This window comes from Acomys minous, assembly GCF_964271855.1.
Source record: "Acomys minous genome assembly, chromosome: 7".
NCBI lineage: Eukaryota > Metazoa > Chordata > Mammalia > Rodentia > Muridae > Acomys > Acomys minous.
Genome location: NC_140488.1, coordinates 18,843,187 through 19,131,544, shown reverse-complemented (window position 1 = coordinate 19,131,544; position 288,358 = coordinate 18,843,187). Strand labels below are relative to the sequence as shown.

General features: G+C 40.2%; 3 protein-coding genes and 2 long non-coding RNA genes across 5 annotated transcripts; 2 read left to right on the top strand and 3 right to left on the bottom strand.

Moving 5' to 3' along the window:
• Nucleotides 1-6,899: 6,899 nt before the first annotated feature.
• LOC311602132 lies at nt 6,900-19,060 on the bottom strand. The gene is made up of 3 exons (XR_014780690.1): nt 17,828-19,060; nt 9,794-9,950; nt 6,900-9,217 (listed from the first exon to the last, which is right to left on the bottom strand). It is a non-coding gene; the product is annotated as an uncharacterized lncRNA (long non-coding RNA).
• A 14,789-nt stretch (nt 19,061-33,849) lies between these two features.
• Nucleotides 33,850-49,617, bottom strand: RBMX (RNA binding motif protein X-linked). The gene is made up of 12 exons (XM_084789817.1): nt 49,427-49,617; nt 43,007-43,083; nt 41,718-41,851; nt 41,417-41,523; nt 40,650-40,821; nt 40,029-40,181; nt 39,164-39,278; nt 38,954-39,079; nt 38,588-38,670; nt 36,706-37,946; nt 35,733-35,817; nt 33,850-35,141 (listed from the first exon to the last, which is right to left on the bottom strand). The coding sequence occupies exons 3-10, from the start codon at nt 41,824-41,826 to the stop codon at nt 37,636-37,638; spliced, it is 1,176 nt and encodes a 391-aa protein (XP_084645943.1). The 5' UTR covers nt 41,827-41,851; nt 43,007-43,083; nt 49,427-49,617; the 3' UTR covers nt 33,850-35,141; nt 35,733-35,817; nt 36,706-37,635.
• A 15,627-nt stretch (nt 49,618-65,244) lies between these two features.
• On the top strand, nt 65,245-115,280 carry LOC311602086 (transmembrane 9 superfamily member 2-like; the record flags this gene model as incomplete). The annotated part of the gene is given in 16 exon segments (XM_084789763.1): nt 65,245-65,412; nt 66,893-66,960; nt 68,289-68,427; nt 75,256-75,383; nt 76,845-76,848; nt 76,852-76,956; nt 82,905-82,984; nt 86,812-86,891; nt 89,219-89,338; nt 92,083-92,140; nt 102,006-102,141; nt 103,808-103,956; nt 107,009-107,120; nt 110,859-110,889; nt 112,703-112,873; nt 115,276-115,280. Coding segments are annotated over 16 exon segments (1,554 nt in total).
• A 12,278-nt stretch (nt 115,281-127,558) lies between these two features.
• GPR101 (G protein-coupled receptor 101) lies at nt 127,559-137,152 on the bottom strand. The gene is made up of 2 exons (XM_084790894.1): nt 136,921-137,152; nt 127,559-134,787 (listed from the first exon to the last, which is right to left on the bottom strand). The coding sequence occupies exon 2, from the start codon at nt 134,711-134,713 to the stop codon at nt 133,187-133,189; it is 1,527 nt and encodes a 508-aa protein (XP_084647020.1). The 5' UTR covers nt 134,714-134,787; nt 136,921-137,152; the 3' UTR covers nt 127,559-133,186.
• Nucleotides 137,153-137,253: 101 nt separating this feature from the next.
• LOC311602603 lies at nt 137,254-224,582 on the top strand. Its single transcript, XR_014780800.1, has 5 exons — nt 137,254-137,345; nt 137,825-137,935; nt 218,280-218,339; nt 218,902-219,014; nt 224,478-224,582. It is a non-coding gene; the product is annotated as an uncharacterized lncRNA (long non-coding RNA).
• Nucleotides 224,583-288,358: the final 63,776 nt, after the last annotated feature.

The following is a 288,358-nucleotide window of genomic DNA, read 5'->3' as shown; positions in this document are numbered from 1 at the left end:
CACACACACACACACACACACACACACACACACACACACACATCAAAAATACCACTGCCGTCTTCAAGGTTCAAGAAACAGCACAGAAGAGGGAGCAGGAAGAATGAAAGAGCTAGAGGAGGGGGTAGAACATTGTATCCTAGGACTAACATAGATGCTACACTCTTGAAGTCACAGAAGCTAGGCTTATCTGGACCAGATTGGGCCCATCGCAGAGGCAGCACCCCTCTCTCAAGATCTATAGGCACTTTATAGTTGCTAGGGAAGAGGGAGACATGGTCACTGGTAAGGTGCTCATGGTCCAGGAATGGCCCTGTAAGCAATAATAATAAAAGTCACTGGGTGATGCATACAAAATGACATAGAAGTAGAGGGGTGTCTTTCTTGAGTGTCTTTCATCCAGGAAATAACCCCATTTAGGAGGCATTCACTGTGCTGGTGCTGCTGCTGAAGGCCATGATGGTGTCTGTGGTCCAGGCTGTGGCCAAAGGCCATGTTTATTTCTATGGTCTTTACTGCCACCAAAGACCATGCAGAGATCTGTGGTCCCTTCTGACACTGGAGGCCATGTAGATGTCTGTGCTGTGGCCAGGAACCATATGGAAGTTCATGATAGATGCTGCTGACTGTAAAGGACAAGGAAGCTTCTTTTACAGTGGTATCGATGACTGCAGACCCATAGCCAAGAATGAGACACATAGACACAAAAAAGAAACAGTCTAGACTGGAAGCCGTTGAAGATGGCCAACACAAATTGGACTTGGTATTCTGGTTGTTTTATTCTATTCCTCCTCCTCTTCCTGTTCCTCCTCCTCCTCCTCCTCTTCTTCCTCCTCCCCTTCTCCTTCTTCTTCTTGGGAAAAGACTCAAGGGTGGTAGGGTGGACCTGGGAGGACTGGGAAGTGAATGTGATTGGGGTGCATTATGTGAAATTCCCAAATGATCAATAAAAATGTTATGTTGCAAAAAAAATATTTAAAAAAATACTTTAGGAGAGATCTTCCTTCTTTATTTTTACGTTGCTTGTTTTCAGACTGTGTATTCCTATGTAACCATGGCTAGAGCTTGCTTTGTAGACAAGACTGATTTCACATTCTTAGCAGTCCTTCTGCCTCTGCCTCCCAAGTCCTGGGGTTGCAGGTATGTGTTCCCACACCCACCAGGCTCAGAGGTGATCTTAACTTAAGGTATTTAAAAGAAAACAGCACTCACCTATCAGAAGACTATTTAAAGCATTTCTCTCTTGTGGACTCTGAAACAACGCCCTGCCTGCCTTCCCCACTGGGTTGAAGTCTTGCTTTGTATTTAGCTTAAGAAGTAGCAATCCATCTATTGCAAATTAAGCCGCCTCCCGCATCTGCAGTATGTGCTCTGTCTTCCCTCCCAGTACAGCATGCTAAGTGCTAGTGTCACTCTTTAACCTGGGGTTTAGACACTTGGATGCTTGAGTCCAGCAGCTATGTCCATGCCATTTCCTACATCTCTATGCTTCCTTGCTGAGGATGTCTTGACAAGATGTCATGGACGAGGTGGCCTAAGAAAGCAAAGCGTATTTTCTCACAGATGAACATTAGATAGATGTCAACTATCAAGATGTCAGGGAGTGGAGGAGGGCACTCTTCCGCCCCGAGAAGAGGTAGTGGTAGTTAATAGTTGCTGGGAGGAAGGGAAGATGTTCTCTTTAGTGGTAAACTGCCCTGCTCCAGGAAATAACACCCTACTCATGCTCCTGTAAGCAATCATAATTAAACTCATTGAGTCATCATAAAAGAAAAATACATGTCAGTAGAGACCTGGGGATTTTGCTCAGTTGGTAGAATGCTTCACCTGGCAGGCACAAAGCCCTAGGTTCACTCCCCAGTTCTGCATAAGCAGGCCTGGAAGTACACACTTATAATCGCAGCACCTGGGAGGTAGAGGAATAAGGATCCCCACAAGTTCAAGGCTGGCTATGGCTACACAGTGAGACCCTTTCTCAAAACAGCAAAATGTACCGCAATACAAAATAAAGCAAAACAAACCCTATCCCCGAAAACCATTACCTTATGAGGATCTGGGGAATCGCTCTTCAACAGAAATTCTCTTCCCTTCTTCCTTCTCTTCCCTCTCCCTCTTCTTCTCCCTGCCCCCACAAGGTTTCACTCAGTAGCCCAGGCTAGCCAGAAACTCACTCTGGAGCTCAAGCTGGAACGGTTGGTAATCCTCCTCCTTTAGTTGCTTAGGTGCTGGGAATACAAGCATAAATCACTATACACAGCCAAACTGAGCCCAAGCAACCTCCATGTTACCTGGTGATGAATTATGGAACCTCTCACCAGACTTCTCGGCAGTATTTATAACCAGCACCCCCTGTATACTCAGGTAATTAAGTTTTATTCCTTCTCAAGTCTCTGATGGGGTTGAAGACCAGATAGTTTAGTCTTACAATGAAGCTTAGTTGTTTAGGAGTTAAGATGTTTTTAGGTCTAGATGATGTTTTAAATTGATAATGATAAGATATGACAGACAGTGATTTACATTCAGAATTGTAGATTCTCCAAGACAGGAAAGATGTTTTTTTTCCCCAAGGTTGCCAAATACAAATAGCCAAAACACTAAGAATGTAACATTTATATAATTCCTTATTATTTTGTGATTCTCCTTTTGTCTTAGTTTATTGTATATATGTGTCATAATATAAATGTATATGTAAAAAAGAAATATAATAAAAAATTGCAAACAAATGCTCAATTACTACCTTCTGGAAACTCATGTTGCTACATAAGGAGGTCCAGTGCTCAAAACCTAACAGTTAGAGATGAGCTGTGGGCATGTATTATTGTCGTGAGTATGCCTGTAGGTGGGTGTGTGCACAAGAGTGTTGGTGCCCATGAAGGCCTGAGGCATTGGAACCCCTGGAGCTGAAATCACAGGTAGCTCTGAGCTCACCAGCAAACTGTGACTCTTCAAACTCTGGGACTCTTCAAGAGCACTGTGTTCCTAACTACTGAGTTATTCAGAGAAATCTTAAATAATCAATTAAAAGTATTTTTATTGTTCAAGACTCTTGGTTTCAAAGCTGGGGGTCGTATTGTTTTAAATCTATCCTTTAAATGTAATCAGAATTGTATTGCTACAAATCCTGAAGCTAGGGACTTAAAAATTAAGATATATGTTATAGTAGTCTCTCCCACACCACATGAAAAAATAAAAGCAGTTGGAAAACAACAATGGGAGATACCTTATTTCATGTTTATTGGTGTATTTTTATTGACATCAAACTCCCCTGAAGACTGGATCATAGGTGCTTTTAAAGTCTTTCTTAAGGAGAAGAAACATTTACAGAGCATCAACCCCCAGTCTACTGAAAACACTCCTAGGCCACCCAAGCGTGTGTGAAATTAAGCAGCAAAAGATGAAAAAACGATGTTTAAGAAAAATTCATCAATGGTGCTAATTGAATTTACTTCTCAAAATTGACATCTACTGGCTAGGGCTACAGTTCAGTGGATTACTTGCCTAACTTTCATGAAAGCCCAGGTTCAATTCCAGGTACTAATGTAAAGCAATTCATTATTTTTTACTTGCAAAAGAGACGGGAATTTGTTGTTGTTGTTGTTGTTGTTGCTCTCATAAATGAATTATCTAGCCCCATAAAGGCTCTTCCGGAGACACATCTTCCATTGTGCTTCTGTGACTTTGGTGTCTTCTAACCTCATTAGTGTACGTGTGTCTCTTTGACCAGTTGTTCCGTTTCTTCCAGATGGAGATCGGAGTGCCCCAGGGATCAGGCCTTGGTCATCTTCCTTCTAGCCATATTCATTTCCTGGGTGAATTCGTCACTATAAATGGCCAGGCCTGACCTGTGTCTTGAACTTGGGACTCATATTTCAACTGCCTACTCATTGTCCCCAGTGATCTAACCTCGGTGTCAGTGTGACTCAGATTCCGTGCTGCAGTGCACCAGGCCTGTTCTTCCTAAGGGACTAAGTACAGGAGGAAGTTAGATGGACAATCTCAGTGAGTCCTGAAATCAAGGTGAAAAGCCTTCAAGTCAGACTTCACTTCCTTTCCTTCCTTTAGACCCCAAGTTCAGGCAACTGGCTCTGCTGTCCACCCTGTACAAGTTCAGAAGCCATCTTCCTACAATTCTTTCTACTGCTATTGTACTGGTCTAAGCTACTTTCTGTCTCACCTGAATCTCAGCTAATAGCGCTGCCCCAAAGGCCTGCTATGTCTCTTCTTGCCCTGTTGTACTGTAGGAAATTTCTACACATGAACATAGGGAGACAGGATAACTTTTTTCATTTTTATCATTTTTTTTAACATGGGGTTGGTGGGCGCATGAGTATAGGTGTTGTGGGGAAGACTGAGCTGTCAGATCCTTTGGAGCTAGAGTGATAAGCTGACTGACATGGGTGCTGAGGACAAAACTCAGGTCCTCTGCAAGAGCAGAGAGTGGTCTTAACCTTAGCCATCTCTCCAGTCCCAGAATATTTTTTAGGTAAGGTCTCACGCAGTTCTTTGAACTCTTGTTGTGTCTGTCAAGTGGGTACAGGTAAGGACTGCTGCGCCCAGTCTTACTCAATGCTGGGCATGCCATATAACATTGGATGCATGCTAAGCAGGTGCTTTACCAACAGAGCTGCATTCCCAGGCCTCAGAAGCACATATGAGCTGGGTGTGGTAGCTTATGCCTGTCACCCCAGTGGAGGATCAAGAGTTCAAGGTCAGTTACATATTGAATTTGAGACCAGCCTAGAATACACGAGATCTTGTCTCAATAACCAACAGGAGGGAAGAATCTTTCTCTTGTGTTCTCACTTTTCCAATTGAATTTTCACCATATTTGGGATAAAATCCAAAGGGCATACCATGGACACCTAGGCCTCCATGATTTGGCCTCTGTCTGCATTATGTTCTGTCCCCTACCAAGCTTCTTACCTGACCTGCTCCCATGGATTTTTTGCATACCAAGTAAGTCGAAACCCAGGGGCTTTTGTATTTGCCTTTGTATGAGCTACTAAAATGTCATTCCTTTAGCCAGCAGTAGTAGTGAAAACCTATAATCCCCGAAACTGGACATTTGAAGCTACATTGGGCTACATCATAAATCCCCTTATGTAAAAAGGGGAAAAAAAAACCCAAAGACTCCATGCCCACCTCCCCCTTCCATACTGGAACTTTGTCTGGCTTGAGTTTACACAGGTCTTGTGGATGACACCACAACTGTTGTGAGTTCATTTGTGCAACAGTCCTTTTCCTTTCTACACTGGGAGAGGGATAGCTAGTTTTTTCCAGGGTGTGTGATCCCTGGTAGGTTGACCACATTCCAGGGAGTGGCCCCATACCCAAGAGTATTCGAGTTGCACACATTGTTACAAAACAAAAAGACCAGAAGCGGGTAGGGAGGTCTGGGTGGACCTGGGAGGTGTTGGGAGAAAGGGTAAATATGGTCAAAATTCATTATACGAAATTCTCAAAGAATTAGGAGAATTCTTTTTAAAAATAACAAAGGTTGGAGCTGGAGCTCAGTTGGTAAAGTACTTGCTTGGCAGGTGCAGAGTCCTGGATTCAAGCTCCAGCAGGGCAGGAACTGGGCATGGTGTGACCCCAGTTCTTGGGAGGCTGAACATAAGGATCAGAAGCTTAAGGTCATTATTGATTGTATTTTATGTTCTAGGCCAGCCTCGGATATGTGAGCCTCTATCCCCAAAACAACCAACCAAAAAAGCAAAGCAAAAACATTCCTGTAAAAGATTAAAAGAAAGAAAGAAAGAAAGAAACCACCCAATAGATTATTGAAAATTCTTATCACTTTCATTTTATTTTTAAAATATATTTTATTAATTTATTCATATTACATCTCAATGGTTATCCCATCCCAATTGTTATCCCATCCCATGTATCCTCCCATTCCTCCCTCCCTCCCGCTTTCCCCTTACTCCCCTCCCCTATGACTGTGACTGAGGGGGCCCTCCTCCTCCTGTATATGCTCACAGAGTATCAAGTCTCTTCTTGGTATCTTGCTATCCTTCCTCTGAGTGCCACCAGGCCTCCCCATCCAGGGGAGGTTTTCTTTTCTTTTTTGCATTTCTTCTATATTTGATCAAAGCACCTATTGCTCACTCAGCATGTTGCCTATTTGTTTGTTAGCAACTCCTACCACAAACTAAGTTCCATGATGTCAGCAACATTTTGTTTACTGCTACATATATGCCCCCATGTCCAAAAAAAAGTGTCCAGTACATAGAAGACACGCAACAAATGAAAAATATATATATAGTAGTTAAAGTTCCACAGAAGTCAGACATGGTGGCACAAATCTCCAATCCCAGCACTTCAGAGATTGAGACAAGGTAATCATATAAAGCCAAGGCCAGCCTGAACTACAGAGTTCCAAATTCTGCCTGAAAACAGAAACAAAAATATCGTAGCCGACTGAGGATGTGACTCAGTGGTAAAAACCTGTCCAGCAAAGCCCTGTGTTCTATCTCCAATACCATGAAAACAGAAAAAAGGGCCATGACTTTCTCAACATGAGGGCTTTCTTGAGTGGATGGGAAAATCAGGTGACACTCTCTTTGTGAACGATAGATACAACAGGAATATAATTTATACAATAGGTATACATTACTTTTGTAACCAGAGCAATATAATTTGAAGATGGTAGAGGTCTGTACTGTCATGACAATAAGAAAAAGGATTATAAATTAGTACGATGCTACAGTTGTAGTTGATGTTGAGTATATATCAATAAACTGGAGAGAACAGATATAAGAATGTTAGTAATATTACAAATATACACAGCATATATTAATTTCACAGGAAGAATTTTTAACATTTTAATTTTATTTAATAATGTGTATGTATGTGTCTTATGTTGATATCTACATATAAGTGTTTTCGGATGCCAGGATGTGTCAGATGCCCCTGTATGGGTGCCGGGAAATAATCTCAGGCCTCTCTTTTCCCTCATTTTTTAATGTTATATGTATGGGTGTTTCGCCTACATGCATGTATGTGCACCATGCACTTGCCTGGTTCCCATAGATGCCAACAGAGGGTGCAGAATCCCCTGGGACTGAAGATACAGATGGTTGTAATCTGCCATATGGGTGCTGGGAATCAAGCTCAGGTCCTCTGAAGGAGCAACCAATGCTCTTAACTCTCCAACTCCCACAGACAGAAATTTTGTTTTGAGAAGTGTCTCACTGTGTTGCCTTGGCCAACCTGGAACTCACTATGTAGACAAGGCTGGCCACAAACTCATAGAAATCCACCTGCCTCTTCCTCCTGAGTGTTGGGATTAAAAATGTGCACCACACCACTGCTTTGTGGTGGTGGTTGTGCTAGGCTACGAACCTAGGACTTCCTAAGTGCTGGTATGCACTCTGCCACTGTATTACTTCCCAACCTCAGAATTATGAAAATCCAGCGGATGAATGAATCTCTATGTGGTGGCCCATGCCTGTAATCCCATCACTGGTAGATCAGGGTGGCCTAGAACTCATAGAGACCAGCCTGCCTTTACCTCAGAGTGCTGGGATCCCGGGTGTGCACCACCATGCCCGGCTTATCAAACACTTCTTACATGAGGCTGGTGAGGTGGTTTACAAGGTAAAGTACCTGCCACCAAGCCAACAACCTGAGTGTAATCTCCACAGCCCACAGAGCAACCTGCACGGGTGCTTGCGCGCACACACACACACACACACACACACACACACACACACACACATAATTGTAAAAAAAATATGAAAGATAAGAATACTAGAGCCTAGTATGGCGGTTCTTACTTGTAATTCCAGGACTTGTGAGGCTGAGTCAGCAAGATTGCCATCAAATCAAGGTTAGATTGAATAACAAGACCCTGTCTCAAAAAAAAAAAATCTAGAACATGTTCATGTGGTGTGCACTGCTCTCCTTCCTTGCAGCCCTTCCTTTCTTCTTCCATCTCCTTTCTCCTCTGTTCCTCTTGTAACCAAGATCTACTTTCTACCACAATAGGTCCCTTTACACTTCTACAACTTCTACTAAGTGTGAATTTCCATTATGTGTTTTTTTTAAAATCTGGGCTTCTTTCACTCAGGATGTTTTGAAGAGTCCCCCATGCTGCATGGGCTATCCCCTACCCTCACACTGCTACACCAACCCTTTGGGTTAAGGGAATAAGGTCTTGCTATACAGCCCTGGCTGGCTTGGAACTCACTGTGTAGACCAGGCTACCCTTGAAGTTGTTCTGCTTCTCCTTCCTAACTTCCAAGATCACAGGCAAGTACCCCCAGCAAATCCTGCATTAGTAGCGATTGTTGAGTAATCTTTAGTTGATGAATAAAGTGTAGTTTATTCTACTAAAGTTGGACCGCGGCCTGCTTTTTGTTTGAGACTATATAAATAGAGTTGTCATGATCCTATATAAGACTTTGAATGTCTAAGCTTCACTTCATTTGGATAAGTTCCCATTAACAGCATTGCTAGGCCATTTTCATGTTTTGCTTGTTAAGAAATAGATGCAGAGTCCCACAGCCAAACATTAGGCAGAGCTGTGGAAGAATGGGAGGAAAGATTGAGAGATTCAGAGAGGTCAAGGACACCACAGGAAGACCTACAGAGTCAACTAACCTGGGTCTATGGAGGCTCACAGAGACTGAACCACCAAGCAAAGAGCATGCATGGACTGGCCCTTGGCCCTCTGCACATATGTAACAGATGTCCATTATAGTCAAAATGGGAGTCCCCTAACAATGGGAGTAGAGGCTGTCTCTGACTCTCATGTCTGCCTTTAGATCTCTTGCCCCTAGCTGGGCTGCCTTGGCAGGTTGGCCTCGGTGGGAGAGGATATGCTTAGTTATGCTATGATCTGAGGTGCCAGGGTGGGTTGGTACCCCCTTAGACTCACTTCTCCAAGAAGAAGTAGAGGGGAGAATGGAGGGAAGGCGCGTGAGGGAAGGCCTGGGTGGAGAGGGGGAAGGGGCTGGCATCAGGCTCGAAGCTGAATTTAACAAAAAAAGAAGTTTCACTAAATGCTCTTGTCAAACTGCCTCCTAGGTGCTGTGTTCATTCACATAGATTAATGTTGTACCCAGCTAGCATCAGAGAGTCTTCTTACTGCAGTGACTGGCAGTTGGTGCAGAAACCCATTGATGTCCAAAGTGCTGAGAATATGTGATCATCGTGGAGTGGTTGGCCTTAAATGGAACAACTGTGTCATCTCCGCCAAGGCTCAGGTAACACACTGAAAGAGGGAGCAGGAAAAGGGAAGAGCCAGAAGATGAGGAAATATGCAACAAAAACACGTCTTCTAGACTAGACGCAGCAATCGTACTCACAAACTCACTGCAGTTATGGCTATCTAGACCAGACCTGCACAAGACTGGGCCCCTTGACGTTGCATCATAGGCGGGGAGGGGCCCAGAAGACCCAACTTGGCCCTGATGGTCCATTAGCAGTCATTGGGGTAAGGGGTGTCATTTTCTTCCTGATATGGCTGATATTAAATTCTCCTTGCTCCAGGAAATAATCCTCCAGCCACACTCAGAGAAGTCTAATTAAACTTAGAGCGCCCCCCCCCAAAAGCAGACTCAAAATTAGGAGGGTAACTTGTCAGGAAGTAGAGAGAAGGGGATGAGAGGCAAATAGAAGTTGAAAATGGCTTAATTGTACCTTACAAATGTAAGATACAAGTTGTACCTTACAAACTGTCAGAGAATTCAAAATGTAAAAGTAATCAAAGTAACAATACATGGTTTCCGAAGTTGTTCCAGTAGTTTACACACATAGTAGCATCTGCTCCTGCCCAGCTGCTGCACACCTTTCTCACCATTTGCTGCTACTGTTTCAGTTAGGCACTTCTGTTGTTGTATTTTTTTTTTCTGATACAGGGTTTCTCTGTGTAGCCTTGGCTGTCCCGGATTTGCTTTGTAGACCAGGCTGGCCTCGAACTCCCCTTGCCTCATCCTCCTGTAGAGCTGGGATAAAAAGTGTGTGCCACCAGTTAGTTACTTTCTTAAAGATTTATTTTATGGTCTTGTAAGAAGGTTGAGCCAGTAAAGAATCTTGCTGCTAGGCCCGAGGACCTACATTTGGTTCCTGGGTCCCACCTGGTAGAAAGAAAGAACCAACTCCTTAACTTGTCCTCTGATTTTCACAAGCATGCTGTGGCATGGATGCATATGCTCCCTCCGCACTCTGTCTCTGTCTCTGTCTCTGTCTCTCTCTATATATATATCTCTGTCTCTATCTGTCTCTGTCTCTCTGTCTCTCTCTGTCTCTGTCTATCTCTGTCTCTCTGTCTCTCTGTCTCTCTGTCTTCTGTCTCTGTCTCTGTCTCTCTGTCTCTCTCTCTGTCTCTCTGTCTCTCTCTCTCTCTCTCTCTCTCTCTCTCTCTCTCTCTCTCTCTCTCTCTCTCTCTCTCTCTTCCGCGTGCGCACACACACACACACACAAACCTAAATGCATTAAAATAATTTTATTTTGTATATATACATGTGTCTGTTTGGCTGCACATGTGTATGCTCATGGCTGCATCCCTGGAAGCCACAAACGGGTAGTGGATCTCTCAGAGGTAGAGGCATTGCTACATGGGTTCTGGGATCCAAACTCCAGTCCTCAAGGTTCTGAACACGAATTTCTTAACCACTGAGTCATCTCTCCATCCCAATTTAGCTATTATGACAAATATGTAGTTATACCTCATAGTAATTTTACTCTGATGATCAACAATGTTGAACATTTTTTTCATGTATTTTGGCTATTTATATATTTTTCTTCCAGAATGTGTTCATGATTTTTGCTTATTTTCAGGTTTTGCTAATGAGTTATACAAGTTATTATTGTATATATTTTACTATAAATCTTTTGTTTGATATACTTGAGAGTGTTAGTTATATTTTTCATTGCTGAGACAAATCATTTTAACAGAGAATTTTTATTATAATTGATTTACATTACATCTTGAGTGTAATCCCCTCCTCTTATCTTCCTGTTCCTACCCACCCTTCCTCTTCTGCCCTATTCCCTTCCCCTAGACATCTGACAGGTGGGGTCCTCCTCTCCCACCATCTGACCACAGCCTATCAGGTCTCATCTGGATGGCCTACATCCCCTTCCTCTGTGTTCTCACAGGGCCTTGGCTGGTGCATCAGTTTGTGCAGTACTCCCTGGGCCCAGATCTGTTAGCTTTGATAGTCTCCTTGTCGAGCCCTGACGCTCTGCCTCCATCCTTCCGTACAATGCTCAGCTCTTAACTAAGAGTTCAGTTTTGAGTCTCAGTATCTGTCCTGATCCCTGCTGGGTGGAGTCTCTCAGAGGACAGCTATGTTCGGCTAATATCCACTTGTAAGTGAGTATATACCATGCATGTCCTTCTGGGTCTGGGATACCTCACTCAGGATGATGGTTTCTAGTTCCATCCATTTGCCTGCAGTTTCAAGATTTCCTTGTTTTTTGATAGCTGAATAGTACTCTGTCCTGTAAATGTACCAGTTTCTTTATACATTCTTTGGTTGAAGGACATCTAGGTTGTTTCTAGATTTTAGCTATGGCTGCTATGAGCATAGTTGAGCAAATGTTCTTGTTGTACAGTGGAGCATCTTTGCAATATATGCATGGGGGTGGTATAGCTGGGTCTTGAGGTAGCACCATTTCCAGATTGATTTCCAAAGTAGTTGTACCAGTTTGTACTCCTACCAGCCATGGAGGAGTGTTCCCATAAAAGGAGAAATTTTAAGTGTGTTTTTCTTCCTTTTTAGGGTCTATTTGTTTGTTTTAAAACAGAATAACAAGCACCTCTGGCTGGTCTCAAATTCTAGTCACAGGGCTGGACTTGAACTCCTGGCCTTCCTGTCTTTGCCTCCTAATTACTAGGATTACAATCCACTGCTTATATTACAAAGTAGTATTCTGTGGTATGTAATATACACACACACACACACACACACACACACACATATACACATATATATGTATGTTGTTTTCATCTATTTTAATACTACTAGTAAAATTATTATAATAACCTTATACTTTATCATTAATTATTTAATTTAAGTTTTATTTTTATGTGTATAGGTGTCTTGTCTGCACGTATGTCTGTGTAACAAGTCCATGCTAGATGCCCACAAGGCCAGAAGGCATTGCATTCCATGGAACTGGAGTTACAGACATTTGTGAGTTGCCATGTGGGTGCTGGGAATCAAATCCTGGTCTTCTGGAAGAACAGCTAGTATGCTTACCCACTAAACCATCAATTTAGCCCCTAATTGTTAAAAATTATACTGACTAAATATATTTTCCTAGTTTGTAGGTTGCCTTTTTCTTTTCTTCATACAGGATTTTGCTGAATAAAAGCTTGATTTTTAAGAATCTTAATGTAGGCAAGGGTAGCCTCAAACTTGCTATGTAGCCAAGGATGACTTTGAACTTCTGATCTTCCTGTTTCCACTTCCCATGTTGTAAGATTCGAGGGTATGCCACCATGCCTAATGTTAACACTAAGTCATCTGTTCCAACATGTAGAGTTACTTTTTTTCTGGCTCTAAAATACAACATAAAGAGAGTGCTTTTGTTTTTCTTTTGAGACAGGCTCTCACTATGTAGCCTTGGCTGGCCTTGAACGCAAAGAGATCTGCCTGCCTCCTTGACAGTCACAATTTGTAAAACATGATCATTTCAAATTCCCACTACTTCAAACATTTTGATTTCATTAGTCAGTATGGAAAGTAGACTAGGGGTTTCTCTCTTTTTGTTTTTGTTGTTGTTTGGGTTTTTTGTTTTGTTTTGGTTTGTTTTGGTTTTGGTTTTGAGACAGGATCTCTCTGGGTAGCCTTGGCTGTCCTGGCCTCACTCTGTAGATCAGGCTGGCTATGAACTCACAGTGATCTGCCTGCTTCTGCCTCCCGGGTGCTGGGATTAAAGGTGTGCACCTAGGGATTTCTCTTACTGTTACTTCTGTCTGTTCAGAGTCAGGAAAAGCAAGGTGTGAATATATCTGAAATGCTAGATATCAACAAGTGAGAATTCCAGCAAAATAGCAGAGAGAAATCACCACTGTTAGATCTAATATTTCACTTCTATAGTCAAGTCTCTTTATTTGAAAGTATGACTTAACTAGATCATTGGCAGTTTCTCAAAAGATTAAACATTGCGTTAATATCTGAATCAGCAATTCTACCCCTAAAATTACCCATGGGAAGTGAAAGACATATGTTAGTATTAAACCTGCATGGAAATGTCTATGTTATTATTCTAACAGCTAAGGGTCAATAGGCACAGTGGTGCACGCCTTTAATCCCAACATTCAGGAGGCAGAGGTAGGAGACTGTCATGAGTTAGAGGCCTGTTTGGTCTACATGGCCAGTTCCCGAACAGCCAGGGTTATATAGTTCTAGGTCAACAACCAGGGTTTTATAGTGAAACCCTGTCCCAAAGTTTAAAAAGGTAAATTATTAGAGTAGAACTTTTGTCATTAAAAAAGTATGACATATTGACAGTCCTGATGGCTCATGATTAGATCCTATAACTTGGGAAGCAGAGCCAGGAGAATTGCTGCAAGTTCAAGGTCAGCCAGGGCCATATATATTGAGAATATGTTTGAAAAAACCCAAGTAGATAAATAAATTTTTGAAAGTTTGAAATTCTATGTCATGATTGAACCTTGAAAATACTACATGAGGTTGAAGGTCACACAACATATGCCTATCTTTATGCCTAGAACATGTAAATACATGCAACAGAAAGATTGCAGAATTAATATATTGCAATATTAGATAGCAGATGTCTAGAACTTATTCATACTACTTACATGAACTTTTGCAGAGGGAATGATGTCAACCCACCCAGATCATAGATATACCATAACCTAAAAACAAATCTTATTTCCAAGCATTCTTTTTTGGGGGGAGGGCAGGAGAATTTAGAAAAGGTCTTAATGTACCTTAGCCTTGACTCAACTCACTTTATCGCCAGGGATGTCCTAGGACAACATCCTCACCTCCTTGATGGTGCTAAGGAATTGAATTTAGGCCTTTGCTCCTGTTAGGCAAATGCTCTACTTATGAGCAACATTCCCAGACCAACCTTGAACTTCTAATCATCCTGACTGTACCTCCCAGGCATGTGTTAATACATCTGGCTTATGTAGTGTTGAGGATGGAACTCAGGGCATCACACATGCTAGGTAAACATTCTACCAACTGAGCTAGAGCCCTTGTTACCTTGAGCACTATCTCTATAAATGGTAATGCCACCAGGTTCCATGTAAAGCAGGTAAAGAAAACACACTGTGCCTACTTTGATGCCTTAGAAAGAACTTCCCTTCAGAAACTCTAGCTGTCTTCCTTTCCAATGTAGCTTGACTGAATAGATCCAGCAAAGGAAGGTAGAAAGCATCCTTCTACCATCAGTGATTGAGACTATGCCAGCAACATTCACAAGCTCTTTCATGCTGCAAAAAGTATGCTCCCCTAGCACTCAAAGAGATAGGGGCATTTGCTAGGAATGAGACGTATGGGCCAAAGGAATGAGGAATGTCCCACACACCCCGTGTGTCTCTGTGTGGTTATCTAGAAAGTGTAATGCGGATCAAGATTCCCCAGAAAAGCTCTATACTTTTGTCAACATCTTCAAAAACCTACAGTCAATGTAGATGAAAGTAGAGCACTCGCCGGGTGTGGTGGCACATGCCTTTAATCCCAGCACTTGGGAGGCAGAGGCAGGTGGATCACCGTGAGTTCAAGGCCAACCTGGTCTACAAAGTGAGTCCAGGACGGCCAAGGTTACACAGGGAGACCCTGTCTCCTCAAAAAAAAAAAGAAAGAAAGAAAGAAAGAAAAAAGAAAGAAAGAAAGAAAGAAAGAAAGAAAGAAAGAAAAAAAGAAAAAGAAAGTAGAGCACTCACTGTCAGATAATGTTGTAAGACTTTTAAAGAAAATAATTCTGGGGCTGGGGAGATGGCTCACTCAGTAATGTGCAGGCTTCACCATCATAAAAACATAGACTACAGGTATTTGTCACCTGGCTCCTGGTTTTGTTTCATTCAGTTGGTTTGTTATGCCGTTTGCTTGTTTGCTTGAGACAGGGTCTCACTGTGTATCCCTGGCTGATTTGAAACTCACAGTGACACTCATAGGCAGCCCTCTGATTTCCACCTCCTGAGGACATGGATTGGAGGACCCCCCCCCCAGATTCTTCCTTGGTTTGTTTCCTTTCTGCAGTGCTCAGGATCAAACCATGCCCTCAGGCAAGTTCCCTACCACTGAGTGACACCGCCACCCCACACCCTGGACTTTTAATAACATATTGAGGATTGAGATTCAACATATACACCAACCTACAGGCCATGGCACCATGTTGTTTTATAGTATGCCATTTGATCTGCAAAACAGCTGACTCCTAAACTGTAACTTCCTGTGGCGTATAGTTGACAACAGAGTGTGTGAATATTTTGCCTCAGAAAAAAAAGTATTATTCGTTTAAGGAGACCTTCGTACATTATGAAGCAAAGACGGGATAAAGTCAAAGCATCAGTTTCCATTCCTTTTTTGTTTCTGAGGCTCTGAGCATGTGGGAAAACTATAGATACTTGTAGTGGAATGAAGGAACTCTCTAAGCATTCATGCAGGGGGAGTTTCAAAGCTCATGAGAAGCTCTTGGCTAAATACTGCATAAGCAGAAACAAGCAAGAATAAGCCTTGGTCACTAGGAGAAAACAAAAAGAAATGTGGTGGAGAAGGGTAAGGAAGGAAGAGGAGGAGTTAGAGCAGAGCTAGGGCATGCAGGCCAGGGGCGTAGAGAAAGGAAGAGGAAGGAGCTTTCCATGAAAGGAAATGTGTCTTTAACTCTCTTAATTCCTCTTTACCTCTTTCAGCTTCACTCTAAATCAGTTTAAACTTCCAGTTAGAACAATATTCATCCCATAAGTCCTAGCAAGTCCTTCACTTGGAGTGACACCTTTCCAAGAAGCTCCAATGTAGTAATTTATCCAAAGCAAAATAGCTGTCTTTCCAGGGCATAGCGGTGCACACCTGTAATCCCTACAGTCACACTCACACTGATGCAAAAACATCGTGAGTTTGAGGCCAAACTAGGATACATAGTGAGTTCAAAGTTATCAAGGGCTACATAATGAATACCAAGAGATTCCCCCAATAGGTCCCTGAATGTCAGACATCGTTTTTGTGCCCATATTATGCAACAATCATGGCATGATGATCAAACCACAACAGATATGACCATGTCTTTCTAAAATCCACATACTGGGTGTCAGGACACCTAACTAGTCCAAGGCTCCAGACTCAAGATCTGCTTCTCAAAACTCCTGTGTTGAAACATTTGTCCCCCATGCAATGTTCAGAGCTGGACTTTGGATCATGAAGCATCTGACCCAAATCAGATTAGTCCACAGATGGAGTCATAATGTGACGCTGTCAGGAAGTGAGAGGAGCCTGCCTGGCTAGAAGAAGTAGGTCCCGGGGCTCCTGCCTTGAAGGGGAATACCTTGTCCTAGTTCTTGTGTATCTGCCACATGCTTCTGCTATGATGTCTTATGACATATGGGTCAGGAAGCAATAGGGCCAAGAGACTGGGGACTGAAGCCACTAATTAAACTAAAGCTTCCTCCTTGGTTAGCCCATGGACAAAGGATAGGCTTTACAGAAAAGTGGGCACAAGAGAATTCTCACAAACTGTTAGAGGCAGCTGGGCAGGGTGGCTCATACTAGTGATCTCAGCAGCGTTCAGGAGCCTGAGAGAGGGGGAACACAAACTTGAGAGCAGCCTGGGTGAAGGATAGAATGACTACAGAATGAAACAGTTAAGACTCAAAAGATATGGACAGAACAACACTAACAACATCTTGAAATCCACTACTAGTTTCTTACAGCTCAATGCCTATTTTGTTTGTCATATAATTTACCCATTTCAAGTACACCGTTGATTGATTTGTGTGTTGAGGTAGGATCTCATACAGCTCAGGTCAGCCTCAGACTCACTATGAGGCTGAGGATGGTGTTAAACTTGTAGTCACCCTGCCAAGTGCTGAATCAGAAGCATGTGTCACTCACCGTACTTGACCCAATGTATGTGGGTTAAAATGTTTTATTAGCATATAATGGGTTTTATTCTGACATTTTCATATATACCCATACTGTGTCCCCATCCCGTTCCTGCTAATCCCCCTTTGGGAGTAGCTCTGCTTTTACCTTCTATGTTTTCGGGGTTTTTTTTTTTTAATTTTTATTTTGTTTTGTTTTTCATTTTTTGAGACAGGATTCTCTGTGTTATCTTGGCTGTCCTGAACTCGTTTTGTAGACCAGGCAGGCCTCGAACTCACAGTGATCCACATGCCTCTGCCCTGCCTCCCAAGTACTGGGATTAAAGGCATGCACCACCATGCCTGGCTTACTTTCTTTTTCTTTCTTTTTTCTTTCTTCTTTCTTTCTTTCTTTCTTTCTTTCTTTCTTTCTTTCTTTCTTTCTTTCTTTCTTGTTTTCAGTTTTTGAGAGAGGGTTTCTCTGTGTATCTTTGGCTGTCCTGGAACTCTCTTTAGACCTTGAATTCACAGTGGTGGTGGGAGCACACACCTGTAAGATCTCTGTGAGTTTGAGGCCAGCCTGTCTTGAAAAATAAAAACAAACAAAAAAGCTTGTGCCACCACTGCCCAGCTACTTTTAAGTGGTTTGTTGTTTTGGTTTGTTTGGCTTGGTTGGTTGGTTTTTTGTTTGCTTATTTGTTTGCTTTAGTGTGGCCCAATAAGTTTCATTAGGGTTGTTTTTAGAAGCGTTGGAATCTGACCAGTAGCTAAATCACTGAAGGGAAATGTTTCTAATTTAATTTCTCCATCAACCTTTACCTGCATGTATGTTCTTAGCCGTTCCATGTCATAGGGTTTTCTTGGTTGCTGTTATTTTTTGAGAAGGGTCTCTCTCTATAGGCCTGACTGGCCTAGAAATCAGAGATCCAACTGCATTTGCCTGGTGAGTAGTGGGATTGAAGGTGAACGCCTAAGCATGATGGAGTTTTGACAGGCTCAATCTTGTAATCACAGCTGCTGTGGGGTCCAGAGTGCAATAGCCAAGCCATTCCTGCAAGTCAGCATTCCGTACTGCCGCACCCTTCCTCCAGCTCCTTTTTTTTTCTTTCTGCCTCTTGGTCTGTGAGATTTTTTTTAAAAATAATAACAAATTGTGTAACTATCAGGATTAATTCCATTTAGTTAATTTATTTAGATCCCATTTATTTTAAATTCCTTTTCTTGTCATAAGGCTTCCGCAGTGATTACCTTTATGAGCTTGACTATTATAAACTTTTCATAGGAATACATGACATGTGACCTTTTGTATCTGACTTTTTTCATTTATTATGTGTCCAAGTTTCATTCAGACTGTGGTATGTATCAGTACTACATTTCTTTTGTGGCTTAATGAGATTCTACCCTCTATTCTTATTTATGCAGTAATCTGCAGACGGACATTTGGACTGTTACCATTTTGGCTCTCATAAGTAATCCAGCTAGGAAAACCCTTGTCCTAGTCTTTGTGCACTCAACGTGTGCGTTCCTCCTTGGGCCTGCTTCGATTGGGTATATGATAAACCTACACTTTGCTTACTAAGAAACTGCCGATCTGTTTTCCATAGTGAGCAAGCCATGACTTTCAGATCAGCAAGTATTTCTCCATATATTACAAGGATTATTACTCTCTAACCTTTTTATCCTTTCCAGTGGGCATATAGTTCTACCATTGTGAGCTTGTTTTGTTTTAATTATTCTTCTTTCAAAACTTCTGGACACTGATAGGGATTCAACCCAAAGTCTCGAATATACGAGGCAAGCACTCTCCAGCGGAGATACTTCCCAGGCCTATTTTACATTCCTTTTTTGCAGTGTTGGGGTCTGAACCTAGGACCTCACATGTAGTAGCTGAGTGCTGTGTCACTGAGCTACATACATTCAGTCTTCTTTTTTTTACTTTCTTACTATTATCGTTTTCATTATTTAAAACAATTTTCCAATTCAAATATATTTTGATTATATTTTCCCTTCCCCAAGTCCCTCCAGATCTTCTATCCTTCCCTACTCATCCAACTTTAAGTTCTTTCTCAAAAAAAAAAAACCAAACAACAACAAAAAAAAGCCTGACCACACTACAACAACCACCACCCCCCCCCAAAAAAAAGCAGGAAGACAAAATAAAACCACATCCCCAAACAAAAAACAAAGAAAGGCCTGTAAGTCTTTTTACTTTACTCTAGAACAGGGTCTCACTAATTTGTCCAAGCTGACCTTGAACTTGTACTCCTTCCACCCTAGCCTTTCTAGTAGCAGGGATGGCAGACCCACACCATGAGGCCGGCTCCTGACTTGGTTTGTAATTCACAGATACCTATAAATACTTAGGCGTACAACATGAAAACTTGAGAGATTATATAAGGATAATTAGCATACCCATAACCTTAGATATTCCTATCTTTCCAGTAAGAGTATTCACAATAGTTTATTTTGCAATGAATGATACATTACAGTTAACTAGGCACCCTGCTGCGCAATAGCATATCAGAACTTATTCCTCCTGTTTAACCACAACAGCATACCGATTGCTCAACATCTCCCACTTGCCTTCCCCAATGTCTTGTGACTGATAGACTCTCCATATGCACAAAGTCAATTTTTAAACATCTGTAGACAGGGCATTCCTTCATTCCTTCATTAATGCAATGCCCTCTGCACTCTTATAGTATACTAAATAAAAATCTGCTTTACAAATTCCCATCCATCAATGAGATCATTTGGTATTATTTATCTATCTGACATGTCATTTAACATAAATGTCCACCAGGCTCATCCATGTTGTTGAAAAGAACAGAATTTTACCCAGTTTGTAGATGAATAGCCTCTCTCTCTCTCTCTCTCTCTCTCTCTCTCTCTCTCTCTCTCTCTCTCTCTCTCTCATACACACACACACACACACACACACACAGTCATCTGTTGATGGACACTGAGGTTGAGTCCTTAAATTGGCTATTGTGAACTGTTCCATAATGGACTGGGAATATAGATATGTCTTTCACATACTGATTTAAAAACAAAGAATGGTTATAACCAATAAATTCAGCTAAGTTGCAGGACATAAAAATCAGTATATAAAAATGAATAGCATTGCCATATATTAATAACAAACTTCCAGAGGAGTTGCAGACGACAATATTTTTTATAGTTCTTATCACTCTTACTTTATAAAAATGAAATTATGTGAGAATAGTAATTTTTAATTATATTTGCTCATGCTTACTTGTATGTGTTTACATCTTCCTTTTCTGTGTCCCCCTTTTTTTGTCTTTGCATGTTTTTATTTCATTCCTTATTTTTTTTAACATATACATTTATATTATTACACAAGTTGACGGCCAAACTCTGCCAAGCCACGGTAAGCAGGTCCTCAATAGTTCCTGCCTCACAAATATGTCTGTCAGGTATACTGAGCAAGAAGGCTGAAGATGATGTTCCAATGATATAGAGAGTTCTGGGTGACTGTTCAGGCAGCAAACTGTCTCTGTCCTTTTTTTTTTTTCATTTTTGAAGCTGCTAACCTGCACTTTCTTTATATTAAGGTAATTAATTTTATTCCTTCTCAAGTCTTTGATGGGGTTGAAGACCAGATAATTTAGTTTTACAATTAAGCTTAGTTGTTTAGTAGGTCAAGATGTTTTTGGGTCTAGATAGATGTTTTTAAGTTGATAGAGATGAGATATGGTAGATATTGATTTACGTTCAGAATTTTAGACTCACCAAGATAGAAAAGATGTTTTCTTCAAGGCCGTCAAATACAAATATATATTTTGAGGAAGAGCTTTGCAGGCCTCAGCTACATCATGATCCTCCTGCCTCATCCTACCAAGTGCTAGTATTACAAGCATGTGTCGACATGCTCAACTAATAATCCCATTTTGCAATTGACAAACATGCCTGAGAACGAGAGGCAGGACTGCTCAGTGGGTAGAAGCACTTGCCACCAAGCCAGATGACTTGAGTTTGATCCCTGGAACCCAAGTAGTTCAAGGAGAGAACCGGCTCCCTCTCAATGTCCTCTGATTTCCACATGTGCATTGTGGCATGTGCGCTCACTGCTAAATACAGAAATAAATAATATATAAAGGCCTAAGCAGGAAAAGAGCTGGATCACATGGGCAGACAAGAGATGGAGGTGAGTGCAGGTGCTGGTGGAGACCAGATTCCCTGGAGCTGTAGTTACTGGCAGTTATGTGCCCTATGACAAGGGCTCTAGAAACTGAACCCATATCCTCTTCAAGAGCAGCAAATGCTTAAACACTGAGCCATCTCTACAGCTTTGTGTTTTTTTGTTGCTTTTAGATTTTGTTTCTATTTTATTTCTGTGTATGTATTTAGTGTGTCCATGTGGATATATGCTCAGAGGTGGGTAGAACTGTTCACAAAGTCTTGGTGTGAGATCCCTTGGAGCTGTAGGTACAGAATGCTGTGAGCCATTTGATGGGGGTGCTGGGACCAAACTCAGGTCCTCTGCAAAAGGAGGAAGTGTTAACTGCTGAGCCAACTGTCCAGCCCATTTGTTTGTTTTCTGAGAAAGGGCCCACTCTATTGTCTTGGCTAGTCTGGTATTAACGATGTAGGCCAGACTGGCCTTTTGAACATGTGGCAATCTTCCTGCCTCTGCTTTCTAAGTACTGAGATTTATAAAGAGCTACCATACACTTCAGCTTAGGTTAATGCTTTTTGACAATATGTTGTCCTGGCAAGACTTAACTCTGCCCAATTAGCTCACTGCCTATGAGGAGTGGAGAAAGACCCGAGTGAGTGAAATCCCGAGTCAACTGTTGCTGAAATGGGCAGTGGATGGTTCCAAACCCATGCATAGATAGGCAGCTCTAACTGGACTTTGTGGGTTATTTTTAAAAAGAAAAAGTTAGCACAGCTGGGTATGGTAGTGCACGCCTTTAATCCCAGTGCTTGGGAGGCAGATGCAGGTGGATCGTCGTGAGTTCGAAGCCAGCCTGGTCTTCAAAGCGAGACCAGGAGAGCCAGGTATTACACAGAGACACCCTGTCTCGAAAAACAACAACAAAATAAAAAGACAAAGTTGGAAGTGGGGAACATACTGGGAGTTAAAGGAGAAGTTAGAGGAAGGAAATATGGAGTGGATTTTTTTTCATTGTATATATGCTTGAAATTCTCAAAAATAAAGAAGAACACGAAAAACAAAGAACTCACAGTCCCAGAACAACTACCTACTTATGACCTCACTAAACTCTAACTTGTTGTGGAAAATTGTCTATTAATAACTTACTATTAACCATATGATTACTATGGTGGTTATTATTTATCCCACATCAATCAATAAAGGACACATATAAATGTTGGATTTTTAATATGCCTTAAACCCAGGGCTGGGCAGATTCAAAGCGGAAGCTACTTAGTTGTTACCTCCCAGTCCCACATCCCATGCCATTTGTTTTAATCAGTCCTATCTGGGCTACTTCCCATCCATAATTCCATAAATACTTGCTTATACTTTCCATCTGGGCTGCTTCTCTCCAACACTGCTCCTCAGAGTTAACAGCCCCCTGTCCATATGGTTCTCCTTTAAGCTAACCCATGGTGATTTTTCTTCTCCTGGCCTGTCCTCTCCTTATCTCTGTTCCATTCTTCTTGCCTTGATTCTTCTGTCCTCCATCCCCAGAACCTTAGCTCTGCCTAGCTCACTTTGCCCTGCCCAGGTGTAGGCCTTTTACTGAGCCAATCAGGGATAATTTGCGAGACAAGGTTATACAGCATTACTTGGTATGCATGGTAGTCTCCTAGTAAAATACAGCAAGCATATCGTGGGAGGCCAAATGATTTAACAATCAAATACAAGCACCAGAGCATGCCATCACACTAACCCTTAAGGTGCCATAACATAGTCCTCTGCAGGGACTAAGCTCTGACTAACTCATAGGGTACAAATGACATACAAAGCACAGCAGAGGTAAAATCTCTGAAAAGTATAAAACATTTATTTATGAAAGAAATTGAAAGCGATTCACAGCAATGAGCTCATGTCATGGATTGACAAAATTGATTATTGTCAAAATAGTCTTTATACTGAAAGTGATGAACAAATGTAAAATAACTGCTATCAAAATTCCAATTACATTCTTTACAGAAACAAAAATGTATCCTAAAATTGGTAGGGGACAACGAAAGACCCTAAATAGTCAAATGAACACTCAGTTAAAAGCACAAAACTGGAAGCATCACACTCCCTGAGTTCAAAATATACCACAGGGCTAGAGAGGTAGCTTGGTGGTTGAGAGCACTTTTGCAAGTTCAATTTCCAGCATCCACAACCACCTGTAACTCCAGCTCCAAGAGATCCAATGACTTCTGGCTTTCAAGGGCACCCACATGAACCTGTATACACAGACCACAGACACACGAATAAATAGTAAAAGTGAGTTTTCTTTTTAAAGGATCAATTATCAAGCCATAGTAGCCAACACACCATACTACTGACATAAAAATGCACACAGACACCAAGGAACAGAGTAGAAAACACAGAAATAAACCCAAACATATATAGCTTTGATTTTTAACAAAGCAGTCAATCCATGATGGGCAAATGAAAGTCTCTTCAATAAGTGGTGCTAGGAAAACTACATATTCACAGCAGAAAAATGAAACCGATTCCTACTTTTCACCAGATATAAACTCTGTGAGTTCGAGGCCAGCTTGGTCTACAGAGTGAGTTCCAGGACACCAGGGCTGTTACACAGAGAAACCTGTCTCAAAACCAACAACAACATAGAACCAAAAATAAAAATCAATTCAAAACAGATTAAACACAGATAGGACCACAAGCTAAGAAATCACTTGAAGAAAACACAGGGAGACTTCATCATGGCAGCGTAATGAACAAGCTCTTTTGATAAGGCAGCAAAAGCACTAGAAACAAACGTAAACAATAGACAAGTAGGATTATATCAAAACAACAGGCTTTTATACAACTACAGCAAAGGAAACAACCAAAAGAACAAAACACCTGCATATACAGCAAGAGGGTATTATGCAGAACTTTAAATTTGTGTGTGTGTGTTGAGAGAGACAGACAGAGAGACAGAGTCAGAGACACAGAGACAGAGACAGAGATCAGAGGACAACTTTCAGAAGTGGTTCTCTCCTTCCATCACGTGATCAGGGTATCAAACTCAGGTCATCAGGCTTTTGAAGCCCTCTTGCCATGCCCCCTTTTCTTTTTTACATTTTAATATCTAAGATTGATTTTAAAAAGAAAAAAGAAACTCAAACAAGTCAAAAGCTAAAAAACGGGGGGAAAAAATCCCAAACTAACCAACAAAAACCAGCTCAGACACTGGTTGCTCACCAGAAAGATTCCATGAGTTTAAGGCTGTTCTGGAGGACAAGGAGTGGCAAGGACACCTGAAAGTAATCTACTTTTTAAAGCAAACTAAATATCTTAATAAAATTATGTTATCCTCTCCCTCTATACCCTCTTTGTTTCTGTTATGGTTTTGAGACAAGGTCTTACTATGTAGGCCAGGATGATCTTTAACTTAATCCTCCTGATTCTGCTTTGTAAGTAACTAGGATTCAGAGATATATGAGGCTACACTTAGCTCTAAACAGACATTTCTCAAAAGACATATGAGCCCAGTGAATTCCTAGCACTCAGGAGGCCAAGGCAAGAGGATTGCCATGAGTTCCAGGCCAGCCTCAACTACAATTTGAGAGCCCCATTTCAAAACAGAACATAAAACCAGGAAGAAAAAAAGAAAAAGAAAAGAAAAAAGAAAAGATGACCCATAGATCTAGGTGAAAATGATTTGCGTCACTACCAGAGAGATAGAAATCAACCCATGTTCAAATGTCACCTTGACTCATAGGAAGAGCTGATATGAAAAACACAAAAAATAAGAAGTGCGAATGAAACTATGAAGATATGGGGACCCTTACACGTAGTTGATGGGAGTTAATAAAGCCTTTGTGCCAAACAATATGGTGGTTCCTCAAAACCTAAAACAAAGAACACATATAAAATTGGAAAATCCAGCAATCCAGTTTCTGTATATATGTATATATACACACACACACACATATACATATATATATATATAACAAAATTATTATGGTCTTAATTTGTATTTCTACAATTATTAGTGACATATTCAACAGATTTTTAAAAAAATATTTATTTAAGTATACAGTGCATCACCTTCATATATGCTTGCAGGCCAGAAGAGGGCACCAGATCTCATTATAGATGGTTGTGAGCCACCATGTGGTTGCTGGGAATTGAACTCAGGACCTTTGGAAGAGCAGACAATGCTCTTAACCTCTGAGCCATCTCTTCGGCCCCCAGAGGTGTCATTTAGGATACAAGGCACCTAGAACGGGAGTCACACACCCTTGTGAGATGCCATGTGGGTGCTAGTGGTCTCTGACCCATCTCCCCAGCCCCCCTTTATAGTTTCTGAAGTTCCTGTGTTACAATATATGTTCCTTTTATTGCTAAATAGTATGCCACTGAATGATTCTATGCCTTTTGTTTATTCAGTCACCCGTCTGTAGATAATTGAAAAATTTCTGATTATTGGCTAGTTTTTACAGTGGTGTTTCCTTTAGACAGGGCTTCATTATCTAGTCTAGGCTAGCCTTCAACTCATGGTGATATTCCTGCCGCAGCCTTACAAGTGCTAGGATTATAGGTGTGTGCCACCATGTCTGGCCTTAGTTGTTGGTAATTATAAATACAAGTGGCAGGACTATCTGTGTTTTAGCTTTCTATTAATATCTGCAAATATCTGAGAATATTGCCATATTGCTTATGAGCCTGCAATGAGGCTGCATATCATGGCTGTAGCACATGGGAAACTATTCACCTAATAGCTGACATACAAAAGACATACAGAGATGAGGAGGTTGGCGTTCTAATATCCACTTCAACAACTTGCATTCCATGGCCAGAAGACCTTCAATCAGGTTCCACTTTTTAAATTTTCTATCACCTACCAAAAATGCCATAGGCTGGGAACAAAAACTTTAAGCACTTAAATCTCTAGATTCTATAGCAAGAGCTGTACGACCATTGTTAAAATCCACTATGAAATTTCCATATAAGATTCCTCAGGCTTAAGGTACGATGGATCCATTTTGTGTCTCTACAAAGCCATATATGTATATACACACATATCCCAGGGTGGCCTTAAGTTAAATGTCCATGTACACACTTACTTTGATTTCTTTGAATGGTTGTGCTGGTTATGTGTTAACTGAAACTTTCAGTAAGAGCCACACCATTTTACATTTTCATCAGTAATGTATGATGGTTTCAACTTCTCTCTGTTTGTTTGGAACTTGCTATGTGTCCTTTTTTGAAGATAGGGTGTCATATATCCCAGACTCACTTTAAATTGACTGTGAAGCTAAAACTGACCTTGAACTCCCAATCCTTCTGCTGTATGCCCAAATTTGTCACACTTAAAAAAAAGATTTTATGTTATGTTCACCACATACATGCCTAAAGAACTGAGCGTGGTGGCACAGGACTTTGATCCTTGCACTCAAGTTTGAGGGCAGCCTAGTCTACACAATGAGTTCAGGCCAGCCAGAGCTATAAAGTGAGAGACCCTTCTTCAAAAAACAAAGACAAAAGCAACAACCACCAAAATAAAAATAAATAAATAAATAAATAAATAAATGCTGGCCTGAGCTACATAAGACCTTGTCTCAAAAAAGAAAACATGTTTCAAAAAGGAGAACATTGTTTGGAGATGCTGTGAATTTCCTTGTTCCTTGATCCTGGTGAAGCACAATTTCGGCTTTGTCAAGGCAAACAGAGTAGCCCTTCCTCGGGGAGAGGTTCTCAAGTGTGGCTTTTCAACAGAATGACTGTGTGTTAAAAAGCTGACTCCACTCTGGCTAGCCAGCTCAGAGTCCCAAGAGCTTCAGCACTGTGTGACGCCTAGTATTCCTATTCTTTCTACTCCAGAGCTGCTAGAATTCATTCGAGGCCTGGCAAAATGTCATGCTGTGAATGTGCAGGCTAGCTGTTAACTAGTGACCCACAAGGGAAGCTCAAAGTGACATCTGGGGGACTGTGTGCTTTTCTTCCTCTCTGAAACTCCAGTTCTGACCTCTGCCCCCTGTCCGGAGACACTAATGCACGCACTGTGCTCGGACTCTACTTCCCTGTGTGATGTTATCAGCAAATTCTTCCGCAGGCAGGAGTGAACATAGGGCTCCTTTCACGTGGCTCCTTTCCTCACAGAGAATACTGGGAATACATGTGTATACAACTATGCCCAGCTTCAAATCAAAATTTCAAAAACCATGTAAATGTTGTAATTGTATGTTTTAAGTATGCATTATATGTTAAGTACAGTCTCACCTATACCCCAAAACCTTCCCTTGCCTCTTCTCCTTTGTCTTAGTACCTTCAAACAGCTTCACTTTGACAGTCACGTAACATACACATACATGACTCTGTCTACCTAAAGGACAAGTGAGATAAAATAATTAATTTGTCTGAGAATGGCTTAATTCCCTTCATGATTATTTCCAACTGTATTGATTTTCCTACAAATGACATTATTGAAAAACTCGCTCCCGCGCGTGTGTTTGTGTGTGTGTGTGTGTGTGTGTGCGCATCATACTCTATCTATGCCTCTTTTGTTGGACAACCAGTCTGGTTCCTTAACTTACAGTGAACAGTACACATTGGTGTGCAAGCATCTGTGATAGTAGACTTAAAGTTCTTAGAGTAAATAAATGTCCAGGTGTAGTATAGCTGGGTTATATTCAAGATGTATTTATAGTTTTTGCAAGAATTCTCCATACTGGCTTCTATAATAGCTGTCCAAGTTTACATTCACACAATGTAAATAAAAGGGCTCCCTTTTCTCCACTCTTACCAGTTTTTATTGTTATTCTTTTTCCTAATGAGTGCCATTCTGAATAGGGTCAATGGGATCCCAATGTACTAATGATTTGCATTTGCTAATGAGACTGAACATCTTTTCCTGTTTATTGGCCAAAGGGAGGAGAGGGATGACCCAGCAGTTAAGAGTACTGGTTGCTCTTCCAGAAGACCCAGCATCCATATGGCAGCTCACAAACATCTATAAGATGATCAGACACCCTCTTCTGGATTCCTCAGGCACCAGGCAAGCAAGAGGTATACAGACACACATGCAGGCAATACAAGTACATAAAATACAAGTACTTTTTAAAGGCCAAACCAGGGCTGGGATGTATTTCAGCAGGCAGTTGAGTGCTTGCATGAAGCCCTGGGTTCAATCCCCATTACCACATAAAACTGGGCATGTTGCTACATGTCTAAAATTCTTATACTGCAGAGATAGAGAAAGAAGGATAGCAAGTCCAAGGCTAGCCTTATGAGATCTTACCTCAAAAGAAGCTAAGCAAGGTATGGTGACTCATGCCAACAATCTCAGCATGTGGGAGACAAAAGCAAGAGAACTACCAAAAGCTTGAGGACAGCCTGGTCTACAATAGTACATTCCAGGCCAGCCTGGACTACTTAGTGAGACTGTCTCAAAAGACCTCATCAGCCAGGCAGTGGTGGTGCATGCCTTTAATCCCAGCACTCGGGAAGCAGAGGCAGGTGGATCCCTGTGAGTTCGAGGACAGCCTGGTCTACAAAGTGAGTCCAGGACACAGAAAAACCCTGTCTCGAAAAACCAAAACAAGAAATACCTCATCAAACCAAACCAAGGAATAGACTGAAGATATAACTCAGTTGTAGAATGTAGAAGGCCATAGGTAAATGCCACAATAAAATAACACACAGGTAGAATGGGAAAAGCTCAGCTCACATAGTGTTTAAGTCTCAGATTATATCGCTGAATAAAATGCTACCATTCACTAAAAACCAAGAGACTATGAACTAGAAGAAGCCTGGTTCTCTAGCCTCTACATTACAAAAAGTCCTTGGTTCCATCACATAAGCTAGTCCTAGTGGTGGTGGTGGTACATGCTTGTGATGCCAGCGCTTGGGATGTGTGGGTAGGAGTTCAAGGTCAATCTACGCTCTCTGATATTTTTAAGACATGGTCTCACTTATGAAGCCCTGGCCAGCCTGGAACATATTAGTGTAGACCAGACTGGCCTGAAGCTTAAAGAAATCTACCTTGATTAAGTGTTAGGATTTAAAAACTGATAGTCATAGCATCTTCAAGGAAAAAAAATAGTTGCAAAGGAGGAAACATTTCCTAATTCAGTTTAGGCAACCAGCAGCACCATTTACGCTCATTTTGTTTTACTGCCTCTGACTCCAGGTTCACTTTGTTCTGGCTCCATGAAAATGAATCCTGGACCTTTGCCTTCCGGTGCACTTGGAGGTCTTGTCAGTGAAGTATTAGTAAGCCACCGCAGGACTTGGTGCTGCTTCCTGGTTCCACAGCACGGACATCTCTCGCCTGGGGCCTGTCTGGGATGTGATCCTGTGGGGCGCATGTGGTCTGGACTGGAACAGCGTCTCCAGAAAAACCCTGAGGCAGCTTTTCCAGTTAAGGGTGTCTGGCCAGATACCTCCCTGTGTGGTTCCTTTAGCAGTTAGAAGGTGGGCTTCTAGTAGGGGCTGCTGGTGTGGTGCCAGTGTCCCTTAAACATTAAGTCCTAGCCACTCTTCTGGGTTTGATTAAGTAGGTGGTGAGGTCCTCCCTTGATCTTCTAGAACAGCCCTACAGTAGTTTTTGAAGACTATAAAGGTAGGAGGTCTCCCTTGGGTACTTTCATCTCAACCTAGCAGGAGTGATTAGAGAAGAATTTTTGTTTGCTATTTTATCTGGCCCTCCTATACTTTGTTTTCATTATTTCAATTACTCCTACCCATTAAGAAATTCTTCATACTAAATTTTTCTTATATAAAATACTGTATTCTCTGTCTTCCTGGAACCTAGCCTGATAACACATTAGTATAGAAAAGATCCTACAGATGCTACTCCAGAGATGAACCCATAATAGCATATGGGGCCTGGTAAGAAATACCCTCAAATTTAGTACAGTGCTCTTTATAGACAGTGCTCTTTAGAAATGGCACAGGAAGGCCGGGCGTGGTGGTGCACACCTTTCATCTCAGCACTTGGGAGGCAGAGGCAGGCGGATTGCTGTGAGTTCAAGGCCAACCTGGTCTACAAAGGGAGTCCAGGACAGCCAAGGCTACACAGAGAAACCCTGTCTCAACCCCCCCCCCCAAAAAAAAGGGAAAGAAATGGCGCAGGAGCTGCTAGCAATGTCTGGCAGGCAGGAGCAGCACAATCAAGCTACCTTGTGTGATTCTTGGAAGTATCAACTGGAATCCCCAGGGACAGCGGCAGCACCGTGGTAGCAGTTTGGATGACCTTCAAAACAGAGACTAGGGGAATTCTTGACTTTTACTTGTGCTAGCAAAGAAAACTGCAAGCTTTTGTGCATTAAGTTTCAGCACAAGTGGCCCTGAGAATCCGAGGGCTTCTCAGTAGCTCTACCAATGCGTACTTCTTCTAATCTTCTGATGGACACTGCTGCATATCAGCTGTGGAGAACTCTGAATACGACAACTGAATCTTACCAAGTCTCTTGTGGGACAGTACATTGTGCTACTTGGACTCCTCCCGGCCTGAGCTGAAGCAGCTTGCTCTACAGTCTGTAGAAATGAGACTTCCTCTGCTTAAAAAAAAAAGTCCCAGATGACTTGCCTGGGACAATTCAAAGATACTGTCTTCCTCTACGTTTACCAGAACCTTATCCAACTAGCAGTAGAATCGCAGCCCAGGGTCAAATGTTAGCATGATTTAAGCAAGCACAGCACAGACACACAACCTAGGGGTGTATGAATCAAACTGAGAAGAATGCATAGGCAAAAATATGGGTGGAGTATCAGTGTGGAATAAAGGTTATGCTGCATTCAGAAGCAATGGAATAACACCAATTTTGGGCCAAGGATATAACATGGTGGAGGGCTTGCCTAGCATGAGGGTAAGCCCTGGGTTCTATTCCTGCCACCTTATAAACTGGGTGGCTGAAGCCAGCAGTTCAAGGTCAGCCTGTTATGTGAGATGTTGTCTCAAAAAATACCAATGAGGCCTGGGTGTGGTGGCTCGCACCTTTAATCCCAGCACTCAGCAGGCAGAGGCAGGAGGATCTCTGTGACTCTATAAGGTGAGTTCCAGGATAGCCAGGCTATCTAGAAACCCTTTATCAAAACAAATAAACAACAAAAAAACCCAATAATATTTAGTAAGATCTTACAAAAAGGACATACATGGCTTTAAAATAATCGTTAATGGAGGAGTGTGAATGGAGGAAAGCGAAAGCAAAATGACTAATGATATCATGGACCATATACATGGACTAATGATATCACACTCAAAAAATAAATATGACGGAACAAGGAGAAAAGCAAAACTCACCTTGTAAGAACTTTCAGTCCCGGAAGGGGGAAATTGGTGCAAAGTAACGACATTTAATAATTATGTGGTATTGACTATTTGAGCCAGGCTCACAAGCTCAATGTTTCCCATCTGGCATACATATTATATCAATCCTCTTTACAGGTGAGAGAGCACCTATACCTATAATTTCTCTAACGTTCCACTCATGGTCATGCTGAACCACGAATTTAAACTCACTATGAAATGTCTAGAGACAGGTAATGGCAATTCTGGGATAGAGAGGGGTAGCCTACGATGAATGCCATTGTGGATATAGAGGCTGGGGAGGCAGTTTTTGCATGTGTCCTGTTCAACTTAGTGTTGGGAAGACCATTCCCTACTTCAATCTAGACAGAGACTACAAGTGGCAAGTGACAGTAGTGCTGGAGGCCAGCAGGGCTGTGGAGCATGCTCCATGGGCAGTCGCAGAGGCTACATGGAACAACCCCATCTTAACACTCTGGGCCGCTGGGCACGTGCCTCAAGGCAAGGATCTGCTGGAGCCTTCCTGAGGGGGTCTGATTAACTCAAGGGGAGGGGGGGAGAGATTCCCTGGGGCAGAGATTCTAGATTTTTAAAGAATTAGAACATAACTTCAAGGAATCATTTCCATGGTTCAAAAATATTTTTGATTTGGGGCCTGGGGTATGCAAGTGCCACAATGCATATGTAGAAGCCAGAGAACATGCAAGGATCAAACTCAGGTTATCAGGCTTGGCGGCAAACACCCTTTGCCTGCTGAGCCATAGCTATAGGCTTTTCTTTCTTTCAGATCAAGTCTCATGTAGCTCAGGTTGGTCTTAAGTTCCCTGCATATGCCGGCATACCTGGTTTACGTGGTGCTGGGAACTGAACTCAGGACTTAGTACATGGTAGGTAGGCAGATTGAGTCTATTAGATATAGACGTATATACATACACATGTGTGGTTAATGGGGATATGCTTCAAAGAATGAGAAAAGAGGCTCTGAGGGGAAAGAGATTTTAAGAGAGGGTTAATAGGGGAACAGTAAGAGGACAGCCAGGGGTGGAGCAGGATAGGAGGCACAAACACACAGGATGCACAAAAATGCCACAATGAAACCCATCACTTCCTATTCCAACTTAAAAAAAATCAATCCTAAGAAACTGACAGAAGGGGTTCTATCTACACTAAATTCTCAATGTCAAAAAGCATTCAGAGCATACATGCTAATTATCTAGTTTTCTTTTCTTTGAAATAGAGTCTCACTGCATAGCCCTGGCTGGCCTTAAACTCAGAGATCTACCTGCCTTTGCCTCCAGAGTTCTGGGATTAAAGTCCTAGGCCACCGTGCCTGGCCAGATTCCATATTCTTACCAATGTAAGCACAAATCCTGAAATCCCCTCATTTCAGAAGAGCTCAGAAAGGGCAGGCAGGCTGGCAGGCTGGCACCGGGTTTAAGAGTTTGCACTGTTCTTGCACAGTTTGTGTCCCAGCACCACCACTGCGCGTACCTGCAGCTGCAGGAGGAGGAGGGGGTGTGTCTGGTGCCTGTGGCCTCCATGGGCACTGATATACAAAGATACAATTTTTCAAAGTAGGGAAAAGAACTTTGAAGGAAACGTAAAAGTTTTAGAAAGGCAGTCATTTTCAACAAGATCCTGGAATAAATGGTGGTCTATATTTTAAAAATACTTTAAATTCCTATCTCTATGAAAATTAATTCAGAAGGTTTTATTGCCCTAATATAAAGCCTTACACTACAGGGCAGAGGCCCACAGAGCAGGCTAGACTTACTGGCCAGTAAGGCCCAGGGACCCTTCTGTCTGTATCCTCTGAGTACTGGAATTAGGACTCCATCCAAGGCTTTTTCCTTTGGGTTCTGGGGATGGAGCTCAGGTCTCCATCTTCTGACAAAGATTATTCACTGCCTTTGTCAATTAAATTTTGTGACATCAACATTCTTCCACCCTTAAATGAACATGTCACAGTAAGTTAAGAAACTTAGAAACAACCACACAGAAACATGATCATTATGGGTTGCACTATTAACATCACTGAAGGGTTCTGGTCCAAAGTACCACAAAGAAATTATTTACTGGCCCATCCCCAGGATGGGGATGCAGGAAATCAAGGTAGATGCTACAGGGGAAAGTCTTAGTCAATGAGCCTTTACTTCTTAGGCTTGATAGCACTCTCATTTCATTTTTAGGTTAAGGATTAAACAAAAGCCTTTGAATTCCTATATTTACCTAAGATCAACTTGTCACAATAAAGGAAGGCCAGTGGTCAGACCATCTCACGGACTCTGGATGTTTCTCACCTAAGTACAGCAGAGCCTCAGAACTGAAGTTTGCGAAAATAAAGGGCGGGGGGCACTGAAAACCCTAATACGAATTTCTACTTCTGAAAGGGTTTTGTAAAAAAGAACCCGAACACCACAAAGGTACATGTTCAAGTTTTATTGGGTTTCAATACAAAACATTCCGAAAATGATCCATGACGCCTAAGCTCTAGGTCCATCTACCAAATAAACCACAACACTTTCTGTATTAGCCCTTTACAGCCAGGGCTCAACCAGGAGAACCAAGGATAATTTTCCTGTAAGTGTAGATTGTAGGCCTGCTGGGTCTATAATCTTTACCATGTCAAAAAAGGTCTCTATCTTGATCATTTCTACCTACTCCCTATGTTGATTTACACGTTCATATTTTCTGTAGTATTGCCTGTGCCAAACTATCTTTAAGAAATCAAAATAAAGTCTCAAGAGCCAAAAGGTCTTGACAGAAGTGCCTACTCAAGGAATTATAGGTTTGAGTAACATATGCTATTTAAGTACAACTACTAAAATTTCATCTGATGAGAAATGTGACCAATGGGGTTCAAAGTTTTGGTCATTTCCTCTAATCATAAACGTTAAACATAATACTGCAATGTGGGTTTGTAAGAAAAATCTCAGAAGTTGAGTTCAATCCATTAACCCTATAATTCAACCTGTTTGCCTTGAGAAGATCCACATTTACATTACTGGCTCTTAGTTTCCAAAGCAATAAGCTAAACTGTATTGTGATTTGTTTCCAAGGAGACCTGAGGGTAAAGTTATCTTTACAAAACTACAGTCACCTAGTGACCCATTTTTGTTTCTGGTGTGCTTTCCACTACCCTAACAATGTTTCTAGTTTTTACTTGCATTTTCTAGCATTGTTCTTCCCCTTCTTAGCTTTTAGAGAACAAGTAAAATGTGTTTTTTCTTCCTGATAAGGCAGTTCCCCCAAACTGGTTTTCTTGCCAAAAATCAGACATCAGTGCATGAAGTAACCACTAAAGTATTATTTTTCTGACTGAATTTTTTTTTTCTACGTGTGGTACCAGGATCAAACTCTAGGCTGCACTGGTATTTAGAGAAGCCCTCCACCACGGAGTTAGTCTAAGCTGATTCAGTTTTCTCATGACTGGTGATCATCATGGCGGCGTTGCCCTATTACTTTGCCTAAACTACTGAATGTACACAAAGCCATAAAAACTTCCTGGGTAGGTACCTCCACTTAGCAGTTTGTCTCCTTTCCATTTGGTCAATATTAAGTGATTCATCCTTCCCTTATTGAGCTTTAATCAACACTGATGCCTCCATCCCTTGAAGACAAAAAGAAAATCTACTGCCTGAACCAAACCAATTCTGATGAGCACTGGGCATGCAACTGCTGCAGCTTAGTCTCAGCATTCCTCTGCTTCAACAACTCTGTAAAAAAGCATGGCATCAAGTTACAGAGAATTTTACAATGCAAAGTACTCCAATCCTCTCCTTAGTGAGTGCACACAACTTGGGTTTTCAGTTTAAGTTATTGCCTCTAAAGTGCCAGATTCCAAGGGTGGCCATAGTCAGTACAAGTACTATACACATCAGCTTTGTAATATAAAATCAGATACCCTGCCACATTGTGCCCATGAAATTTGAAAGGGGCAGTAGCAGCTGTATCACTAACTTGAAGATAAGCAAGCACCTCGAGTAAGCAATTCATATAACATTGCTCACACAGCAAACCACTAACTAGATAGCTCTTCTCACAAGAGCTCCTGCAGTAACTATTTCTGCAACAGCTAGCAGTACCATACTACTGGTAAGCTAAGGCATATACATCCATATACCTTCACTTCAAATGGATGTGCTAGGGGTTTCATGACAAAACAGTTTCATTCATATGTCCACAATTGGCATTATCCCCATTTCATAGACGAATTAGGGTCAGAAAATGCTTGCCATAGACCACAGACATAGCATGACAAAGCTACAGTATTGAAACCATCAAAGGACGCTGCTTTCAACACTTACCTGAGCATTTGATTTTTCCTTACTGCCAGCTTTATGTACTGTGAATCAATCAGCACTCCATGACCGTATGACCATTAGGTTCAACCTGCAAAAATTACATAAGTGACAACTAGTTATTTCTCTAAAGGAAGTTCTTCAACATTTGCCTATAACTGCCTTTTTTTTTTCTCAGAAAGAACAGGCAAGTTCAGACTTGCAGCTTAGTGCATATTTCGTGTTCTACTACTTCTCTTAATTGGTGGAAGGTTCACTGGCTTGGGATGGACCGGAATGGCTTATGGATTCTCATTCTTTTCCAATGGTGCACTGCCACGTTAAATCCATAAGTTGAACGGACAAAACATTTGAAGGAATAAGTGCAGTCTAAGGAGTTTTAGTTGGAGGTCTTCAAGTTTACTATATTCAAGAGCATCTTTTTCAACTTCATGGCTGGACCTGGGTCATGCTGCCTCAGGTTTTTGCTTTTTTAAAAGACCACTTGCAATAGATTTTTTTTTCTCCATACAGTGTAGTTTCATAGAACTAAAACAAGTCAGGCATCCAACTAAAGGTCAAGTTTGCAATGGCTTATAGGGGTCAGACAGGGAGACCCCAATCCTAAGCCATTTCTTATATTGACTAAAAGACTAATTTGAAAAAAAGTCAAAACATGAAGCATGTTTAAAGGTCTTCATCAAAAATGTGTAAAAAAGAAAAAAATCACCCCCTCCCAATTCCCAGACTGCTATTGATAAACAACAGCTGCATTTAATGCCTTTAAGTGTCATACATGCTTTTTTAAAAAAAAATCCAAGTGTTGAATTTGGAGGACTTCTAATACGCTATTGAACATTTGTGGGTTTTTTCCAAAAGTTTTTTTTTTTAATCTAGAAGGCATTTCCATTGCCATGAAGTACAGTACGTTTCACTGTACTATGAGGAAGGTAAGTGCTCAATTTCGACTTAGACGGAAAAACTAGTTTGCTTTGCTTACCATCTTTGCTGTTTCACAGGCATTTGGTGCTTTAAATCTGATGTGGAATGCTGATAGATTCACTTTTTAGAAGTCATAAGCCTTTAGGAAGTTGGAGATAACTTCATTGCTTATCTATTTTCTCCTTTGCAATCAAGCTGTTCCTTTAAAAGTGAGACACTACAGAGTTGCAAAAATTTGAAACAGTAAGAGCAAGCATCGTTTTGCAGCTTCATGGTTGGTTTTGGCCAAACTTTTTTATTTAGTATTCTGTAGTTGTTTAACACACACTTAAATGGTCTTACTCGGGGAAGGGGGAGGAAGGCTCTTGTAGATTCCCAAGGAAATGCCAGAAAAGCAAAATATGGCCAGCATCCATTTGGTTTTTGGGGGGGTTTCTGGGTAAATAGCACATTCCTAGGCATCTGATCTCAGGTTGGTTTGTTTGCTTTTTTTTTTTTTTTTACATTGAGATTTCAGTTGGAAGACACCACGAAATCATGAATCCTAAGGGTAGCATACCCAACCAACCCTCTCTAAAAACTAGCTTGTCTGCATAGGCAGGGTGATCCATCGATTAACGGAGACCAAAGGACATCTAGATGGCTGAATGTGGAAGATCTTGGGATTGCCTGCCTCATTTACTGGGAAAAAAATCAGGAAGTGGCCTTCAGGGACACTTTTACTTGGAAAATTACAACACTAGTAACAAGTCAAGGCTTACACATCTAACATTTACTTGGTGAAAGCAACTCATAATAGCAAATATAAGTAAACATGTCTTACTTTTTCCCTCACTAGAACATAAAAATTATTAAGGGGAACAGGAAATTTAAAAATGGTAACACAATTTTTTTTCCTTTTAGTAGTCCTTGGGTAGTTTATGACAGAAAGTTTCCATTTGTTTGTTTCTTTGAATGGGGATTTTTGGTCCAAAAGTTTTGTTTTTTCCTAGTATCTGCTTCTGCCTCCCCCTCTATCAGATCGGCTTCCTCCACGGCCACCACCTCTTGGTGCTCCGCGGCTTGAACTGGTGTAGGAATCACGTGGAGGAGGGTACCCCCTTTCCATAGAAGGGGGAAGCCCTCGTTCTTGTCTACCAACGCGATCACGACCACTTGAGTAGAGATCACTTCGGCTGCTTGAGTAACTGTCTCGACTTCCACCATATCCGTCACGTGAGCTGCTGTAATCATCATAGCGACTGCTTCCACCATAAGATGGCGGGGGCCCTCGTGTAGGTGGAGCACTACGTGAGTTACCTGCAGGGTCAATGGTCAGGTAATATGGCAACACTATAAATTGTATATATACAACATTTAAATTTGAATTTACAGAATTCTTGTATTAAAAGTTTACTTTCTCAACTGGGAAGTTTTAAACTCTACCATTGCTGGCCATAAGAGGGAATTGCTCATCTGCTGAGATACGGAAATGGATCGACTGTAATGTTTGTTTGAAAAGACTGAAGACGTTGTGTATTTCAAGAGGACATTCCACACAGCTTGTTATTTTATAGTAGACACTCAGCCACTTTCCAGTGATAAGTTGCAATTTTGAACTGTTGAGTTTCCTTCATATTGCAATGGTAAATATTTGATCTTGTTAATAAAAATTTAAATTGTATTTTCACTGTTGGGGGGGAAAACACATAAGGCTGCCAATTTAAAGCAAGCAAAATCCCCTCCAAAGCAAGCGGAACAGCCTCAAAAGAAAAGAAACAAAAACAAAAGGAGAACCAAACAGCCCTTCACAAAACTAGGAAAAGCCCAGCTGATAAAGTTACCCCTTGAAAGCAAGCAAAAGTCCCTTTAAAAGCAAGCACCACACAGCCTATTACTCCAGCTCATGACCCTAAAACCTCAAGCTGGTGATGGCTAAGATCCTTAACCGGTAATCTTACCATAACTCTCATAGGAATCTCTGTAGGAACCTCCACCTGGATGGTCTGAGCAGTCACGATCCCGACCATAGCCATCTCTATCACTAAACAAAAAGGAATTTGGAATGAAAAAATATATTATTTTCCCTGTCTCATTGTTTATTCCATAATATAAATATAATACAGTCTAAAAATCCCAAATCCTTAAAAAAAGACCACTTCTCTCCCTTCTACCTTTCCCTGGCTTTCAAGGGTGGAACTTGGGCTGCCAAGGCTTTTTATTTTGAAAAGTGCTTTCAATAAATAGCTCAGTCATTTTCCTAAGCCCTCGAGGCATGAAATTTTAGAGCAAATACCTATAAGCAAACCACGGGAGTAGCCACTTACCCATAGCCTCTTGATGGGTAGTCATCCCGCGAACTGGAATGCCCATAATCACGGTAGGTATAATCTCTTGGCGGTGGTGCATAATCTCTTGTGTCACGAGAACTTGGATAGTCTCTGCTTGAATAGCTATAAAAAGAAAAGTTTGGTATATGCTTCTGATGTGCTCTTTTTCAACATGAGCTTAATAAAAGAAACTGTACTTTTCTTTACCTGTCTTTAGCGGAATAGCCATCATCTCTTGGAGACAAATAAACATCTCTGCGAGAAGGCAGGGGCTCCCTTCGTGGCGGGCCTCCATAACTATCTCTTCCGCGTGACACAGGAGCTTAAGGGAAAAAAATAATCATTAAAATCTAGCCATGGAAAGCTTTCATGTGACCTTATTATACTCAGGCTATGAAAAACAGTGATTTAATCAAATATACTATGCACCTAAGACAGGAAGCTTCCCAGTCTCATAATTTCAGTGCTCATTAATTATGAATATGAGATTAATTGGAATCCCTAAATCAATCTTAAGCATAAGCATTTTAAAAATATATTAATGTGTGTTTATGGTGGGGGCACATGATGGTTCAAATGTAGGTCAGAGGACAACTCTATAGAATCAGTTCTTTTTCCAGTTTTGTGTGAATGGGGGTGGGGGTTGGATTCAAGTTCTTATGTTTGTTTTTGTTGTTGTTTTGATTGTTTTTTGAGACAAAGTTTCTCTAGGTAGCTGTGGCTGTCCTGGACTCACTTTGCAGACCAGGCTGGCCTCAAACTCAGAGACTGTCCTGCCTCTGGATTTCAGACATGTGCCACCACGTCCAGTTCTTGTGTTTCAATAGCAAATGTTTTACTCACGGAGATATCTCACTGGCCAAGCAGTTAATAATAATAATAATAATAATAATAATAATAATAATAATAATAATAATAATAACAACAACAACAACAACAGGCTTTCCCCATGTAGATCTTGAACTAATTTCAGTACCCTTTTCCCCAGTGCTAGGATTGGACTTGCACCACCATGCCTGGCTTCAACATAGTATTACAGTACAGCATAGATTGTAAGGCATGGAACAATTACCTCTTCCTCCCATTCCACTGCTGCTGCGGACTGGTCCTGAAGGGGCTGATCTTTTAGGAGGAGGCCCTCCACTTCGTGGTGGTGGTCCTCTTTTTACTGGAAGAGGTCCCCTTGAAGAACTCATGGTAAAATTCATGGAATAGCCACCATCATCTACATTAGGATAGAAAGAAAATACGGTAACACAATAGTTAAGAAAAAATTAACACTCAAGAAAAAGACTAAGAACTATTTGCCTCAAGGGAAAAAAAAAAAACCCAAAGAACTATGTGCATCACAACCATCATCTTTTCTGATTAGCTGGGGGGACTAAGCTTGTTTTCCACTGAACAGGAGCAAGCAGGACATTATCAAGGGAGAATTCGTTTCAGATCTCCTGTAGACTAGGAAAATAGAAGAGCGGCCTGAGTAAATCCCAATCGTGCCCTTTGTGGTTTTGATTTTGTTTTGTACTTAGGTAAGACTCTGTGGCCCAATAGTTTTAATATTTTGAAGTCCCGCGGGACTACATGCCTAGAGCAGTCTCCATTTCAAAGGCTTTGAAAAAGTATGCATGGCATCAGTGTGGGCCTATGGGTTTTTAACTTAAAAGCCAAGCCCGCGTTCCAATCAAATCATTACCCATGTGTCCTCCACGCGAGGGGGGTCCTCTACTTCCTCCATTCCCTCCTCTCGTTCCTCGAAGCCCTCTGGGAGGGCCTCTGCTTCTTGGAGGTGGAAGTGGTCCTCGTCTGCCACTTTCAAATGATGGTTTGGTGGCTTGCTCCACCTTGATGGCTTTTCCATCTAAGGACTTTAAAAAGAAAAACAGAATTAAATCTTATTAAGGCTCAAAAAGGAACTTGGAGATTCACTATGCCTCCTGACCCTACTAGGTCCTTTAAAATCCAGTTTTACCTGCCAAATAGCATACAAAACACTTTCCCATTTATTTAAAATTTCTAGTAGATGTAAGAAACTACTACACTACTGCTTAGGAAAATTCAAAAGTTTAAGGAGGTGTTCAGTTTGTTACCAAAACAAAAAGAACTAGGATATCAAATTATGGCTATGGACATCATACTGCTCTGGAATAAATCTTGTTAGGCATAACCCTTAGCCGTTGGTCCTGGAATCAATGACACTCAGAATAGAGACTGGACATGCCCCTGAGTTTGAGGTGAGTCTGATTGACATAGTCAAGACTACAAGACTTTGAGTCAAGACTGACTCAAAAATACCAATAAAATAAAATTCAGGATAGTGAACAAATGAACAATGAACTAATGAACAAAAGTCCCTGGAGATATAAACAAACAAATTCCAGAGCTATTCTGGACAGGCTTGGGTAACACTTTTGTGACTTTTGTCACCAGGAAATAGCTTGTTTATTAAGTAGACAATCATACCTTTCCATTCATGTCTCTGGCAGCATCCTTTGCATCTGCTGGGCTTTCAAAAGTGACAAAAGCAAATCCTCTTGACTTATTGGTCTCTCGGTCCTTCATCAAAAGCACTAAAAACAGTTGGGGGGGGGTTGTTTACTTTTTGTTCAAGGAAAAATAATAACTAGAGCACATTTACAAAAGGCAAGCTCAGAACTTCTTAGAGGACAAAATATATTATCATGTTACGTGATCAGTGGATTCAAATTCATCACAGCTTGTCTTTTAATTATAATAATACAGCATATAATTTTAGTTAACTCACCTTCCACTATTCGTCCATATTTGCCAAATACTGCTTCAAGGGCTTTCTCATTTGTTTCTGTATTAAGCCCACCAATGAAGAGCTTTCCTGGGCGATCTGCCTCAACCATTTTTCTTTCAACCGATGGGAGTCTCCTGAAAAATAATAGTATCTCTCTGGAGGAAGTTCTCAAAGTTTATTGAACAGCTAAATTGTGGCTCATGTTTTATTAAAATCTTTATTCTTTAGTAACTAAAGACACCAATAAACCTCAAGTACAGTAGAAAACCAATTGAAATAGTTTGGTTAACAGTGCAGTGTAATTTTCATTAACCAGGTTTAAAAGGGCCTGCCTAATTTACCATGTCTGCTCTGACTGTTTTTCAGTCAATGACCAGCTAGCTACTCGACATTTGAAGAGACAACTTTTACTTTTAAATGTATTTTACTTTTAATACTAGGTTGCAGCCTTCGAGTTGCAGGAGTTAGCAGACAAGGGCCACCACACCCGGCTATTGTATTTATCTGTTCCCTTTAAAACATTCTGTTACTTATCACCCTGCTTGCTCCCACCACCACCCCTGCCCCCCGCAGGGAACCGTATAAAAGACTTCCTATTCATTCAAGGTCACCAGCCAGATGCACCAACTAAAGACCAAAGCTTTTTCTCCTTTATCTTTCCTAAGTTTAGGCACAAATCTCAGGGCTAGAACAAAGTCACCGCATCTAACCCGACGAAAGATTATCTGATTGAAAAGATAGACGTGCCAGAGTCGGAAAATAACGGAACTCAGAATCACACACTGTTAACACTCCTTCCCAGCGCTGGCACCTAATTAAGACTCAATTAAAAACCGCGTGTTAAAGACAAAATGGCGACACTTGGATCCAACCCAGAACCTTCAACAACTGCCGCGCTAGCGAACTTTTGCCGTTGACACTGACAGGATAAACTCAAAAAGCTTCCTCGGGGTTCGGCCAAGGACCAGAAGGACCGGCAGAGAAGTCCACTAGCCCAGCATTAACACCGGCGCTGTCCTGGTGCTAGTCCGGCGGTCACTGCGTGTCCCGCCCCACCTACAAAGCTGCTCCCTGCGCCCTCCGCCCTCCTGAGACAGAGGACAGCCAAACCTCCCAGAGAAGCTCTCAAGGTAACAGACTCCCTAGTGTGCTGCGTCCACCCCCTTCAGCTTTAAATAGATTGGCACCTTTGGGTGTCTTAAAATGGCGCCTGCCACCACTATCTCCAGGGAAACAAAACGATATCTAGCCCTAACATGACAAGTCTGTATAGGAAAGGAAGCTCCTACCCGAGGGGACTGCGACGGTCTCAAGCTCCTAGGAGCTCGCCAGAGAGGTCTTCCAAGCAGTACCGCGCCAGTGACAGCTGCCAATTTTCAGAAAGGAACAGAAATGACGCTAGGACTACTGCGCAACGAGGGCGAACAAAGGAGACAGCAATCTTTATACTACCCGGGAACGAGGCTGAAGAACCCGGATGGAAATTGAGCTTAGAATTTGAAGCACGAAGGGAGGGAGGGGAGCGGTTCCCATATTCTTCATTGGCCATCTCCTTTGTCATTCACTATTTGCTCCGCCTTTTTCCCTAGTCTCTTAAAGTTCTGGCCGGTACCCGATTTTAAACCTTTGCCCTGCCCCCCATGCATTCTCCTCCAAGGCGCCTTTTAGCTTTTTGCTAAAGCAGTGGACCGGATTTTTTTAAATAAAGAAGTAAATTTATTGAGCGACCTAGGAGGCCAAGGCACGGTGCAGAACTTTTACTTTTGCATAAAAATCTTAATTCCAAAAGCAACGTGAAAATGCTAGATAGTAGTACGATGTCAATGTTGTAGAAATAGCAAACAAAGAAGTTTAGTTGCTACTCTATATCTGCCCATATTTTCTTGAACAACAACTAATAAATGAGAAGAATCTGGTAAATAAATGTTAAAGGAAAACAGAAGTTGAATGTGATCACAGAAAAATCATTCATATAAAGTAATTGCTGAATACCTACAAGATTCATATATACAACCAAGAACAAGTGAGGCGAGGGTCAGGTGCCTCGGGGTTAAGACTGCCAAATAAAAATAAAGGCACCCAACAATACCTGAGGTGCTCGCCCACACCTTTAATCCCAGTATTTTGGCATGCTGAAGTAGGACAGCTATGTGTTGCAGAACATCCTGGGTCTGTTAAGACCCCGTCTCAAAATCAAACAAACAAACAAAACAGAAAAAAACAAAACAAAGAAAAAAAACAGAAAAAAAATGCTACGTTATGTTTGAACTTCAAGTGGGCATTCATAATTTGCTTTGTGTTTTGAGACAAGAGTCTCAGACTGAGGGTGCTCGTAGAACTCACAGCTGTCCTCCTGCCTCAAATGCCCAAGTACTGGGATTACAGATATGAGCTACCACACCAGCTTCTGTTTAATCTGCTTTGTGGAGGGAAAATTACTTTAAAAAAAAACATTTTGAGGTGAAATCTCTCCCCCGCCCCCCACCTGCCCGCCTTATTCTTTTCCTGAAAAAGGGTTTCTTTGCCTATCCTGGAACTTGCTCTGTAAACTAGGCTGGCTTCAGTCTCAGAGAGTCCCCCTGTGTATTGCAATTGAAGATATGTACCACCTTCGCCCTACCAGGTGAGGACTCTATTTTTTTGAAACAGGGTTTCTCTGTGTATCCCTGGCTGTCCTGGACTCACTTTGTAGACCAGGCTGGCCTCAAACTCACAGCAGATCTGCCTGTCTCTGCCTCCCAAGTGCTGGGATTAAGGCGTGTGCCACTATGCCTGGCACTGGCCAGACTTTTTAATTTCCTTACAAATTAAGAAGGCATGGCCTCTGGAAATGCTCTTAACTACCGGCCAGGTGGTGGTGGTGGCAGGGGCACACACCTTTAATCCCAGCACTTGGGAGGCAGAGGCAAAGCTACACAGAGAAACCTTGTCTCAAAAAAAAAAAAAAAAAGATTCAAACAGGCTCTGAGGCTCACACCTTTAATCCCATCTTGGGAGGGAGAGGGAGGTGGAGGTGTGACTTTGAAAGCCACCCGGTCTACATACCAAGTTCAGTGACACCTAGAGCTCTTTAGTGAGACCCTGTCTCAGAACAAACCAAAGAAAACAAAAATTTAATTAACAAAACAGAAGGAATGACTACATAGTGTGACTAGTAAAAGGTGGAAATAAACTAGATGGCTTTAGTGAACAATATTAGGGGAGGAGAAATTTGATCAACACATTAAGAAAAAAAAAAAGCAGGTTATGGAGGTTCAGATTTCGTCATCCCAGAGCTCAGGAAGCTGAGGTGCAAGCATGAACCAGTAAGGCTACATAGTGATCCCTGTCTGTCTTTTTTTTTTTTAAATCAGGAATATATACAGGGAAAGATAAGATCAGAGATGTAGAAAAAGAAGCCAGGAAGAGCTGGGGCTTGGGGGGAACTTGGTTTGTTTATTATAGACAAGATCTTTCTTTATTATAGACAGCTCTGGCTGTCCTGGAACTCGCTCTGTAGACCAGGCTGGCTTTAAGTTCAAAAGGATCTACTTGTCTCTGCCTGCAGAGTGCTGTGATTAAAGTCATGTGTGCCACCGCCTGGCTAACAGTTCAATTATTAAACAAGGATCATTGTGGGATGATACTCTTAACTATCTACTAGATTAAAAACCCTATAATGAGAATAAATTTATGTATAAATACAAACAAATGAAAATTTCTTATCTAGGCTAACAATGCTTCCTCCAGGAGCCATGGACTATCTAACAGAAACCCTAAAAGCATGCATGAGAAATCCTCTTGAGTTGTTAGTCAGGGTTGACTAAGAGACTCCCAAAACATTATAGGTTTTTGCTGTTGCCCTTGATTGCCACTCCCTCTCAGCAGAGAAAAGTAGGCCTCTATGCTTAAGATACTTTGGGCACAGAGCCCAGAGGTCCAAGCCAGCTCTGACTTGAAATGCCTCCTCCCTACCTAGTATATATTATACATTATAGAAGGGACTAATGTATCGATAAGTGAATAATAAAAAAAAAACTTGACTTTTCCTCTTTTGAAGCCTATTCTTTAGTGGGAAAGGAATGGTTATTGGATAACAAATAAAATATAGTGAAGATTTATGTAGAGAAAATGAATTGTACTACCAGAGAATAAAAGGATGTTTATGTACTAGCTGGGTAGTGGTGTGTGCCTTTAATCCCAGCACTGAGGTAGAGGCAGGTGAAATCTCCATGAATTTGAGGTCAGACCAGTCTAATGGGGAGTATTGGCAAGCCCAGATGACTTAGTGGGACTCTGTCTTAAAGAAAAAGAAAAAGAAAAGAAAAAGAAATATTCACTAGGAGGAAACCTACTTAGAATAGTCAAAGCAGAGCTTGCTGAGTGGCATGGGAAATCAGAGCTGAAGAATAAGAAGCAATTGTAAGAAGAACATTCTATACATCAGCCTTTTATACTGTGGATTATTGAGTCATATAAGTGAACGTGTGACTAGTATTAAATGTAGTAATAGTAAAAGGTTTCTGATATATAACAACAAAAAAGTTAACTTAAAATATGGCAGGTAGTGGCAGCTGGATCTCTGGGAGTTCTAGTCCAGCCTGGTCTACAAAACCAAAGACAGCCAAGGCAACACGTAGAAAAAAAAATATGGTGAATCTGAGGAATTTCTGCAATGTTGAATCTTGGTGAGGCTGGGTGTGGCAGTACACTCCTTTAATCCCTGCACTCATAGGTAGAGGCAGGCAGATCTCTGTGAGTTCAAGTCCAGCTTGGCCTACTAAACAAGTCAGCCAAATACACAGAGAACCTGTCTTGAAAAACTAAACGGAAAAATCTTGGTTGTATACTTCGTTTTGTGTATGCCCTCATGTTATATGGTACCAACAGTGTGCTACAGATTGCAGTGCTTTTATTGTACAGTTTTCTGTTCTTACAAAAACACAGTAGTTTAATTACAGAGAACAAAGACTTACAATATTTTTAAAGCATTGTTACTCAGCATGTAAGTATCAAACTAGTGTATCTTTGAGTTGTATTCATTTTAAATGCTTGATTATAAAATCTGCAGTTTGAAATGGTGCTAGTCTAACTGGATGTCTGCATGTATAAGTATGCAAATAGATTCATATTTATCACCTTGCATAAAACTCAAGTCTAAGGGGATACACTAAATCTGATAGTAGAGAGACTGGGGAACAGCCTTGAACTCGTTGGAACAGGAGACAACTTCCTGAACAGAACAGCTCAGGCTCTAAGATCAACATTATTGAATGGGACCTCATGAAACTAAAAAGCTTCTGTAAAGCAAAGTACACTGTCAACAGAATAAAACCACTGCCTACAAACTGGGAGATGATCTTCAACCCTACATCTGGCAGAGGACTAATATCAAATATATATAATGAGCTCAAGAAATTAAACAGCAACACATCAAATAATCCAATTAAGAATGGGGTACAGAGCTAAACAGAATTCTCAACAGAGGACTCACGAATGGCCAAGAAGCATTTAAAAGAAGTGCTCAACGTCATCAGAGAAATGAAAATCAAAAACTCTGAGATTCCCTGGATAAGATAAAAATGCAAGTGACAGCACATGCTGGCAAGAATGTGGAAAAAGAGGAACACTCCTCTATTGCTGGTGGGGGTGCAAACTTGTACAACCACTTTGGAATCTGGCACTTTCTCAGAAAATTGGGAATAGTTTTACCTCAATACTCAGTTATACCAATCTTGGGCATATACCCCAAAGATGCTCCACCATAGGACAAGGATACCTGTTCAACTTTGTTGATAGCAGCTTTACTTGTAATAGTCAGAATCTGGAAACAACCTAGATGTCCCTCAACTGAAGAATAGATAAAGCAACTGTGGTACATTTACACAATGGAAGAGTAGTCCCTTATTAAAAACAAGGAAATCATGAAATTTGCAGGCAAATGGATAGAACTAGAAGAAAATCATCCTGAGTGAGCTAACCAAGACCCAGAAAGACTTACATGTACTCACTTATAGGTGGATATTAGCCATATAGTACAGGATAACCACACTACAATACACAGGCCAAAGAAGGTAAATAACAAGAAGGGACCAAAGGAGGATGCTTGGATCTCACTCTGAAAGAAAACTAAAACAGACATTAGATATGGGTGAAGAGAGAGACCTGGCTGGGAGAGGGGTTAGGAAGAGAAACAAGAGTGGAGATCAGGTGAGGGAAGAGCCAGGGTGGAAGGTGAGAGGGCTGGGGGAGAGAAGGAAAATCAATGGGGGCAGCATCTCTGGGGCAAGTTGGAGCCCTGAGATGGGATAGGCTCCTGGGAGGATGTGGGAGTGACTCTAGCGGAGACTCCTGTTAGCTGGGGAGTTGGAGACTGAAGAAGCCACCTCTTACACCCAGGCAGGACTTCCAGTGGAGGGAGGGGACACCAAACCACCCACAAAACTTTCTACCCAAAATTTATCCTGCCTCCAAGGTATGCTGGGATAAAAATGGAGCAGAGATTGAGGGAAGGGACAAACAATGACTAGAACAACTTGAGACTCACCCCATGGGAGAGAGCCAACCTGACACTATTAACAATATTCTGCTATACTTGCAGAGAGGAGACTGGCATAACATTTCTGAGACGGTCCATCCAGCAGCTGTTCGAAACATATAGAGAAACCCACAGCAGAACATTAGGAGGAACTCAGAGAGTCTTGTGGAAGAGTTGAGGGAAGAATAGAGGCATATGGTGGGGACAAGAACGCGACAAGAAGAACAGACTCAAATAATAGAGGACCATGGGGGCTCAGGGATTGAACTACCAACCAAAGAGCTTGCATTGATTGGACCAAGGTCTCCTACACATATGTAGCTGATGGGTAGCTTGGTCTTCATGGGGGTCCCCTAGCAAGTGGAGCCAGAGCTGTCTCTGACATGGACTCTCTTGCCTATTTTTGAATCAGCCATAGCTCGGCTGGCTTGTTGGGCATCAGTGGAAGAGGATGCACTTAGTCCTGATGTGACTGGTGAGTTGGTGGGAGGAGGGTCTTCCCTTTTCTGAGAAGGGGAATGGAGAAGGGGGAAGAGGGTAGGAGGATGGGTCTAGGAGGAGAGGAGGGAGGGGCTGTCAGAGGGATGGAAAGTGAATAAATAATAAAAATCTGAGGTGGCATGGTGGCCCATGCCTTTAATTCCAGCACTCTGGGAAGCAGGGGCAAGAGGATTTCTCTGAGTTCAAGGTCAGCTTGGTATGCAAAGTGAGTCCAGGAGAGTAAAGGCTACACAGAGAAACCCTGTCTTGAGAAAAAAAGAAAGGAAAAAAAAATAGAAAGGTCCCTCCCCGCCGTCTCTCCCCCTCCCCCGTCTCCCCCCGCCTCTCCCTCCCCGCCATCTTCCCCCCCCCCGCCGTCCCCCCCCGTCTCCTCCCCCCCCCCCGTCTCTCCCCCCCCCGCGCCGTCTCCCTCCCCGCCATCTCCCCCTCCGGCCGCCCCCCCCCCCGCCGTCTCCTCCCCCCGTCTCCCCCCCCCCGCCGTCTCCCTCCCCCCCGCCGTCTCCCTCCCCCCCCCGTCTCCCCCCCCCCGTCTCCCCCCCCGCAGTCTCCCTCCCCCGCAGTCTCCCTCCCCCGCAGTCTCCCTCCCCCCCCGCAGTCTCCCTCCCCCCCCGCCCCCCGCCGTCTCCCTCTCCCCCCCCCCCCCCCCCCCGCCGTCTCCCTCGCATACACATGGAAAGTTAGAATGACTTACACACTGTGTTCCAGGCAGTCCACTAGATGCTGGCTGTGAATATAAGCAGCAAGTCCAAGATCCCAGAAGTTTCTTAGTCCACAAGGCTGGATGTCCGGGCTGACCTTCAATAGATGCTGGAATCCCTAAGTAGGACCTGCTAGCAAGGTGAAAGAGAGCAGGCAATACGCAAATGCTTCCTTCTTCCAAGTCATTATATAGGCTTTCAGCAGAAGGTGTGGCCCAGATTAAAAGTGTGCCTTTCAGATCTGGATTAAAGGTGTGAGTGTGAGTCTTCCTGCCTCAAGATCCACATTAAGAGAAATGAATTAGAGTTGGGCATGGTGGTGCACACCTTTAATCCCAGCACTTGGGAGGCAGAGGCAGGTAGATCTCTGTGAGTTCAAGGCCAGACTGGTCTTCAGAGTGAGTCTAGGAGAGCCATGACTACTACACAGAGAGACCCTTGTAGAGGCCAAACCAATGCCATTTTGTGTTCAGGGCCTTAGAACTTGAACCCCCGCCCCGCCCCCCAGAGTTTCCAGGGAGAGCCACAAACACACAGCTAACAACCATTCCTAGGAGTTTGCACCCGGGGCCAAACAGTCAGAGCTACAATGACCAGAACAAATGAAAAATTCCCTGGTCCCCTCACTTACCCCTGGTCCCTCAGCCAATCAGCTTAAAGGGCAACTATTCTGTACCCCTCTAACCTATTGTGTAACAGCAAGACTTGGAAAGGCTTGGAAAGGCATGGATCCCCGCCCACCCCACTTCCTGCCCTCCCCACCTCTGCGACCTGCAGTTTTTTCCTTTAAAACCTTGTTCCCCTAGCACTAGGGCTTGTCATCTTCCCTGCTCATGAGGGGCCTGACAGCCCACACTCTGAGCTCGACTAATAAAGGAGACCCTGTATAATTTGCATCTGGCTGATACCTGGTGGTCTTTGGGGGTTTCACAACTTGGGCATTACACCTTGTCTTGAACCCCCCCCCCCAAAAAAAAAAAACAAAGATCTGAATTAACAAAGATCTTCTTACCTCAAGGATCAGGATTCAGAGTGGCATTCCAGAGGTAGAGGCAGGCTGATCTCTGACTGAAGCCTACATAGGGAGTTTTGGGACAGCTAGGGCTACACAGAGAAACTGACACAAATAAACTACAAACACAAGAAATGGATCTTCCTACTTGAAATTAAGCAAATATTGCTCATAGGTGTGCCCACCATTTTGGGGATTTTAGTTCATTCCAAGTGTAGGTAAGTTGACAACCAAGAACAGCCACTATACAAAGAAAGGGTAATTAGGAGTTCAAGGGCAATTTTAAGTACATAATGGCTGCAATGTTAGCCAGGGCTACAGGCAGTTTTGTCCTGTCCCCAAATATTTGCTCTTTTAGTTGGTGATTTGAATTTCACAACATACATGCAAATGATAAATGTGCTGAGCATGGTGGCACATACCTTTAATTCCAGGGAGGTCTAGGCAGGAGCATCTCTGTAAGCACCAGGGTAGCCAAGTCTACATAGAGACCCTGTCTACAGAAAAAAAAAGTGTTAAATTAATTTTGGCTTGGGATTAGGCCAAAATTTCCAAAATAATCCTAACCATATTTCTGCCATTTTTTATTACCTATTTACGTGAAGCAGCGTTCTCAGCATTGACTTTCAGAAAGTAAAAATATTGATAAACTCGGAAAATAAGTTCTATTGTCTCCAGTATCAAATATTCAACTGGGATTATATGAAATGGAATCTGAATAATTTATTATCACTAAATGTTTGATTCATATACCTACTTTATATACACATACATTCTCATGGTTTAAAAGAAAGAAGCTATAATATGGGAACTTCTTTATCTTCTGCTTGCAAAGCATGCATATATACACAGCTCTATACCCATCCTATTTCTTTTCTTCCTACTATGTAGAATAGTGGTTCTCAGACTGCAAGGAATGCTCCAGAACAACACAAACCCTCCATTCATTCATCTTCTAGATCCATAGAATTACAAACTTGGGTTAGGGTGATTTTAAAAAAATGTCTTTAAAGATTTATTTTTTATGGAGGGTCTATATTTGTAGTTTGCCTGTACTAAGGCCAGAAGAGGGATTAGATCCCACCACCCCTCCATGAACTGGTATACTGACACTTGTGAGCATCTGTGTGTCTGCTTGGGATCAAATCTATGTCTTTTGTAAGAGCCACCTTTTCAAACCCCGAGGAAGCATTTTGTATTTCAGCACCCATCCAAGGGCTCGAATTTATTTTAACTGGGTCTCACTGTGCAGTTCTGGCTGGCCCTGCACTTGCCATTGTGACAGGCTTCCAGACTTTAGCAAATTTGACACCATGTTAGAGACACTAAGGCACCATTCTGGCTTAAGAGGCCGGCATGTAGACCTTAACACTTGCCAAAATAGGAGCAAAAACCTAATCCACCAAAGCCCATAGACAGTTCTGGGAAAGACTCAAAATGTGCTAACCTTGCTTTTTAGCTTCTATGGTTCTGATTATGGGTAACTGCTCTTGCTAACTGAGCTGTGTCAAACCATGATGTGGATTTTGTGCTTTAAAAGCTCACCATGAGAAAGTCTCAGGACTGCACTTGGGTCACAAACACTCAGTGTAGTTTCCAGTGAGTTAATAAAGACTTTCTATTGGCTTGAGCCAGTGTCCCACTGGCCTTCCCTCGTGGGTACCTCATAACACTATGCAGATCAAGCTGGCCTTGAACTCACTTAGATCTGCCTGTCTACTCCTCTTGAGTGCTGGGAATCAAGATGTGTGCCCTTATGCCAGGTCTGAGGGGGGAAATGTTTATTTTTAGCTTTTGAGATTAAGTCCTCACATAGCTCTGACTTGGCTGAAAATCAAAACGACTCCACTCACGACCTTGAACTTCTGATCCCTCCAGTTTGTTTGTTTTATTTTTTTGAGACAGGGTTTGAGTAGAAAGTTCAGGTTGGTGACAGTATTGCAGTCTTCCTGGGTCGGCCTCCCAGGGGCTGGGATTCTCAACAAGTGCCACCACACTCTGTTCCTTGAAGGGGCAGGCAAGCTAGAGAGTCACTTCGATAGAAACACAAAACCTCTTCTCAGGTAAGGCCATTCTTCCTCCTATGCTTTGGTTAAAGTCTTCTCTCATCTTAGATATTTGTTTCATTAAGTATTCTTTTCTTTACTCTGGAATACTCAACTGGAAATGCCTTATGTGCATTAAAACATGCCCAGAGCATCATCATACATGGTTCTGTCTCTCTCAGTCATCTGTCTTCTAGGTATGATGTGATAATTTACTTCTCCTCTGCAGCCAAACATTTGAAAGGACCATGCAGTAATATCACCTGATCCAGCAATCCAACTTTGGAAATGTATCCTCAAGTATAAAAATTGTGCTGACAGGAGGTGAGGGGATGGCTCAGTTGAAACCCTAACACCCACATTTAAAAAATGCAAACTGAGTCAGGCGTGGTGGCTCACTCCTTTAATCCAAGCACTCTGGAGGCAGAGGCAGGCGGATCGCTGTGAGTTCAAGGCCAACCTGCTCTACAAAGTGAGTCTAGGACAGCCAAGGCTACACAGAGAAACCTTATCTCAAAAGACAAACAAACAAACAAACAAACAAACACACACAGGAATGATGCCCTAGTATGGTAGTGCATACCTTTTATCCTGATAGAAACAGGTAGATCTCTGTGATCTGGGGAATAGAATGGTCTACATAGTGAGTTTCAGGGCCTCTGGGGCTATGCAGAGAGACCTTGTCCTGAAACACAAAACCAACCAACCAACCAACCAACCAACCAACCAACCAAAACTAAAAATGGCAGTGTGTAATAATTCTTGGAGATGGGCAGATAGAGACTGGAGGACATTCAGAGTTCAAATGGAGAAATACTGTAGGGTTCCATTCAGATTAATTATCTAAAATCGTCTATTTTTTTTTTTTTTTGGTTTGTTTTTGGGTTTTGAGGCAGTGTTTCTCTGTGTAGCCTTGGTTGTCCTGAGCTCCCTTTGTAGACCAGCCTGGCCTTGAACTCACATAGATCCCCCTGCCTCTGCTGGGATTATAAGCGTGTGCCACCACACCCAGCTTCTAAATAGTCTAATTTAGTGTGTTATTCAGAGTTCCATTCTTGTAACAAATGCCTGAGATAATCTACTGAGGAAGAGAAAAGATTTATTTGGGCAGGTAGTTTGAGAGGTGTCATCCCATTGTGAATTGGCACTATGGCTTTAGTCCTGTGTAGAGGCAGTGTATCACGGACAATGCATGACAAAGAAAGAGAGTAAAAACCATTTACTTTATGAGCAGAATGCAAAAGAGGAAGACGAAAAGTCTAGAGCTCCAATATTACCTACAAGGGCATGTGGTCAAAAGCAGACCTCCCTCCTAGGGCCTTTGGGGGACACTTATCCAAACCATAACATTATATTACTCATGATGTGTAAGTTCTAGTTATCTGCCATACAACCCTATGCCTCCTTAAGAACTAGAGATTTCCACAGAAACAAAGGAATAAACACCTGGCCAACAAAGAAAAGACCATATACCAGACCTACAATAACAATCGTCCCAAGCCCTAGACATCTACCTAGGTGCCATTGTAAAACCATGATTAATACCAGCCAGGCTATGTGTCTACCAGAGCCCAGCAAGCATACCACTGTAGGCCATGAATATTGCAACATAGCTGAAGCACAAGACAAAGACCTTAAAATAACGTTTTTGAATATGATAGAGGTCCTTAAAGAAGAAACAAAATAAACCCCTTAAAGAAATCTATGAAACTGTGAACAGTAAAAAGAAATGAATAAAACAGTTCAAGACCTGAAAGTGGAAACAGAATCAATAAAGAAAACCCAAACCAAGGGGAAACTGGAATATCTTGTTTTCTCCATCTATGGTGATTGGGAGTTTTTATGGGTATAGTAGTCTAGGTTGGCAAATAGATGTACCTCAAGACCCAGCTATACCACTCTTAGGCAATATACCCAAGAAATGTTCTACCATACCACAAGGACACTTGCTCAACTATGTTCATAGCAGCTTTATTTGTAACAATCTTAATCTGGAAACAATCTAGATGTCCATCAGCTGAAAACTGGATAAATAAACTGTGTTATACAATAGAATACTACTTAGTTATCAAAAACAAGGAAATCACGAAAGTTGTAGGCAAATGGATGGAACTAGAAAAGATCACCCTGAGTGAGGTAACCCAGACCCAGAAAGAAATGCATGCTATGTATTCACTTGTAAATGGATATTAGCCATAAAGTACAGGATAACCATGCTACTACAATTCACAGACCCAAAGGAGCCAAGAAGGGACCAAGAGAAGTTGCTTGAATTTCACTCAGAAGAGGAAATAAAATAGACATCTGAAGTAGATGGAAGGAGCGAACTGGGTGGGAGAGGGGGTGGGGAGAGCAATGGGGGTGAGGGACCAGGTGTGTATAAAGCTTGGGTGGGTGGAAAGAATGGGAGAGAGAGCAGAAATGGGTGGGGGGCATCTCTGGGACAGAGGAGGCTGGGGAGCCTATGGGAGTGATGCTACCTGAGACATCTAGCAGCAGGAGTTAAGGAACCTGAAGACCTAAACTCCTGTAGCCAGGTGGGAGTCCCAGTGTAGGAAGGGGGACACCAACCCACCCATAAATCTTTTGACCCAAAATTTGTCTTGCTTACAAGAAGTGTAGGGATAAAGATGGTGCTGAGTTTGAGGGAATGGTAAACCAATGACTAGCACAATTGGGACCTATCCCATGGGAGAGAGCCAATCCCTAGCACTATTAATGATATTCTGCTATGCTTGCAGACGGGAGCCTAGCATAACTGTCTTCTGAGAGGTTTCATCAGACAGCTGATGGAAACACTTGCAAAGACCCACAGCCAAACAATAGGCTGAGCTCAGGGAATCTTGTGGGAGACTTGGAGGAAGTATAAGATGGATCTGGAGGGGTAAAGGACACAACAAGATCTACAGAGTAAATTAACCTGGGCCCATGGGAAACTGAACCATCAACCGAAGAACATGCATGGGCTGGACCTAGGCCCTCTACACATATGTAGCTACACATGTGCAGCTTGTTCATCATGTGGGTCCCCTAATAATGGGAGTAGAGGCTGTCTCTGACTCTGTTGCCTGCCTTTGGGTCCCTTTCTCCTACCTGGGCTGCCTTGTCAGGCACCATGGGGAGAAGGTATACTTAGTCCTGCTGTGACTTGAGGTGCAAGGGTGGATTGGTACCCATGAGGGGCCTCCATTTCTATGAGAAGGAAAGGTGGGAATGAGGGGGGGGCATGAGAATGGTACTGTGAGGAGAGGAGAGGGAGCTGAGATCAATCTGTAAAATGATGAAATAAAAAACAAAAAACAAACAAAAAAATAAAAAACAAAAAACAAAGAAAGACCACTTTGTATTTTCTTTACACCAGTGGATTACCTCAGTATTCTCACACACACAAAAAATTGACTAAAAATATAAGAATGTATTTTAGGCAGCTGGAGAGTGATTAAAAGTGCATATTGCTCTCAGAGAGGACCCAAGTTTGGGTTCTAGCACTCCTTAACTCTCTGTACCTCCAGCTCCAAGGATTTCATCTCTCTCTCTCTCTCTCTATCTATCTATCATCTCTCTCTCTCTCAATCTATTATCAATCAATCTATCTATCCATTCATCCATTTATCTGTTTTGTTTCTCTGAAGAACACTAACACAATGCTCTCTATCACTATAAGTAAATTTCCATTTCATGTGTGTTTATTCCTCTTTATTCAGAATAGAGGCATTTAAAACAAATTATCACAGCATTTAAAAAGCTTTGTAGCTTTTGTTTTACTATTATTCCATGCTAATCATCATTTTATGACTTTGACTAAATTCACAAGGTAAGTAAAGTGTAAAGAAGACTTCATTGTGAAGTTTCAGTCCATGGTTGATTTTTTTGGGGGAGGGGCAGTGTTAAGGCCATCATAAGAGGGAGCACAAAACTGCTCACTTCACTGAAAGCAAGAAGTAAAGTGAAAAGAGGAATGTATCAGGGTTCCAGAAGCCTTTCCAAGGGTCACCCAAACCTTCTTCTACTAGCCCCAATGCATAATGATTATAGAACATCCTGATAGCTTATAGAATATCCTGATGCTTTCCCAGTCTGGCAACCAATTTTAATTTATGAGAGTTTGAGGAACACTCCAGATCTGAGCTATGAACATTTCCACTGAGGCAATAGGCCTGCAGGTTCTGAGGAATTTACAAGTCTTAAGCTTCAGAATTCCCTTGCATATTATAAAACTCAGCCAAATGGGAAGATAGGCAGGAGAACTGCCAGAAGTTTGAGGCCAACCTGGTCTATAGGTTCTAGGCCACCAGTAGTAAAATCTTTCTTTCTTCCTTCCTTTCTTTCTCTCTTTTTTCTTTCTTTCTTTCTTTCTTTCTTTCTTTCTTTCTGTCTGTATGCCTTTCTGTCTCTCTGTCTTTCTTTCTTTCTTTCTTCTTTCTGTCTCTCTGTCTGTTTTTCTTTCTTTTTTTTTTTTCCAAGACAGGGTTTCTCTGGGTGAAACCTTGTTTAAAAAAGAAAGAAAGAAAGAAAGAAAGAAAAGAAAAGAAAAGAAAACAAAAAGAAGCAGGTGTGATAGTGTATACCTTTAATCCCAACACTGAGGAAGCAGAAACAGGCAGATTTCTGAGTCTGAGTCGAGCCTGTTTTACATAGTGAGTTTCAGGCTAGCCAGGGCTACACAGTGAGAGTCTGTCGCAAAACAAAACAAGGAAGCTTGGTTATAAATGAAAAATACTTAGAGTGGTCTTGTACTCTTTATCCAAAGTCAATTAATATGACCATCTTACATGACCATGGTTTTCTGACCAAACTACAAAATCAATATTTGTATAATACTATTAATCAAACTATGGAATTTTTTGAGGTTTCACCAGTTTCTTTTAATTTCCTTTTAAGTTGCAAAATCCTATAGTACCTTTACTTCCTATTCAGTAAAGGATTCATGTACATACGTATGTATGTATGTATGCATGTATGCATGTATGCATGCTATATACACTTATTTATTTATATGGTACTAAGGACTGACCCTAGGGTCTCACACATATGATGCAAGTGTTTGACCAACAAGCCATATCTCTATCTCTTTTCAGTTTTTGTCTTCTCTGTGTGTGCTTGGATAGGTACACGTGTGTGTGTGTGTGTGTGTGTGTGTGTGTGTGTGTGTGTGTGTGTGTGCGCGTGCACGCATGCACACACATGTGGACAAAGGCCGGAAGTCAACAACAGAAGCTATCTTTGAGGTCCATGTTCCAGTGTAGGAGAAGAGAAGGGTCATAGGAGACTGGGAGGTTGAAAAGATGCTAGGTCTCACAGGCAGATAAGAAACAGTTTATTCTTTTTAGACAGAGGCTGATAGTTAGACAGCTGTTAGCAGGCACCCAGGCACACCCTGGCATACAGGACCACACACAGGTGGGTGGCACAAAGGCTTAAAGACAGACACATAGAGGTAGGCTGATGAAGATGGAGGAAGAAGCCTGGGCCTCTTGGTTTCAAGGTTATATTTCTATAGAATCACATGAAAGTGACATCCTGCCAAAACCAGTTAATTAAGATCCCAGGGCACCTGGTGGCAGCCATATATTACCTGACTCATATTGGATATCCTTATTGGTGCCATGTTGTCTAAACATAAGCTGGCCCTTCAGGCCTTCTGTTCCCTACACTTCACTTATTCAAGCCTTCTGTTCCCTACATTCCACCTATTTTGGTGCTTTATCATTCCAAGCTCAATCATTTTCCAGGTTTCATCTGGTTTCTACACTGACCACACGGGGGCAGTGTAGGGCTATGTGTTGTCCACATTATACTGACAAATGCTAGCAACAGGCCCTGATGGACTCTTGACTCTTGGTGACTGTTGGTGTTAGCAGCCCTTGGGGAGGGTGGCCCCTCACCATTAGTTTCACATTCTTCACTTGCAGTTAGAGCTCCCAGGTGGTTGCTTAGAGGCTTGCTGCCCTCCGGAGATGTTCAGCCCCAAGAGAGGCTTACATTGTGTATGGCTCGGGTCTTATGACCAATACGACCAATACCCAAAATCAGTCACTGGCTTTGGATTAACCGTATGGCCACCGTACATGCCTATGTATATGGCTGGCCAGGGAAAGCTGGTTAGATTTTCACGGATTAAAGTACAGTCGGCTCTAGTGTCAATGACAGTTAACACTCTGCACATTAGTGGAAGACTAATGAATACTGAGCAAAGACAATGCCTCTGGTTTTCCAGGATCTGCCCTAGCCAGATACCTTAACCACACCTCTAAAATATACTTAGCTCTGAAGAGACACACCACACACTATTCTTCCTGATTCTATGGGTTCGTGACCTACACACACTGCCTTAAAGAGAAGTAGGTGGTAATAGAGGCTAATTTCTCCATCTCCTCCTCTTTGAGCAGGGCACTATCTGACCCCTGGTTTCACAAATGCAGGGGCCAATTTACCCAGCCTATGACCATACTAACTTCCTTTTGATTAATACATATAATGTAAAAATATATACTATATAGTATGTACTATATTATACATACATATAAATATATTATATATTATAAAATTCATTATATTGTGTTTTATTTACGTAAAATGTATTTATTATTTGATTTTTATTTTATTATAACATACTTTATTATGATTTATTATATTACGGTTATTATAATATGTATATATTCTTGTATAAAGTATGTTTGTTGTTTATATATTAAATAAATATATAAAATATATCATATAATAAATATTACTATATATGTAATAATAAATATCTTAATGAACTCATATTCCAAATCACAAATGGAAGCTCAGCTTTCAGTTTCTCTCCTGGCTACCAATTTATGTACTTTGATTTCTCACCACAAAACATCTTCATGACCTGCTTTCAGCAGTCAAAACGGCCAGTTCTCCATCAGTTTTTACATTCTCCATCTTCACCAATGTCTCTCTTGGCAGTGTCAGCCAGGGCATGAGAAGGTTTCCCCCGGCAATGCAGGCCTTCAGTCCATCTCCTTTCTGGTCTTTTTCTTCTTTTGCCCTGCAGCAATTATATCCAGCTGACTATGCAGGTGTGAGGTCCATGCTCCAGTGCACGAGAAGAGGGTCATGGGAGCCTGGGAGGTTGAAGAGATGAGTAGGGTCCACAGGCAGATAAAGCCTACTTTACTCTTTCTAGATGAGGGCTGTTAGGTAGGCAGCTGTCAGCAGGCACCCAAGCACACACACCGGCATACTTGGCCACATACAGGCAGATGGCACACAGACCGCATGGTGACAGGCACACAAGTCTACAGACAGACACACAGAGGCAGACTGATGAAAGTGGAGGCAAAATCTCAGGCCTTTGGCTCCAAGACTGTATTTATACAGAATCACACAAAAGTGACATTCTGCCAAAAATGTTATGCAGTAGATTACTTCACTGTTGTCTATTTTGGGGTTCCAGGGCATCCAGGTAAACAGCCATATATTAGCTGAATAAGTGGATATCCTTATTGGTGTCATGTTGTGTAAACATGAACTGGCTTTCCCTATACCATGCTTGTTGTTGTTATTATTATTATTATTATTATTATTATTATTATTATTATTATTATTATTGAAACAGGAGCTCAGTGTGTAACTTTGGCTGGCCTTGAATTCCCAGAGATCTTCCTGCCTCTGCCTCCAATGTGCTTTGATTAAAGGCATGTGCCACCATGCTTCATTGTGGCCTCATAGTTTTTTTTTTTGAAGAGTGTCTCCCACTGGTCTGGAGCTCACTGAGTAGGCTAGAGCTGGCTAGCCAATGAGCCAGGAATCGGCCTGATGTCTCAGCCTCATCAGCACTGTGATTACAGACCACCATGACCAGCTTTTCCCTGTGGGTTCTAGATATCCTTCACAAAGAAGGAAACCTAGGGCTTTACACATGCTAGCTAAGCATTCTATCTGTCCTCTCTTTCCATCTCCCTTTTATATTTCCTCCTTTTGATAGAAGGTCTGAGTTGGCTAGGCTTCCTTGAACCCTCTCTGTAGCTCAGGAAAATCTTGATTTTTTTTTTATCCTTCTCAATCAGCTTCCTGAGTAGCTGTCCTTATAGGCTTGCACCATAAGGCCTGGACATCAGAGTGTTTTAAAGAAGAGTAAAGCATGATCAGATCTGTGCTATCAGTTTAGAAGAAACATACTTATATCTGGAGAAACAGGGAAGGAAAAGCCAAGGCAGAAAGCCCTAGAGATCTTTTTTTTTAATTAATGAATTTATTTATTTATTTAGTTTGCTTTTTCAAGACAGGGTTTCTCTGTGTTAGCCTTGGCTGTCCTGGACTTGCTTTGTAGAAAAGGCTGGCCTTGAACTCACAGTAATCCACCTGCCTCTGCCTCCTGAGTGCTGGGATTAAAGGTGTGCGCCACCATGCCCGGCAAGCCCTAGAGATATTCTAATTTGGTTCTATCATCACTCTATGAAAGATATAGTATGTCCTCTGGAGCTGGGGCTGACTATACTTTGGCACATTTATTCCTTTTTGGACACTGTAAGTAATGAATTGAGAATATGGCTTAAATACAGTATGATTCTATGGCATCAGAGTATTTTCTTATCCTGATATTTAAAATTGGTGTGCACACAATGAACTGTTGGCTACATATAACCTTATGTGATTAGAACCTTAGAAAATTAACTGCTTAGGAGCTAGTTTTTACATTAATATATTTATACATTTTCTTTAATAGGATCAGGACACCCTTGTTTGTGATAATTACACCTCAGAAATAATCATGTTTTAGTTTCTATTTTTTAGGAGTTCAGATGCTTTGTCTGTATGCATGTGGGAGTACCACATGTGTGAGTGGTGTTTATGGAGGCTAGAAGAGGCATTCGATCTCCTGGAAGCAGTGTTGGATAAGGTTGTGGGCTGCTGGTGCTGGGTTCTCAGCCCACGTCCTTTGGAAGAGTAGCCAAGCACCCATAACCACTGAGCTGTCTCTCAAGCTCCACGTGTTCATTTCTTAAAGTATTGTCTCAGTTACTCTTGTTATGACAGAACACCATGACCAAGGCAGTGTATAAAAGAAGCCATGTAATTGGAGCTCATTGTTCTAGAAGGTTAGAGCCCATGGCCATCATGGCAAAGAAGACAGCAGCAGGGAGGCATGAGGCATGGTGCTGGAGCAGTGGCTGAGAGCTCACATCCTGAGACACCAACCACAAGTCAGAGAGAGCAGACAGAGAGGTGGGTAAGGAGAGAGAACATTAACTGGGAAAGGTGTGGGCTTTTGAAAGCTCAGTGTCTAGCTCTAGTGACACACCTTCTCCAACAAGGCCACACCTCCTAATCTTTCCAAACAGCTCCACCAACTGGGGCTAAGTAATCAAATACATGAGCCAATGGGGACCATTCTCATTCAAACCACCACAAACAACATCACCATCTCCTCCTTTGAGATTCATGTGTTTCATGTAACTTTTTGTTTGGTTTGGTTTTTCGAGACAGGGTTTCTCTGTGTAGCCTTGGCTGTCCTGGACTCACTTTGTAGACTAGGTTGTCTTTGAACTCACAGAAATCCTCCTGCCTCTGCCTCCGTAGTACTAGGATTAAAGGCATGTGCCTCTGTGCTCAGCTTCATGCAACATTTTGTTGTTTACTTTTGAAACATTCTCAATTAGTAGAGATTGAAATTTAACAGATACATCAGGTTATTTTTGTACTGCTACACACTTAACATTTCCTTTTTCTACCATTTAATTTGGTAACTCCATTAGGTATTAGACCTTGTTTTTAGTCTTTTCTTTTTATTCATTATTATTAGTATTAGTTTTTGCCCTCATTTAATTGTTTTTGATACAGTCTCATGTAGCCAAGGCTAGCCCTGAATTTCTGATTCTCCTGCCCCCTGCTGGGATGACTGGCTAGCCTCACCTTTTCATATACTAGCAAGGTAGCCTAGCATAAAAGAAGTTTTCCTCTTCCAGCATCAGTTACCTCATGGAAAATGGAGCCATCAATTACTACCTTGCCACACACAAAAAAAAATGGACACCAGAAAATTCACATGAGCCAATGAATGATTAATTACTGTAGCCTGTACATGAAGTACCCCCTTCCCAAGTGCCCATATTTCTAGAACTCAGGAGCCAGAGTCAGGAAGATCAGGACTTCAAGGATGAAAGAGGTATGTAGGTAACTGGGGCACATCTTTGAGGAGTTTATCTTGTTCCTGCCTCCTTCCCATCCCTTCCTACTTCCTGGTTCATGTGAAGATAACTTCATCATTATAATTTTATTATGTTTATTTTTTAAACATATACATTTGTATTATTACACATGAATAAAATACACTGCACACAGCAGGAAGAACCACTAGACAATCATGAGTTATATAAATGTTACATTCATAGTGATTTGGCTATTTGTATTTGTCAAACTTGAAGTAAACATCTTTCCTGTCTTGTTGGGTCTAAATTTCTGAATGAAAATCAATATCTATCATATCTCATCTTTATTAACTTAAAACATCTATCTTGATCTAAAAAAAAATCTTATCCCCTAATCAACTAAACTTGATTGTAAGACTAAACCCTCTGTTCCCCAGGGAGTCCGTGCTCTTTCCTATATTTGGAGGAGCGCAGGGTGTTCGAAGTTTGTACCTTCTGAACTGCCCATTGTCCAGTTGCAATGAGGGGGGAGCTTGGTGCTTCTGGCTAGATCCCGTTAGTCCGTTTCCCAGCCTCAGCAACTCTGCCTACTAGACATAATCCATTCCGTGCACCACCATCTTGTCCTATCCCCTCCTCCAGAAGATAACTTTTTCAGCCACATCCTTCTGCCATGATGACCACTTGCCTTGCCATATGACCAGGCCTTAAACTTCTGAAAGCATAAGCCCCAGTAAACTTTGGTCCTTTAAGTTGTTTATTTCAGGTGTTTTCTCATGGCAAAGGAACAGTGATTCTCAGTAAACTAGAAGGAAGCCAACTTCTTAACCTTTTAAGCTCAGTACAGTGGTACATGAATTTAATCCTAGCACTTTAACCCCAAGTGGTCTAAATAGTGACAGCATGGAAAAAACAAAAGAAAAGAAAGAAAGAAAGAAGAAAGGAAAATAATATAAGAGTGTCTCTATTTACACACAGCATCCACTAAAAGCCAGGCCAGGTTGCACAGACATGTAATCCAAATAAGGAGGCTGAGGCAAGAGGACTGCAATTTCAATGCGTCCATAAGATATAGGGTAAGTTCAAGGCCAGCCTAAGCAACAGAGTGAGTTCTTGTCTCAAAACTAAGAAACAATACTTAGAACTTCTGTTGGAGCAGAGCAAACCCCCTTGGAGGGTGTCTGGCAGAGGTAGCTAGATTTCTTTGAATTTGACACTAGTTTGGTCTACATAGTAAGTTCCAGGGCAACCAGGGAAACATAGGAAGACTGTGTCTTAAAACAGGAGTGGGGGGGGAAGGGAAGAGGGAGGGAGAACTTTTGAGGCAGGGCACAGTGGCCTTCAACACTAGCTCTTAGGAGGAAGGCAGATTTCCGTGAGTTCAAGGCTAGCTTGGTCTTTATAGCAAGCTGCAGGCCAGCAAAGACTACAGAGTGTGACCCTATCTCAAACAAAACAAAACAAAACAAAACAAAACAAAACAAAATAAAATCACCCCCTCCTCAATTCTGGTAGGCATATTTAAATGGCATATGCCTTTAATCCCAGCACTCAGGAGGCAGAAGCCGGTGGATCACTATGAGTTCCAGCCAAGGTTACACAGAGAAACCCTGTCTCGAAAAACCAAACAAAACCAAACAAAACCAAACCAAACAAAACAAAAACCAACAAAATAAAACAAAACAAAAAACCAAAAAATAGTTAAAAATAAATAGGTAAAGTAATTTTTAACAAAAACAAACATTTTTAAATTTACGTTTTAAAAATGTATTGCCTCATTAGAAGCAGCAGTTTAAAACCACAGAATTTTATTTATAGCCCCCTCCCCTTTTTTGATACATGGTTTCATTGTGTAGGGTCCTGGCTGTTTTGGAATTAGCTACTTAGTTCAGGCTGCCTTCAAAGCCCCAGAGATCTACCTGCCTCGGTCATCAGAGGGCTGGGATTAAAAACATGCTTAGACCACATGGCCCTGATGTCCTCAGACCCATCCCCACACCTGCTCTCAGACCTCTTCAAGGTCTGCCATCAGAAAAGACGGGGGTAGGGTGGCAATATGGTTAAGAATATTTTCTTTTTTACATTTTAATTACATTTATTTATTTCTGTGGGAGACATAAAAGACCAATTTGTGGAAAGAGTTAAAGTTTTCTTCCTGGCATCAAACTCCTGTCCTCAAGCTTAACAGCAAAAACCTTTACTCATTGAGCCATTTCCCTGGCCATATAGTATTAGTCTTAGGGGAAAAAAACCGGCAGAAGTGATACTTCATGAGGTTGCAAACACTAAGACCGCCTCCCCTCCCCCACCTCCTTGCCACGCCCCTCTGCGTAGTTGCCTGAGAATTCGACATGTGACTAAAATGACGGGAAAGTTGGGCCAGTCTGGGGCAAGGTTCAAGGGATACACAATATGCAGGCAGGCGCACTTTGCCTGCTCATCAACTGCCACAGCCGGGTATCCTAGCAAGAGGGTCCTGAGCCACAGGCTAGCAGGACCCTGTAACAGTTCTGGAAGGTTCTTATCCTGCCTACTCACTACCTCACTTCCTGGTACACTGTTTGTGCTTCAGTTGACCAGTAGTTCCCATCTCCTCTCCCTCGAGGTTGCTTGTCCCTGAGGCAGAAGTTAAGATGGGGCTTGCAGGTCGCCATTTGGGAACCAAGGTCGGCTTTGCTCTTCCTGGGCTAAGATGCTGGCTGCGGCTGTGGCTCTTAGCCGCTAGTTTTGAGGCTTTCTACTTTCCTGGACTGGTTCCCATCACATACTGTGAGGAGGGCTCTCCCAACTCTTACTGCAAGGTGAGGAGCCAGGGGAAGAAAAGGGCTCTTGCAGAAGGCCTTGTGCAGATAACAGGAAGTCCCAGGCCCACCCTCTTGGTATGGCGCCATCTTCCTGGGTTCTGTCCTCCCTCCCGGCGTTTCTACCTGCCTCCCATCCTCTCAGGGTATCCTTCTCCCTCCCCTCGTGCCTTCCTGGCCTTAGGTCCTCCCTCAGGTCCCTTGGTCTATTCCAGAGACATGTTCTCTCCCCTACCACCTCCCCTTGCTCTTCAGCCTCCCTGCCAGAAGCCCACCCTCTTCTTTCCCACTCGCTCCCCTCTCCGCCATGACCTTTTAGGCTCCTGTCATATTTCTGCCACCCTCCTGCCCTGTTCCTTGGTTACTCACTCTGGCTGCCCTGGTCCTGCAAAATGCATAACACTCGTTTTGTTGTCTGTTTATACAGGCTGGTGGTACTGAAAGGGGAGCATTTGTGGTGCAGGGCATTTAGTAAGCTTTTAGGAAATGGCTCTGTGTTCACAGTGCCCCAGGCATCCTTTTCTTCCCCTCCCTTCCTGAATACTTTTTAAGTCAGGATCTATGCCTAGGCTAGCCTTAAGCTCAGCATCTTTCCAAGTTCAGACTCACAGATGTGTGCCACTGTGCTCAACATTATTATTGTTACAATAATAATAATAATAATAATAATAATAATAATAATAATAATAATAATAATAATATAGTTATTATTAAAATTTGGAGACTTGGTCTCCTGTAACCTAGGCTGCCCAGTGATCACCGCGCTTCGCTATATTGTTTTTGGTAAGAAGGTCTCAGAGTAGCAAGCTGGCCTTGAGGCCTTGAATTGGCTTCAAAGTCTTGCTTAGTGGGATGCTAGGCAGAAAGATATGTGCTTTCTTGAAAAAAAAAATTGTTATTTAGATTTGAATTTGCTGAGTAGCCCAGGCTGATTTCCAACAATAATATACCATCCTGGAGTTTTAAGCCTGTAGAATGTTGGGGTTACAGGGTATGTGTAACCACCCTTCCCCTCCCCCCTTCTTCATTTGTTTTTCAAGACAGGGTTTCTCTGTGTAGCTCTGATTGTCACTGTCCTAGAACTCACTCTGTAGTCCGGGCTGGCCTCAAAGTCACTCAGAGATCAGAGATCCGTCTGCTTTTGCAAACTCCCCTCCTTCCACGCACCCACACTGTGCTGGGATGAAATGCATGTGCATCGGTGCCCTGTTTTTTTTTCCAGTTAATTAATTAATTAACTTCCTAGTAGGAAGTTCCTCTCCCTGCTCTCCTCCCTGTCCCTCCCTCTCACCTCCTTTTCCTTCCCCCTGTGTCCCACTCCTTTTCTCCTCAGAGAAGGAGAAACTTACCATGGATAGCAACCAAATTGTAAACTGATGGTAGCAACAATAGACAAGGTTACCTTTTAATTATTTTATTCTTTGTTTTGGAAACGACTAGCTCATTGTATTATTAATGAATGTTCTTTTCTTCCTTTTAGTCATCAATACAAGTTTATACTGATAAACTGTACTCAGTGGAAACTGTGATGACCTGTAACTATGATGGGTAAGTGAGGCAGAGTTGTAGTTTTATTTAAAACACGAGAAAGGATCACATGGATTTTAGGGAGTGATCATGCTTTGTTTAGTAATGTTCTGTTATTACATGATCAGTTTCCATGTGACTTAACGACTGGAAAAAGAGGAATTATCTGTCTTATAAAAAACTAAGGTGTTCTTCGGTGTTACTTTATTTCTTCTACTAAAGTCAAGTCTGACTTTCATTATAATACAAGGCAGAAATGTAGGGTAACACAAGTATTTAAAATATATAAAGTATCCTGGCTTCTGTTTACATTGTACAAATCTTTTGCCATTTAAAATATATACAAGATTTTTATGTATTTTATTTTCTACTTAAGTCATCTTATATTCATAATAATTGAAAGAAAATTCTAGTTCTTTTCATCTATTAATTTTTGATACTATACGGGAATATGTTTGGGGAGGACATTGTTCTTTAAATTTGTTTTGACCAGAACTAGTAATTTCAGTTTCTGAACATATTACATTAGAATTAATATAGACTTGAAACTGTTGTTTACTTATTTTGAGGAATTTAAAGTTTAAGCTCCAAAATATTGTGAGTTTTTTTGTTGTTTTTCCTTTCTTTTCTTTTCTTTTCTTTTTTTTTTTTGAGACAGGGTTTCTTTATATAACCATGGCTGTCCTAATAACTCACTTTGTAGACCCAACTGGTCTCAAACTCACAGAGATTTGCCTGCCTCTGTCTTGGGAGTGCTGTAATTAAAGATGTGCTCCACCACTGCCAGGCCTGTGAGTTTGTCTTTGTTTGTTTGTTTGTTGAGACAGGGTTTCTCTTTGTAGCCTTGCCTATCCTGTACTCGATTTGTAGACAGGCTGGTCTCAAACTTACATCGATCCACCTGCCACTGCCTCCTTGAGTCCTGGGATTAAAGGCATGCAACACCCATGAGACTTTAAAAAAAAATGTCTGTGTTAAGAAAAGTCAAAAGCCGGGCAGTGGTGGTGCAGGCCTTTAATTCCAGCACTCAGGAAGCAGAGGCAGGTGGATCGCTGTGAGTTCGAGGCTAGCCTGGTCTACAAAGTGAGTCCAGGACAGCCAAAGCTACACAGAGAAAGCCTGTCTTGAAAAACTAAAAAAAAGAAAAGTCAAAAGCAGTAACAAGAGCCTTTATGTAATGCATTTAACTATTACACACGCTAAAGAAAAATGTATAGAGAGGCAAATAGTTCATAATTAGACATATTCTAAGTCATAGTTTTACTCACAGTCTTGTTGACAATAGATGAATTATAAAGATTGGTTTCTTGTAGAATTTCAAAACATATTTGAACTTCTTTTTTCTTTAGGCTTGACTTCTGTCAAGATTCTTTGAAGAAAACACCCTCTGAGACTCTTGGACAAATTTTATTTGGAGAACAAGTAACATCATGTCCCTACAAGGTTATTCAGCTGATCTTTTTTTTTTTAAGATTTATTTATTTATTATGTAATGTATATAGTGTTCTTCCTGCATGTAACACCTGCAGGCCAGAAGAGGGCACCAGATTTCATTGTAGATGGTTGTGAGCCACCATGTGTTTGCTGGGAATTGGACTCAGGACCTTTAGAAGTACAGGCAATGCTCTTAACCTCTGAGCCATCTCTCCAGCCCTATTCAGTTAATCTTATTAGTTTATCTTATTTTTAAAAGAATTTTTATTTATTTATTCATTTATTTTTGGTTTTTCGAGACAGGGTTTCTCTGGCTGTCCTAAACTCACTTTGTAGACCAGGCTGGCCTAAAACTCACAGTGATCCGCCTCCCTCTGCCTCCCAAGTGCTGGGATTAAAGGTGTGCGCCACCATGCCCCGCATTAAATTTATATTCTTAAGCCAAAGAAATAAGCTTGAAAAGAAATCAGTGCAACAATATGTTATATATAGGGATTTGGAGCCAGTGGACATAGACAAGTGGAATGGTAAGCACTTGTAATCAAGAAATTAATGTGATCAAAAATTTGGAACTATGAAAACATACTGTAATTGGGAGGCTATGAGTTGGTGGCATAAGCTTAAGATTTACAGATAGAGAAACAAATGAAAAGGAGTTACTCAAAATGCTGTCAAGTGCTAAGGAAAATACAACCTACTGTCAGTTGTTGTGCCATCAGTGCTGATGGTCACAGGCAGTGATTAATTTACCTCTCAGAACAGTTATGCTGCTAGAGGCAAGAACTGCAGGTTTACAGCTGAGGAAGCTGCATCTCAGACAGGAGATGTAACGTATCTAGGACCATAAAAGCTGGAGAGTGGCAGAGGCTCTATCTTACCGCAGACTTTTTTTAAAAGTTATTTTTAAAAACATGATGAAATCCATTACAGTAACATAAAACAAAAACCACCACGTTGAGACTGGACAAGGCAACTCAACAGAAGGAAAAGAGCCCCAAGAGCAGGCATAAGAATCAGAAAACTACTTGTTCACATATTCAGGGGTCTCATAAAAGTTTTAAGCTGAAAGCTGTAATATATATGCAGGGGGCTGGTGCCAACCTGGTGCCAGCCTTGTTCCTGCTGCTTTAGTCTCTGTGAGCTCATATGAATCTTACTTAGTTGATTCAGAAAGCCTTGTTTTCCTTGTGTACTCAATCCTTTCTTGCTCTTGCACTATTTCCTGGGGTCCCCTAGCTCTGAAGAAAGGGATTTAATGGAGATATCCTTTTTAGAGCTGTGTGTTCCAAAGGCTCTCCCTCTGAGTAATGTCTGGCTGTGAGTCTCTGTATTTGTTCCCATCTGCTGCAGGAGGGAGCTTCTGTGATGATGTCCGAGCAAGGCACTGATCTACGAGTATAGCAGAATATCATTAGGAGTCTCATCTCACTGATACTTTTTTTGACACTAGTAGTGTTTGGTTTTACTATTGGTCTCTAGGCTATCTAGTCTCTGGTTCTTGGTCATCTAAGCAATGTTGGGCATAGATTCTGTCTCATGGATCATGGAATGAACATTAAGTCAAATCAGACATTGGTTGGCTTCTCCCATGAGTTCTGTGCCACATTTGCCTTCACATATCTTGCAGGCAGGATAGATTGTAGCTAACAGGTTTTGTGGCTGGGTATTTGTTTTTCTTTTGGTAGCCTGCAGAGTACAGAGTACAATTATGCTTTTTAAAAAAATGTCTTGTGTCTCTCAAACTATTTTTCTTCTTTTTCTTCTTCTTTTTGAGAGAGGATCTCATGTTAATACTCTTCTACTTCCAAAGTGCTGGGATAATAGGTGCACACCACTGCATGTGGCAACTTTTCTTATATTTTATGTGTCAAAACTTTGAACAATGATTAGGGATAAAGAGGAAAGGCAAGGAAGAGTATAGACCAACAGCTAGGTTTCTGTCTTGGAGGTCTAGCTGCTAGTACTCTTGTTTCTTTTTGATATGGAGGGTAATTAATAGAAAAATCCAATCATTTCTGCATGACTCTAAAAACTTTTGCCATGTCTGACAACACTTACATTATTACCTTAGTTTTTACTTTTTTGTTTGTTTTGTGAGAAAGGTTGAACGGGAACTCTATCCCAGGCTAGCCTTGAGCTCATGGGGAGTCTCTTGTCTCATCTCCCCTCCTTTTTTTAAAAAGATTTATTTATTTATTACATATACAGTGCCCTACCTGCACCTATGACTGCACGCCAGAAGAGGGCACCAGATCTCATTATAGATGGTTGTGAGCCACCAAGTGGTTGTTGGGAATTGAACTCAGGACCTTGGAAGAACAAGCAGTGCTCTTAACCTCTGAGCCATCTCTTCAGCCCTTGTCTCAGCCTCTTGAGTTCTAGGATCGTGGGTGTGTGCCAATGTCTGACTTTTTTTTGTTTTTAAAAATATGAACTTTTCTTTTTTCTTTTTTTAAAGATATATTGACTATTATGTATACTGCATGTACACCTAAAGGCCAGAAGAGGGCATCAGATTACATTATAGAATGTTGTGAGTCACCAATGTGGTTGTTGGGAATTGAACTCTGGAGGAGCAGTCAGCGCCTTTAACCTCTGAGCTATCTCTCCAACCCCTTCTTTTTAATTTTTAAGAAGTACATTAATAACAGCAGAGTAAGCAAGCTACAAAGGAACCTAGGTACTAATAAGAATTCAGACTTATTATAACAGCAATATATCAGAACAGCAAAGAAAGGTTGATAAATGATATTTGTACAAAAATCTTTGAAAAATTCTGTAGGGGGGGGTCTCCATCAAAATCACTGTACTCAAATGAAGTTCATGAGAATGAAACCTGAATTTTTGTTTGTTTGTTTGTTTGAGACAGGGTCTCATGCATCCCAGGCCTTCAACTCACTGTGTACCCAACCATGACCTCAAACTTATCTTCCTGCCTTCTCCCCCAAAAGATGGGGTTACAGATGTGTGCTAACATATTAGGTTTATATAGTTCTTGGCCCAAACTGGACACTTCATGCATACTAAGCAACTACTCTACATCTGAGCTACATTTATAACCCAAGGATTATAATTTTTAAACCACTGGTCATGACCTGGTATTTTGACGGAAGCTCTTATGGAATGTGCTTGCTCTCTACCCAGTCTCCCATACACAAAATAGATAAAAATGTAATCAAAATTATAGAAAAGAAAGACTTTTAAATATTGTCCTGCTATCATTCTTCAGCATGTAAGTATCAAAGTAGTATATCTTTGGATTATAATGTGTTAGAATGTTTGATAAAAAATTGTACTGTTCGAGCGTCTGGAGATGTGACTTAGTAGAGTAGTTGCCTAGCATGCACGAAGCCCTGGTTTGGATCTCACACTGCATAAAGTGGTGTTGTGGCGCATCCTTGTAATTCCAGCACTCGAGAGGTAGAGGTAGAAGGAAAAGAAGTTCCTTTGCTACATAGCATATAGAAATCCGGCCTGGGTTACATGAAACCCTGTATTGAAAAAAAAAAAAACAACCTTGTGGTTTGAGTTGCTGACAAAACAAACAAACAAAAAGCAAAACAACAAAAACAAAAACAAAAAACAAAAACCCAAAAACTATTAAATGGATTTGGCTTGAAATTAATATGGGATTACCCATAAATTCTGAAGCATATGTATGACATTTCATACTACACATTTATGTGATGTGACATTCTTAGTATTGATTATAAAACAAAATATTGTTGAATGCTAAAAAGCACTGAAGATAATTCCTTCTAAAGTGTCAGTACTCTTATTAGAAAAGATCAGACTTCTAAGAGACAACAACAAAGCATAACAAAAGATAATATAATAAGATAAATAAAAAACCATCACATGGAACTTGGACCAGGCAAACCAACAAAAGGAAATGAGCCCAAGAGAAGGCACAAGAGTCAGAGACCCACTCATTTACATACTCAAAATCCCATAAATCACTAAACTGGAGGCTACACTATATACACACAGGACCTGGTGCAAAGCTACATAGGTCCTGTGATTGTTGCTTCAGTCTTTGTGAGTTCATATGAGCTTTCTCCTCCTAGAGCTCTGAGGAGAGGGATTTGATGGAGAGCCCATTTAGAGCTGAGTGTTCCCACATCTTTCTGCATAATGTCTGGCTGTGGGGTCTCTGCTATTTTTTCCCATCTGATACCAAAGAAAGCTCTAATGATTGAAGGCCAAACTTATGATGTGCTTAAACTTTATACACTCATGATGCATTTTTTTTTTTTTTTTTAAGAAACGCCAGTTTGGAACTGGAGTCAATTCTCTTGCTTTTAGCAGATCATGTGTTGGGCTTAACAGTCCTGAATAACAATGCCTGGATCTATTGATATTTTGTTAATGCCCAGCTGCAGCTCCGAAGAGGTCCAGGGTAGGGCCTCTGGGCCTGGATGCGGATGCCCTTCCCGTTCGCTTCATCTCCTGGGTGGCCAGAGCTGATGGCTCAGGCAACTGACTAGGATTGAAAGAGAAAGGAGGGAAGGGGAAAAAGAGCCCAAGATCTCTTCTCTAGGGGCTGGCTATACAGCGGCCAGGGGGAGAATTTAAACTGACCACAATTTTCTTATGTCTGACACTGTAAAAGTGGCCTCTGGCTAGAAACTGCACTGGACACGCGGGGGTGGGGGTGGGAGTGTCGTAAAAGGAGGCTCTTTGATCCAGTAAGCCAATGTAAATTTAGGCTTATTAGCTGTATAAGGCTGATGGCCCTGGGTCTGCTAACTTATTTGCAAATCTACAGGGAAATAAGAAGTAAGAGAGATAGAAAATAAACCACTCACACAATGCATTCAAGAGAAAAGGTGGATGAAATTAGGCATCTCAACTTCATCTGAAGTCAGGTTTCCCAATCTGCACACATACATTCAAGAGAGAAGGTTCAAGAGAAAAGGTGGATGAAGTCAGGCATCTTAACTTCAACTGAAGTTAAGCTTCCCAATTTCAATGCTGTTTATTGTTGATAATCGTACTTACACTTCTGAGAAAAGGGAATTACCTCATAGTCAAAAGAGTACAATTAATCACAAAAACAGATGAATTCTAAAACATAACAGGTTACATGTTTGAAGCTAAGCATTTCTTTGTTTGTTTGTTTGTTTGTTAAGAATATTTTGTTTACTGAAGAATAAAATAATCAACATTAGTAATTTTAAATTTGAACAAAAACCTTTATAGTGGCAATGAAAAAGCCTGACATGCTGTTGTTATTCAGTGCCTCCCCATCCCAGTATTCAATCAAGATTTCTGCTTTATTGATTGACTGGGTGTGATAAGAACAGGTAGTCTAATCTGTGTATCCATTATATAAGTTCATAGTGAGTTTAGAATGACAAAGGTTGACAGGGCCTAAGGTTAATGGGGTCTGAAACTTATAAGAGTATAGACTCATCAATTAGGACTATACATTAGCCAGCTATCTCTTAGTTCATTATGAGCTCAGGACAATAATTTTATCTGTCTTTCATTCTAAGAAACAGAGTAAATTCAGACATATCTAGGTAGCTTCATTCCAATTTAGGTTGATGGGACGTTTAAGCCAATTTGCATATATTTATAGTGAAATACCAGGATTTGTGGTACCATCTGGAGTAGGGCCTTATCTGAAGCCACAAATCAGCTACAAGGGTATTCTTAGTGAGGCATCTGGAGGTCCACAAAGGTATTTATTGCAGCCATAAACTAACCTTAACTTTTAAAACTATTTGAATCAAGTCAGGAGTTCCATAATCAGGGATTAATTCATCTGAATAACAAACAGTACACCTTCAACAAGATCCTGTAGGAAGTTTGCTCAATCAGAGCTGGTCAGTACCCAGAAAATAATAGTTCGCACCAATGCCAGATGTATTTACTTTTGGTTTTTCGAGACAGAGTTTCTCTGTGCAATCTTGGCTATCCTGGACTCACTTTTGTAGACTAGGCTGGCCATGAATGTAGTCCTGGCTGTCCTGGTCTCACTTTATAGACCAAGCTGGCCTTAGACTCACAGTGATCCACCTGCCTCTGCCTCCCTGGGTGCTGGGATTAAAGGCATGTGCCACCATGCCTGGCTCTAATGCCAGATTTTAGAGAGATGCAGCAGTGCACAGTTGACAGGGTAGTCAGAGGTTGGAAGCAATTCTGGGGTGCACTACGATACAGACCTTGCACATACCTGATCATCTCCAGAGATCTCTCATGCCTACTGGACTTCCCCAAATCAATGGCTCCTGACAGCGTGTCAGAGTCTGGAAGCAGTTTGGATGTGCATCATGGTACAGACCTTGTGAATACCAGATCACTTCCTAGACAGCCCACATGCCTAGTAAGCTCACTTAACAGGGTGACTCTTGGCAATATTTTACTAGTTAATTTTTATGACTCCATATCTTTGTGTGGTTAAAACTTAAAAAATGGCATACATCTCTGAATATTACAGTTTTATATTATTGTTTCTTTAACAACTGTTTAATACATACAGAGTTGATTAATACTTTAATTATTAGGCCAAATATATACAGGTTATAGTTTTAAATGTACAGAGACATATTTATCCTTTATATCTTTAAGAAATTTAGGTGAATTTGCCTACATGTACATATTTGTACCATGTGTGTGTCTGTTTCTTGCAAAGATCAGAAAAAGACATCAGGTCCCTTGGAAGTGGAGTTATAGCAAGTTGTAAAACACCATGCGGATGCTGGGTAGTAAACTCAGGTCCTCTGCAAGACCTACCTGAGCTGAGCTACCTCTCCATCCCCATGGGACATTAAAAAAAAGTATTAGTTTATCCAATTTTTATTCCATCATCAGTTTTATACTTTGTAGTTTCTAGGAAAAGTAAAAATTTTAAAAATTTCTTTTATCTTTTTACAGTCTGAATTCAGCAAAAACAATAGTTTGTACCTCTTCAATCATGTTTATATTACTATTACATATTACATAGAAAGGGACACAACCAGAGATGTTGTAAAATTGATTAGTTCCAGAGTTGATCCCAAAAGGTAACTATGGAGTTTTTTTTTAATTAGTTCTAATGATTTCAAAATGGACTTAAAATGCACAGATTTTCTAACTTGTTGTTTTTTACTTTTAGGATACCTATGTGATATTACATAATATATTTTGAAAACTCAATCATTATTTTACTCTGTCTTCTACATGCTAAGTATCTGAGTATTATGAAATGTGAAGAAGAATTAAAATAAAGAATAGATTTATTGGGAGTGTTCTAACTTCATTTAGTTGCTGTCTTATTATAAAGGGGATAGTATAAATATAGCTTCATTTGTGTTTCTCAGAAAGGCAACTTTAGTACCAGTAGATTCTATTAGGAAAGTATCAGGTAGGTAGAAGAATCTGCTAATAATCAGAGCTCTTAACAGCTAAATAAGCAGCCTCATGAATTATTGAATACTTTATCCTTGGACATATGTAGGAAGAGCCTGGAGACCTCCTTTTAAAGAGAGTGATCATTGTACCTTGAACCCTAGCAAATGCCTAAAGAATTGTTCATTCATTTCTGTTTTTTATACCTAGAAGTCGGGTGGGTGAATCACATAGGAATGCTATTCACTTTTCCATAAATGCTATACTAATTTACATTGCCATTAATAGTGTATATTAGCAACATCCTTCATTGCTAAGCTTGGTGGTTTATACATAGTAGGCTCTTACATATCTGGGTGCTTACAAATATGATTTGTCTTTATGTACTTAATATTTTAGAGTTCAAGTTATTAGATACCATTTTCAGGAGGTCTGAGGCAAAAGGAATGTTCTTAAATAGAAAGTTTTAGGTAGTATATAGAGTCCAATTGGAGTGTTGGGAACATTTAGAAACAAAAAGTATTGTAAATAATGAATTGTAGGTGACTATAGTCATGTAATCCAAAGAGGTAGAGGCAGGGGGATAGTGACTTTAAAAAGAGTTTAAAATATATATATATTATTAATTTATTCATATTACATCCCATCCCTTGTATCCTCCCATTCCTCCCTCCCTTCCATTTTCCCCTTACTCCCCTCCCCTATGACTGTTCCTGAGGGGGGCCTCCTCCCCCTCTATATGATCATAGGGTATCAAGTCTCTTCTTGGTAGCCTGCTGTCCTTCCTCTGAGTGCCACCAGGTCTCTCCCTCCATGGGACATGGTCAAAGGTGAGGCACCAGAGTATGTGAGAAAGTCATATCCCGCTCTCCACTCAACTGTGAAGAATGTCCTGTCCATTAGCTAGATCTGGGTAGGGGTTCAAAGTTTACTGTCCATATTGTCCTTGGCTGGTGCCATACTTTGAGCAGGACCCCTGGGCCCAGATCCGCCCATCATAATTAAAAAGAGTTTTTAAATAAAGAACATACTGTAAAGCTCAATTTTCCTAGTCTGCTAGTATGTGTCTTAATAACTATGTATTGAAAATTGTACATCAGTTTCATGTACAAAATCACTCCCCATTCTTTTATTAGCTATTAGAATTCAGAGGAAGACCACCTAACTTGCAACAAGCCCTCTTTGGAAATTCCTGAAGAAAATACAGATAATTTAAATGTGGTCTACACATATTCTGTAAAATTTGAGGCAAGTATTTGATGCTCTCACCTTACTTTTTTAGTCAGACACATAAACCTCATATATTTAATATTAAAGCTGAAACTTCCATGACTTTAAAGCTATAGAGACAAGATTAGGGCACACATAAGGCCCTGGTTCCTTCTTTAATCTCTGTGTCTCTGTGTCTCTCTGTGTCTGTCTCTGTGTTTCTGTGTCTCTGTTTCTGTCTCTCTCTCTGCCTCTCTGTCTCTGTCTGTCTCTCTGTCTGTCTCTTTCTGCCTGTCTCTGTCTCTCTCTGTCTCTGTCTCTCTGTCTCTGTCTCTGTCTCTCTCTGTCTCTGTCTCTGTCTGTCTGTCTGTCTCTCTCTCCTGCTCTTCCCCTTCCACCCCTTATCTCCCTCTCCTCTTCTCCCTCTCTCCTGCTCCCTTCAGTGTCTGCTGTATCCCATCTGCCCTTGAATTTCGAATCCTCTTGCCTTCACCTCTTAAGTGCTGAGATTACAATTGTGCACCACTGTGTCATTTACACCTTGTCATTTAATCCTTCTTTTCAGAATATATAAAAGAGCAGATAATTGTATAGGGTTAATGTGATATATACATCTATCTATCTATCTATCTATCTATCTATCTATCTATCTATCTATCAAATCTTCCTAGTGAATAATCTGTCTGATGCTCCTGTTTTCCCAATATGTTTTTTATAAATTGCTTTGTAAATTTTTGCTGATTTTTTAGGGGTACAGAAATATATTGTTTTTCCCCTACATGAAGTGTTTCAAACCTAGTGTGCATTAAAACCTCAGGCCCATCTCTCTTAGTATGAACCAAGCTTCAGATACCACAAGTGACTAGTGCCTGTCCCCTTGGTGAAGGTATGGACCTCCACATTTACAGTCCCAGGCTCTTTGAGTTCAACCTAGTTTTTCCTGCTTCTCCTAGTATAGGGAATTTCATCACACCCCATGGCATGGTTTGATTTTTAGACCGTGTAACTGGGTGAACTAGACTGTATCATCCTGCTTTGGACCCTGGGAAGTCTCACATGTGCCTCTGGCATACAGATAATCAAAAAATGGCTTGGGGGCACAGGTGTAATCTTGACATGTGGATGGCACAGAGACATAAACGGAACCATTTAATGGTGGACAGTATCATATAGCAGCTACGTTCCCCTAACTACCTGACTTACCATCTCTATGCACCAGGACTACTTCTGCTGTGTTCAGGCAGCCAGCCACCTGCAAACTGCTGTCTAGAGCCAAGAGTTTGTGAAGTTTGGGTGAGATTGTGAACTTGAGCCCCTGTAGGGAAGTTCAGATGTAGCACTCTAAGCTCTAGTTTCCCAGGTTTTCTTTTGTCTTTGTTTTGGAGATAGATGTGTAAATGCTGAGGCAGCATTTCATTCAGTAGGATGGCCTGGATTGTACTCTGTAGCACAGTGTGGCCTCAGACTCATGGTGATCTCTGCTTCAGCCTCCTAAGTGTTGAGATTATCAGTATGAGCCATCGTGCCCAGATCTCCTTTTGTCTTCAGAGAATGATACATGTCCTCAAATAATACAAAAGTTAGTGTGTAATACATTTATTCAAAAGGAAAAATTAATCAATATTAGCATTTGAGTGAACACTTCTTTATTTTTATGACAAATATTTGAATTGTGATTATGAAGTCATTGCATTCATTACATACTACTATGAATTATGGATAATGAGTGTCTGTTATGAATCATTGAATGCCTCTCTAAAATGCATGTATTCATAATACTTTTAAAAAATATTTATTTATTAAGTATACAGTGTTTTGCTTGCATGTGCACCTGCATACTAGAAGAGGATACCCGATCTCATTATATATGGTTGTGAGCCACCGTGTAGTTGCTGGGAATTGAACTCAGGACCTCTGGAAGAGCAGCCAGTGCTCTTAACCTCTGGGGCGTCTCTCCAGCCCCTTCATAACACTTTCATTTTATTCACTATTTTATAGCGTTGAAAAGGCTGAGTTGGAGGCTCCCCTGATCTACATAGGGAGACCTTATTTTAAAACAAATACCACACTTCATGTACTCTCATTTTAAGACACTGTGTCCATTTAGTGAGAGAAAGTAAATGAAGTTTAGAGGAAAAGGTGGTAGAGAATATGGCAAGTGTTAGCGGGAAGGGTGTGGGGGATGAATTTGTTCAAACTCTATTGTATACATGGATTAACTTCCCAAACTGCTAAACACTCAACCAAATAAAAATAACCATTACTTTAAAAATTTTTATTGGAAATAAGTTCTTCTCTTATACAATATGTTCCGCTCACAGTTTCCCCCTCCCTCCACTCCTCCCAGGCCTGCCACCTACTTCTCCTCTTCCCCCAGAGTCACTCCCCCTCCATTTCCTCTTCAGAAGCAGAGCAGCCCTCCAAGAGAAGATAACCAAACAGGACAAAACAAGATACAGGACAAGGCAAAAGCTGTCCCATAGGGGCTGGACAAGGCAACCCCATAGGAAGAAAAGAGTCCCAAGATCAGGGAAAAGAGTTAGTTATACTCCAGCTCCCACTGTTAGAAGTCCCACAAAACCACGAAGCTAACAGACACAACATATGTGCAGAGGACCTGGTGCAGGCCCAGTGCTTGCTGTGTCAGTCTGTGAGCACATGTGAGGCCTACTGTTTTCATACAATCAAACAGGGCTGTTTTTACTTCATTCAAAGGATACAGATTTTGTTGTTGTTGTTGTAAATTCTAGTTAAATAAGCTTTGCTTATGAGCTAGCCTGAGACTGTATCTACATTCACAGCAGTGCATGATTTGTTTGTTTTATAGTGTGGAATTTAGAACTCAGGGCCTTACATGGGCTAGGTGTACTTTGTAACACTGAGCTACCTTTAGCCTTATAACATTGTTTTGTTGTAAAGTGCACTCTGACTTGAACAGCATAGACCAATATTGGATTAAGAGTCAGAAGACTTGGGGTCTGGCCTTCCTTAAACTAATATTGTGTCTCTGAGCATGTTCATCCTCCCCTTTTCCTGGAACCTCGGTTTCATTAAAAAAAAAAAATGAGTGAGCTGAACTGAATCAGAGGCTTTCGACTCTAATAGCAAATGTTAACCCTAATGCTCCTTTTACTATTCTATCACAGTAGTAATAGTTAATAGAAAACAAAACCTATCTATGCATTTTATTTAAACTAATGCCAGTGTAACATCCTAATAACATTAAGGGGAGATAGTAGTAACTTTTAATACAATAGTATTCCTTTTATATATTTTGTCTATTTTACATGTTTGCATCTATGTGTATAGTCACAGTAAGTATGATAATGAGCAGATAAGAATGTTATACATTTTTTGGGCTCAAATAGTGCTATTTTTGAAATGATGCTATGACTTCCTCAAATGTCAGTTAATTTTGGGAACATTCCAAGACAAGTATAGTACCATTTTCCTCCCAGTTTACATAAGACAGTTGCCTTCTTTGGTGGGAATATTTAATATGTACTAAAATCATATAAATACTAAAAGTCAGAGTTACAATCAAAGGGTAGGCAGTTTCTCACCCACAAGAATTTTGCATGGGATATTAGAAAGGTGTGGGACACAGCACAGTTCCTCTCAGTTCTCTGTTCTGTAGCTCTCTCTGTGCTCTGCAGGACACTGCCTTTCCAGATGCTAGTAGCAGCCTCATGTTTGCGGTTTCACTATGCCCTATAGGGGTGCTGTTCTTCCTGTTGAAAACCACTGGAGTAAAGATCAAATTCCCTACAAAACTGAAACTCTGTTTAATTTTGTTATTGTTTTTTGTTGTTGTTATTTTGTTTTGTTTTGTTTTTGGTTTTTTGAGTCAGGGTTTCTCTTGTAGTCCTGGCTGTCCTGGACTTTGTAGACCAGGCTGGCCTTGAACTCTGGGATCCACCTGCCTCTGCCTCCCGAGTGCTGGGATTAAAGTCATTTGCCACCATGCCTGAAGACTGTGTAATTTCTGTTGACTATGACACATCATGGAGTACTATACTATGCCTAAGGAAGTCGTTGTTTCCGCCTTGTTGCTGTGCCAGTGCTACCAACATTAAAGACCTAATGGCCATATATTATTATTTTATGAGAATTGTTAGCTTAGAAAATGTTTTGATACTTTAGGGTGTAATGACCAGGAATAATTCATTAATTTTAAGCAGATTAAAAAAAATAAATTCTCTGTTACTTACTTATATTTTTGTATTTGTTATTTTGTTCTTATGTGCTTTAGGTTTTTGTTTTGTTTTTTATCTTTTAAATTATTTATTTATTTATTCATTCATTCACTTTACATCCTGGTTGTAGTCCCCATTTCTCCTCTTATGCCGGTTCCACCCTCCTTCCCTTCTTCTCCCTCCTTCCCCTCCCCTACTCTCCAGAAAAGGGGAGCCCCATCCACACACTCACTTCAGCTCATCAAGTCACATCAGGACTGAGCACATCCTCTTCCCCTGTGGCCTGTCAAGGCAGCCCTGCCAGGGGGGAGTGATCAAAAAGCAGGCAACAGAGTCCATGTTAGAGACAGCTCCTGCTCCCCTTACTAGAGGACCCACATGAAGACCAAGCTGCCTATTGGCTACATGTGTGTAGGGGGTCTAGGTTCAGCCCATGCAAGGTCCTTGGTTGGTGCTTCAGTCTCAGCAAGCCTCTCTGTGGCCTGGTTAGTTGGTTCTCTAGGTCTTCCCGTGGAGCTCCTGTAACTTCCAGTGCCTTTGTTTTTTAAAATAGCTTTTTTGGGATGACTAATACATGCTATGATATATTATTTCCAGCAGATGGCAGTATTTGGTGCAAAAATGATGCTAAACACTGCTGATGTCTTGGCTAAAAAAAAAAAAAATTTTTTTAAAAAATGTAGTCTAGTACAGGCTGCTTTGAGCTCAACTATGTTGCTGAGAATGGCCATGAATTTTTAAGGAATAAAGAAGTTAAGTTGTAGAAAAACAAGTTGTCTTTTATTTTAACTTAAATAATATTGATGGCTGTATATTTGTAGGTAGTACATATAGGGTAAGTGTAAGAAAATTCTCTACTTTTATTCTCCTATCCCTAACTTATCTTTCTGAAAGTATGATCTTATTTTTTTCTAATTTATCCTCCTAGAAAAATGTTTACATTTTCAATATAAGTATGTGATTTTTCGGGGAGGTTTGAGGTTTTTAAAAATTAAAAAAATATTGTGTGTGCACGGTGTGTGTGTGTGTGTGTGTGTGTGTGTGTGTGTGTGTGTGTGTGTGTGTACATGGGTTCTGAAAGTCAAGTCTACTGTGCTTATGCAGCAGGCACCTGGTGGGCCATATCGCCAGCTCAAGAAATATAATTTTGTTCTATGTATTTCTTACCTTTCTCAAGTCAATTCTGTCTCATAGACATATCACTTGTCAATGGGTTTTATTCTTTTTAATGCTAATGAAGATTACCCTTATCTATTCTAATCCTGAAGAGCATTTCTAATTGTGGGTATTTAATTTTACAAATATTACAGTGACTTACGTAAAATTTTATGCACCTTTGCAAGTATCGTAAGAAGTTATAGTGTAAATGGAGACACGTCAGGATAAAAGGGAAAAAAGAAGTGTCTGATGGGGTTGGGACCATATAAAAATAATAGAAAGATGCTTGTTTTGTTGGGTAGCAACAATTTCCTTCCTAGTATTTTCTTTTACCTTTTCCTTTTTGGTTTTAAGACAGAGTGTTTCTACATAGCCCTGGCTGCCTTGGTACTTGCTATGTAGACCAGGCTGGCACTGAACTCCCAGTGATTGATCTGCCTTTGCCTTCTCCTAGTTCTTTCATGTAAGCAAGTAAAAGCAAACTTCAGATATAAAGGTGGACATCATGAGCCCATGAAGTTGGAAGTTAAGTGGCAAAAGTCTATGCAGAATGGGCTTCTAAATGCTTCTGAGTACTAAATAGCAAAAGGTCAGGTACAAGTGTAGTAAATAGATTTCATATTTTTATTTTAGGAAAGCAAAACTACCGAGTGGTCTTCTGAATCAGATTATGATTTGGAGGGTACAATGGAGACTAACTGTTGGTGCATTCGGTAAGCAGCTCAAAGTAGCTCAAGGATTACAAACATAAATGATATTTTTTTTCTCTTATTTTGCAGAGAGGGGCACTGGGGATTGAACCTAGGCTCTTGTCCATGCAAGGCAAGTGCTCTACCACTTAGCTATATCCTCCTCCTATGAACACTCTTTTGTTATTACTGTTTTGAGATAGTCTCATGTATCTCAGGTTTGCCTTCAAGTTGCTGTATAGCCAAGGATAGTTTTAAACTTTGGATCTTCTACTTGCTTCTCCCAAGGGTTAAGATACTTGTTTTTAAGTTAAGTTACTTTGTCACTACTGATATTGAGTGACATTCCTTTTGGGCTAGTTTCCTCTCTCAGTCTTCTGCTTCCAAACATATGTGGTATAAAGAATATATGTTTTTACATATAATGCTTATATTTATTATATATGTATATGTTATATAATATTGTATACATATGTATCATATGTGTACATAATGTTTATGCAGAAGGGAAAGGAACATGTGCTGTCATAGATACTGTGTCTTCATGTACACGGCATGGACGTTGGTGGGCAAGATACTATTGTGGAAGTAGGCTTTACGCAATGGATGAAAACCACATTTGGGTGTAGTGACACACACCAGTAATCCCAGAACTGGAGGACAGAAGCAGGAGGATAGGCTAGCCTGAGACCTTGTAGGAAGTGGGCAGGAGGAAGAGACAGATAGAAAACAAAATGGAAGAGTCTGTCTGTCTGTGGACTCAACTCCGATGGTTTGAGCAAATCCAAGAGTAAGAAGAAGTTGCAATTAGCCAGGTAGAGGAAAGGAAGAATGCCATGAAAACCTGAAAAGAGGTTTCTGAAGGGATTAGTATAATGAGTTAGCAGCTATTTAGAAGCAGAATGTCTTTTATTTAGTCTTTGACAATGTCATACATGTAAGATCATTCACATTCCCAACTCCCCCTTTCTCTCTCCTTAGGAACCATAACATGTCCCCATCATTCTTCATGTCCTCTCACTTTGTGCATCTGTGCTAATAACCTACTGAGTACAATCAGTTCTGATTGCTAGAGTGGTGGGTGGCTTGACCTTGTGCAGATAATCATAGCTGTAGTGAGTGTTTTTGGTACATGGCTATATTATGTCCCAAAGGCATTTCACAGCTCTCCTCTCTAGTCACAAGTCTCTGGATTAACTGCTGGCCACTCTACAGAAGCTTCTCTGTCACGTTTGAGGTCAGCACTCATCTGTGAACATAAGCATACATATTTAGAAGGCAGTGTAACACGATACCATTTAAATTCTCTTCCCTTTCTGGCCTGTGATCTGTCCATCCATAATGGATTTTCTACCAGCTGTATAGCACCGAGCCTAAATTCCTTCCTATAGAGAAGGCCTCAAATCTAATCCAAAAGCAGTTGGTTGTTCCAATAACCTTCATGCTGCTATCTTGCTAGTGGCCACATCTTGCCTGGCAGGACAATATTGGAGCATGCAGGGTTGGCTGCAGGTGTATCTTAGACACTTTGCTCCCCTAGAAGATTGCCTAGAACCTTCTGGCACAATGAAAGCTAGTCAGTAGGGAAGAAATTTTCAGGTCAGTTTAAAATCGACAAACTAAAAGCTTTCAAATTGGCCAGCTCCTCAAGGCAAGTTATACGGATAGGAGGATCGTATGGAAAGAATATCTGGCAGGGAGAGTCCATTTATTCAACAGGATTTTCTGTTCTCTCCTATTATCTTGAGTACCACTTTAGCCTCTGAGTGGTTAAGGAAGTAGAAAGGCCTCTGCTTAAAGGAAGCTTCCTCTGTAGCATCTTCCAAGTAAAAGATCTTGATTCTTCAGGAACCTACAAAAGGATCAAAGCACATAGCTGGAAATCTGATCATAGAAGGAGCAATTTCAGAGTAGGATTGACAGATGGATGAACTGAGTCTTCAATGATTGGGGGTGTTAGCAAGAGCTGACAATGAGAGGAAAGAGCACACGAAGCTGAGAAAGCTCTTGGATTAAAGGTGTTTTTAGGGTGGAGCCACACCAAACACTAAACGGGTTTTTACAGTTCACAGTCTCAGGGGGTTCACAATGGGATCAAATATCTTGCAACAGTGGTGGTGTACACCTGTAATCCCATCAATTAGGAGGCAGAAGCAGGCATATCTCTGTGGCTTTCAAGGCCAGCCTGCTCTACACAGCTAGTTCCAGGACAGTCAAGGGCACACAGAAAAACCCTTTTTTGGAAGCAAATAACAAAAATAAAACGTAAAAAGCCAGTGACACACATCCTCTAACAAGGTGGTAACTTCTAATCCTTCCACAAACTAAGGACTAAGCAAATATATGGGCCTTTTGGGACCATTCTCAGTCAAGCCACCACAGCCATTTACTTTCATTTGTGTAGTGTGTATATTCATGTGCAGTGTACGTGTGTATGGGTGTGTGCCTGTGTGTGTGTGTGTGTGTGTGTGTGTGTGTGTGTGTGTAGACAGAAAGACATAGAGACAGGAAGAGGAGAGAGGGAAGGAGGGAGAGAGGGAGGGAGGGAGAGGGAAGGAGGGAAGAAGGAAGAGAGGAAGGGAGGAAGATGGAAGGAAGGAAAGAGGGAGAAAAGGAGGGAGAGAGAAGGAAGGAGGGAAGGAGGAAGGGAGGGAGAAGGACGGAAGGAAGGAGGGAAAGAGGGAGGGAGGGAGAAGGAAGGAGGGAGAGAAGTTCAAAAGATGACTTGAAGGAGTCAACTACATGGGTCCCAGGGATCAAACCCAAGCTATCAGTATTGGTGTCAGGCACATTTATCTGCTGAGCCTCCATGCCAACCCTAACTTCTTTTTTCTTTCTGAAAATTTCTAGACTCGTAAACTCCTTTTTTGTGGTACTTTTCTTGTGTGGATTGGCAATTATCCTCATCATAAGGACTATCTGTAGAGACATCATCAAACAGAATCATGTAAAAATTTCTCTAAGTAAAATCTACACATTTGGATTCAACTTGATATGTATTCTTCTTAGATATCAGTTATTGAATTTCTACTTACAATCTAACACCTTGACTATAACACATTTCTGCTGTCTAACAAGTTTATGTATTATACTAGTGGTTCTCAACCTTTATAATGCTGCAACTCTAATACAGTTGCATGTTGTAACCCCCAGCCATAAAATTATTACTATTGCCACTTCATAACTAATTTTCCTGTTGTTATAAAATCACAATGAAAATATTTGTGTTTTCAAATGGTCACAGATGACCCCTGTGAAAGGGTCGTTCACCTCATCCCCCACCCCAGGGGTGTGACCCGCAGGTTGAGAACCACTGAATTACACAGTCAGAAATTATAGAGTTGTATAGATTTGTTTAAAATTGTTTTTCGTTAACTCTGGCTATATTTTGTATGTGTTTCTGATGACTAAGAATATCATTTTAAGAAACTGTTAATTGACTTGAAACATGAGATAGATATACCAAACTTTGCAATTTATGTTATACTGTATTTACTGTTTTGGTTCTTGTAAATGTTTTCATATTGATGAATTTTAAATTTCTGTGAATCTATTGAGTTCCTTGGGTTAAATACTTCATGAAAATACTGCAAACTGTGTGCTTTATATAATTTACATACCCCTCTAATGCAAAAAATAAATTAAAAGAGTGATTTATTCATGTAGCAGGCTCATATAGTATCTAGAAATATGCCAAATCCATAACCATTACTTTCCAGTTAGTCTTGAGTGGAAATTTCTATCTCATGTGACTTGCCATTTTAACTTACTTGTTTATTAAAGAGTTTCTCAAAGCAGGTGTATGACTAGAAGCAGTTTGGATAGAAATTGATTCAGGAGAGTGTGTTCAGACTTCCAGAGGAGGGAATGCTGCTGTCTGTATTTCTTGGGCAAGGAACACAAGTTTTCATAATGACATTTTGTTCTTTATGTGAGTACATTTAGGTATAGCTTAAACATTTGTAGTGAATTGCTTACATATGTTAGACTTTGATTCATAAGTAAATAATTATTTTAAGGCATATACCCTCAATTTTAAGAAATTTCATGGTTGTTTTTGTCCTTATATATTTCCATCTTTTCAAATTCTAGATTAAGACTTTGAAAACCATCCATAGCTTCTTCAGTTCTAAATAATTTAATTTAAAACTCTGGTACAGCCAGGCTTGGTGGAGCACACCTTTAATCCCAGTACTCTGGAGGCAGAGACAGGCAGATCTCTGTGAAATTTAGGCTAGCCTGGTCTACATAGTGAGTGATTTCCCAGACAGACAAAACTTCATAGTCAGACCCTGTCTTGAAATAACAAACCAAAAAACAAAATAAACAAACAAACAAAAAGCCGAAAACTCCAGCACATACTTCTTGCCTTGTAAGGTACACGCCTTCTTGAAAATTGGTACATGTGTAGAATTATACTTTCTTTTTTTTTGTTAGTATATATTTTATTACAATTTCTTCACATTACATCCAAATTGTAATCCCCTCACTCTTATCTTCCTGTTCCCACTCTCCCTCCCTTTTTTGCCCTCTTCCTCTCCCCTAGACCTCTGACAGGTGGGGTTCTTCTCCTCCACCATCTGACCACAGCCTATCAGGTCTCATCAGGGTAGCCTGCGTCCCTTTCCTCTGTGTGCCCACCCGGCCTCTCCACTAAGAGGCAGTGATCAAATCGTGGGCACCAGAGTTCACGTCAGAGGCAGTTTCCCGGTCTCCCCACATGGAGAATGAACTGTCTATAAGCTACATCTGAACAGAGGGTCTAGGTTCTCTGCTTGCAATGTCCTTGGTTGGTGCATCAGTCTACATGTGGAATTATATTTTCAGTTGACTGGGGGAGCACCTGAAGCAAAGGCCAACATTTTCAAAACTCGTGGCAAGCTTAAGTGCAGGGTTTTGATTTTTCATTTCATTTTTTCTTTTCTTTTCTTTGCCCTCCCTTCCTCTCCTCCCTCTCTCCCTCATACCTCTCCCTCCCCATTCCTTCCTTTTTTTTTTTTAACAAGCATTCTCACTGGCCTGGAACTTGTCAAGTAAACTAGGCTGGCCAACCAATAACCCCAGAGAGCCATCTGTCTGCCTCCCTAGAGTTGGGACTAGAAGTGCACCATCATGCCCAGATTTTTAAGCATGGATTTTTGGTATTAAACTTGGGTCTTTCTTTGTATTTGCAAGATAAGCCCTTTGCAAACTGAACTACGGCCCCAGCTCACAAGTACAGGTCTTTACATGTATAAATGGAATGGTATTCTTAGCTTTATTTTTTCATCCTGCTTTCAATGTTTACTTATGTAGAGTTTCATGTCATTGAGGATGAAAGTGAACCCCTAATTCTCTTTCCTCTTTCTCCTAAGTGATGATAGTATAAATAGGTATGTGTCACCACAACCAGCTGATGACTCTCTCGGGATCAGGACTTTGTGCCTTTTAGTCAAGGGCTCTACTAACAGGGCTATATCCCCAGGCTCATCTCTCTCTCTCTCTCTCTCTCTCTCTCTCTCTCTCTCTCTCCAGAATGTCATGTAACACTTACTAGTCCAGAACTCTCTATGTAGCCAAGGTTGGCCTTGTTCTCCTGATACCTGATACCCCTGCCTTTACTTCCCAAATTCTATGATTACATGTGTTTGCTATCATGACCAACTTTGGAACTACATCTTTAGTAGTCAGTCTCACAATGACCGATGATTATGAGCTAACCATGGAGCTTGTCACTGTTGGATACCCAGAGTAATGATTTTATAAGCAAAGTTGCTGGAGAAAACGGCTTCTTAGATGTTTCAGAGGTCAATGATAATTTCAAGAGTCCAATTTGAAGGCATATTTTTTTCTAAAACTGTTTCTCACTTTGACAAAATACAGAGAAAATAATTTTTGTGGAAAATAGTTTGCTATTCTTGGGATGATTATTGGAATAGGAAAGGAGGAGACAGTATGTTACTTAGATATAGTGAAATTAAAGACTAATTTAACCATGAAAGTTCCATATACCTTTAACTAAAAATCAAACCTTTTCAGTTAAGAAATCATCAGGAGGGTTGGACAGATGGCTCAAGCTATGAAAGGCTAGGCTCACAACCAAAGATATAAGAAATTGTCAGCAGGTCACTGAATATTATTTGATTGAAAGATGATTTAAGTACTCCCCTTAGGACATTCCTTGTGTATTGTTTCATATAAAGCATTAATGGAGTAATGCTTAAATCTCAGATAACCTGCTGTTCTCATGCAGCTCCCATTTTGTTTTTCAGCCTTTAGTTCTGGCTGGCCTTGGTTCTCTTACTCCTGCGGATCCAACTGCTTTAGTGCACTATGCTGTTGCACTGTGGCTCTTACTGGAAATCCCTGCTGGATATGTGTCTGCCAAAATGTACAAGAGTAAGTGTTACTACTGTTAATTATTCCAGAGACTAGGTGTATTAAATGTAGGAATTAAAAGGCCATAAAGAAAAAAAATCTGATACATGGTTTGTGTATTTATACTATTATACATAAAACGCTCATTGATAGTATACGTTTTTTATTTATTTTTTAAATGGAGTTGATAGACATGTACAGGATTACCCAATCAAAATGAATTCAATTTCTCTTCCTGCACAAAATGATTTCTGAGTTAGAATGGATATTTTATTTAGTTTAGTTTAGCAGAAGACTGTGTGTAGCAATATGCTATGTTGGATTGATTGAAGTCATAACCATAGATTTTAAAAATCTAAATGTGACAAATAAGAAATGTATTTTAGTTCCAAGCCCCATTTCCCAATTGGGTTATTTGGTTTGGTGGTGTTTAATTTCTTGAGTTCTTTATATATTTTGGATATTAGACCTTTGTCAGATGTAGGGTTGGTGAAGATCTTTTCCAAGTCTGTAGGCTGTCGCTTTGTTCTGTTGACAGTGTCTCCTACCTTACAGAAGCTTCTCAGCCTCATGAGGTCCCATTTATTAATTGTTGACCTTAAGGCCTGGGCTGTTGGTGTTCTGTTCAGGAAGTTGTCTCCTGTGCCAATATGTTCCAGGCTCTTCCCCACTTTTTCTTCTAAGTGACTTAGTGTCTCTGATTTTATGTTGAGGTCTTTAATCCACTTGGATTTGAGTTTTGTACAAGGTGACAAATATGGGTCCAGTTGCATTTTTTTACACATAGACATCCAATTAGACCAGCACCATTTGTTGAAGATGCTATCTTTTTTCCATTGAATGGATTTGGCTTCTTTGTCGAAAATCAAGTGACCATATGTGTGTGGATTCATATCTGGGTCTTCGATTCGATTCCACTGATCAACCAGCCTGTTGCTGTGCCAGTACCATGCTGTTTTAATTACTATTGCTTTATAGTACAGTTTGAGATCAGGTATGGAGACTCCTCCGGAGCACCTTTTATTGTACAAGATTGTTTTAGCTATTCTGGGTTTTTTGTTTTTCCATATGAAGTTCAGAATTGAATTTTCAATGTCTTTAAAAATTTGTGTAGGTATTTTGATAGGGATTGCATTGAATCTGTAGATTGCTTTTGGTAGGATGGCCATTTTTACTATGTTAATTCTCCCGATCCATGAGCAAGGAAGATCATTCCATCTTCTCATGTCATCTTCAATCTCTTTCTTCAGAGTTTTGAAATTTTTTTCAAACAAGTCCTTCACTTGCTTAGTTAGAGTAACTCCTAAATATTTTATATTGCTTGTGGCTAATGTGAAGGGTGAGAATTCTCAACAGAGGAATATCAAATGGCTGAGAAACACTTAAAGAAATGCTCAACCTCTTTAATCATCAGGGAAATGCAAATCAAAACAACTCTGAGATTCCGTCTTACACCCATCAGAATGGCTAAGATCAAAAACTCAAGCGACACCACATGCTGGCGAGGATGTGGGGAGAGAGGAACACTCCTTCATTGCTGGTGGGAATGCAAACTAGTACAGCCACTTTGGAAATCTATCTGGTGCTATCTCAGAAAACTGGAATAGTGCTTCCTCAAGACCCAGCTATTCCACTCCTTGAAATATACCCAGAAGATGCTCCAGCACACAGCAAGAAAATTTGCTCAAGCATGTTCATAGCAGCCTTATTCATAATAGCCAGAACATGGAAACAGCCTAAGTGTCCCTCACTAGAAGAATGGATAAAGAAACTGTGGTACATATACACTATGGAATACTACTCAGCTATTAAAAACAAGGAATTCCCGAAATTTGTGGATAAATGGATTGAGCTAGAAATGATGATAATGAGTGAGTTAACCCAGAAGCAGAAAGACTCAAATGGTATATATTCACTTATATCTGCATATTAGCCCAAGGGGCATGTCCCACGAAAGCTTTCACTTACCAGGAAACTGAGACAGAGGGGAGGACATTCTATTGGGACTCTAAATGAGAGAAGCATGGGAGAATGGCAAAGTAGAAGGATCCAGAGGGTCCTAGAAGCCTACAAGTAGAACATTATGATAGGCAGATTTGGGCCCAGGGGTCCTGCCCAAACTAAGGCACCAGCCAAGGACAATACAGGCCGTAAACTTTAAACCCCTACCCAGATCTAGCCAATGGTCAGAACAGTCTCCACAGTAGAGTGGAGAGTGGGATATGACTTTCTCACATACTCTGGTGCCTCACATTTGACCATGTCCCCTGGAGGGGGAGACCTGGTGGCACTCAAAGGAAGGACAGCAGGTTACCAAGAAGAGACTTGATACCCTATGAACATATACAGGGGGAGGTAATCCCCCTCAGTCACAGTCATAGGGGAGGGGAGTAAGGGGAAAATGGGAGGGAGGGAAGAATGGGAGGATACAAGGGATGGGATAACCATTGAGATGTAACAAGAATAAATTAATAAAAAAAAAAGGAAAGAAAAAGGAAAAAAGAAATGTATTTTAATGAGCATATGTATAAGTGTCCTTTGTCAGAAGTATATTTTGTATTTTTAAATATAGTCAACAGAAGGTAATATCTGGGGAAGAAATAAAAATATGTAATGTGAAAAAAAAGAAAAAATATGAAAAAATTCACGAGGAATTTTGGCCAACATGCTCAGTTGTAATTTTATTTTTATTACACTACAGTGTTTGTAAAATGATTTCAACCAAGACATTCCAGCAACTATTCTGTTTTTTTTAACTTCCTTAGCATTTAAAGGTGTAAACTGGAAGATGCATTTTTTGCTGACAGTATTGTTATTTCTCAGGTTAGTATCTCATGTTCTTTTCTCTCTATATAACTATGTTCCTCCCTACATTTTATCTTGGAAAAAACATATTGTACACTATAATGAAGAGTAAGAAGGAGTTGAATAGCCACTGTGTTCTCTGTAGCTACAGTATTCCCTTACTTCTATGTCTGTCTATCTTTATATTTTAACTCTAGCACAGAGATGGCAATTGTGCTGTTACGTGGTCCATTTTGATCTATGTTTTTAGAGCAGATGCTGTCAATACCTATAGTTAAGCATCTTTTGTTTCACATCAAACTAGAGTGACAATTTATACATGGAATTTTGTTATTCTCCTTGTTGCTGTTTTCAGTGAGTATTTTTTCCTTGTATCCTTGTCAGTGTAGCATCATTAGTGAGAGTTGTAGGTTTATTCATGGTCAGTATGGAGGTGGAGCTGCTGCCAGGCACTTGCTGTGAGCATAGTCCATTCAGCCCCTCAACAACTCCCCCTTTCTCCTTCCTCCCTCCCCCCTCTCTCTGTATGTCTGTCTGTTTGTGTCTGTGTCCCTGTGTGTAATTGAAAGTCCCTTTATGTCATATCCAGTTCTGTTCTCACAGAGAGATTAGGAAGGAAGATGGGGGGAGGGAGAAGGAGGGCCGTTCTCAGCTCTGTTCCTTAATCTCATGGTACTAATCTCATGGGGTCCCACATTTACAACTATATCTAAACCCCTAATTATGTCTCTAAGAGCTCATATACAAATAGAACACTAGTGGTTAGGGCTTTCTTTTTTACTGAATTGAAATTAATATTTATTTACAAATTTATATTTTTCCATTTTTCTTTTATTGAAAATAGACTTTTCATCATACAATATGACTGTATTGGTTATCAACTTATCATTTCATTAATAAATTTGTATAACTATTAATGAATTATTACCTTACTTCCCGAGTGCTGGGATTAAAGTCGTGCATCACCATCGCCCAGCTCCTATTATACAAAATATTAATTAACTTTATAGGTCACAGATTTTTCTCTATTGTTTGCTTTAGCATATCAATTTGGGAGAATACAATTCAGTCCACATCATGGTATTTTGTTTTTTTTTTCCTTTTTTTTTTTTTAAAGACAGATTTTAACTATGCAGCCCTGGCTGTCCTGTAACTAACTCTGTAGACTAGGCTGGCTTAAAACTCAGAGGTCTGCCTGTCTCTGCCTCCCTAAGTGCTGGGATTACAGGCATGCACCACCACAGCCAGATTATATCATGTTTTTTAATGCCAAGGAAAACATTCCTTGATGTGTTTTTAAAGGCAATCTTTTATTTGTAAAGAAATATCATTGGATCATATCTTCATTGTATTATGGTGCTATAATTTTTATTTACTTAGAAAAACTCATGTATTTAACTCTGCAGTTGTACTGCGACATAATACTGGAAGTATTATAGAGCAGATATCAGTGAAGTGTACAGTGTGTTCTGACTAGTGGTAGAACGAGAGCAAATACTTTAATAGTGCTGTGACTCAGTATAGTAGCGTAAATGATGCACATCAGCGATGCATTCAGTAGATGGATCATACATTTTTATCTATACATAGCTTGTTTGAACTCCAGAGGAAAAGATAAATTCATTGCAAGTTTGAACATTAAAAAATTGCACACCAGATCTACATGCCTCCGAAGTGTGATCTGGTTTAAGTTAGCATAATGAATTGCTCCCCCTCTTCTTGAATAGAACCATCTAGTTTTCTGTAGCACACACCTAAATAAATCAGAATATGTAGTCTTTCCTGAGGTGACTGGTTTAACGCATTTGTGTAAGAAAGACATGCCCTTTGCAATTTTCCAGATATATTTTGCTTCAAGTTCAAGACTCAGATGAATCTGGAAAAAAATATGGTGTAACAAAGTTTCACTGCAAATGGCATTATGTGTAATTATAATACTAGGGATAGCACATGCACAAAGCAGTTTCTGGGGTCCAGTGAGGTGGCTCGGCAGCTAGGAGTGCTTGCTGTCAACCCAGCCTGACAACTTGAGTTTGAGCCCAGAAACCCACATGATGGAGGGAGAAAACCAACTCCTACATGTGTTCTCTGAACTAACTCTTCTACGTGCATCCATGCATCCATCCATCCATGCACACACATGTATAGAAATAAATGTTTTAGAAAAAGAATTAGTCATTGCACATGGTAGTTACTTATTGATTTTTCTTGCTGCAGGATTTTTGTTGTTATTACTATGTTTAGTAAACACCCTATATGAATTAATTAGAAAATGTCCTTGAAATTGTGCTTTTAAATCATTTAGGAACTAATACACTGTTGAGTTCAGAGGAGGAAGTGAAAAGATGTGTAAAATAGTAACTAGTTACTATTCTACTTGGTTGAAAGACTAGCGTTACAAAGGTTGGTATTAAATATAGTGGAGGTACAGAGGAGGAAAAATCAGCCTCAGTTTGGCATACCTGGGAAAGCTTTGCAAAGGCAATAACACTTAATCTATGGTTTGAAGGCTAGTTTACCACTACTGTGACCCTTTCTGTTCCCTTCTCATTTCTTTTCCAGCCTGGCTCAGTCCCTCTCTTAGACATCTTTTCACTGAAGCCTCTCTTTTTCATGCTTACAAATTACTCAGCACTTCCTTTCTATTCCTAAATGACAAGCTCCCTCCCTCCCTTGCTCCCTTCCTCCCTCCCTCCCTTTTTCCTTCCCTTTCTCCCTTCTTCCAGCCAGTGGTATGAATTAAACCCAGAATGTTGCACTTGCTAAGCAGGTAAACTGTCTATTCAAATCTTTACTTACTTTTAAAAACTTCATTACAAGTATGTGTGTATGTGTTTGTTTGTTGAGTGTGTTAATAAGCAAGAGTGTACTGTTGTGTGTGTATAGAGGTCAGAGAACAGCAGGTAGGAATTAGTACTATCCTTCCACTGTGTGAGGTCTGGAGATCAATCTCAGGTTACCAGACTTCGAAGCAAGTGCCATTATCCACTGAGCCATCTCATAGGCCCAAATCTTTACTTATGTGTGGTGTTTTTGAAAAAAATTATATATCTTTTACTTTTTGAAAAAATACATTTTACTTTTACATATATATTTATACTATTACACATATACACAATAGATTACCTATAGGAAGAAGAACCATAAACTATTCAGGAATTATATAAATGTTATGTTCACAGTGTTTTGGCTATTTGTATTTGGAAGCCTTGAAGAAAATGTCTTTTCTATCTTGGTGCATCTAAACTTCTGAATGAAAATCAATACCTGTCATATCTCATCTCTATTAACTTAAAACATCTCTCTTGATCTAAAAACATCTTAACCACTAACCAACTAAGCCTAATTGTAAAACTAAACTATCTGGTCTTCAACCCCATCAGATACTTGAGAAGGAATAAAATTAATTATCTTAGTATAAAGGAAGTGCAGGTTAGCAGTTTCCAAAATGGTAAAAAAAAAAATGACAGAAATAGTATGCTGCGTAAACAGTCACCCAAAACTCTCTAACATTGGAGCATCATCTTCAGCTTTCTGGCCCATTGTATCTGACAGACATATTTGTGAAGCAGGAACTATTGAGGACTCTGCTTACCCTGTCTTGGCAGAGTTTGGCCGTGGACTCTGCCTGCATCCAAGCTTGCCCACTTTTAGGCAGAATTCAGTCTGTGGCAGAATTGATGATATTTTGCCCAGTGGCTGGTTTGCCACATTTGAAGCCATCTCCATAAGGAGGTTCTTTGATGCTCATCATCTTCTTTGAGGCAGGCTGGGTGTTGCCAGGAGTTAACCTGTCTTGTCAATGAATCTTTAGAATAATAAAATCATCTCTAAATGCCATATTCTGTAGGTCTCTGAGGTTTTGGAAGACCTTATCTAACTATTTTACCTTATCTTTCTATAGAGTCATATTTATCTGTTAAACCTAGAATGTATATTCTCCTCATAAAAATAGACTAGTAATTGACATGACCATGATTTGATCAACTAACAATTAGCTTGTATTACTTAATTATCCTAAACAGCCTACAGTAGCACCTTCAAAGTATTGGAAGTAATCCTTGTATTATAACTGAGTTGTATGGGTCCACTACCTCATATTAGAGTAGAAATATATTTAATGTGTGCGAAGAATAATCTTGAATTTGAATTCTATGCCAATGTATCAAAATCAAGCTTATTTTGCATCAATATACAAAATTCTATATCAATGAATTAAAAAATAACCTTATTTGTTAGTAACAAATAACTCCTTAGCTTGGGGAGTAGATTCAACAATCTACTTTTTATCTTATCACCTCGATATATTTCTATATCCCCCCTTCTATATAAAAGAAGTAACAGAGATGAAAATGTTACAAGATATTTAAAAAGAAAATAACAAAGTGATATGTAAATTGTACCTTATTAATATTATGATAAATATAAACTAATGTCACAATTTAAAGAGAGAATATATCAGGAGTAGAGGAGGAGCAATAAGAGAAGGACATTTTGAAGAAAAAGAAGGAAAGGAACCAAGAAGAAGGGAGTTAAGAGTTTGTCATACAAGATGGGGCTGTATCTCAGGGATACTGCATTTGCCTAGCATATGCAAGCACTTGGGGTACAGTCTCAGCACAAACAAACAAACAAACAAACAAACAAAATCTCTTTTTCTGAAGAGAGACAAAAATTGCAAATACTAAAAGGAATTGATCTCTAGTTCCATCCATTTTCCTGTAAATATAATTTGATTTTTCTTTACGGCTGGATAAAATATCACAATTTTTGCTCATTCATCTACTTATGGTATAGTTTGGTTACTGTGCAGAGTGTTACATAGCAAAACTTTAACCCTAAAAATAGTTAAAAAAAAAAAGACAAAAGAAAAGTGCATAAACATCCTGATTGTCATTTGTTAGTATGGGTATCTAGTATTTTGCTTTAATTTGTATATTATAGATATTAATCACTGTCAGTCGAATATTTGGTAAAGATTTTGTTCCATTCTGGAGGCTGTTGCTTTATTGTGTTGTTTCTTTTGCTGTGCAGAAGCATTTTAATTTCATGCAACCCCATTTATCAAGTGTTGTTACTGTTTCCTAAGCTATTGGAGCCCTATTCATCATAGATCTTGAATGTTTTTCTCCTATATTTTAGTTTAGAAATTTCAGAGTTTTAGGTGTTTTATGAGTTCTGAGTCAATTTTTGTTTGAGTTTAAAAATAAAGATAAGAATGTCTGTTTTCTACATAGTACTGGAAAATATAATGTAGTTTTAAAATTCAGGAAGCAGATGTGGCTTATGGGCTACCTCATGCAGATGATAAACACCACAAAGTACTAGAATTCTCATCTCGTAAAATATTGGGGCTGGAGGGATGGCTTGGTGGTTAAGAGTACTGGTTGCACTTACAGAAGACTCGGGTTCAATTCCCAGCACCAACATGGCATCTCGCCATTGCCTGTAACTCCAGCTCCAGGATATCTGACACCTTTTCACAGACATACATATACCAATACACATAAAATAAAGATAAATATTCTAAGTTGAAAGAGAATTTTAGTTTTCTCAGTTAATAAGTGGGTTTGGATTTAGATTTATATGCAATAAGACTAATACATGTTTATATATATATATATATATATACATATATTTATACATATATGTACACGTCCCCTTCCAAAGACTTTAAATATTATAAAATTATTAAGTATGAGCCTTTCATATATGTAACCCTAAAAGTGATAAATATTAGAATAAAAGTATAAAACAATGGTTATAGAATGATTGATTAGCATATTCAAAGTCCTAGGTTAAACCCTAGCCCTGCAAAGGAAAACATACATTGCTAGATAAGGGAGAGGCAACATGAGTTGATGGGTCTATATTGAAACACTCAACTGGAAGAAAGTTGGAACTGTAACATTTGGTACTGGACAACTGACTATGGTAAGTCCCAGAAGCTTCTCTGAATGTTCAATTCCTGCCCGTAGTACCTAATTTACAGAGTTGTTTACAGAAATAAATGAATTGATGGAGTGTGAAATTGTTTTGAGAGCTATAAACTGGTCTGTCCCTTTCTTCTAGTTTCTTGGTGCCCCCTGTTCACTAGTCTGTTCTAGTATTTCCAATGTTTCTTTGTAATTTATTTGTCTTTGTCTAACTATCACTAGCATCTTTTTTTAGGAGCAAAGATTTTTGGCTTATTTCTCTTTGAACATCCGAGTTTAATATGTAAATACTCAGTAGATGCTTGATGAATACGTATATAAATGTTTCACGTGGACCCAGTGACCCAAGTTCAACTCTAGTTTTCTGCTCCTTGTGCTGTCAAAAAGTCTAGAAATAATAAAGTTGACATAGGAAGAAATTTTCAGAATACAAAAACATTCCATGGCAAAGCAGTTGTAAATTTGTTAAACTTCACATTAACATTCTAGAGCATACTTCCAAAAGGAAAATTGTTGAGATGGGTTAATTGAGTTTATGTCTAAGAAGGGAGGTTATGATTTGTCAAGTGAGAAGTAATTTTCTGGCTAAGGAATGACAACAGCTGAAATGAATCTCAAAAGTGGGAAATTTGGCAAAGGAATATTAGAGCAGAAAGGTATTAAAAATGTTTTGAGGAGTGTGGTTAAGTCATGTGAAACCAGTCTTCCTCATAAGGTACAAAACATTTTAAAGAAATGAGGCAGAGGTTTTGTTATTGTTTGAAAGACTCTGAAGCTGTATTTACAGAGGAGTATTTAAACAGTAGACTAGATATACCTACTGAAAGGGGTGTTACTAGAAAAGATCATAAATACAGGGGTGAACAGAGAAGTACAAATAGTAAAATGAAAGAACAAATAGCAGAAATGAGTTTAGAAATGACCAAATGGCTTAAAATTGAAGAAGAGAAAGTATCCAATGCAGTGTTCCTGAATAAGGCGTTGAAGAGAGATAGCAAATATGAAGGCAATATTAGAATCCTCATTTTGGAATGAGCCTTGCAGGAACTGACAATGAAAGTTATATCCTGAAAAGTAGAATCAGTGTTAACTAGGTGTGTCTCATGGGGTGGCTACTTTCCTTTTTTCTGGTGATAGATACGATTTCTGGGAGAGTTCAGGGACATTTTCCTTATTATAGAGATGTTTTCAAAGGATTTTCAAAGGTAGACATTTATTGCAAACAAGGTCTATAGACAGAGTATGTTCTTAGCTTGGTGTGGTGGCACATGTTTTTAAGCCCAGCACTCAGGATGCAGAAGGTAGGTGGACATCTGTGAGTTTGAGGCCAGCCTGATCTACAAAGTGTGTTCTAGGACGGCTAGGGCTACAAAGAGAAATCCTGTCTCAAACAAACAAACAAACAAAATCTGTTATGAATTTGGTCAAGATGATCACTAGAAGCAGAAATGGTTGTCTTTCTTCAAAGAAACACTATTCAGATTTGTAGCTAGATGCACTGCTGACTTGACTGAGACCGTCACACTATTCTGACACAACAACGCTATCTTTGATATCACAATCTGCCCTTGTACCTTGTATGGAGGCATTTCTATGGAGTAGTTGAGTGGGGCAAGTTTGTTCTTAAAAAGAAAATCAGACATTAGAATCCCAACTTTGCCTCTTAAAAAAAAAACAGTAATTATTGTGTGTGTGATGTGTGTATGGTGTGATGGTGGTGAGGTGCCACAGTGCATGTGTGGAAGTCACAAGACAACTTTGAGGATTGGTTCTCTCCTTCTAGGTGGACTTGGGAGATCATGATACTTTCATGGCAAGTGTCTTTGCTCACTGACCCATCACGCTGCCCCCAAGCTCTCCTTCTTATTACCTGTCCAGTTGTTATAAAAGTTCTCAATATTTTTAAAAAGATACTAATAAAGGACTTGGTCTCTTCCCATAATTCTTACATTTTCTGATACCTGGGTTAGTCCTCTATTTTTTGTATGTAACATTGCCCTCTTGCTACCTTTTTTGTGTTCTGTTGTGCTGTTTTTAAGGACATTTTATCAGATCTATCTCTCAACCATTTTATTGAGGTTTTAATTCCTCTTGTCATAGTTTTAATTCCCAAGAGCTCTTTTATTACCTCAAAAGTCCTTAAAATTTCTGCTTCTTGTTTTATGGTTGTAATATCTCTGCTAATTGCTCCAATGATGCCTGTGATAGAGTTTTAAAATAATTTTGCTAAATTTGAAGGCTCCTTCCTAACAGAGTAGACCCTTCAGTCTTTCCCTGAAGTGGGGGAAGGGAAGTCACTGGGCTGTGACTAGTGGGGAAGGGAATTTGTTTCTTAGCTTCCTAAACTAACTTTCATGAGTCTCTCTCTCTTTTTTTTAATGCCTACTTAGAGAAGTTCTTGGCCTTTGAATATCATCCAGCCTTTTTGGAGCTCTCAAAATAAAATCAGTTACTTCTAAGCTTCCCCTTCTATGAGGTTGGAAGGCAGATTTAGCAGATATATTTATTTAGTTACTACTTTCTAGAACTAAAATGTGTTCCAACATTTTTCCCCTATATCTTCTAAACTTTTGCAATCGTGACCTTTTATAATTTATTTTCTATAATGTTGTTATCAGGGTTTTGAAAAGAAGCAGATCCAAATGCATGACTTCAATATGCTATCTATAAGATCATTATATCTTTTATGACAATCCCTTTATGTTATTTTGGTATTTTTTATTTATTTGTTGATGGTCTTTTTGAGACAGCGTTTTTCTCTGTAGCCTTGGCTGTCCTGGAACTCACTCTGTAGACCAGGCTGGCTTGAAGTCATAGAGATCCACCTGCTCCTGCCTCCTCGAGTGCTGGAATTACAGGTGTGCACCAGTGCTTCTGACTTCCCTTTATGCTTTAACTACCATATTAAGACAGACTGTTTTTGGTTCTCTCTCTCTCTCTCTCTCTCTCTCTCTCTCTCTCTCTCTCTCTCTCTCTCTCTCTCTCTCTCACACACACACACACACGCACAAACACTATGCTATACATTTATCTTCCTGAGAAATTGCACTTAATTATAACAAATTGGAGTTTTATACCTCTTCAGTTAATTTTTGTTTTGTTTTGTTTTTCAAGACAGAGTTTCTCTGTGTAACCTTTGTTGTCCTGGACTTTGTAGACCAGGCTGGCCTCGAACTTACAGAGATCTGCCTGCCTCTGCTTCCCTGAGTGCTGGGATTACAGGCATGTGCCACCATGCCTGGCTTTTATTTTTATTTTTGAGCAAGGTAAACAGAAGAAATAAAAATGAGAAAGAGAATAAAAGTGAGAAATAATTGTTGAAAGTAGGAAAGGCTCCAAGTGGTATGAATACCTCTTATTTCATACTTGATTTTGATGAGATAAAGAAACTTCTATAAATTAGCCTCTGTCAATGTTTTCTCAGCCTTTTATTTTAGATATTCTAAAACAGTCATAGCCATCCCCACAGTGATACTTAACTTTTATCAGTACACAAATTTATCTGAGATAAATAAAGACACAGTATTGCCTGATGATGTAGCTAGTCCATTTAGCAGTTGATCTATCTATTTTGAGTCCATTTTAGAGCCTATTTCAGTCTAGGTCCCAAGAATCTGTTTTCCATATATGTTGCTTCTTCATTGGTTTCATTATATTGTATATTGGTATATTAATCTATACCTTATTTAATTTCTGCTAGATTTTCAAGGTGCAAAGATGAGAGAATTTGGAAATCATATCCTATAACAAATTGATGTTACATGACAGCATGTTTAAGCCTCAGGACCGACTTGTATATTGTGATGTAATTTTTTTTTAGGGATTAACCTTATAATTAACTATTCCCACCAAAAGCCATTCTGACATTTGCGTTAAATGACAATTGCGTTTATGACATTTTCCTGGAAGTATATTGTGTAATGATATTCTCTACCCCCTTTTCTCAGAATTATCTTTGCTGATATCTTTACTATGAATCTAATTCTTTGGATGGAAGGTTCCTCAGCTGCTGTCTCCTTTGGTACATTGGCAAGTTTCATTGCATTGTGCTTTGGAGTTTCAGCACCAATGTACTTTGGGAATGTACTTTGGGAAAAAGGAAGAGGTAAATTTTCAGAATACTGCTTTTGACTCTTGAGTAATGCTTGAAATATCTTATTGTATATATTCTATATAAAAATACAGAAATACCACTAAAACAATATTATAAGCATATTTTGAATTGAAGATATAAAACTAAGTAAGTAAAAAAACAGCATGATAGAAGATGCTGTTGGTCCAGCATCTGCTTCTGGCCTCGTGGTATCTAGACCCTGTTGCACACAGGAGCTGGAAGAAGTGAAGCTTAACTGGGTTGGTGGGTGGATTCAGAGGTGGCAGCATGGGGGGTGGGATGGGGGGTGCTTCTCCAAGACAGTTTTCAGTGAAACCGCTCTTCTTTATTTGAGGGAATAAGGGGTATATAAACATTGGGGAATTGGGTAGGGGTTTTCAGGGTCAGTATACACCATTGGTTGGAGCTGAGGTGCTGGAAATGCTTCATTTGCATGGAGAGGAATTCCAGGTGCTAGCTGGACATGTCCTTATAAGGAATTAGGAAGTTTTAACCTAAACCTGGCCATCAGACTACAGAGGTGGCAGAGGTGGGGGGTCGAAAGGCTGTGTGCACCAAGTCATTCAGAAACAGGACAGAGAGTGAGCAATCATTACTTTTAACAATCTCAAGATGAGAGTTTTTGGTGTTTGGACATATCTTGACCTCACTCTTGTTCCAGGCTGGTTCCCATGGCTCACTTGTCCCACAATATTGTTTGAAATACTGCTCACATTATAAGTACTTTACATTCCTTTTTATCTCTGATGAACAAAATTAAAAGGGCATATTATAAGAAAATTGATATGGAAAGTAAATGTTTGTATAATGGGAGAAGAGAACAAAGAAACAATCAAAAAATGGGATCTTCAGTTACAGATTTTAAGTTAGCTTAATTTTATATATAGAAAGAAAGGGACAGAATGCCTAAAAACAAACAAGCAAACAAACAAAAAACAAAAACAAAAACTACATGAGCACTCTTTGCAAGAGGACTGTACGAAACTAGATTGACATTGAAGGGGGAAAGTTAAAAAAATGATGAAATGGGAAATGAAATCTATAGAAAATAAGAAAAAATGGATACTGTTGAGAAATTCACTGATAAATTTGTCTAAAAGATAAATTCTTAAGTAAATTTGGACAGACTTTTTAAACATGTCTAATTCATATTAGAATAGTCAGAGGAAAACTTTGTCAAATATCTCTTTTGAAATGTATTTGGAAAGGTAAATATCTGGGACTGCAGATGTAGAACACTTGATAGCATGCTTGGTTACCATGAAGAAAGTCCTGCGTTCAATTCCTAGCAAAAATGGGGTTTAGTGGCACATGCCTGTGTGTAAATCACCAAACCTCACTTCAAATGATAATTATTTGTTATATTAAGTAAAATATGCCCTTCAAATTATTTTACCTGTTACCTATTATACTTTTATGTAACTACTAAAAGCCTTAAAAATTTGTATTGTATATGAACAATGGGTTGCATTCCTGTTTACATTATATGTTTATTGCACAGTGGTGATCTAGTTTTAGCCCACATGACACTCAGGTTTTGTTTAAATTCAGGGTTCTATATTGTGTTGTGATTATAACTGTGTGAATTTATTTGTTTCATTCACTTTTATTGTTGTTACATGTATTTTTAAACAGTTTGAATTACCAGTTCACAAACAAGAGAGTCCTCCTGTGAGTCCCAAAAGGATATTCTTTACAAAACGAACTACTACCATTATATTTGATGGTCTTTTGCCTTTTGGCTGTGTTTTTCTGCAAGTTTCTTACATTCTAAATCATGTCTGGTGAGTGTCAGATCTCAATAATCTCTTTTATAGGGTAATAGTATAGTAGTTCAGTGCTCGTGTGTAATGTTCAAAGGAAAATCAAGGAAAATGGATAATGGGTACCAAAATAAATTAAATTAAGAATAAGCTCTAATGTTCTACAGCACAGTAGAATGGCTTTACATTATAGCAATATACATATTTTACGAAGACTAGAAATTTTGTGTCGGTGGGATTGAGCATAGGGCTTCCTTCATGCCAAGTTAAGAACCTTGCCACTGAGTTACATCCCTAGATCTCAAAGTTTCAGTTGTGTTGATTAACTCCATCTGTATTTCAGAAAGGTTAACTTCTGGCCTAATACTCCATCTGCCTCTACTTATTCAGGAAACAGCAGTTTTACCTAGGGTAATTTGCTAGGGAACAGATTTATTTTGCAACTTTTCAACGTGACTCTAATGGGAATCTCTATAAACATGTACTTAAACAATTAATAACCGGTTGGGGGGGCACTGTAATGATGGCTCAGCAGTTATGAGTGCTTGCTATTCTCTCAGAGGACTCAAATTCAGTTTCCAGTACCCATGACAGGTGACTCAGCTTCCTGTAACTGCAGCTCCAGTAGCTATGACACACGTCCTCTGTGGGCATGCACACACACACACACACTCTCTCTCTCTCTCTCACACACAGGGTACACTTATACGGACATCTAATCTAATTAAATAATCAGAGACCAGTGAGATGGCTCAGTGCATGAGGGTATTACAACCAAGCCTGAGCACCTGGGTTTGACCCGTGAAACTCACACCGTGGAAGGAGTGAAGTGACTCCCACAAATTATCCTGTGACCTCCATATATGTACAGTGCTTGCATGTCTGAACACACATAGACACCCAAAAAAATCAATTAAAAGATTAAAAAGTAACCTCTTGGCAAGCCAGTTTACATGACTTAAAGAAGCGTCTCTTTAACTGCACCTTGCGGTGGGTACGGAGCATGGAGACCCTTAGGTGGGAAGGACCAAAATAAGCAAAGGGGGAGCTCTGATTTTTATGTTTGCACATTGGCCTTCCAAGGGAGTTTTTATTTAGAGTTCCTCTGCTAAAATGGATGTGAAAACTATTGGTTCTATTGACATTGAATTTTCATGTGTCCTGAGCTGTTTTCTTTCTGTCAGCCATTAGTTCTGGAGTCAGAATGCCCGTTTCATATACCTTTTTATTTGCTCCTTTTCATCTGTTGTGCTTTAAGGACTATAATAAAGGGCTGGGGAGATGCTTGGTGGTTAAGAGCACTGGCCGCTTTTCCAAAGGACTCAGTTTCAATCCCCAGAACCCACATGGAAGCTCACAGCTGTCTGTAAACTCTAATTCTAAGGGCTCCGACACCCTCACAGAGACGTACATGCAGGCAAAACAGCAATGCACTAAAAGCAAGTACATTTTTTAAAAAACAAAGAATTATAATAATGTAATGGTTATATGTATTTATAAAATAAGTCATTGTACTTTCGGCTTAAAAGCATGATAGCCGGAGCCGAGGCCATAGTGTAGTTGTGGAGTGCTTGCATAGGGTGCACAAGGCCCTGGGTTCTATGCCCAGCACTGGAAAGAAGAAAAGCCACAACACCCATCATTCCACCAGCTCTTAAGGCTAAGGCGGGAAGAGCCTCAAACATTAGAGTCAGTCATCATGTTCACTAAGGACTCATTTTTTAAACTAATATTTTGACAACTTAGCTTGAAAGGCAAACAATAAAATCTGAGACTGTCAGATTGATTATATAGCTCCGTGGGAGAGTGCCTATTCAATATTCCCAAGGTCCTGGGTTCAATTTCAGGAAAAAAAAAGGACTCTGTGAAAAAAAAAGGTGTCAAAATGAGAATCAGCATTTTCTACACTGAAAATGGAGTGTGTACAACTTGTATATGTGTATAGAACATTTCTCCCTAAAACTGCTACTTAGCCTCACATACAAATATATATTTAATATTATACTTAAATTGGAGTATTTACTAATTTACAGTTTTCTCTGAATTCTCAGACAGCTTTAATAATTAATCATAGTCAATTAATTGATTTAATTGTACTGGAGACTGGAACTAGGGCCCTTATGTGTTCAAGGCAGGTTCTCCATCGCTGAGTTTTATCCCCAGCCCTCTTTTTACTTTTTACTTTTTACGTTCGAAACAGTCTTACTAAGTTACATAAACTGGTCTTGAATTTGTGATCCTTCTGGCTTAGCTTTTTGAGTAGCTAAGATTTCGGGCTTGGACCATGATGCTTGGCTTCAGGAAGCTTTATAAACTGTGTGCTATTCTTCCTAGTGTAATCAGCTCAGCTTTATAGTAATAAAGGTAGTCACTTAATTTTTTTAGTTTGACCTAAATACAACCCACACACATAGTTTAAAAGGTGCATGTTTGAAGGATTAATTAACAGAACTATGTGTGTCATACTATTAAGACATAGTTGGAGAAGATGAATGATTTTAGAGCTTCAAAGGCAAAACCATATTTGATTTTGTCATATTCTGGTATATAATGTACTTAGTGGTGTTTGTGGCATTTACAACCTTTTATTTCTAAAAAGAGGATATATTTTTAAGTGCTTGTAGAGATATTGATGAGTCCCAAGAGAGAACTTAGTTTTATGTAAACAGAGTAACATAAGTCGACATAAGTCGATGGCTACACTTGTTACATCTAGAGAAGATAGGGCTCACATTTGAAAGTATGTAAGTAACTAGTAACTGAGGAAGACAGCACTTTCAGTACTACATGGTTGGATGGAGGCCGGCCAGGCGTGGTGGTGCACACATTTAATCCCAGCACTAGGGAGTCAGAGGCAGGTTGGTCTCTGTGAGTTCGAGGCCAGTCTGGTCTACAGAGTGAGTTTCAGTTTGAGGACAGCCAGAGTTATGTAGAAACCCTATCTCAGAGAGAGTGGGCGTTGGGGAGGTGGAGATCAGGAAGAAAAGCAGAGAATTTTGTGATAGTCTTTATGGATTTGAGCTAATCTTTCGCTATATAATGTTAAGAGCTTTAAATCTTGTGCCTTTTTTAGGTCTCCTCATATGTACTACCTGTTTGCCATCCTTCTCTTAGTCTTTCTAATTTTTATTATTTCCTGTTCAGAAGTTACAGTTCTGCTGTGCTATTTTCGGCTACATGCTGAGGTAAACACATAGATATTAATTTTACTTAAGTATTCTAAACATACATTATTAGAATTAGAGTGTGTACTCCAAATGGTATTGAAATAAATATTAACTTCATGACTTACTACTTGGAAGAAGTTTTGTATTGTGTTTTCCTAATGATATATTTTGACTTTGATCTAGCTACTGAGTGCCACTTTGATGCAAGATTTTAAAAGAAAGCAATTTCTCTTTGAGGGGTTAAGATAATTTTTGCTTGTTATTCAGTTAACATTGAAAAAAATGACAGTGGGGGTGCTGACTTGAGTGTAAAAATATGGCAGTGGGTGACTGATTTGGGTTTAGACATATAAAATACCTACTATAGTTTTTTTTTTTAAACAAAGTAATTAAAGCTTTCTTTGTGGCTTCAACCAGGATTGTGTTTTGTGGAGTTGAGGTTGCTCTTCCAGGTCTCTTACTCTTCTTCCCTATATTACCATAAATTGTTCTTTTAATTTCATTTTCATTTTTTCCCCTGATGTCACTTGAATGACTGATGGTGTAGTAACCTGTTGTATTTATTCAGTCTCCCTTTAAAATGATTTATTTTATTTTAATTTATGTATGTGTTTCCTTTTAACTGGGCCATCTCTCTAGCCCCACATTGTTTTAGAGCTAGCATTAGGGTTAGGATTGAGATTAGGTTAAACCTTACAAATTGTCTTCATATTTGAGTTAAAAGTGATTGTCTAAATGTGGCAATGAAGGGTTAAGAGAATTTTTTTTATTTACTTGCTTTGCAGTATTTTGCTCTTGAGCTGTAGGTATAAAGTATATAATTACATATATTTTAAATTATCTAGTGAAAAATCCTGTGGTGCATTTTTTTCATAAAGAGAATGTGTAATAATTAATGAGCCTAAATAAACCAGCATATTGTGGGTATATTTTTATTCTTAGACTTGATACCCTATGAGCATATACAGGGGAGGAGGTCCCCCTCAGCCACAGTCATAGGGGAATGGAGTAAGGGGAAAATGGGAGGGAGGGAGGAATGGGAGGATACAAGGGATGTGATAACAATTGAGATGTAATATGAATAAATTAATAAAATGTATTTTAAAAAAGAAAATGTTTAGGGCATCTTAAACATCAATAATTAACCAGAAGAACTTATGATACCAGATATCAGTATACATGTGGATAGAGTTTATTACAGAGAAAAGACACATATCACAGTGAGCAAGGGAAAAGGACGTAGTCCTTGGGACATGGCAAGTCCATGCTGCATATTGACCTCAGTCATTTCCCTCATGGTTCCTGAATTTAGCTAGTGTGAAAAAAATCCCATTAGCTAAAACGTCCATCTTAAGTTTTTTTCAGCCTGGAACTTGGGATCTGCTTTTTTTCTAATCTATTTTTATTAATTTATTCATATTACATCTAAATTGTCAGCCTATCCCTTGTATCCTCCCATTTCTCCCTCCCTCCCATTTTCCCCTTACTCCCCTCCCCTGTGATTGTGACTGAGGGGGATCTCCTCCCACTTTATATGCTCATAACGTATCTGGAACACATTGGCACAGGAGACAACTTCCTGAACAGAACACCAACAGCCCAGACATTAAGGTCAACAATTAATAAATGGGACCTCATGAGGCTGAGAAGCTTCTGTAAGGCAGGAGACACTGTCAAGAGAACAAAGCGACAGCCTACAGACTGGGAAAAGATCTTCACCAACCCTACATCTGACAAAGGTCTAATATCCAAAATATATAAAGAACTCAAGAAATTAAACACCACCAAACCAAATAACCGAATTGAGAAATGGGGATTGGAACTAAACAGAGAATTCTCAACAGAGGAATATCAAATAGCTGAGAAACACTTAAAGAAATGCTCAACCTCCTTAGTCATCAGGGAAATGCAAATCAAAACAACTCTGAGATTCCATCTTACACCCATCAGAATGGCTAAGATCAAAAATTCAAGTGACACCACATGCTGGTGAGGATGTGGACAGAGATGAACACTCCTTCATTGCTGGTGGGAATGCAAACTAGTACAGCCACTTTGGAAATCTATCTGGTGCTTTCTCAGAAAACTGGGAATAGGGCTTCCTCAAGACCCAGCTATTCCACTCCTTGGAATATACCCAGAAGATGCTCCAGCACACAACAAGAACATTTGGGGTCTGCTTTTTCCCATCGGGATGTCTAGGCCCCAATGTATGCATGTGCTGGACCGGAAGGAATGAAACTTAGATGCGCAGGTGGATTTGCAGGATCCCAGTCCAGAGCTGAATGCCCAAAGGAAGAAAGTCTTCTCCAATACAGCTCTTTCATTGTTATAGGCCTTTCAGCAACACAGCTCCTCCAGCAATACAGCTTTCTTTATTGGGGGGAATAAGAGCTATATAAACCATAGGGACATGGGTAGGGATTTTCAGGTGAGTGTGCATCATTGGCTGGGTCTGAGGTGATGGCAATGCTTCATTTGGCTGGAGAGGAACTCCAGCTACTGGGCTATGAGGGTGCGGGTCACAAGACTACTTGTGCCGGGGTGGGCGGGGCACGATGCAGACACAACAGGGATGGAGTGATCCTTACTCCTACAAGTCTCAAGTTTGAGATTTTTGGGTTTGGACACATTTTGGCCTCACTCTAACTCTATATCGTTTTCCCTAGTTGCATAGTCCGTGAGCTCCAGAGATTTCTATAGTACTTTTTCTTGTATCTGACCTAAGGCATCATTAGACACAGCACATTTTTAAACTATGGGTTTCATCATGATTTTTTTTCCTACATCTCTAATTTTCTTAGATTATAATATAATTAGAACATTTCTCTCTTCTCTTTCTTCCATGAATACCTTCCCATATACCTCTTCTTTTTTTCTTTCAAATGTGTGGCTTCTTTTTTTTTAATTGTTTTTGCAAGTATGTATGTATATGCATATCCATATATATTCCCAAATATAACCTGCTCAGTATGTATAATGTTACTTGTATGCATGTTTTCAGGCCAAACCATTTGGTACTAAATAACCAACCAGTGCATGTTTCCCTAGGGAAGACTGTTTTTCTCATTCTTAGTGTATCTTAGTTGCCTTTGTGTAGGGCTGAGGCCTCATGAGCTTCTTTCTCCCATCCATTTTGACATGTTTATGAAACTTCTCTTTGCAACAGATGGAGACCACTACTGCAAACCTCACCAATCAAAATGCAGAATTGAGGATTGCAGTCCTAACAGTTTACATCTACAAAACACTCCTGTACTTGTCTTAGGGAGCATTGTGGAGGAGGGGATGGAACAATTGTAAGAACAAGAGGATCAGGGAGTTTTCTATGAGGCTGTGTATCCTAGTATTGTCAGAAGCTACACCAATAAAGTCTCACCATCATACCTGTTGAATCATGAGCTTTTTCTACATCTATAGGTGGCACACTCCTGCAATCTCAGCACTCTGGAGGCAGAGGCAGGTATATTTCTGTGAGTTAGAGGCCAGCCTGGTACAGAGTGAGCCCAGGACATCCATGGTTACACAGAGAAACCCTTTCTTGAAACACCAAAAACCAAATAATAATAATAATAATAATAATAATAATAATAATAATAATAATAATAATAATAATAATAATATGATGATGATGATGATGATGATGATACTTTGGTCATATTTGTGCCATAATTCTTTCTTTTGTGTACCCCACCTCTCCTGCTGATATCCTTACTCTTCCCAACTAGTTCCCTTTTCTTTTTTGGTAACCCATAGAGTTTAGTTAGGATTTCTTACAGGGGCATGGGTGAGAGATTATTTATAGGAACATGGGTAAATAACCAGTGACTATACTACTGAAGAAATTACTTCTTCCTTTCTTAGCATACACTTGGTGAAGGTGGAGCCTTGTCATTCCTTCCTTCTGAGATAGAATGTTGTTAATAGTCCCAGTCTTGTACATACCTGGTGCTGATAATTATAATTTAATCAGAGTTAATCAGAGACGGTCATAATTTATAAGAGTTCAAGAGTGCAATGACTATGTCATGCGCAGTAGAAAGCATCCATCAATACCCCACTCCTTCTTCTGGCTATTACTTTTTTCTACACCCTATTTCCCATGCCCCCTGAGATTCAGAAGTGGTTATATAGATGTCCCACTATGGCTAAACAATATAGAATCTCACTACTATGTTGGTTGCCCACTAATACAAGATAATAGGATCCTCTTACTGAAAACACCATATGATTTGATTATTGGACATAGATAAATCAAGCTGAAGCTGACCTGGAACCTCCCTCCTTGCTGTCTGGTTCTCATAGTCCAGAAAGAGGATATAGAGACTGCTGAAGGAAAATTGTCATCAACACTTTTACTCAGCTATAGGCCCTTCATATTACAATACCAAATAGCCAAGTGGGGCATATGCCCATTTGTGAAGTAGTGGCAAGTCAGTTACTGGGGTAACCAATTACTTTTTATTGGATTTGATTCAGCCTGGATAGGAGAAAATTCATATTTGCTATCATAAACTTAGCCAACATCCTATTTGGCTAGATTACAGGCCCTAGAGCGGAAGCCATTCTATTGTTTTCTTTAATGGGCATGATTATATTATATTTCCTCCTGAAGATTTTTGTTTATTACTGCATGTCAGGGCTACTGTCAGCTTTCATCACAGAGATTTAGTTTTTGTAGTAGATGATGGTTATTGCAGAGACTCCCAAATGGGTACAACATATCTTATGTCAATAAAGAAAGCTGAGTTGTTCTTGTAGGACCCTCTGCAACCCCTACCCAGATCTAGCCAATGGACAGGACATTCTCCACAGTTGAGTGGAGAGTGGGGTCTGACTTTCACATGAACTCTGGTGCCCCATATTTGACCACGTCCCCTGGATGGGGAGGCCCGGTGGCACTCAGAGGAAGGACAGCAGGCTACTAAGAAGAGACTTGATACCCTATGAGCATATACAGGGGGAAGAGCCCCCCTCTGTCACAGTCATAGGGGAAAGGAGTAAGGGGAAAATGGGAGGGAGGGAGGAATTGGAGGATACATGGGATGGGTTAACCATTGAGATGTAATATGAATAAATTAATAAAATATATATATTGAAAAAAGAAAGCTGAGTTGAATGCCTTTTAGTGCTGAGGCAGCCTTGAAACAGCATTCGTGAGCTGCCTAAGAGGTCACATGTAATATCCCTGGAACAGTTCACTGTAGTTAGAACATTTCAAACAGGACCGAATTATGTTTTTTGTTTAGGAAACTTCAACTTTTATTTACATTTTTAGAATTTTTAATTTTATTATTTATGTGTATGCATGTTGTGCCTGCATGTATTTTTATGCACCATGTGTATACAGTGTCTGCAGAGGTCAGAAAAGGACATCAGATTCTCTGGAACTGGAGTTAGATGGAGTTGGGAGCCTCCACATGGGTACTGGGAATCAAACCTGGGTCCTTTGGAAGTGCAGCTAGTGCTCTTCACCACTGAACCATGTCTTTAGCCACCACATTTTCTTACTGTTAATAATCTTTTGTGATACCACAATAATTGCTAGTCCATTTATGGTTAAGATTTCACCTAAACAGTGTATATTTCTATTTTTACAGATTGTGGCTGGTGGTGGAGAGCCTTTTTGACCAGCAGTTTTATATCTGTTTATATTTTTATATATGCACTTCATTACTTCTTTACCAAACTTCAAGTCACCAGCATTGGCAGTACAATTATGTACTTCGGGTGTACATTGGTCCTAGCGCTAGTTTTATTCCTTTTCACAGGTAAGTGCCAGCAGAGTTCTGTAGTGTATTTTAGATTCTTTAAAGAGCCCCAGAGACATATGCAATCTAATATATGTCAACTAACTATTAGAGGAAGGAATAAGGAAAATAGTCACCACGCGCATTCATATGCTTTGGCATCAAAGATTGTGAAGGCTGGGGAACTGCATGTACCTTATGTACTTAGCTGTGGGATTTTTCCCTGTGGATCCTTATAATTAGCAGAGATGTGTTCCAAACCACAGAATGGGTTAAATGTAATCTACTTTGGATAGGCTTCAGGTATAAAAAGGAATATGTTTAAGTAACTTTTGAATTATTAAAATTAATTATTTTGTCATATAAACAATTATATGTCAAAGACAAGATGTATATGCTTGTAAGGATTAGTAAATTGATGCTTAACATTTCAGTGAAATGTAGTGGAAACGTTTTCATGCTTAGTGCTTGAGTCAGGTGAAAAAGTGAAATGTTTTATTAAAAGGTCTATTTGAAGATAGTTGCAGTTGCAGAGGCATTAGACCTTCTGAACTCAAAGGAGTGAAGGCTTTAGCTTGTCTCACTATTGTTTGGGTTGTAGTAGCTCAGATCACATCATTTTTATAAGGCAGATTAGAAAACTTTATTTTCTCAGAATTAGCATTCAGGTTTACCAAATATATAATTAAAAATGGGAGCTGGGAACGTAGGTCAGTGTGCAAAGTGTTGAGAACCTGAGTACAGATCTTAGTCCATTATCACCATGGGTAAGGGAGCATGGTGGCATCGTGTATGGTGCTGGAGAGGTATCTGAGACCTTTACTTCCTGATCTACAGGCAGCAGGCAGAAAGTGGCACGCACGCACGCACACACACACACACACACACACACACACACACACACACACACATACACACACACACACACACACTGGGCTTGGCATGAGCTTTTAAAATCTCAAAGCCTACCCCCTTGTGACATACTTCTTCCAACAAGGCCACCCTTCCTCCAGCAAATCCTTCTAATTCTGTCAAAGAGTTCCACTCCCTGCTGACTAAGCAATTTATATAAGTGCCTATCAGGCCATTCTTATTTATTCCATCACAACACACATGGTTGTGTACACTGCACACATAGGTACACACACACACACACACACACACACACACACACACACACACACACATGAACAATCCCTCAGAAAAAGGTAAACATTATCTAAGAAACTAGATATCTTTATAGATCTTTTAAAAATATACCTAAAATTGGATTATTTTTGATATACTGCTAGCATCATCTCCATAATAAAGGCTCTATAGGGCATCTATCATCACTCAGCTATTAGCAGTTCTAGTTACAATGGAAGACCAGTGTACTTTTCATCATTATATTCTAACCCATTTATGTTTTTTTTTTTACTCCCCCACCCCTGAACTATGAAAATAGAGCTAAGGCACGTAGCTCAGTGGCAGAGCACTTGACTAGCATGTTCAAGACCAACTCTGGTTTTAGTTTCCAGCAGGACAAGAAAAAGACATTATGCATACGAATCATTAAGTTTACAGTTTGGTATGTTATCACAAAGGGAAACAAAACACCTTTGCAATTAGCACCCACACAGATCAACAATAACTGATCAATAGCCCTGAAGCCGCAGCTGGGACTATTTCCATGCACTTTCCACAAGTGTAACCTGTAGAAGTCTACCATGGCTTTCAAGACTTTCAAGAGCAGAGATCAATTTGTCTTAATTTTGATTATAGAAGTATGTACATGCATACAGTATAAATCCATTTATGTCTCATTTTCTTAGCGGATGCATTTTTCTCTCATTACTGCTTGTGAGATTGATCCCTACCAATGTCTCAGAGATGGAGTCTGAATTCCTCTTATACTTGGTTGTGGGGCACCGGATCCCAACCCATGAGTAACTAGGTTATCTCTTTATGTAGCACACAGTAGTTTCCCCATATTCAGGTGATACTAGTCTAAAACCTTAAGGAAATGCCTGAAACCATATATAATATTGAACAATATATACATATGTATACACTGTGTTTTCTTATACCTACAGATCTGTAATAATTTACAAATTATCACATAAGGGAGTAACAGTACTTGATGATAACAGAAAAGTTAAAGCAGTTCACAGTAATGTTATATGACTATGATGTCTTACTTTCTCCCTAAATATCTTTTGTACTATACTCTTTATTTTTTGTAAAGATGTAAAATGATCAGGGCCTACTTGACGAAGTGAAGGAAAATATGTAGACATTTTGATATGGCCTTATATGCAAGGGTTAGATGAATATTAACACTATGTTTTGAGATATCAAAAATTAAGCTTATTTTGATGTAAATGGATGTAAGGTCACAATAACTGATTAAGAACCAATATTTGAGCTTCTTTGTCTTATAGCCTAAGTTGTACTGCATAGGTTACATTAGTGCTCACTACATAGGCAAGGAAACTGGGGGCCAGTTACTGTGAAAAACACAAGAAAAGCCCTTTAGGGAACACTCAGTTGATGCCTATGCTTCTTAATACTTTACATAGATAGAAGTTAGGGCTGTCTAACTGGGAGGGATGTGTCCAAGGCCACTCATTAGTACATGAGGAAACCACAATTTATTCAAATGCCGATTGGCTTGATTTCAGAGTGTATTAACTCATAATACAACTTTTTATGTCCTCTTCAAGAAAGTGGTACACTCTTTAAGGTGGAAACCAACAGAAATAAAAAAAATGCCAATAGAATTACTTTATGGTCCTCTGTTTGACCATGGGGAATCCTCTTGATTGCAGGGAATAAAGCCTGGTACACAGGAAGCAATATGGCTGTATTATAACAATGGACTAGCTCATGGTTTTTCCATGCTGCTCAACACATCTTATAAAAATGGAGGTAGGCACTATGCCTCTATAGTTAAGAGCACTGATTGTTCTTCTAGAGGACCCAGACATGATCCTCAGTACCCATATGGAGAGTTACAACTGTGTTTAACTCCAGTCTTAAGGGACTCGATGGCCTCTTTTTGCCTCCATATGTATATATGCATTTGGTACATACATACATGCAGGCAAACCCTTATACATAAAAGTAAAAATGAAGGCGAATTTTTTCCATTTTCTACATTGATCTAGGATAGGGGCCATCAACACTAGTATAAATCATGAATAATTGCATAACCTCTTCAATTCCAGACTAGTTTGATTTCCACTTGTATTTATGAACCAATGAACATGTTAGGTTTTATAAACCAAGGCAGGACTGTCTGTATTCTCAAGAGTGCAGAAAATATTTAGATCATGTTATTTCTGTCAATGCAAATTGTTACGGCCCTACTCCAATTCTGGCCCCTATACTAGCCAATATTCTGGATTTGAATATGATACTGAAAAGACTGGATGTAAGGAAATATTCTGCTATTCTCAATGTGAGTATATGTGCTGGCGTTCTTAGATTGCTGTATATTTCACACTCTTTGAAGCTCACACCAGTGATAATTTCTGCCTGCTACCATCTCTAGCTTTTCCTCTCTACCTGCTGTTACTTATTTTGTGTTTTTCTGTACGAAGTTGTTTCTGGTCATTTTAGTCCATTTTGATACCTCCATCTCAGAACAACCTAGGAAAGAACTAGCCTTGTATTCCATTTGTACTGATTATTGGCTATGTCTTCTAAATCCAGTTGCTTTACCTATCAGAGCATTTCCAGGACTAGAGAAAGTACTTTCTTTATAAGCACTAAATCAAATGTGGTAAAAGGAAATTAAAACTCCCAAAATCCCCTTCTCTAAATAAGTTTCCCCTTTACATCTTTGTGCAATGACTGAAGTTTCTATTTTCTCCCTGCATGTCTTAAACCAATGTTTCAAGTTCTGTTAATTAATACATCTTGGACATTAATTTCCTCAGTGACTGCAGAAAAACTCCTTAAAGGTTTGTTCATATCGAATATTGAATGGTAGACTTTCCAACTGTGTTATTTAGCTAGCTTCTCAGAACTCCTTTGAAAAGTGTACATTTGTGACAACACGGGGAAATTTCCACTATATTTCATAGTCCTTTTTTATGTTTGAGTTTTGTTTTCAAAGGCAGTGTCTCACTATGTACCCAGCTTGGCACAGAACTTGTTATTTAGCCCAAGGTTACCTTGAATCCTCAGTCTTTCTCCCTCTGTCTTGGTAGTGCTTAGTATTATATGCATGTGCTACTATACCTACCTTTTACCTACATTATTTTTTACAAGGAAGAAAAGAAAATGAATAGAAACAGGAAAAAATAAATAGAAAAGATGGATCATTGAGAGACTTTTTTTGTTTTGTTTTGTTTTTTGTTTTGTGGATGGAGAGACAGCCATGCGTGCTAGGAACCAAACTCATATATTTGGTTGTGAGCCTAACCTTTAATGGCTGAGCCATCTCTCCAACTCTCATTGAGAGATTTTAAACCTTGGATTCATGTTAGAACCACCCAGGGAGCTTTCTAGTACATTTTAGAAATATTTGTTCTCTCTCTCTCTCTCTCTCTCTCTCTCTCTCTCTCTCTCTCTCTCTCTCTCTCTCTGTGTGTGTGTGTGTGTGTGTGTGTGTGTGTGTGTGTGTGTGTGTGTGTTAATGTATTTATATGCACCACAAGTGTATAGAAATCTGCAGAGTTCAGAAGAGGTCATCGCATCTCCTGGACCCAGAATTAATAGACAGTTATGAACCACTAGGGTGAGTACTGAGAACCAAACCCAGGTCCTCTGCAGGGGCAGCAAGTGCTCTTAATTGCTGAGCCATCTCTTTAGCCCTTTCAAATCTTCATGTTCAGACTGTGTGTACAATTTTAACAATGTCATAATTTCTGCACTTGAAATGCACAGGTTAAATTTCACCAGACATTTCCAATATGAAATTAAGATTGAGGACTACTCTATGTTTAGATAAACCCCATGTAACAATATCTTTCAAGGTTTCTTTAGTACCAACTTTTGTAGGCATCCTAATATATCTTATAATTTTTTTCTCTCAAGAAAACCTTTAGTCGAATGATGTATTAGCTAATTTTCTATTGCAGTGATAAAATACATGACCAAAAGTACCTTATGGAAGAAAGAGTTTATTTTGGCTTCTAGTTCCAGAGAGGTAGGAATTTATCATGGGGTTGTGTGGGATGGCAGCAAGCAGCAGGTATTATAGCTGAGAGATCATATCCCCAAGCACAAAGCAGAGCATGAACTGGAAGTAGGGCTAGGCTATGAACTCTGAAAGCCTGCCCCCAGGGATATACTTCCTCCAACAAGGTTACACCAGCTCCCCCACACAGTTCTACTGACGTCCAGATATACAAATACCCAAGTACCTTATTCTACATCATATGCTTAAATGTTGTCTTGACTTCATAGTCCAGATTCTTTAGCTCAGTTACTAGAAAGATGTTAAGATTGATGTTTGGTTTTTGTTTCAGATAGATGGCAAACGTGTATTGTTAGTAGAGCATCAAAAGGTGAGATTATGTTCAGAGGCATTTTATTTTATTTTACTTTATTTTAAGTGATACAAATACACATCCTTTATTTTTTATTTTTTAATATAGTTTATTAATTTATTCATATTACATCTCAATTGTTATCCCATCCCTTGTATCCTCCCATTCCTCCCTCCCTCCCATTTTCCCCTTACTCCCCTCCCCTGTATATGCTCATAGTGTATCAAGTCTATTCTTGGTAGCCTGCTATCCTTCCTCTGAGTGCCACCAGGTCTCCCCTTTCAGGGGACATGGTCAAATATGAGGCACCAGGGGACGTGGTCAAATATGAGGCACCAGAGTACGTTCAAACTATGGCACCAGCTAAGGATAATACAGGCCATAAACTTCAAACCCCTACCCAGATCTAGCCAATGGACAGGACATTCTCCACAGTTGAGTGGAGAGTGGGGACTGACTTTCACACATACTTCAGAGGCATTTTAATGATTTATAAGGAACAAGAAGCAAATTGAAAGGAGCAATATTTTAGATTCAGGGATATGTGTTAGCTAGACAAGTCCTCCCCCTTTGTTTTGTTTGTTTGTTTTTCCAGACAGAGTCTCTCTGTGTAGCCTTGGCTGTCCTGGACTCTCTTTTTAGACCAGGCTAGCCTTGAACTCACAGAGACCTGCCCCTGCCTCCCTGAGTGCTGGGACTATAGGTGTGTGCCACTGCACCCTGCTCAAACCTCTTGAATCCTTCAAGTTGCTAGATTCTTAGGAACAAGTACCATAATCTTGATTTTTCAGCTGGGAAATGGAGGCTTGGTGAGATGGTTACTTGTCTGATGTCAAGCATCTTGCAACACACAAAAGTAGATGTGTGCTACTCCTGTCTTGTTGTACCATGCTGACCCTTGATAGGGAGCTTTGAAGGAAATATCAAAATAGTACAATGACAAGACGGAGAGTTACTCTGTGCTTGGACACTGTCAATTAAAAACATGGTGAAACCTACCTAAAACTTTTGTAGTTCTTTTATTTAGAAAGATATTCTCCTAGGTCAGTGTGTTGGGTGTCTTAGACTGTGAAATGTGGAAATTCTGTAGGATCTTCTTCAGTTACATTACTACACTGTAATAGCATTTGGTTTTTTGTTTTTGTTTTGTTTTTTGGTTTTTCAAGGCGAGGTTATTCTGTGTAGTCCTATCTGTCCTGGAACTTGTTCTGTAGACCAAGCTGGCCTCAAACTCAGAGATCTGCCTGCCTCGGCCTCCTGAGTGCTGGCACTGAAGGCGTGCACCACCACACCCCAGCTGCATTTGAGAGTTCTTATTATATGAAATTGTATATGAAAGAAAAACGTGCTTATAATTCAATAATCCTTAAGTATAAAGATTTTTTTTTTTACTGTTCACATTCTACCTTATCTAATCTAGCTTACACTAATATTGTGTGATGTTTGGAAGTAAGATCTACATTTCTTTACAACTAATATCATTTATAAAGATTGTAGCCAAGAAGAACATCATGACAGGCGGATCTGGACCCAGGGCGTCTGCTCAAACTACTGTACCAACCAAGGACAATACGTGCAGTAAACATTGAACCCCTACTCAGATCTAGCCAATGAACAGACATTATCCACAGTTATGTAGAGAGTGGGGACTGACTTTGACATGAACTCTGGTGCCCCATATTTGACCACTTCCCTTTGGTGGGGAGGCCTGGTGGCACTCAGAGAAAGGATAGGCAGGCTACCAGGAGGAGACTTGATAGGCTGTGACCATATGGTGGGGGAGGAGGTCCCCCTCTGTCACAGACCTAGGTGAGGGGAATATGGTGAAAGAGGGAGGGAGAGAGGGAGGACTGGTAGGATACAAGTAAGGGGCTAACAATCGAGATGTAATCTGAATAAATTAATGATGATGATGATGATGATGATGATGATGATGATGATGATGATGATTGTAGCCAGTCTTAGTGGAGCATACCTGTAATCTCAGCACTTGAAATACTGAGGCAGGAAGATCATCTCCAGTTTGAAGCTAGTAATTTTGAGGCCAGTTCTGAACTTATCTCCAAATAAACACTCCAAAACTAATAAACTATAGCTTTCTCTATACTGTTATATTAGTCTTTATATTTATTTTTTGCTACATTCTTTCATTGTTTACTTATGATGCAGTGTAGCTAATAACGTCTTTAGAGAACATTTGATTTATAATTATTCATTGCTTTTTAGTCCTGCCCCTTATTCAATGCTTTAAACCATAGTATTACATTAACTTTTTGTTAGTATTTTTCTTCTATCAGATTGTGGGTTCTTTTCATATGAATGCTGAGGAATGGGATATTTTTCATGTTCATAATAGACAAGTTAATTTGAAAACTAATAGGTTCTCTGGATATATCTTCTATTTTATTATATATACTGATAATGATAATGATATTTTATATGTCTCTCTGTCTCTCTATTTCTGTCTCTGTCTCTTCTTCTTCTTCTTCTTCTTCTTCTTCTTCTTCTTCTTCTTCTTCTTCTTCTCCTCCTCTCTCTCTCTCTCTCTCTCTCTCTCTCTCTCTCTCTCTCTCTCTCTCTCTCTCTCTGTGTGTGATAGAGGTTTATTTCAGGTGGCTTCTTCAGTCACTCTAAACATTATTTTTTTAAACAACTATTAAGCCTGGAATTGGTCATACCTGTTGGCTGACAAACTTTCAGGGTCCACATGTTTCTACATTCCAAGCACTGGGATTATAGTATGCACCATAACACTCAGAGTTTATGGGGGTGCTGGGGACCTGAACTCAGTTACTCATTTTTGTGAGGCATGTACTTTATTGACTGAGCCATGTTCACAACCTGGTTCCTTATGTTTTCTCAACCTTGAAGCAAATTATAAGAAGTTTATATCAGAAAGTAGCCTAGAGCCTCTTTGAAATGGAGAACATAAGTGGTCATTTTTGTTTTATTTTTGGCTCTGGTTAGAGACTTGCAAAATTCAATCAGAAAGATTCTCTGACTTGTTTATAGGTGACTGCTTCTAGCCTTGCTGTTTATTCTGATTGCCTAGAAAGAGAGCCTGTTAATTTATCTTGTTTTAAGACAGGGTCTCATCATGTAGTCTAAAATGGCCTTGAATTATCTTACTTTTCCTGTTTCAGCGTCCTAGATGCTGTGAATACTGATGTGGACCACTATGACAGCTAAAACTAGTGACTTTTATTTGGTAATGTATAAAGCCTGAGAGTTCAAGGTTTAATAACCTGCTTTGAAACAAGGTGTTGTTTGTATTTTTAAGAAAGTTTCTTTGACTTTCGATGATATCTGGCTAACGACAATCTTTTTCATTTTGTTTTAGGGACAACTGGATTTTTTTCTTGCTTCTACTTTATTACTACAGTCTATGGGTTAATGAAAGTGGATTAATGAATTTTTCCATATGTTTCAAAGCACATAAACCTTGCTTTGAAATATCTATGTATCTATGTAAGTATCTGTTGAGATACATATATATGTTTGCTCCAAGTTATGTTCAGTTAAAGTGTTCATAAATGCAAAATCTCACTGTCTGGCCTCAGTTTATTTGATGAAAAATACTGATTAGTGGAAGAAAATAGATTGGTAAAAAGGTAATTTCTAATTCACAGTTTCTTGAAAAGACAAAGGTTTTGTTTAAAACAATCAGAGCAAAGGAAGCACATTTTAAAACTTTTCATTGATTCCTTGTGAATTTCACATCATGCACTTCAATTCCACTTATCTCCCTGTCCCTCCATACCCTGCCTTTGCCCTTGCAAATCCCTTGTCAAAAGTAAACAAAAATAAAAATTAAAAACAAAGCATCTCATCATGGAAGCTGCGGTGTGCCACCATGTGTCACACAGTATACTGTTTTGCTCAAACAGCTTTACTTACAAATGTTCATTGCAATGAGTCACTGGTCTGGTTTGAGGCCTCTGGCTTCTTCTACACTGTCAATACTGGTCTCACCAGGACTCCTCCTGGACAGCCTCTTGTTGCCCTGTGTCATGGAAATCCTGTGGCTTTGTTTCTGCAGGACTTGTCCCTTCACAAGCTCCAGCAGTTCAGGGATGGGGTAGATGCTGGGGTGGGCCAACCCAAAGCCCTGGATCTGGGCATGAGTGGTAGCTGAATTGGTCAGCTTTCCAGCTAGCTCCCCTGTGCCTGTGCCTCCAGGGCCAGCTCTCCCACTATGCCCAAATGAGGGATGGGACCAGCTCTCCTGCCTACAGCAACCATCAAAGTGTGGGCCCAGCTCTCCTGCAGGGCCAGCTCCACTATGCTACCCAGGTGAGGTGTAGGGTCCACTCTCCAGAGTGCTGCATCTGGTAAGAGGTGGGGCTAGCTCAGGAAGCACATTAACAAATAAACTAAGTATGTTGGTTTCTTTCACGTGGTGTTTCTTCTTCTTCTTCTTCTTCTTCTTCTTCTTCTTCTTCTTCTTCTTCTTCTTCTTCTTCTTCTTCTTCTTCTTCTTCCAATTTGGCTTCTTGATGCTGTTTAGAGTGCCTAGTTTTTCTGTCAGAACTGTAGTTTCATTTTAGGTAAAATGATGGGTTTTTTTCCAACTAAAGTTGGGGGCTGGAGAGATGGCTCAGTGGTTAAGAGCGCCGCCTGCTCTTCCAAAAGTCCTGAGTTCAATTCCCAGCAACCACATGGTGGCTCATAACCATCTGTAATGTGATATGGTGCCCTCTTCTGGCTTGCAGGAGTACATGCAAGCAGAGCACTGTATACATAATAATAAATAAATAAATCTTTAAAAAAAAGTTGATGATACAAGCTATATGGTTGTTTTAAAAATGTATGTGTCTTAGTTTGGGTTACTAGTGCTATGAAGAAACACCATAACCCAAAACAAGTCGAGGAGAAAAGCATTTATTCAGCTTATACTTCCACATCACAGTTCATTGTTCAAGGAAGTCAGGACAAGAACTCAAGCAGGACAGGAACCTGGAGGCAAGAACTGATGCAGAGGCCATGGAAGATGCTGTTTGGCTTGCTCCTCATGGCTTGCTCAGTCTGTTTTCTTTTTTCCTTTTACTTAAAAAAAAGATTTATTTATTTATATAGTATACTGCCTGCATGTGTGCCTGCATGCCAGAAGAGAGCACCAGATCTCATGATAGATGGTTGTAAGCCATCATATATTTGCTGGGAATTGAACTCAGGACCTTTGGAAGAACAGCCAGTACTGTTAACCTCTGAGTCATCTCTCCCCAGCCTGCTTTCTTATAGAACACACAGGACTATTAGCCCAGGGATGACATCACCCACAATGGATTATGTCCTCTCTCATCAATCACTGATTAAGAAAATGACCTATAAGATTTTCCACAGCTCCATCTTATCAAAGCATTCTTTCATTTGAGGATTCCTCCTCTCTGATGATTCTAGCTTATGTCAAGTTGTCATAAAGCTAGGCAGTACAGTAGTTAGTTTAAATTACAGAGTTTATAAAAAAATTTGATACTCTTACTGCTCAGTTAATCATACACTTCTCTAATGTAGGCCATCAGGGCTTTTGACAAGTGCCTTATCCACTAACCCATCTCACCAGCCTCTGCTGTCCAAGTTTATTGTAACAACAACAACAACAACAACAACAACAACAACAACTACTACTACTACTACTACTACTACTACTACTACTACTACTACAATGTCTTATGTTTTGTGAATGTGTGTGGATGTGGATGTGTGTGGATGTGGATGTGACATAGCTCACTAGTGGAAGGTAGAGATCAACTTGTGGTATTTGGTTCTCTCTTTCTACCTTGTGGGTTCTAGGGTTCAAACCCAGGCCATCAGGCTTGGTCGCAAGGCTTATATCCATTAAGGCATCTTTCTGGCCTCTGGGTATTTTTATTGATTATTTTTGACTAAATAATATTTTTATTGGACATTTGTATTACAAAATTTCCTCAGGCTTGGTTTTAGTTTTTTTGGGGAGCAATCATGAAAATCATTCCTCTCATGTGGTAAATTTTATTGATAAGTATTTCTCAGGAAAATATTTGAAAAATATTCACACATACCCTTCAATCTTTATGAACATTCCCAAGCTATCCTAAAGCTGAGAAGTTGTTCTGTGTGCCTGGCTCAAAGGCTCAAATGGTGGTGTCTTAGGGGTTTATCACTATAAAAAGATACCATGACCAAGGCAACTCTTATAAAGAAAAACACTGCACTGGAACTGGCTTACACTTTCAGAGGTTAAGTCCATTATTATAGTGGGAAGCATGGCAGGATGCAGGCAAACGTGCTGCTGGAGAAGGAGCTGAGAGGTCTACATGTTGATCTGCAGGCAGTGGAAGGAGACTGTGGACCATACTGGCATAGATTGAGCATATATAAGACCTCAAAGCCCTCCTCCACAGTGACACACCGCCTCTAGTAAGGCCACACCTACTCCAACAAGGCCACTCCTCTTAATAGTGCCACTTCATATGAGCCAAGCATTCAAACACATGAGTCTATAGGGACCATATTTATTCAAACTACCACAAAGAGCTCATTTTACCTTTCAAGGGTAGGGAGGCTAGCCTGGAATAGGAAAGAAAGACATGATGGAATGAAAGGGAAATTAGGAGCTGACTGGTTGACCCTTGGAAAAAGTAAGTTACTAGTTGTGTAGCATAGCCTGCCTTTATCTACATTAGAAGAGTCTATATTGTGGTTGATGGCAAATTACCCTGGGACCTATTGCAGAATTGTTGGAGTAGGCACAGAAGGCCACAGAAGGTCTCTTGACTAAAGTTATCCGAGTCCTCCTGATCTAGGGCTAGGTCCAGGCTGCTTCTATGAAGCTTATTGGAACTGATTCCATTCTTCAAACTTCTAAACTAAATAGTGCTATATTGAGCTTTAGGGAGCACTTTTATCAACAGGTTAACTTCCTGGTAGTTTTGCATTGGAGATAGCTTTCTTCATGAAGTGAAGAAATGAAAATTGATTCCTTCAGCCAAAAATGTTGTTGCCTGAGTGGTATTTATAGAGTAAAATAAAGGCAGGTCTCATGACAAACATCTTTGAACATCCTGAGAGAGTGTGTAAGTCAGCATTGGCTTGGGTTTTGGAAGTAAGTGTAGAAGAACTCTTTAATTTGATTGAAATAGGGCTGAATAGCATTCTGAGCCTTTTTGTACGAGTTCACAAATATCGCTTCAGCAGTATAAGCTCTGCAGCTCCTTACACCATTCCTATAGGGAATATCAGAAGAGAAGCTAATAACAGGCCAAATACTTTGTCTCATGAGAAAGTAGGGAGGTGGTTCTTAAATATTAGACATATTAACCCACCTTATCTGTGTATTGTTTTCATACGTGAAGGCTGCGTCAGAGTTATTACTGCTTTACGGAGCTGAGAATTGATGAACGATGCTTTTGCCCGCCTGTCCTATAGACCCTGGTGAAATGGGGCTGACGAGTGATATGAGTGTGGGTAATTGAGCCAGGTTAAACTGAGAGGTGCTGAAGCAAGTGCTTTGAGCAGAAATAAGAAAGCAAGGGCCTCCCCCACTGCCATGCGGGCAAGCGAGCCATTGGGCAGGCAGAAAACCCCCAGAGGTCCCTCTGCATGGCCTGCCTGCAGCAGGAGCCATTATGATGTGCATGTGTGTGGTGGAGAGATGGCAAAGAAAAAGAAACAAGACGGTGAGCACCGTGAGGAGAGGTGGGATGGAGGCGTGAGTGTAGTGAGGAATGGCCTGATAGGCTGTCCTGCCACCTGAGGCCATGGTGAGGGCCTGTCCTGTGCTGCTGCTGAGGGCCTGTCTGGGGCCTGTGACCATGCAGCAGCAGGGCTCCGTGTCAATGTTTATGGCCTATGGTACCATCAGAGGCCACGCAGACCTCCCTGGTCTGAGCTGCCACCTGGGACTATGTTGATTTCCAAGGGCTGTGTAGATGTGCCCCACATCTTATCTGAGCAGCACAGTAGAGCTGGCCCTCGTGGCATGGGCATGGGCATGGGCATGGGTGAGCTGGCACCCAGGGCATGAGAGCAGGAGAGCTGACCCTGACCCTTTTTGGCTGCTACGGTGGGTGAACTAGACAGGCCAGTACTAGAGAGCGGCCCCTGCTAGTGTGGGTGTGGGAAAGCTGACGGGCTACAACCCTAGGCCCAGATCCAGGGCTTTGAGTTAGCCCACCCCCTCAACATCTACCCCATCGATGAATTGCTGGAATTTGTAAAGGGGCCAGTTCTGCAGGTCCGAAGCCTCAGGATCTGTATGACGTGGGGCAACAACTGCATATCCGAGAGGACACCTAGCAAGGATCCAGTGTGGCAGACTCATTGCAGTGAACATTTGCAAGTTAAGCTGTTTGGACACTGCAGCTTTTACAGAAAGATTTTTGTTTTGTTATTTTCTAATGTTCTTTTACGGGGGAGATTGCAAGGGCCTCTCAAAGACATTGGATAGGGAGATGAATGGAATTGGGGTGCATGATGTGGAATGAACAAAGAATTAACAAAAAGTTTAAAAAAAACAAACAAGGGCTTGAGCCTAGTGGAGGTGACTGAGGTACTGAGTAGTTTTTGTTTTGTTTTGTTTTGTTCTGTTTTAAAGAAATCCCACTTAGAGAGATGGGTCAGTGGTTAAGAGCACTTGTTCTTTCAGAGGACCTGAGTTCGAGGCCTTGCACCACTGCCAGCTTATACCTGTCCATAACTCCAGTTCCAGTGGATCTGCCACACTCTTCTGGCCTCCGAGGACACCAAGTATGCACATGGTGCACAGGCATGTTGGCAGCACACTCACCACACATTTTTTTTTTAATGAGAAAGCCACAATCTGCTCAAACCTCATTGTCTTTGGAGGGTCACTGACATTCGAGAACTTTAGGCATCTGGGTCCATCCGTGTTTCCTTTCTAATCACCCCAATTCACTTTTAAATTTTCTTTATTCATAGAGGACCAAGCTAATGTTCTCTCTCCCAAAACACCCTTTCTACTCCAGACTCTTTTCATTTTATTTTTATTGGAAAAAGTGCGCAAGCACACGCGCTCGCGTGTGTGTGTGTATGTTCATGTGCGCGTGTGTGCGTGTGTGTGTGTGTGTGTGTGCGCGCGCGCGCGTGTACATGCATGGACATGAATGCAACTGCCCATGGAGATAATTTGATACAGTAAGTTGCTTATCCTGTCTCCACAAAAGAGGAGGGGTGGAAATGTCACATGTCTTTCTATGTTCTCAAAGAACACAATGTAGGGACCAGATACACACATAAAATCAGACTTTATTTAGCGTATTTCTGAAGAATATACCAAGGACAGATTAACAGCACCTAGTCAAGAAACACAAAATTCACTTAATAATAGTTAAACCACAGACATTAATCTCTCTGCATTCCCCAAGCAGGAGTCTGTTATTCCTGTCCTGCAATAAATGCATCATAACTGGTTTAAAATGCATTCAATTAAAGTCAGCCAATATATGAAACGTTGACTTTGGGCAGAGTCTCTGGGACTGCTGGCCCGTATAACAGTATCAATTCATAAATTTGATTGTAGTGTGAGGGGATTTCTCTTCTTGCTGAAAGGTGGACAATTAATTCCAACCCATTTGTGCACCTGAAGTTAAGTTGTGCCAATGGGAACTTCGCCCCAGGACTGTAGTTTTGAAAATCCTTTGAAAAGGCACTTTTAAATTACAAACCTTTTTTAAAGGAAATTTTTACATTTAAAATGAAAAGTATTAAAGAGAACTGTTTTATTGACTGAGTGCATTTTTCCTATTGTTCTCAGTCTCAAAATAGCACATGAAATTTGGTATTAAAGGCAGTTTTAGAAATGATTTAATGAGAATATATATGTATATATATATGTAAATATATATATCCTCTTGTAATACTTCTGTTCTTGCAATATAATAAAATAATCTTTCTTTTGCAAATATATTTGATCTACAGCTGTAACTCTTCAAACACCTGAGCTGTCCCTTGTCCCCACCCCCACCCCGAGTTCTCACTGTCTCTTTATCAATATTGCATCTTGTCTGAGACAGCCAAAGGGGATAAAAATAAAGTCGAGCAGTCTTTTTCTGGGGTTTGGCACTCCTCTGGGGCAGCAGGGATCATCACCATATGGATCAGCTAGATGCAAGTCCGATAACTTCCCAATCAGGTACTGGGTCCTGGTTAGGTCTTGAAATTGCAGCACTCTTTGTCACCCTGCCGTCAGCACTCCAATAGCCTGTCCTGGGGTTCTTACTCTTTTATGGGGAAAAGATTGTTTTCTTTGATTTTGCGTTCTATACACTGAAGGAAACAGGCAAACCAGTGCCAAGGTGTGTTGTGGAGAACTGCCAGGGAGGACTTCAGCCAAGATGATAATTTAGTCCACATAGATTACCAGTTGTACCAGAATAAGTTCTTGCTTGTCACATACCAGTGATTTAAGGAATGAAAGGCACCTCTTCCTGCCATACCATCTTGGAGCCATCTTACATATCCTGTAGTATACACTTTTAAAGGTAAGTAAATGTACTATGTTCTACTTCAAAAATTGACCAGATTACTGGTCACGTATAGAATACTGCATGCATTTTGTTAAGTAATTTTACATGTACACATCACTCACTTTTTACTGATGACACTAGCTATGAACGCATACAATCTAATATCTAGCACCGTATCTCCAAGAACACAATGTATATACAGTTAGAGCTTATGTTTAGAAGAAATACCACAAAAGAACACAGCACTGACACAAGACAGAAGTACCAAAGTTTTGACCAAGTTGTAACAGATGAAGAGGGGAAAATCCACTGAAGTTTGAAGCACCAAACTAAAACCAATTTTGTTTTTGTCTCATTAAGAGCAAAAGAAATATAGCAACTAATCTTCACACAGCAAACTTCTTTAAGTGTACACATTGCTGTGGTTTCCCCTTAGTGTGTATACTCTTGCGATATGGAGGCTTGGGGAGGCAATGATGGAAAGCTAACATCTACTGGCAACCTTCATTTCCTTGAGGATTCTTAACCTACTCACCAAAAAGCAATGAACTTATCAGTGACCTGGCAGTGGCCAAGTTCAGTGTACTTGAGTTTTCCTTGTATCTTCCTCTACCCAGTTTTGTTGCTTGTAGCCTAAGTGTGCTAATATGCCTGCTAAACATTGGCCATAGAGGAAGCTATCATACGTAATTGGAAAGGTGTCCATTTTTCAAGGGTTTCAGGCTATAGTTTGCTGCTACTAGCTCGTGCTTCTGCCTCCTCAGTTGCCTAAGCTTGGGAGTGCTGTGGGGCCTTTAGGGCTTAGAGTAATAGAAACTATAAAGTCATAGTTAAGTAGAGAGAGTTCATTGCCATGACTGGCCAGATTTTTTATCTTGGCACTTATCTTGCATCCAATTGTTCCTTTAATTCTTTGCTTGTTCTGGAGGGAAAAGGCATTGCTTAGAGAAACTTCTAACAGCATGAGGTTTGTCTTATACATGAATGCAACTGCAAATATATGATGTTGAATTTTTCAAAGTATGGAGGAGGGCAATTATGAGAGAAAAATCTAGGACAGAATGGGAAGCTATTACTCTCTGCTTCATGTCAACAACTCCTGAGAGTGTTTATTTTAGAAAGTCTGAATTACCAGACAATGCGTACTCTTTCTCTTCCAATTTTTAAAGATACTTTTAAAAGAAATTTTTGAAGCCTTAAGAAAGTAAACCTCATTTAATGATATAAATTATTTTTAAGGTAGCATGAAAGATTCTTGACTAATTATGTATAAAATAAGGCAATGTTAGGCACCTTATAATTTTATAGCTAAAAGGTTTCTTAGTGTATTTGCTGAAAAAATTGGACAGTATCTACAGCACTGGAAGTGCTTTAAAAATATGTGGGGTGTTCTTACTGTAAAGAAACAAGGTGCCTACTTTCTTGTAAACCCTAAAGTGACATCTTTCCTTACCTGCTGAACTTAGAATTGATACCTCACCATTTCTAAATCAGATTGGAGTTATGTAGGTGACAAAAAAATACCTTTACTTTATGATCATGCCTGTGAGTTTCTTTCCTTGCTTCATCCCTAGCCAGAATTCAATGGATTTTTTTATGACATATATGTAATGGTCTTGATAAAAGAATACATCCATTAAAAACATTTTAGGAAAATGATTGGATAAGATGATTTGTGAAGCTTTTGATGACTTTTTGTGTGTGATTTTTACATTTTTAAATGGCAAAACATAGTGAATAGTAAAACCTTATTAAGTTGATAGTTCTTTACTCAAAACAGCCCCAAACTTGAAGCAGTTGCTATCTCAGTGCTAACCAGAAGCCCTATTGTTCATTAAAAGAAAATGTCATCAGGACAGAATGCCTTTAATTCAAAGGTCATCCTTTCCACCCTGTTTTCGAGGTCTTCACCATTGAAGAATCCAATTTGCGAAAAAGTGGACCGTGAATAAAACAGGAAAAGTTGAATGATGTTAAGAACAGGTGAGTCTCAGTACCCTGGAAGATGTGTGTGTGTGTGTGTGTGTGTGTGTGTGTGTGTGTGTGTGTGTGTGTGTGTGTTGTCAAATGAACTTACCACACTTACACAGGTTCTGGTTCCATTTAGATTTTGGATTTTGGCAAACAATTTTCTTTGTTATGCTTTGAAGGTGTTGAGCTTCAAAAATAAAATAAAAAGTTCAGTTTCAACAAAACATTAGAAACACATTTGCAAACCCTTTTTCTATGTAAGACTGTAAGCGCTTCTACTGATAGGACAGGCACTACCACCTTTGAAGTCCTCTGTTACAGACCTGTAAAGCAATACTACTTCCCAAGCAAGAAAATAGATCAAATAAATATGGGCCAATATAAGCCTAGCAATAAATCAGTAGTCAAAAAACAAAATTGGACAACTAATTTGCTATATAAATTCTGGTGGAAAAATAAATGGAAGTGTTGAGGGTTAACTTTAGATACCATGCCTTGTCTGAGGTTATCACAAGTTCTAAATGACTGGAGTTGAAGTTGGCAAACTTCTCATGGACCTACTGATCTGACAAGTCAATTCAATACTATTTGGGTCTATTAACCCCCCTGCATTCTGAATAGGGTAATCCCACAGTCTCATAATTCACAACCATTTACCTCTCCCCCCTTGAGAAGTTCATGCTGGAATCTGTGAGGAGGAAGAAATAAAGTATAAATGAATTGGGCCTTATAAGTGCAAATTTTAATTCTAATAAAGACAAGATAACACAAGAATGTTAAACTCTGAATACGGCCACTGTCATACAAAACCTCCTATTGAACCATTTTTAACGAACTATTCCTCCACTCATATTAACAGTAAGAATCTGTGTCAATACGACTTGCTTACCAGTGTTTGGTTGGATGTTTTGTCTTTAAATATGCCCTGTGCTCTTTAAAATATGTTAGCTATATCCTTGCCCAAAGTGATTTTAAAGTTTGATATTTTAAAACTTTACTTGGGTATTAGACTTTATATATTACAAGCAAGATGTTTCAATAGTAATCAATATGTTTGGTTCATATGCTTTGATCTTCAGATTACTTGGAATAGTTCAAATATTTGCTCAGTATTGTGGAACAATCCTTTCTGTCATCTCTGACACTTATATTCTCCCCTGCGTTTGTACAGAGGACTTAAAAGATTTGGAGAGCGCCACAGGTTGAAAAGATGTCTATGCATGGAGGAAGGAACATGTTTATCCCTATATGGAGAACCTACCTCATAAAAGAGATAAAAGAGACTTTCTGTGGACAGAAAATTGATTGGCAGTGTGTTTTCTAGGTCTTTGGGCCTTCCTACTTGAATTTCTTTCTTTTTTTTTTTGAAATCTAAAAATATTGTTTAACCAAAATATCATTTTGAAATAAAAGAAAGTAAAACACAAATGATTGGCAGTGGTCTAGAGAATTGTTATGAGCATCCCAGCTCAGTCACAGAAGGGAAATAGTTAAACAGTCGTCTGATTTCTATCCAACTGTTACTCAAATAGGAGGCAGAAGAAAGGTGTGTCAATCAACAGTCTGACAGTCTTCCATCTGCAGAGGTCTGTCCCAGCCCATGTAGAAACCCAGAGTAGGGAAGGGTAGAGAAAGAGAAGAGAGAGAGAGAGAGTGAGAGAGCGAGAGAGGGAGAGAGAGAGGGAGAGAGAGAGAGTTGTTGTTTAACTCCCATGGATAAGCCTTATTTCTCCGTTTCTTCCTTTGAATTAGCTCTTCATTTCATGTATGCTCTTTTCTCGATCCCTTGAGGGGACCTCGGAGCTTTCTTTATATTCTAACCGCATAACCCCCTTTGACATGGTTTGCAGTATAGTCTTTGCACCATACTGTGGGGCTCTTCAGTACAAAAATCGCCTCATGCAGGGATCAGTCCACCTAGCTCTGCTTTTTGCACTCTGTAAGTAATTTGGTCAGTTGCTTTTCTTTCAGTTGAACACAATATGTAGCCCCTGCCCATGAGTTCCTGACCTGAAGGCCAAATAGTCCTTATGTCGATAGGCATCACTTTCCCTTTTACTCAGAGCTAAAGATGCAGTGTTGCAGCTCCTGGGGAGGCAGGCAGAATACCAAGAACAGTCCCAAACCAGATAGCCCTTGTTTTAGGAATTGTAGAGCCTAATAAGCATTTATCTATTTGGTGGAGATCCTAAACTCCATACTTTGACGAGCTTATACCTTTCAGGAAAGATCCAAGTCCTCACTTCTTCCTACTATGTATCTGCCACGTGGTGGATAAGGATGCTTGTGCAACAACACCTTTGCCTGGAATGGTAAGGGATCGGCACTAATGAGATTGTGGGTGGTGCACTGAAAAGAAAGCTGCTCTTGTTTTCTGTTATTTTGCGTCTAGTTAAAAGCTTGCCTTGGGGCTAACTTTAAGGTGAAGTAGCCGAATCATGGGAGGGGACAACCTTGCCTTCAGTACCTCCCTCTGTGCCAGCTTCCGATTCATGCAGGTCAGGGTGGCTATCTTGCACAGGGGGCTTTTTCTTACAGGTGAACTTCTTCAGTACCTCCTGGATTTCCTTCTTGATGGTCTTGTGCATGTAACCATAGACATAAGGGTGGATGCAGCACTGCAGGAAAAAAAGCCAGATTATTATGGTGATCACCCACTGGGGTACCTGGGTTTCCACATCCACCCACACAGCCAGCACTGCCAAGAAGCAGTAAGGCCCCAGAGATAGCACATAGGAGAAAATGATGATGAAGATCACTTTAGCAGCTTTGCACTCATAGCACCGGGGCAGCGGTGGGTTGCTGTTGCTGTTTCGACGAGTGGGTGGCCGACTCTCTTGAATGTTCATTGCCTCGACATCATCTTCACTGAAATTGATGTCATCCATACCAAACTCTATATCATCTTCGCCCAAGTCAATGTTGCACTGATTGATCTCGATGCGGCCGCTATCTACCTTTGCGCCACTTGCCTGAATTCCGGTGCTGAGTTCCAGACCCTCCATGCTGCCACTACTGACCTCTTCACTGCCCTTGGCCTCCAGGATACCTGCACTGAAATCCAGGCTTCTCTCTCTGGTCTTCATGCTGCTGGCCTCGGCTTCCATGGGACCCTCTTCCATCTTGGTGCTGTTGGCCTGACCTTCATCTTGGCATGGGAATTCATTCTCGTCCTGGCACTCATCCCTCTTCTTTGTTGCCCGTTCATTCTCATTCTTCACAGAGTCCTTGGCTCTCACCTCCAGGCTGTGGCTCTTGACGTTGTACAGGAGAGCATGCTGCCGCCGGGCTGCACCAAACACCACCGAGTAGCAGGCAATCATAACAATCAGCGGAATACCGATGAAGGACACCACACTGACAATGGTATAGCTGTGGCTGGCTCCCCAGATCATGGAACAGAGGGCATTGCGCTCATCAAAAGTAGCCTGGCCCCAGCCATAGAGAGGAGGTGTGCTCTGTAGGACGGCCACAATCCAGGTGCCATAGAGGAGCATATAACTGCGTCGGTGGGTCATCTTGGATGGGTAAGAAAGAGGGTGGATGATGGACAGGTAGCGATCTACTGACACCACCACAATGGTATTGACACTAGCAAAGGCAAATAAGTGGGTGAGGGTAACCAGGGCAGTGCAGAAGTGGCTGTTGAGAGGCCAGAAGATAGGAATGGAGGTGGCCACCACCCAGGGGGCCACAAGAGCGATCTGCAGCAGGTCAGTGACAAGGAGGTTAAATATGAACCGATTGGTCACCTGCAGCAGCTGTGGCTTACGGTGCAACACATAACCCAGCACTATGTTACCCACAAAGGATATGCTGAGGAAGATAAGCAGCACAGTGGAGCGGATGATGCCGTGAGCTAGACTAATAGGCATCTTGGAGAGGGGCATGCACGCTTGGCTGCTGTTGTTCTCTTGAGTATTGTTGTTGCAGGTGGATGTCATGGCGATGGCAGGCAGGCAGGAGACAAGGTGCAGCTCAGTGTCTGCACTAGCGGACAATGAGACTGCACACTATACTGGGGATGAGAGAAACATGTGGGCAGGGTTAGTGCCTTGCAGACATAAGCCTCTAAACCCAGCAGCATCACTACAGAGGCCCTCCCTGAGACCCCTGCCCAGCCTTAAGCCCAATCAGAGCAGTTTCTCTGGCTCCTTTTCTAACTCTTGGGGTCTTATGGCTGGTCTGTGTTGCATTCTTTTTTTTTTTTTTTTTTTTTTTTTTTTTTTTTTTTTGCTTGTCCTTCCTGCTAGTGCAGTAGGCACTCAGCATGTCCTACCCGCCCCTCCCCAATGTCTCTCGGAGTTTTGTTTTGTCTTACTGACACATCTATCTCATTGATCCATGCACCTGCACTCTGTACCTACCTGCATACGAGTCTGGATTTAAGTCTCCAATGTTTTACTGGGACGCTTTTTCTTTGAACAGAGTGTGCGCTTCTATTTCCATAGGCATTGCCTCATCGTTCACTCTATAGTCTGGTTTTCAATTCTCCACTAACATGTGCATAGTCTGTCCACGTCTGGTTGTGGCTGTCCTCTGTCTCTCCCCTCTCCCTTTCCCCTCCCTCTCTCTCAGTGTTTTGTCTATCAGTCTCTGCTTAGCTGTTTCACCAGTGAAAGTACCCTCTGACTGTGTATGCTCCCTCCTCCTTGGGTCTCTCTTCCTCTCTCAGTGAATTTCCCGACAGTCCCTTTGAACTCTTTTTTTAATTTTTAATTTTATTAATTCATTCATATTACATCTCAATGGTTATCCCATCCCTTGTATCCTCCCATTCCTCCCTCCCTCCCATTTTCCCCTTACTCCCCTCCCCTATGACTGTGACTGAGGGGGACCTCCTCCCCCTGTATATGCTCATAGCACGTACTTTGGTGCCTCATATTTGACCACGTCCCCTGGATGGGGAGGACTGGTGGCACTCAGAGGAAGGACAGCAGGCTACCAAGAAGAGACTTGATACCCTTTGGACTCTTAACACACACACCTGTTTAGTGTCTCTGGCTGGGTCTGCCTTTCTTCATCTCCATGTCTCTCCAGCTCTCTTGCCCTTGTCTCTCCGATTTATTATGGGTCAAGTCTCACACAAGTACCCGTGTGCCCACCACTCTTTCTCCATCTGTCTCTGTAGCTCGTCCTGTCTTTCTTTATTGTTTTTCTCAGTACCTAAGTTCTGTGTCTTGCTTCCTCTTCCCCTCCTTTCTCTTGGTCTCTAATATTCTCGTATCTGTTTCTCAAGTGACGTCTTTAGGTAAGCACTCCAGTTCATCTCTGCCTCTCATTCTCAACACCCTAGTACCATTGCCCAATTCTCTCTGCCTCTTTTAATGTGCATACGTCACTGTCTCTCAGTATCCTTCTGAGAGGCCCCCACTACCATCTTAGTTTTCCCCTAGCTGGATCTTTCTCTCCTGGTACCTTTCTCTGACGACTTTATCTTGCCATGGAAACCAGTTGCCGCCTTGGCCACAAGGACTTTAGCACACAAAACGCTTAGTTTATCAATAGCGCACTGCCCCACGTCCAAAACTCACTATCTTCCCTATATTCTCCAGAGGGCTATCAGTCTATAAGGCGGCAGAGGGGTCGGGGTGATGGGAGTCTGCTGGGAGGAGTGAAGAATAGGGAAAGGGACGGGGTGAGCAAGGATGGGGGCGGGCAGGAGTCTGAGAAGGACAGCGTGAGATACCTGGAGAGGTAGAGGTGCGGCGGGGGGGGGGGGGGGGCAGGGGGGACGGAATCAGAGACACAGAGAAAGTGAGAGACCGATTTGGAAGAAGAACCAAGAAAGAACAAATAGGATCCTAGAGTGGGATGGGGGGGCACGTGATGGGAGAAAGAAAAGGGGACAGTAGGAGACAGGGGCATGGAGAGATGGAGAAAGAAAAAAGCTAAACAGATCAAGAAAAGAGGTTGAGAAGTGGAGAACTCAGGAAAGGAAACAAGAAAATTAGGGAGGAGAAGAGGACACAGGAGAAAAAGTGCCCAGGATAAGCAAGAGCGACCAAAGAGACCTAACGACCCCCGCGACCCCCCCCCGCACCTGGCACCTTAGTAACCTACTAGCCTTGGAAGGGGTGTCCTAGAGCTTGGGGTAGAGACGGGTTGGGATGGGGACTCAGGGCGACCAGAGCAGAGCCCAGCAGCTTACCTGTTGCTGCTGGAGGCGTCGCGCAGCACGATCCTTCGGGGGCTCGCAGTGCTCCTCCGGCCACCTTTCTGGGGCACCGGAGGCTGCGAGCTCGCACCGAGAGGAAGGAGCAGCGGGTGCGGCGGGAGCGGGGCACAGAGCCTGTGCCCGCACGTCCAGCCAGCGCACAGCGCCACAAGCTCTGAGCTGTGGCGGGGGCGCCTGGCTTCTTAAGGCAGCGCGGTGCCCTCACCTTGGGGTGCCCCCCCTCTTCTGTCCCCGCCCGCGCTAGTGACGCACGAGGCCTGAACCCAGAGGAGCTAGGCTGGTGGCAGCGGCGGTGGGGCGAGAAGGAGGGAGGGGGGATGACTGGAAATGGACCCACACAGATTTTGTCACCCTGAATGCAGTCACTCTGATGCTCACAGACTGGAGATGGGAACAGGGTGAATTTTCATGCAAACCCTAGCCCCTAGCCCCTGCCCCCTACCCCCTAGCCCCTAGCCCCTAGCCCCTGGATTTGGGGAAGGGTCACTGCCACTGACTTTCTGAGGAGTCCTTAAAAAGAGTGGGTGGGAGTCTATGGCCTTGACCTCAGAAGACCTCTTTCCAAATAGGAACTGTCCTAGGTTTCCACAGAGGAATCAGGACTTTGATGTCAATAATTTTTCATCAGCTCCCATAAGCAGCAGTTGTCTTACCCGTAGGTTTCAGGACCATTCCATCTTAGACAAATTGGATAATTAATACACATGATTTGTTTGAAATCTGTTTGTCTCCAGCCGCCATCCTTCCCTGTCTCCCTCCTCTTTTCTCCTCCCTCCTTCCCTGCCTCCCTCTTCCCTTCCTCTTCCTTCCTCTCTTTCCCTGTTCCTCCCCCCCCCCTTTACTAGCTCCTCTAACATCTTCCTCTGTTCTCATAGAGAACACAGCAGAACTGAAGGGTATCCCAGCCTTGAGAGATAAGTACTGCTGTTTCATTTCCTAGGGACAGATGCAGAAGCCGAGACAGAGTACTGAATTTGCCCAAGTTCAAGTAAGTATTGTACCTATTTGATTAACTAAAACATTCTGCTCCTTTGAAAATGTGTTCAGCGTATATGGATATCAGGCTACAGGAAGCACCCTCCGTGATCCCTAGCTCCTCAGCATATGGGAGCCTTTGGGAAGGTGTGTTTGATAGGGACTATTTTCATTTGGTTGCTTCCAATGGAGGAAGAACTACTTTGTAGGCAGGAAAGAAGACAGGTGCTCTGTTATGTGGAAGTGCAGGGTCAAAGACAAGACTGCAAACCAAGGTTGGGAACTACAGAAAGCCTGTGCAGTATGGTATTTTACAGACAGCCTAGAGACTTGGAAGGCAAATCTGAAGACTTTGAACTGTAACTTGCCAATCCCTGTAGAACTGTTGAAGATCTGTTTTATTATGAGCAATTTAAAGCATACACAAATCTAGTGAGAACAATTAAATAAACCATTATGTTCTTATCACTCAACTTGAGTACTGACACATGTTAAAGGATTCTTGTTCATTGATGTCTTTTTAAAAATATTTTTAAAGATTTATTTATTTTTTATTCGATTGCATTAGTGTTTTGCTTGCATGTGTGTCTGTGAAGGTGCCAGATCCCCTGTAACTGGAACTGTATAGAGAGTTGTGAGTTGCCATGTGGGTGCTGGGAATTGAACCTGGGCCCACTGGAAGAGCAGTCAGTTCTTTTAGCTGTTGATTGAATTTTTTTTAAAGTAAGGCAATGTAATGAGATTTCTGCTTTTTCATGCTGTGCCATAAGGACTTCTTGGGTAGGGGCAGATGGGACATTGAATGGAGAAGGGGCAGAAGGGATGTTGCCATAGGAGACACAAGAAGAGCCTAACAGGCCACACAGAAGGGCTTAGCAGAATCTCTCAGAAAGGGGAAATTACCACTGGAGGGAACAAGGACCAGGAGGTATTAGGGATGCTATAGGATGACCACAGGATTCTGAGATGGTTGATACACTAGACAAAGACATCCTCTCCTCTTCCTATCACTTGCTTCTGGCACAGGGAGGCTGGTGCATAATCATGTCCCAGGATGCTCTTTGGATTTCCAGTCCTGCTTTTGCTCTTAGATCATTTGTCTTTTTCTGCTAGGCTTGATTTTATCTTCCCAAGGTTAAGTGGTAAAAAAACCTGGTCATTTTTCCTGGAGACAGCTTCCATGATAATCACTCACTATTATTCATTCCCAGCCTCACACTGGCCATGGTGCAGAATCCTGGGTAGCACGCACTGTCAAGCATCAGTTGGTTCAGACTCAATTATTTTACAATTGCTTAGGAAACAGTCAAGCTGCTTGCTCCAAATGACCAGAGACAAAGTCCATTCTTTCCCCACCTTTCTTCCTTTGTACTAGGGTTCTCCAGAGTTCCCTAGACTGCTGGAAACCAGCAGGGGACAGAGAGCTAACCTCTGCATACATATCAAAGGTTGGTGATGTTCCAGGACCAGCTCATGGCATCTACAACTATATTCATGGGCAGAGTGAGAGCTGATTGGGATGGTGTGTGTGTGGGGGGGTCTGGGTGTGGTAAGGCCTTGCAATGCAACACTTCCTAACAAAAACCAAGAAAAAAACTGGAAAGAAACGCAAGCCACTTTCCTATATGGGGAGATGTCGGCCAGGGCTTCATTCTCAGATGGCATTTCCACTTCACACTTGAGCAGCTTTGGTGTCCATGAACTTCAAAGACATCTGAGTATCAACTCTGCAACATGGGGTGCTGGAAGTGCAGTGAGGAAAGCTGAATTGACTTTAAGACTTGGCAGTTTTGATTTTAATGACTAAAAGAACCGTACAATTAGAAAGCTTCCTCAGATTATGGGTAGGATGTTTGAAATGAAGTAGAGGGAGTTTGGGAAGATGACTCAAAAAGTGATAAAGCCCATTTTTCTACCTTTATACTTCAGTAGTAGTAAAGGTGAAACCGAGACGATGCTATTTATAGTTTTAGAGTGGATGGCAAAATCTTACTGATAAGAAAGCCTTAGGGCTTAACTGCAGTGACAAGTTGTAACACTGGTCAACAACATGATACCCTCCAATTTGTCAGATTAAGAGCTCCAACTCATGTACTAACAATCAAAAGAGGGAAGTTGGAAGCCTTGTGACCTGGCCAGGTAGTGGTTCTTTTTCTTTCTTTCTTTCTTTCTTTCTTTCTTTCTTTCTTTCTTTCTTTTTTTTTTAAGATTTATTTATTTGCTGTCTTCATGTACCCCTGCAGGCCAGAAGAGGGCATCAGATCACATTATCGATGGTTGTGGGCCACCATGTGGTTGCTGGGAATTGAACTCACGACCCCAGGAAGAGCAGTCAGTGCTCTTAACTTCTGAGCCATCTCTCCAGCCCAGTACTGGCTCTTATCATTGGTAATAATGATGATGGTAATAATGATGATGCTTATGATGTTAATAATGAAAATAATAATTACCAAGAGGCCTCTGAATGCCTCCCATGTACCAGGCACTACGCTTACGTTATTGTATTGAATCATTAAAGAAATTCTGTTGTTAAGGAATAGTTTTGAGGTCACAATACTTTTTATACCATTAAGGACAAAAGGAGGCTGGAGAGGTTGCTCAGTGATTAAGATCCCTGACTGCTCTTCCAGAGGATCTGAATTTAATTCCCAACACCCATTTAACAGCTTATAAACTTCTGTAACTCCAGTTCCAAGGGAATATGATGCTTTCTTCTGGCCTCTCTGGGTGCCGTTTGCACATGGTGCACATATATATATATATATATATATATATATATATATATATATATATATATATATATGTGCAGGCAAAATATAATACACATAAAATACATCTCAAAAAAGAAATTTAAAAAACCTGAAAAAGTGTTTATTGGTTGAAAGGTCCTAAGATACGAGATGAGTGATTCATTATAAGGATCATGCACTACACTGCTAGCTCTGTCCTTACAGACAGGTTGTCACTTACCCAGAGTCATCCAGTAAGTGTGGAAGTTAATAGTTCAAATCTGTTCTAGTTGAAACCAGCATTTCCCAGGCTGCTCTAAGAACGGGTAAAGACAGCAGGGTTGATCTAGACTTAGCCAAGACAACACTGTTAAAATGTTGAAAAGGCGAAGGGGAACTGGGACTCACTGGACTTGTGGGAGTACCCATGCAGTTACAAACAAGGTGACTTTTTGTAGAGACCCAATATAAATTCTAAGTCACATGCCTCCCTACTTAAGAAGTTCACATTAAATCAATGAGGGAGATGTATAGTTTTGTCCTGGAGTGACTGCCATGCAAGTATTTTAATTTTCAATGTTTTGAGCTATTCTGGTAGAATTTACTTTCAGCCAACCCCTAGGAGTTGTGTCTGCAAAACTAAATCAAAATGAAATAGCATCTAGGTGGGAGCAAATAAGTGCCCGTTTTGTAGCCTGGGGAAGCATGAAGTTTGGATTTCAAAGCTATAATCTATGCAAATAAACTGGGTTGTAAGAGAAAATGAGTAGAAAAATCACTGTGTGAATGAAGAATAAAGAGGAGAAGGCTTGGTTTCTGCCTTATTTCTGCGGCCAGCTTGCAATGTGACCTTGGAAAGACCCCGCCTTTCTTGTTCTCTGTCCTATACTCCATCAAATGGCACGTAAGGGGAAGGAGGAGCCCAAGCCATCTTTAAGAATCTTATCCATTTAAGACTCAGAATTCTTACTTTTTGGCTGGTATTATTAGGAATCCGAAGCCTAGTCTAACTGAAGTTTTAAATGAAAAAGCCCCCTCTGCTTCTAGCCAAAGAAGGGTAACAAGAGCTGGATTTAGCTCGTTACCTCAAGCAACTTTAAAAATGTGCAAAACACATGAAGTAATGCTTGTCACATTGGGGAAACAGTCCTTACAGGACAGAAATCCCTAAAGGGTGGTGGTGATCAATTCTCCAGTTGTTCCTGTGTGTGGCCTAGAAGGAGTTTCCATGAAGTCAAGGCTGAGCCTAAACACCCCTAAGTTAAAGAGGCCTTTTACAACTCAGGATGTAAGGATGGCCCCAAAAGAAAGCTCTTTGGAAATATCTGTAAAAAGTTCCTCACATGCCTTGGCTGCATATTGATCACAATCACTTGAAGAAACTGTGCATGGTTGGGAGAAGAACAACTCAGAAGGGGGACGGGAAGTGATTTCTAGGGCTCTCACAAGGCTAGGAGTTACCCAGCTTCTCAACTGTCAGTCAGATAAAAGCCCTCCTAATATCCAAGGCATCAGGCTGGGTGCCCAAAAAAAGACTGCCTCCATGATAGAGCCCAGTGAGCCTTTCTGTAGTGTGTCCAGTTCAACATAAGTAAGCTTAAATCAGCAGGGCACGGTGGCACAGGCATTTCTTCCCAACACTCAGGGAGGCAGAGGCAGGCGGATCTCTCTGTGAGTTCAAGGCCAGCCCGGTCTACAAAGTGAGTCCAGGACAGCCAGGGCTACACAGAGAGACCCAGTCTGGAAAAAAAAAGAAAGAAATGAAAAGAAATATTAAACCAAGCACTGAAAGGCCTCAACTCTTTCCAAAAGACTTTGCTACAACTTAGAGCAAGGCTCACCACCCCTGAAAGGCGTAACTAGCACTCAACAATATAGAATTTCTCACATCTGAAATCCAGGAAAATATCATAAGGTATGCCAAATAGAAAACTGTGTCCTATAGTACAAAAAACAAAACAAACAAAAAACAAAACAAACAACTTCTCAAGTGATCATTAACATATATGAAAGCATTAGTAAGCAATTACACACAATACCTTCTTACAAAATATGCTTCCTATGCTAAAGAGACACAGATCCAGTTCTTACATCTACAGATAAAAATGTAATGCTGGATATAGAAGCACACTGTATGATATTATTATTGTGCTATATATTGTCAAAGGGAAAAATACTAGTGACCTCGAAGACTTAGCAATAAAAATGTCCAAAATAAAAAACAGAGAAGTAAGATAGAAATAAGTTAACAGAACAGCAAGACATGGGGCAACTTCCTATGGCTTTAATGCATGTATAATTGGGGCCCCCGATGGAAATAAGGGTGCAGAACCATTATTTTAAGAAGTAATGGCTGCAGCTTTTCCAAATGTAATCAAAGTTCCAAACTCAAAGTACCAAGAACCCCAACAAAACTCAAATATAAAGTCACAGTCATAGGGGAGGGGAGTAAGGGGAAAATGAGAGGGAGGGAGGAATGGGAGGATACAAGGGATGGGATAACAGTTGAGATGTAATATGAATAAATTAATAAAAATATATCTTAAAAATATCAAGAAAAATCAAGCTAACACAAACCATAAAGCTTAGTTTCTCCCTAAGCACTCACCATATAGCTAGTGAGGACTCAGAGATATTCTACATCTTTTTTTTTTTTTAATACGGTATTCTGCTTGCATGCCAGAAGAGGCCATCAGATCTCATTATAGATGTGGTTGCTGGGAATTGAACTCAGGACCTTTGGAAGAACTGACAGTGCTCTTAACCTCTGAGCCATCTCTCCAACCCCCAAAAATTCTACATCTTAGCACTGCTTTTGGAATGAAAAATAGTACAACCATAATGAGAAGTAATCTGGTTAGTTTAAACAGTATTAAAGAGAAATAAAAATACTTGTCCACTGCAAAGATGGAAGCAAATGCTTATAATACCTTCTTGTATAGACTAAATCCTGGGAGAATTCTTAATATGGATCAACAGGTAGATGATACATATATCATATATGTATATTATATATATACACATATACATGTATATACATGCATATGAAAATACTATTCAGCCAATAAAGAAAATGGGTTTTTAGTATATGGATCAGTGGATGATGATCAAAATAATGATGCTGGATGAAAGAAGACAGATGCAAAAGGTTATACATTGTATGATTCCATTTATGTAAAATTCCAGACATTCTAGCTAAAGTGACAAAAAGTAGATCAATGATTGCCTTGGGATGAGAGATGAGAGAAAAGGAAGGGGGCCCAATTAAAAAGACTCATGAAGAATCTTTTGGCAGTGACATAAATGTTCATCATCTTGATTGTGATGATGGTTTTATAAGAATATACTCCTATCAACACTCATCAAATTGTACTTGTTAGGTATATACAGTCTAATTTACATATATTACACTGAAAGAAACAGTTTTTAAAGATTATGAAAAATAAAACCTGAAGCCAATGGTTTGCTTGCCATGGTCTTACCTCCAGTGTTAGGACACCAACTGGTTTTCCCAAATGGAAGCAATCAAGCCTTCTAGCACTTCCATCTTGGCTCTCATCTATCTACCCCTGTGTTCTAGAAATCAGCATTTCTGCTCTGTCTTCCCTATGTAAGCTCTGTTCCAATGCTTTCAGAATAACATCCACCCTCTTGGAACTGCCTACCAGTCCCCAGTTACCGAGGACGTGCATGTGACCTCTTTCAGCTTAATTTCATGACTGTTGTGAGGTAAACTGAAGGCTAAGAAAGAATCCAGGAGTGACTTAGAATTAGTTACTCAGGAATATGTAACGCCGGTTGTTAAATTTAGGACTAACTGAATTTACGCCCAGGTATTTATATGTTATTTTGCTTCTATATCCTAAGGGTTTTTGGGTGTCTCCTTGGTGTGTAAGGAACTTTACCCATTCATCTCATCTATTATTTAACAATTGTCAAAATTGTTACCACTCCTTATTGCACAGATATGGAAACAGAGAGCAGAGAAACTATATAATTTGCTCTCAACTCTCACAAGCACAGGTAGATAACAGCAGAGCCTATTCTCTATAGCCACTTGCCTTACCAGCATGCCTAGGAGAGGCAAGGTTTAGCTCCACTAATCTAGGAACCAGCCCTACTCTTTTTTAGTCTATTTGCCCACAGGTGCCATGACGAGCATACCCCATTCCAAGACCTGTATTCCTCTAGTGGAGGTCCTTATAATCAGAACAGTGGTAACGAACACCAAACGCTCAAAGTAGCAAATACGTCCACCTTGTTATGGCTCTACGTTAAATATCAGGGCTTGCAGAGGTTTTCTAAGACTTGTGGATATTTTGTTTGTCACTACATTAAAAATCATTTTGAAATTTTACTTCATGAAACAGTGTGTGAGCACTAAGACTAATTATAGTTAGGAATCAAAAGAACCCATGGCCTAAACCACAGAAAGGTCATTCATCGTGCGTGCTCAGGTGTTTTGTTGAGCCGGTGGTGTGGTGTGTTAGGTTAAAAAATAGTACCCTAATGCCTCGAAGCAGTCTATAGAAACTAAGAGTATGTTGCTACAACTAGGAAAATATTTCAGCTGCGCTTGGGTATTAGCAGTAGAGGAAGAAGTAACAACCTGCTTAGGCCATATAAGCATCAAGTTCTACTCAGAGGAATGCCAATGGTGGTGCTTTCCGGAAGATGTATAAAACTAGAAATGGAGCTAGACTGGAATGCATTTAACTTGGAGAGTCAGGCTCTATCCATTATACCACACTATTTTCAAGACCCTTGATCTCCCAGTTGAAGCTTAAAGACTAATGTACTCTTACCCAGTGGCTGGTGTTAGGGATAAAGTGCTCTGATCTGGATTCTACTCCTCCGCCTGGCCCAGGGCCTCTCTAACCTCATCTCTCAAAGGAAGACTTTAAGTGAGATGACATTTGAGTTACTCAGTTGGTCTAGTGGCAGAACTGGCCCTTTCATTTGGAGTGCAGAAATCCCAAGGAATTGCACAAAGGAGGCTTGATTGCCTGATGTGTTATTTTGAATGGTTAATGGGATTCTTTCATTCAGTGCATTATGTTATACTTGCCTACACTGATGCTCACCTGCTACTTTTCAGCCCACTCACCCAGCCTCTCAGTATCTTCCTGCAGTTTAATCTAAAAATCTTAACATGTTACTAACCAGAATTGTTAGATGTTGCCTAGAAACCTGATATTTTTACTAGACTGACTTCGTTTCCACATAGATTTTGAGTATGTCAAATGAGACATATCCTTCTACTAGTTTATAGGAGGAGGTTATCTCCATAAAGAAAGTCATTCTTATGCCTGTTTCCTACCCTATATCTGTTGTTTGTTTCATTTACATGAAATGCTCAGAATAGGTAAATTTAGAGACAAAAAATAGATGAATGGTTTCTTGGGAGTTGGAGGTATAGGGAGATAGAAAACTTAGCTGAATAAAGTTTAGAGGATTTCCTTTTCCTTTTGAGATGACAATAAATTTTTAAAGTTGGCAGTGGTAAAGATATATACATATCTATGACTATCCCACTATACACTCAGTCTTTGAGTGACTATACTCTTCGTCAAAAGCTTCTGTTCTTACATTCTTTCTTTTTTTTTTATGTGTGTGTGATTATCGTGCTTAAAATTTATTGGTCATGCCTGATTTTCCTCTTGTGAAAATGATTCAGTGGCCATTCAACCCATATTTATTATGAATATGTTTTTTCTATTGCTCTGTGGGGTGTTTTAGGTCCTTACTTTATGAAAGAGATAGTAATGGCAGTGGAGTCCTTTGTTTAGGACAGGGCACATCTTCTGACTTAAGTCCATGGGAACATTTTAACTCTGAGTCTTAATGAAAAATATCTATTTAGGCTATCCTTTAGTTTAGGTCTTCAACAGCGACATTTGCCAATATCTAGGCCAATGACTTGGATACTCCCAATGGCAACTGAAACAGGCTAGACATCTGTGTGATATTCAGTTTGATATATGTTCACTTTTTCAAGTATGGGCATTTTTGGCTGCTCCCATTGATTTGTCTTGCTGGCATTCCCCATAGGTGATACCATAATAGCCTTTATCCTTTGACTTTCAAGTGACCCAATAAGTAACCTAAGACAGAATACAGTATAAAGACTACCAATGTCCTAGTCTGTGAACCAATAAATTTTATTGGGTTTACTCACAGGAACATGGGTGAGGGGTTATTTACTTAGAGGAGCAGAAATGACTCAAAGATAGCTGTGTCACCAAAGTCCCCCTCAGCCCAGGTAACAACTCACAAACCTGGGAACCTGGAGCACATTGCAGAGCCTGAAGGCAATTCAACAGATTGAAGGATATCCTTTCCAGGTGCCTCAGTTGGTCTAAGCTGGTTCCAGGCAGCTTGTTTTTTCTAGACAGTTCAGCAATCTCTGCTTCTTCAGGTGACTAACTTGTCTGAAATGTCTTTCCTGTTTATATGCTTTGGCAAATGGAGGGGCCTAAGTGAATCTGATTAGTTTCAGGGGCTTCCTGAAGCTATTTTGAGTTATACACTTTCTTTCTTAATGAATTTCCCTGAAGGATAGAATGTTTCGATTTTAGACAAAACTGCCACACAATACACTCCACTGACCAAATTTATTGTTTCTTGAGAACAGTGACTCTCACCTATAGTTTTGTTTTAGCTCAAGGATGCCTTTAAGAAATTGAGAAAAGCTAAGAGCTTTGGTCTATGCAAAAGTGCACATATTTTTGTGCATGAACACACACATACTTGGATACATACAAAGGCATTTTGACACATTTTCAGGAAACTCATGGACGTATGAAGCCAATGTATTGCCTTTTGAGACAAGGACCCACGGTTAGTAACTCTTGCTTTGGAAGACAGCTCTGGGCCTTCTCTGAGCCCAGTGTTCTCCCGTGTAGCTCAGTCATGCCCTTATGGACTAAGACAAATGTGGATGTCCAACAAACTAGCAGAACTGATGCAGAACCTTTCTTATTTCTAGAAGGAGCAATTCATTCCTAGAAATTTCTTAGCTATTGAAATTGTATTAAGTCCTTCCAACACCAAAACGAGACTGAATGAGTGCTGCATGGGCAGATTCTTGTAATACCTTAGGGTCAAGGAGCTTTCCTTGATGAAAAGATTATTTATATGTGTGGAATGGTTGGAAAATGCTTGTCTGGAAAAAAATCAATTGCTTTCTATTACACAATCACAAATCTACTTTTTAAAAATTAGCCCACTAAAGAGAAAGGTAAGTGAGTGTGCAAAATGAATAGACTTCAAAAGCAAGAAACCTTAAAAGAAACTTAAATGTGTAGGAGAGGTGATGGGATGGTCTCCAAGTTTCTGTCACTCTGATTTCTTGGTTCTCAAAGGAGATTTCAGGATTTCCTCTGGGGGAGCTTGTTTCCTCATCTGTATCATGGAGCTATGACAAATGTAAGGGAAGTGTTAAGATCCAAAGAGTAGATAATGGTTCGGAATCAAAAAGCGTGTCTGGCTGGGCGTGGTGGTGCACGCCTGAATTCCCAGCTTTCTGAGAGGCAGAGGCAGATGGATCGCTGTGAGTTCGAGGCCAGCCTGGTCTACAAAGGGAGTCCAGGACAGCCAAGGCTACACAGCGAAACCCTGTCTCAACAAACAAACAAACAAACACATAAACAAAGGTGTGTCTGTCTGGCTCCCATTTGAAGACGCCAAACAAAGACCACTGAGGGAGGAACTGTGTACAGTAGGCAGGTCCATCTTTGCTGTAACTAGATTTTGTCCAATTATGAACCAGAATGTCTTTTTCACACGACATGCTGGGTTGACTGTTGGTGCTGCATATCACCATTGCATATCACCATTATGAATACCAAGAAGAAAATAACTAGCTTGGTACTGGTAGAGACAAGCTCTTTTGGAGTCAACAAATAGAGGGGAAAGGCACCTGTTAATTGGAGTTGGTTGTGTCAACTTAGGGCACCTGCATGAAATCATAAACTTACTTCAGGCTTGAACCCTCCCAAAAGCTGGAGTGGTAGCTAGAGAGTAATTGTAACCAGTCGTAGAGTTCTACTTTCCCGTGATGTATCCAAGTGGGTCAAGCCAATGGGGCTTGGAGGTTGAACAGCTTTCCTTGCTCAGATGCAGCACTTTCCCTGCCTAAGGCAACATGCCATGTCTGTAGGTGGATGAGAATGCACTCATCGGGTAATATCCCAGGAAGCATTTATATTCAAGCATTCCAGAGGCAGCAGGCATGAACTGCCACTAATGAGCCACTTACCATCACTTACTTGCCCCACCTCAAGTAGGCAGAAGCAGGCCTGTTTCTCCATTCTGTTTTCTTCCTTCCACTTTCCCTTCTCTCTCCCTTCCCCTTTTCAGTATCATTATGGCCAAAGCAAGATATGGGGAGAAGAACAAGTCCTTGGAAAAGCCTTTGTCCTTGATGACATTTTTACCTCTAAGCTCATTCCTTCACTTGCAAACTTGTTTATTATGGAAATTTTCTAACATAGAGCTAAAAATAGTATACGAATAAATCCCATGTACCCATCGCCCAGCCTAAGCAATTAGCAATTCATGGCCAATCTTGTTTCATTTAATTCCTACCCATTCATTCCTCCCATCCCCTATAGCATTAAAAGAGAAACAGCTTTATTGAGGCATCATTTACATTCTATAAAATTCACTCATTGTGAGAATAAAATTCAATGGCTTTATGTAAATTTACAAAGTTGCAAAAATATTAACACAATCAGGCAGCAAGATATCTCAGAAGGTAAAGTTGTATTTTGCTAAGCCTGGGGACCTGAGTTCAATCCCTGGGACCCACATGCTAGAAGTAGAGAACTGACTGCTACAAGTTATCCTCTGACCTCCACATGTGTCCTGTGGCACACATGGCACATGCCTTCTCCCCCACGAAATAAAAATTAAACATGTAATATTTTTTTAAGACCACCACAATCCAGTTTTAGATAATGATTGCTTCCAGAAAATTCTTTAGACACATCTTCCTTATCTTTCTTTCCCACTCTTACTTGGCAATTACTAATCTTTGCTTTCTCCAACAGCACTTTTCTTTGTTGTTGTTGTTGTTGCCTTTTTAAAAACCAACAGCTGTAGGCTCAGTTTTCTTAACACATATATTTTATTATGAACTTATTAACTGAGTGCACACCACGTATAACCCGACTAACCAAAACAATAGAAAAGAGGATTTAAAAAGAAAACAGAAAAAAAGAATGCAATAACAAAACCACGTAAGGATATCAGTTCCGAGGAATGATTTTCCTGGCATAGTCAGCAGGATTTCTTCTGCTAGAATCTGGAGCAACCAGAACCTGGGGAACCTCAGCAGAAGCCCCTGGCACTCGAAGCCTTCCCTCTAGTGGTTCTCTCTAGGAGTGTCTCGAAGTGGAGCAATGAACAGCTAAAACTATCCCAAGCCTCCAAAAGCTCCACCTCTAGTTTTGGGCTCATTTATATATCTCCTCTCAGAGTCTGTTCACGGGATCTTTTCAGCTGGCAACTATCAAGTTTCTGCACTGCATGAGGTGGTTTGTCTTCTAGTGGATTAACCTCACCTGTTCTCTCACAAGACCATTCCCCATTCCACACTTGGGATCATAACAAAAACAGGTTTATCTCTCCTTCAAACGACAGTAATCTCAATACTCATAAGCAGAAACAACCCAAATGTTCACCTATTAGTAAATAAATAAAGAGAACATGCTATTATCTGCAGATGCTAAGACTGTACTTTTACATCTAGGTTTCTATACATGGTATAATGTTTTTTAAAGGTGATATATGATACACCACAGTTTGTTTTTCTAGCCACTAGTAGATGATCATTTGGGTTGTTCTTACTTTGGGTTATTGTGAAGAGAGTTGTTGAAATATTCACGTTTAGAATATTCTGAATCAAACTCCAGATACATCATTTCATATGCATGCATTTCAGTGTGTGTGTGTGTGTGTGTGTGTGTGTGTGTGTGTAAACTAAACATACTAGATGTTTACTATTTAAGGAGGATGAGTTTATTTTAGCTCACAGTTTGAGTTTACAGTCCATCACAATATGAAAGCCATAGCAGCAGGAGCTCCAGGGAGTTGATTATATTAGACCCATAATCAGAAAGCAGTGAGTTGATGTATGTTAGTCCTGGGCTCGATTTCTCCACTTCTTCTTCCTATTTATTCGTTTTAAGTTCATACAAGTTTGCAATGTATTTAACTTCCTCTCTTTTCTCATTTCCTCTCCTGGTTTTGTAATCACCAAGCCCATTTAATGCTGCTCGCTCTTGATCTTGTTCAGGTTTTGTGATTTCCTATGTGTAATGGCCACATCATACCCAGAAGTCAGCATTTCACAGCATCTTCCTTAGCCTCTGGTTCTTACATTCTTTCTGCCCCCTCTCCTGTGATGTTCTTGAAACATGGATGGAGGGCACTAATATATATGTACCTTCTAAGGATAAATACTCAACAGTCACCTATTCTCAGCACTTGGACCAGTTGTATGTTGCTTCGTTAACTTCTTACCATTGCAGAAAGAAGATTTTCTGGACAAGGTTGACAGCATTCCAGATCTGTGGATATAAACACAAACAGACAACAGTTTGATGACATGTTCATTTAGCAAAACAGCTATAGTAGTATGACTTCCTAAGCCTTTGGCTTTTGACCAGGTTTACATTATTGGGTATGGATTTCTGTTAGTAGGCCTCAAATACAATAAGAAGGAAGTTGGTTGTTCCTATTACTTTCATGTCACTATTACACCAATGGGCAAATACCGTCAGGCAGGGCACAGCAGTCCTTTAAAGAGAAACACAGCATCATCATCACCTTGAAAATAATAGAAAACATCACAAACTCTCAAGTAAATGTTGGATTATCTCTTAAATGCCACTAGAGTTTTCATTTCATAGTGTTTTAGAGTTGGGATTTAAATAAGCCTTACACATTGCAATTGTTTCATATGTGTTTGAAACCATTTTTTTTCGGATTATCTCCCTCCAATTTATTTGATGGAAAACTGAAATAATTTGTTTTGATAGAGTTTTCTCAAGTTTAGATTTGTTGACTACATTCTTGCAATGTCTTTTTGCCATGTTCTTAGTCCTTTGTATCTCCCTGACACTGGGAGTTTGATTGAAGCTTGGTCAGATTCATACTTGCCTTCTGGCAAGACTTCTTCCATCAGGAGGCTGCCGATGTCTGATTGTCTCTCTTTCTGTGGTGTCAGCACCCACTGGGACTCATTGACTTGACTCATTCATTTTCGAGGTGGACTCCTTTCTGAATTCAGCCTGAATTGAAACTCTTGCTGGGCCATTCAGCCCAAAGCAACTAACTAGCCCGAGGATGTCACATTTAAGCTGTGGTAACAGCCCAGCATGAAGTGGTCAATCTGGAAATTGTGAAGCCTCTGCAAATGTCTGCAGTTTGGATGGAACCACCTGGGTAGTTTTTGTGGTCTGTCTAGATGTCCTATGCCTTACGAGTTTCTGCAGACCCAGTTATTAGCTTTTATGGCGTGCAAGCTGCCTTGTTTTCTCACTTTTCACGTCTATTCCTATGCCCATTCTTCTCTTTCTGATATGTATCTCTATCAATCCTCAGTTATTCTTAAATATTGCACATTTTCCATTTCTTCCTGGGGGTAGCCAGTCTGGACACTGTCTTATAGAGGAATGGAGGCAGGGGTTCAATTCGAAGGGTCTGACCACAGTCTACATAACTAGTAACTGGTGGACAGAGATCTGCTGTGTGGAAGTAGTTTTGTTTAATGTTAACCTATGTCTGTAGTGTAAATGCATACCTCTAATCAAAGTTGCAGAAGGGAGACGAAATAGGGACCCAAGTGCAAGGGAAGATGAGGTATACATTGTATTGTACAAAGGAAACAGTTCAGAACTTTACAATTTCTGTGGCCCTTTTTTTTTTAGAAGTCCAATGTGCTATCCATTGTGCCACAGAGCCACCTCTGTGGTCTTTCTTTTTTAAATATAAACTATACCTGTCACTAGACTTCACTCTTTTAAAGAAGCAAACCAAAAGCCAGAAGAAAAAGCAAACAACTCCATCTTGTTTAACTGATGGAAAGTGGTAGATGTTATATGCAGAGATGTAGTCATAATTCAATTTCACAGCTCTGAGAGCCGCTGCCAGTGCAATGATGACATGGCCTCTGCTCCTGTGGTTTCCATCAGCTCACTGGTGAGCTAGACACACAAGAATCAGAGAAAAGATGGAAGCAAGCAAGTTGCCATGTGATGGTTCATAGATTGACAGCTGGGAGAAACTCAGGGGCAGAAGTAGCTAGTGTGGGCTGAAGTCTCCTGGGAAGATTTAGATCTTGGCATCAACAGTTTATACTAGCGTTGTTGCTGGTGTTTCTGAGGCAAAACAATACTTTTCCATTCCCTTGTGCCTGAAAGGCTCCTCACATGTGTGCTGCTACCTCCTAACTCAGGCCATGAGGCTTTCTTAACGGAAGTACAGCAGCTAGAGAGCAGCTGAGGATAGTGTGTGGAAATTTCTAGAATGCAAACAGATTAGAATTAGAGATAGTGCTTTATGAACCACAGGGATCATTTTAGCTTCTGTATTTTGTGACAGTTTGAAGGCTACAAGCGGCTATTTGGACAGCTGCTTGCTTGCTTTCTTCTTCTTCTTCTTCTTCTTCTTCTTCTTCTTCTCCTCCTCCTCCTCCTCCTCCTCCTCCTCCTCCTCCTCCCTCCCTCCCTCCCTCCCTCCCTCCCTCCCTCCCTCCCTCCCTCTCTCTCTCTCTCTCTCTCTCTCTCTCTCTCTCTCTCTCTCTCTCTCTCTCTCTCTCTCTCCTCCTCCTCCTCCTCCCCCCTCCCCCGGGAAGCAGTGGTCAGAACTGAAAAGAATAGGGGGTTTCTGTGAACTTGGGAAGATGTTATAACCCATTTGAACCTCAGTTTCTCCATCTGCAACTATGAACTACGTATGTCCCTTGAGGCTGTTTGGGGAATTATATGATAAGCCACAGTGTGGTCAGAGCCCTGCATGGGGCTATCCTGACTATGAAACAATTCTATTCAAAACCCTCCTGGGTGGGTAGGGCCTCTACACGAATGAGATGGAATGTACTTTAGGACCCAGCCAGCCCCGGGAGACTGGAATGTGCCGAAGGAGAGGGTCTGATGATGACAAATGCTCATCCTAGGCAATTTAAAAATGACATTCGGTTCAGCTTCTTCTGTACATACTGCATTTTCTGGGCTGTCAATCTAAAAGTTGGTCAGATGTTCCGGGGAGACGCTCAGACTCCTCCCGGTGGGCCGCACAGGGAGGCCTAGGGGGGTGGTGTGGGCAGTGAGCTGAGGTTCTAGTGGGTTAGTCCAGACTCCTGTTGGTCCCCACTCTTCTAAGAGGCCCCTATCTCCCACCTTCGCCGACCTCACGGCAACAAAAACAAGCCGAGCGTAAGGCGCCCTCTGGTGCTCTATAGCTGTCACTACGCTGGTCCTGGTGGTCTCGGTTAGCCAGGACCCTCTAAGGGCGGTTTACTAAAACTACCCACAGGCATACACACTTTGCCGGAGTTAAAGGATGTACAGTTAGGGTCAACCTGTCTCTTTTATTTCTTTAGCAAAACTATATCCAAACCCAGGCTTTTCATTTTGCTGTGCTTATGCTCCCAGGGGCTCCTTCTCACAGCAGAGGCTGCTCAGCGGTTCATCCAAGGTTACCCGCCTGCCGCATTCGGAACTAGTGGGGGCTGCGGGGAGGGCTATAGAGCATCCCTACCAGCCATCCTTCTCTCAGGGCTCTTGCGGCTGTCATCTACTGCCCCTGTCACCATTTTTGCTTCAGGGAAGCACTCCAAAAGGGGAAGAGGCAAGCTTCCTGTAAACAAGACACCTTGAAACCGCCCCCCCCCCCCCCGCCCAGTTCAGCCCCGTATCTTCCGAAGTTGTTTTGGTGCCGCTGGAGTTCTGGCGCTGCTGCTTTAGAAAAAGACGGTATCTGATCAGACGCAGACATCGATTTCCACCCCCGCTCAGCTTCTGTCTACTGCATGGCAAACTATTAAAGTAAACTGGATTTAACAAAGGGAAAATAAATTTGCAAGGACCTGCTGTGCCGAAATGTGGCTTGCTATCAGCACCGGCGCTTAACGAGGACTGAATTATCATTAAAACGTGAACAAAATTTATAGAGCATCATTAATACTTCTGAAAGACAACATTCCAGGCATTGTCTACCTCTCCCTACTGCAAAAGTGGATGGGATTCCAAATGGGTATCCGGATGGGCTCTGCGGTTTGAATGGCAATCCAATTGTCATTCATTTCTCGGGTTGGCCCTGGGGCTTGTAACATCAGCTCTCATTTTCCTTTGCTCCCCATTCTTAATGGCCCTGTCCGCTCCTAATGAATTGTGGTATTGAATAGCAGAGGCTGTGAGGAGGTGTATTCATACCTTGTAATGTTAGAATGTTTTTAACTTCAACAGTGAGAATTATTACCATCTCAATGACAGCGTTATCCTCTCCTTTATGGGTTTCCTGTCCCCTCTCCTTTTCTATAAACGGAAGTGGAGAGCATCCGTTTTATGTAAACTCAACAAGTAGAGCATCCCAATTCAGCACCTATCACTAAATGTGGTGGGCTTTTGTTTGTTTATCCAAAGTCAGATCTGTAAGAGATTTGAAGGAAAAAAAATGTCTAGAGAAATGCAATTGCAAAATACAACTGCATGCCACCTTCAAAAGCTCCAAAGCTTTCAGAGTCACTTATAGGTTAGAGAGCTTTTTGTTCTTTAAAGATTATTTTTATTATTTTCAATTATGTGTGTGTGTGCTATTGTGTTTGTCTGCGTGTAAGGCAGATGCCTGCAGAGTCCAGAAGAAGGAGTTAGATCCCTTGCAGGTTGGAGTTACAGGTAGTTGTGAATTCCCTTATGTGGGTGCTGGGAACCAGACTCTGGTCCTCTGGATGGGGCACATGAGCTCTGGACTACTGAGCCATCTCTTCAGTCCTTGATGGGAACCTTTAAATTTTTTTTCCTCTCTCTGTCATTGCTTTCCTCACATTTCCACTTTTATTGTTGCATATGTGTGAAGTTCAAGGTTCAAACGTGATTTCTTCTGCCAGTGTCTGAAATGTTCCCTGGGCAACTCTCCAAACTCCTTGCAAGAAAGAGAAGTGCAAAGACTACTAGGCAGGATATTGACAAGCTGGTATACTTTGGGGCAAATAGACAGGATGCCTGAGAGAAGAAAGGCTGGGAAGCTCTAACTGCTTTATTGCTTTATTTTGTGTAATTAGCCTTCTTTGAAGATTGGTTTGATAGGTGGATTTCAGAGTGGACTCACGGAAAGGGCTATTTGGGTGTTTCCGTGGTGTCAGTAGCGGGGTTTGAAGCTGACAGCCATTACATTGATCAATGTCCTTGAACTCCAGGCAAAATGGAGAAGACCTGGGCAAGCCTTGGTGCTGCTGGGGTACTTGGGGTGTCTAGGAATTAAAGCTTGGGATATTGGCTCTGTCATTGCTTCCTTAGTGTCCTTGCATGGGAGAACATCAACTTGTGTGTTGAGTGAGGAGCAGAGAGGCCGATGAAACTTGATGCTCACAGAGCTAGTTTCTGTTATTGTTTTTCCTGATCTACTGAATTCCTCTATGGGGTTAGGGGTATGGAAGGAAAGGAAGGCTTTCCATTAGCGTTCTTTTCACACAGAGATAATGAAGTGTGGTGACCAAGGAAAGGCAGAGGTTCATTCATGTTCAAGGGGACGAACGCTGACATCGTGGTTGAATGAGAATATCTCAGTCTACAAACCAGTGGGCCTGGCTGGATATGAGAACAGAGAGTTTATCCTGAATTGGGCTGAAACATCATCAAATCTAAAATACAGTGTAAGGAAAACAATCAGCCAAAAGATGAGAGGTATTGAAACAAGAAGGAGGAAGAATGGAAGGCACCAGAAGGACATCTCTGGGTGTTTGGTAAAGGGTGAAAACAGAAGCCAATTGTGCAGAAATTAAATCTCTTCTAAAGAGCTACCTACGTCTATGAGCACAGCCCTGTTGATGGGAGGGCAGTGGAGTGGGTGCCTCCAGAGGGCTTTCCACTTCAGCATTCCCCCAGAAATACATAACTCTGCTTTTCACTGCAAACTTAAATTGATATCTTCTCTGCAGAAGTAGACTGAGCAAAATATTTGCAGAGACAAAGTTCCTCTTTCTCAATCAGAATTAGCCCTGAAATTGATTTTTACCAAGAGGAGCTCTCTATTTATACATTCATCTCCTGACATACAGAACATGCCTGATCATCAGAACAATTTTGATTTTTACCACACCAAAAGCAGTCAGGTTGCTATGGTGTTTTTTCAGTAGTGTTTTCGCTATGTAACTTCTTCTAGATCCTTCTTTTCTATAGAACCTGGGTTGGGTAGGACTTCAATCCTAGTGTGTTGTTACTTTTTTTAAAGTCAGATGTGCGACAGTTGTAGCATTTACAAAGCTTTCTCGGGCAATGTGGATTTTTTTTTGAAGGATTAACAATGCCAAGGTAGCTGTGACACTGCAGTTCTTTAAAACTCTTTATTGGGAGTACTGTACAGATGACGACTTTGAATATTGCATTCTTTTCTGCCTGGCTGAAAAAGTCAGCTTTTGCAAATATATTTGAGGGGAAATTAATCTGTACCTAAGTGGGAGTGACAGACACATGTGACATGTTACATAAGCTTCTAAAACCTCTTCTTCACAGATACAACTGAGAAAATCCCCTCTGTGACTAAAAGTCAATTTCTTCTGGAAGTGGCATTTGCTTTCATGAGAAGTGTGATGGTATGGCTTTTTATTACTAATTGGCAGCTTTTCCTTCTTCTGGCTGTCTTCCAGAAGGGTGGGGTCATCTTTTCACTTCAAATTGGTTTGGAACTGGAGGCTGATGATGTTGTACATGCACCAAGACAGTATGAAAAGGCATGGATACTTTGTGAGGGTTGCTGGGCATAGTAAAGTAGGCTTCAGACTACAATTCACTCTAGCGACCTTGTCTTAACCCAAACATCTGCACAGTTCCTATTTTCAGGGTTACATTCACAGTCACTAAGAGTGTGCAGTTTTGACATCTCTGGGGGTGATGCAGTTCAACCCATAACATATTTGAAAGACGTAGTATAATAAAAGGAATGCAGACTATCTCATTATGAGGTCGTGGTCACACATTGAAATCAGCTATTTTAGCTATTAGCAGGTTACACAAACATATTGTTAAAATTATACTTGTTTCTATTGACTAATTAAAGTGTTGCTATTAGAATCATCTATGTGGTTTACAATTGTGCGGCAAATTGCACTTGTATTAGATAAGAATTCCCTAACACAAGTGTAGGCAATGTACGGAGTGCACACCAATTCCAGCCCTCTGCCACCGTTGTGAATGAAGTCTTACTGGAACGTAGCCACATTCATTATTGGGAAGATTGCCTATGGCTGCTTCCATGCGGCAATGGACCGCTGATTACTTCTAACAGCCATCATATGGCCTGCAAAGCCTAAAACCTTACAATCTGGCTATGTACAGAAAACATTTGCTGGCATCTGCTCTAAAGCATTGTTTTTATCCTGTCCCCACTCTGCTCTGAAACCAAGAGTCTCCCTATGGCATAACTGGAACTCTCCACCATTCCATCCCAGTTCCCATCATGCCTCAGTCTCCTTGGTCACTATTAGAGAGTAAGCTCTTTGTGAGTAGTGGCTTCCCCCTTCGAGTCACTCCCCTCGAAGGACTTCTGTTGCCTACCAAGACTGGTACTCTAAGGCCATAAAAGAGAGTCATTGATTTCATTGAAACGTCACAGATATCTGGTTAGGGTTAGGGTTGGGTATTGGGAGAGGGGGCAGTGTAAACAGAATTGAGGTTGAAATGGCTTTCATTACCTCTCATCAGAAGCACGAGGATGAACTTATATCTAGACTGTAGCAGGGTACATCTGTAGGCACTACAAGTTTGCATGGGGTTTGAACTACTATTATTGTTTTGGATAACCACAGCCATCATTTACTGAGAGCTTATCATGTGCCAGTCCATTTTGCCGAAGGCATTATCCATGGTACTATTTTGTGTAATCTTCCCAAGTCGGGAGGTTTAGTACAGTCAGTTCTGCTGGAGAGTCTTGTTTTGAAAATTGGGAATTCGCTCTAATGCAGTCAAATTATTAGGGAACTGTTTGAGCATAACATGAACTTCAGGTTTGCTTATGTGCCATTTCTTCTACTAGAAACACTAGGGATGAGCACACACACACAAAAACCTGTGTCTACATAAAGGGAACGATATAGAAACGCACAAAGTACATCCACACACATGTGCACACGATCTACTCCCTCAGTTTACCAAAATGTGCCTAGTGCCACTGGCTGTTCTATCCTCATCAGGGTGGCTCCTTCTGCTGCTTCACAAGAGCTCGCTGACAGCAACCTTTCCAACCCACACCAGTCCACAAACAAACTCCAGGGCTTTTAAACGTGTGACACTTAGCACAAGACTATGTTGTTCTTGCTATCAGCCCCCTAGTTTTTAGTATGAAATTTGGTAGGACTGCCTCTTTGGACACATAAACTCACAGTCTTGCACACATGATTTGCATAGTGTGCTAATTTCTAGGGACACATATGACACATTACAGCAAAACTGACAGTGCTATAATTATTTCCATTTCTCAAGTACTTAGAGTGTGGGCTTAAGAGGCAAAGTAAACTACTATGACATGACAGAGCTTCGGTTTGTTGTTTAATTTATTTTAAAATGTGGTATTTGAATCTAGACCTTTCCAACTCCTTGCTTTAAGAGTTCAACAGTCTCACTTCATTGATTTACAGCCCATGGAATACATTGTGGGTTTGGCTATTTAATAACAAAAATGGGAGAGAGTTGGTGGCAAGGAGGCAAAACTCTATAGTTTCTTTGTGAGCCTTTTCATTTCAGGGGCTTTACAAATACACCTCGTGGGCTTGTTGCTCTCTACACTTGTCCAATTTCAGTACTGAAGGGGAGGGAGAGACGGGGATCAGCGGGTGAATGAACAGGAACCTCTTATGGAGGCTTGGAGAGGAAATCAATTCTCTCCTTGCCTGGAGATGCAAACATAATGGAAGGATCTGGGCGTCACAGGAGACCAGAGAGTGAGTCAGCAAATCAATGCTGGTTTGTTTTTTGAAAGCTAATGTGATGCTGTGATGTGTAATAATGACAGGAATACAACCTGCAGGAATCATAAAATAACTTCTTAGCATTGATCAGAGCCTTATTAGGGTGCTGTGATCAGCTTGGGGTCTGTAATTGAAGAGGGATATGAAAAAGTCACAGAGGAAAGAGAGGGCTGTAGTGGCTTGTTCCTGAATCCACTGTGCTGCTGCAAGGACTCTGCACACAGCCTCCCCCCACTAACTGTCACAGTTGAGTGCTGCATGATGTCATACTGAGCCTATAGGCTTTGAGAGAGTGAGAAATAGGGAGGGGACTTGGGAAGAAGGGGTTTGTCTGGAAGCAGAGCGCCTGAGTGGCAAAAGCAGAGTAGGGCTTTGATCAAAAAACACAGCAGAAAGCCAGATCCTGGCCAGAGCACCTGCAAAGGGACAGAGACTTAACTCTAACCCAAGCCCAGAAGTGTTGTTTTTACTGCAGCTTGGAGGAGGAGTGGGAGTGTCAAGGGAAAATCAGAGTGGGTGGTCCCAACAGGCAAGTGTGAGGTCATAACTAAGAACTGGACTGGACTATTGATCTCCTGAATCTTTGGTCTGCTAAAAGCAAACCGATTCATTAAAAGTCTGAATAAGAAAGCAATGTGTAATTATTGTAAGGGATTTGGGAAATGAAGAAAAGCAAAAGACTGGAATGTTAATTTCCTCCTACCACCTAGAGATAAGGCACTGGTAATATTATGGTGTTTTTCCTCCCAGCCTTTTTTGCTACTCATGGATGCAAAAGTGTGCACAACGCAAACTGCTTTGTTAAAGTGCTCTAGCAGTACAGTGGATTTCTTGAGTTTCAATCCTTGCACTTCACTGAGGAACTATGATGTGTCTTTTAGCAAAGTCACCTTTCCTTTCAGGTTTTCAGTCTTCTCACCTGTACAAACTGTGACCACGTTACTAATTAAATAAGGTATGTAGGCCATGGGAAACCTTGACATCGAGCTTGATACACTATAAGTACCTAATGGGTTTTAGTCATTTAATGGCTAAATTCTACATAGCAGATTGTATGCATATATAATGTACTGAGCCAGGTACTACAATGTACCATGCACCTATCTAGGCGCTTTCATACTATAATAAAGAACCAAAAATTAGTACATGTTACATATATAATTATGTGTTTCTCTTTGTCAATTTAACTTGTATTATGAGCATTTCTCTATGCTGTTAAATATACTTTGAAATTACTGCTTTCACTGAGTGCATAGTATTCCTTTATCTTACCAAGTAGCTGATTGCTGGACAATTTGGTCTTCCTGGATGAAGATCCTTTCCTGGGTTTGCACAGACCATTCAGCACCTATGAAGGAGCATCCTCCTCTCCATAAGGAGGACTTCTATTCTCTAATTGCTCAGACCGAAACTCTTTGGACACAATTCAGCTTTTGAATCTTCTAGGTCCATCCCCTTGCTGATGATTTTAGGTAGAGTTCTGAATCACAGGCTTATGATGTTAATGGCCAGAATGCTTTTCAGGAAGATTTTATCAAGGTCCATTTGTCCTCTCCTCCTCCTCCTCCTCCTTCTCCTCCTCCTCCTCCTCCTCACCGCTTTTAAAGTACTATAGTACTTTCTTTTACTGTTTTCTGGCATGAGTATAATTGATGGGGGAAGAGAAAGAGCCTGGAACATTGAGTATGAACCAATTTCTAGTGTGGCATGTCAAGGACTGATCACCATAGTGACACGATGTTGATAATGCACATGGCAGAAGGAAGGTGAATCTGTACCAAGAGTTTTCTTCCCCTTGTCTCTTTCTTTCTTGGTTGGTCTCTTCTGTTCTTATGTGCCAAATGCATCCACATGAACGGATGAGCTATGATGCACCACTGAAACTATATTATGAATGAGTTGAAATTGTAAGAGATGCTGCCATTTAAAATAGACTCAAGAGCCAGGTGTGGTGATGCACACCTGCAATTCCAGCACTTGGGAGGCAGAGGCAGGCGGATCTCTGCGAGTTCGAGGCCAGCCTGGTTGACAAAGTGAGGCCAGGACAGAAAAGGTTACACAGATAAACCCTGCCTTGAAAACTAAAATAAATGAAAAAAAAATAGACTCAGGAATCCAGACAAAGGTGTTTCTAAAGTTGATATTTGCACACCATTAGAGCAGAGAGTTGCTCTCTCATGCATCACAACATATTATGAAGACAATTGTCTTCTGTTTGAAAAAAAAGTGTGAGGTATTATCTGTGCTTCTAGGGGCTTGCAATTTAGTAGAAAGACTTTTCATTAAAAAAAATATATATATATTGTACATGTGTATGTGTTTACATATGTGGCCACAGCATGTGTGTGGAGGTCAGAGGACATCTTTTGGGGGTCGGTGCTATTTTTCTTTCATTTGGGCCCTAGGGATTGCACTCCTGGCATCAGTTTTGCCATCGATCTCCTGTACATACTGAGTTGTCTCTCTGGCCCCCAGCAGAGGAGACTAAGAGACATGTATGAAGAGAGACCTGGTATGATTTTTCTGCATGCTAAGTTTCAAAGAACGAAAAGACTTAAGGTTAAGCCAAATTTTTGGTCTGAGCAGTTAGAGAATAAAAGTGCTACTTACTGACATGAGGATGCTTATTCAAAGGTGTTAAGTAGGGGCTGTGTAAGACCCAGAAAAGGAATGCTCCTGCCATGCCATTCTGTATTCCTGCAGATTTTGTCACGCACAAATGTATCCTGTGCTTCAATTATAATATCCATGAATCTTGAAATCTGTATCCATACAGAAGGGTCAATGAATACCTTTCAAATGTGCAGAGGACTGATATGGGAGCTAGTATTGGTCCTTTCTTTCTTTTTAAAAAGATGTATTTATTTATTATGTATACAACGGTCTTCCTGCATGTGTGCATGCACACCAGAAGAGGGCACTAGATCTCCTTCTAGATGGTTGTGAGCCATCAAGTAGTTGCTGGGAACTGAATTGAGGACCTTTGGAAGACCGGACAGTGCTCTTAACCTCTGAGCTATCTCTCCTGCCCTAGTCTACCTTTCGATGAAGGAGGTAGTCCTATGTAAAAGTCACTACTAAGGCAACTGAAAGTCTTTGTCAGGCAATCTCAGGATGTGTTTTGTTTTCAGATCATCACTCTACTGTTTTAACATATGGCTCCAAATTTTTTGACCCACTTCCAATTTTGGAGTGGCAGCCATTGTTACCATCTGTGTGTATGGTACCTTGCTTTTTTGATTATTAAATTATACAAAAATTATATCACTTCCAAAGGTAGGCATATAGAACCATTGAGAATCTACTAATCACTATGATCATTTGAATACTCATTGCTGTAAGCAGAAACAATATTTAAGACATACATAATATTTATGTAAGATAGCAACCCTGAAGCTAACAGATGGAGGGGACGTCAACACAAAATGCAGAAGCAACTTACAGGCAGGCTCGCTGATGGATCCAGCTTTTAAATCATTATGCAAGTTATCAGACATGAGTGTAGAAGCCTTCAGATGATTCCAGGTCTCAGCTTGCACATGTCTCTTTAGGTCTCCAGATTGCATAGGAGCAGAGAAGAGTGTTCCTTGTTAAACTTCCCCCAAATCCTGACAGCTAAAATCTACAGGCATAGCAAAATATTGGTTGTTTTATACTATTAAATATTTGGAAGTAGTTGGGTGGTTTTTGGTTTTGTTTTTTGTTTTTTTGTTTTGGTTTTGGTTTTTGCAGTGGATAATTGGAAAAGTCAACCTGGCTTCTGGATAGAGAATGGATTGGGGGCACAAGAGTTGAGCTAGAGAGTTGTTGCTGTAGGAAGAGTAGTCTGAACTAGGGATGTGGAAAAGAAGGCAGAGGAAAGCATACGCGTTTGAGAGATAGGCAGGATGTTATATCCAAAGGACATAGTGATCTTTTTACTGATTGCTTATACGGTAGTGCCTTAAAAAAAAAAAAAAGAATTTCCTTGTTTTTAATAGCTGAGTAGTATCCCATTGTGTAAATGTACCACAGTTTTTATGCATTCTTCAACTGAGGGACATCTAGGTTGTTTCCAGGTTCTGGCTATTACAAATAAAGCTGCTATAAACATAGTTGAGCAAATGTCCTTGTGGTACGGGGGAGCATCTTTTGGGTATATACCCAAGAGTGATATCACTGGGTCTTTTTTTTTTTTTCATTTCAGTTTATTTGATTTCAAGTAGTACATGAAAGCATGTTGGAAAATCAAAAGAATAAATAAGTATATATGCAAAATTATAATTTAAAAAGTGTGGGATCATGCAGTGTTTGTTCCTTCATAGCTTAAACTGGTGCTATATAGAAGTTGGAGATAATTCTATTAAGAATATCAGAATGCCATATTTTTCCTATATTTTATTGTACATATGCATGGTGGTTCATTAAATATGATGCACTTATGGGCTTTCATAGGATTCTCACTCTTCTTTTTTTATTTAATTAATTTATTCAATTAATTTACTCAATTGTTATCCCATCACTTGTATCCTCCCGGGCTGGGTCTTGAGGGAGAACTATTCCCAATTTTCTGAGAAAGCATCAGATTGATTTCCAAAGTGGTCGTACAAGTTTATACTTCTCTACATAGATGTAGCCAATGGGAAGCTTATGGTTCTTGTGGATTCACCAGTAAGGGGAGCAGGGGCTGCCTCTGACATGGACTCTTGTCTACTTTTGGATCACTTTCCCCTGGTTGTACTGTCTTGCTAGGCAAAAGGGGAAGAGAAGGAACTGAGTCCTGATGTGACTTGATGAGCTGGGGTGGATGGGTAACTATAGGGGATGCGGCATGAGGGAGTGAGAGTGAGACTGTGAGGAGAGGATGGAGGGGCCTGTGACCAGGATGTAAAGTGAATAAATAAATTAATTAATAAAAATAAAATAAAACTATGTCATCACATGGTAGTAATGCAACAGTATTAATTAATAAATATTATTAAAATGAAAATCTAAAGAAGATTGAAGCACAGACAAGAAGGAATAGGGGTAGAGGGATGTCAGTTATAAGTTCTACTTTGTACCTTGAAGGAGCTCTTGTAGGAGTAATGAGAAATGATGATTTTGGCTTGGAGTTGGCCATTTACAAAAGGAAGAAAGGAGATGATGGTTCCGATCGAAGAGCAATTAAGGCGATGAGTCATGAGGGCTTAAAAGTGAATTGGAGTCTTAGGACACAGAAATGAAAAGGATAAAAGGAACAAATATTGTAAACTAGATGCTATGGGTAATATTGTCTAGCAACTTGGTTAGATTTAGAAATGCCTAGGATATGAGTAAAGGCCACTTTTAGATATGTCTATGAAGGTGTGCAAGACTTACTTTGAATGTGGGTGTTCCACAGGATGTAAACCTAGAGGGACTAAAAAGGAGAAAAAGAGAATATAAGAATAAAAGGCAACCACTACAGGCCACAATGATAAGAGCCATTGCTCCATCATGGCATCCCTGCTATAATGTACTCAACCCTCTGAGAACATGATCACAGTAAGTCTCATCTTTTTATGTATTTTTATCACCATCATCACCACCACCACCATCATCATCAAAAACCCCAGCACAGTAGCTTTCATCAAAATTTGCCTCTCTTCAAATCTCACCATTCAGTTCATGATTAAGTAAACCACAGAGCAAGAAAACAAAAGATTCATATCTAGAATAATTAAAGAATACTTATAACTCAATAATAAGACAATTCAATAATAATGAACATGGAACTTTTGAAGATTTATTTTATTTTTGAGTGATGTGTCTGTGTGTCTGTGTATGAGTATGGGTATAGAAGTAGAGGAGATGCCAGAGGAGCCCAGAAGATGGTGTTAGATACCTTGTAGTTAGAGTTACTGGTGGTTATGAACCACCTGACAGAGTCCTGGGAGCCAAACTCTTGTCCTCTGTAAGAGCAGTATGAGCTCTTAACCACTAAGCCATCTCTGTAGCTCCTGAACATATGATTTTAATAGATGCTTTTCAATAGACATTGGATAGAGGAGCTTATACATGGGTGAAATATTGCTTAACATTCTTACTTATTAAGGAAATGAAAATAAAAACCTTACAATATCACTACACATCCAACCAAAATGGCTAAAATGGACAATGCCAAGTGGTAGCAAAAATGTCGATTCATTATAGTAGCCACACACTGTTCATAAGATTGTAAAATTCTACAAACATTTTGGTAAAAGCAAGTGGATGGTTTCACATATAACTACATGTACAGCCATACAATGGCCCAGTAATCTCAATTCCTGGCGTTTAGGCACAGAGATGAGATGGAAGCTTATTGTCTTAGTCATTCATAAAAGGATGCTCATGGTAGCTTTCTTTATAATAATTTCCTAATGAATACAGCCCAAATGCCTAGCAATGGGCAAAGAGACAAACACATTATCTTCTAGTTATGGAATGGAGTTCCCATTGCAAAGAGCAGGAGCTTGAAGTCACCAATATCCTTTAGTAGAAGTTGCCACTGAAGTGACTTCTTTCTGGCAACATCACCTTTATTGACCTGCCCAAAAGAGCTACCTATTCCAACTTAGAGAGAACTTAAGACTCTGTTGAATCACAAGAGGTCCCCCTATTTACTACCTTTTCTTCTTCCTTTTGTATTACTCTTAAAATGCAGGAAGGACCACTAGGACTGTGGCTGTATTTGTAAGGTGGGGAATTTCTCAAGTGAACCCAGATTGCTCCAGTTCTCAGCTCTGCTCCAGTACTCTCTTCCTGTCACATTACAGTTCTCTTCCATTTGGAGCAAAACAGTTGTCAGACTTCAAATTTGCAATTTTGCCTAAGGACTTTTTTATTATGATCAGTCCAAACACAACAGGGAGAAAGCTCTTACCATTGCATAATTATTTTCAGTAATTGGGAGGACTGAGAATTTTGAAAATAACTTGCCGGCTTTTGTAGCATGGCTCTGCTTTATTTGCAACTCCTCACTAGTGCAAAAGTTCACAAACAAACAGCTTTCTGCCCAATAAGTTCATAGACAGGTCCCAAAGAGAGGCAGTTCAGGCGGGGTGGAGGTGGGAAGAGAGAGAATGCAATTGCTGGTTTGCTTATTTGCTGTGTGGTTCTAATGAATGAACCATGGTATTCCATTTGCACTGTGATTTTTTTTCCCCTTCTTGTTTCTGGTGCCAAGGAATTGAGTGACATCATGTGGCATTGTAGAGGTTCCACAAGTGTGATTCTGGAAGTGAGGCTGCTGGATTTCATGCCAGAGTCAGCAGAAACTGAGTGCCTGGGGAGGAAGAGGTCTCGGGTGAATGCCAGGAGTTTTGATGGGGGCAAATGAGCATGCAGCACAAGGAAGTCTGTGTTTGCACTGAAAAGATAAAAGGAATTACCACAGCAGTGGTGCTGCATGTCGCCGAGTCGGAGAGTGTGGTGGCTCTGACGTGATCACTCCCATAGCTCCTCTGTTTCTTGTCACCCACACTGACTGACTACAACCCCCTTTCTTCTTTAGTAATGGAGTACATATTAACATGTAAGTATCTCAACAAGTAGGGCATTCCAGGCCTGTTCCTAGGCAAGGCAAAAATATGTAATTTTGTCATCATTTAGAGAAAGGAGAGGGTAGCCCCAATATCATCTACCTTGTCTCAGAGTTGTTGGGAAGAAAAACATGGAACAACATACAGCAAAGAACTTCATGAGACTATAATACAAATATGTTAGAATATTTGTGAAATGTTTGTCTTATACACAGTATGTTTAAGACTATCCTGTGACAAATTATTATTTGTACTGGAATTAGGCAAAACTACTTGTATGAACAATAGCTAGACTGAAGTTGTCTAGTCGTGATTTGAGAGTGTGTTTCTGTGAGCCTCAGGAGAGGCAAAAGCAGCTCCCTCCTCAGGCAGGTTATGGGAATTGAATGGCCAACAGCCAAGTGGCTGCCAGTTGGGAGTTTGCAGGTCATAGTCATTCTACAATGTATTCCTTTCCATTTGTCTTGTACTTGTTGGTAAAGATGTGCTTTTGTTCCTGGGAAGTAGACACTACATTCCAAAGTCTGTATGTCAAAGTAGAGGCATTTGATGCCTGGAGAGAGGAAGATGCAATCTGTATCAAAAGAGTTAACTCTTTTACTCAACTTGGTTGGGGGTGGGTTTGCTAGTTTGTCTAATAGATGCTGCACATATGACACATACTTAAAGGCATGAGAATACAGCAAAGCAGCTTTACTCCCACATACCATATATATTATAGAAAATCATACATACTCTTGTTAGTTTGAGTAGCACTTTGAGATCTCACAGATTCTCTTAACAACCATACAAACTTAGATAATCTTTATGTCGTATGCAGAACCACTTCAAATTTACAAAATGTTTTAAAATATGTATGTAGTGCACGGTTGGTCCAGTCAGCCTACCACCTTCTCTATTTCATTTTTAAATATCTCCGTAGCCTCATACAATGCATACTGTGACTTTCATGTTCAACTGTCTGAAGCACCTCAGAGAGATAAGGCAACTTGTCTTTGCTTGGTACACCTAAAAAAGAAGGAACTGAACTTGAAACCAGGTGATGTGGCAGTGACAAGAGTCCTGGGGACTTAGTGTGGGAGAACAAACCAACCACATATATCTTTCCTCGGGTGACAGAAAAGCAGTTTCAGTGTCTTAAAAGTACTCATTATGGTCTTGAAGAGCAGGGGAAATAATTGTTCTTGGTTTTTGACATTTGGGATAATATCTGGAGCTGAATGGGCATTGGTATCACTATTCCAAGAGACTGGACTAAGTTATTCATTCCTTTACCATAACTTGCATGTGGTGATAAGCTCAGCCACCCACTCCTTCTCCCTTTATCCATGTCTGTCTCCATGCTCAGTTGGTGTTGTCATCTGTAAGAGTAGGTGAAGGCATTATATCATTAGAGAAAGACTGATTATAGCATAAGCAACTAAAGAAGCATTTGGGACTGTCCAACAAATAAGAGAAGGAAAGAAGCCAAATGGAGGGCTTCCTTTGATCAGTAATTTTTATCAGCAATATGTAGTTAAATGTCTTCTGTGCAAGTTAAGAAAGAAATGCTTGCTGAATCAACAATGAACAATAGTCTTAGCCAATGGTGGGAGGCTAATGAAGATCTCTTGTCTGTGCTAAGAGTGGGACTCTGACTTATATTGACTTTTTTTAAAACTCATACATATACTTGCTTGTGGTTCGAAACAACTTACAGGATAGGAATGGATTTCTGATTTTAACTTATAATGTGCTCTAAGAAGCTGTCTCAGAGATTTTCTTGTCACAATTACTCATATACTCCAATATTTAGACTGCTCTGAAGAAATGACATATGGGGAATTTGCAGCAATAGCAACATATGATATTGAACTGGAGGAGCATTTGATCTAAATGGCAAATAGCTCTCTGTTGTCCTAATAGAGGAAAGGGTTGCCTAACCAAGTCTGAGATTACTAGAGGATGCTTTACCTTTAGGGGCTTGACTTAGGAACTGCTGAAAGGTTTGAGTTGTCATTAGAAGCTGTCTCCCAGCTCGGATGTTGAAACTGGTATGTGACATTTTGAAGAGATATGCAGGTATCAAATGAAATTACTTTTTATCAGACTTGATGTGTTTTTTTTTTTTTTACCAACTTCAGCAGCTCCAAATCAGCCTGTGGGAGGAATTGTGTCCATGCTGCAGACAATGACAAATTATGAGTGTTTCCTCCGGAGAGGCTAGTCTCTAGTGAGCCATGGATACCATTAATTCTTCATTATCAAGTTGATGTATCTTACAGCCCGCCAAGAAACCCACTTACCATGAGACAGATGTTTCTATGGAGGAAAACAATGTGCCAGAAGAAGAAAATCCGTTAGGTGTTATAACTTATGGCAAAGAAGGCAAAAGCCATGTGAGGTCATAATGCCCTGTTATCACCCAACCATTTCTTGATGCAGATGAATCCTTATTCGTGGGATAAATATGCAGCAAGTACAGGTATTGTTTATGGACACTGCTTTTTCGAAGCACTATTACAACACTTCACAAGCTCACAAAATGATCTGGGCATTGCCTTGTGCTCAGGTTACCTGCCAAACAAACAAACAAAAAATTCCCTTGTGGAATGTTAGTAGTGGGCTAGAGGAGGAGAAAGGCTAAATCCCTTGGAAGCTGGCACATACAGAAGCACAGACAAAACAAAGGGTGTTTTAATGTGCTTTAATTCTGGTACAAGCAGCCCTGGTCATGCGGGGCTTTGAATTGTATTCATTAAGGAGAATCTTACAGACACATAGGATATTCTTTTCCCATAGGATCCTGTGTGTATCTCAGATGGGTTTCCCTTGAGTCTTTTGCCTCCCAGGGTTAAATGCAGGCTTGAGTCAGGTAAGTTGCCCTAAGGCTGCATCCTAGACTGGCTTTCTGAGTTCTGTGACAGTTACTTGAGAGAGCTATCAGAGGACACAGAGAAAAGGGAAGACTGGGAGTAAAAGATGAAAAGAGAAAGATGGAGAAAGGTTCAAAAGCTCCTAGAGGATCCAATAAATTGCCCTGTATAGTTCTGGCTGAGATTTCCAGTGGAATCTCAGAGCAAATGATAGGCTCCACTAATGCTCTGATAAATGGTTCCATTCACTGTCTGTATTATTTGAAAACAAGATCATGAAAGCCTTTTTCTCCATTGCTTGTTGATTACAGTGCTCCCAGGCATTTCAAAAGAAGCACAGAATCCACGGGTGGAACGTGACATTCAATTATAGCATCAGTCCCACTCAGAATGGCTTTTGAGCCTCTCACATTTGCTCTTGGGCAAGCCATAGTTTGGCCATCCCTTGTTTGAGCCATTTGAAGTCCTTTCTCCCATTGCCTTTTCCTTTCCCCAAGCCCAGCATTCAAAGAGTCCCACTGTTTGGCCTAGGGATGTTAGGTTGCTACTATATCCCCAGCCACCAAGTGACAATTCCTCTCCAAGTCCTTTGTGACACTCAAAGGCAAAATGCTTGCCACTTAATAGGAGTATTAAATTACTGTGATGTGCTATTTGCATGAAGGTAATTGATCCATGGAACATATTTCTTCCTTAGCAATGTGGTTCGGTACAGCCAGCTTATGTTGAGATGATTGCTTCCTGGGAAATAAATATGCTAGAATGTTTTATCAGGAGGAGCAGGAAAGGCAGCTTGAAATATATATTTAAAGGTTGTGGTAAGGACGACCAACTGACAGTTAGTTTGCCAGTACCCGTTTATCTCCAAGAGGCCACCTGGCAAAAGGGCCTGCTCTTTCTTCTCACAGACATACAACACAGAGAAGAGGAATAGAATTTTATGCTAGCAATTAACTTAACTGCAGGAGAAAATAGTTCCAAGGAGCATTGCAGTGAAAAGTAGTTTATTTCCTGTTTCACTGTGAACAACTCCTTGGAGGCCAGTTGGATTCTGGCCACTCCAAATGAAAGGCCAAATAGCAACTGGTTTCCATTGATTTCCCTTTTAGCATCTAGGGAAATCTGCTGGAGAATGCAAATATTTTGTGGCTGGTCACTACATTCAGAGGTATTTTTCTGGGTAAAGTTTGTTTGTTTTCTAGCCTAGAGAGGAACTTTTTGATTCCTTGTTCACCATGAAATTTTGAAAAGACAAGCCAGATGTTAGGTGTTGGGGTGGAGGGAGAAACTCAATTGTTAAATTACATTCAGAGCCTTTTGCATGTTCCCTTGAATCTTCTCAGTGGTGACAAATCTCTGTCCTCTGAGAACAGGCTATATTTGAACAAACAGCTAGAAGTCATTAGAGCCCACACTGGTGAATAAGGTGAGTGATCATGCTTGGCAAGAATGTTTTGGATTTAGAAATGAGCTGTGTCTCTCTGCTAAGGACACAAATTTGCCTGAACAAGTTAGAGGTGTGCTTTGGATCCAGTTCTGACAAAAGAGGAAGCAGGCATTTTGGAGGAATGCTTTTGTCCTTGGAATCAGTGTTACATCCTCTCATGGTTGCAACGATAGTGGCATCATTCACTTAGATACCAAAGTTCTGGTCGTTGGTTGAAGAATAGGAGCTACAGCTTACATTTGACCTATACAGTGCACGAATATGGACTGTAACATCCAAAGTTCCTTGACTCTGAAAACACAGTTTGTAAGCGCTCCAAGGGGAGTAGAAAGAACCAGAGCATATCTAGTTATACTAGCTCTGTTGTGTTTTCACCAAACAGCTTTGACTGACTTTTCTTCATCTGTGAAGTGGGGTAACAATAGTAACTTGTTTGGGAATATTTTTTATGATCACAGAAGAAGACCATGTGCAATCAACACATTTGAGAAACAATGGCTTTTAGGTGGAACCTTGGTTAACCATTCAGGTCACCTCTTTCCTATTATTTTTTTTAAAACTGGTTTACAAAGTAGTAGGTTTCCATATGCTTTCTATAGCTACTTCATTTTGTTTAATCTTTCCTCTCTATGTGCTTGCCTTTCCTGTTCCACACTACTCCCAATTTGCTTAAACCTTCCTACCCCTAATGTTCTGCCTCTCTACTTTCATAGCCCTGTGTTGTACTAAGCCATCTTCCTGGTTGGCACTCTCCCCAAATGGCCTTGGTCTAGTTTCTTGGCCTCTGTAGGTGCTTTAAGTTAAACACACACACACACACACACACACACACACACACACACACACACACAGAGAGAGAGAGAGAGAGAGAGAGAGAGAGAGAGAGAGAGAGAGAGAGAGAGAGAGATTCAAATATAGGATACACATATGAGAAAGAATATGTAGCATTTATCTCTATAAGCCTAGAGTCATGGAGGCCCCAAAGACTCCCAAAACAATATAGGCCATTTCTGTTCTTTTTGGTTGCCTACCAGAATTAGGTGATAAGGTACTACTGTTAAAGATACCACACATCCTTGTTGCCAGATAAAGAGAAATCAAGCTGGAATTGAGCTGGAAGTGTTCTTTCCCCTGGCTAGCTTTCATAATGCTGGTTGCTAAGGGAGATAAGTCATCATTGATCTTAACCAGCTGTGAGCTCTATGAAGTACAATGCCAACCTACAAAGCAAGATATACCCACTGATGCAATAGTATATTACTGGAATGGAGATAAGCAACTTCTTTCAGGTTGGATTTGAGGCCCAATCCACAAGGGGAAATCCATTCTAATACTGTAAGCTCAGTGGACAACCCATGGCTGAAGAAGTCATAGATTCTAGTTAGAGGCTCATTACTGTCATGTAGCTAAATTTCCAATACACCAAACTACATTTTAAATATTCATGTTTATACACATTGTCACATGATACTCTTGTCTTTCATTAAAGAATTTCTTTGCAGTCAGTGGTGATGAATGTAGCGACTCCTGGCCATTCAAGGTGCTGAAAATGAGTGACAACTGAGTGATCTGCTTTAAGCAAAACATGTATAACATAAGGCTCAGAATACTGAAGAAGAGAGAACAAACAGAAAAGAGTAAGATGGAAGATGAGAAAGGCTTCAAAAGACTGGCTGCAGGGCAGGACACAACCACTGAAAACATGCTCTCACAACAACCAAGATTGTTGGCATTGGTCCTTCATAGAGATTGTGCTTTCTGTTAACAGCCAATCATGGATTTGTGAGGGGCTTATGGAGCCCTACCCATTCCTGATGAATTATTGGCTACTGAAGAATTCTTGGACAGGGACGGTTTTCAGCTGTGTACCCAATGGTGAGGTCTTCAGGCTCCAGTGAACACAAGATAATCCTGGTTAAAATTAGTGGGTCACAGAAGAAAATGGTATGAAGGTGGGAAAGGGTCCTGGAGGAAGGAGTGGGATTATGACAAAGGTGAAAGAAAAATAAATTATATGTGACAATATAAAAACTAAAATTTAGAGGAAGGATAGCAGGCTACCAAGAAGAGACTTGATACCCTATGAGCATATACAGGGGGAGGAAGCCCCCTCAGTCACAGTCATAGGGGAGGGGAGTAAGGGGAAATGGGAGGGAGGGGGGAATGGGAGATACAAGGGAGGGGATAACCATTAAGATGTAATATGAGTAGAGTAAATTAATAAAATAAAATAAAATAAAATAAAATAAAATAAAATAAAAACTGAAATTTAGGAAACAAAAAAATACTATCATGACTAATATGTATCAGAGACAATAAAATGAAGCTACTGTTATCCTCATCATCACCACCACCACCATCATCATCACTGCAATTACCCAATGGCTGAGCAAGAAGTAAGGGTAGCATTTTAAGCATTTCCTGAAAAAATGAGATTACTCAAGGCTTGACAGTTGGAATTGGGGAGGTGTGGAGCAGAAACATAAAAGGCTATTGGCAGATAATGAGTTCTAAGGACATTATGAGGACAGAATACATGTGATTTGAGCTCTTCCAACTTCATTTGCTTTTTGGTCTTTCAATTTTTAGCAGATTATGATTGATTTTGTTAGGGAAGTTAGTAATGAGAGATTGATTTAGAGTTTATTAATGCAAATGATCAGAGGTCACAAAGCCATATTGATGCTCTCTTCAATTAGGCAGGAAATATATAAAACAATCAACAATTAATTGCCCTGTGCGTATGAACACTGAGACAAATTAAAACATCACAGATGGGCTGGAAAACAGCAAACAAATACAAACTCGCTAACAAAATCCTAGCTTCAACAAAGTGAAAATTTGTCAGAGCAGAGTTTTCTATTCTCTCCAAGATACTTTATCCCCATCCGCCCTGTGCTGTGAGGTCATTTGGCCTTTGCATCTCTTCTTTTTTTGCTGCTGAGTTTACGGTAATGAGAATATTTAAAGGTAGGCTCTGGGATTTTAAATATGTATTATGAATGTGTTTCTTATGCATTCAGTGACTCAGTTGATCCATGAGCTTAGCCAAAGGCTCACGTGGAATGATTTTGAGAGAGCTTCCGGTAATCAGGGCATACGGTTGAGATGAGCAGCTGCAAATTACCGTGTGCCATTCCTCAGAGGGAGTGGAACTTTTCTAAATATCAATTGAAAGGCAATTGGTGGGGAAAATGCTTGTTTTATGCTTTTCTGCCTCCTTACTCTCTTACCCTGAAGCAAAGCTCACTAGCAGGATCATAAATAAGAAACTGCAGAAATCATGCTAATGAAATCGAGGCACCTAGTCTTGAGCAATGGTTGCAGTGAAAATGAAAAACAACCTGGGAGATGGTTGCATATGCTGCACACAGGCCACCCAGTATGTGCACTACTTCCCATGGAATCTGTATCTCCTAGCCTTTTGATTAAGAATGGCTCCAAAAATTAAACATTTCGTAGTGTGAAATATTTTTATATAGTGGTATAAGAGATTTTCACAACTCTTTCCATCTTGCAAAACCAAAACTTCTAATAAGCATTAACTCTTGCCCCCCTCAGCCCAGTTCCTGATAACCACCATTTAATTTCTCTCTGTGTAAATTTGACTGTTCGAGATACAGAACAGCTTATTTCACTTAGCACAATGTCATCAAGACTCAACTATGTTGTAATATGTGACATTATTTCTTAATGAAAGAATAATTTTTCATGGTTGATAATATTTCATTATATGGATTTATCACATTATTTATTTATCCATTACTGAACATTAAGTGCATGTTCTGATTTTCAGTGGATTTTCTCTTCACTACTCCTACCTGACATTCCTACACAGCCTAACATGTCAAAAGAAAAGAGAATACTGAACACAGGCAAAGCACATTGCAAGGATTGGCAAAACAATGGAAGAGAGAAAAACATTTTTCTTTAATTTACCTTGATCCCTGTATACTGAAACTTATCAGCTGAAATATATTATAGGTCAAACATGTTGTAGTCCCAAGATTTTCTCCAAGTGCACTTTTCACAGATACCAAAATCCTTCTTTCCCTTTAACACAGCTTCTAGAAAACAATGAGCAGACTTTCTATATATGTAGAATTGTGGTTGATTAATATTTTGTTTAATATTTAAGAGATTAGAGGCTTGCTAAATATTGGAAAAATAGTAGTTAGCATACAATTAATCATTCCATGCAACACACATGGATTGCACTCCTTCTATGTGCCAGCTGGGGGAAGTTATACAATGAATTAACATCACCACCATTTCTTCTTCCTGACAGAAACAAATTTTAAGACAAAATTAAGAAAGGCTCTTTACTTAAAAACCTGTAGCTCTTACTATCCTTATAGCAGGGTTGTGAAAAGGAAAGCCAGTTTAGTACAGATAATTAAGGAAAAGTACAGAAATTGCCTCTGATTGGCAGATGTGCCACCAGGCTAGGAAGTTTCAAAGTAAAGATTTCTGTACTGGCCTTCAGGTATATCTGGCAGTGTTTCATGTTGGTGGCATGGTGACAAGCAAGCAGTTTGGGGCTACTTACAAAGAGTAAAGATTATTATATATTAAGAACACATAAGATGGCCACTCACCAGAACAAGTTTGGGCTTCTGGATTGTGAGGGTTGCATTTTGTTGCTGTTTGTTTGTTTTTGTGGTCAAAGTGTCATTATGGTCCTTAAGATGTAAGGTCACCATGGAAGGTTGTTCTCAAGTACTTCTTATATGCACTGAGTTCCTTGCAGAAGTTAAGTCATTCTGATCATCTCAACTGAAGGTTACTTAACTTGTCTGAAGATGCACAACTGGTAAAAAGAGAGTCAAGACTTGAATCCCCTGCTCTGAACCCATATTCCCTGGAAAAGGTCACTTTCAGAAAAAAAATGGGAAAAGGGGTGCTGCTATTGTAGAAAGGATGGCTGAAACACTTGAGGGAGGGGGGCATTCTGTTCTTTTCATTAAAATCATCTTCATAATTCTATTATATAATATCAATTAGGTACCCTAACTCCATTTACTATATAGGACTTTGAGACACCAAGACAAGAAATAATAGATTTGTTTTTCTCAGTGAAAAGGGGAACATTTTGTGAAATCTGTCTTGTTTTTCTTTTAAAGTTTGGACATGCAATTTTTTGTTATCTTAAGGTAATTTAACTTTATTTTTCTTCTGCTATTGCCTCTAAAGGGGAAAAGGAAAACAATTGCGGAACAAAGTGCTTCTTAGCATAAATAATCTGTACTGTCATTTCTGAGAAGTCCCAACAAGAGATTAAGGAAATCCTTGATGGGCCAATGAAGGAAGAGAGGGGGTGGTTCTCCTCTCAGGCATTTAAGCAAGGCTTAGTTAAGTGGTTTTGATTTAGAATTTGATGGGTGAGAAGGCAAATGCTTCACATTAAGTACATTCTGTTAAATTCAGTTTAGTACTCATTATGACTTGAATATAGTTTGTCCTCACCAACACGGGGCATAATTTCATATCATGACATTTTCAAAAGGTAGGTCTTTGTGGATGTCTTTAGTTAACAGGGTGCAACCTTGGGGCATGGAGTAATGTTTTCCCAAGACATTGAATCAGTTTCCCAAGGCTGTATTGGGTCTCTCAGAACAAGTGAGGTCTCTGCGGCTGGATTACCAGGAGAGGGGGTAGATAGCAAACAAGCTTGACATCTCCCCTTTATGTCTTATAGACAACCTTCTTTTGTATGTGCCTCCATTTTCTGCTTCTCCACTATGATATGACGAGTAGATGTTCTCCTCAGAAAGCCAACCAGATGCACCTGCCCAAATAAACCTCTTTTTTCAAGACAAGGTTTCTCTGTGTTATCTTGGCTGCCCTGGACTGGCTTTGTAGACCAGGCTGGCCTCAAACTCACAGCTATCCTCCTGCTTTTGCCTCCTGAGTGCTGGGATTAAAGGCATGTACCACGACGCTCGGCAATAAACCTCTTTATAAAAATTAAATTTCACAATTTCAGTTACTACTACTACTACTACTGAAAAGGGAATAAGATAGGATCCTAAAGCCCAGGAGAGAGGCAGTGGGATGCTAAAAAAGTTTCCCCCATCTATCAACTAACTGGTGAGGATTCTAATAGATGCTGAAAAAGACTTGAATAACTTGTTATTTTTTCTCACTTATGAGGCACTTCTCAAGCAATTTCTGCAAACATCTTTTGGAAAGAAAAAAAGTAGAAAAAGTAAGGGGGTTCCACCTTGGAAGTGTTCACAACAACAGTAATAACCACAATCACCAAGCAAATGATTCACTGACTCTCCCTGGGTATCACCCAGCACTTCAAGCATCACTCTATGAGAGACCTAGGATAGATACGTGGACACATAAGAACCCCAGAAATACAGGAAGACATCAACTTCTCCACCCAGCACAGGTGGGAGGGGGATTATTGGATGTTTACTATGCCTTGGGAAGGGGATGAAACTTATGTCTTAATCTTCAGCAGAAAAAAAAAAGTAGTATGTACTAGTATCAATACCTTTATTTTATAGAAATGGAACCCAGGACCCTAAGAGACAATACAGTTTTCTCAAGGTTACAGAGCTAGAATGGTAGGGAGCACAGAAAGCAACCCCAGGTCCGTAGGCTTTGCTAGATTTTGTGTGGCTTCAATGAGAATGGCCTCCATGGACACATATATTTGAATCGCAAGGGAGTGGCACTATTTGAGAAGGATTAGGAGGTGTGATCTTGTTGGAGTAGGTGTGGCCTTTTTGGAGGAAGTATGTCACTGGAGGTGGGCTTTGAGATTTTCAAAAGGCCAAGTCAGGCCCAGCCTCTTCTCCTGCGGCCTGTGGATGCAGATGTAGAACTCTCAAATACTTCTCCAGCACTGTGTCTGCCTGTGTGCCGCCATACTTTCCGCCATCATGATAATGAATGGATTAAGCCTCTGAAATTGTAAGCAAGGCCCCAAATAATTGCTTTGTCTTATAAGAGTGGCCTTGGTCATGGAGTCTCTGCACAGTTATGGAACACTGAGTACGACAGATAGATGTGATGTGACATAGATTCTAGTCTTCATGTTATAGCCTAGCATCTGTTCAGGGAAGATAAGGAAAGGGTTGGTCTTGTAAGCATGATTAGAACAGAGGTTCTGGAGACCTTGGAGGAGTTAGTTTGAAGCAGCTGAAACAAATTCAAAAGTAATTACAAATCCCCAGCCTTTGAGTCCTTGGCCCTTTGGTAGAATCAAGAATTTGAAGACAAGATATCAGGTAGAGATACTTTGATGGATGCACAATTATAGTTAAGAGGACGAGAACAAGTTCTGGAGAAACCTTCACAGGTGCAAACTGGAAGTCATTTCTCTTTCTTTCTTTTTTCTTTATTCATTATTTTCTGTCTTTAGTTTTTAAGTTTTAATTTGTTTACTCTGGAAGCCATTTTCATTTGAAGGTATTTACATTCTTTATTTGATTAGTGAGGAAACTGAGGCTTAGGCATTGCCAAAGAGATTAGTGAGGTGACACCCTGGCAGATCACATGTGGTGATCGCTCTGGTTTTCCCCAAACTCTGAGCTCTGTCTGCTCACGCACACTACCATAATCTGCTCTGGGCCATTTCTTTTGTTTCTTAAACACTACTGCTAGAGAAAAGAATTGTTGGTGGCAGATTTGGTACTTGGGAACATGGGTAAAGAGTTCTTTAGTTTATTAAGATGGAGGGCCAGGGATGATGTGGACTGTCTGTTTGAACTAGGCTTTGAGGAACTAGAGGTCAGAGTAATTGTGTTGAATACGCTCACCATTATGCAACATTGGCATGACCTTACCAATTTGTCTCAGTCAAAATACTTATGATATAGACTCTTGTCTGTTATAAAGGAGCCGTTTGATCTTGGTTCCTGATGCTTAAATGTAGTCTGCAGTCAAAACATAATGGACCCAACAGGTGAGCTCTGAGTGACTCTGGTACCTGCTATAGAGTTCAAGGACACTGGAGACCACCATCAACATTTTTGTTTGATGTGCATGATGAATCCATACAATCAAGTGCACTTTTTTTTAAATCTCCAATCCGCATTTGAACATTTTACAGAGGTACTTTTATTCTCCATATCAGATGTCATAAGGTTTTTCAGAGAAAGCTCAGTATGCTTGCTGTCTGAACAGAACCTGAAAAGATCAGCTCACTAAGCTTTTTTTCTCATCTTATTTGCCTTGTTACACATGTATTGCCCTCATATCTTCCACGGCATTCTAGGAAAGTACCTCTCTACCCTAAAGAAACAGAACAGGTTTGGTTAAGTGGTGTGTATGTAGTGTGTGTGTGTGTGTGTGTGTGAGAGAGAGAGAGAGAGAGAGAGAGAGAGAGAGAGAGAGAGAGAGAGAGAGAGAGAGAGAGAGAGAGAGAGAGAGAGAGAGAGAGAGAGAGAGAGAGAGAGAGAGAGAGAGAGAGAGAGAGAGAGAGAGAGAGAGAGAGAGAGAGAGAGAGAGATTTGTAAGGGCCTCTTTATTCTGACTTTTGCATTTTCACCTCATTTTTTTTCAGGATCTGGATGGTTGGGCCAATGTTAATTGCTACAGCTGGTTTGATACTTAAATGGTTAAATAGCACACAGAGCACAGCTGGTATGGCACAAGACCCCTGGGAAAGGTAGGAAGTGGCAGCTAAAAATGTAGCAGAGTTTGAGCCTTTTAGAGGCTGCTAACAAGAAAGAATAAGGCTCTGCTCTTCCACACCCTGCTGGGGTTTGATGTTTACATATCTACCTAGATACCAACAATTTAGGACCACTAAAATGACTGATACAGCCCATTTTAAGTAACTGAGCTGGGAAAGCACAATTCTTCACAAAGATTTAAGGGTCTTTAAGATCATAGGAATTAATTCTGGCCACTCCTTAGAACAACCTAGGTTTTAGATAAACACTGATACCCAATCCCCATCAATATCACATAAACCAGAATCCCCCTAACTTATTCTTGCATACTTGTCCTAATAAGCATTTCTATAGTGTTTGCTTATGTGTGTGTCAGACATGTTTCAAGCACTTTACAAATATTAACGTGTTTAATTCTCATTAAAGCACTGTGAAACTGGCCTGCAGGTGAGCATATGGATGGACAGGCTTTCATTCTAAGGTCTAACAGACATTCTGTCTCCAATGTCTGATTACTTTACTCCCATAGTATGAATGAACTGGCCTTTAAGGTCTTGTTAATTGAAATCATTTAGCTTCTATGAGGATGCAAATCATAAATCTAAAAGTTTAAAATTAGAAGAGCACCAAGACCCGGAAGCTGCTGTGTTTTTTATAGTTTCCTGCAGTGTGTCTTGCATTCTGGCAGACTGAATTGCTTTCATTGAGCCTATCTTACTGTTCCCTTCCCTTGATTAATTCCCTAAATGTTAATGGTGTTTAGGGCTTGATCCTCTGCCATGACTTCTGGAATTCCAAAGCTATAAAGGCAATTGCTCACTTAATAATTTTCTCTGGATGTCTTATGGGCACTCTAGCTCCACATTCAACCTTGAAAGCTGTTTCGTCTCTGTTTTGTATCACAGTGAAAGCAGCACTATTCATTCAATAACCCATATTTGGGACTTGATACTCTTTCCTGTCATCCACATCCTAGCAGTTGGACTTTGAGATGAGTCCCAAACCTCTGTATTAACCCTCATCTTGAACAACAAATCTAGCATAGTATCTACCTAGTAGTTTCACTTGAGTTACCACCACCACCACCACCACCAATGACAACAACAACAACAACAAGCTGACTGGATCTCTATGGTGTATGGGAGGAGGGAGACATGAGGATAAAATACAGGGTTTTCGCTTAGATTTTCTGGCTTAGAGTTACCATTGAAATAAGGCATTAAAAAAAGATTCCTTGGCTGAGGCTTCAACTCATTGGTAAAGCTCTCACATAGGATGTACAAAAAGACCTTGGTATGGCACCTGACAAGCAAAACTCTCCTCTCTCTGCACAGAAACTAGTCACACTGAAAAAGCTTTCCCAATAATTCAGGCAGGATTCTTGTCATTGCATTGTCCTACTGTCCTTTGGGAGTGCCTTTGTTCTAGGTCAGTGTTGAGCACCATTCCGACTCATAATTGTTTTCTAGCAGAGGTTGAACAGGCAAACCCAAGGGAGAGTATTCAGCTACTAAAGCCTTGGAGGAAAGCTCTGTAGTTTAGCACTGAAGTCCTTGTTTTGGGACTTCAGTGTTTTACCTTGCTTTTTGTGCATTGCAATCACACATTTCAGATCCTTCAACTCAGGATAGTTATTACAGCCAATTGCAATAGCAATTTCCACTCAAGATACTCACTTTGTTCTGCAAATGGCACATTCATAATTATATTATTTTATACACCACTATAAAACACCAAGAATCATCAAATACATCACTGACAAAAGGTGAGTTTTAGAGAATTTAAAATGAATTCACAAAAAGTTAGATGAGACTTTCTAATATTGTTCATTAAAACTAAAACTACTGCCCTGGATTGAAAAATCACACATGATTAGTTCGTCTCAGCCCTGGGATTTGATTGGTAGAGCCTAATCAGAACCTTGCATGAGTTTTCAAATCAGAGAGGAAAGGGAACACTGTTGGATTTGAGTAGTCTCAATGTTTGTCCCCACAGTCCTGCCTTGTCTCTACACTGCCTGCATTTGCCTGTTCTCAGTTCCTCTATTGGTCTTTCTGCTCTACTTTGCTGGTCTCTGGGTTATGCAGGTCCATTCCCTGGCTGTCTACTTTTCAGGCCTCTGATGATTCTGTGTTTGCTGGCAATGGACTCTCCTGAGAACCCACAGAAATTCTGTAAGGAAATGGCATTTGTAGAATGGTAGTTATATATTTCATACAATTGTATAGTCGAAAGTAACAACATGAATGAGCTGTAGTGCATGGTCATATGGGTAAATCTTAAAACTATGTCACATGGAAGTAGAAAGACACAGAAGCTTTTTTATTCTAGTATTCCATCTACAGGAGAAAAGACACAATTCACCTTCTGTGTTATTTATCAATTTCCTTGGCATTCCATACTGAACCAAGAACAATAGTTAGAACACAAAATGTACCTCCAAGCATGTAGCTCTTCAAATGAGTAAGATTAACCAGCTCCTACATTACAAAGATCTATTCATGTCTCTGGTTGGCAAGTTAGGTGTCATTCACTAAAGGAATTAGTCCCTTCACCTCCCTCTTCACATCCCAGACTATGTGAAGCCCCCTCTTTAGATAGTCCTTCTGTTGTCACTCATCTAACCAGAGTGCATTTTACAATAATAGCTTGGATTTCTCTTTCTTTCTCACCTTTAAGTCCAAGGAAGGCAGAGACAGTGCTCATCATGGTTATCAGTCTGTCCTTAGTGCCCACTGTAAGTCATCTATGGCTTTGGTGAATAAGGACAGGCCTGCGCGGATCTGGGTAAGTTATTCTAGCACATGTTAGCTCTGTGCTTTGCACAACAAGAACTTGAGATCTATACATCAAAAGCCATGATTTCTAACTCTTTCTCCTGTTCCTTGGATGACATCGTAGATATAAACCAAGCATAGTCTGTGATGATTAAGATCCACACACACACACAATGACAGAATTCTCTTTCTTCTCATTGGGACCAGCTGATAGAAGGTTTTGCCTCCAATGCACAATGACAAAACTGATTTTTGGAGCGACAAAATCAATAGGTGCAAATTTTGATGGTCTGGGCTGATCAACAGAATACTTTTTAAATGCATCTTATCAAAGTCTTGGCATAAGCCAGGCTGAACTATCTTCATTAGGATTATTTGTGGCCTTTTGTTCTCATCTGTGGCTCTAGAAAACCCTAAGGGATGCTAGCAGTAATAAGAGTCTTGCCTAAAAGCTGGCATGTAGGTTAGGTAAGGACAGTAGCTGTAGAATAACCTGTAGTCTAGGAGTGGCCTGTGATTGGGAACCATCTGTCCATATTGTGGCTGCAGGCTTTGACCTGCCATGTCCCCAAAAAGAGTGCTATGGTAGACTTACAGGAAGAATGGCCTCGGAGGCCAGGAAGATACTGTGCTTACGCAATTACTGGAGCAGACGTTGAAGCAGACTAGCTCCTCATGTAAATGAACCTAGAAGCTGTGAGGCGAGGCGGCTGGTACCAGTCTTAATTTCCCCAGTGGTTTGCTCCTGTGCGCTATGTAGAGCCACATACACAGAGAGAAGGAAAAAAAAAAGCATAACTTATGTTCTTTCCCAGCCAAAACAGAGATATTATTGTTGAAAAAGCATTAAGATGGTTCTCTTAGGTTTTTTTCTTCTCCATGTTGAAAACAAGTTAGAAGCACATCCTTGACTAGAATGCCCACATAACGGACTGCCCAAACCATGCTCCATTCAAAAATAACACAGAACACTGTTAATAATTGAGGGGGGCCTCACACATGACCTAGGACTCTCCAAAGCAATTGGTATGTTTGGTTTCTCCAGCTTGACTTATCTTCGATAAGCTTATAGGGCTCTCCTGTACCCTAAAACCCAGCAGTAAGGAGTGGCTTAATGTGCCCGACAAATTGCAGTAGCAAATAGAATAGTTGGATAGATAATCCATATTCTGTAAGCAACAGAATCATGCAGCTATGTAACTGGCATGTGAAGAACATTTGATGCTTAGGCAGAACTGGTTGGTCATTCATCAAGTACTTCTCACATACCTCATCTTCAAATGTAATCATGGTGGTTCATTGTCAAGGAACACTTTCCATGTGCTTGGAAATTCTTATGCTTTGGGTTCTACTGTGTATGAGTTGATCTTTAAGGTCTTATGTGTATATCTGTGGAAAGCTTTTGAACTCAGTGAATACTTTTATATTTACTTCCTTTCACCCAGAGAGGAAGGAAGGCTCAGAAAGGCCAAAGAGTTTGGAGATAACTTTCTTATTTTCAGTAACGTTAGTATAATTTATTTTGTTTGCAGTATAGAAAACAATAAGAGATATTTGACAAATTTGCTACTGAAATACTCCTTTAACAATTTTGCTACAGGCACTCTATTAAATAGTACATGTACAATTACTGTTCTGAATTTAAGCTGTGAAAAAATAGTTGATACAAGATGATTCTGTTTCTTTTGTATTTGTTAGACTTGTTCTTTGACAGTTTCAGACATGTATCTAATGCATTCTAATTGCTCACATTTGCATTTTCTCTCATCTCCTTCCTTGCTTTGTTCTCCTCCAATTTGCCTCATTCTTTTTTCTACATCTATGGCTTTGGTTTTGTTTGTGCCTCTCTGGATTTTACCAAGCCCTTCCGTGTTGTCTTGGGAGTAGAATCTCCACTGGAGTCTGGTGGGTACCCCAGTGGGTACACAGATGGAGATAGCACTCTCTTTTCTCATTGATAATTTTCATAATGAGAACTTCAGTCCATGTTTGTTCAACTAAAAAGTCTACAGTTTTAAAAATACCACACCTGATTCATTTATTAATTCAATGAATATCTATGGATTACCCAGGCTTTGGTACAAATTGATGCTATGTATGTAAACAAATACTAAGAACTGGGCTGAACCAACTTCTGAAAGTTGTTCTCTGGCCTCCCATATGCATGTTGTGGCACATAGGCACACTTCCACACACCCATTCACTACTCTACATGAAACTAAATGAATGTAAAATAAAATCAAAACAAAAACTAAGCTTAAGCTGTGAGAAAAAATAGTCTCTGCTTAGAAGAACTTTCTGTCTAGTGGGTGAGAGACATATATGCGTGTAATTTAAGCACAATACATCAAATATCATAATTGATGTCTATAATGCTTTGCCACTAATTAATTAACATATACTTACATCCCAATCAGAACCTCCCCTCCTTCCTCTCCTCCCAGTCCCTTTCTCTCACTTCCCTCTCTCCCCCTCCCTTTCTCTTCAGAGAAGAGATCTCCCATGGATATTAGCCCACCTTGGTATATCAGGTCGTAATAGCACTAGGTAATCTTCTTTTATTAAGGCCAGACAAGGCTGTCCAGTTAGGGAAAAAGGATCCAACAGAGTCAGAGACAGCTCTTACTCCTGTTGTTAGAGGTTCAACATGAGGACGAAGCTGTACATCTAATACATGTGAGTAGGGGTACTAGGTCCATTTCATGCATACTCTCTGGTTGGTGGTTTAGTCTCTATGAGATGCTATGGGCCCAGGTTAGTAGACTTTTTTGGTCTTCTTGTGGTATCCTTGATCTTTCTGGCTCTTTCAAGCCTTCCTCTCCCTCTTCCATAAGATTCCCTGAGCTCCACCTAATGTTTTCAGCTTTTTCCCCATATGAAGTTGGGTAGTGTTATTTCAAGGTCTATAGAGAATGTTGTTGGACTTTTGATGGGACTTGCATTGCATCTGTAGGTTGTTTTTGCTAAGATGGCCATTTTTACTATGTTAATCCTACTGATCCATGAGCATAGATCTTTCCAACTTCTGATATATTCTTCAGTTTCTTTCTTCAGATATTTTAAGTTGTTGTCATACAAGTCTTTCACTTGCTTGGTTAGAATTACACCAAGATATTTTATATTATTTATGACTTTATTAACAGTATTGATTTCCTAATTGATTCTTCAGCCTGTTTATCATGTGCATTAAAGAGAGCTGCTGATTTTTTGTGTTAATTTTGTATCCAATCACTTTGCTGAAGGTGTTTATCAGCTGTATAGTTCTCCAATAGAATTTTGGGGGTCACTCATGTATACTATAACGTCATCTGCAAGCAATATTTTTACTTCTTTCTCCCCAAATTTTATCCCATTAGCTAAAATTTCAAGTACTGTATTAAATAGATATGGAGAGAGTTAGCAACCTTGTCTTGTCTCTGATTTTAGTTGAATTGCTTTAAGTTTCTTTCCAGTTTCTTTGACATTGGCTATTGGCTTACTGTATATAGCCATTGTTATGTTTAGGTATGTGCTTTCTATCACTAGTCTATCCAAGACTTTTATCATGAAGGAGTGTTGGATTTTGTTAAAGGCTTTTTCAACATCTAATGAGATGAACATCTGGATTTTTTCTTTCAGTTTGTTTATATGGTGGATTATATTGATGGATTTTCCTATGTTGAACCATCCTTGCATCACTAGGATGAAGCCTACTTGATCATGGTGGATGATGTTTTGATGTGTTCTCGGATTCTCTTTGTGTGTATTTTATTGGATATTTTTGCATCAATATACATGAGGGGAAATTGGTCTGATATTCTCTTTCTTTGTTGGGTTTTTGTTTGGTTTAAGTATCAAGGTGACTGTGATTTCATAGAACTAGTTTGGCATTGTTCCTTCTGTTTCTGTTTTATGGAATAGATTGAAGAGTATTGGTATTAACTCTTTGAAAGTCGAGAAGAATTCTGCACTAAAAGCATCTGGCCATAGGGTTTTTTGGGGGGACAGACTTTTTAATTACTGCTTTTATTTCCTTAAGATTTATAGGTATGTTTAAATTGTTTATCTGTTCTTAATTTAACTTTGGTAAGTAGTTTCTATCAATAAAATCATTCATTTCATTTATATTTTCCAATTTTGTGTGTATAGGCTTTTGAAGTAAGATCTAATGATTCTTTGGATTTCCTCAATGTCCGTTATTATGTGTCCATTTTCATTTCCTTTTTGTTTTGTTTTGTTTTGTTTGTTTTAGTGTTTTGAGACAGAGTTTCTTTGTGGAGTCCTGGGTGTCCTGGACTCCCTTTTATAGACCAGGGTGGCCTCCAACTCATAGAAATCCACCTGCCTCTGCCTCCTGAGTGCTGGGATTAAAGGTATGCAGATTTTGTTAATATGGATACTGTCTCTCTGCCTTTTAGTTAGTTTGCCTAAGGATTTGTCTATCTTTTTTATTTTCTCAAAGAAATAGCTCTTGTTTTTTGTTGATTCTTTGTATTGTTTTGTTTGTTTCTAATTTGTTGATTTCAGCCTTGTTTTATTATTTCCTGCTATCTACTTCTTTTGGGTGTATTTACTTCTGTTTTTCTAGGGCTTGCTAGTATGAGATTTCTCCAATTTTTTATGAAGGTGCTTAGTGCTATGAGCTGTCCTCTTAGCAATGCTTTCATTGTGTCCCATAAGTGTAGGTATGTTGTACATTCATTTTCATTGAATTTTAGGAAGTCTTTCATTTCTTTCTTTAATTCTTTCCTGACCCAGTGGTCATTGAGTAGAAAGTTGTTCAGTTTCCATGAGTGTGTGTGTGTGTGTGTGTGTGTGTGTGTGTGTGTGTGTAGATTTTCTGTTGTTTCTCTTGTTGTTGAAGAATAGCTTTAATCCATGATGGTCTGATAAAATACCAGGAGTTATTTCACCTTTCTTTTATTAGTTGAGGCTTGCTTTGTGACCAATTGTATAGTCAATTTTGGAGAAGGTTCCATAAGGTGCTGAGAATATGTTATATTCTTTTGTGTTTGAATGAAAAGTTCTATAGATATCTATTAGGTCCATTTGATTCATGATATCAGTTTAGTTTCATTATTTTTCTGTTTGGTTTCTGTCTCAATGACCTGTCCATTGGTGAGAGAAGGGTGTTGAAGTCTCCCACTGTTACTATGTGGATATTTAAGCTTTTGTAGGCTTAGATTTTTTAAAACCTTCTTTATTTAGGGTTCTTAAATGACAAAGCCAAATTTAAACAATATGCTTCCAATTATCCAGCCCTACAGAGGATACTAGAAGAAAAACTCAACACAGGGACCAGAGGTAGGGGAGAAAGAAGGTTAGTCGGAAAAGGATGTTGTAGACCTGTTTAGAAGTAGTTCCTTGGGGCAATTCTCCTTTTTGTTGTCAGGACACCAGCTGTCACAATCCAGCAGAAACAGCAAGGCTCCACTGAATAAGCACGAGTCAATTGGAAGCAGCCAGAGAAGTTCTCTAGATCATTTTTCTCTATGAAGCAAAGACCAGAGAAGACCAGTGAAGCATTACATGGTATAGCAGTGCAAAAGTATTTTCTCACTGTCTGTGAGATTCTCTTTATATTCTTTCTAAACATCATGTGCTGTCTCATGTCTGTCTTCAGCAAAACCTCACATGTTGTCTCACAAGACACCTTCTAGAAAGACATCATATGACACAACTGAGTTTTTAAAGTAACCAGAAACTTCCACTTCAAGGTTTAGTAATGTTTCTTTTACAAATGTTGGTGCCCTTGTATTTGGGGCATACATATTCAGAATTAAGATGTCCTCTCTGTGCATTTTTCCTTTGATGATTATGTGTCCTTCTCCATCTCTTTTGATTACTTTTTGTTGAAAATCTATTTTATGAGATAGTAGAGTAGCTGGCTACTCCAGCTTGCCTATTGTGTCTGTTTGCTTGGAAAATCTTTAATTAGTCCTTTTCTTTGAGGTAATGTTGAATTTTTATTCCTGAGATGTGTTTCTTGTATGCAGTAGAATGATGGGTCCTGTTTTTGCATCCATTCTGTTATCCTGTGCCTTTTTATTGGGGAATTGAGCCCATTGATGTTGGGAGATATTAATGAGCAGTGATAGTTATATCCTGTCATTTTGTTGTTGCGCACGTGTGTGTGTGTGTGTGTGTGTGTGTGTGTGTGTGTGTGTGTGTGCGTGCTTCCCTTCTTTCTGTTGTGAAATTACTTATTTCCTTGCTTACTTGTGTGTAGCTAACTGCCCTGTGTTGAGTTTTTCTTCTACTATCCTCTGTAGGGCTGGATAATTGGAAGCATATTGTTTAAATTTGGCTTTATCATAGAATATCTTGCTTTCTCTATCTATGATGATTGAAAATTTTTGCTTGGTATAATATTCTTCACTGTCATCTGAGGTCTCTTAGAGATGCAAGACATATGCCTAGGCCTTGCTGGCTTTTAAAGTCTCTGCTTAGAAGTATGGTTTAATTCTAATAGGTCTGTATTTATGTATGATTTGACCTTTCACTCTTTCAGCTTTTAATAATCTTTCTTTTTTCTGTATATTTAGTGCTTTAATTATTATATTACAGAAGGGTTTTCTTTTTTGGCCCAATCTATTTGATGTTTTGTAAGCTTCTTGTATGTTTATATGTATATCTTTCTTTAGATTAGGGAATTTTTCTTCTATGATTTTGTTGAAAATATTTTCTGGGCCTTTGAGCTAAGAATCTTCTCCTTTTTCTATTTCTATTATTCTTAAATTTTGTCTTTTAATAGTGTTCCAAATTTCCTAGATGTTTTATGTTAGAAACTTTTTAAATTTAACATTTTCTTTGACCAGTCTATTGATTTCTTCTATGATATCTTCTATGTCTGAGATTCTGTCTGCCAACTCTTGTATTCTGTTGGTGACACTTGTGTTTTTAGTTTTTTTATTGCTTTTACTTCCATTTTCAGACCTTGAACAGTTTTATTCATTTCCTTCACTATGTGATTCTATTTTTCTATATTTCTGTAAGGGATTTATTCCCCTTTAAACACCTCTATCATCTTCATAGTATTAAATCTAAGATCATTTTCTTGTGCTTCAGTTGTGTTTGGATATCAAGGACTTGTTGTAGTATAATAACTGATTTCTGATGGCGCTATATTGCCTTGGCTATTGTTGATTGTATTCTTTTTTTTCATTTTTTATATTAATTTATTCTTGTTACATCTCAATGGTTATCCCATCCGTTGTATCCTCCCCTTCTTCCCTCCCTCCCATTTTCCCCTTATTCCCCTCCCCTATGACTGTTCTGAGGGGGCTTAACTCCCCCGTATATGCTCATAGGGTATCAAGTCTCTTCTCGGTAATGTTGATTGTATTCTTATGATGGCCTTTAGCTATCTAGTTGTCCCTGGTGTTGGCCGGCCTCTGGTAATGCAGGTAGACTTGTGGGCCAGAAGTGGAGCTCTGGGAAGTTGGTGTGATTTACTGCTGTTGGGAGTGATTTAGGAGATTCAGCAGGCCAAGAATTGGGAAGGGGGAGTCTTACCTGGCAGTGTCTGATGGCAGTAGACCTCTGGGAATGCAGGTAATTTTGTGGGCCTGGAAATGGAGTGCATAGGGGACAGGCTGAAGCTCACTGCTGCTGGGTTTTACTAGGGGGATTCAGAAGACAGATGATTGTAGTGTAGGGATCTCACTCCTCCATCCTAGGTGACAGCCGGCCTCTGGAGATGCAGGCTGAGTTGTTCCCTGAAGAATGGAGTGCATAGGGGAGCTACACAAGGCTTTAATAAAACAGAAAGCACACAGTACCTTGTAAATGTATTAATATCATATGAAATCTATACAGTCTGTCATACTCATCCATAGATTAAAATCAACGTTGGATCAAAAATACTTTAAAAGAAAAATTTGTGGGGCTTACTAAAAAAAAAGTCACAGACACAAAGTTGGGAGAGAACGGGGAGGTGTAGAGTGATTCTATGACAAATAAATGGAAGAAGTAGGTGTAAATATGTTCAAAATACACAGTTTAAAATTCCCCCCAAATAAAAGTTTTATATAAAAATAGGTGGTATGTATACTAAGCATGTACACGATTTTTTTCATGACATTATTCTGTAAACAATATACTACAGTTATCTAGGATTTACATTGTATTAAGTTTTATTGGAAGTAATCAATGGTTATATAAAGAATAAAAGAAGGATGTATGTAGTCTATATAAAATTCCTATGCCATTTTATATTAGAGACTTGAACATCCACAGAGTTTGTCATGTGTGGGTGTGGGAGGTTGGCTGTGCAGCTAGAATCAGTCCTCTTCCAGTACCTACTTACAGCATCTCATGATCTGATACAGAAAGATGGACTGGTCATGAAAGGGTGGGCATAGATAGAGGTAGTGAGATGAAGACTATGGCTACACACTTGATGGTTGAACTTGGAGTAAAGTTGGTAGCAGTAGAGCTCATAGGAGAAAATAGACATGAGAAACAGGAAACATGATTTTCAGGAATTTCCAATTGACTACTTGTGGAGGTTATAATGGAGAGCAGAATAAAATTGATTTTTTGAGTTACTAGCATGAAGAATTAGATAGAGGGTTGGGCCTAAGGTAAGACACATAGGAAGAAAGGAGAAAAGGTCTGCCAAGCAAAATGAAATTGCACTTGACAATGATTTTTATCAGCATATACTTTTCTGTATTTATTTTATTTTACTTGATTTGTACTACTAGGGATTGAACCCAGGGCCTTACATATACTGGGCAAGTACTCTGTCAATTGTTTTACATTTCATTTCAGCTCTCTGGAACTCTAAACTCTATGTACATTTCACTGTACTTAGGTCATACAAAGAGGTTATAGAAAAAGTAATTTTACTGCAAAGCCTTCAGTACTAATAACCACTACAAATAGGTTATGGTTTGTAGCAGGTCAAGTCTAGAAGGCAGATGACTTCACTTACAACTTTCTTGTCTGTTCTTTCTCAATCACAGAATTATAGCTTGTTATAGCCTTGACCTTTATTCTTTTCCTTGCTGCCTTGTACTCTGCCTAAGCACATGCACAAGAACTTCTATCTAATTTCTTTACATTCAGGTCATCTATATTTTATTTATGAATACATATTCAATATCATAATAGGATTTATAAGTATTTTATGATGACCTCTTGAGAATTTAACTTTGAAGGTATTATAAGAAAGAATTAATATTAGTAAAAATGTTATCTCAGAAAACAAACTGTACACAGAACAGTCTCTATCCCTCACTCTGAATCTGTTATGCCATTTACTCTGAATTGTAAGGTTTTTCTTGTTTCTTCTTCTTCTTCTTCTTCTTCTTCTTCTTCTTCTTCTTCTTCTTCTTCTTCTTCTTTGTCTGTCTGTCTGTCTCTCTCTCTCTCTGTCTCTCTCTTTCGTGTTTCTTGGGGGTATCTTTGGGATACCTCTGATCAACAATGCTAGGGGATACTAGTTATCCCTCCCTCAGCCCCTCCTCTGTCCTATCTTCCTATCCCTCTTCCTTACACTCACACTTCCTTCCTGATTATTCTCTTTTTGGTCCTTATATCACCATGCTCTACTAATCCTCCTACTTTAAGATCTTTCTTCCACTTAGCCATCATTGGTCCTTTTTAGTTTTCTGGATTCTTCACATATTACACATTAGACACATAAATCTAAGTATCTTGATATAAAATCCATAGATGAGTGAAAACATGTATCATCTGTCTTTCTGGATTGCCTCACTCACTAAAACGTTTTATGGATCCAATTACCTGCAAATTCCCCTTTTTCTTTATGACTAAATAAAAGTCCGCGGTGTATACTACACTTTAATTATCCATGTGTTAGTTGTTGGATATCTAGGATGCTTCCATTTCCTAACTGAATAAAGCAGCATAGAACATTGCCAAGCAAGTAGCTCTCTGTTGGACATAAAGTGCTTTTGGTATATGTCCAAGAATGGTATAGCTAGGTGAGACAGTAAATTTGTTTTTTAGGTTTTTTTTTTTTTGAGGGACTGCCATGCTGATTTCCATAGTAGCCTCACCAATTTGCATTCCAACCAGCAGTGCATGAGTGTTTCCTGTTCCCCACATTCTTTCTGTAATTTGTTGTCAATTTTCTTAATCTTAGTCATTCTGAATAGGATAAGATAAAATCTCATAGCAATTCAAATTTGCATTTCCCTTACGGCAAAGGATGGTGAACACTTTAAAAACCATTTCTTTGCTGTTTATATTTCTTCTTCTGAAAACTGTGTTCAGTCCCAAGCCCTTTATTTTCTTTTAAAAAGTTTATTATTGTTGATTTTTATTTTCCTTTTCCTCCCTCAAACCCCTATGATTACATCCCCTTCCTTGCTCCCTTTTGAAACCGTGGATTCTTTTTTTCTGTTATTTTTGTGTGTATGTCTGTATACCTAAATATACTTATATTTATATATTTACAACATGATATATTTATTATAATGCAATCATATTTAAAATACATAGTTACTTATATGTATATGAGTTTATATTTGTCCACTTGGGATTGGATAACCATTGAAGGGGCTTATTCCTGAGGAGGACTGTTTCTCCCACTCTCAAAATTTCTTAGGTGCTTGTGTGTTTCTTTTTTTGTATGGGTGGGGCCTTGTGAGATTTCCCATTTCCATGTTAGCACGTCTATTAGTGTTGACAATTATTAAATTCTTGTTTAAGCAACCACAGTGTTTATGTATCATAAGTGAACTCGCTTCATAGTCAGGGAAGTGAGACTGCAGGACCTTGATCATAGAATCCACTGGTCTTGCCACATTCCCCACCATCCTGAAGCAACTGGCCTGATGGAAAAAATAGTATGGCATTTTGAAGACACAGTTACAGTGTCAGTTAGGTGATAGCAGCCTGGAAGGTTGGGGCAGGGTTCTCAAGAAGGGAGTATATGTCTTGAATCAGCATCTACTATATGTACAGTTTCTCATGGATTCATGGGTCCAGGGATCAAAGGGTAGATAATGGAATAATTCCACTCATTATCACCCATAGTGACTCACTATGCACTCATAGCCCACAAGGTTAGATGTCTCAGCATTTCTTAAGTATATGACAAAATCCCAAAGAAGCTGGCTCTAATGCCAGTGAAGGAATGGCCTTGACAGCAAGAGCAAAAATAAGCATGCAAAGAGCAAAAGCTTCTTTCTTCCATGTCCTTTATATAGGTTGCCACCAGAAAGTGTGGTCCAGATTAAAGGTTAATCATCCAGCATCAAAAAATCTTGATTAAAGAGTCTTCCCACTTCAAATTATTTAATTAAGAAAAGCCCTCACAGGTGTAGATGTAAAACCCACTTGGGTGTTAGTTACTTCCAGACGTAGCTAAATTGACAACTAGGAATAGTCACATGGTTACCTAAGCAATATACATTTGTAAGTGTGTTCGCTTGTTTCTCTGAGTTTCCTTAGTGTCTACTGCAATGTCTCACTTTTCATATCTAATTTTATGAATTTGGGCTTTCATCTTCTTTTGGTTAATTTGGCTAAAAGTTTTCAATTTTCTTTATGTTTTCAAAAAAACTCTTCATTTTATTAATTCTTTTTATAGTTTTCTATTTCATTACTTTGCACCCTGATTTTTTTTTTTGTCTCCAACTACTGTTTTTAGATTTGATTTATCCTTGTTTTTCTAATAAATTGTGGTTTATCGTTAGGTTGCTTGTTTGAGATCTTGCTGATGTTTTGATATAGACATTTAGAGTTATAAACTTCCTTGCATCTCATAGATTTGGCTATGATGTTATTCTTTCATTATTATGTTATTCTAGGACATAGCATTTTTCCTTCTTGAAATGTGAATATTCATAGTGCCTGATACTATTTTCCTATCATTGATTGCTTATATCCACCAAACATTAGGCTAAGGGATTTGCATAGATTAGCTCATCTTATGCTCAAAAACAATCACCAGTGCATAACTTGTGATATATTGAATTTTGCTTATCCATTCCTATCTTGCAAAGTTAACTTCTAGTACCTCCAAATATGGCCTTATTTGGAGACAGAGTGTATATAGAGATGCGATGATTGACAGAATTTGGAGTTATCCTGAAGACAAATCTCAGTAAATGTCCATGAGGGATTTATTATCTCCATTAGGTTGAGTGTGGTGCGGAGACCCTTCTCCCTAAATATTCATAGCCTCATTCTCTGTAATAGGAACTCAGGCATAAAAAAGCAAAAACTATCTAAGCCTTTGTATTAATCCATCTCCGCCTCTTGACTATGGATTACCTGCTTTACCTGCCACCATGCATGCTTTCACTGCCATTATGGACTGTAAGCTCACAGTATGAGCCCAAATAAACCCTTCTTTCCTTAAGCTGTTTTGCTCGGTGTTTTATCGAAGCAATGAGAAAGTAACTAATGAAAGAGGTAATCAAGATAAAAAATATTAGACCTTTGTGGCTAATGTGAGACCTAGTGGCACTCAGAGGAAGGATAGCAGGCTACCAAGAAGAGACTTGATACCCTATGAGCATATACAGGGGGAGGAAATCCCCCTCAGGAACAGTCATAGGGGAGGGGAGTAAGGGGAAAATGGGAGGGAGGGAAGAATGGGAGGATACAAGGGATGGAATAACCATTGAGATGTAACAAGAATAAATTAATAAAAAAATTTTTTTTAAAGATAAAAAATAGATTGTCAATCAGAGCTTACTTCAGCAGAGTACTGTCCTTATAAAATGTGGCGAATTCAACAATAGGCATATGTGGAAGGAGAAGACCATGAGTGAATGAGGGCCTTTATCTACAGGACAAGCTGAGCCTTGAGAAAATCCTTGCCTCATTTTTCCTCAGAAGACGAACTTGCCTACAGCTCCATTATATACTTCTACCCTCTAGAACTAGGAGATAGTATATTGTATTCTTTAAGAGTTCCTGGAAAACCTATATACAGGTAACATTATATGGCCTCAACAGGTAATATTTTGTAATATGTATTTATATAAATACATTTATACATGCAATAATACTTGATGAAAAAGGAGGCTATAAATTTGAAGGAGAGTGAGGAGGGATATATGGGAGAGTCTCAAGAGAGTAAAGAGAAGAAAGAAATGTTATAATTAAAATCCAAACTCAAAAAATGAACGGAGACAAACAAAAAAGATACTGTTCAAACAATGACTTTTCATATAAATACATAATTTTATTCTGGGGAAAATTTCTATGGTCTTAACATTTTTTCTCATTTAATAGCACATTTTAGTTAAATCAGAAAGTGACAATGTAGATAATGCAGTAACTTTTGAATGAGTCTTAAAATAGAAATTACTTGATTTGTTAAAATAAGTTAAAATCTATTAAAAAAGAATATGAATAAAAACTTTAAAAAGAAAGAATTCCTTCTCCAGTATGTGCTATTTTTGTGACATAGCATACAAGATAATAGTACATACACTCCAGTCTATAGATAAGTAAACTGAATGTGTGTGTGTGTGTGTGTGTGTGTGTGTGTGTGTGTGTGTGTGTGTCCCCCCTCTTACTTACCACACTTATAAAAGTATGGTATACAGTTGTTTTTTTCTGGATGAGTTGAATCACCACTCAAACATATCCTCTTGAGTTTGAGAACTGCATAGAAATACAGATCAATTGAAAACCATATTGAGGGATAAAGATAGAACAGAGATTGAGTGAATGCCCAACCAATGCCTGGCCCAACCTGAGGCCCACGGTATGGGAGAGACCTAACCCCTGATATAATTAATGATATTCTGTGTTGCTCCCAGACAGGAACCTAGCATGGTTGTCCTCTTCAGAGGCTCCACCCAGCAGCAGATCCAAACAGATGTGGAGACTCACAACCAAACATTGGTCAAAGCATAGTGTAAAAGTAGGAGGAAGGATAGGACCTAGAGATGACAGAAGCTCTACAAGAAGTCCAACAGAGCCAAGTAACCAGGGCCCAGAAGGGCTTTCTGAGACTGAAGTACCAACCAAAGACCATGCATGGACTGGGCCGACGCCCCCTATACATATGTACCCAATGGGTAGCTCAGGCTTCATGTGGGTATCATAGTAAGTGGAGCAGGGAGTGTGGCTGTCTCTGACATGGACTCTGTTGCCTGCACCCCACTCCCCTCGAGGCTGCCTTGCCAGGCCACAGGGGAAGAAGATGTGCTCAGTCCTAATGTGATTTGATGAACTAGGGGGTGTGGGTGGAGAGGGGTCTCCCCTTTTCTGAAGAGTACAAGAGGGGGAATGATGAAGAGGGAGGATGGGACTGGAAGGGGAGGAGGAACAGGGTTACAATCAGAATGTGAAGTAAATAAATTAATTCATTTTAAAAAAGAAAAAGAAAACAACAACAGCAAATTAAAACCATATTGAAATGAACTTCGCTTTTAAGAACTATTTTCCTCAGGAGTCCTGCTCAAACTATGGCACCAGCCAAGGACAATACAGGCGGTAAACCTTAAACCCCTACCCAGATCTAAACAATGGACAGAACACTCTCCACAGTAGAGTGGAGAGTGGGATATGACTTTCTCACATACTCTGGTGCCTCACCTTTGACCATGTCCCCTGGAGGGGGAGACCTGGTGGCACTCAGAGGAAGGACAGCAGGTTACCAAGAAGAGACTTGATACCCTATGAGCATATACAGGGGGAGGTAATCCCCCTCAGAAACAGACATAGGGGAGGGGAGTAAGGGGAAAATGGGAGGGAGGGAAGAATGGGAGGATACAAGGGATGGGATAACCACTGAGATGTAACAAGAATACATTAATAAAAAAATTTTTTTAAAGAACTGTTTTCGCTGTGAATAGCTGAGAGATAGTTAGATGCTCTTATTACTGAGAAATAATTCTTGGGCCACCCAAAACAATATTTCTTAGCCTGAAGCTCTCAAGCCAATATGCCCAACAAACTAGATTCTTTTGGTTGTTGTTATTCCCTACAATTTGGAGCTCTGGGACATGGTTTAGTCTTCCTTTGGGGTTACTTCCTGAGACTGGTTAGAGCAGTAGAGTCTAATTTCTTTCTTTTGCTCACGTTGAAGAGTGATGGGAAGGCAGTAGAAACACCAAATCACTTCCATACCATGTGCTCAAAAGTAGGTTTCAAGCCACGACCTACATAGCTATTGAGCCTAGACATACTTAAGGTGGATATAAAAGTTTCTCCATGGACTTGGCTTATTAGAAACTCTCCTGGGGTAGGACAACAGCTTGGATTATCCAGCAAAAACATTTCAAGCCAAGTACTATGTGTTAACGCTTTGTATAAATGTCATGATTAGATAAAAGGGGCTTTTGGAGTTATGCTTGAAGACACTAATTAAATTCACATCAGCAAATCAACATATCGGTCTTGTATTGACTAAGAGCACTCTGGAAATACTTCTTTGTTTGGGTACCATTAATTAAACTCACACATTTTGTTGATATTGAATAGTTACCTTAAAACACAGATGAGCAAAGTTGAAGCTTTGAACAGCCCTTCTGAGTGCATTGCTGTGAAGCTGAGTAAATTAGAACAGTTTTTCCTTTCAAGGAGCTAATTGCCCAGAATTTTCAAAATTTCACAGCAGACAGTGAGCAGTTGATTCTTTCTTAACAAATTCAATCCAAATGATGCATACTTTTGCTTAACTGCTACAGGCTTAACGGCAGTTTGAAATTATTCTCAATGCAGAAGCAGTAAAGTATTTCAGTAACAGTCTTAGAGGAGACATTAGGAGGATAGGTCACAGTTTGGAACTGCAAGCAAGACACGTGTGAAAGAAGTATGACTTGCCATGGGCAGTGATTGTAGGAGTTAGGAGTTTATAAATATCTCAAGAGGCTAAAGAAATGACTCCATGCAGAGATACTTCAGTCAAAAACTAAATATCTGCAACCTTGTCTTGTCAGCAAAATTGGATTTCTGTCTGTTATTATATTATTTCTACTTATGGCTGCTTCAGAGTAGAAACTTCAACAGAAGATGTATGTGTGAGGAGGAGCCAATGGCTGCTGGAAGGAAGAAAGTCATTTCCTAACACCCCTGTTTCTTAGATCCTCAAATCCAGGAGTTGCAAGTGACTAAGGGAATTTCTTTTTACATTTTGCTCAGCATGATAGAGCAATCCTAGCTTTAGGATGCTAAAGTAGAGCATTAAATTCACTTCAACAGATCTTGATCTAGCGATGATGGTGTTGGAGTGAATAGCTAAGGGCTTGGGAGAGAGGCAGGATAGTGGAGGGGACAAGAATAAGGAGATAAGCAAGAAATTGCCTCCCTCCTATAAGAACTAGTATTTATTGAATCTAAATAATTATGCACCTAAATAATAATTGCTGAATTCAGTAATTCTATCAGTAAGTGCAATATTAATATCCATTACAGAAATAAGAACACTAGGGCTCAGACATCCAGTGACTGTCGCTCCCTTTCATCCTCTGTCATGATCACCTCACACATCACCTAACTCTGGAGCACCTCAGGCTTTGTCTTTGGATTTCTTTGTCATAATATTCTTCCCTTTTGTGGATTCATTTAGTTTCCTAACTTTAGAGACATCTTGATTAATTAAATACGTATTTCCAGAATGATAGGTCCTAGCCTAGTTAGAGTTCCCAACTCTCCCCCCACTCCATATCCCCAAATGCTTCCCTTGTCTTCTCACTATGAACTGATAGGCATTCCATCTTCATGTTCTTATTCAACATTCTCACATCTTTCCAATATCTCCATGGCTACTATTTTGACCTGAGTTACTGTCTTCTATTGCTTGAATTACTACCATGGCTTTTTAACTGGTCTCCCAGCTTCCTCTCTTGGCACCTATCACTGCACAAAATTACCACAAACTTAGCTACTACTTGAAACAACACTCATGTATTATCTCATGGTTCTACAACTCAGAAGCCTGGAGGGGGTAGGGTGAGTTCTCTTCTTAGGAGTTCACCCAGCTGAAGTGAAGGTTCTAGAAGAGTTGAGATTATATATGAAAGATTCTAGTGGAGAAGAATCCCCTTTCAAGCTCGTTCAGAGTGTTGGAAGAATCCAAATGCTTATAGCTCTCGGTCCCAAGGCCCATTTGCTTACTGTTTCCTTGCTGACCAGGGCTCAGTCACTCTTGGATTCCCCAAGAATATACATGTCCCCTCCCTCATATCATTTTCTCCATTTTTCCAAAGCAGCCTGAGAGGTCCCTTTTGCTACCAGCACAAGGAAACCATTGGCTTCGGAAACAGTCACTTGATTGGGTCCAGTCCACCCACATCATCTCTCTGTCCTAGGTTTTGATAACTTAGAACTTACCAACTTCTTCCATATCTGTTCAAAAGTAGTGTTTGGTTAACGTAAGTAGGAGGCAGAAACCTTGGGAGCAATGAAGGGGCACACATTTAGAACTGAATGTAACCACAGCTTCTGGCTTCTTTGCTTAGCAGCCAGTGTGACCCCGAACCTCTCATTTCTTGCCTCACAATCATAGTCCTCCAGGGACTGCCCATGTCACTAAGAATAAAATCCATGGTCCTTACCATGCCACACAAGCTCTTAATAATTGCGACTCTTCTCTTCCCATTCTAATTTCATCTGCTACTTTGTCCTTCTCCATCCTCCTTACTTCCTCTCCATCCAGTCATGCTTGAGTACTTCCAGCGTGGTAGCTTGAGATGGCTTCCCCCTCCCTTCCTGAATAACTATCATTACTCCCTTAAGATACCAGCTCACTAGACTCCCTTTCCACAAGGCCATTAGTAACAGCTCGGATTGAAATTGCATCTCAGGCCAAACTTCCTAAGTTCATTCCTCCAATCCCCAACACAAAACATATGACTATATGAAATAGAATTTACTAATTTGTATCGTTCATTGTCTGTCTTCTTAAAATGTAAGCTCCAGAAGAAAGTTGGCTTGTCTGTGTCTAGAATATAACAGGCACACAGCAAATGTGTGTTGCGTGAATGAATCAATGACTTTCCTAAGGTCATAAACATCAGCAAGTAGAGAATTTGAAAGTGGACATATTAGACAGTTGGAATCTACTACCTGATTAAGTCTTATAGCTAAGGATGAAGTTGAGGGTGGCCAAGTTTATGACTATAATACAAAGTGTCCAAAGGAAAGTTTTGTACTGGAGGTGACAATTAATGATTCCAGCAATAGAGAAGCCATACGTTCATGAGGCAGAAGAGGAAAAAAAAAAACCCACAGATGCAGAAAGAACGTGGCAATGTGAAGACAGGCAGATACTGGATTGCTGTAGCCACAGTCTAAGAAAACTCAAGGAATACCAGAAACTGGAGCATAATCTTTCCTAACACTACCATAGTCAATGTAGCTCTGCCCACAGTGTGAGTTCAGACTTCTGGCACTCATAAAGGCAAGAAGATCAAGCTCCATTTATTTCAGCCAACCACTTTGGGTGATATGTTAAGACAGTCTCAGCAAACTACTGAGGATGGTTTGAAGGATAGTTGTGATTGCTGTGGACCTCATGCAGCACTATCTTCAGCTCAAGTCTGAAGGACTAGTTTCCTAAACTGCCTGGGCTATGTTGAATGCTGACCTTCAGTTAACAGCTACCTATAGGAATGGCTTTTGTAGAAGAGGGGACCTTGCTCAAAGTCAAGTTCCTTTCCTGGAGCAAGCTTCTATCCAGATACTGGTGAATGTGGAAGTTATATTAGTTATCAATACATATCTGAGAAAGAGGTAAAACAATATACATAATCATCCTACCTTTTGTGGGTGGGGAACCTGGATATAGGGCAAGCAAGCCATCTCCTCAGGAGCACTTCCAGCTACAATCACTGGTGGAATCACCCTTTATTTTGATTTAGAGATTAGACTGGGGAATAATCCACTTTTGGAGCCTGGTGGTCATCAGAATTCACTCCCTGCTGTTTTCAGATAGAACTGGAACCCTGGCCTTATTGGTTGGGAGTATGTCTTTTGTTTCTAGCACTTAGCATCCCAACGTAATTATCTTGTCATACCATCAAGGAGAGGTTCTACAGTGAGTGTGAGAGAAAACCAGAGGATTATATAACATTATATAACTATGAAACTTATTGAATAACCTTTTGTTATTCAATTAAAAACAACTAGATGAGTTCCAGAGTTCTTTGCTACAAGACTATTATAAAGGTATAGTGCCCTTGTCCCAACTATATGCAACCATAATGGACCATACTAGGATTGTATCTTCCTGTGGATCTGGCTAAGTCTTTGTTGGGAATATATCACAGCCCAGCGTGCTCTTGGTTCCTTCCCTTTCCTTCCACACATTGATCCTGACAGCTTTCTTCATAAATTACTTGCATTCTTGTCTTCATCTCAGGATGTTGGCAATAGATATAGGGACAAGATTTTCAGTAGAAACTGAGAATTATTCCAGAAAGAGAAAACAGATTAAAGAAGAGTATAAGTATGAAGTCTTTGGGCAGGAGAACGGTCAGATATCCAATTAAAGAGACTGATGGGGACACATGAATATAAGAGAAATTTGTGAGGAGTTCATTGTGTGGAAGTTCCTGGATGGCATGGTGATAAAAGTGTAATGATTATTTTTGAGGTGGTGGGGAGCCCAGGAAAGCTTTCATGGCAAGAGATTAGCACTAGGAATTATGTAGATGATTCTGTTAAGGACACACTGTTTCAAGTTTCTTAGAATGGCTTCCCATGGGCTACTAGCATATCTAGTAAAAACAGGTAAAGGGGGTTCCAAGGAAAATTCTCCCACACATGTAGGCTTAGACAGTTTTCTCCTAGGAACAAAATTGAAGTTTATGTTTGTAACTGATTAAATGATGTTCTTCCTCCCAATTTCATATGTTCAAATCCTAACATCTCGTTCATCAGAATTTGGCTATAATTTGGAAATGGGGTCATTGCATACAAGTAATTAAGGTAAAGCCAGTAGACTGAGATATGACCCAATATGACTGGTATTATAAGAAGAGGACATTTACATGGAGAGAGACACACAAAGAGAATGCTACAGGAAGATGAAGGAAGAGGTTAGAGTATAGCAACAGCAAAGCAGCAGACGCTCAGAAGACAGGCATACATGGATTATTCCCCAAAACGCTTCAAAGGAAATAATCCTGTGGACACTTAATTTGGCTTTCTAGCCTTCACAACTGAGATGACAAATTTCTATTGCTTAAGCTGCTCCATTTGTGGTATGCTGCTTTATGAGAGCCAGGCATTACACAGAAAGACCTTGGAACACTCAGCCCTAAAGAATATGTCTTTATCAAATCTCCTCAGAGCTCACGGAATCCCACAGAAGAGGAAGAGAAGGAACACAAAAGCCTGGGTTATCTCACTCAACCCAGACCCAGAAAGATATGAACGTATGTACTCACTTATAAGTGGATGTTAGCCCAACATAGATGTCCTCTGAGAGTCTCCACTCAGCGGGGGATCATGACAGATGCTGGGAATCACTGCTGGGTCCAGATGAGAGTGGTATGGAAGAATGGGGAGAAAGAAGGACCCAGAGGATCCAGGAGCCCCACAAGAAGACCATCAAGGCTTGCTGGACCCAGGGGACCTGCACAAACTGCTGTACTAACCAAGGACAATGCATGCAGTAAACCTAGGCCTCCTGTTCAAATTTAGCCAATGGACAGCTCATTCTCCATAGTTGTGGGGAGAGTGGAGACTGCCTCTGACAGGATCTCTGGTTTGACCACTAATTTGACCACTTCCCCTTGTTGGGCAGGCCTGAAGAAGGGGAAGCAGGCTCTCCAGATGAGATCTGATAGGCTGTGATCATATGGTGCAGAGGAGAGGTCCCCTTCTGTCACAGGCCTAGGGGAGGGGAATAGGGTGAAAGGGGGGTGGAGTGGGAAGAGACAAGTGAGGGGATAACAATCTGAATAAATTATTAAAAAATAAAAGAAATAAAACAGGAAAAAAGAGTATAAGAGCCAGAGGGGATGGGGGACACCAAGAAAAAAAAGATCCTCTAAACCAACAACATGAATGATCATATGAATTCAGAGACTGAATCAGCAAGCACAGAGCCCGCACAGGCCTGCACCAGGTCCTCTGTATATGTGCTATATATACTATATATACTACATATACACTATAGCTTTCAGCTCAGTTATTTTTATCGAACTCCTAAAGGTGTGAATGAATGCCTCTAATTCTTGCACCTACTCTTGGGGGCTCTTTTCTTTTTATGTTGATTATCATGTTCTACTTCAATATGGTGATTTTTGCTTTATCTTATTTCATTATACATTTTTATTTCTTAGAAGCCTGTTCTTTGCTAATGAGCGGCAGAAAGGGAGTAGATGCTGATAGGAGAGAAGGTTGGGGAGGAACTGAGAGGAGGAGAGGGAAGGGAATCCTTATCCAGATTATATTGTATGAGGGAAAATTTTCATGTTTTATAAAATGGAAAATAAACATCAAACAAACAAACAAACAAACAAGACCTGGACTAACAACATAATAAATCCTCAGTTTCCTTCCTGTGACCTATGTGGAGAAGGAACCACATTGCCTATCACTCTTGTGTTTGTTACTATGCCTCTGGCTTCAAATAGCTGAACATCTAATTAAAAGTAGTTTGACAAGTCATAAAATATGTTACATCCCTTGAGATCTGAGTTTAAGATCTCTTTCAAGGTTCATTAATTAAATATTTTACCAGTTCCGGAATTTAGCTACTTGGGATAGCCTAGCTTCATTGTCAGGCGTGAGATATTCTCAGTCATTCAGATGCACCAAAGGAGGGACTAAATCCATGTTCCTGCTGATTAACATTTAGACCTTTGTGGTCTCCTGCATGATGGCATCATATAGGTCTCTCAACCTTTGTCTCTGCCTCTGGCAGAAAGCTGCTAAGAAGCCTCAAGCACAGAAGTGGACAAAGGGTGTCTCTCCTGGAGCCCCTCTTACTGTCAGGAGTTCATTCTTACTTTTCCATAGTAAGTATACATCTGCTCTACTTTAAAAGCAGAAAGAGACTAGGGGGGACCCAATACCCCTCTGAGTTTCCTCATCAAAGCTTGTGTCTAGGTGTGATGGAGCTATACTCTCAGTACCTCATCAATAATTATGGAGATGCATCCTTTCAAAACATTTCTTATCCCCTGTCATTTTCTTTGGGAGGACAGCGATTCTGACTTGTTTCATCTGCAGTGATGGGAAAGAAACTTCAAGTTTTAGCTCTAAAACAAGAAGGCATAGAAGCTACACAGATAGCCCTGTGATGCCTGAACGTGCTGGCTATTCTTGGTTGTCAATTTGCCTATATCTGAAATTAATGAAAACCCAAATAGCTGGGCATACCTGTGAAGGCTATTTTTTAAGTTAATTACAATCTTTGAAGTGAGAAGATCCACTTCTAATCTATATCTTTCGAGGTGGGAAGATAGACCTTTAATTTTGGACACATCTTCTTCTGACAGTCTAAATAAGGTACACGGAAGAAGGAAGCTTTCTCTTGCTCTCGCTGCCAACTCCATTCCTATACTGGCATTAGAGCCTAGTTTTCAGGTTTCCTGCCTATACTGAAGACGAGCTGAGACATTCAGCCTCATGGACCAATCAGCTACTGGATTCTTGGAGTTCTACTGGTAGAGAGCTATTGTTGGACTTGCTGGACCACAACCTTAAATCATTCATCTATCTATCTATCTATCTATCTATCTATCTATCTATCTATCTATCTATCTATCAGTTCTTCTAGAGAACACTGGCTAATATACCCTTCTTCTCTCCTAGGAAAGAACTGTTATTCTAAATTTGATTTTACCATTTTGTACATTTTAAATCCTCAAAGAATGCATAATGTTGTTTTATGTAATCTGCAACTCTCTGTTAAGCATTATTTCTCTGAGGTTTACCCATTTTCTATGCTAGTCATATAATGCATTAATTTTAATCATCCAAATAATTTCTTATGTGATTGCACCATGATTTCCTTATTTCTTCTCCTAGTGATGGACATTAAGTTATTTGTGTTTTCAAATGTGCAATCCGATCCAGCAAGATTGATGCAGGCAAGGGCAGTTCTCTCCAGGGTGTTTACCTAACCATAATATTTGTATCTGACTCAACAAAGATGAGAAAGCAGTGCCCCTTAAGGCATACGGGAGGCTGAAAATGAAAGTTTCATGCTCAAAGCTGTCCTAAGGGAAATATAAAATCCTCAGTTGACAAATGAAGACAAGATCGGTATCTTTGCAAAACCCTTTGAGTAGAAATTTGATCAAAACTGAAGGAAATGTGGGACTTCTATTCTTATGCAAAGCTATCTACGAGTGCACATTGCTGGGCTGGACAAAGGACAGAGCTGGTCATGTGATAGAGATACTGGACGCCTGGGAGCTGTTCTCCAGAAACTTGTACATGCTTCGTGTTATAAAGGTTTACATTCTACAACTTTCCATGCCACTTATAATAGGGCCCATCATGAGCCAATCTCTTTACTTCTTACCTTCATCATATCATTGCATTGAAATCTTTATAAAAAACTTGTTCCAATTTTATAAACTTCCTTGATATTGCTTTATCTTTCTTTTCTTTTTCCTAATATTTTATTATGGAAAACTTTAAATATATAAGAAAATTAAAAGAAATTTACACTGAGCAGTCACATATCTGTCACTGGCTTTTACAACAAACAATTTTTCTGCTTCTACTTTTTTTTTTGACACATCTGTTCTTTTTTTTCCTTTCTTTTTTTCCCCTTTTTTAAAATTAATTTATTCTTGTTAGATCTCAATGATTATCCCATCCCTTGTATCCTCCCATTCTTCCCTCCCTCCCATTTTCCCGTTACTCCCCTCCCCTATGACTGTGCCTGAGGGGGACTTCCTCCCCCTTTATATGATCATAGGGTATCAAATCTCTTCTTGGTAGCCTGCTATCCTTCCTCTGAGTGCCTCCAGGCCTCCCCCTCCAGGGGACGTGGTCAAATATGAGGCACCAGAGTACGTGTGAAAGTCATACCCCACTCTCCACTCAACTGTGGAGAATGTCCTGTCCATTGGCTAGATCTGGGTAGGGGTTTGAAGTTTACGGCCTGTATTGTCCTTGGCTGGTGCCTTAGTTTGAGTGGGACCCCTGGGCCCAAATCTGCCTATCATAATGTTCTACTTGTAGGTTTCTAGGACCCTCTGGATCCTTCTACTTTGCCATTCTCCCATGCTTCTCTCATCTAGAGTCCCAATAGAATGTCGTCCCCTCTGTCCCAGTTTCCTGGTAAGTGAATACTTTTATGGGACATGCCCCTTGGGCTAGTATGCAGATATAAGTGAGTATATACCATTTGAGTCTTTCTGCTTCTGGGTTAACTCACTCATTATGATCATTTCTAGCTCAATCCAGTTGTACACAAATTTCAGGAATTCCTTGTTTTTAATAGCTGAGTAGTATTCCATAGTGTAAATGTACCACAGTTTCTTTATCCATTCTTCTATTGAGGGACACTTAGGCTGTTTCCATGTTCTGGCTATTATGAATAAGGCTGCTATGAACATGGTTGAGCAAATTTTCTTGTTGTGTGCTGGAGCATCTTCTGGGTGTATTCGAAGGAGTGGAATAGCTGGGTCTTGAGGAAGCCCTATTCCCAGTTTTCTGAGATAGCACCAGATAGATTTCCAAAGTGGCTGTACTAGTTTGCATTCCCACCAGCAATGAAGGAGTGTTCCTCTTTCCCCACATCCTCGCCAGCATGTGGTGTCGCTTGAGTTTTTGATCTTAGCCATTCTGATGGGTGTAAGATGGAATCTCAGAGTTGTTTTGATTTGCATTTCCCTGATGATTAAGGAGGTTGAGCATTTCTTTAAGTCTTTCTCAGCCATTTGATATTCCTCTGTTGAGAATTCTCTGTTTAGTTCCAAGCCCCATTTCTCAATTGGGTTATTTGGTTTGGTGCTGTTTAATTTCTTGAGTTCTTTATATATTTTGGACATTAGACCTTTGTCAGATGTAGGGTTGGTGAAGATCTTTTCCCAGTCTGTAGGCTGTCGCTTTGTTCTGTTGACAGTGTCTCCTGCCTTACAGAAGCTTCTCAGCCTCATGAGGTCCCATTTATTAATTGTTGACATTAAGGCTGGGCTGTTGATGTTCTGTTCAGGAAGTTGTCTCCTGTGCCAATATGTTCCAGGCTCTTCCCCACTTTTTCTTCTAAGTAACTTAGTGTCTCTGGTTCTATGTTGAGGTCTTTAATCCACTTGAATTTGAGTTTTGTGTAGGGTGACAAATATGGGTCCAGTTACCAGCACCATTTGTTGAAGATGCTATCCTTTTTCCACTGAATGGATTTGGCTTCTTTGTCAAAAATCAAGTGACCATATGTGTGTGCATTCATATCTGGGTCTTCGATTCAATTCCAGTGATTAACCAGCCTGTTGCTGTGCCAGCACCATGCTGTTTTAATTACTATTGCTTTATAGTACAGTTTGAGATCAGGTATGGAGAGTCCTCCAGAGGATCTTTTATTGTACAAGATTGTTTTAGCTATTCTGGGTTTTTTGTTTTTCCATATGAAATTGAGAATTGAACTTTCAATGTCTTCAAAAAATTGTGTAGGTATTTTGATAGGGATTGCATTTAATCTGTAGATTTCTTTTGGTAAGATGGCCATTTTTACTAGACATATCTGTTCTTTTAACCTTGCTGTATCTACCCATCAGTTCATCTCAGGTTCTTTGTGGATATGAAGGGAAGTTGCAGATGTCTGTACATTTTACCTATGAAAAGTCTAACATGTATATTGTAATGTTCAATATTTGCTTATTTTCATTTAACTAAATTTTGTATATAGTGCAATCTGTGAATATTAATCTTCCTCTTCATGGAGTTTAATAAATGCATACACCACATAAGCCCAACCCCTACCAAGAGTCAGAACACCTCCACTATTCCAGACATTTTCTTACATTCCTTTCTAGTCAGTTCCCACCACACAGGTCACCATTATTTGAGTTGTGTCTACCATATTTTGGTTATTTTAATATTTTTATTTGAAAATTATTTTGAATTTAACAAACCAGTACAACCAAAGTAGCACTGTAAAGACGTTACCGATATGCTTCACCCAGGTTCACCTCTCTTTAACATTTACCTCATTTAATTTGGCACTTGCTTCCTCTGAGTATACAGAATCCTTTTCTGAGTCATTTGAGACTAAGTAGCAAGCAACCATAGATTAGTTTAGCCAGATCTAGTGCTCCGGAGAAATAGAATCACACAGCATGACTTTATCCTTAAAATTTTTATGATAGGAATATATTTACATAGTTAAAAACCTAATAATCCTGGGAGGTTTTGTAATGGAAAACAACAGTCCTTTCTAATGGTTCCCACATACCCAGTCTTGCCCCTGGGGAAGTTGGTCTCGTTAACCCTTAACTAGTCATTACGGTGGTTAATTCTTTGTTCCTAAATTTTTTAATATATTGTTGGGTTTTGCTCAGAAAATTTTGTTTTAGACATGGCTATAATTGGAATCTTAAAGATTCTCCAAAGTCCCACGTGTTAAGGGTTGCCTGGCAGGCGATGATGCTGTTAGGAGTGGTGAAACCTTTAGAAAGCAGGGCTTAAAGAAGTGAAAGTGAGCCCTGTTAGTTATGCCCCTGAAGGAGATATGGTACTCCTTCCCTTTTCTCACCCTTTGCTTCATGGCCATCATGAGGAAGAAACCTTTCCCATTTACATGGTCCTCACTGTGATGTTCCAACTTATCGTGGGCCCCAAGACAATGTGGCCCAGTCACCATGGTCTGAACGCCTTGCCCAAATCAAAACAATTTATTCTGTTCAATTGGTTATTTTAGATATTTTTATGACAGCAATGGAATAATGACAAACCTGGGCATTTTCTAGTCATTTTGTGTTTTGATAGGTCCATTCATGTATGTATCCATTGACAAATGTTTTCTGGTTCAAAATGAACTATCATTTGCTCTGTGTCAATACCCTGTAGTGGAATTTCTGGACTATTTAGTATATGTTTCTTTTCGTAAGAACCTGACAAAGTGCTTTTTATTAAGGAGTCTGTACCATTTGTCATTATTAAGAACAATGGATGAAAGTTTAATTGCTCTGCATCTTCATCAATATTTTCAGTATTATTGGTTTTAGCTGAGTAAATGTGTACTTACACCTGTGGTGTTCATTTTCTTTCCTATTTACTTGTAGTGTTGAACATGTTTTTTTTTGTGTTTATAGTCATTGGCAGCAGATCTTGGGTGAAATGTGTATTCAATTACTTTACCCATTAAAAACATTAATTTTCAGGGCTGGACAGATGACTCAGTGGTTAAGAGCACTTCTTCTTTCAGAGGACGCAGGCTTGATTTCCAACATCCACATGCTGATATACCATTTTCCAAAATTCAGTTCCAGGGAACCCAGTTTCCTGTTCTAACCTTCATGGACACCAGGCATACACATGATACACATTCATACATGTTAGAGAGATAGAGAAATAACCATATATATATATATATATATAATTAAGTATATAAATATTTTATATTTTCTTATGGTTGAATGTTTATTCTTTTTGGTGCTGGTGATAGAACATAGGACTTTGTGCATGCTGCACTAGTGATATGCCGCTGAGCTACTCACTAAACCATTGTTGACAAAGTTTGTAGATTTTTTTGTGTGTCAGTGTATGCACACTGCATGTGTGGGAGAGCACACCTGGATATGTGTGCTTCTACACACACATGGAATGAATACTGTGCTGAGTCAGAGTTGTCCTTGAACTTGAGGGGTGTGTGTGTATGTGTGTGTGTATGTGTGTGTTGGCTCTTTAAGCTCCAGTGACCGTCCTGTCCTCAATGCCTTCAGAGATAGGGACACAAGTGTGCATTGGCCACTGGGCTTGTTATGTGGGTACTAGGATATGAATGCTGGTATTCATGATTGTGTAGCAAGCTAAGCCAGTCCGTAACACTGAGTTTAGTAAAAGCTCCTTTTCAGGTGTGTGGTTTCCAAAGTCTAGCCTATAATTTTTCTTTATTGTTATCTCTATATTTATTTTGTAGTTATTACTGTTTTTTGTAGATAGGATCTTATTTTGTAACCCAGGCTGGCCTTGAACTCATGGCAATCCTCCTACCTCTCCCTCCTCAGTGCTTGGATTTTATAAGCATGCAGTACTATCCTTGGTGCATGCCCTCCTCCCAATCTCATTCTATTTTTTAACGTGGTTTCTTTTGAAGAGGAAAGTTTTATATATATATATATATATATATATATATATATATATATACATTTCAATTAGTAACCATTTAATTTTTTCTTTTTTATACATACATTTATATCATCACACATATTTACAGTAAACTACTACAGCAAGAAGAGCCACAAACCAATCAGGAATTATATAAATGTTACATTCATAGTGTTTTGGTTATTTGTATTTGGCAACCTTAGAAAAAACATCTTTTCTATCTTGGTGTGTCTAAAATTCTGAATGTAAATCAATATCTATCATTATTTCATCATTATCAACTTAAATCATTTATCTAAATATAAAAATATCTTAACCCCAAAACAACTAAGCTTAATTGCAGAACGAAACTATCTTGTTTTCAATCTCATCAGAGATTTGAGAGGGAATAAAATTATTTATCTGAGTAGACAGGGAGTGCATGTTAGCAGCTTCCCAAATGCAAAGATGACAGAGACAATTTGTTGCCTGAACAGTCACCCAAAACTCTCTATAATGTTGGAGCATCATCATCTTCAGCCTTTTGACAGAATATATGTGACAGACATATTTGTGAGGACTTGCTTACCCTGTCTTGGAAGAGTTTGGCCATTGACTATGCCTGCATCCAAGCATGCTCATTTTTAGGCAGAATTCTGTCTGTGGCAGAAACAAGAACATTTTGCCTAGTGCATACATTTGTTTGCCACATTTGAAGCCATCTCCATATTATTTGTCCCAAGTCAACTGGAAGAAACCTTAAGAGAATGATGCCCTTAAAGGGGGTGTTGAGTAGGCTTTTGGTTCCTTTCTTGGGCTATAGAGGTTTATTTTCATTGGGAGTTGGTTGTAAGTTATTAATGATCTTATTCAGAAAGTTTATATTGTTTATGAAGTATTATTTATCAGCTTTTAAAATATTTATTTATCTTATGTGTATGACTGCTTGTTTATATGTACTGCACTGTTTTGGTTACTTTTCTATTGTTGACATAAGACACCATCACCAAGGCAAGGTAGAGGAACAAGAGTTTATTGGGGACTTGCTTGTAGTTTCAAAGGGTTAGAGTCCATGATCATCATGGCAGGAATCATGGCAGCAGTAGGCAAGTATGAGACGGGAACAGTAGCTGAGAGCTCACATTGTGAGACATCAATGCAGGGGGCGAAAGACAGAGACAGAAAGAGCAGGTATGCCCATGCACACACACACACACACACACACACACACACACACACACACACACACACACACACACACACACACGAGAGAGAGAGGGGGGGGGGAGGGAGAGATTTTGAAACTTTGAAGCAAAGTCTGTTCTCAGTGACACCCTTACTCCTGCAGGGTCACACCTTCAAATCCTTCCCAAATAGGTAGGTACATCAACTGGAGATGAAGTATTAAATATGAGTCTATGAGGGACATTTTTATTCAAACCACCAGAGGCACTATGTACATGCCTGGTGCTTGTAGAGTTCAGAAAAGTGTCAACTTCCTTGATATTAAAGTTATGGATAGTTATAAGCCACCATGTGGGTGCTAAGAGTTGAACTCAGGTTCTTGGCATGAACAGCAAATAATATTAACCACTGAGCCATTTCTTCAGCTCCTTTACCTAGCAACTCTTTTCCTGTATTGATAATATTTTTTTTACTTACTTGTATTGGTAATACCTTTGGTGAGGGACCATTGCAGAGCTTTATAAAAAGAAATTATTCAGATATGTGATTTGTAGATTAAAAACAAATTGTCAAAGGTTTATAATTCTCTATTCTAAACTTTTTGAGATTTTTATATTTTGTATTTAGGTTTATGGTCTACTTAGGGTTAATTTTTGTGTAAAGTATAAGATTTAGATGTGAAACTATTTTTTGTTGTTACAGATATGATATTTTTTAGGCCAGGATCATTTGTTTATGAGTATTAATTTGGAAAGTTTTTATTCTATATATTAATTGTATGTCACACTGCATTGCAAAGCATGCTTTTCACACAGGTATACATTGAACACATTCCTCTGTCATTTGTTCCCTTAGACAGTTTTTGGTGAAGCTATTTTTCTGTTTGTGTATACTTATGACACAATTAGTTGTTCAACTTACTGAAAATGTCCTTTCCCCACTGAGTTTGTTTTGCCCAACATCAATTGGCCATGTGTGTGAGTCTATTTTTGTTTTGTTTTGCTTTTGTTTGGGGGTAGTTTTTTTTTTTTTGGTTTTGGTTTTGGTTTTATTGAGACAGGGTTACTCAGTGTAGACGTGGCTGTCCTGGACTCTTGTTGTAGACCAGGCTGGCCTCAAACTCACAGAGATCCTCTGCCTCTGCCTCCCTGAGTGTTGTACCTGCCTGTGAGAGTTTATTTCTGAAATCTGATTTTTGTTCTACCAATCCACATGTCTCTCAGTTCCTTTCCTTTATGATAACCACTCTGAACTCTGTCTATACTTCCAGTGATATTCTGTCAACACACAACCACATACTTAAGTATCCTTGCATTTCCTTTTGTATTTTTTAAATGCTCACATAATTTGAATACAAAAATATTCTTTTTCTATTATTTTCATATCATGAGATGGGTCCATGTCAATTTCTTCCAGTTAGAAATACTTTGTGTGCACTAATGCATGCATAATCTGCTAATACATATTTGTATCATTATTTATTACCAGTTTCCTATGTTGAATATTCAGGGTTCCCCAATACCTGATATTACAAAACAAATCTTAAGTGCAAAGTTTTGTGCATATTTAAATCTCCACAATATAACAAGATAAATTTCTAGGAATGGAATTTCTAAATCAAATAATATATGCATTTCATACTTTACATATTTTGTTAGGCTTCAAGCTTAGAAAAATTTTAGAGATTTATTCTTTCATCAACAGTGAATTAGAGTATCTACTTTCCCCCACAACATATTTTTCCTCATCAATCTGATGGTGAAAATATTTCTTTGTAGTTTGAAGATGTGTTTCTATTTTATGAATAAGGCTGAGTGTTTTTATTAAAGAGCTATTTTTCTGTTGACCAGGTTGATCAGTGGTAGACTTGTTGACTAGTATGTGTAGGGCTTTGGGTTTTATTTCTGGCACTATAAAAATAAACATATAAATAAATGTTGGCTCTGTTTCTTAACAATTAAACTTTATTATACAACCCAACTAGCTTACACAAGAGGGAAAAAAGGTTAAAGGGAAACAAGAGCGAACCTTCTGGTATCCATTCCATGGGACAGGTCCCTAGGTGTCTCTGGCCTGTGTGCTGGTCAGGCCTGTTAGCTGATCTTTTTCCTGATCCACATGTGCTTAAGCCCAGTCTGAACCTGCTGCTCTTCTCTCCTCTCTGCCTGCCTGTCTCTCACGTGCTAGGGGTGGTGGTCTCCTCCTCCCATTGAGGGTTGATTAGAAACACAATAATATGGGTGGAGTCTGACCCTGCCCCCCCACCCCCCATCCCCCACCCCCACCCCATCCACTTCCTGAATTCCAGGCCCATGATGACTCCACCCAGCCTATCTCAAGGCTCAAGGTTAATCTCAGGGAGTATCTGTGGTGTGTCCAAGGGCAAAGCCCACCAAAACTGCTTTCACCTGTGACAAAGCTTACAATCCTTCCCACAAATAAATAAGATCATTTCTTCATGTTCTTTTCCTATTCATCTATAGTTATTATTTTCATTATTTAGTTTGAGATATACACATCTGATTTCCATTAACTTGCCACAGAAAATATAAGTGATGGATGCAACATTTCATAGACAACGGTTTATGGTTTAGATGTGAACCATTACACAAAAATTCATCTGTTGAAGGCTTGTCCTCTATGCATCAACGCTGAAAAGTGGAAATTTCAGGAAATTAATGGGTCCTGAGGGCTCTGACCTTATCAAAGGATTGATCTGTTGATGGGTTAATACTTTGGTGGGTTACTGAGAGTTGGTAGAATCTCAGATGAGATCTCCTTGAGGGGAGATGCATGATATTGGGGGACTGTATTTGGCTTAGAGCTCCTTCCCTCCCTTCCCCCTCTCTTTCTCCCTTCCTCCACCTTCCTCCTTCCCTTCCTATCTCTCTCCTGTTTTCTCCACTTTCTACATCCTTCTCTCTGTGTTTTTCTCTCTGTCTCTCTTTTCTGCACACTGTGAAGGAAGTGACTTTATTTGAGCATGAACCTCTCTCTCTCTCTCTCTCTCTCTCTCTCTATATATATATATATATATATATATATATATATATATATATATATATTTTTTATCTTGAGTCCAAAGTGATGAAGCCAACTGACCTTAGGCTAAACTCTCCAAGTATGAGCTAAATTGAATCTGCATTGCTTCTTGCTTATTGTTGTTGTTGTGGTTTGAGTTTTTTAATTTTTGTTTTCTCATTATTTATTATTATTATTATTATTATTATTATTATTATTATTATTATTATTATTTGGTTTTTCAAGACAGGATTTCTCTGTGTATACCTGGCTGTCCTGAAATTGCTTTTTAGAGCAGGCTGGCCTCGAACTCACAGTGATTCACTAGCCTCCTGAGTGCTGGGATTAAAGGCATGTGCCACCATGCCTGGCTGGCGTGGTGCTCTGCCTGCAGGTGTGAATGTTTTTTGATTTTTGATGTATCTGAGCTGGATCTTGAACTCACTATATGGTGGAAGATGGCCTTGAACTCTGATCCTCTTGCTTCTACCTTCTAAGTGCTGCAATTATCATATTTTCATCTCTCTCTCTTTCTTTCTTTCTCTTTCTCTCTCCCCCTCCCTCCCTCTCTCTCTCTCTCTCTCTCTCTCTCTCTCTCTCTCTCTCTCTCTCTCTCTCTCTCTGTGTTCCCTGCCCTAGACTATGAGATACAGTTAATAATATTTCTGTTAATCTGCCTGGTCTCTTACTCCTGCAGGTAGGGCTGAAGTGGGAGGGAACTCGGGCTGCCATTTCCTCTCCCTGGGGGCTGAGCCTGATGGTGAGTGTCGATGACCCAGCCTCCTCCCACAATGCCAGGAGGAAAAATATACTGAGTAGAGGGTCTTGTCTGAGCAAGATTTCAATTTTATTACAGTGGGTTTTTCTTATATAGAACATAGGGAGTGGACAGGGGATAAAGTGTCAGGAGATATGTCATCTACCAGGACTTAAAGTGGTTTGATACTGTGGGACCAATTGGTTTGTGTTATGTGAGTGTTGGCAGGCAGGGCTTGCACCAGGATGTGCCCGGATGGATGGACCATGCTGAGTCATTCTTATGAGGAAGTATTTACCAGAGACTGTTGTTGAAACTCCAGCCAGGCTTGGTTCTGTCCTCAAGGCCTCAGAGGACTGATAGATTCAGCCATGGGGTTTAACATTACCCTTTCTGAGGACTAGGGAAGGGAGGGAAAGTATATGAGGGAAGAAGGGGGGTTAGGAGGTGGCAAGGGAGGGGCTACAACTGAGATATAAAGTGAGCAATTTAAAAATTAAAAAATAAAAAAAAATAAAAATTAAAAAAGAATATTTTTGTGATAGGAGAAAAACCTGAGTATAGTGATTATTGTGGCTATATTAGTTATAGAACTGGATAGCCTAAATGATTTATTATCTTATATTTCTTGAATTCAGAATGCAATATTTAGGTATTAACATAGCTGCTTTTTAAATTTTAGTCTATAGCATTTCTCTGGTTTATTATTGTCTTAGAAATAGACATTGGCTTAGGAAGAAAAACTATTGCCAAGTTTTATGAAGAGAAATGACATGGCGTGAGTATATCTTAAAAGGAGCACATTGCTTACTCTGTTGAAAATAAGGATGTAGTTAAGAGAATATTGCAATAATCCACATGAGAGACAGAGAGTCCATGTAAGCATGGTGATATAGGAGATAATACATGAGTGTATGTGTGAGGTGGAGAGGAGAGAGGGAGAGAGAGGGAGAGAGAGAGGGAGAGAGAGAGGGAGAGAGAGAGAGAGAGAGAGAGATCTATGAAACACTTAACTACTGTATATGTCGGGACTGATTTTTAACTGGTGCTGCAGAGAAGTGTGTTTGGGCAAGGATCCTTACATCTTAGATGTAATGTGTGCAGAGTATTTTGCTTAAGTGATTCTTCCTTGTCATTGTGGCATAGTAAGACACTAGTATGGTGGCAAACAGTTTTGGAGTCTAACAATTGAGACCTTGGAGTGGAAGAGGAGGCAGCCTTACTGTTTGAATAGATTTTCAAGTTCTTCTTTTCTTAAGACCTAAGACTTAGCTTTGTTCCTCAGCATATTGATGCCTATTATGTCTTGAATCTCTGATGTTTCCAGGAACAAAATTCCAAGATTTTGGCCAAGATGCTTGGGGATGAGGGTGGGAATGTCAGGAGAGTATTCAGTCCTTGTAATAGACACTAACTTAGTGCTCGGTTTTGTCCTCTGCACATCAAACCTCCTTACACTTGCCTTTCATAAGCTCTACAGGGCAGTAGGAGGCTTATCTTCAACATCTTGCTCTGCAGTTATTTAAAGCTGAAGCCTCCTCTCTTCTGCTCTCCTTCTAGGAGTGGTGAAGCTCTCTTGCTCATTGATGTCTTCTCTCCTATATCTTTTAGAACTTCTAGGTTTGATCATTTTTCATTCCTTTACAGAAAAAATTTTGGGGTATGGTATGAAGGAAAGGAGATAATTATGTTCTCTCAACAAACGTCTTTAATCGGGTAAATATCTTTCCCTCCCACACTTCATGTGCCCCTCTGCCAATTCTGACTTCATTTTTCCATACTGAGGACCAGTGGTTTATTAAACTGGGCAAGTGTCATGGGATTTTGGGAACTGACAGACATGAATTCAATTTGCAGGTACACTGTTTACAAATCTATGGACTAGAAAAATCACTTATGTTCTAGGAACCTCATTTTATGTTTGAAATGTAAGTATTGTAATACACGCACTAGACTATTAATTATGCTCTATGAGAGCAGTTTTCTATTGTGTATATGTACATGTATATAGATATGTTTTACTGTGACAATCATTACATAATATATATGTATATCAGATCATCATGTTGATGAATACACATACTTTTTGTCACTTCTACTTCAGTTAAACTGGAGAACCGGAAACAAAATGGGAATGATCATTATACCATATCAAAGAGACGTTGTAAGTACTAAATGAGCTAATATGTGCAAATCTCTTACCACAGATGTTCATCCATGCTCAATAAATTTTATTTGCTATTACTGATAGTCTTTTTGCAAGTCTTATAATTTTTAGCAAGTTTATTTCCTCTGCTGGAAGGAAGAACAGACTTGGCAAACATAGGATATAGGTAAATCCCATAGGCCATGTCTTGTCCTCAGTGACAAAGTAGCTCTATGTGAGTGTGCCTTGGGAAGATTCCATGCTATTGGGAATGAATAACTGAACAGTAGAGTCTGTTTCTTTTACTGTAACAACAAACATCTCATATAGTTTGCTCATTCCTGTTGTCCAGGTACCAAGGATTAAGCATGGCATATACAGTATGCTTAATAAAGTTCTAGTTGAAACTGGCAGGGAGATGAGGTGGGAGCACTAGAGGCAGATGAAGGGAAGTAGTAGAGGCCAGATATGATCAACGAGCTTCCTGTAAATGTATAGAACTTTCAAGGAATAAGATATCTTAAAACAATAAAAATGATGGTGAATAAATGACGTACAATGAAAATCTTTCTTTGCACAGGTTACACAGAAAAGGTTTCAGATGAATTTTCCTTCTCATTTTCACAGAGGACAACATATGTGCAATGAATGGATGAGTTATTGAATTAATAGTTGGCAAAAGCTGAGCTAAGGGTAAGTGGAATCACATTTAATGTCAACAAAAATGTTCTCTGCGAAAGCCATGTGTCAGGCTTGCTTCTGGGCACATAGGACAGCGAGATTAAGAAAACAGCCTTTACCTCAAGGATCTCCAAGTCTAGTCTCAGGAAGAAAGACAAGCAAACAGGTGTTTATAGCTAACAATGATGAGGGCCATAAGCAAAGCTCCAATCAGATGAGGAGTCCGAGCTTGAGGGCTTTGGGGAAGGCTGGAGCCATCAAACATGATTCTAAAGACATGTTTCATTTTGAACACTAAGATTCAGTGAGTATGCAATTGCTCAAAGACTATTTTTTTTTTCAGAGAAACTGGAAATTTCATTATTGTTAGTGGAAATAGAATAGCGAACAAAATGGAATGAAGAGAAATATCTAAATAAGCTATCATTAGGTATGAAATAGAGTCATTTAGTGGTTAAGTGTTGTTTGTTAGGAAGCTATCTTGGCAGTCACTTTTTGAGACAGATGATTTTTGGCACACCAAAAATGCCATCTAATGCCGTCACTGCTTGTGATAACTTTGCACAAACATGAGAATTTGTTCATAAAAATAAAATGGCATTTAAATAATTGAGTGATTTTCATCTTTACTATTGTGTATCACTTCTTTTTTGACAAGCAAACAAATCAGTTAACCAAATGAGTATTAGAAACAGTGGCTGAGTTGCTGAAAAGGTAAGGAAAAGAAATAAGTATAGCTCCGAATTCACCTCTCCACCACAAGAACAGGCAGAAAGCTGAACAAATTGAAAAATCACTAAATCTAGATCCAGTAGAGAAGTGAGGTCATAAGAAAACCTGCTCACTCAGAAAGACATGCTAATCACAGCTTACTCATGAGGAGAAGCATCCTAGGAACTGCTGCCAGGGTAAGTGAAACAATAAGAGACAAATTGCAGCAGACTTCATGTAGAGATGACTCTGAGAGTTGAAAACACCAAGATATAATTGCAAAGGGACCCATAATTTGCAAGTTGTTCTTCTAAGGGATTCTACCAGATCCTTACTAAGTATTAGCAGAAGACTTCCAACAGAGAATAGGGGAAAGGAACTTCTTTGAAACACCTCAGAACTTTCTGTCTTTTATGAGGCCTATTTTTGCCAGAGTACCACTTGCCAGGTACTAGTCAGAACCTAGGCCCCCTGGAGGAAAAGGGCCCCCAATACCCCACTACAGCTTCCCCTAGACTTCATGTGGTGGAAGGGGCATATCCAACTTCAAATTCTTTTAGCCATCTTGTCTCACTAAGTGGGGACTGGCTTGTAACGTTCACATTTCAGATTCTCCATGAGATCAATACCTTATTATGGAAACAGAGAACACACTGACCTCCTCTAAAGTTTTCTACTCTATTACTAAAAGCAGTTATCACAATTTCATTTTGCATGCATGCACACATGTGCGTGCATGCGTGCGTGCGTGCATGCGTGTGTGTGTGTGTGTGTGTGTGTGTGTGTGTGTACGTGTTCATGTGTGAGTAGGTGCATGTGTGTACATGTTCATGTGAAGGTCAGAGGAGCCCTATTTATTGGTCCTCAGGTACTATCTTTAAAATGGAAGAGGATAAATAGGCTGGCCAGTGAACACAACTGCTCTGTTATTCTCCATCTCCCCAGCACTAGGGTTTACAAGTGCAGCCACTGTGTCCAGATTTTTGTGTGTCTTGGGGAGGAAACTCAGCTCCTCAGGCTTATAAAGCAAGCACTTACCTGACTCAGCTATCTCCTATCCCTAGAAAAGGAAGACAGTCTCCTTTTATCTGCTATATCATGTCCACCTCTTAACAATGTCATAAGCTATACTATACTCAGAGACAAAACAAAACCCAACACATTTTAAATGAATTAAATCACAATCTTACTTAAATTAAGCAAAAAGCTTATAATTCTCAAGCTATGGATTTTAAAAAAGCAATTAATGTCGAAGAAAGCTTCCGATCCCAATTAGTCCAGCATTTCAGACTGTCCCACATAGGATTTAATCAAGCCTGGAATTTCTTAGCATTTAGAAACTGGACCACAGATGCTATTCCTAGCTTGTTTAACCATTTTCTCCTATTTTATTTGGACCCCTACAAAGGTATTATTTGCCCCAAGTCAACTGGAAAAAAACCTTAAGAGAACTATGCTTCATTTCCCTTAAGGGGGGTTGTGTGGGTTTTTGGTTGCTTTCTTGGGCTATAGATGTCTATTTTCATTGGTTATAAGTTATAATTGGTCTTATTTGGAGAGAAAAGGGTTGGACTCAGGGTTATCTCTCTTTTCATTTATCTTTTTTTCATATGTATGGAGACAGGGGCTGAAAAGAAAGAAGGCAGACAATAGAAATATATAGGGATGATAGGACAAAAAGTAGATTATTGAATCTACTCCTTAACTTAATGCCTTAATTATTACTCACAAGGTTATTTTTAATTCACTGGTATAAAATTTTGTATAATGATGCAAAATAAGTTTAATTTTGATACATTGGTATAGAATTCAAATTTGAGATTATTGTTCACGTACACTATATATATTTTTACTTTAGTATGAAGTATTGTATACATACAACTCAACTATAATACAAGGTTTGCTTCCAATACTTTGAAAGTGCTATTGAATGCTGTTTCCAATGATTAAGTAGTACAAGTTAGTTGTTAGTTGATCAAGTCATGGTCATGTCAATTACTAGTCTATTTTTATCACAAGAATATATATCTTAGGTTTAACAGATAGATATGATTCTATAGAGCGATAAGGTAAAATAGTTAGATAAGGTCTTCAAAAACCTCAGAGACCTACAGAATATGGCATTTAAAGATGCTTTTATTATTTTAATGATTCTTTGACAATTAGACAGATTAACTCCTGGCAACACCCACACTACCTCAAAGAGGATGATGAGCATCAAAGAACCTCCTTCTGGAGATGGCTTCAAATGTGGCAAACTAGGCACTGGGCAAAATGTCCTTGTTTCTGCCACAGACAGAATTCTGCCTAAAACTGAGCAAGCTTGGATGCAGGCAGAGTCAATGGCCAAACTCTGCCAAGACAGGGTAAGCAAGTCCTCAACAGTTCCTGTCTCACAAATTTGTCTGTCAGATATATTGGGCCAGAAGGCTGAAGATGATGCTCCAACATTATAGAGAATTTTGGGTGATTGTTCAGGCAGCAAACTGTCTCTGTCATCTTCTCATTTTGGAAGTACTAACTTGCACTTCCTGTTTACTCAGATAATTAATTTTATTCCTTCTCAAGTCTCTGATGGGGTGGAAGACGAGATAGTTTAATTTTACAATTAAGCGTAGTTATGTAGGGATTAAGATGTTTTTAAGTCTCGATAGATGCTTTAAGTTGATAAAGATGAGATATGATAGATAATGATTTACATTCAGAATTTTAGACGCACTAAGATAGGAAAGATGTTTTCTTCAAGGCTGCCAAATACAAATAGCCAAAACACTAAAAATGTAACATTTATATAATTCCTGATTGTTTCATGCTTCTTCTTGCTGTAGGTAGTTTATTATATATATATAATATAAATGTATATGTAAAAATATAAAAATAAAAAAGTGTAATTTGCACCAGAGTATGTGTGAAAGTCATACCCCACTCTCCACTCAACTGTGGAGAATGTTCTGCCCATTGGCTAGATCTGGGTAGGTGTTTAAAGTTTACCGCCTGTATTGTTCTTGGCTGGTGCCTTAGTTTGAGAGGGACCCCTGGGCACAAATCTGCCTATCATAATGTTCTACTTGTAGGTTTCTAGGACCCTCTGGATCCTTCTACTTTGCTATTCTCCCATGCTTCTCTCATCTAGAGTCCCAATAGAATGTCCTCCCCTCTGTCCCAGTTTAGGGGAGGGGAATAAGGGGAAAATGGGAGGGAGGGAAGAATGGGAGGATACAAGGGATGGGATAACTATTTAGATGTAACAAGAATAAATTAATAAAATAATTTTTTAAAGTGTAATTTGCAAAACAAAAAGCAATTAATTGATAGGGATGTAGCTCAGCTGTTGGAGTGCTTGCCTATGATGCACTGATACCCATGTTTGATCCCCAGTACAACCAGGCATGGTGAGACAGTCTTTACTGCCCCTACTCTGGGAGGTAGAATTAGGTAGACCAGAGGTTCAAGCTCATCTTTAGTTGCACAGTGAGTTTGTAGCCATCCTGAGTTGAATAATATCATGTCTCAAGAAAGTAAAGTAAAACAAATAAATCAACAAATATATGTATAATAGAAAAAATTAAATTATGTCAAAGGATAGATAGACATACAATTAAAGAGATGGAAATTCTAATGAAGAATCAAAAAGATATGGAGTTCAAAAACATTGAAACAGAAATAATGCTTTTGATGGGCTTATCAGGAGGAATGTAGCTTTGGAAGAAACTACCAAACAGGAAACAAAGAGAATACAAAGACTGGGGAAAAGAAGAACAGTTCCCCTCAAATCTGTGAGACAGAAACAGCAACAAAAAGCACATGTAGATAGAATGCCAGAAGGTGAAAAACAGAGAAAAGAGTAGAAACCACATAGGAAACAATAATGACTTCGAAAAATTTCACCTAAGCATATTGAATTCAAGCTGCAGCAAATCAAAGACAAAGACAAAGAAGAAAATAATTGTAAGAAACCATCTCATCTGTAGAGGAGTAAAAATATGAACCATATACTGACTTCTCCTTAGAAACTGTTCATGTAAGAATGGAATATAGGGCATATACAGGGGGAGGAGGTCCCCCTCAGTCACAGTCATAAGGGAGGAGAGTAAGGGGAAAGCAGGAGGGAGGGAGGAATGGGAGGATACAAGGGATGGGATAACCATTGAGATGTAATATGAATAAATTAATAAAATATATTTTAAAAAGAATGGAATATAGTAAAAAAATTTTAATACTGTGAGATAAAAAGCCTCATTAAACACAGACTTCTCTATCTTGCAAAATCAGCCTTCAAAAGTGAAAGAGAAATAGACACACTTTCAGGCAAACCCTGATAATGTACTGTCAGTTAACCTGCCTTGAAAGAAACATTAGACTCAATTCTTCCGAGAGAAGGAAGTTGACAGAAGTTGGGCCTTAAAAGAAGGAAGAATATCAGAAAGGAGTAACTACGGATGGATTAAAAAGGCCTCTTATTCCTAGTCTTGGTTTCTCTACTATGCAGCCATTTCTTCCCAGCAACAGAGGCAGGAAGGATGCTCAGGGGAAGGTTGCTTTTGTAGCCTGCCGATGCCCCCGGGTGAGAGCCAAGGAACACGGAGTATTGTCTAACTCTACTTGGCTTGTGGACCGGTATAATGGTACCTAAAATTCCATTTGTGCTGATTGTAAATATTTACCACAAAATTATATTTTTTATTCCTTGACAAAATACCTGGCAAAAGCAACTGAAGGAAATAAGTGGTTTGTTTGTTTGTTTGTTTGTTTTTTGGTTCGCAGTTAGAGGGTGCAGTCCATCATGGCAAAGAACTTAGGGCTTCAGGAGTTTGAGGTAAGCAGTCCATTGTTTCTACTGTCGGGAAGCAGAGGAGCTGAATATTTGTACTTCGTTTGCTTTGTCTTTTTATTCAGGTCAGGTCTCAAGTCCACAGAGTGGTGCTATCCACATTTAGCATAGGTCTTCTCACCTCGATTAACCCAACATAGGTAACCTTTTACATACTTGTTTAGAAATTTGTTTCCCTCTTGACTCTAAATTCAATCTAACTGATCACCAAGATTAATCATCACACTAGGAAAATCACTAAAAAGCACAAAAAGAGGGCGTGGGAGATGTCTTGGGGAGAGATTAGGACAGCTGTTGCCAAGCCTGATAGATAACCTAAGTGATGGAAAGAGAGAATCAGTGCCAGCATGTTACTTTTTGTCTTCCAGCGTGCATGGTGGTACATTCACACCTACACACACACACACACACACACACACACACACACACACACACACACACAACAATAAATATATACTTAGTGTAAAAGGGTAAAATAATAGTGCAAGTGAACTAGAAAAAGATAAGTTAAAAGGTAGTGATGAATAAAGAAAGTACATAATTTTATTTAGCTATAAAGAAGAACAAAATTATGTTGTTCACAGGAAAATAAGTGTAACTGGAGATAATCATGTTAAGAACAAATGAAACCAGGCTCACAAAGACAAACATCACATTTGTGGATCCTATTTTTTATAGATACATAATATCTTTCCTATCTGTAACTATACAATATGAAGGTAGAGGTGAGATTGTGGAAATAAAGGAGAGTAACAGGATGGGTGAAGGTGAGGGTGGAGGAAGGGGAGGGAACGGAGAGTGAATACAGTTAACACAGATATTATACTCGAATGAAAACGAAAATGTCCCTTTTTATTAAAAATAGATTCTTCTCTCATACAAGACATCCCAACCACAGTTTCCCCTACATCCACTCCTCCCAGCTAACCCACCTTCCCTCTCCTCCACCCACTCCCCAGAAAAGAACAGGCCTCTAAGGGACCACAGTCAAACAAGACAAAATAAGATACATTTCTTCCTATTGCGTTGCCTTGTCCAGCTACAATATAAGGGATTTTGCCTGGTCTTATTGTGTCTTGGGTCTCAAGTCAAACCAAACATTGGTTGTCCACTCCCATAAGTTCTGCACCACCACTGCCCCAGCGTATCTTGAAGGCAGGCTAATTTGAACGTTGAGGGTTTCATGGCTGGGATGGCCCTCAGGGTTCTCTCTCCATAGCCTGCGGAGTACCTTCCCACACCAATGAGACTAGGACTGAGGGGTGAAGGCCCCAGGAGGTTTCTAAAAATATCTTTATGCAACCCATCACTATATACAGTGGATGTATACTAGCAAAAATCTTGCATTCTAAGAAGATGAATCCATGATTTCAAAACCATACAAGGACTGTATAATCACAGCTACTTCTTAGGCTAGAACAGGATCCCAAATCTGAGGCTAGCTTTTACTACCCAGCAAGAATGCCACCTCTCTCTCTCTCTCTCTCTCTCTCTCTCTCTCTCTCTCTCTCTCTCTCTCTTTCTCTCTCTCTCTCTCCCTTCCTCTCTCCCTCCCCCTCTCTCTCCCTCTCTATGTCCCACACATGCAAATAAAAAAATATATATCCAACATAAAGCTATGTCCTATTAGAAGACACAAGTTTTAAAAACAACAGATAATCCAAGGCATGGGTTATAATCTTCATTCAAAAAAGGAGAAGTGAAGGTTCAAGGACTTTAAAATGTTGTGTATGGTCAAGTTTCTTTCTACTCTTTTTTTAATATTTTAAGCATATACACTTTTATTATTACACATATATACAATAAACTACCCATAGCAAGAAGAACCATGAAACAACCAGGATTTATATAAATTTTACATTCTTAGTGTTTTGGCTATTTATACTTGGCAGCCTTGAAGAGAGATATGATAGATATTGATTTACATTAAAAATTTTAGACACACCAAGATAAGATGTGGTCAAATTTCTGACAGACAATGAGAAATAGAAATAGTAACAGAAAACAGTCCTATAGTTCTGTGTTCTGTCCTGAGACATGTGACCTTCCTCATGCCTTTTTATGGCCCGTGGAGGCTTCTACGAAGTACAGGAAAATAGAAGCCTGAAGTACTTTAGTATTTCACGTCACTTACAGGTTGTCAGAGGGTCCATAATGCTCAGTAGAATCATCTCAACTGCCTACGCTACTTCCTCAATGCTGTCATTCACTCTGGGGGAGGGTCTCCAAGGAGACAGTGCATATTCTGGCTGTCAGCTCTTGGCACCTCCACCTTGATATTTTTAAGGATTTGCATTGTTGTATTAATTTCACGAGCTTATGGATAGTGTTCATATGCTAAACTTTTTGACCCTTTGCTATATTTATATTGGAAATTAGACTCTAGTTTTGCATACCATGGTGCTCAAGGCTCACAGAATTTGGGGAAAAGTGGAGAGAATGTTTGTCTGTCCCCAGAGGATGGAGAGGAGTGCTATGTGACATGTTCCTAGTCATGAACACACAGCAGCTGTGGCTACTTGCACAAAACCTACTCAAAAACACATGAAGGGGGGGAAGTCAGCAGGAGTGTGAAGGACATATAAGAAGGTAATGGGGGTGACCATAATCACAACACATTGTGGGTATTTATGCAATTGTTAAAATAAGGGCTGGAGAAATAGCTCAGCCATTAAAGGCTACATTCACAGACAGAAATAAAATTAAAGAGGCAGGGGAGTGCTCCTTTTCACTGTTCAGCCAGACTATCAGAATCAGCAAGTCCCAGGTCCCAGGCAGAGACCCTTTCTTTTTTTTAATATTTTATTAATTTATTCATATCACACCTCAATTGTTATCCCATCCCTTATATCTTCCCATTCCTCCCTCCCTCTCGCTTCCCCCTACTCCCCTCCCCTATGACTATGACTGAGGGGGCCTCCTCCCCTTGGATATGCTCATAGAGACCCTTTCTTAAAAAACAAGATAGACAATTCCTAAGGAATGACACCTGAAATTGATCTCTGGCCTCCACACACATGGTCACACAGACATGAACTCACCAACACAGGGTACATCTGCACACACACACACACACACACACACACAGACACACACACACACACGAAGAGATACAGAGTTCTCCGTGGTAACTGGGAATCTGGAGTCATCTTAGGTAGCCAGAGATGCATTAGGTCTTACTCCACTCGATGCAACTTACTCTGGTTGAAACTCACTGGTAGAAATGTGGCAGGGACAAGTGAAGTGAGGAGCAGGAGACACAGAAATGAAGAATAAGTCCTGACTCCTCTTGACACTGTGCAGTTTCCTAGGTACTTAGCCTGTCAGATTTCAAATTCTTCATCTGCAAAAGTACCAGTTTGTTTTTATAAGGGAAGGACATGTACACAAAGAATATGTTTAACAATCATTGAAAGTGGGAATAAGTGGTCTGTTTGAAGATGCCAAGAAATTTGAAAAAGGAATTAAAACAAGGAAATGGGATGAGTCAGTAGTGCAAGTCAACATAAGAACATAGAAAGATATATTTATACACATGTGTAGGAGTAGGCCACCAGGAAGACCTGAGCAGGTCTCATGGAGAGAGAGCAGGTAGTACAGACTTGAAGAGGAACAGGGTGTGGAGGAGGAGGGGGGAAGGACCCAAGAGAGCAGTGCTGGTGTGTTGTGATGCTTACACACCCATGCCACATCTAGTGCTGCATCTTCTCACCTGTTTCCCCTTCTGTTTTCCCAAGGATGCTCTGTTATTGGCAGAGATAAGGATCCCAGGTAAAATAACTGGCCTAAGAATTCCACACAAGAGGGGCTTGGCCAGAGGTTCCCTGTGGTCTGGCTCAGACTTTCTCCAAGCTGCACTGATGTCTGACCCTTTACATCCCCATTCATCCTTGCTGCTGCTCCTGTCACAGATGCTAGATCTCCAAGTAACCTAGAAGGAATGCCTGCCTCCTGCTGTCCCCAATCCGCATTACCTTTCACAAATACCACTCTGAGTAAACACATTGTCCTCAAAGCCTATCTCAGGTTTGCAGAGGATCCAAACAGTGAACCTTAGTGTGAAGTGCAGACATAACAGAATCTAGAATCACCTTGGAGATGGCCTCTAAGCACTTTTACAAGAGATTATCTTGATTGTTTTCATTGAAGTTGGAAGACCAGTCCACTGTGAGTAGCACTGTTCCATGGCTGGAAACCTGGACTGTAGAAATGAAGAAAATGAGATGAGCAGCAGCATCCATTCATCCCTATCTGTCCTGCATTTGTTGCTATGATGTGACCAGCTACTTCAACCTCTTGCTGTCTTCATTTTCTCATCATAATAGACTGTACCATGAACTGCAAACTAAAATAAGCCAAATAAACCCCTTCTTTCTTAAGTCACTTTTGTTAGACTATTTTATCAGAGCAACAGAAAAAGGAACTTGGAAAATAGACTAATAAGTTTAAAGTGTTTCTGAGCAAGAGAATCTCTTGGAAATGTCTAATAATAATTTGTATAATTTTGCAAAGTATCGGTGTGAGGGGATGCTAAAATAGCCAGAGGAGTTAATAGCTAAGAAACAGAAACCACAAGAAATCTGGGCAGTTGAGGGGTGCATTTAACCCTGAAAAGGACTAACACAAAGGCATCTGGGCTTCAGTTGGTCCCTTGGGAGTAGCTTTTAGATACAGGTTACTCAAGGCACTACATTCTGAATTGCTACTAGACAGAGTTCACCAGAACATGAAGTTTCAATAACTCAGTCTTTCATGGACAGCTCCTATTTCTGTGGAACAGCTGGTAAGTTTAACTGTTTAATAGGCATTTTAAAATCTTGGAATACTCCATGCATTTTCATGAGTGAAAAGGAGGGCAATATAGCATACTGAAATTGGTGTGTGTGTGTGATAACATTTTAACTACAAATATGTCTTATTCAAAGATGATACCTGAATGAGATCCTGAATTAAATCTAAAAGCCATACTAAGTTAGTCTTTCTTCCTGGAAAAAAAAAAGCCAACTTCATGTGCATTCATTAAAACCCAGTCCTAAGTGCTCCCTAGTCAGCTGTACATCCTGAGAAGCATAGATGGTAAGTGCTTAAATTGTGCTCGCAGATAGAAAATGGAATTTCTCTAATGATTTGCTATGAATGTCTCCATATTGTTATTAAAGCAATTTTGCTCATAGTAAGTTTCAAGACAAAAAGAAGACCACGAGCATCTCAATTCATTCATTTAAAAATTAAACAGGTTAACTCACTCTGGATCTTTCCTCAAATACCTGTTGATGGTAAATAGCCAATGAAGACTTCCTGAAGGCATGGCTGTGAGGAAGTACTGCTGTAATGGACTCTGTGGATATAAGACAGCTTTCAAGATGTGAGGTTTCCTGGTGGCACTCAGAGGAAGGATAGCAGGCTACCAAGAAGAGACTTGATACCCTATGAACATACACAGGGGGAGGTAATCCCCCTCAGTCACAGTCATAGGGGAGGGGAGTAAGGGGAAAATGAGAGGGAGGGAGGAATGGGAGGATACAAGGGATGGGACAACCATTAAGATGTAACAAGAATAAATTAATAAAGGAAAAAAAAAGATGTGAGGTTTCTCTTTTGGTGATCATGATAGGACTGAGCTGGGATCGGGGTGAGAGGACAGTTGGGGAAAGAAAGACCTTAGTGTCCTCACCAAACTTCCGGATGAAGTAAAGCACACACACGCTCTGCCTCTCCTGTCCAAATGGTCACCTCAGCCCCTTTGGAATTGCTCATCTACCTAACAGCCTGTTTCTAGGTATTCTGTCTCATTGAGGATCCTGGACCCTCCACAACATCCCCCAGTCCCTGGATGCAGGCAATTTTGATCTTGCTCAGTGCTATGGCGCACTCCAAAGACACTGCAGGAAGCTCCACATCCAATATTACTCTATGTGTGATGCTGGGCACAGCCAGCCTGTAGGGAGATCTCAGCATCTCACCTGCACCCCTGCAATGGGAATAAACATAGGTTTCAAGCAATGGTCCTGGAAGATGGCTACCAGTATAAATCTCAGAATTTGAAGTTTTAAGTGATACACTTCCAAAAAAGGGTATCCCCAGTGGCGTTAATATCTTGTAGGTGTGTTAGTATTCAGAACAAGGCTGGCAAGTAGGAATTTTCCACTGGGAAAATTCTACAGCACTCAGATTAGATGCAGTGTTCTTCACTAAGATTTTAAGAGGATTAATTATTAAATATACAATCTGGAAACCTCAGGACTGACTGAAATTATTTGCTTCATTTAATACAGTATTTGAAACTTCCAATGTATAGAAATGCTTGGTGATGTTCTTAATAACAATCTTTTAACCAGTTAAGTGGAAGTGATCTATCCTACCAAAACTGGGACAGATCTGTAAAGGACTTTTCAGTTACTATGAAATTGTCATCTGAATTACATGAGGTTGTTGTTGTATGAAGATGTTATTTGCAATTACCAATGATTAGAATATCTGTGTTCCTTAATTTTTGTGTTTTCTGTTTTAATGTGAAGTGTGGTTAATCAGCACACACATTGCACTCAGAACAACCATAGGAAAATGGTAGGGGTTTATTTTTCCTGTAGTGAGGAGCAAACCCGGGGCCTCATGCATGGCAGGCAAGCATTCTACCAAACTGAGCTCCATCCCCAGCCCCCTAGTCAATGCTTTGATGTCCATTTATGCAACATAGGAATTTAATTAGATGGCCTGGTTCTACTCTAACAAAAAGTGATGGCACTCAGATGTTTTGGATTCTGGAGATGATACCACATTTCTGATGATTAGAGGTTTCATCACAAAGTTTTCATTTACAGGGTATTACAGGACCTGATATTATCCACAACCACTGAGCTTCCTTAAGACTCTTTATTGACTTTACAAGGACTTATCTGTTCCTCAAAATGAACAAATCGTAGCCGAGGCAACTCCTTTAAATTCTCCATCAAACTTTTATGTGTGAGTGGATTTGAGGGTAGATTTAATGTAATAATTTTTTGCAAAGAGAATTTGACCCATGGTTTATTTAGTTCTTGAAATTTCAACTGTTTGGAGGATATTTTGGTCTCTGTGTCTCTCTCTCTGTCTTTCTCTCTGTCTCTCTGTCTCTCTGTCTCTCTCTCTCTCTCTCTCTCTCTCTCTCTCTCTCTGTCTCTCTGTCTCTGTCTCTGTCTGTGTCTCTTTCTCTGTCTTTCTCTCTGTCTGTCTCTCTCTGTCTATCTCTCTGTGTGTCTCTGTCTCTGTCTGTCTGTCTGTCTGTCTGTCTGTCTGTCTGTCTCTGTCTCTGTCTCTGTCTCTGTCTCTCTGTCTCTGTCTCTGTCTCTGTCTCTGTCTCTCTCTCTCTCTCTCTCTCTCTCTCTCTCTCTCTCTCTCTCTCTTTAGTTATGTTGATTCTGTTTTTATTGGACAATAAAATCTAGAGAGTTTCAGTGAGTTTACCCTTCTGACCTAAGATACGAGCGCTCCTGGTATTTGTTCCGTAGGCAGTTAAAAGTAATGTGTGTTATTATGGTTTAGTAGAGTGTTGGATACCCTGGAACTGGAGTTGCAGAAGTCTGAGATGCCATATGGGTACTGCACAATTGAATAGTGTTCTTCAAATGTCAGCTGGATCCTGTGGCTTGATAGTACTGCTGATTTCTTCTCTAGTCTTAGTGACATTTTACTTTTTTTCTACTAATTATCACTACTAGCTACTGGGTTTTTAAGCTGTGGGCGTATGTATGTCTGTTGTATTGTAAGTTTTGCTTTACTTTTAAATTTATCTTTAGACTTAATATTTTTTATTTTATGTGCATGAGTGTTTTGTATGTTAATATCTATCTTAACATTTAAAGTAATTCATTCTGGGGCTGGAGAGATATCTCAGCATTTAAGAGCACTGGCTGTTATTCCAGAGGACCCTGGTTCAGTACTCAACACCCACATGGCACCTTAGAACTGTCTGTAACTTGAGTTTCAGAGGATCTGGCACCTTCACACAGACATACATAGGGGCAAAATATCAACGCACATAAATTAATGATAACAATAATATTATGAAAATAAATAACTTAGAAAACTTCTTTCTGATTTATCTTGTTTTGCTTAGCTACTTTAGTTATGAGTATGTATGTATGTATATATTCGTAGTATGTATTTGTCTGGTACCTTGAAGATTAGAAGAGAGTGCCAGATACCTTGGAAATGGAGTTAGAGATGTCATGAGCTGCCATATGGGTGCTGCACAATTGAGTTACAAAGAGAGTCACAAAAATCTCATATGTACCAAATAAGTTATAATTTTGTGTTGTGGCATATTCATAGCTATTTTTGACTACATGTGGGCTTGCGTGTGTAGGCTTTCCCTACTCAGAGAAAAGTGGTAAATAAAGCTAATCTGAACTAACAGGCCAAAGTTACTCCTAATATACTCCCTTTGCGTGTGCCTTCATATCCTCCAACAGTTCTGGAAAACTGTCCATAAAATATGCAGTTCTGGAGGCAGCAAGATGGCTTAGCATAGACAGAGACATGGCATGCAATCTTAGTGACCTGAGCTCTATTCGCAGAACCTACATAAAGGTGGAAGGGAAGTTCAACTAGCAGAAGTTATTCTTTGACCTCCATACATGTGCTGTGGGGCACATACTTTCTCCTCCAAATAAAAAAAATATACAGTTGATGGAAAGATCCAGATGAAAGAGCACCATCTGCCTTCAAAGTCCAGTTCTCACCCAGTCCTACACCATGAACCTTCCTTGATTTCCAGATTTTAGATTTATGGACATAGTGTGTGAATGAAGAAAAGTGGGCTTTGCAATATCAGCCTAGCACATCTTCAATCATAGACAAATACATTTGAGATTCAAATAGCTAAGTTATAAATGACCCTTGGAGCATAACTCATTTATCATCAGATTAGCCTTTAGTTTTCAGTCTCACACAAATGCTTTCTCCGCCTGTTTTTCTTTCTCAAGGCTGCATTTTCATGTAACTTAAGGGAAAATCGGGTTAGCAATCTCTTTATTCTCTTCCAGGTAATGACCCAATATTTTCATTTAGGCTGATCTAAGCTCTGAGAACTATTGCAGTCATTAGTAAGATATTTCCTTTGGCCAAGAACCATTTTGTCTATATTCTGCCATGAGATCTAATAACAGGAGTCATCGATTAAATAATCACAACAGCATGGACCTTAGCGACTATTTCTGTGTGGCCTGTGGTGACGTGGTTGAGGCTTCATTGGAGCCAGGCCATAAGAGATTGTGTTTTTCATTTCTAAAAAATAAAAAGTACACTTCCCCCCTTTGGTCTTATATACAAGAGGCTCTAGAGACTTATATACACCTGAGGGGTGGGAAGCCCGATGATTACAATGCAGTTGGGCAAAAGAACAAATACCTATCCTAACCTGATCAGTTGTATTTTTATTCTAGTTCTGACAAGGAAAGCATTGAGATTGAAGTTCTATCAAATGGGCCATAAAAAAGGCAAATCATAGGATTCTCAGTCTTTTGAGTAGCACTTATTCACTGAGGTTCATTTTAGACATACAGAGATCAACATCTCTATAGGAATGCTGAGATTGCCTGGGATAAAAATCCAAGCTTTATGGTTTTCTTCCTGTTTATGGGATTTATGAACATACACATCTTGAATGCAGTTGTGGACTTATATTAATACTATTAACATTTTTCCATGTATAAAAAATTTAAATAAACTGGTTACCAAACCGTTGTGTTTTAAATATTTGGGAAAAAATACATGTAAACATTTTTGAAAGAAATTTGGACAGGAGATCACTATGAATAAGTTCAAAGAGCAATGTGTCTCTCATAAGAGGACCCATGTGTTTTTTTTAAGTATTTTATTTTATGTGTATGCTTTGTTTGTCTGTATGTATGTACATATGTATGTATGTATGTGCACCATGTGTTTGCAGTGTCCATGAAAGATGAAAGGAAGTGTTGGCTTCCTTGGAACTGGAGTTATAGATGGTTGTAAGCCACCATGTGGGGTCCTGGAAGAGTAGCTAGTACTCTTAAGCACTAAACCATTTCTTCAGCCCTAAGGACTCAGGTTTTAGCCCAGGTCTGGTAGTTACTAGTTAGGGTTTCTAGTGCTGTGAAGAGACACCATGACCACAGCCAGTCTTGTAAAGGAAAACACTTAACTGGGGCTGGTTTACAGGTTCAGAGGTTTAGTCCATTATCACCATTGTGGGAAGCATGGCAGCATGGAGACAGACATGGTGCTGGTGATGTAGCTGAGAGTTCTACATCTAGATTGACAAGGTTGCAGGAAGAGAGAGAGCCACTGGGCCTGGCTTCGGCTTCTGAATCCCTAAAGCCCACTGTCTGCAATGAAATTCTTCCAACAAGGTCACACCAACTCCAACAAGGTCATACCTACTCCAACAAGGCCACACCTACTCCAGCAAGGCCACACCTACTCCAGCAAGGCCACACCTGCCAAATCCTTATGAGCCTATGGGGGTCATTTTCATTTAAACTACTACACTAGCTGAGAGTTCAAGTAATGAATGTAATCTCTCTGAATTTCAGTTTCTGTATCTGTACAATAGGAAGACAATGCATTTGGAAGCTCTTTGAAAGTTAAAACGAGACTGAATGCAATCAAGCTACATAAACCCTAAATAATTAAATACATATTACAAATTACAGTTAATTAGGTGTGGCTGTCACTTTAAAAAGTACATGATTAGTGGGGCCATCAGCCTTTATTAGAGAAACGTTTTATTGCTGTGGCCAGTGGTTAGTGCAGAGATCTGAAACTAGTCTAAGTGCTGAGAGTAAGTGAGAGTGGAGTGTTTGGTCCTAAATGAGATACCTATATCACCCCTTCCTTCAAGGAACACCCGTGCAAGAGGAGATATAAGAGTCAGGGCATGGAGACATGTACTGTAAAACAAACTCTTCTGGCCATCTTCAGCACTAGTCAACTTCCTATAGCTGTGGCTATCTGTATGAGGTGTACACGAGACTTGGGACAGTCAACAGTTCATCACAAGAGGGGGGGGGTGGATCATGAGACCCCACCCTTGTCAGAGGGGATATTGACACTTAGTGGTTATTGGAAAAGAACAACTTTGATTCCCCTTTCAGAGCACAACAATTTCAGTTTCATAGTAGACATATTCACTTGATGGTCAAGTAAATTGTTATTGAACAAATGAGATTTTTTTTTTACATTTGACAATCATTTCTGTTGGAAGCATGGCCAGGACACTAATGGCATATACAGAATAAACCTTTTTTTTTTCATTAAAAAATCTTATTTATTCTGTGTGCACATATGTGTGCATGTAAGCCGGTGTGTATGTCTATCACAACAAACTTGTGGAGGTCAAATGTTCTCTCCTGCCACCACATGGGCCTTGGCAATCAAGACCGGATCTCATGACATCAAGCTTAGCAGAAGGTGCCTTTACCTGCAGAGACATCACATTGCCCTTCAAAATCATCTGAGCCGAGTTTACCAAGGAGTCTAATCGCCCACCACATAATCAATGTTCAAAAAGAGAGGCTATAATACCTTTTAATGCTAGTGAGAATGGGATGGTGCTAACATTTCTAATCCTGAAGCAGTGAAAGAAGAAATTACAAGAACTAATTGAGTGAAAAAGCTGAAAGAGGTGTTCTGCAGAGGGTTAAAGTCAACTCAAGGGAGCAGAGGGACAAATGGAGCTAGCAGAATAAACACAACATCTCTCTAATCTCATACAGTCTGAATTTCTGCTACTGTTCCATCCACCCACAGGCCCAGAGTCCCTTGCCTTCTGAGTTAAGCTTGGGTCTCCAGGAATATCAAACTTAATAGTTAGATTCTATTGCACTCAGATAAGAAACAAAGCAGGATTGTCTTCTCTCCCCACCGCCATTCAACATCAGAATAGAAATCCTAGCTAGTGTGATGGTGGGTGGGAATGGAGGGAGCAGCATAAATTGCGAAGGAAGAAATTATAGTTTTTCTTCACAGGTGATAAGATTGTCTAAGTACTCTTACAAAAGCAATCCCAGCCAGTGAGAATAGAGTATATACCCCAGCCTACTTTGTACTGACTTAAGGCCACATTAGAAAGCCCTGACTTATTAGATATGAAAAGAAGCTGACACACTTCTCCTAGACCTTTAACTCCAAGCAGCTTATTTCCACAAACAAGAGGAACGTTTCTTCTTTTCCTTTGTCTCCTTCTACTGAAAACAATAAGATCAAAGCTGTGCTCATGGTGATAATAGCGGTGAAAATTCAAGGCAAAATAGAAACCAGGAGCCTGGAGCCTGGGACAGAATCATAGAGCAAGGCTACTGCCGCTCTGGTTTGAGTGTAAAATGTTCCATGTATGTGCACAGTTTGGTTCTTGGTCCCCGCCTAGCAATACCATTTTTAGACGTTGTAAAACTTGAGTAAGTGTGAACTACCTGGAGGAAGTAAGTCACTGGGGTGAACCCTTCAAGGTATATTGTCACTTACTTCCTTCTGTCTCCATCCCTGTTTCCTATCGCATCTGACATGAGAAGCTTTCTACTGCTACACATTCCCGCTGCCATGTCCTGCCAACAGCACTGGGTAAAGCAACCGTGAACAAAACCCTCTGAAAATATGAGCCAAAATAAAACCTTTTGAAGATGGTCTGTCGGGTGTTTGGGTTAGAGTAATAAAACTAACTAAACAGTAGAGCTACCAAAACAACCCAGATATTTATGTATATAAAAAATTTATCTTTCATTTGAAATGCTCTTTTGTTTAAAGAATCTTTTATTTAACCACACTGAGTATCTCAACTAACATGGTGAGTTAGAGTGCACAAATAGTAGGACTTAGAAGATTCACAATAAAATCCATGCCTTTACAGAAAGAGGACTTGAAATGTATTCATTTATTATGACTCCTAAGGGAAAAAAATAGAATCCTGTATGGTGGTAAATACCTATAATGCCACACTTGGGACTTCTAAGGCAAAGGATGGAGAATTTGACATCAACATAGATAATACATTTCTAGATACTGAAGTATTTAAAAGTTATGCTTAGTAAATGTGCAGAGACTAGAACACCAGGCTGGAACTCCCAGTGTTGTCCATGTTGAAGAAAAGTGGTTATCCAGCCCAAACAGACTAACAGGCATCTGTGTGCAACAGCCATCGCCCTGAAGCCAATGTTAATTCAAACTCCAGTCCTAACAATTTGTCCCTGATTACTTTTCAATCTTAGCTATATGTTACCTTGTTATTCTCTTTCACACTATACTGTACTATTATTTTGCATCAGTACTATGATCTATGCTTATTTGATTGTTTTCTAGTGTGTTTCTTCCATCATGATATATGCTCTTTCAAGACAGGAACTCAGATATTACATGGCTCATGGTAAGACAAGGCAAGGCAAGGAATAAAAGAAAGGAAGGAAAAATGCAAAGGAAGGAGTGTGAATGAAAGCAAGTGAGAAGGGGAAGATTTCTATGACTTTTGGGTAGGATATGAGATGGAACAAGACTATACATAATCCAATAGGGGCAGGGAGATAGTTTATTTAGTCATGTGTTTGCTATAGAAGCATGAAAACCTGCATTCTCATCTAACACAGAACACATCTAAAAAGCTGGGTGTGGTGGTGCTCACTTGATAACCCTATGCTGGAAAAGCAGACAGGGAGATCTCTTGGGCTCACTGGCCAGCCAGCCCAACCCTCTCAAAGTGGATGATGCCTAGAAAAGGACACGCAAGGTTGACCTCTGACCTCCAAAGACATGCATATGCATCTACACACACACACACACACACACACACACACACACACACACACACACACACACACACGGAGAAGGATGGAGTCTTAAGAATATCTTAATAAGATTAATGATATGTTAAATTGTAAAATAATCTGTACTAAGAATTTCATGGCTTGCCTGTGAGAGATTATGAGGCCAATAACTTAAGCACTCATTTGTTTACCCATTAAGTGAAATTTTACTACATAGCCACTATAAGCAAAGAGCTATGATAAAAAGTCAAACTATGGTAATTGATAAAGCAGAGATTGAGGGATGTGCGACTTTCAGGGCTTTATAGTAGGAGGGATGTGATGGTTAATCTCCATTGTCAACCTGACTGGATCACCTCAGCATACCCAGACCTGAGATTGGCTTAACAGAAAAAGGAAGACCCACTCTGAATGTGGACAGTGCTGAGACACACACTGGTGTCCTAAAATGTTTAAAAAGAGACATTGAGCTGAGCACCAGCTTTTGTCTCTCACTGCTCTCCAGCTGGAGATGCGTTGTTACCAGCTGTCTTGTGTCTTGTAGCCATGTCTTATCTGTCTTGATGTAAACATAATATGTAGACCATCCCCCTGGGCCTATGACTCGTCCACCATAGTTTACAATATTTGGCAAGGTTCCTGTCCCATGGAGTGAGCTTCAAATCCAACCAAACTCAGATGTTGGGCTTGGGGACAAGTGCCTTTATCTGCTGAGCCATCCCATATTAAGAAAAAAGATCTGATTGCACCCCTATACCACTGAATACTTTCCTAGCAAACGGACTATGATGGAACTGATATTTTAGGACATGTGTGGCTAAGTTGTAAAAAGCATTATAGTTTTCACATAAATTCTTGGAACCAAGCCACATTGCTGTGACGAATCCTTTATGTAGAAAGAAGTTAACTAAGACCCCCAAACCAGCAGTTGTTACTGCTGAGTTTCCGGGTGTCAGACTGGGGAATGGGTCATATTGAAAATGACTCTTCTAGGTGAGCTGCCTCAATTAGTGGCACATGGATGATGACCGCCATGTCAGGAATGATGAACCATCTCTGCTGAGACCTCCAAGACTGTTTGCTGATGCTGCTACTGCTCTGACAACCCCTCCTGATATGAGATATAAATTCCTAGGGTTGTTTTATAAATTACAAAAACTGTGGAAGCTTTGCATAGTGAAATTAGGATATACAGGGAAGGGGAAAATGAAAAAGTGCCAATAACCCATTGTGCCACTACCTAGGGGACAAATAACATTAGTTCTTTGTGCATAGCATTCACATATCCGGCTGCATGTGCGTCACATGCAGGTTTTTGAATAGGAACATAACATTCCAGCTGCTTTGAAAACTGTTTTCAGTGAACAGCCTGTCCTAATGTCTTTGGCTGCGGTGATGATTAATATTGGTAGGCAAATTGAAAGGCTCTAGACTCACCTAAGAGTAAAAGCTCTGGACATGGCTGTAAATGAGTTTCTGGATTGTGCTCAGTGATGTGGAACAACCACAGATGTGAGTGACACCGTTCTGTGGGATGGAATCCTGCACTGAAGATGAAGTAGAATGTGAGTGGAACACGAACATTCTTCTCTCTCTGTTTTCTGACTGTGGGTGCAATTTGAGCAGCGGCCTTACATTCCTCCTCCCATGCCTTTTCCACCATGCCAAGCCGTGCTTTCACCCATTGAGCCAAGCAAACAACGCTTCAGTTTCTAACTTGCTTTTTGTCATGTATTGTGATACAGCAACAAGAAAGAAACCAACACAATTGTCAAAGCCCTAAGTGTATGATCTTATTTTTCGTGGCTGTATGGTATTCTACCTCATGGAATTGTTTAAAATTGAATTATTATTACAGTTGGACACAGGTGTTCCTCCCCAATCTTCTGCTCAATAAACAATGCTTGAAAAATCATATACTTATAGCCAACCTTTACCCTAGTAATTATTAGTGTGCCTGTGCGTGCGCATGCCACAGTGCAGATCAGAGAACAACGTTCAGAAATTGTTTATTTCCTTCCACCATGGCAGAAGTTCTCAGCCTGTGGGTCATGATCCCTTTGGTGGGGCTCAAGGATCTTTTAACAGGTGTATCTTCACATCATAGGAAGACATATTTACATTACAATTTATAACAGTGGCAAAATTACAGTTATGAAGTAACAACCAAAATAATTCTATGGTTGCAGTCACCACAACATGAGGAACTGTAGTAAAGGGTCACAGCCCTAGGAAGGTGAAAAAACACTGACCTGTGGGATAATGAGATTCAACTTGGGTTGCCAGTCTTGTGCAACAAGCACTTTTCCCACAGAGCCACATCGCTGGCCCTATGGCCAATTTTGCAACCATTTTCCCTATACAATTATTGAAAACATTAATCATCAAGTCCAGGAACATTTTGAGAGTTTGCTCCAAATTCCCTTAATGTCTAGCCTCTGTTTTATTAAAGGGGTAGCTGCTTGATGGGATGTATAACTGAGTGATAGGAAGGATTGGAACTGTGGCCATTCTTCGAAGTCTCAGTATGTTGGCATGAAGGGGTGGCATTCTAACCTAATAGAAAGCTCTATATCAGAATAGAAGCCTGCGCTGTACCTCTCTCGGGTAGAGTGCTGTGCACTTGAATGAAGACTGAAAGCAACTTGTCAGGAAGAAGACTGGAAGGGACCAGGGGGTGCTAGGTGTGTGTTTATGTTGAATTAAGGTTTGCTTATTAAAATTATGGAGTGCAGGAAAAGAAAAGACACTAATGTTTACATCAGACACAATACAGCTTAGACTGAAATCATATGTGTCTCCTGAAGACACTAACTGCCAAAGCTACTGTCCTTTGCCAGCATCTACGATGTGAGAAAAAAAAAAGATTCTAGTGTGAGCAGCTAAAGAGGCAATGAAGGGAGAGCATAGGGGGAGCCTGGGAAAGAGATCTAGGAAGCCTCCGTGTTCTGAGTAACCTTGTTCCTTTTCACCTTCAAGAGGCTCTATGCACCTAGCCTCTGCTGGCCCCCATACAAATGGCACCTGAATAGTGACCCTCTAGGAGCGGTCATGTGCGAGCATAGAGGTATAAATGTGGCAACCTCTACTCAGTTTTTAAATTACTCTTCTGCATTTGTTCTAAGCCATGAGGCTCAGAAAGGGGAGTACATTTGCTGTTTGCTCTGGTTTTTTTTTTATTTGAGAATAGGATAACCATGTAATAAACTTCTGAGATTATACAACTATGAGTGAGGTGAATTCTGGCACAGGCAGAGCTTGTTCTAACTGTAATCTTCACTTGCCTTCAAATCAGGGCATTGCAAATGCCACAAGGAAAGTAAGAGGGGTGGACTATAGGGTTTTTCTTTAGTTTTGAGATTTGGTGGACACATCTGTATATGACTTGATCATAAACACAGAACACACCGCATGACAGGCATTTGAAATTTCGCTTATGGGGCAAAGACTTCTCCTTGATACTAGAACTAATGCTTTTCCTAGCAGAAAAGCAAAAGCAAAAAAAAAAAAAAAAAAGTCAATAGAAAGATGAATACTTAAGAGTTAGAGGTAAGGTTCTATGGGGAAAGGGCTTTGGCCTCCCAGCAAGATGAGTTTAGAAATGGGAAGCTTAGGAGTTAATGATGCAGGTGGGTTTGCAGCTGGGACAACAGGCCCCAGACCCCGCAAAGGCATGGTCAGCTGCAAAGTTGAAGTGAAAAGGCAGGAGGGCACACAGCACAGCAAAGGCAATAAAACCACAGTGGAAAGACTCTTGGCTCACAAACATAGGAATCTGGCAGCATGGGGGAAGGGGAATTGCCGGCTTTATATACCAACTACTGAACAAATGTTGTTAAATATTGCTTGCTGCGAATTAAACTTCTCAATATACTTTTGTCCAAGGATGTTCAACGAGATATGGTGCATGTACAAAAAAGAACCACTTGGTTTAGTGTCCTAAACACATACTATGTAAAGAAGAATACTCATAAAATTCATACTGTGGATATTTGTGGGAAGCCAAAGTCAGCCAAAGGTGTTGTAGTTGATGCTAATCAAGGAGGTCAGGGCATTTGTGGGGCTGGCATGGGCTCAAAGCTTAGGTGACAATTAAGAAAGAGAGGTCAGAAATCTTTCTTAGATTTAGTGAGTTAAGTAGAATTTGTTGTCTATAGTGTACTAAGCCCTGTCCTGGGTCCCATATTTATGTTAGTGAGCATAGCCTGTTTGGGGGAACTCAAGCTTTGCACAATTAGTAAAATGTTCCAGTGACAGTATAGTGTTAAAAGCATAATAGAAGTTCACCCAAGGTTTGTAGGTGGATTGGTGCTCGCCTCCCAGCACTGTAAGTCCTGCCTAGCTAGAGCAGAGGAGAGAGGGGGCTATGATCGGGATGTAAAGCAAATATATAGATTAAAAATAAATTTATAAAAAAGATAAATAAAGAACATCAGGCATCCATGGTAGTCTATTAAAGAAGGAGGAGGATGAATAAAAAGAGGAGAAGGAGGAAAAAGAATAGGAAGAGGAAGAGGAGGAGGAAGAGGGGGAGGAAGAAGAAGGTGATTAATTCAAGGTTTAACAGGGTAGGGAAAGAAAGTATGAAGTGTGTGACTGTGCGGTGAATGGAAACCTTTTAATGAAGCAGTAATATAAGCCAGCGAGGGAAAATTGACGTGGATAGTCACTGGGAGGCATGAGAGCTGTTGTCCCTGCTGGAGAATTAAAAAAAAAATATTGTAGCTTCTGATAGCACATGAGGAAATGGCCCCTTTCATAAGACTGCAGAGACTGGACAAATCTATTTTCTCGCGTTTCGTTTTGTAAAAGAAGTATTGTCCTGTAGGGAAGCTGCCGGTCTGTGCTGACTTAGAGAGAAACACTTTGGATGCTCATGAGGAAGTGGATCTCACCAACACGGGCAGCCATAGATGCTATCTCCCCTTGCTGTCAGTAGCAAGTAAAACTTCAGGGATGTCACGAAATTTCAAACACATGGCCACAAATGCACTGTGCTAGGAGTGCAGCCACATCACACACGACGATGCTTGCCCTGGCCTAGGTATTGACTCCTCTTTAGACATCTCAGGGAGGGTGGGAGGCCTTAGGCTCAGCATTAAGAGAATTTCTGAAAGTGCTTTCGCTCACACTGCACGTTAGGACTGCACATGTCTGCATCATTAGTGCCATTCTGGTTGGCCAATTCACTGGAACCTCTGTGTGAGGGGGTTGGTGTGGTGAGGCTGTAGCTTGATACTGAAGCAATGACATCTGTGGTGAAAAGATAGCTTCCTAAAAACACCAAATTGGGTTCATAAAAACCCTTCTATTTTCTCTGAGCCCATGGCAAATGTCACTTAACCTTCCTCTCCTCTTCCCCCATTGGTGACCTGCTTATTCTCCCATGGCATTTGCCATCTCTGAAGGGTAGTTTCCAGAATGTTCAGTGCTTTCCGTTGTTATAAGTTTGAGCTCAACTGAAATTCACGAAGCTACTTGTTGTTAATGAGGAATGTGAAAGAGAGGCACATTCCAATATGCCTGACTTCAGTATGGATATCTTTTCCTCTCAGTCTCTTATGATATCTGAAACAAGATTTCTCTCATGTTGGGGAAATCTGACCCACCTTGCTTTGTTCACAGTCTTGAGTATCATTCAGAGCACTAACATTGGAGGCCCGAGATCAAGAGCAGAAGACCCTCAGTCTTACTATCTGTGTGCCTTCCTAGGTGTCCTGCTTCATGGAGAAGGATTGTGTAAGACCTAGTTCTAACTTCTAGCTTGACCCTGCTATGGGAGGCAGCAGATACCTAAGGGGCAGTAAGGTGGGCCCACAATAGCTGACAGGAAGGAAGGCGAGACACTGGCTTCCACACTCTAGGAAGAATCTAGAAAGAGAAACCTTGTCCACCTAGCTTCTTCCATACATTTTATCACCCATAAGTCTGCCCAGTAGCTGTCCAAATGTGTCAGTTAGAAAAAAAAAGCAGGACAGTGAGACCGCTTAGGGGGTAAAGCCACTTGGTGGCCAAACCTGACAAGTGAGCCAGGCAAAACAGCAACAAAGTAAACAGCCAGGCATAGTGCTGCATAAGTAATCTCAGCACTCAGGAAGCATGGAAGGAGAATCAAGAGTTTGAGGATAGTTTTGGATATATAGTGAGTTCCTGTCTCTTAAAATTATATATATATATATGTGTGTGTGTGTGTGTGTGTGTGTGTGTGTGTGTGTGTGTGTGTGTGTGTGTATGCATGTATATTTAAATGTATCTATACAATGATATATAATAAATATGTATCAATGTAATTAGTTGTATATATTATACACAAATACAGAATACATTTTTATGTATATAGAGTTACTTCCTAGGCATTCTAATCCCAGTAGCAGACACCCACGATATAATCCTTTCTGCCCCAGCCTAGCACTCTGTCCTCTGTTTGAAGGACTCATTACTTGGTATGATGTTTTGTTCTCATATCTGTTCCCTAAATAGACCCTACCCTTAGGGGCAGATATCTTACTTAATTTATCTCTATGTCCTCAGCATATACCACAGTTCTATGAAGAGAGTAACAGTTCATTAAATGTTCCTAATGAGTGGTTGGGTGGACTGAATGAAATAAAATGTCATTCTCTCCGCTTAGTAGCAGGAGGTAGGCGTGGGTCGGTGAGATTTTTCTGTTCATGATCCAAGCTTTTCTTCCACAAAATGTAATCCATATTTAGTTGAATTCAGCAAGCATGGAAGGGCTTACTATGCATTAGGATACTTCTGGAAATAGTGAGAGGATGCCACTGAACAAGTGCAGAGAGAATCCACTTACAAAAAAAATATGAAATGTCAAATAACAAATACAGCAACAGAGAAAGATGGTGGGAGTAGATGGTGAGTAGGAGCCCATTCCCTAAGGTTCTGAGAAAGGGGAAGAGTGTAGAGGAAAACACCGTCAATGAGCACAGAGCAGCTACAACCAGCAGAGATGGTTGCAAACGCAAGACAGGAAACATTTGCACCACATCTGTCCAGTGCTTCTTTCTTTGTTTTGGTGTGGTTAGAGAGGGTAGCAAATGATGGAGCCAACAGAACATTTTAAGCAGAGTACTATGGTGGCTTAGTGGGTAGAGTTGGTTGCATAAAAGCCTGTTGACTGGGTTTGATCCTTGGATCCCTGGTTCCAGCAAATACAGAGACAGACACACAGCCACAGCCACAGCCACACAAGTAAATAAAAAATAGATAGATGATAGATAGATAGATTTCTTTAAATATAGGTTTTTAAATAACCTTAAAACAAAGTAAGCAAAAATAAAATTAAAGTGGACACATCCAAAAAGGAATGCCATATCGCATATTTATAGAAATGCCTTCAAACCCTTCTGGAGTCTGTGCAGTTTGTCTGGGATCATTCATGGTTTTTGGTTTGGTTCGGTGTGGTTTGGTTTTGGTTTGGCAAAGGCTACTCGAAGTAAAGCTGAGGCCTGTCCTTTTGTCTTCCTTCTCTCGAACTTCTCTGCAGCACTGTCCGTGCTCTCTCTTCTTGTCTGGCTCACCCTGACCCTACTACTACAAATTGAGGACAAAACAGATTAGAGTCTCAAGAAAGAGACTCCCCTGTCTCAATAATTAGTATTTGTAAAGAAATATCACGGTAGTTTTATGGCCTAGATCACCTACTATCTAGCATCTAGAGTTGAATCACAAATATGGAAAGAGATCCAAGATTACTAATGAGCTGCCTGAGTCTGCCAAGAAGCTAACTTGATATCAGGAAAAATTGTATTGCATGGCATCTGTCTGTAATGCTAGCCAAAGAGTTGTATAATGGGCAATCACAATTGAAAATGACCTTCATTATGCTGAATTCATTTCTCTGATGTGTCCACTTCCACCCTCATCCCCCATCTTACATCACAAACAGTAATAACAGACATAGAAATAACTCCAATTGTAATTCAAATTTCAGAATGTGAGACTCAAGGTGAGGTGGCCTTTCTCAATGGAATGTGTGGGGGGGGGGCGGGTAGATGAATAAGAAGCCTAGGAAGATAGAAAAAAGTGAGGAACATTGTTCAGAAAAATCAGACTGGGACACAGCATGGGAAAGACTCTGTCTTCCTCAAACAGGAATTTTTACATAATGCACTGAGAATTTATGTGGATGATGTGCCATTAAGGAAGAAGAAGTTAACGCCTGGGAACAAAAGTCCAGTGTAGCACCACAGGGTTTTTTTGAGCACCTGCTTCTACTTCTCAGCCTTGCACATGTGGTGCCATTGGCTCCGAATTCTCTGGCTGCTGCTGGTTGAGCCTGGCTGTGGCGCTGGCAGAAAGGATGCTGGCTTTAGAGACAACATTGGCTCTGCTGCTTTGTGTCTTCTCTGTGTGTGTTAGTTATCCTTTTCATCGCAGTGATAAAAAAGCTGACACAAAACCACTTACGGGAGGGAAGTTTATTTTCTCTCATGTCTGAAAGGTATGATGGTGGGAAAGGTGTGCTATCAGGAGCGTAAGGTGGCTAATCGTGTTCTCTCCACTATCAGGAAGCAGAGAGAGGTGAATGGTGTTGCTTAGCTGGCTTCTTGTCCAGCCCCCAGAATGGTGCTGTGTTATCCCTCCTGAGTTAACATCCTCCCAGACATCCCCAGAGGTCAAATTGACAATAAAGAGTAATCATAGCACATCCTAGAGTGACCTAATCTTTGTGCTTTAATTTCCACAACTGTAAAATGGGAGACTAATCGTTGTGTGCTCCTACCTCCAAGGGTTATTAGGATCAAATGGCATACTGGATGTAAAATAAGCATTTCACAGTCTGGCAGATTTGTCTTCCTGAGCTCAGAGAACACTGATGCAGTAGAAAACTGCTGTCAATTTCCATACTATTAAAATCCCTATTTCTCCTTAGCTTTATATACATAATGCATCTACTGTCTTCTCTCTCAGCTTTCCCTGAGGTATTTCACTCAGGTTATTTTGACCCGGCCTTTTTGCTACAGACTTGCATATGATGTGCTAGTTAGAATAGGGGATTTGTGACCAAGAATCTTAGGGTGGGTCAACACAATACCAAATCTGGAGGAATTCGGTACTCAAGCTCACCAAGTTATTTGATTGGTCATATATGCATATCATTCTCCTAGCTTAAAAGACACACACACACACACACACACACACACACACACACACACACACACACACACACACGTACAAACTGCTCAGCCTGTATAATGTCACTTGTATGTATGTATGCTTAAGGGTTGACCATTTAGTATCACATAACCAACTGGTGTGCTCTTCCCTAAGAAAGGCTTTTCTCTCAACCTAGAAATAATTTAAAAAGAGAGAGTGGGGGAGATAAATAGGAGAGTTTACAGGAAGGAAACAGAAGATATGATGCAATTATGTTATAATCTCAAAGAAGAAAAGAGTCACTAAAAAAAATTATGTCAAACCCATGGCATTTTGCTAAGTACATTATCCCATTGCTCTGATTATCAAAGGAAGCAGTGACATAATTCTGAGGGAGTACTTTGTTAATGAGAGCTCTCAAAACATAGGTGGCGGGCAGTGCTGCCATCTCTATGAATAATAGGATTATCCCAGGTGTTTTGTGATCATGACTCACGGCCTTACAGCTGGGAAGGCCCTGTTCACTTTCTGTAGACTAGCTACTCCTTAGCAGAATAATAGCCATCCTGTTCCTTCCAGGCAGGGATTTCACACCCAGTATTGCAGCTGAACTCATTCTAGGCTCACAGTCACTTCCTAACTCTGCCCTTTCACCAAGCTTCCTGAGGGTCTTTTGTCATTGCTGTATCTCTATAATTGCCTCTCAGCCACTGTTCAGGTTCTGTTACCATCGGTGGAAAATTGCCTTGCCCAGGGCATGAGTACATATACCATTTCATTGCTAGCACCTATGATCTTTTCTGTTCTCATTAGACTTAGAGTTCTCCATGGCATTTGGTCCTTTTGGATTGTCTCTCCACTTCATAAGACTTTCATCTTTGGAGCATTATTCTTGATCACCTTGGGTCAGTATCTTTTGTGCATTCTTCCTCCTCTATTTTTTTTTTTTTTGAAACTCTTGGGCCTTGAGGCTGGCTCTTAGTCTTCTATTGTTGCTGTCTGTTCTTTCACTGGGCTGTCATCTTCCATTGTGCCTTCAGTTCTATCTCTGTGTATTCAGAATCAAATCCAGTCCACACTACTCACTTCTCACTGACTTCAAACACCCACTTGCAAAGTCTGACGTAAATGGTTTTGGACATCTCAAGCTCATATAAATGCTACATTTAGCACACTTAGCAGGTCTCTATGGGTCTGTACTTTCTATATGGTTGTATATATATTTCATGATTTTGATATTTTCTCAAGTGTCAACTACTGCTCTGATTTCTGTTAGCTGTCTCATTTTGTAAAATAACAAACACTAACAATTGGTTTAGACTCATCAGTGGGAGTTACTAAATTATAAATCTTTAAAAATTTCTAAATATTTTTATTAATTACCTGAGAGTTTTGTAAATGCATATAATGTATTTGAGGTGTGTTTATCTGCAAATCCTCTCTTAGCTCCTTCCAGAACTCTCTACCAACTCCCATCTTCACAACCTCTTATTATAGCGTACTGAGTTCAGTTTGTACTGCACATGTAGTCATGGGTGTGAGACCATCCATTGGACCTCAGTCCACCCAGAAGATTCCACACCCTTAAAGAAAACTCACACCTTCATTCCAGGAGGCTGTCTCATTTTTGTGAGATGATGAAACACTAGGTTTTAAAAATTAATTATATCATTAGAGTTTGCAAAATCATGTAATAATTTGTTTTTCCTGTGTATAGTATTACTTAAATGTTTAGTTAGGATTATACACTGTACAACAGCATGATGTTTATAATGATATTTGATGCATGTATAACATATATTATGCTCATTTTCCCTTTCCCACTTCCACTGATCTTCACCGTCTACTTTCTGTAGCATGAGAATATTTTTATTCTTCTCTCTACACTTTTCCCTCTCTCCACTTCTCCCAGTCACCACTCCCTACCTCCCCTCTTCCTCTGATGCTTGTGCTTCTATTTTTATAAGCTTCTATTTTTTATAGAATATAGAGAGATGTATATATCTAAATTTTGATTCAACATATATAAAAAATGTAATTTTTGTGTTCATGAGACTTACTTTTTATCTTTATGAAGGTTGATTTTTTTGGTTGTCCTGAAATATTCTTTTTATAGTGAAAGTATGAAAAATGGCATCAATTTTCAAAATAGTCTTCTCATATGACTATTTTTATTATAATTATGACCTCACTTATTGAAACACATTTGATGCTGAAAATGATGCCGATTTGTCCCAAACAAAACTATGATCTGCTGATTCTCTTGTATTAAATTTCTTGTTAATGATTATTTAATTGATAAAATTGTCCACATATGAATACTGTATTTCCTTCCTTCCTTCCACAATGTATCAAGTGAAAATTGTCTACATATGAATACTGTATTTCCTTCCTTCCTTCCACAATGTATCAAGTGTCCATCATCTCTAGTCCTTTGAATATGGCCTAGATTGCTTTATTCCTAGAATAGTTAACATTTTCCAAAGTTGGTGAGTCATGACCACATAGTTTCTATCTGTCCCTAGCTGTTCTGCCTCCTGTTCTAACTCATGCCCACACTCTTCAGAACATCATCTTGTAAAATGGGCAAAAAAAAAAAAAAAAAAAAAAAAAGAGCTTAGGCTTCTTCACAGTTTCCATGGCTTTTTATTGATAAATTAATATCTAAGCTCTTTGCCATGGTCCTTCAAACTCACAAATGGTTTTATAATGGAGCCTAAGGTTTAATCTTCTCTACTCATTCTCCTCTCTGGGTACAGTGTGGGGACCCGAGCCAAATTCTGCCATGTCAGAAATCCTGTGCTTAGGCTGTATGCTGTGACCTTCGAGTTGCTGACCTTTACCTCACCACGAGGTCTTGTGTTCTAGGCTATCCTTGGACTATTTACCTTTGAAAGAAGTAGAGAAGTCTCAACTTGGAACCACCCAGAGGATCTAGAAAGTTCTTACAAAGAACTACTCAGAGAACTAGGAAGTTCTACAGGGAGCGATTTAGCCTATTGCAATCTTGCCCACGCGCTAGGGTGAGTGAGATAAGAATAGATCCTATTGACCTTGCCCTATATATGTTCCTGCTATTCGGTAATAAAGTGAATCTTGATCAGAAATTTCCTGACTTGATTCGTTATTTCTCGCGTCTCTGTATCCTACTTTCAATCCCCACTCCCTCTTTCGGGTGAACCCTGATTCAATTTTTCCCGCGGGCTGGGTCCCGACAGTACAGGAAATAATTTTTTCATAATTACAACATATTTTGGTCATGTTTCATATTTTGCATTCTGTGCAGAAATGGAAACCATGGAAAACCAACAGATCAGAGGAGAAAGGGGGAGGCTGAAAGAATCCTATAGCTTTCTTTACTCTCCTCTTACTCTTTCTCCCCTCCCTCTCCATCCTCTCTCTCCTTCTGGCTCTAAATTAGTTTAATGCAAATATAATCATTATTATCATTTTAAGTATAAGAAAATGGAGGCATGGAGACTTGTGAGTAGCAGCACAGCTAGGATTTTCATGAATACTCAGGCTAGACAGTAGCCTAGTTCTTTTGGCCAACTTCTACTAGCTTCGCTCTCCCAGAAGATCACTACAGGTTTAAGGGACACAACAAACAGAAAACACATTCTCAGTAAGACGGAGCTAATTAAGTCTCCTGCCTGATCTTTGCAGTGATAGTGACCTTCAGTACACAGATCCTTCTGCTGATTGAAGCAGCCAGCTACAGTTCTAGAAACACCAAGACAATGTGAGTGGGTTTAATGGAAAACACATCTATTAGAAAAGGATGACAATCAGTCAAGTTAAAAACAACAACAATAACAACTTTATGGGTATAACCTCCCAGATTCTTGTAACTGTGGGGTCATCTCTTGTTTGAGCCAACAGATGTGGAGTCCCTAACTACAAAGCTGATCTGGGGATTCCAGGATTTAGTCTTCTTCCTTTCAATAGGGCTGTCAACATACTCAGATGTTATCTGACAATTACACCTGGAAAGGACCAATATGTAGTGTATAAAATGGGAGAAATTGCTAGAACTGAGATGACAAATTGGATACCTTCAGCTACCTTGAGGCTGATGAAAAGTGCTGCCAAATGGCTGAGGTTGTAGGGCCGGACATTCCCAGTGTTCAACCATTGTGTATGCTTGGCAGAGGTTGGCAAGTTCCTGACCAGCTGTGTTGCTTCCTTCTCTCTTTTATTACGTTTCTTCTGAGACTACTTTAAAGTAACTGATAGTATCTCGAGGTTTGTTGTTGCTATTTTCTTGTACTTTATCAGAACATAAATAAGCTTCTGTTGCTTAGCCACTGGACAAGGTTTTCCTTGAGAGAACCAATTCCAGCTTTATGGTGGAAATTGTAGAAACTGGTTTATAGGCGATCTCTTTAAGCAAACTTTGTCTGAATGTGTCTATCAATTTTTGCAATGGATTTTTGAGTTTTTGAAGAGAAATTTAGGGATTCTTTTATTTAAAAATACTTTCTATGTGGAAAAAAGACAAGATAATGAAATGCATGTACCTTGAAAGATTATAAGAAACAGGAGAATAAGACAAATGGGGTGGGGTGTGAAAGAATTGGAAGTGGGAAGGGGCTGAATTAGAACAAAGTATGAGAACACACACACACACACACACACACACACACACACACACACACACATTATGTATATCAAGATGCCATAATGGCATTCATTGCTTTGTATTTCACTTTAAAATTAATACAAATAAAAAATATGAAAATTATATATAGAATATACAAAAAACTCTTATACCTCAAACATAAAATAAAGTGCTCAATTTAAAATGCGTAAAGGCTCTAAATAGGCATTTCCCAAAGAAGATTATCAATGACTGATATGCACGTGAAATGATGTTCAATATTTTGTTCTGGGAAATGAGAATCAATCTCATAGGATGACAGCACTTGGCACTCAAAGCATGCTTGTAACCAAAATGTGAGATGATAACAAGCATAAACAAGTATATAGAAAAAAATAAGCCCCAATCCATTTTGGGTGAGACTACCAAATGCTATAGCTACAATGGGTAAAAGGCAAACAAACCTTCAACTAGCCAAATATAAACTTCTGATATGACCCAGTATTTCAGTGATACCTAGGGACTAAAATCAGGGACTTGAACAGATAATTGCACATCACTGTTAATTGTAGCATATTCACTATACTCAAGAAGAAGCAGGAGGAGAAGGAAGAGAACAAGAAGAACAAGAAGAAAATGAAGGGAGGAAGGGAAGAAAGGAAAGAAGGAAGGAAGGAAACAAGTCAAATTTTCACCAACTGATGAATGAAAAAATATGATGAAGCAATTAAATCAAATTAAATACTAACACATGCTGACACTAATGAATCTTGACAACTTTGGGCAGTTTTAAAAAGCCAAACACAGAAGATTACATATATGATTATATTCAAATGAAGTGTCCAAAACAGACAAGTCGACAAAGAATGAACTATCACTTAGGGCTGATGAAGGGGAAGGTGAATATTCACTTTGGAAGTGAAGGTTATTGCACAATTCTGTGAGTATTCTGAAACTGACTAAGCTGCACACTGTAAACGTGGGCATTTTATAGCATGTGAATTATATTGCAAGAAAGCTGTTACAAAGCAAATGTTTGCTGGCGGTGCTCTCTTGTTGCTGCAGTGTCAGATAGTAGAGTCGGGGTTACAGAGATAAGACTCAGGAGCCATCAAGGATCTTATGATTTAAGGAGGCTGATAAGAAAGAGAGAAACTATAAGAGAATAAATAAAATCTTACAATAGAGCCACGAGCAACTCAGAAATAATGAATTAAACAATGTTTTAGCAGGAAGACAGATTTTAACCTGGATCCTGAAGTGTGCATTTAATTTCAGCTCAATCAACAATGTTTTGGGGTGTTGTTTGGGTCAGTGTGGAAAAGCAAGGTCAATCCAAGTTGACAGATCAGTGAATGCAAAAGAACCATGACCTTCAGTCACATAGCACCACACAGTAACAACGGAGAACTGGATGGTGTGTGGAGGCATGGAAGGATGCTGTGAGCAATGAATTTGGAAAAGTCTTCTGAACCAGAGTCCCAGGGGTCTTAATTTTCATGGATCCTAATATATTCCCCAATTTGGGACCCCATGTCACACAGAAATAATGTGCTAAAGCTCTCAATAGGAACCACTAAGTCACCTTGGGCAAGTGGCCCATCCTCTCTGCATCTGAATTTCCTTGACTTTAAAATGAAGGTGAACATCCTATATTTTGGGTGTTAGTATTGACCAAATGAAACAGGACTGCAACAAACTCTCAGGGACTGGATAATCCAGCATTGATTTTTATACATTTTTCTGTTTCTCTTCTCTGAGTCTACAACAATGGCTTAAAAAGCCAAACATTTTCCTGGCTTCCCTTGGAGCTTTAGGTGGCCATATGACAGTGACATACTTACAGTTAATGATACATAAACAAAAGATGGCTGAGGGACTTCTAGCAGAGTTTTTCTTTCTTGAAGAAAAGACCCAGACATTGCTAATGCTCTTTGCTAGTCTCTGCCTTGAATGCAGGCATGATACCTGGGGTTCTAATAGCCATCTTGCAGCTGGTGACAACGAAGATGAAAGCTGACAAAAAGGATGGATGGCAGTGCAGAGAGACTGGAAAAGAGTCTAGACTTTTGATGGTGCCAATGGCAAGATGCCAGCTGCTAGCCACCTCTGGACATCTGTGAGAACAACAGCCTTCCTGTTTGTATGAGTCATTCTTCCCAGGGGTTTGATACTTGTAGCAGAAAGGCTACTTAAAAAAATAAAACCAACTGAACTGCATCTTTAGTCCAAGAAGCACTCTTAACGGATCTAGATGTTATGAAAGCATTTTGTAAGCCAAAAAAAAATGATATGAAGGACTATTTGATGAGAGATATATGCTTTGAGTTACATTTTTTCTTTTTGTTCAGTAAATACTTTTTTATCCTTTGAAATTTTCATACATGTATGCAATGTATATTGACCATATCAATTCTCCACCTTCTCATTCAACATCTTTTATGTGTCCTTTCACATTTTTATGTATTATTACTATTATCATCATCATCATGATCATTATTGTATGTACATGCACACACATGTATGTATGTGCCTGTACCATAGGCCTTTCGTGGAGGTCAGAGAACAACTTTAGGTAATCAGTTCTCTCTTTTGACTATGGGTTCTTAGGAAAAAGCTCAGATTATTAGACAACCAGGACTGGGCTGTAGCTCACTTGCCAGAAGATTTGATCTCCAGCTCCATATAAACCAGGTATGGTGACAGCAGGCATGTAATCTCAGCCTTTGGAAGGTGGAGACAGAAGAAATAGAAGTTCACGTTTATCCTCAGCTACAGAGAGTTCAAGGTTAGCCTTGGATACATGAATAAGTCCCTGTCTAAAAAAAATGGATGCATTCATGTAGGGAATATTAGTGAAGTAAGCAACGACCACAATGAGCCTAATAAACAATGGAAGTGCAGTAGGAATTAAGCTGCAAAAGGCAGATTGGTAGGCCCTCGCAACTGGTTGGACATAGAGCTGAGCACAGGAGAGAGAGAGAGAGAGAGAGAGAGAGAGAGAGAGAGAGAGAGAGAGAGAGAGAGAGAGAAACAGATACAGAGAGAGATGGAGATAGAGAGACTGACTATGAGGCATGGAAAGTTATCCTTGTTTAATAAAGCAATGCTGAGGCTCTAAGCTTCCATTCAGCATATAGGAATAGGCATAACTGTAGTGGCTTGAATGAGAAATGTACACCATAGGCTAAGGCATTCACACATTTGGTGCCCAGTTGGTGGAGCTGTTTGAGGATGTCATAAAACCTTTCAGAGGTATGGTTTGCTGGAGGAAGTACATCACTGTGGATGCCTTTAAGGGTTTACAGCTATCAACTTCCACTTCACTCTCTGCTTATTTTGCGTGACTGAGATGTGTTCTCTCCACTTTCTGACCCTGCCACTATGCCTTCCATGCCATTATGGACAGTAGCCTTTGGGAACCATAAGTCAAAACAACCTCTTAAATTGCCTTTGATCACAGCAACAAGAGAGTAGTAACTAACACAGCAATATTAAAGAGAAAGGTAAGAAGTCTACGTTGACCATACTATCCTTGAATTGGTTGCAACACACCCAGGAGATGCCCTTGATGATAGGGGCTTAGAACTAAAAATACGGGTATGCATGTTGATGACATCAGTGTATACATGGCAGCTGAAGCCTTGAGAGCAGATGAACTGAGAGCACAGTGAAAAAGAAACTGGTCAGGGCTGGAAACTAAGTATTTGTGGGAAAAGGAAGAAGAACTGGCACAGAAGGGAACAGAAAGTGGCTTAGTCAGTCATTTAGGAATATTTGCCTAGCACCACTGGGCTCAAAGCTGAGCAGTGGGTGAGGTAGGGAGAGTAGCAGCCTTGGAGGGAGGGGAACAGGAGTAGCTGGCCAGTGGAGTCAGATGTTGAAGACGAGTCAAGTGAGATGAGAAATGAGGAGCTTCTTCCATCTATCTAAATTCCTTAAAGAGGAGTTTATTGTTAGCTGTAATAGCCTGTCTGGAAGATAAATGCTAAATTAATTTGGGAACTGAGTTCTAAAACTCTCAAGTGGCCTAAATCACTTAAAAGAGGATCAAATTCTATTATGTGAGCTTGAATTGCTTTCTGCAGGTGGTTGTGCAGCATTCTTCCCCAGAGATCTGTTTGTCAAATATGGTTTCTGTCCAGTTCTTCCTAGGAGCAAGAAGTGTGGTGGTGTGAGGGCAGCGCAACTTCATCAAGTCCCTTGGAAACCTGTTCTGTGAATGTAAATCCCAGTGCCTAGGTATGGCTTGCAGTAGCCCTTAGATCATAGGCTGTTTGATAACCATTCAATCCCTACAGCTTTGCCTTCCTTTACTTCTGTCGTTAATATCAATCTTGTCTCCCTAAATAGACTGAAACTTCCTTGGTGGTACACATATGTTTTCTCCCCACTACAATGTTAGACAAAGAGCAGTCCTCTAATAAACATTTCATCAAGGTGATCAAGGTGATCAAGGTGCCCTTAAAAAGCACCTGATACACATTTTACAATGCATATACTTTATTTACTTTTCATTTTAGATCCTGGATTTTATTTTATTTTAATATATTTTATTAATTTATTCATATTACATCTCAATTGTTATTCCACCCCTTGTATCCTCCCATTCTTCCCTCCCTCCCATTTTCCCCTTACTCCCCTCCCCTATGACTGTGTATGAGGGGGACCTCTTCCCCTGTATATGCTCATAGGGTATCAGGTCTCTTCTTGGTAGCCTGCTATCCTTCCTCTGAGTGCCACCAGGCCTCCCCATCAAGGGGATGTGGTCAAAAATGGGCCACAAGGGTTCATGTGAAAGTCAGTCCCCACTCTCCAATTTGTGTTTCTGAGGCAGAGTATCACACTGGAAGGCTGGCTGAACTAGAGTTAACTGGGTAGCCTGCTATCCTTCTTCTGAGTGCCACCAGGCCTCCCCATCCAGGGGACATGGTCAAATATGGGGCACCAGAGTTCGTGTGAAAGTCAGTCCTCACTCTCCACTCAACTGTGAAGAATATCCTGTCCATTGGCTAGATCTGGGTAGGGATTCCTTGTTTACTGCACGTATTGTCCTTGGCTGGTGTCATAGTTTGAGCAGGGCCCCTGGGCCCAGATCCACCCGTCATAATGTTCTTGTAGGTTTCTAGGCCCCTCTGGATCCTTCTATTTCCCCATTCTCTCATGATTCTCTCACCTAGAGTCCCAATAGGATGTCCTCCCCTCTGTCCCAGTTTCCTGCTAAGTGAAGACTTTCATGGGACATGCCCCTTGGGCTAGTGTCCAGATATAAGTGAGTATATACCATTTGAGTCTTTCTGCTTCTGGGTTAACTCACACATTATGATCATTCCTCAAGACTCAGCTATTCCACTCCTTGGAAGATGCTCCAGCACACAACAAGAACATTTGCTCTACCATGTTCATAGCAGCCTTATTCATAATAGCCAGAACATGGAAACAGCCTAAGTGTCCCTCAGTAGAAGAATGGATAAAGAAACTGTGGTACATATACACTATGGAATACTACTCAGCTATTAACAAGGAATTCCCAAAAATTTGTGGACAAATTGATTGAACTAGAAATGATCACAATGAGTGAGTTAACCCAGAAGCAGAAAGAGTCAAATGGTACATACACTTTAAAGACCCACTGTTATTTAAAATCCTAACATGAGCCAGGCGGTGGTGGCACACGACTTTAATCCCAGCACTCTGGAGGCATAGGTAGGTGGATCGCTGTGAGTTCAAGGCCAGCTTGGTCTACAAAGTGAGTCCAGGACAGCCAAGGCTACACAAAGAAACCCTGTCTCTAAAAACCAAAAAAGAAAAAAGAAAAAAATCCTAACATGGTGTTAATAGCTAAACAGAGGATTCTCAACAGAGGAATATTGAATAGCTGAGAAACACTTAAAGAAATGATCAACTTCCTTAGTCATCAGAGAAATGCAAATCAAAATGACTCTGAGATTCCGTCTTACACCCACCAGAATGGCTAAGATCAAAAACTCAAGTGACAGCATATGCTGGTGACGATGTGAGAAAAGGGAACACTCTTTCATTGCTCTTGGGAGTGCAAACTTGTACAACCACTTTGGAAATCAATCTGGCGCTTTCTCAGAAAAATGGGAATAGGGCTTCCTCAAGACCCAGCTATTCCACTCCTTGGAATATACCTAGAAGATGCTCCAGCACACAACAAGGAGATTTGCTCAAATATGTTCATAGCAGCCTTATTCATTATAGCCAGAATCTGGAAACAACCTAGATATCCCTCAGTTGAAGAATGGATAAAGAAACTGTGGTACATTTACACTATGGAATACTATTCAGCTAATAAAAACAAGGAAATCTTGAAATTTGCAGGCAAATGGATGGAACTAGAAATGATCATCTTGAGTGAGTTAACCCAGACCCAGAAAGATACACATGGTATATGCTCACTTATAATTGTCCACTAGCCTAACAGGCATGTCCTTGAAGAGTCTTCACTCAGTGGGGGATTGGGATGGATGCTGGGACTTGATATTGGACTCTAGGCAAGAGAGGTATGGGCGAATGGGGGGATGGAAGGACCCAGATGGTTCAGGAGCCCCACAAGAAGACCATTATGGCTGGCGGATCTGGACCCAGGGTGGCCTGCACAAACTACTGTACCAACCAAGGACAATGCATGCAGTAAACCTAGGCCCCCTATTTAGATCTAGGCAATGGGCAGCACATTCTCCACAGTTGTGAGGGGAGCAGGGACTGACTCTGACATGAACTCTGGTCCTCCATATTTGACCACTTCCCTTTGATGGGGAGGCCTGGTGGCACTCAGAGGAAGGATAAGCAGGCTATCAGGATGAGACCTGATAGGCTGTGATTATATGGTGAGGGAGGAGGTCCCCTACTGTCACAGGCCTAGGGGAGGGAAATAGGATGAAAGAGGGAGAGAGGAAGGAACAGGAGGATACAAGTGAGGGGGTAACAATCAGGATGTAATCTGAATAAGGTGTTTAAATAAAAATTTTTAAAAGGCACTAGAAAAAGGTGTATATGAGGCTGAAAAAAAGAAGAACCTACACATATAATCTCAAGAGTCCTGAAAGGGAATGAGTAAACTAGCCTGTGTGGATTAAGTCTGCGGTGAAGAAGTAAACAGGTGAGAAACAGGTTCAGCATGAATGAAGCTCAGTACCACTTGGCAGCAATCTCCCAGCCTCTGTGAGAAAGACTGGATGGATGCCAACAGGATGGGAGATATTTCAAGAATCCATTGCAGTACTTAAGGACATGCACTTGGGAGCTTTATGGGACCAGGCAACAACAACAGGTACATTGAGCCATTTTTTTTATAAAGCAGTTCAACAAACATTTATTGAACTTCTATCTTGAGCAAGTACACTTACCCAGTCATGAAATATTGCAGTTCTTCAGTGCTCAATCTTTCAATACGCATCCATTCTCGCTGCACACTGTCTCCTTCATGATTTCATTTACAGCCTCTGCTTCAATTACCACTCCTTGAGAGATGACTTACACATCTGTATCCTCAGATCAGAACTCTGCTCTGAAATTTGGACTTATACATCTAGCTGCCAGCTTGACGCCTCCTGTTTGAGGGTTCACAGACATTTCAATGACATGTTCTTAAAAGAACCCCAGCATCCTCTTCACCCAGACATGGCTCCTGTTCAGCCTTCTCTGTCTCAGCTGATGACATGTCCATCTATCTTGTTCCCAGAGTCAGAAACCCAAGAGTCATCATTGAAGCATCCCAGTCCTGATCCTCACATCAAGCACACCATGAAGTCTCAGCAACCCTTCAATCTGTAAAATGGAGGCAGGCTATCCATTCCTCTCTAGTGTCACTGTCACAACCCAAGTCTCAGACCCAGTCTGCTCTCACTTGGCTGGGCTCATTGGAAGTTTCCTAACTGGTCTCTCCATTTCCATTTTAATCTCCTTCAAGTTTGGTATCCATCCAACAATCAGTGTGATCATTTTGAAACACAAATCTGATCACAGTATGCCACTGCATACAATCCTTCAATGGTATATCCTTTGTCTTAGACTAAAGAACAAAGTAATTTATTTGCCTTCCAAAGCTTGGAATGAGTTCCAAGTTTCTGACATGGGTTTTTATTTAATATAAACTATCTTTTTACCAGTGTACCCAAAGGGAATTTTAAAGCAAACAAATTCTTCCTTAGTCCTTTAGACTTTTTAAAATGTATTGTTGAATGGGACACACACACACACACACACACACACACACACACACACACACACACACACACACCAAACATCTGAATTGGTTTACACTACTATGGACGTTAGCTATGAAACTCTAAAGTCTATAGGTCAATTTATAAGGAAGAGCAGAAACTGGAAACTCTTGGACAGGGGTATAATTATTTTCTTCATTATGAAAAATTCAATTTAGCTGATAAGGACTTTCAATTAACTGGATAAGGTCCAAATGTGTTGATTGGCAGTAATGTTCTTAAAAATCAATTAATTATAGATATTAGTCACATGTACAAGTGATAGGAACATCTATATTAGTGTTTTATAGAACAACGTCGTTGTCTGCCAAGCTGACATATAAAACTGATCATCACACTTGTAAAACTAATATTCATAGCTGGCTTCTGTCCTGATCAATAAGCAGACTTGTTGGTGGCAATGCTCACACATGGTTTTTTTGTTTGTTTGTTTCCTTATTGTTTTTACACTGCTATGTTCCAAGTGTTTGTAATTGCTTGAGGTCCAAACTAGTGACAACTGAAATAGCCCTTTAGAAATTAAAATATTAAAAAATAGTGCATTAAATAATGGTTTCATTATGGATTTTTTGCATACCTTGTTCTTGTTGGCACTTCTCTCTACTTCATGCTCCCGCTTTTATGCTCGCCTTCAGCCAGCCCTCATCCTAACCCTCAATAGCCTATCTTGGTTTATTTGGGATTTTTTTCCTTTCATGTTACATGTATTCCATTATATATTTTTGTTCCCTACCAATCTCTCCTTAAGATCCTTCTCCTTTCCATAATGTCCTTGTCACTTTCTCACATACACATAGATTAGAGTCCATATGAAAGTAACTATTGAACTATGTAGTTCGTATGTAGGCTATAGTTCTCAATGTTAGAACCTCAAATGCGCAATACAAATGGTTAGGATGAAAAGAAGAGACAAGCGAATACAGAAGAGTGAGGAGAACACTTCATGACTGCAGTGCAGCGAACCTTTGCATCACCACTGGAATAAATAGCCCATAGGAAATGCTGTCAGAAATAATCCTGAGTTTTCCTTTTTACGTGTTTACATATATCACCAAGAAGAACATAACCTCCTAAATGAATCCACAAATTTGGGCATAGTGGTATGAAATAAAAGAAACATTATTAAGGTTATTATTATTATTATTATTATTATTATTATTATTATTATTATCATCAGTGTGGGTGAGGGGGGTGTGGAGGCTAAAAGAAGATATCAGGCATCCTTCACTATCACTTTCTGCTACATTCCTTGAGACAAGGTCTCTCAGTGAGCCAAAAGCTATACTGGTGGCCAGCAAGACCCAGCAATCTTCCTGTCTCTGCTTCTCACAGCTTTATAGACACAGGCATGTGTGTGTCCATGCCGGGCTTTTTCTAGAGGTGCTGTGGACTTGAACACAGGTACTGATGCTTGTGTAGCAAGAATTCTTACCCACTGAACCATTATCTTCTCCACTAAAGAAAAATTATTAAGCCGGGCGTGGTGGCACACGCCTTTAATCCCAGCACTCGGGAGGCAGAGGTAGGCGGATCGCTGTGAGTTCGAGGCCAGCCTAGTCTACAAAGTGGGTCCGGGACAGCCAAGGCTACACAGAGAAACCCTGTCTCGAAAAACTAAAAAAAAAAAAAAAAAAAAAAAATTATTAAGAGATAATAATCCCCAAGCACTCAAGCAGATCATAGCATGACTTCAATGCTACAAGCCCTTGTTAAGTTAAAGAAGAGGCATCTCAGTCAAGTGAGCAAACCTTACTAAAATGCATTAGCATGGAATGCAGGTTGATATCTATTTGTAATATGCAATAAGGTCTAGGAATGTTGCACTTCCTGCTGCCAGACAGATGGTGATTAAATTGTGTCAGAATGACATTGTTTCATTGAGTGGGAGGAGGGAGAAATGAAGATGGGAGTAAATTTGAGGCAGTTGAATTGAACTAGCTCAGAAAGTATGGGACACGCTCAGCAGTAGCAGGACTAACTGACCTCAGCATGGGGACTTGAGGAACGGTCCATGCTCATTTTTTACAAGTCTCAGAAAGCATCATCCACTTGGCTTTCTCACCCTTCTTCACCTGCTATCCTCCAGAGATATAAGTACATCTCCAGACCCCATAAGCATTATCTTTTTATCCTGACTTCTATGGGCACAGCAGTAGCAATGATTGCTCCAAGATTTTCTCCTTGAGGATAACATCTCCTAATGTGACTTCTTCTCCACCTGAGCTCTCAGTACAGTGTGGCTCTAGATTGGGGGCTGAAGCAGCAGTGTTGGTGGGCATAACACTGAACTTGGACTCTGGACTTGCTCAGATTTGTGTCCTAGCTCCAACTGTCTGAACTTGGCATTCCTTGTCTATAGAATGGAAACAGCAATATCAAAAGGCTTTTGAGATTAGTAAAGTAAAAGTGCCGAGGAGTCCTTTGTCAATTCTAAGCACACATACGCCTGTATTCTAAGTGGAGGTAGAACACCACAGCACCGGAGAAAAGCCGAAAAGTAGGAGAAAGAGAATAAGCAAAATGAAGTAGAAAACTTTGCTTTGAGGCTTGGGCAATTTCGTTATTTCTCCGTGAAAGCAATGATCTTTTGTGAGCTGAAAACAATCGTGACAAGGCCAGGGACGAGCAGTGCCTTGGATGTGTCGGGATCCGTCGCTTTGAAGTCAAATTAGACATCACGCAGCCCAATGCGGCCCACAATCTTGAAAGGCTTGGAAAATGACCCAACATTATTTTAGCTCCTCCACAGAAGTCTCCATCTACCTGTTTCTTTTTCTTAATTAAGTCTGATATGCCTAAAGCGTGAGTCATGCACATAAACAGACACGACCTATAGAAGTGTATGACATTTCATTTGCTGGTTTTGGAACACAACAATGAAGCGGTGCATATGTATCACAAAGGTGTTTGAATGTGTCTTTTTAAGACCCAGGGTTTTTTTTTTTGTTTTTTTGTTTTGTAACTCTGAATTAAAAAGTGACCCCGTGCTCACTTTTGGTTTTCAAAAGTTAGTTTCAGAACTTAACAAACATATATTAGTGTGGCCATCTTATGAGCTTAATAAGGCTTTGTGTGGCTGTCTCTGATGCTAAGCACGGAGGCGTGAGGTGAACAGCGAGGCAGAGGATGAGGAATTGGAAGTCGGTATGGGTCATAGCTCTATGATAGTAGTCTGTATGAGGCTCAGTATTTTCCTCCACAAAATGGAATAACGTCTACTTTTCTGAACCATCACTCTCCACCGGAAGTTCCATCTTTCCTCTCTTAGTCTTGCCACAGTAGAACACAAGTTCCAAGACTCACGAAGCACACATTACAGCTCTGTTATGGTTACTCCTCTTTAGCAACTCTAAGGGAAAACTGCCCTTATGAAATTTTCATTGGAGAGTGTGGATTTTCCAAGACACTGCACTCAAACTGAAAATGTAGCTGAGTGTTGACAAGAACCTCTGATCCTCCAGTTTGCCGCTCCCAGTGCTGGGTTTACTTGGCACTTCACACATCCTAGGCAAGCGGCTCCCAACCAAGGCCCAGCCTTTCAGCTTTGTTTGAATATTTTTACCTTCTGCATGCTTTGAATCTTTCTGCCGTCATCAAAGGCATCAGGATGTCATATTTTAACAATTCTTTCATTGTCAAACCACACTTCTCATTTCTGCTTCTATATTTGGAGTCTCAGGGATTACACTTGACTTATCCATGTAATTCAAACTAAACTGCCCCCCCCCACCGTTGAAAGGTCAGTTTACTAAAAACCTTAATTTTAACTGTAACTACACTTTTTTTTCTATGTAACAGAACATGTTCCAGGGTTCTAAGAATAAGAATCAGAATATCTTGTAGGGCCGTTGTGCTCACGCGTGTGCACCCACGTGCGCGCGCACACAGACACACACAGACACAGACAGACACACACACACACACCCCTTTCAAGAGTTTTTCAGTTTCAGAAAATGTGAAAGATAATATAGAAAGTTCTCATTTCTTCCTAATGTTAGCATTTTAGGTTGCCATGGTACATTTGTCACAAGAAACAGTACTGGTTTACTACTATGACTAAGACGGACTTTTATTAGAATTTTGTCGGGTTTTTCACTGATGACTTTTCTATGTCCCAAGATCCAATCTAGGATTCTATGTTGCAGTTAGAGAACTGTTGCTTTGATAGCAATCTTATAATTTCTATGACAAGATACAGTCTTGATTCAGTCAACTAATTTAGTTCAAAATTTCCCATAGAGACGAAACAGATGGAGCTCTCATCACAGAGAGCCTTTACACTTAAACATCCTTTATTTTCTCTGTACTTCTTTTTGAAGCACTTACTAAGTATCTGTCTTGTATCCTCCTAGGCCCCCGGGGATGAAGAATGAATGGAACATAAGATAACCCCCTTCCCTGGAGTAGCTGACACTTTAATGAGGGCGGACATTACAGCTTTCCTCCACAAACTCCTTCTCTATAATCCTATTCTATTCTCTGAAATCTTCCTCCCCTCTAAAACTCAACCCCTTTACCTGATTGCCTTCTTAAATGGTGACTATTCCCTTTTCCAACCCAGCTCTGTACACGAATACATCAAGGTCCTTCTTGTTTTTCATTGCCATCTCCACATCATCCTCCATGTACCAGGATACCCTCACATGCGTTCTGTAATGGATACACACACTTTAGTGAGGAGAGTACAGACATTAAGCAAGACAATTAACTAGAAGCAATAATTTGCACAATGACAATAAGTGAAAATAAAGAAAAGAAAGCAGTTAAATAAAATAAAATACAAACAGGGTGGACTATAGTGGATGCTAGGTGTTTGGGGAGCAGTTTCAAATAATGCGCTCATGTAAGAGATGGATGGAGTCACAGAAGCGTGTAAGGGAAGACGGATGCAGGTGGAGAAAATAGTTGCAACCAAGTCCCTAAGGCTTCACAGTAAGTTGGAGAAAGAACAAGAGAAGGGCCAGGGTTGCTTGAAGTAAGTAAGGCCAGAAAGGCAATCAAATGCAGCTCGATTACAGAGAGCCTCACTGGAAAGACTTTGGCTCTGGCTTTGAAGTTTCAAACAGACATGTGATATGATTTTGGCCTCTCAGTTTAGCAAAATCAATTCTGGATGCTGTGTTGAAAAGAACTCATAATGGGGCATGTGTTCGAGGAAACATAGATAGGAGGCTATTGTGGTAGCCCATGAAAGAGATGATATGGTGGCGATTTTGACTGCATTTGTGAGAGCAGAGGTGTTAGGAAAAAATGAAATGTCATTATCTCTTGGAGGGAAGGTGACATGGAGTTACTGGTAGTAATCAGGTCTGGACTGTGATTTTGGAAGTGAATCATTGAATTATGGGTAATTCAGGATACAGGAAGGATGATCTACATGCATTATTGAAGCCACCAAAAATTAAGATAGATCAAGTGTGGCAGAGAGTGAAGGTTTGTCCAGTGTGCTTAGAAAACCAGGAGTCACTGGATAACCTGAAAGAAGGGACATAGGAAACCAGGAGACACTGGATAGCTTCAAGGAAGGGACATAGAAAACCAGGAGTCACTGGATATCCTCAAGGAAGTGGCAGTAAGTGGATTGCACTGACACTGCCAACATGATGCATCCTGGTAGATGGAAAATGATGTGGAGATGGTAATGAAACACAAGGAGGACCCACATGTAATAGTGTGCAGAGCTGGGTCAGAAAAGGTAATAGTCACCATTTAAGAAGGCAACAGGGGAGAGGATGTCCTCCGGAGAGTTGAGTTTTCGAGCAAATAGCCAGGGAAACCTTCAGAGAATAGAATAAGATTATAGAGAACATATCCAGGGGGAGGAGGTCCCCCTCAGTCACAGACATAGGGGAGGAGAGTAGAGGGAAAGTGGGAGGGAGGAATGGGAGGATACAAGGGATGGGATAACCATTGATATGTAATATGAACATATTAATAAAATATTTTTTAAAAGATTGTAGAGAATGAGTTTGTGGAGGAGAGCTGTAGAGAATAGAGTGTCTGTAAGGAGAAGGTCTCTGATCAGTTACAATAGGTGCTAGGATCAGCAAGAAAAGTCTATGCCCTCCACAGAGATGCAAGGCCTTTCAGACAGGTACATCTTGGGATCTGTCTTTTAAATCCATCTAACAGTCATTGTGTGGATTCTTCCAGCATCCTTTGGACTTTAATCTGGTTTTCCAAGTTAGCTTTTCTTTTGGCAGAGAAGCGTTGGCTAGTGGGCAGCTCCATTTGTAAGGGTAAATCCATCAATTGGCTTCCCATTTAATCAGTAAATCCCATGTAAATTTGGTTAGTGTGAATCAGTTCCCTGAAGCCTGATTACGTCTGTGTGAGTGCCATCTAAATCAAGTTTCTGCATTTTTTAGCCTGAAAACCAGACAGTGGTACTCACGATGACCCCAGTAATATGACCCAGCCTGAAGCAGTGATGTCTGCTTCCCCACAGATTTACCTTAATTCACTTCTACTAAAACCAGGTGAAGAATAGAATTCAGTTCAACCTATTATCATCCCTTGCTGTTTAGACAGAAAAAAAAACCTGTTGATTATAGACTGATATCTGCTAATATTTAACACTGGGCTTCCATAGTTATGCAGATATTATATCATAAACGGTGAAAGTAATTTATTCTCCTTGCTCAGTTGTTATCTGGGAGGCTTACTGCCTCTTTCTGCTAAGCTAGGCCTAGTCCTGGAAGCTTCTAGCCTCTGTATAATCTAGCCTAGGCCTAGAATGTTTTCAGCCTCTGGGGCTTACTGCTTAATGAGCTCACCCTTACTTGTTCTTTCTGGGCTCTGGGCTGGCTGGTTCAACTCAGCTGTTCTGGCTCAAACTCTTCTCCCTGCTGACTTATTCAACCTGGTTTCTCTCTCAGCCAGGAATTGCTCAGTGTTGCCTTATAACTCAGCAATCTGCTTTAATCTTATGGCCTCTTCTCATTTTCTGGCCTGTTGCATCTTCACCTGAATTCTCTCTCTGCAACCTGTTTCTCCATTACTATCCTGATAAAACTGCCTCTTGTCCCTGTAAAACTGCCTCTTAAGTAGCCTCCCTTTCCTCTCTCTTCTCATGAGAGTTGGGCGTATCCTAATCTGTCAAATCTTCTCTGATTCATCACCTTTTCTGCCACTCAATTAGACATCACTTTAAAATATGGGTGCTTACTTCTACAAACTAATTTTACGTTTGTTTGGGATTAAAGGTAGGTATCACCATGCCTGGATCTCAGCTTTTCTTTCCCTGATACTTGTTCTATAGTAGGATGACCTTAAACTCAGGTCTGTTTGCTTTTGTGTCTCCGGGATTAAAGGCATGTTTGTATTCCAGCCGGATTACATAGACCTAGAAGATCTTTGGACATGATCTCTTGCCAGAACAGCCATGTTCTGAATTAACATTCTTCTACAACTTCCGCATTTCTGTTTCTTAAAAAAAAGTGATTAAAATATAAACATAAATGAAGTTATGAGGAAAAAATTAGAAATAATGCTGGGGCTAAAGTGAACCTGTGCTTCTAGAAGGTAAATCACAGAAAGAAAACTCTTATGATTTTTCCTCTAAATGCCCATACCTAGTGACAAAATTTAGGTGAGGAAAGAAGAGATATAATGGCTACTGAATTTAAAATCCACATGAAAGCGACATACAAGAAATGTGATACACCATGAAAAGATCAAATTTCTGCATTATAGGGATAGATAAAAGTGAAGAATCCCAGATCAATAGATCAGATCCTGAACAAGATAAAAAAAAATTCACCAAACTAAGGCAAGACATACTCATACAGATACAAGAAGTACACAGACTACCAAATAGATAAAAACAGAAAGAAAATGCTAAAATATATACATATATAAAGGCAATGTAAAGGGAAATGCTAAATACTGGAGAAGACACCCTCAAATGGCCATCTGTTGTTATCAAATGAAACTTCCAATACTGGGGTTGGATTAGATCTAATTGAGTTTTTGGACCAAAAGTGTTCCAGAGGACTCCTCAAACAACCCTGACTGTTGCCAATACTGTAGGTTTCTCTCCACAAACTGACATCAAGGATCCATGACAACACATACAACTCATTGAACACACTTGTGCCATTATGAAGTCTTCAACTCTATGTTCTTTGGTTTAGTGTCATTGGTACAGGTACTCTACAGGCTACTAAAAGAAAAACAAAAACACCAAGACAGCCACAAACCCTTTGATACACAATGGTGTCCTGCCTGAAAGATACACTAAGAAGATGGTAGCATAAAGCTTGTGGGAGTACCCAATCAATGAATGATTTGACTTACGGCACACTCAGTGAGATGGAACACATACCCAACACTGCTTGAGCAACCAAGAATTAGAGACCAAATAGCCCAGTAACCCACCAAATACTATTGAACTAAGGAAATATGTAGTGACAAAGTGACTCCTAATGTCATTTTGCTGTATTCATAGATCAGTGCATTACTCAGCAATCATTAGAGAAGCTTCCTCCTGTGGCAGATGGGAACAAATACAGAGATTCACAGCCAGTCATTATGCACAGAGTGAGATACTTTGGAACACTGAGCCTTAAACGGGATGTCTCCATCAAATCTCAGAAAACATATAAGAGGTAGAGGGGACAGAGGACACCAAGAGACAAGGTCCTCTAAATCAACATGATCAAAACTCATATGAACTCACATAGATTGGTACAGCTTGCACAGAGTAAATAGGGGTCTACACCAGGTTCTCTGTGTATATGTTATAGCTTCCAGCTGGTGTTTTTATGGGAGTCTTGAGTGTATGAATGAGTTGGGTCTCTTTTTCTTCTGTTTATTTTGTCCACTTCCAGTGTGATAGTTTTTGTTTTATCTTATTGTATTTTATTTTGTTATATTTCATTGTTATCCCTTAGAAACCTGTTCTTCTCTAATGAGGGACAGAACCTGACTAAATCTGGATGGAAGGAGAGATGGGGAGAAACTTGCAAGATCAGAGGGCAAGGAAACCATAACAGAACATTTTAGATGGGAAAATGTCTCTTCAATAAAAGAAATAAATGAAAAAAAAAAAAGGTTACTGACTTGTTGGACCCGAATTAGTGGTAGCTTGAAGAGGCATCAGCAAACTATAGTGCCCACAATAAATGCAGCTTGCCACCTGGAATTTTATAGTCAACAAGATGGAGGTGATTTTTAGTATATTTTCATGAAGTTGGTACAAATAAAAGGAAACTTTAAAGCCACATTCTCATTCTGTGTTCATAAATCGTATTAGAACATAGCTTCTGGCCCTTTTTATATTGTCTGTGGGAGCTTTTGTACTACCATGGCAGAGTCATTCATGGTGACAGAAACCTTATGACCCACTGAACCATAAGAGTTTCCTATCTGTCTCTTTACAAACAAACAAAACAACCACAAGAAACCTTTAATTCTTCATTTTGTGTGCTGAGGAGATAACTGTTTTGTTTTGTCTTAAGATGGCAACTTTGTCAACTGGCAATCTTAATCTCACACTTTGAAGTGACTTGAAAATGAATGTATCTTTTCAAATAATTTATTCTTTAATATTATATATGAAAGCATGTACAAAATACCAAGTAGACATCGGATGCCTCCAAATAAACATATGCCCCTATTCTAGAAGTGAGATACATTTAAAAAACTTTACTAATAAATTTAAGCACAAATTTTAACAACTCATTCTGTTTCTATCTGTAACAGGCTCACAGAGGCACAGACTTGGAAGATGTAATTCAAGACATTACTGGAACTTCTTTCTGGTCTAAGGCTGGGTTGAGTTATGTTAATATGGAGTATCTGTCTAGAAAAGAGATCAGCAAGAGGGAAAGGGGTTTGTTATGCTACTGAATGCCTTGGGTTGACAATAAAGCTCAGTTGAGACAGCACTTACCTACCATGCCCACAACCCTTGCTCAGATCCTCAACAGCACACCAGCTCCATAACATTGGTTCTCAGGCTCCTTTTATCTTTCTGTTGCCATGATTTTAAGGTCTTAATTTCTATCCTTAGTAAACCTCAAAATCCAAAATAGCTTCAGAGGCTACAGCTATCTTGTCCATGATCCACACAGAGAAATGGAGGAAGTAGAAGGAGAAATAAGATCAATCTTCCTCCCAGACTGTCAGTTCTCTTTCAGGATGCTGTTTAAATGTTTTATGCAGTATTCATCTTAAAGTCACTGGCCCGAACTTGAATAGGTAGGCACACTTGTCTAAAGAGGACTGAGGACTATACTGCTTACACCTGCCATCAGTATACTCTGCTAATTTAGTTTTGTTTTGTTTTTTGAGACAGATTTCCTCTGTGTAACAACCCTGGCTGTCCTGAAACTCACTCTGTAGACCAGGCTGGCCTCAAACTCACAGAGATCCTCCTGCCTCTGCCAAGGTGTGAGCCACCATGCCCTGTTTTAAGCTAATATTTTTATTTAAATTCTTCTCATATAGTATATTTTGATAATATTCTTCCTGTTTCTCAACTCTGCCAGAATCTTTTCCATTTCCTTACCCACCTGACTATATATTCTTTCTCTCAAAAAAAGGACAAAAATTAAAATAAAAACAAACAAAAACCTAATAAGATAAACAAGACAAAACAAAAGGTAGACACACACATACACACACACACACACACACACACACACACACACACACACACACTGGAGCCTGTTTTGCATTGGCCTACTCCTTCCTGGGCATGGGGCCTATTCTTACAGTTAATACACCCAGTGGCAGTCCCTTGGATACCCTACTAATATTTAAAGTTTTCTTCCAGAGGGAAAACAGTAATGTGTACTTACCTTATGCAATTAGCAGGCTTTTCAATGAACCATGGTCTTGGGCACAACTCAAGAATGAGAGCAAATACATAGTAATATGTTTTATTATTCATGAGCCCTTTGAAATACTTAAGGGTATACTAAAATTTAAAGTAATACCATAAAGAGAATGACATGAAATATGAGAAGCCAGTGGTGTGCTGGTAAATGTTTAACAACTGGCTCTCTGGGGAAAGTGGTTGATTTGTATCACAGATCTCATCCCCACCATGGAAGGTATTAAGCTACTGAGAGTGCCGCACTGAACAGGGTTAGAAAGAAATGTTAACAGTTGGCTCTGTGAGATGGTGTGACCTGGTCATAGCACAGCATTGGAAGAAGCACTGATGGACATTAAAACGTACGGCACAACCCTTGGCTTGATCTACATAACTGCTAATGCCTACAGCAAACACAGTGAATGAGAATCTGGAGATGAACACCTCTGATGTGTTGCCCATGCCCCAGTGAATGACACCACATCCATATGCATAAGGTCAGTAGTAATTGGACGCAGGGGGACTACTAATGATAACAATGATGATGACAATGATAGTAATAGAAATGAAAGATGACATGAAGTTGGGAGGGAGATGGATTGGGGAGTACTGAAGGGAGTTAGAAGGAGATAGTAGGGTGGATATTGTGAAAATACATTGTATACATGTATGAAATTCCCAAATAATAAATGAAAATATTATTGAAAAATAATCAAAGGAAAAGAAAAATATTGAGATGATTGCTTAAGATACAATGACTGTGAGGGGAAGTCCAGAGGAATTGGGTTGGAATTAGTTAATTTTTTCATATCTGGCTCCACATACCTGGGAAGAAAGAACTTCAGGAAGGAAGGATTGATTAGCTCCTGGTTTGAGGGGCTGCAGTCCAACAGGAACAGCATGGTGGCAGGCAACTCCATGGACACCAGCCAGACTCTTCATCTTCTCACATCTCAGCGCAGTAAGAAGTGAGGCCAGGCTGTCAACCCTTTAGCTCTAGCTCTTTCCCCAGAGTTTCCACAGGCTGACAAAACAGCACAGATAGCTCAAGACCAGGTAGTCAACCACATGAACTTGTGCAAGACATATCATAGTCAAACCATAAGAGTGATATAACATGCCTGTTTAGTTTGGAGTCAATACGGAAGTTGATTCATTCCAGCTATTTGTGGAATAATATACATATAAGTGGTTAAGATTTTAAGGTTACTAACAGTAAAAACAGAATTTGGATGCCTAATGGTCAAACCAGCAAAGAACAAACAATGAATATACAAAAGCAATGAATGCAGTACTTTTCAAAGCATTAGCATTTTTAGAGTATGATGCATAACACTACTGGAATTATATTACAAAGCTATTGAAATTATGTATTTTACTTTTATTTTTTCCTCAATCTACCCTCAAACAAAAATGACATTGTAAACAAATCTTTACCTGCAATGGTTTCCATAAGTACAGTACCTCCTTTGAAATTGCCTACATATTGTATACCACATGGACTGTCAGAGAGGTCTTGAGAGTAACAATAATGATCTCATTTCTTACAAACCCCATTCATAAAATATCTGAAAGACAAAGACCCAGAAAATCTAGAAGACTAAATCTACCTATCAACGCATTTCTTACCATGTCACTCTCCCAGTCCATATGCCACCATAACCAGTGCTGTGGAGAATCTCATCTGAAGTGTGTGGGCCTTTCCAGCGTAGAAGCCAAAGAATTGATTCCCCAGCCTCTTTGGCATGAGGACATGACCATGTAGCCTGGATTAAGTCTAATGCACCAGCATCACACTGGGAAGGGGAAGGAAGCTCCATGCAGACACCTACCAAGGCTAGTGGTAGATGCATCCTGTTTGTCAGCGATAGCAATGGTTGGGGCTGAGCCCTCATGACTCAGCAGCTGCATCAGAAGGAGGAATTCTGCAGTGGCAATTGAATATTGTTGATTATGTAGCCACTGGGTTTGCTTATCTGTCTTGTCAGAGAATCAGTGTTCTATCTGAAATAGCTAAGCCCAATTGTGGTTTTAGACTAGTAAAAACTATTTTTCTTTCTTTTTCAGCAAGAAGTCATGTTTCATAACTCACCACATGGCAAAAAGGGGAGAGCACATAAAATAAAGAATATAGCTTCAATAATTATTAATAAATTAAATATTACTCTACTTTGAGAATGTATTAAAATGTAGCATGAGCAGTTTATAAGTTACACATAATTGAAGTGCCATGAAGATGACAGTTTGGTAATTAATATTTGGAGTAACGCATGACAAATACTGCTTGAAATTGAGTAAGAGTAAAGGAAATCTTGTAATCAAATTCTTGGGAGTGGCTAAAACAGAATAGAAAAATAGGGCCTTGAGTATTCATGAAGGAGGAAATCCTGACACTATGTGAGTAAGTATCCAATTAAAGTAGCTAGAAGAATAGCAGTAAGACATTCTGAGGGACAAATGATGATACAATTAGTTTTTTCAAAAGCAGAAATCTAATTAAGGATAAGAAAAAAAAATCCATGCAAGTGACCTATGGATCAAAGGAGGACTGTCTAGTAGAAAAATTGAAAGTGGAAAACTTGAAACATTTTCAAAGACTAGACCATGTGCTATTATAGCTTCAACGCTTAAAATCATGGTGACGTTTTACACATCCTAAAAGTAAATGAAATCAGTAAGAATAAAAAAATATCCTTAAAATTGAACACAAATAGAGGTGGAAAGAGATATTTGCCAAATTGACGACATAATCAACTCAGAAGAAAACAAAACTAATAGAAGTAACCTTCAACCATGCCCCATCCCTCTAAGAATAAAGGGAGCTTACATGTTTTCTGGTCCGTGAACCTTACATGTTTTCTGGTTGTTTTGTTGTTTTTAGTGGTATAGAAAGTTTGAAATTGTTTGTCTTTGCTTGTGACACTGAGCAAATGAGTGATTAGATTAATGTTGTAGGGAGCCAGGGTTCTCACAGTCAGAGAGAAAGGACATATCTTTGGAATGGGAGAAGAAAAGGAAGAAGCCTGTGGTGTTGGACTGGAATTAGAGACATCGGGATGTACTCATGCCCAATGCTGCTCTATGGAGGCGGCTACGAGGAGGAACTCGCCCTGGCAACGAACACAGATCTTGCCAAGATTTTGTTCTTTCAGATGCTTTCTTCAGCAAAAGGAGGGAGAGATGACTCTGGGATTGGAGTGAAGGAAGTTTGAAGTAAACAGGTAACATCTTGTTGTGCCAAGATGTATTTCAGGATCAGGCATGGTCATAGGAGACAGCTTGAACAGCTCCTACATTCCAATTTGGATCCATTTACCATCAAAATACACAAACTAATAGATTTAACAAATAGACTATGAAAGTAGACTCATATGCCTAAGCTGATACTAAAATGGAAAGTTAGGAAAACATAATAAATCAAATAAACCAAGCTACCAGCCATTTGACAATGGATTGATTTGTCCTCTCTAAAAGGAATGACACGAGTCAGGCTTGGTAGCACAGCCTGTGCTCTCAGCTAGTAAGAATACTGAGACAAGAGGACCACAAGTTCAATGCCAGCCTGGGATGCCAGCAGAGTTCAAGGCCAAGATAAGAAGACTATCTTAAAGCAAAAAATGAAAGAATAAGGGAAAGGACCATGGAAGGTAAAGTCTAGAATACATGAGAACCTATGTTCAATCCCCTGAAAACAATGATGAAAATAGAGGCTAATGAGCTAAGATAACTAAATGCAATGCATGACCTTTGATTGGGAGCAGGATTGGGAAAAAATGCTATAAAGGACTTAATTGAAATAAGTGGTAAAATTTCAAATTTAATTTGGAATATATATCAGGTAATAAGATTTTCTTGATATTAAAGTTTCTCCTTAAACAACCGATTAAGTCCATTTAGTACTGCCTATGTGTGCATGGATATGGGGTCATCTTTTGGGCTATGAACAGTCTCCCAGTGACCACACTCCCAAAGAAAAATGACTCTCTCTCTCTCTCTCTCTCTCTCTCTCTCTCTCTCTCTCTCTCTCTCTCTCTCTCTCTCTCTCTCATCCTCAGTAGGCATCAACTGCCCAAAGCTACTCTGGATAAAAAGAAGAGGACATGAAGCGGAGAGGTAGGAGGCCTGAGGTGCTTTAGAGGAAGGAAATGGAGTTAAAGAGGATGATAGTTCATTGTACAGAAGTATGGAATTCTCAAAGAATAAATAAACATCCTTTTGTGGTCATTTTATTGTGACAGTGCAGGAAAAAAAATTCTTTGGTTTCTATGAGCATGCACTGTGATATTCTCAATTTCTATGATTATTGGTTGTTTGTATCTGTTACTATCTACACTGGTCACAAAATGTAGTATACATGCACTTATGAATATAAAGTACATGAAAAATGTTGCAAAATTATTCTTATTTAAGTTGTGGTCTCATGTATCTCAGGCTGACTTTGAACCTACTGTTTTGAAGGCTGGCTTTGAACTCCTCCTAATCTTCCAGCCTCTACCTCCTGAGTGCTGACATTAAAGGCTTGTACCACCGTGCTTGTTTCTGCCAGAAAATTCATTCCAACTTTGCCCCAGACATACGTATAAAGAATCTGAATAGATCTACTATCATAGGAGACATTTAGATAACACACAACTCTTTTCTTTTGTGAAGTATACCAGAACATAGAGAACCAAAGGAAACATAAATGCAGGTGTCATGGCAACACAGAAATGTACATGGATATCTATCTGATGTGGCATACTTGGCATGCTGAGGAATAGACAGCTCAGAGTCGGGTTGTGGTGTTGGCTCTATCCTTTCAGGCTGTGACCACTGACACTGCTTTTCTGATTTCCATCCATTTCACCCTGGGAGACAGCGGCATTTCCAAGCTTTTTATATTGCAACACAGAGTTGTCATCTACAAAGTTCACACTCAATGTCTTAGTTAGGGTTTCTATTGCTGTGAAGAGACACCATGACCACAGCCACTCTTATAAAGAAAAACATTTAATTGGGGCTATCTTACAGTTTCAGAGGTTTAGTCTATTATCATCATAGTAAGAAACATGGCAGCATGCAGGCAGACATGGTGCTGGACAAGGAGCTGAGAGGTCTACATTTGGATTGCACACAGCAGAAGGAGACTGTGTACCACACTAGACTTAGATTGAGTATATAAAACCTCAAACCCTGCTTCCATGGTGACAAACTGCCTTCAAAAAGGCTATACCTTCTCCTACAAGGCCGCACCTCCTAATAGTACCACTCCCTATGGACCAAGTATTCATACACGCAGGAATCTATAGGGGCCATTCTTATTCAAATCACCACAGTCAAGAACCACACAACTGAGTTACAAAAAGAAGCTGATGAAATTAGAAGGGAGAACAAGCTAGGAAAAAGAAGAGGATCAGTGGGAATGAGAGGAGAACAAAGGAGGCTGATGGGTGTGAATATTAACAAAATTCATTACATACATATAAAAGTGTCCTCCTGAAAAATAGTAGTATTTGCTGTCATTTCTACAAATACCTGGCAATCAAGCCTCTATGTGATACTACTATAGTTTTATTAGCTCCTGCGTATTTTATCCTTCCATCCTGACTTCTGGCATTAGCACTATGCATTTAAGCTTTCCCACTGTCTTTTGTAGTTGATTGGTTCATTTTCTTAAATTACTGGATAATAGTTTGTAGTGGTAAAGCTTGTCAACTTGATGGAATTTACTTTCCCCATAGAAATGGAACTCTGGGCATGTCTGTGAAGTTAGGTTAATTAAGGTAGAAAGACGACTCTCTCTCTCTATATATATATATATGGGTGACACCATTGTATGGGATGGGGTTCTAGAGTGCATACAAAGGAGAAATTGATCAGAGCATCAGTTTTCTTTTGGTTGTTTTTTCTGAAATAGGGTTTCTCTGTGTAACCTTGGCTGCTCTGGACTTGCTTTGTAGACCAGGCTGGCCTAGAACTGACAGAGATCCACCTGCCTCTGCCTCCCGAGTGCTGGGATAAAGATGTGCGCCACTATGCCCAGCTAGAGCATCAGTTTTCATCTCTCTCTGCTGTGGATGCAATGTCACCAACTGCCTCAAGCTCCTGCTGCCATGACTTCATCACCATAAAGGATGGTACTCACACTGTGAGCCAGAATTCACAGAAGTGTCATATTGAAACTCCTGGCCATGTGTAATTAATATATGCTAATGAAAAGCTGTCTTAAGAACATAAAATTATAACATTTGAATGAAGTTTATGTGTTTTTGTGAGCTATCCTTGGCCATATGTGCTGCGGTTTGCTTTTCCTACCTAATCATTTTGTTGTGAGGTGCAAGACAATAAAAGCCCTGGATCCATGTAGGAAAGCAAGAACAACAACAAAACAAAACAAAACAAACAAACATACAAAAAACAAAGCAAAGAAACCCAACTAAGTGGAGAAATCAGGGAAGTCTCTGTATCTTGGGAGTCAACCTGCATTTGTATTTGCTGTTCATCAGCATAGACCTTCTGTAAATACATTTTATCTAGCTTGTGAGTGTAAAGAAAACAAAAACAAAAACAAAAACAAAAGGCCAATGGCGGCATTACTTAAACTTTTCTGTTTGATATTCTCTCTGCCTTGAAATGGTTTATGTAACCGAGAAATTATCTCTTATTTAAAGGGGGTGGTGACTCATGTAGATGTATAAATACATAATTACTCCTTAGCTTTAATGACGTTTCCAAAAAGTGCTTCTGAGTTTTCTAAACCAGAGCAGGGTGCCCTCCTCACAGCACTTCGTATTTATTTGTCTCATTTCCCATCTCCTCCCTGCTAGGCATCAGCTGGAAGAGAGCAGAACTAGGTCTGCTTCATTCCTCATTGTCCCCTCGGTGCTTACACAGTAGGCACTCATTGAACATTTGTTTAAAGTCTCTTCTTGAGAAGAAATAATTGAATAAAACTCCTTACTGAAAGAAGAGTTCTCTTTTTCAACAAATATTTTGGAAGCACATAATGATTTTCAGTGATTTTGCTGCATAATGTGAGGGCTTTTAGGAAATTTCCAGTTTCTGATGAAACCCAGTTTCTAGGCTGACTGCTGGGAGTGGACTGTTTACAGAGTCTCTCTGCCACCTTTTGGCAACACCTGGGAACTGCAGCATCTCTGTCGTTGATTTGCCCTGTAATCCTGCGCACAAGTGCACATTCTTTTAAGCATTTCAGGAACCCTCGGTGAACTCACGTTACTTACTAGGTTCTGGGCCAAGAGCAACAGTCCCAGTTCTGATAAAGCAAGCATGGCTGTTGCCCTCAAAGTGTTTGTAGTTTGGTTCAGGAGGGGAGAGGATAGTTCTGAGCTCCCTTGGTCCTTCCGCTATGCTTTTTCTTCAGAACAAAACCAGATGTTGCTGCACTCTGACAGCTCATTCTACACTCAGGAAAATGGTAACAGGATGCACTTTGCCCTTTTAAGCAGAAGAGCAGGAAAATAAGTGGCCAGGTTCTGATGAGGCTGTGGAAATATATAAGCAGAGTGACAGGGGCGATTCGTGTTCAAACCCAGGCTGCTATCCAAACTTATACATTCAAAACAACTTGCTGCTCCTGAATTTAACACTCTCACTTTCTAGAAGAAGGAGGGGAGGGGGAGTAGGGGGAGAAGAAGAAGAAGAAGAAGAAGAAGAAGAAGAAGAAGAAGAAGAAGAAGAAGAAGAAGAAGAAGAAGAAGAGCTGGGTGACAGCTTTTTTCTTTTTGCCTGGCATATTTGAAAGGCAGCAGCTGGGTTCACATTCATAGTGAGTCTATAGCCGAGATATCCCTAGTGTTCTAGCAAGAGCAGTTACAGTGAGAAGTACAGGCAGCATCAGGCACCAGTAAACCAGTCTGTGTAACTCTGGGCAATTCCCCTGCTTTCTCGTGTATGAAATGGAAATATCAATGAGCCTCCTTTGTAAAGCTGATGTGAACAGTAATTGCAATTAATATGAGTGCCTGACACATCACATGGAATCATTTTAAATTAGGTGGTTTTGTTTTGTTTTTTTTTGTCTATAGTTGAGGGTATTTGGGCTTTTAGATCTGACATCAGCAAAGCTTGCCTAGTTGCTGAGTGGTCCAGGTGATGAGAAGATAGGCAATCTGGCCCTGAGCTTTGCCTGTACATGCAGCCACTCTGCCCATCTGAATGCCTTGTTCCTGGCCTCCATCTGTTTCTCTGGCAACAGAAGTCTCAATTGACTCTGCACAGTAATATTCTGGGATCATTTTGCTGAGCCTGGGTCTTAACTGAACATGGCACTTGCTGCTTTATTCCCTAGGAGATCATACAGGTACACTGTGGAGATCATTTCTACACTCTGTGTTGATGGAAGCACTAGAAATGGTATGCTTCTAACAACACAATTGTTTACATTTTGGGAACATGGTATAGTCATTGCAGGCACACACACTTTACAAACAACAGCTTCAAAAAAAAAAATCTGGATATATAATCCTAGCTCTACCTATTGACCCAAGACCAGGCTTTTCTTTTGTGTGACCTTAAGTTTCTTGATGTTGGAATCAAGTATAACTTCCTCACAGAGTTAGTGTGCTATAACAAAGGAGAATACATACATACGTAAATGCGTGCATACGTATGCTATCCACATATATTCATATAAATGCGTGTATATGTACACATATGTATATGTGTATGTATGCACACAAGTGTTAAGTATACTTCAAGCTGAGACTTAATGGGTATCACCTCTCACTCTTACTGTGCAAAAGCTTAGCTGTGACTGTGAAGATGTGAGCGTGCTGGGGACGATCCAAGCACACAGCAAGCAAGCATAGAGAGCCAGCATATGGGAGGAACAGAGGGGAATGGGCAGAGCAGCAGAAAAGAAATGGAAATAATTTCACTCTGGCCTCAAAATATAGAGTGTGGCATGTCTTCCTGGTAAGGCTTGCCAGAGTCCACAGTCCTCACGCTGTCGGCACCATCTGGGAGAACTGTGCTGATTGAGAGCAGCAGCTCTAGCTGCTGCTGCAGCCGTCCCTGTGAGAACAAGGTTAATGGCAGGGTTAAAGGAAAAGGCAGGGGAAGCGTGTCTCTCTAGCCCATTCCTCCTCTTGCCTTAATGAATACTAGCTCCAAAAGCTCTCTGTTCCTGGAACTGAGGGCCACTTACCTTGGAAGGCAAATCAAAGTAAATTGATATCTTTTCAGATGTGTTCTTAATCAGCCGTATGAAAATTATGAGGGTGGGGCTGACACAGAACAAGTCTTGCTCTTCCCTGTGAGCTGTTTTTCAGCTGTTTAGGGCTGATTAGACTTCTGAGTGTATTGGGAAAGAGGCTAGCTTAGCAGAGAACTGGCTTGGAGAAAAATTTCTGACTTGATTTAGGGGCTTGGGACCCAAGTTTCCTGAGTTGGATTGGGTAAGCAGGATCTCAAACAGAATAGACATTAGGGAGAGCTGGGACTATACCAAATGCAGAATTGGTAAGCATGGCAGCTGGTTTTAGTATGTCTCAAACATGAGGGTCTATGGTAGCTATTTTCTGAGGTTTGTTGACTTCAGTTGTCATGGTAATGCTGGGGGCTCCACTTGAAGCTCCTAGAGAGAGCTTACCAAGTAAATACAAGCTACTTCTTGCAGGAGGATGAAAACGCCATGGCAGGAACGCTTAGTGTGACTCTTCTATGCAATCCACACAGTCACCTAAATATGGCTTTTAAAACAGACATGTGTACCTAACACTTGACCTGGTGAGATGTTATCACCAATGAGCTCCACATTTGAATGAAGCATTGTGGAAAGCTGTCTAGGAGCTGAACATTTGATGGAGTACTGTGAGGGTTCCAGAAGAAGCTGGGACTGAGCCCGCAAAGCAAATAAACTGCCACCTGCAAACCCATCTATGAACAATGATTAAAAAAAAAAAAACAAAACGAAGAGTCAATGGCATTCAGAGAATGTGGTGGCTAGAAATAGTGAATGCTTAGAGACAAGTAGGGTTAACTAGACAAAAAGGAATGAAGAATGATGAAACTACATAGCTGTAACCCAAGGACTAGATTAAGGAGACATTATTGTGAAAGGATCACATGACAGGCCCCATAGATAGGACATGAAATGAATCTGACCAACAGGGAACAGTATGGATGGTGACATTTTTGTTTTAGGAACTGTGCTAGATAGTTCTATGTCAACATGACACAAGCTAAGGACCTCTGAGAGGAGAGAACATCAATTTTAAAAATGCATCCATAAGATGAGGCAGTAGGCAGGCCTGTATGGCATTTTCTCTTTTTGTAATTTATTTATTTATGTATTCACTGTACATCTCAACCATAGCCCCCTTCCTCCAGTCCTCTTGGTCCCACTGGTCCCTCCCTCTTCCCCATAGCTCCTCTCCCCTACCCCTCAGAAAAGGAGAGCTGCCTCCTGTCACCTATCCATCCAGGAATGTCGAGTTGCAAAAGGACTGAGCACAACCTCTACTAAGGTGGCCTGGCAAGGCATCCCCACCACGGGGAAGTGATCAAAAAGCATGCAAGAGGGTCCTTGTCGGAAACAGTCCCCCCCACTTCCCTTACCAGGAGACTCACATGAAGACCAAGCCCTAGGCCCAGTCCATACATGGTCCTTGGTTGGTGTTTCAGTCTTTTTAAGCCCCTCCGGGCTCATGTTAGTTGGTTGTTGATTTTCTTGTAGGGGTCCCTGTTCCTTTCAGTTCTAGGTCCTATTCTTCCTTCCACTCTTCCACAAGACTCTTTGCATTCCACCCAATATTTGGCTGTGAGTCTCAACATCTGTTTTGATTCATTGCTGGCTGGGGCCTCTCAGAGGACAGCTATGCTAGGCTCCTGTCTATAAGCATAGCAGATTGTCATTAATAATGTCAGGCGTTGGGTCTCTTGCATGGGGTGGCCAGGCATTAGTTGGATATTCCCTCCATCTCTTTCATTATCCCTGTGCAACTTGTAGGCAGGGTAAATTTTGGATCCAAGTTTTTGTGGGTTAGTGTTCCACTCCCTTTACTAGGAGTCCTGTGTGGTTAGAGGGTGGCCTCTTCAGTCTTCATGTCTGTCGCCAGTAGGGGTCTCAGCTAGAACCACCCCCATATCTTTCCAGGAGTCTACCATGTCAGAGGTCTCCAGCCTGTTTCAGAGATACCCAAGGCCACGGTTTCTCTTCTCTCTGCAAGCCCTCTGTCCTCCTGCCTCTCCCTTTCCTCACATCAGATCCCCACCCTCATTGGCATTTTCTTAATTAGTGATTGATGGGGAAGGCCCCAGCCAATTATGGGTGATACTATCCCTGGCTTCTATAAGAAAGCAGGCTGAGCAAACCACGAGGAGCAAGGCAGTAGGCAACACCCTTCCATGGTCTCTGCATCACCTCTTGCCTCCAGGTTCCTGTTGTTTGAATTCATGCTCTCACTGCTTTTGATGATGAATGGTTATATGGCACTCTGGTGTTTCATCATAGCTATAGTAACCCTAAATAAGACAGGAATTCTTGATACCTTTTCTCACTCTGACTTCATCTTATATGATCTCATAGCATTGAGATGAGTAATTTTGGCAGCCCATGTGATTACCAACTCCCAAATTCTTAACTGCTGGGTCCACTTCATGTATTCAGGAAATATAAACCTTCTACCTTATGGCTCTGAGATCTTCAAGAGCTTTGGGAAATGGCCTGTTGATTTCTTTTGCATATAACACATAAGTAAGAGAGGATTCAGAATCCCATGCTTAAAGGTATATCCATATATTATACATGCTGAAAGGTATATCCATATATACAGACATATCTGTATGCACGAATGATATCACTTCTGCTTACATTTCATTGGTCATAGCTCAGTCTTATGGCTTCATGTAATGACAAGGAATGCTAATACTGGAGACTCATTATATGATTTATAAGAAGAGGAAAAGATGAGCTGTGATGAAAACTTGCCACCTCTGCTGTACTACCTTGTGGCCACTAGAGTCCATTTTACTGGCCTGAATATTCTGTCAATATGCCACCATCCTTGTCTGAAGGTCTTTGAAATGACTTTACCTGTGTCTCTTGCTGATGAGAAATCATTGCCCTGAAAGGCTTTTCTTTATCATGTATAGGAAGAGTCTTGTCACACTCCTTTATCTTCTTCATTGCACTGCACAGACAGGTGCACACATACACCAAATTAGGTAGTTTATTGTCTGCTGTCCCTTCTCATTCATAAGTAGTTCCAAGGAATCAGAGACTTTGTATGTCTTGCTTTGGGCCATATCCTCGGCATCTGGAGCAATGCCTGACTCATGGTAGGTGACTTAAAAAAGAATCAAACATGCTGGACATCTGAGCAGTCTGGGTGCTCCTTTGTCAAGTGGATGGGTGTGAATCTTCAGCACCAAAAGGGGTTTAGCCACTGTGGAAATGAGTTCCTAACTGGAAATCTTGCTGAAGCTCTAAAGTATCTCAATAAAAGCCATTTTGAAAAAAAAAAGAACCAAAGAAACAGGAAAATAATGGGAAAAAAAGGAGCTGTCAGGTAACATAATGCACAGGGAGGGAGGATGCTTGTTAATAGGCATACTGACCAGTTGCAGCAAAAACAGTTAATACTTATGCAGCATTTAGTATGAATTTAATGCTCAGGATGTCACTCAGAATGTGACAGGACTATTAGGTTTGTGCTATAAGGGAGTTAAACAATTTGTCTACTTTGGTACAGCTCCTAAGTAGTGCAGGGAATGTTTAGCCGCAGGTCCTGGTAAGAGGCAGGACATGAGGTTCCCTTTAACCTTGTGGGGATGGGAGGATCTTGGCTGATGTAGATTTGTACATTGGTCTGGGAATTGGGCATGCTTTGGAGATTTGGGATGTTTGCTTGAGACATGGTTTACCATTATACCTAGAAAGGAGAAGAGGTCTTTCGTCATAGATAGACTTGCTCATCTGAATGATACAAGGTACTCTACTACTCATCCACTGCTCGCCCCAAAGATTAGCCCACCTTCCCTGCTTATGTCTTGATGAAGGTATTCTGTGACATAGTGAGGGAAATGAGGACAGAGGATTAGTCAACTGGACCCTCCAGAAAACAAAGCAGAACATTATTTTCACAAGAGAAGGCTGCGTAATGAGTTAACCCCCACCACTCCTAAAGAGTGGATCAAATAAAAGGTGAATCATCTCCACCTGACTCCTCACAGCAGTTACAAAATAAAAATAAAAATGGAAATGCCTCCCCCTTTTCAGCGGAAAAGCGCTGGCATTGAGGAAACTGGTAAAACAGGCATCAGATAACCATGCTGCAAAGCTTGAGCTCTCTTGAAGGCAAATTGCTCCTTTGCCTCTTTCTCTGTTCTTCTCTCATTGCCTGGGTCATAGTGTAGGCCCCTTCTTCCTCTGCCACCACCTGATCGCCTCACTCACTTGTCTCATCTAGACACTGACTTCAGTTTCCTTGCACAAGCTGATAACACCCACACTTCCATCTCAGCCTCAGAAGTCTTGCATGAGCTCCACACTCTTATGCATTCCAACTTATTTGACATCTCAGTGTGGGCTGTGGAAGAACCCCCTCAAATTTAGCAAAATCAAAGTCCTCCCTTCAAAAGCAGTCCCTGCCCCTTCCTCTCTATCTCAGCACTTAGCTCCACTGTGCACAGTGTCTCAGAACCCAGGTTGGAGAGGCATCCCTAAACCTTTCTACTTCCTCATTTCTTTATGCCCAGTCATCACTGAAACCATAAGCAACCCCTGCCAACTTCATCTATACAATCAGGAGTCATTTTTCCTAGTTCAAGTCTATACCACCTCTTATCTGGATAATACCCAAAGCCCTTACACTTGGAGCAGATTGCTACCCTTGATGGTGTACTACCCATATTTCAGGAGTGATCTTTTGAAGCCCTAGTGCAGTGAACCTTATTAGAGTTGAAGTCATCAATATGAAGTATGACTTAGTTGAATATAGGTCAGATGAACATGCATATTAAGTACCTACATATATAAACATGGATTAGTACATATCATGTATTTTTTAGCTGTGCCAGAGCAATGATGCTCTCTTAGCAAAGAGAACATCCAGTGCATAGATCTTAGCTTCTAAAACCATAGTCTTGTAAAAGGAACTTGTCCTCTTTGGAGAGAACAGCTGATTCTAGGACTGGGGAAGGAACAATATAGATGATCATATAGCAAAACCCCTCAGCATGAGTCTAATAGTGAAGGAAATTATCAACAAGCCAATATTGGGATATTTTACAAAGCTGTTGCTAAAATTCTTTCTCAGGGAAGATAATGTCTATGCTTTCTCCCAAGGTCTCAATGACAAACCAAGATACAATTTCACTAGAGTTTACTCTAGGGAACCAATTAGTTTATGCTCCTTACTAAGCATAACTGAGTGAGGGATTACTTACAAAGCTTTAGGTATTCCTCCCCACAACAGGTAGCCCCTGGAAAGCCTTTATTCAGTAGGTATAATGGCTTCCCCATAGCCATACAGATGGAGCCCCCTCCTCTAGTCTTCCTCCACTTACGTACTCTAGCCCCTCCATGAGGAGCTCATGTGCAATCAAGGTAGAGTTGCATACTAGCGGTAGGAATGTTAGATACTAAAGGAAGGTTTCGTGACTCCCCCACCCTTCCAAACTGTGAACAGTTAACATGCCTGGGAGGATTCTTTTGTAAGGAGGTGTAGCTGATCTCCACAGGATGACTGCTGCTTGACTTGCAGGACAGTCATTACTGACAAGGTATATTAATAGAACCTGTCAAAATCTTTACTTGTGGAAAACAAGGAAAATGTTGCATACCAGAAAACACGACAGAGATGTAGTAACTAAAAGCAATGTGAGGTCCTAAATTGAAACCTGAAACAAGAAAAAAGGGGTGTGTGTTAAAAAAAAAGAAAATATATTTGTGCAATGTGGTATTTTTAAGATGTTAAAAGTAGAAGAAACTAACCCAGTGTGGTGGAACATACCAATCATCTTATCACTCAGAAAGCTGAGGCAGGAGGATCAAGATTTCAAGACCAGCCTGGGCTGCATAACAAGATCTTGCTGCAAAACACTCAGCCACAACAAAGAAAAACAACCCCTCCCAAATTGAGAGCAATTGGACAAAGGTGTCCAGAAACTAACTAACTAACTAACTAACTAACTAACTAACTAACTAACTAACTAACTTTCTTTCTTCCTACCTTCTTTCTTTCTTTCTTTCTTTCTTTCTTTCTTTCTTGTCTGTCTTTTATTATCCCCTTCTCCCCCTTCCTTCCTCACTCTCATTTTCTCCTTTCCCTCCCTCTCTTCCTCTCTTTCTTTTTATTCCTTCTCTTCCTCCATCCTTCCTTCATTCTCACTCTCCTCTCTCCCTCCCTCTGTATCTTCCTCTCATTTCTTTCTTTCAATCTTTCTCTTTCTTTCTTTCTTTCTTTCTTTCTTTCTTTCTTTCTTCAAGCAGGCTTTTAATGTTGCTCAGATTGACCTCAAACACTCTGTGTAGCTGAGAATGACCTTGAACTCCTGGTTCTCCAGTTAAAATCTTCCAGCTACTGAGATGACAGGCATGTGGCACCATATATCACTGAAACTCACATTTTTCTTTAGAATCACAAACCAAGCTGTTGGGAATCAGAACAGAAAGGCAGGGAGTGTGGGTCATTGTTGCCAGTGGGCTTGAGAAGCCAGGCATCTTGTACAGTCTCTTAAATTCATATTGCAGAGAAAGCCAATCTCTGGTGGGAAAAGAGGAGCATTTGGAATGTCAGAGTTGATCTTAGATGACTCAGGAGAGCCTTGAGAGGCTTGTTATATCCCCGGGACTGTGATGATTCTGAATTGCTACTGTCTTGCAATTGTACTCCAGGATATTGGCATTTTTTGTAGCAAGCTCTTTTTTAAATATAAATTTATTTTTTTTAATTTATTCATTTTAAAACCCTAACCCTAACCCTCTCCCTCATCTTCTCTGCGTCCCACCCTCCTTCTCTCTTCTCCCTTATGCCCCTCCCCTAGTCCTCAGAGAGTGGGAGCCCTTCTCCTCTAGCAACTGACCAGAGTCTGTCAAGTCTCATTAATACTGCCTTCATTCTCTTCCTCTGTGGCCTGGTAACAGACCCAGCTAGGGGGAAGTGATCAAAGAGCAGGCAACAGAGTCCCAGGCAAGGATATGTCCTGCTCCCTTTACTAAGGGACCACTAAAGAGACTGAGATGCCTATCAACTTCATCAGTCCTCTCCATACACGGTCCTTGTTTGGAGCTTCAGTTTCCACCAGCCCCCATGGACCCAGATTGTTGGCTCTGTTGGTCTCCTTATGGAATTCCTGTCCTTTCCAGGCCATTCTATTCCCCTACTCTTGCATAAGACTCCCTGTACTCCACCCAAAGTTTGGACTTGAGACTCAACTTCTGCTTCGATCCTCTTCCGGGTGGATTAGAACGACATTTATGGTAGGCTCCCATCCTGTTCCCTTTCTTCAACTGCACCCAGTGTCTATGCTATTTACCCTTCTGAATCAGAATTAAGCAGTCTCCTTAGGGTCCTCCTTGCTATTGAGCTTCTTTAGGTCTGTGGATTATAATATGGTTACCCTGTGTTATATGGCTAATATCCAGTTATAAGTAAGTGCATACCATGTGAGTCTTTCTGGGCCTGGGTTGCTTCACTCATGATGATCTTTTCCAGCTCCATCCATTTGCCTGCAAATTTAATGATGCCCTTGTTTTAATAGCTGAGTAGTATTGCATTGTGTAGATGTATTACAGTTTCTTTATCCATTCTTCCATCAAGGGACATCTGGGTTATTTCCAGTTTTTGGCTATTATGAGTAACACCACTATGAACATAGTTAAGCAAATACCCTTGTTGAGTGGTGGAGCACCTTTAGGGTATATGCCCAGGAATGTAATAGTTGGGTCTTTTTTGTTTTGTTTTGTTTTAATAATTTATTCAGATTACATCCCAATAGTTATCCCCTCAAATGTATCTTCTCTGTCTCCCCTTCCTCTTTTGCACTATTCCCCTCCCCTAGAAATCTGACAGAGGGGATTTCCTCCCCCACTATGTGACCACAGCCTATCAGGTCTCATCCAGATAAATAGCTGGGTCTTGAGGTATCACTATTTGCAGTTTTCTGAGAAACCACCAGATTGATTTCCAAAGGGCACAAATGTGCAATCTTACTAGCAATGGAAGAGTGTTCCTCTTTCTCCACATTCTCTTCAGTATATGCTGTCACTTTAGTTCTTGATCTTAGCCACTCTGGTGGAATCTCAGAG

Bases quoted from the DNA above. Each gene is read 5' to 3' on its own strand.
- RBMX (XM_084789817.1), bottom strand. From the start codon at position 41,826: ATGGTTGAGGCAGATCGCCCAGGAAAGCTCTTCATTGGTGGGCTTAAT. The intron at 40,182-40,649 runs GTAATGATTTGA...ATCCTAATGTAG, and splicing joins CTCGCGTGGAGGACACATGG to ATGATGGTGGCTATTCCATG. The intron at 39,279-40,028 runs GTAATTGTTCCA...TTTTCCCTTAAG, and splicing joins CAGTGGAATGGGAGGAAGAG to CTCCTGTGTCACGCGGAAGA.
- GPR101 (XM_084790894.1), bottom strand. From the start codon at position 134,713: ATGACATCCACCTGCAACAACAATACTCAAGAGAACAACAGCAGCCAA.